The sequence below is a fragment of the Lissotriton helveticus genome, chromosome 5_1 (genome assembly GCF_964261635.1).
Source record: "Lissotriton helveticus chromosome 5_1, aLisHel1.1, whole genome shotgun sequence".
In the NCBI taxonomy this organism is placed as follows: domain Eukaryota; kingdom Metazoa; phylum Chordata; class Amphibia; order Caudata; family Salamandridae; genus Lissotriton; species Lissotriton helveticus.
In genome coordinates, this window is record NC_136065.1 from 1022519782 (window position 1) to 1022808139 (window position 288358).

Below are 288358 nucleotides of genomic sequence, written 5' to 3' on the forward strand. Positions count from 1 at the left end.
GTTGTTATTTGTTCTAAAGTTGGTTTGAGCCTCTCCGGAACGCACCTGTTAGGGACTTGATAATCTGCTGTGGATATGACTTTTAACACAAGTACCAGAAGGTGAAACAATAAAAAAACTGTTAGCCAGACTTACTACGGTCATGGGTTTTGTGCCTTAAAAAACAAGTCAGATGAACGTGAAATAACAGAAAAACGTAGATGTCGAAAGCTGATTAGAAGTGTTTATCTTTGAGAATCAAAACTGCTGGGTAATAATTAGGGACTGCTGCTCAAAAGAAATACTAGGGGCAGGTATTGACTAGGCCTGAGTGAAATTTACATTATGCTGACTATATTTATAAAATTCAGGAACTTCATGTTATGTGAAATTTCTTTAAATATCACATTGTCATTTTGCATGGTTTTTACCCAAAGGCAGAATGGTTGGCACTGAAAATGTATTGACCAATACGTTTTCTCATAGAACCAGTGAATTGCTTCGATCTTGTGACTTTTTTACGCGGAGAGAGCCCAGTAGTGAAAAAAAGAAGGCAAGATAACGGAAAACCGTTGTAATTTGACCTGAACAAAACGTGGAATTTCATAAAAGGTTTGTCAAACTTCTTCAAAAAATGAAGCAATTGTCTTTAATCCCTCTCTTTACCTGTGTAATTTCTTCTATTTCCCCCTGGGCTGCGATGTAATGAGAATGAGTCACTTATAATTTCTAGAAATATGAAAATCAACAAATTATCTTCTCCAACCCCCTAGCACATTCTGTATGTGCTGTGACAAACACATCTCCACTCTAAATGTAACTGGGAACCTCATCTTACGAATGGGTCTCCTAATTAGTGAAAAATGGTCACCACTTGACAAACACTTAAAAGCAATATCTCACAGACCAATCAGATGCAATGATTGCCAACATTTCTTACACTTGCACTCATCAAAAGGCAGTGGATTATAATTGTGAGTGAAATAACAAAATGCATCAGTGCAAAAACAAAATTTGTGGCTGGTTTACATAATATATATTATCAAAAAGGAACATGGACGAACATGTCATTTATGTAATTCAAAGAATATTTAAAGGACGATTTTAAGGCAGGGTACCTGGAGATTGTTATTTTATGCTTATCAGTTCATAAGGTAGCTCTATAACATAAGCCAAGCCAGGAGGATTACCATAATGCATGGAAATGGTTTCTGGAATTTTGTGACTTATGTTGAACTAGACTCAGACACCAATAAATCATTTTTCATACCTAATAACTTAATAGATGGCTTAAAGGGACACACTACTGCACTCTACGACACACCACTCCATTCTGATATGCCACTATGCTGTAACCGACGCCACTATACTCTACGACATGCTACCCTTCCTATGGTAACTAGATCCAAATTATAACTACACACACACACACACACACACACTATCACACTCACCCTCATGCACCCTCACACACCCTTGCTCCCTCTCTCTGCCCCCCCCCCCATTGGCTGATGATGCAAAGTTATACGGTGTTTCATTAAGAGGGTGCAAAGAAAAAAGGAGGGTCCCAAAACGTGTTTTTCAACCGAAGCATTTTCCTTAAATGTTTAACTCAGATGTAGTGACAAAATGGCTGAATGGATTTAGATGAAATTTAGCAAAGATTTTGATTTTTAGACATTTTGTTTTATTTAGTCACATAAGCTATGTAAAAGTTGTATCTTGGATCTCATAGACTAGCAAAAAGGGCATACCCTACGACAGTATTGTCCTTTCCCCGAATCAGCACAAAGAGCAGTGGAATTGCCCCTTTTCAATGCATTAGTGATTTTAGCCAATTTATTGCAGAATTGTGCTTTAAATCCACTTTTGATTTAATTTTTTACAAAATGTTCACAGTGCAGGGGTACCTCCTATCAAAACCTTACTATGAGGAAGGGCCCCTTGCTGAAATTCATCTGACTTTTTTTCGCAGTGCCAGTTGAGGATGAGGGTGGAGCTAATAGAGTAAGTGGGTGGGGCCAGTGGGGGGAGTGGGTGGAGTCAGAGAAACGTAGGTGTGGCCTCTGACAAAAATTTGAGCACCTGCACTTCATATTTTACAAATTAAGCACTGATTAATAGATGTATTTTTGTGCTAAATTCTGCTAGTCATGTAGCAGATTCTGGATTAACCATTGAGGGCGGTAAATTAACACAGAAACTGCCATGACCATTTAATCATGCGAGTCCAGTGTCCCTGCTGGAAGTTTGTGGCTTTGTGGATGTTCACAATCCTCAGCAATGCCCCTGCCACACATCCTAGCCTCGCCCCCCATCCCTCAGCAGCCATTCAGTATTCTCAGTTCTGGTTTAGGCAGTTGTGTGTATGCTCTAAGCCTGGAAATATGTATCCCAGATGCTGATTCTGTGAATCAGCCCGATTAGTGGGCACAAACAAATTTTTTACGCATTTAAATTTCACAGAGTCCACAGTGACACACAGCACTAACAATTCAACTATACTTAAAATTAAAAAGAGAAAAAGACAATAATAAGTATAATTTAAGCTGCTTTTAAACGTAAGGATATAAATTGACACCAACAAATTTAAAACATACATAAAAAAACTGTTGCATTTAAACTGATAACAGTTGAACTTGTAACACTCATTAACTGGTCACAGGCCGCTATGGCCCAATTTATTTACTGCACAATCTAATGTAACAATGTAGTCCGCAGTCTAATTACCTGAACACATGCGCTCTTGTTGCCTTTCAACTCAAGGACTTTTGCAAAGCAATGTTTACACCGCAAGGTCTTCGCCTCTTCAGCCACTCGAGAATGCACTGCTCCTGATACATCTGTAGCAGATTTTGATACTTCTTTCCGGAATGCTCTTTTTCTTGGAAATTGACGTATTTAACAAACATCTACTTCTTAGCTTTCTACAAGTGCTGTTTTTTTACAATTTAGATTTTAGATCAAAGTTGTATCTCGCTGCTGCTTGGAGCAGGATTGTCCCAGTACACAAAGTTTTGTACTAAAGAAAATGGCAAACACTATAATGTATTGTATTGCAGCATATAAGTGGCGTTTTCCTACCTCTTGCGAAACCCCAAAGCACTTCGCAGTCCAGGGGTTCAATGGTTCTGAGGTGCATAAATTGAAGAGGTGTGTGGGTAGCAGTTTCATCTACTAGTGTTGAGTTTTTGTGTCCTACATGATGCCCAAGGAGTTCAACAAACTTGACACTGCAGCGTGCAAGCTTGTACTGTGTGTGTGGCTGCACTCGGTTAATGTCCATCAGCCAAAAATATTTTCTCCATATCACAGTGAGGATGGAGGAAAAGAAGTGCAGATGATTGGTTTATTCCATTCACGCAAATATCATGGGAGACAATCCAATCTTCTAAACAGAGGTTGCCCAGGTGTTTTTTGATACACAATAATTCACATGTACACTAAAGTCCGATGTCATATATTGTTTTGCTTTTTTGGTATTTACTGGGTTCATAAACCATTTCCAATGGATGTGGAGCCTCCCCAACCCCTTTACCGCCAAGAAATTGATTGCCTCTCGTATGTTAGAGCATGTGACTGCTTATTAAACCACACACATTCCTGCTGAAACATGTCTGCTGAATTGGTCAATTTTCTCCCAAGTACAACCGTGTGGACAAATATAAGCATTATGCCCCTTCAAGGAACAGGTTGGTACCCAATACCACAGCTCTGTTTATAATCAAGAGCTCTATCTCTAGTCAAAACCATGGAGGAGGTGTTTTCCGTTCAAGACTACACCTGGCCCAAGCATTTGAGGGAAATTACATGGTGTACGATTCTTTTGTACAATTGGTCACCAGTGCTCTCTTAAATGTATATTGGCAGCAACACACATTTTGCTGTACATTATTCCTCCAGTGAGGTGTGAGCAAGCAAAAAATGCTTGTGAGTGTTCGGGACAGTCTCTCCTCCACAGTGTGAGCCAACACGTATTTATCTTGGTTATTTTAATTTGATCTCATAGTTGCTGTCTATCTCTTATATTCTATTATATTGTATTCACACACACACACACACACACACCCACAGGCACGCACATGCACGCACATGCACACACACATACATACATGCACACACGCACGCGCACACACACACAGTGCTTTTTAGCAATGATGACGTGATGAAGCACATTAGCAAATGAGTTGCACGCCACAGTGTAAGGGAGTGTTTGTTTGGAAGTATGGCCTCTGTGGAAGTGTTTTGCTGTTTTGCCTGATTGGCCAGAGAGGTGTTTTTATCTTCGTTGAAAATGATCACCTATGCATGTAGTGGGCAAAAGAGGAGCCGCAGGTTAGATCTTTCACAGACACATCATAAATCGTTTCATTGTGTTTGCATTTAACAGGATTACGTGATGTACGGTTGTTATTGAAAAATACGTTTATTGAGGTTTAAAGAACCATTCCACTTTCTACATCATATAACCATGCATTCTATAACACTTACATGAAAGACTACATTTAATTATTGGCCTTAAATTCAAATGCTTTGTGAATTAACTGCTTTTTAGAATAATAATTTTATCACTGACATTAAGCTATATTCTCTTAGCATTTCCCTCTTTGCCGATGATTGACACGTATGGACTTTAACAACATATTTCTCATGCCTAAGAGGCAGACACAACAAAACATTTTATAACTTCTAGATTTGATCTTTCTCTTGCACAATAGGCGCAGCCTTAGGTAAAGTGGAATTCATTCTGATCCTGGCCCTTGCCACTTCTAAAACCACAGTTGTGAAACCACAATGGAAATTCCCAAATAATTGACCATCTTTAGGACTATAATTTGAAGTACAATACAAGGTAGCCAGAGATATCAATCCAAATGCAGTTTGCACACCAAATGCTATTACATAGAGATTTAGCATCTGCTGCAGATTTAGACTAATAACAGAATGCTCACCTAAAACTATTTGGCCAATGCAATTTTGTTAAAATCAACACTTTTGGTATGTCATCCCACTTTGCAATAGCCAAGCATTGCAGGTCTTACAATGTTCATGCAAGTGCATGCAGAGTATTTTTTTCATGTAGACCATCTACCACTGTCTGTGTGTATCAGCTACCATTTGACCAAGGAGGTTTCTTTGCCATGAGTTCAGTGTTTTCCAGTCTTTATGCAGTTTTGTGGGGAGATGAGATGCAGTCACAGTCTCATTGTTTGCATCCACACACAATAAACAAGTTTAGTAATCATTGTGTCAAGCGTATTGTCTGTCCAGCTACCCTAATGGAGATGTATTCATAAATGACTGGAACCAGCACAAATTTAAACTGGGATAAAACGTTTACTCCATTAACTGCACTCTTAAAGTCAATGGCACCTTCTCAAGGATGGTTCATTATTTATACTTGTAATGGAGGAATGGACACAGAGATTTGGCTGATTTTTGAAGAAATTTAAAGAACTCATCGAGAACATTGATACATGTGCAGATGTCTTGATTGCTTTCTGCCATTATGCAATTATACTGCCAGAGAATACCACCGGTGTAGAACAAGTAACAGAAAGTACAAACCCCGAATATCTGTGTCTAATTGAGCACAAAAGTGATCTACAGCAAGAATCTATGAATATTCATCAATCAGCCAGAGGGTTCAGTTGAATACAAACTTCTTAGAAAAACTGCGAAGCGTGGCTAGGTTAAAACCTGCGCAAAACCAATACAAAATAGTAATATAGCCAAGTTTCAAGAGTAAATGCTTCAGTGAACAAAAAGGCAATGGCCACCCATGTGCCAGGAGAACTCCTCTGTGATGAAACATAGAGGAAAAAACGGAAAACAAGGTATTGTCCCCGAGCAACAAGAACCTAATAATAAAGTTCAGTTATATCATCAGTCCAAATGAGCATCCAAATATGGTGGTTCACATTAATAATTCCTGGACGATATTTCCAAAAGAATACGTTTATGGTGAGTTTGTACATAGCTCTTGGGCGATCGCTCTTCTTTGGATCACATTGGAAGTGGGTCTTTTGTCACTAGTTTTAAACAACATCTAGGTGTATTGTGTGATACTTGGTTTTAATTTGCTGAACATATAGTCCTGGGACTATAAGGCTTGGGTTTGTAAAGTCTTGTACCCTGGACATTAGTTAGTCTGATAATACGCTTTATCATCTTGGCGACCTTCTGGTTTCTTATATATCTTTTTACTCTCCACATCTTGTTCAAATCTTAGACTTGATGTGTGTCTTTTTTCACTGGGTGAATCTCAGGTTTTTTTTTGGTCTAGTCTTTTTTTTTTCTTATTTCCTTCCTTTACAGTCTCTAGTTCATAGACCTCTTATGATGAATCAAGTCTGATATAATCTGGCTGTAACATTTATGCTTAGTACAACTGTGTGCTTTTCTTGTTATTGTAGCCCTGATGAAGTCGTCGGGGGATTTTCCCCGAGACGAAACACGTGTTGGCTGTTGCCTTTTTGGCTACATTTTATGATGTCAATGACAAAGGATCTCTATTGAGAGACATTGCCTCAAATTTCTGCACTTGTGACAAAGAAAAGAAAACAAGAAAATAAAGGAATTATTGTGAACCACCATATTTGGATGCTCATTTGGACTGATGATATAACTGAACTTTATTATTAGGTTCTGGTTGCTCGGGGACAATACCTTGTTTTGAATACAAACTTCGTCTGCAGGCCATCAAGCACCAGGTGCTCCCCATCATGCAGGAGAAGGCCATTCATACCCTGACTCAGATGGTTTTGTAATAGTGCACAGCTATTAAATTCTATCAGAACAGCCAGATTTTGTATATGTAAGGTTCTGCTCCGGAAAGCATTACTGTACAATCTACAGCTTCAGTTCTAACATATTTCTAAATATAAAAATGTACAAAATATGCAGTAGCATTGACGTATGCACTGCAGACTGTGTGGCACCCGAGTATCTGGTAGACCTCAATATTTGGGAAAGTTAATAGTAGAATAATGGATGCATTGTGTACAGTCACTTTAATTTTAAACAAATAATATCAGAATAAGACATGTAAATAGTGTGTTTTCTATTAACACAAAAACTCACAGCACTTTTATTACTGATACTTTAAATAAATCTGAGCACTACTGACAGTAAGACAAACCAAATAGTAAATATTGTGAGATTATTTTAAATTGAAGAATTACATATGTACAACTTTGGAAGATGTTTACTGCTTGTCTCCAGTTGAAGCTTTACATTTCTACAACTTTGGAAGATTTTTACTTCTTGTCTTCAGTGGTTGAATCCGTAGGTCCCATTCACTAATTCAAAATGCTTCCTAGGAAGAGTTGATGGTTTCTTTATTTGAATGTGTAGGTACTGAATGTAGGTATGTTGTTGTATTCTTGAATCCTATGAAATATAAAAAAGTTAGTGGGAATGCTTAGGACGTTGAGCAGTAATTTATGCCATACTTAGCCATGGTTTAGAGTTATGTCAGCAAATCATTCTAGAATTATTACCGCATTAATTTTTATATTTCTTGGTGAAAAATGCACCATGCACCCATTTGTAATTCAATCTGCACAAAGTTAATGAGACAGCAGTGACACATAATGATCAAACGCTCAAAAGGTGATAGGAGTGATGATTGCAAATAGTCTAAACCACTGGTAATCACCCTGGATAGCATGCCATCCCATTGTTTGGTTTTCTTCCACTGTGCCACTCTAGACAGAGGCCTGCCTTCTGCAGATCAGTAGTGACCCAGCACCCCATGGGAATATTCCATCACAGAATACGAGGCAAAGTTTCCTCTAGAAAGGAAGACAAGCAAATCCAGGGTGAAAAACAAAGATTAGAACATTACCCAGAGAGATTGCCAGAGGTTTGGGCTGGTTGCAAGCATTTCTTTCATTGTCTTTTGTGTGTTGTTTAGAACGACAGAGAAGCGTGCAGGAATGTGTCAGCTCTTTGAATCTATCAATCAGTGGTTGACCTCTGATTCATAGACAAGCAAACTGGCCTGTTTTGATTGCCTTTTCAGTATTTAGTACTAAGGTGCGTTCAATTAATTTTGGGAAGTAGCCAAGAACTCATATTCAGCCATCCCTCTATTACATTCAAGGAGACTTGTTGAACATACCTGGGGCTCCAAGACTAGTATCACTGACGAGCAGGTTTGGTAAATAAAAGGTAAGCTTGGCGGTACAAGGGAGAAAAGATAAATGAAGCCTACAACACATATATCTGAACAATCCATAAGTGCTTACTGAAAGAGACAAGGTTTTTAATGAATAGATGACAGTGATTTATGTAGTGTAGGACACGAAGAATGAGGACTATTGGACCTTTTCCCGTTAAGTTGTTTTATCTCGTATTTCCCTATGAACCTTCAATTCTGTCTCTTATAACTTGGTCGGTTTTAACATATTTTATTACGCTTTTGCCAAGAAAGCTCATGCAGGATTATGCCTGACAACAACCCCTCAAACACTGCCTAATCACTATGGCCTCCTTGTGACCTGTTACACCACCATCCAATAGTAGCCTAATTACACAGTAAACATTTGGCTCACCCTCTTCACTATAAAGTGCATTGTGACACACAATGGGAGAATCTTGCACAAATTCAAAGTGTCTCTGCCTGAGTAATAGTACTTCAGGTCCTGAAATGGCAGACAGACCTCTACATTTGAAGCAGCCTGACCATGATCCAGTTATACCTACTGCCTGCAGGCCCAGATATTAGATTCATGTATCAGCTTTAAACTTAGTAAGAGAATGATCAGGCACTTCTAACCTCATCCTGAGCAATTTAAATGTCTGAATTCCACTAAAAGAGATTTTTGGTGATGTAGAAAAAGAACAACTTCACTTGAGGAGAGCCAGATAACCCGCCTGTGGTAATTGGCCGAGAGGGATACTTTTGGCACTGTTGACCCTTACATCTCTATTCTGTGCCTTGTAAGACCATGAGTGCCCAAATGTCAATTTGGGCAGTCTGCCTATATATGGTAGAAGAGAGACAATTCATGTTTAATAAAGTGTCGTGAGGTGAAGGACTGAAACAGAGAACTGGTACCCTTGAATTAAAAACAATTTACAGAGTAGGAGCTGGAAACTGAGACGTATCAGGGATGAGCACCGTCATCAGCTGATGTACATCCTACAGATCTGATGGGATTTTACACATCTTGTACCAACCCCGACATGATAAGAAGCATCTCAATGATTATATTTATTTATTTATTGTTAAATTGATAAATCATTACTGCATATTTAGTCTCATTAAAGTAGTTAAGTAGGTACCTTTTGTGCGACTAAGCAGCCTGTGATAGATACTTTTCCACAGAGCACCACGAGTTTCCTGGCTGGGGATCCATTTCAAGTTGAATATCTTCTTGCTTGGCGCCGGTGTCATACTAGGCCTCTCACTGATGGCTGGTGAGTCAGTCGAGCATGGGGCCTTGTGACAGGGCTCCTTTTCCATGAGTGTGGGACATTGGTTTCCGTCATTTGCGGGTTGAATAGTGATATATCTTGTTCTTTGCCTGATACCATTCCCACAGAAATGGCTGCAAAGTCCCCACGATGACCACTGGGACAATTCACAATCTAGAGGTGTGGTGATCTTCTTGCTTGGCGCTGGTGTTGTACCAGGCCTTTCGCTAGTGGTGGGTGAGTCAGTCGGGCAGGGGGCCTTCTGACAAGGCTCCTTTTCCTTGACTGTGGGACATGGGTTTCCACCATTAACTGGTTTAAGGGTGATATATCTTGTTCTTTGTCTGCTGCCATTTCCACAGAAATGGCTGCAAAGTCCCCACGATGACCACTGGGACACTTCACAGTCTAGAAGCGTGGTTATGTTCTTGCTTGGCACCGGTGTCATAAAAGGCCTCTCGCTGGTGGCAGGTGAGTCAGTCGAGCAGGGGGCCGCTTGACAGGGCTCCTTTTCCATGAGCGTGGGACATGAGTCTCCACCATTAGCGGGTTGAAGAGTGATATATCTTGTTCTTTGTCTGATGCCACTGCCACAGAAATGGCTGCAAAGACCCCACGAAGACCACGGGGACACTTCACAGTCTAGAGGCGTGGTGATCTTCTTACTTGGCACTGGTGTTGTACTAGGCCTTTCGCTGGTGGTGGGTGAGTCAGTCGGGCAGGGGACCTCCTGACAAGGCTCCTTTTCCATGAGTGTGGGACATGGGTCTCCACCATTAGCGGGTTTAAGGGTGATATATCTTGTTCTTTGTCTGCTGCCATTTCCACAGAAATGGCTGCAAAGTCCCCACGACGACCACTGGGACACTTCACAGTCTAGAGGCGTAGTTGTTTGGCCTTAAAAAAGATGATAACATTTTGATTATATATCTGCGACAACAACACCTTGTAGAATAACAAAGGGTCACTTTGTACATATGGTGGCAGAAACACCAAGGCACATATCTGATTGCACAATGAAGGAATGAATGAATGATGAGATTGCTAGGAGGACAGGTGGAAGCAGGGGATCAATGGATACACAGGTAATATATGAATAAATAAATATCTACATCGAAGACGCATGTTTTAGAATGAGACAATGACTAACATTTATTACGTCCTGTATTGGCAATGTAGGCCCGTCATATATATTTAATATGTATATGCAAAGTAACATATTACAATTTGTTATGCACTGAGTTAAAACAATATACCTGCAACATTTAACAAGTTCACAAAGCTATCTCGCTGTTCTTATATCTCTATCCCTCTTTCCCTCCTCTCCTGCAATGACAATCAGTCTCCCTTTGAAATCAGCTGAAGAAAGTGCGGTAATATGCAGGGAATGCAAAATGTATATGAAGCAAGCATGGTTGGATAGATTGAAAGTACAAACATACTGGAAGGATGTATGACACAGCAGTTTGAACAAATTCACTGTAGAGAATGTGAGCAAGATGCCTCAGTGTGTGTGCAAGCACAGATATGCTGTTATATCCTGTGTTTCCTAGTCCTTGCAGCTCAGCCTGTGTGACGTAATAGAATATTCATGAGTGCATGGTTTGGATGAGTGGCCAGTTGGAATGAGTGGGGCTGAGCATCAGGATGCTGCTCCCGGTGGGGCCTTCCCTTTACCATCTTACTTGTAACTGAATAAACTACATAATCTACACTACTGGCTACTGGACTAATTACCTACAAGGATCCTACTTCATTTACAAAAGTGGCGACAATTCTGAAAGAGCTACACGTGCTGAGACAAGAAATTAATCAAGAAACTAAAAAGATTTCCATAGTCTGAAAAGAAGCTCTAAAATAAGCCTGATCAATGCCTTGGATGCCCCACCGGTGTCTTCTACAACATACAGCCTACATAAGTATGTTTTGGGTGTTGGACATTGTGTGGCTTGAATGGCTTGAAACCTTCCAGCCTACTGACTGCCTACACATTAGATATTTGGGCATTGGACATCAGCCTACATAGTAGAAAGCCAGACAACAGCCAGCCTGCAGTCAGTCTACACAGTACAACATTTGTTGTGTGACCTTATGCTTGAAACCCGCAGCTTACAGACAGTTCACAGATTTGGAGTATTGGAGCAATTAACATCTCAAGCTTGAAGGCTGAGTAGCTGACTGGAAGGTCAGTTCCAGGCGTGAATTCAGCGTGATGATTTCCAACATTCATTTGTTGAGAACCCACAGCATCTCTTTTAATGATCAATCTTCAGCCTAGTATTGGAACTGCTTTTGGGTGCTTTGATCTGCTTTGACCACCTTTTACATGGCTCACGGCAATTACTTTCTGCGATGGTTTATTTTTGTAACGCTGGAGCTCTTATACACTCTATTGGATTGTGCTGTGATTAGACATGTGAAGTGAACCTGTATCGATGTATGCGGCACACAGCTGGCAATGCGGTTATTTGGCAGTGCTGCTCAGACTGTGTATGTGTGATGTAATAGAATGTTCATGAGTGCATGGTTTGGATGAGTGGTCAGGTGAAATGAGTGGGGCTGAGCACCAGGATGCTGCTCCCTGTGGGGCCATTACCATCGTACTTGTAACTGAATAAACTACATAATCTACACTACTGGCTATTGGACTAATTACCTACAAGGTCCCTACTTCATTTACAAAATATGCTATGTAGAAAGTGTACATTGTGTACACAACTATACTTTGATTTAACTTATAGGAGGCAAGTGATGCTAATAAGTGTGTGCACCACTGCACTTTAAAGGAAGGTGGCAAGGTCTATGAGTGCGCGCTTGTCCTTATGCTATTGGACTTTATACGAGGCACACATGGTTCAGCAGTGTCTGCACAATGTATTGTAAACAAAGCATGCATAGTTTGACAGTAGTTGAAGAGCAGCACTGGATTGGAAGCATGCATGGTCCAGCAGAGTGCACAATTGTGTGCATGGCTCAGCAGTGTGTTCACAACGATAAAATATACAAAGCATCCTTGTATTTGTGACAAAAAACGAGCACGTTTTGGATGTATGTAAGGCTCAGGGGCCCTTGTATGAACCGGAAGATAGACAGAACTCAAACTATTAAATGTCCTCCATGTCAATCAGACCCTTTTTCTCTCCAGTGCGAGGTCCTGCAGGACTCTTCTTTAAGCTCAATGCTTTTGAATATCTATAGATCCCATTTAGCACCTTTACCTAGATCATTTAGGTTTAACATCATTTCATACGCAGATGACACATAGATCATGGTGTCCATCAACAAGATTTCGGGTTCCACTGAATCTAAAGGGTACTAAGAAGTGGTATCTTGGATGAGCCAAAATTGTCTAGAACTGTATGGGGTATGAAAGCAGGATCATCATCTTCCTCAAAAATACTCCTCTGGGGAAACTCAGGGTGAATGGAGGATCTTGGCGCCCAAACACACAAAAGGTTGAGCATCCTTTCACAACCCACAAACTCTGGCAAACATCCTGGCTTTTATTTTGATAATCAACTTTCTTTCTCTACACACATCTCTTGTGTGGCAGCAATATTTCCACACACTTTGGGTACTTCACAAACTCTTATCCTGGAAAATCGTGTTCCAGGCTTTTATTTCATCAAGACCGGATGTAGGTAACGGTTTATACTTACGTATTTCCAAGTCATCCCTTGCAGCACATACAGAATGTTCAGAATGTTGCTGCTCAGGTCAAACTGAATATCCCTAGAAGATGTTCAATTAAAGAACATCTTAAAGCTCTGCATTTGCTGCTGGTGTGCAAATGTATCATCTCTAAAGCTCTTCTGCTTTACCTAGAGAGCAGTTCATAATTTGGGCTGCTTTTTATCAAGAACATTTTGCACTAACTTCCAATTCAGCATCTGACATCATCTGCCTGCCAGAAGTTGAAGCAGATCTTTTTCATTCGTATCATCCAAACTACCTTCTTCTGCCTATGCGCAACACCTCCAATTACAATGTTTTCAAGAAATACATTAAAATCTGTTATTTTCAAATGTCTTAGCAGTTGGGAAGCTCCATCACCTTTATCATAGATTGGAATCTTTAGCATCAGGAAACTCTATGGGTAGCAGTAGTGCTTTAGAAATATTATGTTATTCATTCATTCAAAACAGGTTGAACAAGGTTGCATTTTACCCTCATTGCTATCGTTTATGCTTCTCCTAGAATGTTTGACCTTACTAATACACCACTCCATTCACAGAAAGTCATTGTCTGCATATTCTAGTATATACCAATAACCAAATTAACTTAATTATGTTTAATCTCTCTCCGAAGGGCTGCAGAACGCACTGGATGAGCTTTTGGATTATTCTAACCATCGCTTTTTAAAGATTAATAAAAAGTAACATTTTGTGGTCTGATTTAAAGAATCGCAATCTTTACGCTGTCCATCAGGGTGGTGGAGAACATTATGTCTGCAAACCTGATGGACAGAAGACTGTCATATTTACAGATCACGTCCGGTCTACTGGTGATCTCTTTGCCTTTAAAAGAAGTGCATCATTGCAGATCTGAAGGCACTACCTACAAGGCGGCCGTTGACTAAATTTTTGTTGGTGAAAGTTTGTTTCTAAAAAATAGAACAAATACGTTTTCTCTCAGGATGTGAGGTCTTTATTTTTTATCTTTCAGAGACCGCCAGGTTTTACCTGAGGCTGACAGACTGAGAAAAAGATAACAGGCCATCTGCTGGTAGTAGAGTGGATGGTATGATGTTTTTACTCTGACGGTCCATACTCTGTTGGTCCTTCAGAGTAAGCTTTCGAGTGATGGATCTAGTGGTGGCCCTGGCATCGAAAACTGATAGTCCGCCCAATTCAGAAAGAAGCAGACTGAACATGATTTTGGCAGGCAGGGTACTGAGTCATGTTTGTGTTGGAGTACCCTGTTTACCAAACTCTTAATTCATTTTTAATGACGGATATAAAGTTCTTTCCTATAACTGGCATTTGGGGAAAAACACTATCGAAGACACAATAGATGTCTACTTGGGAATGATTCTCTCACACAACTTACACGACAGACCACATGTAAAATACCTAACATCTAAGATGATGGCATGCAGAGGTGTCGTTCAATCACTTTACAGAAATGTGGGGTACTAGTTCTTTCCTCCTTATACTGAATGTATCTAAGACAAAAATTCCACCCCTTCCTTATTGAGCTGACTATCTATCCCAGAGGTTTCTATCTATTTTTTTGGGATAAGGTGGAGGTGAATAGTCTTCACATTTATTGCACAGTGAGGCCAGCAATACCAATACAGGCACTCAGATTAGAATTTGGACTGTTGGGTATTTATGAAATGGGGACTGCAGCAATTATAAGATGGTATATTGGGTCATCTGTTCTGAATCAGCCCAGGCGGACAAACACCCCCAAAACCCTTTATCAAATACTCCAGTCTTTTATCAACCCCTCGGCATGCGATAACTTAGAGGCCCCATCACAGTCACTCTGCAATGACATCGCACAATATTTCTCCAAGCAAGCTGCTCGTCAGTTACACCTACTAATTGCTACTGTTAGCGCGAGGGACTTTTTTCTTTGAATTTGCACTGTTCTGAATCAGTGGAAGGTGTTTTTACCTGTTTTATTTCACTTGCTCATTTTGCACATTGCTCTTGTTGGCACTCTCAAGCCGGTCCCCGGTCCACCGCGGTCTCATAGCGACTGATTGTTGTGGAGGGACGCAGCTCCTCCTCCTGCCTACGCCATTTCTGGTCACGAGACGGCCTTTTAACTAGATGGGGGCCCAGGCCGCGCGCAGCGGGCCCGCCTTTGGCCCTTCAAAGGCAAGCCCATCTGCGCCCGTCCGCGACCCAGAGGCGGCTGGGGCTGGGAACTCTGCTGTTTTGCACGGTAGCTGAAAAAGGTAACAACCTATGACAAGTATATCCTCTGGGAACTGAGCCACACTCTCAAATGCAAAAATAGGATAGACTTAGGGACGCTAAAGGGAGCCTGTGTTGCCAGGACTGCTGCTGGGAAGCTGCTAATTATTCCCCGAATAGATGCCCTGCCTCCAACAGCCAGGATAAGGTTGAGCCGCAGCAGGACTCAAGGCCAATGAATCAAAAATATATCAAAGCTTTATTTTAAACTGTCGCTCGCTAAATAAAAATGATCTACATATATATGACATGCTATATGAGTCTTGGCCTGACTTTGTATTTTTTACAGAAACATGGCCGACGGACACATCTAATCCAACCATTGCCACAGCACTCCCCCCTGGCTATTCAATCCTAAGGAAAGACCTTGTAGGAAGTAGGGGAGGGGGAGTTGCGATTATTATTAAAGCAGACATAGCGATCACCTGTATTCCTTTAGAAGAAATTGTAGGGACGGAATGTCTCTGTTTCCAGGCTATTCTGTCTCCCCATCAATGTCTAGCAGGAGTCCTAGTATATAGACCCCCTGGACATGCAGGGTCCTTCCTGAAGTCCCTGAGTGAGGCTATTGCACCGGTTGCCTCTAGATCCCAACATTTTGTGGTATTAGGTGATTTTAATTTACACATGGACAAACAGGAGACTTCAGAGTCCATCCTGATGGGTGAAGCCCTGGATGCGCTCAATCTCGCACGGCAGGTCTTTGCCCCATCTCATGTAAGAGGTCATACTCTTGACCAAATATTTGTTAATTGTATATTCCAGACAAAGTCACCCCTACCGCTCCCTTGGTCAGACCACTATTTGGTGGGTTTTAAATTGTTAAAATTAATAAAAACGCCCTTCGCCCAGGCTAAGCGACCAGCCTTCACTTCCATACCCTTTAACAAGATCACTCCTACCGCCCTCAAAAATGAACTTGATCATCACCCGCTATTACCATCGGGCAATGTTGACGAGGACGCAGAGGCCCTTGTATAATGGATCGCGCAAGGAACTTCTGCCCTAGCTCCTCCGACACTGAGCCTCACCAAAAACACCAGATACTCAGCCCCCTGGTTTAATGATTCCCTGTGACAATGTCGAAAGGATTGCAAACGCCAGGAGCGAGTCTGGAGGAAGGATTTTGATACTAAAGATAAAAAGAGCTATAAAGAGGCCATCAGACTCTACCATAAAGAGATACATTTAGCTAAAAAGAGCTATTTTGCATCCAAAATTGAGTCCACAGGAGATAAGAGCAAAGACATTTTCAGTATAGTTAAAAGCTTCTCCTCACCTAGAGCTATGACAAGGTCCTCCCCTACCTCCTCTGATTGGAATGATAAACTAGCCAACTTCTTCTACACAAAGATCATAACAATTCAATCCTCGTTTGACGCCCAGGATGAGAATGATCTAATGGTCTCTCCTCGGATAGCTCCCCAGAGTGATAAGGACAAGGCTACCCTTTTCACCTTGCCCCTTGAAACATCCCTGGCAATCATGAAGGGTCTTAAATCGGGATCTCCTGCATATCCGTGCCTGGCCAAATGTCAAGCAGAAATGGCAGAGATTTTGAATCCCACAGTAAACAGAGTGATGAACGCGTCACTTCTTAGCGGTCAGGTCCCGGCCGGCTGGAAGAGCGCTAACATTTTTCGCTTATTAAAAAAACGATGGCTGATCCCATGGTCTTAACCAACTATAGACCTATTTCTCTGCTGTATTTCATTGCTAAGACAATCGAGAAATATGTCCACTCGGTGATAAGCAATTTTGCTGAAACTAACAACCTGTTCCACTTGAGCCAATCTGGTTTGCGTTAGAACCTTAGCACTGAGACAGCGCTGTTGGATATCTCTGATTCCATCAAGGAAACCCTTGATAAAGGCGGAAAAGCGGTTCTGGTCTTACTTGACCTCTCTGCGGCGTTCAACACCGTGTCCCATGATCACCTACTGCTGAGATTGCAGGAGTGCGGGTTTGGGGGCACGGTGTTGAAGTGGGTGTCCTCATTTTTGGAGGCAAGACAGCAAGAGGTTTGGTCACCTCCGTTCTCAGCTGGTCTGCCTCCTCTGAGTGTTGGTGTGCCTCAGGGATCCATTTTGAGCCCTGTGCTCTTTAACCTGTATATGGCTCCCTTGGCCTCACTGTTTGAAGCAGATGAGGTTGTAATTATATCATACGCCGACGACACCCAACTGCTGTTTACGTGTAAGAAGGGAGAGGAATTTAATGGGGAGAAGATTAATAAGTGCCTGAGAGATACTTTTGCCTGGTTCAGACTTAACCATCTCAAATGCAATTCAGAGAAGTCTGAAATCATCTTTTTCGGCACACACCCCTTGGACGCCTGGAAACAATGGTGGCCCCCAGATATGTCCCCCCCTCATCACCAGTTAAGTTCGTACAGAATCTGGGTGTGAAGATGGACGAGACCTTATCCATGACATCACAAGTACAGTCTGTAGTAGGCATTTGTTTTGGTCTTCTGAAAATGCTCCGCAGGTTCTTATTTTTACTACCTATTTCACACAGAAAGACAGTAGTACAGGCTCTCATCACTTTCAGGCTGTATTATGCTAACGTCCTTTATCTGGGCATCCAGAGTTTTCGCTCAGCAGACTGAAGGTCGTTGAATGCTGCAGTGAGGGCCGTACTGAGCCTCGGTCCTAGAGACCGGATTTCCCATCATTTGAAGAAACTGCACTGGTTACTGGTCCTCTGCAGAATACTCTTCAAAACTCTGGTCCTGGCCTTCAAAGCTCTGCATGGCACGGGGGCACTCTACATCCGCAGAAGAATTTCATACTATACTCCTGGCATAACTCCCAGGTCAGCTAACCAACACCTTATGGTGACTCTTAAGTGTCTTAAAGCCCGCTGTGATGGCTGCTGTTTCCAGGTGCTGGTGGCTAGATTTTGGAATCAGCTCCCTCTCCCGCTTAGGCAAACTACAAATATTCTGGCTTTTAGGAAGAAACTGAAAACCTGGTTGTTCCAACAAGCAGGCTGAGCGCTCCACTCTTAGGGTCGATGTTTTTCCCCCTATTTGGCTTCTGCAACTTTTTTCTGTCTCAGCGCCGGGATACTCGTGTAGCTGTGCGCTTTATAAAACCTCCTATAACATAACATAACATAAAATCATCTTATCTGGGAGCCAGCCTCCAGATTCCTCGACCCGTGACCAGCCAGTACAGGCAAACGTCCAGCTGCTAGAGAGTTTTCCCTTGGTGACCCACGAAGATGTCGAAACACTGAAACGTAGCATAAAATCAGACTCTCCTTCAGATCTCATTCCGGCCAAAGTTGCAGCCTCCTTGCACGATCAACTATCCCCTTCCATAGAATTCCTCCTCAGTCTCTCTCTGAAAGAGGGTCATGTCCCTCTGGAATGGAAAGTCGCTCAGGTCATGCCCATTCACAAGAACTCTAAGGCCCCCATGACCGAACTCTTCAATCTCCGCCCCATCTTTCTCCTCCCTCTCCTGAGCAAAATACTAGAGAAACACATCAACAAACATCTATCCGACCATGTCGAACTCACCGGAAGTCTTGACTCTTCCTAGTCCGGCTTCAGGCCCAAATACAGCATTGAATCAGCCCTGCTCGCGGTCACAGATAACATCAGGATGAACCTAGACAGGGGCCAATTGATGATTCTGTTGCTATTGGATCTCTCTGTCGCATTTGACACGGTCTCACATGATATACTGCTCAGGAGATTGGAGGAGATTGGACTAAAAGACTCTGCCCTCCGATGGATGGCGAGCTTTCTCTCCTCCAGGACCCAGACTGTTAATCTTGGTCCTTATCGCTTGGCACCTATGAAGCTGACCAAGGGAGTGTCCCAGGTCTTGTGCCTGAGCCCTACCCTGTTTAATATCTATGTGGCTCCCTTGGCCAACCTTTTCAGAGCCTGTGTTTTTTTACCAATTCCTACGCTGACTCACAGCTGTTATTCCCCTTCAACGAACTCACCTCATCAATACAGATGGCCTTCTCCTCGGTTATGAAGGCTATTTCCAACTGGATTAGATGTAACTTCCTTCAATGTAATGTGGGGAAGACTGAAATCATGCTCTTCCGAAATGCACCACTACTCAGGTCACCCGATTGGTGGCCTGTGGTCCTAGGCACTCCCCCCGTCCCTTAATCCACTGTAAAGAACCTAGACATTTGCCTGGACCAGGTGCTCACCTTGAAAGAGCACGTCACTCAGACAGCTGGCTCCTGATTCCATATGTTGGGCCTTTTACGCAGAATATTTCCCCTGCTCCCGACTCCAACCGGAAGAACCTGACGCAGGCACTGATACTGACCCGCTTGGACTACTGCAACGGCCTCCTGGCCTTGGCCAATGAGTCCTCACTGTGTAGGTTGCAGGTAGTCCTGAAACCGGCGGCTCGGCTGGTACTGAATGCCCCCCCTGACTGCCTCTAGCCCTCTCCTCCTTCAGCTACACTGGCTGCCGATACGTGAGCGGGTTAAGTTGCTCCATAAAGCTCTAAACCATCACGGCCCGCCTACCTTGCAGAGAAATTTACGCCATACACACCCTCTAGGCCCTTCCGCTCGGGAACCAAATCACTACTCATGGTCCCCCGAGTAAAGAGGGCCAGACTAGGTGGAAAGGCATTCTCCCACCATGGGCCACTTTACTGGAACCAGCTCCCACTGTACCTGAGGCAATGCCCTGACCACCTCCAGTTCAGGAAACACCTTAAGACTTTCCTTTTCCCTCTTTAATCCTGATACAGCCCCTCAGCCTTCCATTTCTCTTGTCCGCAGCGCAGAGATACCTCTTTGGGGGTCGATTCAGGCGCTATATAAGAAAATAAAATAAAATTTAAAAAAAAAATCTGCACTGCCCATGGCACTCTGAGAGAACTTGTCAAAATAAAAATTAGTTAATTTCTGGGAAGAAAGAACAACCCTACACTAATCGAAATGCAGCACTACGAAAGGCTAGATCGAGCCAGGGATAAGCCTCAAGTATACCTTGTTTCATAAACCTGTCACTGCAATGCAGATGAAAATAGGACAGGCTCTGAAAGTTAACCGGTTGCTTTGATCAGAAGGTGCTCTTGATATCACACTGATTATCTAGGATGTGTACTTGACTACAGAAATACAAAGGCTATCTCATGGAACTTCCAGTACCGAAAAGGACTGAATCAGTCGATCCAGCAATTACTTTGAGTTGGATAAAGCAAATAACCTGCTTACATGGTTCTGTGGCTTTCTCAAGAGACTCTTTGAGGTAAGACATGTGGTCTTTTATCTTCTAAGGCCAGTGACCCTCTCAGGCTGCTGCCATGTTGCTGCAAGGTGTCTAAGAAGTTAAGGGCCATTTTTGGCTGCTTTGGGGCTTGACCATCTTCATGTATCCCTCTGGGTGGCCACTGACCAGCCTACCTCCACATGTACATAGCAGTATCCGTGCCTACCGCGGCTAGAATTATTGAGCTTCACAACAGTTTTTGCTCAGACAAATAGTAATCTTATTTAATCCTAGATAAAAACACTGCGGTCTACGAAGTGTCTAGGCTGAAGATGCTTGCCTGGAGGATGCTGAGTACCAGCCAGGGCTTCAGGATAAAGTTTTGAATTGTTCTGTTACTATGGACTCTCTTCAATCTATGATGATCACAATTTCATCTCAAATGACAGGTGAGATTGATATTGTGCAAGCATGCTATTATTCACAGCATACATGTTTGCGTGGCAATTGCCATCAGTTGTAAACTCGTGGTATATGCCTAACTGCCCATGCAGACTAGAAAAGATGAAAATGTCTGCTTATGTCCTAATGAGCACTACTGCACAAAAAAACTGCAGGTACCATTTGCCTTCTTCTAGCACTTATGATCTGGTTTAAATGATCTAGTAAGATGTTCAAAAATAAGACACAACTATTTGTAAGTATTCAAAAAAGAATATAGCTCACCGATTTGTAATTGATCTTCTGTGGTGATAGCTGTTAAGCCTACAGCTGTTTCCACAGTGCGATCACATAGTGGAAACTCAGACTAACCTTTTGTACCCGAAATATGCCATATCACTAGGGGAACTGATATAGAGTCACTGCTGGCACAGATGTTGTTATGTTAAATTGTTGTTATGATTCTTGTGAAAACACTCATTTACCTTATAAATAGCCCCTGTCAGACAGGTACCATCCTGCTTTCAGAAATGAGCAGCTTTTTCACTCTTGTCTAAGATGTGACCCATTCCGCCTCACAGGAAGAAATTAAATTGTTTTGCAGAAAAAAAAACTTAGTACTTGGTGAGCTGTTTCTTTATGAGATTGCTTCAATTTCTTGTCAAACCTAGCTCATTGATTCTGTCTACAGATTCCAGCACATAAGATCACCAACATTCTCTCACTTGCCCATATATTTCTCGAATCCGCTCTATGCACACCACAGGGAGGTCATCCTTGCTCAGAATATCCACATATTTCATTTTGACAGGCTTCGCCCAGGTCCTACTTTATAATTTGATGGATGGAGTACAGTCCGCCAGGATGGCGGAGCACATTTCCTCCCCCATCCTGATGGTACTCTGTCTGTCAAAATTAGAGGTAACTGCCGGCCCAGTGTCATCTGTGAACCTTGAAAGGAACCACCATCACAGCGGTTCACTTCAAGGTGCTAAATGTTTGGTGGATGGCCAATGTTTGTTTTGATGGCTGTTCGGCAAACTCTTAACTCTTTTTTTTCAGAGACAAACTCTCTAAGTAGGAGTTTGTTTCTGAAAAATAAAGGACCCCCACACCCTGGGAGTTTTGTCCTAGGGAGTGGGAGTTAATATTATTTTTTTTGTGTTATGGTTTTATTCCTATGGCCCGACACCATTTGGCTATCGTAGTAAGCTTTCCGTTGACAGAGCCAATAGTTTATGGCCAGCCTGTCACTAAATGAGACAGGGTGGCCATGAGTTTGGAGGACAAGGTACTCCATTGATTTTGTGAATAATACTCTGACGTCCAAACTTTAAATAGGCTCCTAGGTCTTTACAGTGTCCAGCTCATTAAAGGTTTGTATAAGCAATTATTTAATTTGTACTTATTTGTGTTTTATTTAGGAAGCTACTTACATAAATACAAAGATAACAATAACAAAAAGAGCAATGGGCAAAAATAAGAAAGGTGTTGTTGAGTAAAGAAGATGAAGGAGATCACTGAATCTGCAGTTGAAGGTTTCAGAACAACTAGCCCTTTAGTGCTTTGTTCAAGGAGAGATGAGGGTTGGTGCCCAATGGAATTTTTCCCATTAGAATCTTCCAGCGTCGTCTATCAAAGCAAGAAAAAACAAGTTTTAGGGTTTTTTAACTTTGCAGATGGTCAGTTCGTGCCCTACACAGAATTGAAAGTCAGGAGCAAATGGTGTTTGCACTGATTGTTTTTGACTTTACATTTTTTTAAAATAAATAATCTGATTACAACATTTAGACAGTAGGATCTTTTTTCTTTTGACTTCTGTTTACTTGCTTCTATTTATTTTCTGGTACATTTTTGAAATAAGTGTTTTTGTTTTTAAATATAGCCATATCACCAGCTTGCCAGGGCTAGACCTACAGAATTTGCCACTGCTTGCCGGGTTGATTACAGCTCCTGTACCTTTTACGATTTGGAATGCAGGAATGTAGGTCTGCTGTCCTTCTCATGCCTTCATCCATTCATTTGCTGAAATTGTTGTAGGATTTACAAACTAAATCATATCTCATTACTGTTAAAGGAACAAGATTCTGAGAATTCGACTGAACTATGATTTTTGAGATGTGATGGATTTGTACATTTGTCTCTGTGCAAAAATATTCTCAGGCCCCACCAAAATTACACTTATTGCACAGTTAGTGATTTTTGGCCTGAGAATAATCCACCAGGCTCTTTGTTTTTCAAGAGTTCTGACATCAGTCATATTCCCCCTTCTTCAGTAATGAGTGTCCTGCATGCCACCATCTGACTCGTGAAAGGCCAAAAGAAATGTAACCACCTGATGCTGTGCTTGAAGAAATTTCACTAACTACCACTCATCACTTCCATGATCTTCAAACCCTTCTATGTTTTCCAAACCACAACCTATCTGTCTCATAAACTGATCATATCAGGAGACAACACAACACTCACAGCCATGTCATTGCCAGACTCAACAAGTGCCAAGAAATGACCAAGGTGTCTACGTAGGCTTGTTCTATCACATATTTGGTGCAATTCTTGGCTTCTGCGTATCGGAGAGAAGCACGTCTGTTCACAGATCACCCTGGCCATTGATTATAAAGAAACTCAAAGCCATCCCAGCCCCTGAGTCCAACTGTCACGGAGCCTCTTCCCCACTTGAACACAAACCTCAATCATTCCTTACCCGCTACTTTGTATTGTGCTCCGTTGATTTACACTGCTTCAGGGATTTCTACGCTCTTAAGATATCAATTTAAGTTAGATATTTCCTGTATTTGCAAACTGGTCATGAGGGCATTTCGGGGATACCCATTTCTATAGCAAATCAAGGAGGCTACTGAGCATAATGGTCCTGCAGGTCATTGTGCATTTACTCCAAGCCTCCAGTCCCATCAGTACAGGACACTACAGCCAGGGATGTCTTTTGGAATATATCCAGGGTTCCAATCTTCAGCCCATCAGGCAGTTAATAAATACTAAAGCATACAAAGTGGTTAATTGCCACAAGAATGTGTGTTGAATAACATTACATATTTCATATGTTGTAACAGACCGTTGGTGATCAGTGCAATCCCTGTTCCAGGAACATTCATTTTATAAATACATTCAACAATTGTAACAACATTGACATAACTCAAGAAACCACATTGGATTTCAAGTTATGACAAACTAGGCTCTCTGCTACTTCAAAAGATTTAAATTTTAACACCATTTGAACTCAACAGAGAGAGTTAATAAAACATCACATAGCATTTGCATAGCTAAATCTTACCAGAACAATAATATATATTTTAATAACATGATTGTATAATGTGGCACCTCAATAAATTAAGTGAGTAGTACTTTTTCCACAGTGTTGCTTTAGCGTGAAACTCTCTGAACTTTTAAACTCTTCGTCGGTGTTATTTCCTTTTTGTTGCCTTGATTCTGTGGCATTTTTATGATGTGTGGCATCTCCATCCAGAATGCATTCTTCAAGTATTTGTTCACTATTTACAGGTGGACTCTCTGTTCCATTCTGTGTTGCTTTGTTTGTTTCTGCAGCTAAAAGGCTGAACTCCAAGAAGCCTAATCTGGGCAGCTTTTTAATCCTTGGATAATAGAAGGAGTTAGCTGGGTGTGAAGGGGTCATGGCTGTGATCTGGGAAACTGCCTCTTGAGGTTGGGTTTCAAAATTTGGGGATGAAAATGTGAACCCACTGTCCGTCCCAGCATCCCATGGAAAGAGGTCAAACAGCTTTCTGGTCCTCCATTTGCCGTTTTCACATAAATTAAGAGAACTCACACCAACAAACCAATCAGGACTTGGAACAATCCTCACAATGATTGAAACCTAGACATAAAATTAAAACATTATAAGTGTTACATTTTACAAAGTGCAAAGTGAAAAATAAAATAACAATTGTGACTGTCAGTCTGTACTCACAAATGGGTGTGATGGTTCCATGGTAATTATGGTGGTGGTATTTCCTTCTCCAGATGGAATTTTGGCAGCCTGGAACCATCTCCATACTTTGTCTTCGACTACCTCCAGTTCTTCGATCAGCAGTTGTGGTTTTCCATTTTCAACAAACACCCTGACACCAGGTGAGACGAAAGAGCCATTAGCCCAAAGCACAAAATCTGATTTGTGGGTACAACCTATGAAACAAAAACAGGTGTCATTCTTGATTGAAAATATCGTGATGATAAGCAACAAAGGCACTCAAGTTAGTGATATATGAACTTGTAATGAAGAAAGTGGAGTCCATAAAATTCCAAGAAAGCTTAGGTCATAAAAGACAATATTGCAATTCCTAATTCCTATATGGACAGTAGCATGCGGTGGACGTAAGAGTGGTGGGGCAGGACGGGGGAGTAAACAGACGAGGACTACTGGAAAAAATATTTAATAAAATGAAAAACACTTACCTTGCACTCAAAATGCGGAGAGTGCAAGGTAAGTGGTTTTCTTTTTTTTGTAAATTTCTTTTTTCCTTGTTGTCTGTCAACTCACCCCCATCCCACCTCCTGACCACTCTTACCTGCACCTGCCGCGACTGTGTATGGACATCCATTGATGACACACGTCCGTTAGTGCAGTCATCCCTTCTCCATATTGTCTTCTTGGTTAGGTGTAAGGGAAAAGTTTTTTTTTAATTCCTTTCTGCACTGTATTTGTTCAGGTTGCTGCCACACAGTCTCTTTCCCGGGTATATTTAGCAGCCTGTCCCCACTGACTTTAATGTGTACATAGAGATAATTATGAATCTTGATTCTTCCCACTTATTGTGGGATCTGAATACGCCAGGAAGCTGATGATATCCTGCTCCACCTAAGGACATATTTAAAGTGTGATGTCTACAGATTGAAGAACTTTCTTTCCATTTTTGAAAACTAGATGGTACTGCTAGTGACTCCAAGTAAATAGCAATGCACCAATATCAGTCTGAACTCTTCAGAAAGTACTTTCCTCTTCATGATTCATTCAAACCCCCTAAATACATTCTGTCACACAGAGAGGACAGGCTATTCATGCAGCGATCTCAAAATGCACACTCCTCATTTTACACACTGTACTATATCCAGAACTGAATGATGTAACAACTGTGGTGTAGTCAAAGCTGCCCTTGCTGGGATAGCGCCCTGGGCAGAAAGAAACTTGACACCCTCGCTTCTGCAGGTGGATAAAATTAGGCATCATGGAGCGCATTTTGTGTTCACAAGTCAGTCACTGGATGATTACATCAAACCAGTGACTGGCCTCTGAGCACCCCAACACTTCTCCCAACTCTGATTTGCTCAAAGCTTAGCGCCATCATGCTGGTGCCAAGTTGTTGGTGGGGTGGATAGGGTTGTTGGTACGTGGCTGCCCTTAGTGAAACGGAGATGGGAGGAGAAGGGAACGGGTTAAAGGGGTATACTAAAAGCAGTTTAATCTGAATCATTGGAGCCAAGTGAAATGGATGCTGCTGTTTGGAGAACCTTAATGCAGAGAGCTTTGCACGCCCTCTGAAGATTGGCGCCCTGGGCCCATTCCAAAAGTCCACCCTGACTGTAGTATCTGTACTGACTGTGACTGGAGGCTTGAATTAAATGCACACTGAACTGCCAGACCTATGAAAACGTTATACTCCAATATCCTTGCCTTGCTATAGAACTGGGTATTACCAAAAGCTCTCATGACCAATGTGCAAATGCAGCAAATATGCCCTTTGTGAATACTGAAAGTTGTAAAGTTAGAATTTCATCTCATTTTACCTTTGCGAATCGGGCCCTATGTCTACCCAGGTGCAAACCTCAGTTTTCTCACATCTGTCCGTATATAATGAATGACCTACTCCATCATCTTGCTTATTACTTTTGTAAAATATCAATGCAAATATATTGCTCTGGCCTACCATACCCATGAGTAAAGTGCTTTGTAAGCCAGTATTTTTAAGTATTCAAATATTTGTAATTCTGTGGTACAATTGTTTTTATTAGGTTTTTTAAAATATGTTTAATGCGGTATTATCAACAACAAGCTTTCTGCACTACATACATTATGAGAGATTGATTCAGCATCTTTAAACTTTAAAAGAAGATACAATTTGATATTAACTAGTTTGGTTCGTCTTGGGGAAGTCCAACTTGTAAAGGGTGAAGGAAAGAGGAATATATGAGCGAAAATATATTTAGATATATGAGGGAATTGAGGGGGTGCTAGTTAGGCGGCCATGAGTAAGTAGTGTGAGGCCAGATTCTAATGTTGGCCCAGATCAACCATGTGTCTAGTTATTTTCTATCAGAGGAGGACACAGGAGGAGTAGAGTGATGTGAGATGATAGAGTGGTACTCAGCTATATGATCTTTGAATTGTATCAGCATAGTGTCCCAGGCTGCTGCTATGAGACGTTTTCTTATTCTTCGGGTTTCCTCACAATGAAGTGCAGTACTTTCTGCTTAACCCCAATGGAGCATAGCTCAACACCATTGGAGAAAGGTTGGGGGCTGTTGTGCACACCAACGTATAGTTAGTATGGCTAAAAGAAGAGCTAAATTAGCAAAGCATATTTGCACCTTGAAACTTTTCTTCCTTAGAAAAATAGCCAGCGCTGTAGCTTCCCATGAGTTTAGTGTTGATAGCTCTGAAACTGTAGCTAATAGGGCGTGAACCGATTGCCAGAAATTGGCAATATCCGAGCATGCCCAAAGCATGTGCCTATGGTCCGCCGACAGCACTCGGCATCTAGGGCAGGCACGTTCAGCTGATAAGAACATAATAGTTTATTCAAGAAGGTGTGAGATAAGCCCTCTGAAGAATCATAAACTGTAAGGGGCATATTATCAAGACAGGTGATAAAATTATCGCCGTTTTAGCGGCAGAAAACTGCAGCTAAAACGGCGATAATGGGCTTGATAATATGCTCTTTGGAATTCCAATTGAAGCCCATGTTAGATGCAAAATTGGTCAGTGAACAGTAAACTGAAAACAAACAATGCTGAATCATCTAAACGTAAACAAAAAGTAATTAAGGAAGGATTAATTTAGTAGGTATTGTTTCAATTAACAGATGTTTTAAGAATTTCTTGACTGTTTCGAACATAGAATCAGTACTTATTTCAAGGGGGATTGAGTTCCAGACTTTGGGAGCATTTTTCTGAGAAGGCACAGGAAATAGTTATTTGTCTTTTTAATCTTGATGGTTTCAAGAGAAGGGATTTAACACTTGCAAGACAGCGGCTGCCCCCATTTAGTATAATAGAAACATATGGTATCCCAACTGGTATTATTCGAAGGCAATTAGTAAGGATATGAGTTCAACATTATCCACAATGTTGTATATTTTTCACCAGTCACTTTGCGCCGCCCACGTTGTCCACATTGTCACATGCGTCGCTACCTTGGTTTTCACTCACACACCTTGAGCACCACGTGCAATCTTGGGTTGTTTTCAACTTTATTATTTGTATACTGCAGTGCTGTAATAACTGCTAAATGCTCTTTCTTGTTTTTTCCAAAATGCTTTTATTGATTGATTGATTGATGCTTTATTTCGATATGCACATATCATAAAAGCAGTACAAAAAGATAAAAACAACATGTCGAAATAAGTAAGACTGTACAAGTGGAATGATAATTAAAACACGATATGTCGGCAATAAATTAGATAAAAAAGAATTAAATTGTTATAGACAGTCTTCTAAGTCTTATCAACCAAGCCCATTTTAAAAATTTTGCAACAGCACAAACAATAAGAGGGGCTGTGTTAGTTAAAAGAATCCGAAGGGCAACAGAGTGCTGACGAGTCCCCAGTTCTCTGCAAATGGGGCCAAGCCAACGTGATCTGGGACGACCATAGTCCGGGCATTCAAATAAGAAGTGTGGCACCGTCTCTGGTTTGTCCGGACAAGAGGCACAAAAGCGAGAGGTGGGCTGGGCTTTATTCCACCTTGAACAGAGATCCGCCAAGGGCAAGGTACCAAGCCGAAATTTAATGAACAAGGACCTATCCATAGCAACTGTTATAATATCCATATATGGCTCATACAAGACAACGTCTTTGAACAACAGGAAAGCTGCGGTGGTTTTGCAGTGCTGCTGGCTACTAGAGCGCTTCACGTCAACCCATTCCCAGAAAAGTTTTTTTAGAATCTTCTTTGGTGGAGCGGAGTGACTATGCCAGCAAGAGGCCAAACCCAATTCCCCTAAAAGATGTTTTATGTCCTTCAGCCATTTGATGCTACTCCAACCATCAGCATGCATTACTTCTGCCAGCCCATTGGCATACGATTGTAGCTCCGGGACCCTCCACAAGCGTGCCCAGAGCAGAAGGGGACGAAGCCGAGCCTGGTCCCTTATGGCTTTACAGCCAGTGTCCAAGAGCATTGGGATGGTCGGGCTGCTCGATGGAATAGCAAGGAGATCCTTGATAAATTTATTTTCGGCCTTACTCAGTGAGTCGACTTTGCCCAAGCCCCACAGTTCCGATCCATAAAGAGAAGCAGGGACTGCACGAGCTTTGTAAATCTCCAGTATGGGTGCAACACAATGTTTTGAGGAGTTATTGTACTCCTTAAGAAGGGCGCCCCCCACCCTTTTGTGGGCCAGAGTCATTTTATCGATATGGGCAGTCCAGCTCATTGCGTCATTCAAACGGATCCCCAGATAATCAAATTCCGCCACTCTTTCTAGAGGTATGGAGTTCAGAATTGGAGGGCGACCAAGTTTGCGGGGTGGGTGCATGACTAGGTACTTGGTCTTGTCTATGTTGATAACAAGGCCTTTAGTGGTACAGAAATCCTGGAAGCGGTTCAGCAAAGACTGTAAACCTTGGGGGGTTTTGGAGATGAGGAGGGTGTCGTCGGCGAACAACAGAGTTGGAATTTTTACTCCACCCAAGCTGGGAGCGTCTGATGGTTCGCCCAGTAGATGATCTACCACCCCGTTAATATAGAGGGAGAATAAGGTAGGGGCCAAGACACAGCCCTGTCTTACTCCCCTCTCGACCCTGATTTTATCGGTCTTTTCCCCATTCAGCCCCCATCTAACCTGGGCATAGGTGTTGGTGTGCAGGTTAATGAGGAGGTTCAGTAGGTACGGGGGCATCCCTAAACCATGAAGCACCCTCCAAAGTTCCTCCCTTGGTACCAGGTCAAAGGCAGTCTTAAGGTCAATAAAGGCCAGATAAAGACTGCCTTTGCCCAGCACCACCACCTTCCAGTGTAACAACAAAAGCCTAAAGGCCTGTTCAATAGTTCCTGTACCTGAACGGAACCCAGCCTGCATGTCGGACAGAATGTGATTGTCGTCCACCCATTGAGTAATTCTCCCCAAGATGGTTTTCCCGGCCAATTTCTGGCTGGAGTCTATTAGGCTTATAGGCCTATAGTTCCCGGGTAAATCCCGACTGCCCTTTTTAAAAATGGGGACCACCTCCGCACCTCTCCAGGAGTCAGGCACAAGCCCTCCCCCCATAATTGCATTGAGGAGTGCAGAGATAAGAGCCCCCCATTCTTCCGGGTAAGCACGGAGGATGTCCCCTGGTAGGCCATCCGGGCCAGCTGCTTTCAAGGGGACCAAGGTTTTGATCTGCTTTGTTACATCAAGGGAGGAAAACAGATCCAGGTCACGGTCTAGAGTAAAGGCTGGGATTTTAAAGGGATCATTAAGGGGGCCTTCAACAGGAGAGTAAAGATTTTGGAAATGGGAAAACCAAGTCTGGGCATTGATCGCACAAGTCCTCCGGGAATCGTCGGGACGATTCCTTTTGCCCACCATGTCCCAAAAACCTTTAGCATCTTTCCCTCGGCTGGCAGCCAGGAGGTCCTGCCAGAAGTTATCCTCCCATTCCATCCTAGCATTTTTCTGGCAAAGTGTGTAATGTCTCCTGGCCTCCCTAGTCCTAAGCGGCAATTTGGACTTGACCGCCTCGATAAGAAGTGATTTCGCCTCCCTACACTTTTGATTGTACCAGCCCTGACCCGGTCGTAGGCTGGGTTTCCTTCCGCTCGGGTGGGCTGGGACTACAAAGAGGTCGCCAATGGCCTGAATTATGACAAAAAACCTAGGTGCCACCTCCATCAGCCCTTCCTCTTGGCCGTCAAGATTGGCCATGGCTGAAACCAGAAGCTGCCTAATCGCAGAGGATTTCTCCTCCGAAAGAGCCAGCTTCGCCCACTTTAGCCTTCGCCCACAGTTCGTGACCACTGAAAGGTCTGGAGCGGGGTTACAAGGAGAACCACTCACGGTGCTGTTGACACACCTGCGGGAGAGGGTGAGGGACAGGAGATTGTGGTCACTCTCCACAGAAGGTAAAACTACCATGTCCTCCACCATGCCCCACAGGTGTAAGTCAAGGAGGAAATAATCAATCCGTGACGTGTGTCCTGGCCTGTTATAGGTGTGCGCCCCTACTTTATCGGACCTGGTTCTGCCATTGGCAGCTCTAAGCCCAAACTCCATAACTAAGGAGTTGATCTGAAGGGCCACATCCGTCCACTTTTTAACAGGGCCAAGCTCGAGGGGAGGAATCCCCCACCCATTATCAAGTTCCTCTTGATCTGCTAGGATGTCCAGATCAAGAGGCTCGAAGGTGCAGTTCAGATCACCTGCCAACAGTGTACAAGACCTGTATGGAGATGAGCGGAGTTGCGCCTCCAAGCAAGCTATAACTGGGGATTCTCTTCCCCCCTTAGTGCCACGGGCATAGATGTTAAAAATGTTTAGAATGACTCTGCCCTGGGGATTTCTAAGTAAAATATTTAGGAGGTCAGGGCAGTTAGTGTCCTTCTCCTCCACCCTACAGTTAAGTTCGGTGGCTACCCAGATTAACAAACCGCCAGAGGGGCGACCCCTACCAGTTGCACTTTCTGCTGCCGGCAAAAAGTGGGTGGAATAACCCGCCTTGTGAAGGGGCACCCGACTCCAGGTTTCCTGGAACAGGCAAATGGAGTATTGCTCCACACGCTCGCTCCAATCCGGCAACGCCAGCTTCCTTTCGAGGCCCGCAACATTCCAGCTGAAAACCCTAATCTGGGGGTCCGTTACAGCTACAATGCTACAAACCTCGACAGGGGGTGACAAGTCCGCAGAACCCACATCAAGGGGACCAAACGGAGAGTTATGGGAAGCCCCGGTCTCCCCCTTCCTCTCTATAGACTCGGCCATAGCCAGAGTCTGCAGTGGGGAGGAGGAGCCATTGGATCTGTGGTATGGTGTTAACCCAGCGACAAAACCTGGGGCCACCACATCCTCCCCCGGATCGTAACTGAGTCAACAACTCCCAGGTCCCCAGTTTGGTAACACTGGAGCTGGGCATAACTGCTGAGAGAGAACTCCCGGGGTCAGAAGGCCGTGGGCAGTGTTTTCCACCAAATATTGGCCCCCTGGGCTGCCAGTGAAGGAGGGTTGTCCAAGGTGGAGTGAGGGGGTGGACATAATAGACCGTGGGTAAAAAAATGTCAAATCGACTATGTCGATACCCGAACCAGCCGTGGGTTGACCTTGGGAGCATATAAATTGGGCAACCCTAGCATCTTGGAAATTTACAACCACACAATCCCCTTCAAGCGATTTTTTCCCGTGTCCAATCCAACCCACCCTGCGCACACCAAGAATAATTCCATCCACTCCCGCAGGCAAGGGCCTGTTGGCTTTCAGCCAGTGGATGACCTTATTCTTTAGTGCCTGATGGTTTTCCCGCTGGGTACTCCCAATAGGGGGGACTTTCATAAGGATGACAACATACGGGTGGCACTCAGGGGGGAGGTTAACTGGGGGACACTTGCGTCTACTGTTCTGAGGAGGACCCAAAGGGAGCCGATTTGTAGGTGGGACGGGAATAGATGCAACCTTAGGAGTTGATACAACACCACCAGTTGCGTCAGATATAACAACCCCAGGTTGCGAGGTAGGGCCCGTCCCACCCTTCTTGTGTTGCCTTGGGGCCTGGGTAGCCACCGGAGATATTGCCGCTGGGGGAAGGGTAGCATGCACGTGGGCAGCACAAGTTGGAGCCTTCGCCTTTATCTGTCTAAGACCGACCTTTGGAGCAGCCAAGATCGTATTCCCAGGTACATGGTGCTTGGGCGGCTGCATCAGTTGGTCTCCCAGGGGGGGGCTCACTGGGACCTCTATCCTATTGGACTCATCTAGCCTATCAGTCCTATCCTTACTGGGCTTTGGCTGGTGCTTGAGAAGGGTCTTTAGGGCAAAGAAATTGTCCCTAGTAGCCTGCTCAAAGCAGTCAAGCCTTTCCCCCAACCTCTTGACCTGGTCTATAAGTGGCAACACAAGAGACTTGACCATCTTCTCGAACGCCTCCATAGAGTGACCCACGTTGTCCTGAACAGGCGTTGGTGGGGCCGACAAGAGAGGTGGTACTGTGTCAATAGCAGCCGGAGCGCAGATGGCTGTCCCTGTGGATATTGGTCCTTGCTTGCTCTGGGGGGGAGGACCCCTCAGGGGCGGGTGCCTAGGATGGTTAGTGGTCTTAGATGGGCAACCCTTTCTAGTGTAATTTGCCCTTTTCCCCTTCCTTTTGATAGGCTCCTGGATGGGTTGCTTTTTAGTCGGAGCTTGTGGGACGGGAGCAGGAACCTCAGGGCAGTGTAGGGCCTGTATGCCGGGTGAGCCTACTAAAGAAAGCTCATTGCATGGATCCACAAGCACAGCACATGGACTGGTACTGTGGACACCAATCAGCGAGCTTTCGAACCCCTCTAAGCCACCCATTGGAGGTGCAATAAGGGAATCCCCGGGTAGATCCCCAAGCAAAGGTGCAGGGGAAGTAGGATTTAGATTTAGAGGGGACAACACTATTACTGGCGGTGGACTTTTAGCAAGAGGGAAGTCAAGTGAAAGGCGCCGTTCAGATATGGCAAGTTCATTGTCTATGACAGCCGCCACCCTTGTCAGGAATTTGTCCATAGAGCCAAACATAGCACCCCCGGGGGCACTCTCCCCGCAACCCCTCAAGGCCTTACCGGAGCGTGTTGACATGCTGAGACGCGGCACCACAGGTTGAAACCGGTACGGTAGATGGAAATGGGGTGGCCCTGCCCTGCCTCCTCCGGCCCCGGACGGCCACAGACGGTCCCGCCCTTGTCCCGGGCTTCTCCCGGCGCGCTCCCGCGCGCGCTCCGCGGGGCGGAGGTAGCGCTCCTCCTTTCAAGCGCCTCCGGGCGCTTCCTCGTGACGCTGGTGGTGTGCGCCGCCTGGGGGGTGCTGGGACTTGGAGTCCTACCCCTGGCGGCAGTGCTGGTGTGGCGTCAGCGGGAGCGGGAGCGGGAGCCGTGCAGCAAGAACCCCGGTGCAGCCTCTGCTGAAGATGGGCTGTTTGCGTGGAAGCAGGTAGGCAGGTAACCCTCCAGCAATTTGACCTCGGCCCCCACAAGCTCCGGCAGCGCTCCTCCTTTCAAGCGCCTCCGGGCGCTTCCTCGTGACGCTGGTGGTGTGCGCCGCCTGGGGGGTGCTGGGACTTGGAGTCCTACCCCTGGCGGCAGTGCTGGTGTGGCGTCAGCGGGAGCGGGAGCGGGAGCCGTGCAGCAAGAACCCCGGTGCAGCCTCTGCTGAAGATGGGCTGTTTGCGTGGAAGCAGGTAGGCAGGTAACCCTCCAGCAATTTGACCTCGGCCCCCACAAGCTCCGGCAGCGCTCCTCCTTTCAAGCGCCTCCGGGCGCTTCCTCGTGACGCTGGTGGTGTGCGCCGCCTGGGGGGTGCTGGGACTTGGAGTCCTACCCCTGGCGGCAGTGCTGGTGTGGCGTCAGCGGGAGCGGGAGCGGGAGCCGTGCAGCAAGAACCCCGGTGCAGCCTCTGCTGAAGATGGGCTGTTTGCGTGGAAGCAGGTAGGCAGGTAACCCTCCAGCAATTTGACCTCGGCCCCCACAAGCTCCGGCAGCGCTCCTCCTTTCAAGCGCCTCCGGGCGCTTCCTCGTGACGCTGGTGGTGTGCGCCGCCTGGGGGGTGCTGGGACTTGGAGTCCTACCCCTGGCGGCAGTGCTGGTGTGGCGTCAGCGGGAGCGGGAGCGGGAGCCGTGCAGCAAGAACCCCGGTGCAGCCTCTGCTGAAGATGGGCTGTTTGCGTGGAAGCAGGTAGGCAGGTAACCCTCCAGCAATTTGACCTCGGCCCCCACAAGCTCCGGCAGCGCTCCTCCTTTCAAGCGCCTCCGGGCGCTTCCTCGTGACGCTGGTGGTGTGCGCCGCCTGGGGGGTGCTGGGACTTGGAGTCCTACCCCTGGCGGCAGTGCTGGTGTGGCGTCAGCGGGAGCGGGAGCCGTGCAGCAAGAACCCCGGTGCAGCCTCTGCTGAAGATGGGCTGTTTGCGTGGAAGCAGGTAGGCAGGTAACCCTCCAGCAATTTGACCTCGGCTTTTATATAAATGATGCCCTGAGCACATGCTACAATCATATAGAGTCTCCTTGTTTCCTTGTGGATAATGTTGAACTCATATCCTCACTAATTGCCTTCGAATAATATCAGTTGGGATACCATATGTTTCTATTATACTATACCCCAATCCCAACACGGTTGACAGGTTGTTGCTCCTGTTGTTGATACAACAATGCCCCCATTTAGGGTGCCTTTTGTGAAACATTTTTCGATGTGTGACAGTGCAGGGCTTTGTGAATGATACAGGCCAATTTGAAGAAGCTTCATGCTTCTATTGGGAGCTAGTTGAGGCTGATCAGAACCTGCGTGATAAGGAAACCACTTCTTCGGGCCACCAATTGAGCTACTGCATTCAGTGTGGCTTTCAGAGGCACTAGATGTATTTTGGGGATTCAAGGAACGTGCTTGCATAGTCTGATCTAGAGATGACTAGTGACTGTTCCGTTTTTTAAAGTCTGGTTGTGAAACAAAAGGTTTGATGGTCTTGAGAAGTTTGAGATGATATTGAAAATGTTTATTAGAGGTGTTTATGTGGAATTAAAGATTCAGATTCCTACGAAGGGTGATTTCAATTGATTTGGTGCAGTCAATGATTTCTGGTTTATGATTCAGAACATCGAGAGAGTCAAGCCATTCTGTACTCGGAACAAATTGTGTGGAGTGAGGGGAGTAAGATGAGGAAGAATTCTGTCTTCAGAGGGTTTAGCTTCAAGTGGTTGAAATATAGCCAGGATTGAATATCTTTTACAATATGATCCAGTTGTAGCATGTCACTTAGAGATGGCGCTGTCAGGTATAGTTGTATATCATCAACTTAAAGATTGTGCAAGAGATTGCATTTTTTAGAATTGTTGTCAGTGATTGAATGAATAGGTTGAAGGGGATTGGAGATAGTGTGGATCCTTGTGGGACTTTGAGGAATACAGAGATAGGATTAGATAGAGTGCAGGTCAATTAATTTGGTGAGAGTGGTAATCAAGATAGGAGTAGAACCAGTTTAAAACTGTTCTGCTTATTCCAATTATTTATTTAAGTGTGTGTAGCAGGACATTGTGATTGACCAATAAGTCCAGGAATGCTAGTAGGCAGAAGTGTACTTCGCCAAGGACACAAGCAGTGTTGTCCACAATCTGTACCATGGCTTTTCTGTTCTGCTCGCCAGGTCTAAAACCTGATTCATAGTCATAGAGTAGGTTGTTGTCTTCTATGAATTGCTCCAGATTGGTAGAGACACTACTTTCAAGGAGGTTTGCCAGTAAATGTAAGGTGGTGATTGGGCAGAAGTTGTTCAGGTCTTCTAGATCAGGGTCAGTTTTTTTCAAACATGGGTAACCTATCCTGTTTTCAGACACTCTGGAACTTCACCATGGATACGTTGATTAAGTGGGTTTAGTGTGGAGCAATGTGGGTCCTGAACATTCTTGTTAAAGTGAATGGGTTCAGATCAGTGAAAGGACAAGCTGGTTTTATGTTAGCTAGAATTGTATTGAGTTCAGAATCGCTGACAATCCTGAACTCACTCTAGCTTACATTGTTGTTTGAGGTACAGTACGAAGTATGGTCATCCATAGAATTGGAGGGAAGTGTGTGTATCTGTAATGTTCACACTACACCAAAGACCCAATGCAAATAATAAGCAAGTCAATCCAGCATACGAGAATAAGAGTTGGCTTGGGTGGAATTTAACTCCAGCTTACATTGTTGTTTGAGGTACAGTACGAAGTATGGTCATCCATAGAATTGGAGGGAAGTGTCTGTATCTGTAAGGTTCACACTACACCAAATACCCAATACAAATAATAAGCAAGTCAATCCAGCATACGAGAATACGAGTTGGCTTGGGTGGAATTTAAATTGTGTTAATGTAATTTGTGCAATTTCTTAAATTTTGAGTTACACTAGTTATGTAAAACTTCCCAAATTAGACCACTGCACCATTTTGCATTATGCAAATAATAATACTGTGAATGCACAAAATAACAGAACATGAGCGACTATTGTTCGGGATGTGTGGCATCCTGCATGTTGTCATCTTGCAGGTTCTTTGTGTCTTGTCTTTCTATGTTTGAATGATGCACTACTATGATTGTATAGGTTCCACTGTAATATGGTTGGTTGTGTGTTCATTCTGCTTTGGATTTCATGTGCTGTCACTTGAATGTAAAGTCAGTTGATGGGTTCACTTGGACCCTGTTGTACTACTAAATATTTATCTGCTGATCTGAAATAAATACTTCAACCACACCTCCCATGTAGGAGTGTATCTGGATACTACAGGATGCTTTTATTTTATTCCATTTTTTTAGTGCAAACTGCATAAAAAATTTACAAGAGGACACATTTTGAGTTAACATTTAGCACAAAATGTTGGATTCACATCTTGCATAATTACAAATAATTATACATAATCCTGCTGAAATTTCACGTAACTACATAAAATCAATTTGCACAAATTTTGCACACCCCCTAAATAAGAGTTTCGTTAAAGCAGATTGAATCCCAAGGTCAAAAGTCTGTTGGAGATATGCATGTGAGTCAATATGTTTGGGGAAGGGATATCTTAAATAGAGCTTCATTACACTCTGTTGAGGAAATTTAAAAAGGTGATGTAGTGCTAGAGGCACGCTTGTGGTCTGACACCCTGTGATGGTCTTTGACTACCATTATTTTAATTGACTTTGGTGTGTTATTGTATCCTAGCCTGAATGTACGATGTCCGCTTAGTTTCTTTCTTGTAATCTTGCTGTCTTTCAGTGGGAACTGTCACGGAGTAGAACAGCCTTGCCAAGAACAGAACATGTGGGATGTGCATTTGAAAGCATGAGAGGGAGAGAGAGGTGTGGAATGTACTTTTTGGTCTCGAAGTGCAATGTTGTGAGCAGTGATGCACAAATGTGCTTGGTGTTGTTCATTGAGAGATTAAGTATGTGAATCTATAAGCAGTAGTGCACAAATGTGCATTGTGTTGTACATTGATGAGTATTATGAAGTTCTTACTATTGGCTTTGACATGGCCTCATGTCATCCTGTTTTCTGACTCTGCTTGGTTTCAGCTTTTCTGCGCGCACAACAACGCTTGCAAGTTGTTTGGGTTAATCACGTTCAAGGATTGATTTGTGAGAGATTGTTTAATGTACCCTGGAAGGCTTTCGTGAGCTTCGTCAAGATAAAGGCTGGAACATGCGAGATTGGAGAGGGAACGTGAGAACTCCTTCCTGCCATTGGAATGCTTGCTTGCAAGCTGGCCAGTTCTGGTAAGATTCCTTTGGCTCAGCGGGAAAGTTTTCCCGAACCTTCTAGTGTGTATTGAGATTATAAAGCTGAGGGTTGTTGACTTAGATTCTGGGATTTTGGAATCCTAATGGGGACGGATGCGTCTACTTCGGAGTGGAACTCTGGTTGCTGAGGCTCTTAACCACAGCTGTTTAATTCCCCCGGTAAGGAGTGGGCTAAGATGCAGTGTTTGCACCAGGTGAAGTGTTGAGTTTTTATTATTGCCATTGTGATGTTTGGCCAGTGGCTTTGATCATTTGAGGTGCTTGAGCTTTGATTATTGCCATTGTGATGTTTGGCCAGTGACTTTTATCATTTGAGGTGTGTTCCTTGTGATGTGTGAGTGAGTTGAGGTGCACATCCAAAGTAATCGTTTGATGTGTTTAGTGTACATATATAACTTTCTGATCTCTTGCAGGACGCCCAGCACATTATATTTGCTTGAATCTTATCTCATATTATTTGCTGCTTGTTTATTCATTGGTATTATTCATGCATTTAACTGTTGCATTTACCAAGTTTGTTATTATAGCTTGCATAAAAAAATATATATATATCTATGTGTATTTGAATTTTGTGCATTTGGCATTTGGTAAAGCCTTTTCTGTTAGAGAGCCTTGTGTAAAATAAAACCCCAAACCTTATTCTAAAAAGAGAGTCTATGCATTTTGTAATATAAAACCCTTTTCTAAAGGTGTTAGTTGTGTTTAATGTCTCCTGTCTATCTTGTGTTGAGCCACCGTGTGGGAGCTGTATTATCTGAAAGGCGAAGCAAGACAGGTGAATGTTCTACATCAAAAGGAAATAATTTAGCAAGAACTGTAGAATCAAAAATCAGTCATTTCTGTAAGAAAGTTGATAAACTATATTAATTTGTTATTAATATTGTTTTTAATTAGCACCTGAATAGCATGCAATCTGCCATTTGTAAGGAAGCACAGCACCTTTTGATACTCTGGGGTGTGATGGTCCCAACCTTAACAGTGATTAGAATAATTTGTATGTATGTAGGTGACTACACGGCGTATTCATTTTACTGTGCTATGAACCAGAATTGGTCAACTAAAATCAATCAAACTGATGAGCTGCTGATTTACAAAGTACAGTTATTTTGGGGTGAATAAATGTTAGGTCTGCAGCACTAACTTGAATGTGTAGCATGGAGATGCGTGCCTACCAAAGTAGAGTGTCTTCGCATTTGCAGATACCTATCTAAAGGCCACACCAAAGCACGCTTCAACCATACAAAGTACTTAAATAGCTGCAGCCTCCATTTTCACTATGGTGGGCTCTCATGTTAGGTGAACATCTTGGCAGTCCAAACGAGCTAACATTCTATAATTATTTGGGACTGTATGATCTCTTCTTTTTGGAGTCAGTATTACAATACGCCCTTTCCCAACATTAGGATGGTTGCTCCTTGGATTACAGTAGGAATGACAGGCTGGAAGAAGGTACAGCAAGTCAGAACAGGTTGTGTTAGGAGGGAAGCAGGAAACCCAACCCCATCAACGCCTGGACCCTTGTTATTTTACTGCAAGTTTTAGTGCTAATTTGTTTTGTTGATGGAGCTAGAGTCTATGTTTAATTTAACCTTTTACTCATTAAAACCTACTGTTTGGTTATATTTAGTTGTCTCCTTGTTATTCCTTGATAATATTAAAGAGTGAGGAAATTGCTAAGTGCATCCTTGCTTAAGTCTAATGGTGTTAAAAAAAAAGGCCAATTCCAAATCAGGTCCCTAGGGAAGTTCAATCCTTCAACCCTCCACACAGATGATATGGGGAAGTTAAATGCTAAAGGAATGGCACTGACACATATAGGTGTGTACAAGAGATAAGAGTAGATTGACAGGCTGAACTAGAGATTGATGTTAAGAGGAAAAAATAACTGGGCATCATTAAGTTGATGGATTAAAAGGTTTGGGAAAGAAGGAGACCTCTCAGGATCCATACAGACTAAAAGAGAGATTACTACAGCAAGACAAATGGAAGAAGGATTACCTAAAGGAATTTACAGTGCTCAGTTCAGATTTGTAGGCTAATTGTCAGTTTGGCCAAATGTATTAATGGGCTAATTCAGACAGTTGTCTAAATGTTAAAATTTGTGGCCATAGAATTTGTGCCCATTTTAAAACTCCTTCCCATTAAGAGATTAGTGGAAAATAAAATTGCCCTGGGCTTTGCACCTGCCATTATCATCAACTTGTAACTGCAACGAGTTTCCCAATCAATTGTGTGCAAGGGATACTAATGTGCCCCGCCAAGTGCAAAAAAGGTGTGTTCATGTAACTCTACACTATTTACCATTGACCAGACATATACGCATACCAGATGCACAGTACCAATGTTATTCACACTGGTGTGTTTTTGCACCATTATGTCCTTGTTCAAGTGACCTTCTGGAAACTATTCCTAGAAGGTAATAGAGCCAGACTAGTTACTGTGCATTTATATAGATTTGTACAAGGTTAAACTTCATACCTGGAGTAATTCAGGGCAGATATAATAATGTTCAATGTGTGTCAAGTAATGTGAAGTTCTTCATGCTATTGGCTATTGACTATTACCAGTCCAGCCCTTCACTTGCAGTGATATGTCAACAGTGGGAATATTATATAAGGTAATAGTTGTGATTAGTGGTGTCGCAAGAAGCTAATACAGATAAAGTTAACTACATTAATTCTTACATAATAGAGACTTGATAAACTGAGAGATGGCCCTGCGCACTCACCCACTGAAGTCAGTTTTTCCTGCTGACAAAAGGTACATGGATACAAAGAGGATATGGCTTCAAAGGCTCAAAATGGCTATTTTGAGCATTTGAACTGTGACAGTTTGCCGGCTGATTTAGTGCCTCTGGTTATTGATTTGTACATGTAAATTGATGTATGACACAGTGAAATTGAATTGATTGTTTGTGTAAGCAACCAAATATAGACATATGGGATCAACAATCTGTCTTTACTACTTGAACTCCCCACTAGCCTCTTTATATATTATAATTCTTATCTGTTTTAACAACAGTTTGGGACAAATTTGTGCCAAAAAACAACCTGCCAAAATGTGTAGCATGGGAAGTCCTCAAAATGAATATCAATTATATGGAAATGGTAAAGGCGTGATTTTGTTTATTTACTCCATGCTAAAACAGACAAGGTATAATGCCTTAATGGTGGAATATAACCTGGTAGATCTTCAGGTGATCATACTCCCGAGTCCCCGGAGTGGGGGGGTTTGGACCTACTACTGGAAATATCTAGGAACAGGGCAATATTATGAGTTTACGTTAAACATGGATAGGAAACACCTTTAAAAATGATCAACAAGGAGACTATGAAGAAATTAGAACTAATGGTAATACAGACTGATGGTACCAGCCCGCCAGCGTGACAAAACAACCTAGTGGGGAAATGGTTAGCTGTTAGAGTTACATGAGATAATAATCATATACCCCTTCTGAGAGGTACTTATAATCCAAATAATTTCAAAATGAAATTGGATGATATGTTGACGAAGGTAAGAGGTCTAATGATGTATGGCATATAGTTCCACTACAACCCTTGAATACAGTAGCCACGGTAGAATAAAACCAAAGAGATACCATTTATTAGGAGGGCTATCCAGAATCTAGCTCCCCATGGTGCTTACATCCTCATATGCAGTTGTTGATTGGCTGTTGGATGCCGGTGAACCCCACCGGCACTGGTATAGGGGATCAGGACTCTTTTTGACAGCCCATTAGTGTTCTGTAAACAAAGTGAGAATGGTAGTGCTTTATTTACAAAGCACTAATAGACTGTCATAGCACTGTAAGAAAGAGAAAAATTGAGAGGAGGGAGAGTGTGTGTGGTTGTGTGTGTGTGTGTGTGTGTGTTTGAGAGAGAGAGACAAACAGAGCAGGCTTCTGTCATGGTGTATGCGTGTGCACCATTGCTTTATGTACGGAGGGTGCTCACCAACATTAGTATTACAAAACAGGCTTTGAAACAGGCCCCTACTCAGCCCTGTGCTTAACTTTACAAGCAAATACAATGATTTATTTCTTGACAATGTGTGCAAGAATACCTTAATCAAAGTCAGTGAGGCCCTCTCTGTTAAATTTGTCATGAATTCCTTCATTTTACATGGTACATGTGCCTCTATTTCATAACAGTGTATTCTGTTCTCAGCTGTGTATTTCTGCAGGTCTGTTTTTCCTGTAATGTGAATCTTTTCTTTTACATTAAACAAACTGAGTTGCCTCTAGGTGTCAGGTGAATTCAGGAAATACATGTATATTCATGACTGCACAACTGAGGTCTCTGGAGATGAGGCTGAAGGCTATGCATGTTTCTGACAGTGCAAGTCAGTGAATCATGCCGATGGTCTTACTACATGCTCATCCAATCCCTGGCCTCTTTGCAGAGTACACAGAGCTATGATCACATTTGTACCAATTATAAAGACGATTCAAGAAAATATGGGTTAAGGAATTACACAGCCTATGAAATAATAAAAGCAGAAAATGAATTGTTTTCTTGGGGGATCACCACCTACAACATCTCCACGCCTGCTTGTGGGGAACTGTTGCTGCCTTTACTTGCTAGCTGCATTCTGAGGGCCAGATGTTGACCGTTTTATGCTGTCACAAACAGGAAATCGGCCCGTGTGTGACCGCATAATAGGTCTGCCCCATGTACAAACCCTATTTTGTGAGTCGGTAGCCTAATATCGACTTGCAAAATAGGGTTTGTGACTCCCTATTGGGAAGGGGCGTGCCAAGGGCGTCCTTCCTAATAGCGAGTCGCACTTCAACGTACGATTGTTTTGCATCGCAATTGGGGTCGCAAAACACTTGCAGTTTACCACTTACTTCATGTAGGTGGTAAGCCACTCGAAACGGACCCCTTCCTCCTTGTGAATGTATGCGCAAATATTTTTTAAGAGCAGGCAGTGGTCCCACGGACCACTGCTAACTCTTAAAAAGGGAGACAGAAACATTTCATTTTTCGTTTTTAAATGTACCCAGTTTTACTTTAAGGAAAATGGGCTGCATTTTAAAAAAAACACTGCTTTATTCAAAAAGCATAATAGCAACAAGGGGTTTGGCCCTAGGCGGCTGGACGGGGCCATAATAATGCTTCAAACCTATATCAATTCAATTGATGGCCTTTAGTCTGGTAAATTGGTTTAGCAGCCTTTTAACGTGACAGCTAGGACACCTTTTTTCTTAGTTTATTGAAAAAGCAGTCACAGACATGGTGGTCTGCTGACCTCAGCAGGACATCATTCCTGGGAGTGCCAGTCTTTCCCAATGGAGTCGCAAATTGTACCTGCCTCATGAATATTAATGAGGCAATTTTCGACCCCATCAAATATTGCAAACAGTGTGTGAGACAATATCGCAAATTATAAGGGTCGTACATCTGGCCCTAGTTTTGGCATTCTCTGGGGTGCCAGTGATAGAATTTTTGCAGTGCCAGAGGAGGAAGGGGCCAGAAGTGGGCAATGGCTTCCTAAGAAAACATTTGAGCACCTGCACTTATTTAAAATTGGGATTTATATTGCACTGCACAGAGGAAAAGCCTTCATAAAACCATTCAGAACAAAGGTACACAAAATGTCACATTGCAGCACCACATTACAACATTCCATGCTAAATCTGTTACAAACAAAAGTAAAATATACATCATTATTTCTTCTCTCAAACCTCTACGGTGGCAGACATGCTGTCACACAATATTGCAGTACCGTACCTTTTAAGACTGCCGGTCCCGAGACACCAAAGATCAATTTAATTTAATTAATTTAATTTAATTGTGGGTTTATATAGCGCTAGAATCAACTCCCGGAGGAGTATCTCCGCACTTCGACCGCTGGGGAACCCGTCCTGGCTCACCCTGAGAGATGGTCCCTAATGGGTATCTCTAAGGTGCAACCAAGCATCCCCGGCGGTCTGGGGGGCCATTGTGAAGATGAGGCAAGCTAATGCCCAGAGTTGCCGAGTGTGGTCCCTGACTGGAGTAGGCACCGAGGCGAGAATTATCGAGCCCGCTGACCCTGGTCCACGACCCTGCCGCGTCGGGAATCGAACCCTGGTCCCGGGCCGTCCTCTGCTTACGGGTCTGCCGCCTCTAACCAGTGAGCCACACCACTTCACTTCAATCAAACGTTTAATATAAAATTCCTATCATTGGTGTTAGCACTTGATGATAAATATTTCTTGTGAGAATTGGAGCATTTTATGGGTAAACTTGCCTTTTACAGTTGATTCTTTCTTCCTTTTTTTTTTTTTAATTGATTTTTTATTGCAAACAAAAATATATTAGTTTCATTACATTTTACATAGAGAGAATTCACAACAACACATTTTCCAATAAAGAACAAAAATTCAAGCCCAGAGAAAAAAAAGTGAAGAATTGCTACGAGAATACAATGAATTTTTTAACATAGATAAAGTCAGGCAAATATTTAAGTCGTTTCCTCATGGATCCATTGTTGTATCGGAGCCCATATTTTCATCCCTAATTGTTTCTTTTTTCTTCCTTTTGTTGCATATATAGCAAATTCAAAATTAAATTTGGCTAGTAAGCGAGCCCTCCACATAGAAAAAGATGGTGGTTCCGAATTGATCCATTCCTGAGTGATGCATGCACGAAATTCAGACATCATAATAAAAATCAGGTGTTGTTGTTCTCTTTCTATAGAATCTATTGATAATCCAAATAGAATCAATTCAGGAGAGAGAATTATTGTTCTCCCTGTAATTTTTTCAATAAATAATTGAATTTCTGAAATTATAGCAACTAGTTTAGAACAAGAAAAAAACTTGTGTAATGCATCTGCTCCGATCAGAGTACAGCGATTGCAGATTATACCAACAGTTGCCCCCCATTTCATAACTTTAGCTGGTGTGTAGTAAAGATCACACATAGCCATATAATGTTGAGTTCGTGATCGCCCAGAAATTAAGATGGAATTAGCTGTCTTGATTGATTCTTTTATCAAAAGGTCGTTTACTCCCAATTTCTCCGCCCATTTATGTTGAATCATAATAAGATCATCTGAAAGAAAGGTCATAAATAAGTTATAAAAAATACCCTATTTTCCTTTTGATATAGAGACTGTCTATTACCGAAATCGTTTTAAGACCTTGTCGATCATTGAGAGAGAGCGAATTTAGAAAGCTAAAGATCTGTAAATATTTAAAGTAATCATGAGAAGGGGGTCTGAATTTATGTTGGAGTTCGGAAAAAGTAGATATAGTGGTAGAATTAGCTGAGTATAGATCGCTCAGGTAGCAGATACCAATATGATTCCACCTTTTCATCACCGGATCTCTAAATATAGGGGGAAAACAATGTGGTGAATTTAAGGGAGTATATCTTACAATCTTTGGAATCCCAACCAATTTTTTTATGATTCTCCATGTTTTATATGCAGCAGATATAATCTTAAATTTGTTTTTTTTATAGTAACTTAGTTCTATTATTCTTAAGAAATGATTGTTAGCTTCAGTACCTAGTACTAGTTCGTATATCGATGGGGAGTGTGCTTGTGATATGAAAGTTTTGTTGCCCACAATCAAAGGAGATATGAATTGTAACACGGTTGCCAAGTAATAGAATAAAAAATATGGAACGGCCCATCCTCCTCTATCCTTTGGTATGATCATTTTTTTATAAGCTCTCCTGATGCCTTTATATCCCCATAAGAATCTTCCTGACATTTTTTCGAGTTGCTTAAAAAAATCAAGCGGGAATTCCAATGGGCTGTTCTAAATAAGTATAAAAATTTTGGGAGGATCAGCATTTTTAACACATTGTTCCTACCGTACAGTAAATTATCTATTCTTTCCAAGGTTGAATTGGCTTTCTTCAGGATCGGAGCAAAATTAAGATTAGGAATCTTTGAAATTGGTGTTGTTAGTTTAATCTCCAAATAGATTGCTTCGGAGACTATATTATTGAGAGGCGGAGGGTTTTGACCAACAAAAAGTATTTGTGTTTTGGATAAGTTTAATTTATATCCTGAGAAGGAACCAAAAGTTGCTGCTAATTCTTCAATCCTAGAGAAAGCCCTTTCAGTATCCTTAGTGACTACTACTAGATCATCTGCATAAGCAAGAGCTCTATAGGTGACACCGCCCAACTCCACTGGGATTATATACTCATCTTGATTTAATTGATTAAGAAAGATGTCAATGTAAATGGCAAAAAGGAGAGGGGAAGAAGGGCATCCCTGTCGTGTTCCTCGTTGAATAGGGAATAGGGCAGATTTAGTGGCCCCAATTTTTACAGCTGAAATCGGGTTTTTGTACAGAGCCTTAAAGGCGGTTACTATTCCTGGACCAAAGCCCTTTATAACCAACAGATCCCAAAGATAGGGCCATGCCACCCTATCGAATGCTTTTTCGGCATCCAATAGGGTGATTCCAATTGATGTTTTGGTACCCTCTGCCCAGTCCATCATAGCCATAACTCTCCGAATATGATCTGCTGTGTCTCTATTTGGGATAAACCCATGTTGCCATCGGGACACAATTGTTGATATTATTTTTGACAGTCATGTAGCTAGTATTTTTGAATATATCTTGCTATCAGTATCTATTAATGATATTGGCCTATATGATGCAGGGTTTAATGGTTCCTTATTCTTTTTGAGAAATGTCATTATTACCGATTGGGCCCAGGACTCCGGTGGGAAACCTCTCTGTGCCTCATGAAAGGTGATGAGTATGTCTTGTTTTATGATGTTCCTAAAAATCTTATAAAATTCCAATGGGATACGGTCAGGTCCCGTTGCTTTACCTATTGCTAGCGATGTTATTGCATTTTCAGTTTCTTCCCAAGTGATTTCTGTTTCTAAGGCTAATTTTTGGTCATTGGACAGAGATGGTAAAGCATTTGCCCTGGCGAAGTTCATACACTGTTCTGAAGAATAAGAGTCATCATTATATTGATATAGTTTAGGGTAAAATTGGCGAAAAACTTCAAGAATTGATTCGGGTTTATTATGTATCTGCCCTGTTTCGTCCTGTATTGAGTCTATGGTATTGAATACTTCTTTTTGCCTAGTTCTCTTTGCAAGAATTTTCTCTGCATTTTCAGCCATCTCATATATTTGAGACCTAAAGGTTGCTATCTGTTCCGCCAATTTAGATGCAAAAGATTCGTATAGGCCAGCTTTATGAATCGCTAGATTTGTTTTAATATCTGATGTTGGTTGCTTTTGGGCAATTGCTGTTAGTAATTTCTTTTCCCAGAATAAAACATTTTTGTACCCTTGATCTACCTTTTCACGAATAATTTTTTGTTTCTTGATAACGTATGATAGTGACTCTCCTCTAATCCTTGCTTTAAAAGCATCCCATACATTCTGGACAGAGGCCGTTCCTCTATTATTATGAAAAAATTATTTTATCCATTTTGCCATCATATCTAAGTACTCAGAGTCGGCTAGTAATTTACGATCGAATGTCCAGGGCCTGACATGGGAAATTGATATGGTAGTTTTAATTTCAATCACTATTGGATTATGATCCGAGATTATATGTGGGTATAGATCAAATCTACTGTCACAGAGTAGTGCCTTCTTAATGAAGAAATAGTCAAGGCGTACAAACTTTTTGTGGGGAAAAGAAAAGAATGTATACCCGGGTGATGATACATTTTTTTCATGAGCTACGTCGAATAGACCATGATCCATTATCAAAGAGCGAAGAGCTTTAAATGATTTTTTTTTTGCCCCTTGATAATAAAAGGTGTCACGTATATTCCAATTAGGGTCTAGATGAAGATTTAGATCTCCACATAATATTAGCGATGGGGCCCAATTAGCTAATTCTAAATTTAAAGAGTTCAATATGGTTGGATCATCTAAATTTGGGGCATATACGGCACAAAAAGTCCAAACTTTACTATTAATTTTAACTTCAGCAATTGCCCATCTACCATATTGATCTGCCTTACTCCGGATCAGATTCCCCAAACCTTTTCTAAATAAAATTGCCACTCCTTTTGTCGTTCTCCCTTGAGATGTACATACTACTAAATTAATACCCAGATCTTCATACAGCCGTCTATCATTCCACATAATATGTGATTCTTGAATACATAAGATATCGAGTTTCATAGTCTGTATGATTTGTGCAGCAACTCCCCTTTTTTTAAAATTATTTAGCCCACAAATATTCCATGAACATATTCGTAATTTCTCCATTTAATGAGTATTTTTTCGTTTTCCCCCCAAAGCACAGCCTATATAAAGTCAAGATGGAAAACATATAGATCGATACAATCCAGCAATACCTCTTATATCTCAATATATCATAAACATTTGGTGAACAAATGAAAGCGAGAAAAATTTTCCAAATAGACAAATTAAGACAATTTCTGATTTTGTTTGCAACCCCATTTCCCCACCCTACCCTCCCTGAGCTCAGCCCGAGCCCACCCACCCCCTCTAACCTCCCCAAACTATCAGGGCAACGGGACTTACTAGTCCCTCGCATTGATGACGTGATAGGCGCTAAATAGCTCACGTCACATGGCTCTACTCCATGATTATTGTTCCATACCAAATCAAAATCAACTCAAATCCAGTATCCTGACAACATATTAGATACAAAGAATGAAAGACCGGCTTAAGAACAGCCAGAATCAGAACATTGGAGATACTGGTTAAGACAGTAAGCGCAAATACCAAAAAAAAAAAAAAAAGAATATATATTTTCTTCGACCCTTGAAACATAGAAAGGTATTTGCACTTATATTGAGAATATTGGAACGTTAATCTTAAACTTAAAGAACCGCTATAATCCACAGTTGACCCCCTTTTTTTTGTATAGGAAACAGTAACCTTTTCAAAACGAGGCTAAGAGCTCTTTAGCTGCCCCCTCTGAGATTAGAAAATAAGAGCGCTCTTTATAAATTATTTTAAGTTTTGCAGGGTTTAACAGAAATGCCTGTGCCCCTTTGGCCTGAAATAAAGGAATGAGCTGGCGAAGCTGCCAGCGCAACTGAACTGTGACATGACAGTAGTCAGGGCGCACAAAAAATTCTATACCTTTACCCTTGCGCTTTCTATTAGGCCTAGCTAAATCATAGAGGGCTTCCCTAGCCAAAAAGTTATTTAAAGAGATCAGAATAGCTCGTGGTTTGAGAGCTGAGTCTTGTCGATTTTTTTGAAAGGGAAATCTATGCGCCCTCTGAATTTCAATTTCCCATCTCCAATGATTTAGCTCTGGGAAGGCTTCTGAGAATAGTTCTATTACATATTGTCGAGGATTTGACCCTTCATTCCCTTCCGGAACGCCTAGGACTCGAAGGTTGTTCCGGCGTGATCTATTTTCTAAATCGACGAGTTTCCAATTGATTTCTTCCTTTATTCCTTCCATTGCTTTTAATTGAGAGTTTTGCTGAACCATTGAATCTTCTATTTGTGAAATCCTAGCTTCTGTCTCAGTTACTCTCGCTACTGTGTCATTAGATACTTTCATCACCTTGCTCAAGTTATTTTGCAGTTTCCGTACTGCCCCCTGAGTGCGTAGGTTTTCTGCTTTCGTTTCTTCTCTATGGTGGAGCATAACTTGATAAAGAACTTCTAATGTTACCTCCGGTGTTTTAGATCCTCCTTTGGTTACTTCGGGTGTGATGGAACCAAGAGGAGGGGTAGGTCCATTATCACCTTGCCTAGTGGTGTTTAGGTTTTCTTCATCCGCCCACCCCGGTCTATTTAGAGACTCTTCAGGATCCGATCTTCCAGGTCAGTTAGATCGTCTTGCCTGGGGTCAGAGAACGATTTTTCATGGTCTTGCAGGGATTGGACCCCCCCTGCTGCTTCCAGATCTTCCGTGCCATCCTAGTCTAAAGCTTGAGAAAGATCGGTCATGGAATAAAAATTACCAGCAGAGTCTATAGAATCCGTATCTTCAGCTGAGATCAATGGCACCGAAACCAACAGCTCTGATACTCCGGAAATTTGATTGTTTACCACAGTGGTTAAGTCATTAGCAGAGCGTGCAGTAGCGTGCAATTGTTTATCCTGAATTAGATTTGGATTATCTGGACTTTTAGAAGGATTAGTTGTAGTGACCATTTTTTTCATAAACATCACTGGTATTTTTGGAATGGCACCTTGCCTACATCCCCCAGAATTCACCACGGTCAAGTCTTCTATATTGGATGTGGCAGAAACTGTTACAGGAGGTGCAGTAGGAGCTAAAGAAGTATTTTCAGTCATAGTAGCATGTATAGTTTCGATATCTACTGAAATAGTTGTACTCACACTGTCAGAAGATGAAACTGCTGTTACTCCCATTGACTGCATCGATTCCTGTGCTGCCGCTGTAACCGCCCTTGTTTTTGGCTTTTGTTGTCTTTGCACACCAGGTGTCGGGTATTTCGGTGCCATTGTTGCGGTAAAACTATCGGACTCAGAAGTTGGATGATTCTGTCTCTCCTTTCGCATATGTTGGTAATGGTGATTTCCCCGCTCAAACAGCTCCGGGCGTTCGTGCTGGTGCTGGTGTCGGAAAATCCGCCATGAGGCTGGGGATATCAGATCAGGTGTGTCCCTGGGAGAGGAAGGGAGAATTGGGCGTATCCACGCCGAGCGGAGTGATCGCGAGTAACTTTTCCAAAGGTCAAGCCGCATACCAGCCTCCGAGTCCGTAGTCCGTAATCTCGTTTTTTTAAAGAAATCTATAGAATATTACTCCGTGAGAGGTAAGCTCTCTTTTTCGAAGATCAGCGGTTCACAGTCCGTATGCTAGTAGCATAACACGGGGTAGAACCAGACGGGAGCTCCCTTCAGCGCTGCTCACTCGGACACTGCTGCGTCCGCCATCTTGCCCCTCATTCTTTCTTCCTGTTCACATTCTGATATGTTGATGTCCTAAATTAACTTGTGACAGATGACCTGCTTTTTTTATAAATAAGAGAGGCAAATCAAGTAACAAATATCTTTAATAATTTGTTTCTAATTTATGCATGTTTATTGATCCAGCTGGGCATTGAAGAATCAATACTAATTGTTTCCATTATGTAGGAAAGCAACACCTCCTGGGTCCTGTATAACATTTGATGGAGTGAGTACATCACCAAAAAATTAGGAAATAAACACATTTTCACCATGCTGCAAGTAGAACCAATAAGATAGTCCCAAAACTCACCAGCATTGTCTGTGATAGGAATAGCATTACTCCCGCCCCTTCTGTCCTAATCTATAACAGGACTGTATCCCTTTCCATTCAATTATGGTGAAATATTGTATTCCTGTCCTGGATCTATTATGTTTGGATATTAATTTCACCCCAATCTTCTTTCCTTTCACCTGCCAACGTTCAGCCTAAGGTTGCTCTTCATATTATTGTCCGATTGTCTGGCTGTTATGTCTGACCTACTGGGCTTGTTTTCTGCTGTGACATTGAGGGACTCCGATAACTTTAGTTCTGGTAATGTTGAGAGTGGTGTAGGAGCTGCAGAGAGTAACCCTGGACATAGATCTCATGTTGTTCTATTGTCATTTCAGATTCCTAACCGCCCTGCATTCCCAACCCATGAGGACACTCATTTGTCTTCAAAAATTGCAACCAGACACCATGATCCTCAAACCATGCCTATGCAGCCAGCTGTTTCCAATATTTTGGCCTACTACTGGCATTGAGGGGAGCGGAGCGTAAGTTAGTTAGCTCAGGTAACTATAACTGCTGAATTCCTATGGTTTTGCATGGGTGAAATCTGAGCCTAATGATAATGCCCCTGTGACCTTTGGTTGTTTCAGTGAATTTATAAGGTTTTTCAGTTTTTCAAATTTTATTTTCTTAAGTAGAGCAACAATCTAAACTTTCGATTTTTCAGAAACTTACAATATTTTTAAGTTCATGTCATGTAACTATTTCTGGTGGGTGTGGGACTTCAGAGTGTTGGTTTGATCACTATGGTCTCCATGAAAGACACCATTCAGATTTGTAACAGTTTATCCCTTAATTTTGTGAATTGAGTCTATAGCTCTCCCACCATGGACTCTTTCAAATTAAAACAATCTCCATTAACCAAGGACATAAACACACCCTTGTTCTCAAATTATAAAGTCATGACAAACACATTGAAATCACTCCCCAACACAAGGGAAAGTGTCTTCTGACAGAAGAAAACCAATTTTGTGGGATCTAGAATCTTCTGCAAAATGTATGTTTTACCCATGTTCAACATATCAAGGAGTAGGAATTACTAATCAAAGGAGATATCAGAAGCAGCATGTTTGACTGATAAATAAATAATTCATTGTTTGATATGAACCCCTTATTGAAGTTGGGGTTGTGGGTCGTTTAGTGGTAAAATGGAAATCTTAGAATTACCAAGTCAAAGTTGTAAAGGAGACAGAAAGGTTTCAGTAGCCAGTGTATGTGAAAACATGCCTAGATTCCCAAGGTGGTAGGGAATACTGGAATGAAACAAGAGGGAACAAAATAGTGCTGAGGCAAGGTGTAATGAATCTTGATTGGCTAGATTACAAATTAAGCCTGTTCGAAAAAAGTCAATAAATCATAATAATAGATCCAAGAAAGATGGTAGGAAGTTTTCGATAAATTTGTGCTTCTCAATTTTCTGTACGTGGGTGGGCAAAATAAGGAAAATGTGCTTGCCTATGTAAACACCTTATTACTAAAAACGTAATGTGGAATATAATGCAATATTCAACCCCCAAAAAGGAGGTAATGCTGAATTGGATGGAACTTCTTTTATTACCACCAGTGCAGCAATGCCCATGCTAACAGAGACAGCCAAGCCTGATGAATCATCAAAAAACTCAACACTTCCAGCAAAGATCTGCAAGGATCAGAAGTGTGATCCTGGACTGAGCATGATGATTTAGGCTTAAATTGTGTAGTTGAAAATAGCGAAGAGACTAAAAGCTCTATTACGGAGCTGAAAAAATGCAGGAAGTCTAAAGGGATGAAAAGGAGTTAGAACATGATTGATGCAGTTTACTAACCAAAACAACTGTTTAAAGAGTGGGAAGGGAATGCTACAGTAAAAGATGCATTGGTCATCTCCTGCAGAGAGCCTTCTATTTTATCAAGTACTACCTTATGTGACTCTACAGTAGTAGTTAAGTGTCCTATATTTTCTTCCAAAAAAAATCTATCGCAAGAGGGTTAAATAACAATAACATCATCAAATCGAAGAAGCAAAAGCGGAGATGAGTCTCAAAGAAGTAAGTGCAGGGGGAGGTTTGACTGTATGCAGGAAGAATTGGATATGAAGAGTGATGGGATTATGGGCATGGACCTAACCAGCAGGTGATGATCGGCTATAACCTGTTGGAAGGTTAACAGATTCCATTTGCCCTACCTCTTCCTCCTCCTCTTCTACCTTCATTATCTCCTCGATCCCTACCCCGATGGCTGCACTATCACCTGCTACATTAAATCTGTTAAAGACACACAGATGATAAATGGAATGCAGAGCAAATCAAATATTTACTCCCAGTCAAGAGATCTGGGTTAAATCCATCGTTCTTTTGCTCATCATGCCACCCCAGTTTAAACCCAGCCATATTCAAATCAGTCTTGACCCTGTGCCTCATTGGAACAGTCCAGCCCGAAGTTCTAAGCCAGGTCCTCCCTGGACCGGAAACAAGCATCCTGAGACCCGTTTCAGGGCAGCACCCCTCATCAGCCAGGCTAACTTGAATCCTGTGGCACAGTGAGCCCGGGACCAACACCTGGTTATACCTGGCAAACATAGGACGAGAAAGCAAAAGACACACAGATGGTGACGAAATGCAGAGCAAATCAAAATTCCCCCACAGTCAAGAGATCTGGGTTAAATCCATCTGTATTTTGCTCACTTCACCACCCCAGTTTAGACCCAGCCATATGCAAATCAATCTTGACCCTTTGCCTCATGGGAACAGTCTAGCCCGAACTGCCAAGTCAGGTCCTCCCTGGACCAGGAACAAGAATCCTGGGACTGTTTCGGAACATTACCCCTAATCAGCCAGACTAGCTTTTTGAAGCCTGCGGCACACTGAGCCCGGGACCCACATCTGAGCATACCTGGCGCACTTAGTGCGAGAAAGCAACAGACACACATATGATGGAAGGAATGTAGAGGAAATCAAACATTCACCCCTTGTCAAGAAATCTGGGTTATATCCATTGTTCTTTTGCTCACGATGCCACCCCAGTTTAGACCCCGCCATATGCAAATTAGTCTTCACTCTGTGCCTCTGGGAACAGTGCAGCCTGAACTGCCAAGCCAGGTCCTCCCTCGAACGGAAACAAGCATCCTGGGACCGGTTTCGGGGCATCACCCCTCATCAGCCAGGCTAGCTTGAATCCAGTGCCACGGTGAGCCCGGGACCTATGTCTGGGCATACCCGGTGCACTTAGGGCGAGAAAGCAAAAGACACACAGATGATATATGGAATTCAGAGCAAAATCAAACACTCAACCCCAGTCAAGAGATCTGGGTTAAACCCATTGTTATTTTGCTCACCATGCCACCCCAGTTTAGACCCAACCACATACAAATCAGTCTTGAACCTGTTCCTCATGAGAACAGTCCAGCCCGAACTGCCAAACCAGGTCATACCTGGAACAGAAACAAGCATCCTGGGGGCATCACCCCTCAATAGCCAGGCTAGCAGGAATCCAGTGGCAAAGTGAGCCCGGGTCTCACATCTGGGCATACCCGGCGCTCTTAAGGCAAGAAAGTCATTCCAATAATCTGCAAAAAAAGAATTAATGATCTGCGAAGAAGACCCCGAAAGGTCTTTACCGGTTGATGACAGTTCAGAGGAAGAACCGACCTCCAAATCACCTTTTCTGGATTTCATGTAGATATTTTTGGATGCATCCACTACTTTTCCTATGAACAGATCACTTCTATTGGCTATTTTCTATTTGATTAAGCCACTGCCTTGGCTCACATTCAAGCGACTTGATATTTTTGAATCCTGTGATCTAGGATGGAAAATATGATACTTTCTTTACCATGTGGAATATATATCCACATACATAGTAAAAAGGATCATGGAAAACATAGACAGCCTGCTGATAATGGGGATCAATGTAGTAATGTTTTATCCAGCGATAAGCAATGACTTCAGTGTTACCCGTTCAACAGCCCAGCATACTCAAACCTAAACAATTAAGTGACACAAAACAGCTAGTTATCAAAATGGAAGAGGGTCAGAGGATAGTTTAGGATTGATCTAGAAGGAGAGGAAATGATAGACAAAAAATGTATGATTCATCTGTGTTGGACCTGGCCTTCTCTGCAGGATAACCCCTAAACTTTTTGCCTTCCTCCCTCCAGTTTTTCTGAATTCGTTTTTGTTGACTTTACGACTCTGAACACTTTATCACTGCTTTCCATTTCTAAAGTGATTGCGCTCTCTCCTTTATACATGGTATATTTAATTTACTTATAAGTCCCTAATAAAGTAGTACTACCTTTACCCAGGGCGTATAAATTAAATGCCAGTAGTGAGCCTGCAGCACTGATTGTGCCCCCTACTTAAGTAGCCTGTTAAAACATGTCTCAGACCTGCCATTGCAGCCTGTGTGGGCAGTTTTGAAATGCCATTTTGACCCGGCAAAATAAACCTTTACGATGCATGAATGGTGGAGGTATGCACACCTGTGTATTCAATGTTTATACTGATTTCAACACTTTCAAAACTATAAAGGTGTGCTCGCTTGCTTTGCACTCCGTCCAATTGCGCTACAATATAGAACATACACGAAGGAACCACATCCGGTCCTCATGCAAGCTGCACAGGCATAACCATTACTGAATGAATCCAATACATTGAGTTTCTTTGTAATCTTCAAATTTTTCAATTGTTTTCATTGCTTTTTGCTTCTTTTTATTCTTATTTTGATCAATTCATCTTACTCATTCTGAAGCTTGTACGATGTTTTTGATAAGAATACAGGAGAATTATGTTTCCTCATGTTATGACTTTATTTATAAACCCAATGCATTTCGGGATATTCCCTTTGTCAGAGGTATCTAAAACACAAACATTAATGAACAATCATCAGCATGGAAATTACATTCCTTATGTCAGTAAGTATGTTAAACGCATCAACATTACTCTGAATAAATAACATATGTAAAAAGCTGCGTACGCAAGAACCCACATTCTGACCTTAAATACTGTACTTGTTATCAACAATCTTCAATTCAAACTGGCATCTCATTCTCATTCTCATAAACCGTTTGCCAGGCCTAAACCTTCCTTTATAATATATATAAGTCACCCCTTGGATAGGCGTTAAACAGCTCATAGGGTAGAGTGCGTTGCATTTAAAAAGTTAGACATGTACTTTTAATTTTTTCATGTCCTGGTACTGTAAAGCTTTCTAATTTGTTTTTCACTATTGCAAGGCCTAAATCTATCATAGGATAACATTGGATTACATTATTACATTTAATAAGTTATAACGGATGATTTGGAGCAGGTAGGAATGTCATTTTTGGTGTCTAAGGAATTGTAATTTAAAACCCTCTTTAATAATAAAATTGGATATTAAGTCACAATTCTGAAAATGCCAATTTTAGAAAAGTTGGTATTTATTTTCTTGCTCTAACCATTTGTTGCCTACAGCCTATTTCTGGGTGACATGAATAGGTGTAGTTGGCACTTGCACTTCAAAGACGCTTCCTCAGCTAACACACAAAGGACTTCTCACTAGCCTATTGTGCTCGTAGACAACCTGGGCAGGGACACAGGAAACTCCAAACACTACTGCAGGGGTGAGGGGGTAATCTCCAGCAGATTCTTCCACTTCAAACTGGGTACCAGGTATAAAAAAAGGGACCCTCAGACCCACCCTTCAGTACACTCATTTACCTGTGTATACTATAGAAGAAGGACTGCCCTGCTACCAGAGGGCTTCTCTGCTGCTTGAGACATGCCCTGCTGTCTGCGAAGAAAAATTGGATCTGCACCCTTCATCCCATGCTGAAGTGACTCTAAGGGTCAGTTGACTGACCTGTTCTGTGCTACATGGACACATGCTCCACGGGCTTCTCTGCAGCTGCCCAGCTGACTTGCTGTACTAGGACTGCCTGAACCTGCACCTAGACCTGCCTGAGCCCTGATGGCCTCTGCTGGAGTGAGTTTCTGTTTCCCAAAAGGTACCCCTAAGGGTGTGTACCCTTTGTGTGGCATCAGTTGAGCTGCTCCTAATAAAAAAGAAGAAAACCTAAAGGTTTGGGTTGCTTGAGAAATGGCCCATTCGTGCCATGATCTTGCTGTCTGAGCCAACGCCAATTCTAAGCTCTGGTGAACCCGGTGTTTGCGTTACAGCGAACATCAACAGGATATCTGCACTTTGCACTATAGCATCGATAGCCCTTGGTGACCACCAACAAGAAGCTCCAGTAATGACAATCCGTGATGCCTGAACAGACCTAAACGCTAAAAAGAAGACTGGCAGTGACGTCCGACCTGCTCCTCACATCACAGCAATGACGATTTGCGATGCTCTCCCTGCTCCTCGCGGACTCCTTCTCTGAGAATGGATTACTGGACTTTAGAAGGTAAACTTTTCAGCAAGACAAACCGGGTCCTTGTTCCAGGCCCGAGCTCCAACGTGGTCAGCATGAACTTGTAACTGTCACCCGATCCCGCGGATAACTATGAGTGGTAATTTGTGCTCTTAGGTGCTATCCTTACCTTAAACAATTGAATTTGCATATTTCCAGTTCTACTGATTGTATTTTTGTCATTTTGGTGTAAAATATTGTATTCAATTTTGCTTTTTTTTTCTAGATTGGTGTGGGAGTTTTCATGTGTTGTTTTTTCACTTTATTACTGTTTGAGTGCTGCATAAATACTTTGCGCATTGACACTTAGTCACGCCTGACTGCTTTTGTGACAAGCTACCAAAGGGTTACACAGGTTAATTTAGTGACTTTTGTGGTTTTGCCTGACAAGGATTATGGCTGTTGCTTTAGAAGGGCTCACACCCCCTCAACTAACAACCTCATTTTTTCACATTAATGGCAGCAATGGGATTCAGTACTTGTGTTTCAGCCGTGCCATACAGTGATTAGTGTAACACTAAAATCCCACTGTAAATATTTGAGAGCAGATTCAACCTCTTTTTAAATTCTCCCTAATTGGCCATTTTTGCTTTATCCGAATTCACTCACATTACCTGACTGTCTGTGCCTGAGATCCCTACCTGTAAATATAGAATTTGAGCTCAGCAACCTGGAGAGCTACACTGCAGCTGAGCTCAGAGAATTTTGCATGGTGATGGGGTTTCCAGATAAAAGGAGCTCTAAAAAGGAGGAGTATCAGATGGCCCTCAGGGCTTATGAGGAGGCTACCATCTGCTAGACGCAGCAGAGGAGAAAGAGGCTTTTGAGAAACAGGAAGAACACCTGGGCACAGGTCCTGAGCTGTACACCCTGGAGAGGAGGAGCCTCCTGTCAGGATGGGGGGTATTGTGTCTTCCAATGGTCTGTCCACAGAGGACCTGGAGTACAGAAGGGCTGAAAGGGAGACCAGGCTGAAGCTGGCCAAATTGAGAATGGAAGTAGCCAAGGAGGAGGCTGCTGCAAATAGTGCGGCAGAGGAAGCAGCACATGGCCTTGAGGAAAAGAGGCTGGCCCTAGAGGAGAAGAAGAAAGCCATATATGAAAGGTAAATGGCCCGTAGGTCAAGTCTCACAAAGATCGACATCAGCATTAAACAAGTAGAGTCCGGCAACAATTGTGACAGCATACCTACAGTATCTATTGGAGTAAAGAGGGTCCACATTCCTAAGGATCTGGCGTCTAACTTTGTTGTGGGGTTGACATAAATAAGTTGTTGATAGCCTATGAGGTTTCTAGGAGATACGCAGGGCCCCTGAAGAGGATAAGTGTGTCTGTCTCTGAAGGCACTTACATAGTGAGGGGAGGAATGCCCTCTGGATCTATAAAAGGGGGACAGGATAAGGTAACCACCCCGTCCCCCATGAAGGATATGCTTTTCCGAAAGTATGGGCTTACCCCAGAAAAGTATAGGCAGAGGTTTAAGGACAGCCAGAAGCTGCCCCAGCAGTACTGGGTGGATTATGTGGATTCACTTTGTAAGGCAAGGATTGTTGAGTGAAGGGCACTGATCTGAAGCATTGCCATGGTCTGTGAAAATGCTTTTGCCTGGGAGCACATGTTCAGCAATTGTTTTTCCAGAGCTGTACCAACACTTAGTGGAGTTTGCTAAGGAGGTGGAACCCTGACTCAGCATCAGGGTCCACAAGATGGTACCTGGGAGTGACCCCTAAGAATGATGGTCCAGGTTCCCCCTAGCAGAGTGAGAGGGATGTTCAGGGAGACAAAGACAAGTCCCAGAGTAAGGTGGAGAGAAAGGGTTCCCATGCCCCTTCTGGAAAACAGGAGGGAGGTTCTAGTGGGCAGAGGCCGAGGGCGGCCCATTTCCAACCGCATTGCTTTCAGTGTTCCCAGTTAGGACACAAGCATGAAGACTGTCCTAAGTAGCCACCCCGGTGGGAACTCTTTATGGGTGGCCAGTGTGGCCTTAGGATGAAGTATGCCCAGAGGCAGGTGGTAGAATATTCCCTAATCTCCCTTAGTTGGGAGATAGACTTAGAGGGTAGGCTTGTGTTCTGGGGGGTGGGGGGGTATCACTTTCATTTAATCACAGTGAATGGGATCACTGTCACTGTTCTGAGGGATACGGGTGACAACAATACCATAAGGGTGGAAAGGTTGGGCTTCCCAGATCAGTACATAGAAAAGATGAGTAGGGTGGTTCAGGGCCTTGTGTTGGACTTTGTACATCCCATGGTTCTAGTACCTCTAGGTTGGGGTGGGGAATTAGCCCTGAGGAGGGTTATAGCTAATCTCTGAGTGCCCATTGACTGCATTATTGGGAATGCATTGCCACCAAACGTGGAAGAGCTGGTAAGGGTGGCCGCACAGGGCATCCTACAAATTCTGGTTTCTGGGGGTATTACACTCACAAAGAGAGTACAGTTGACCAGATGGAGGGGCAGGAGGTGGAAACCATACACAGGGGGAGGACCAGTGGATCAGGGTTGGCCAGCTCTGAGAACAGTGCACCCCATGAACCTAGTGATGCCACTTCTGATCTGGTGGTACTCACTCCTCTGTCACTGAGATAGAGGGCTAGAGGCCTACAACAGGCAGACACTGCCCCTGCAGTAGAGGGCCATTGTCTACATTCTATCACCTGAACATGGAATCCATCAAGGTATTAATTAGTCTATCCTGGCTTTAGTCTGAAAGAGGGTCATGTGGGAAGTGGCCCTCTCTGTAAGTTTACCCCATTGTTTTGTTTATTTCCCCACTTCTGTTTATCCGAATTAATTTTTGTTGGCTTTAGAATCTGCACACTTTACCACTACTATCCAGTGCTAAAGTGCTTGTGTTCTCTCTATCTATAAAGTAAGCTGGACTGTTTTGTGCCAAGCTACAAGATGTTTAAGATTAGGTTAATTTAGTGACTTTTGTGATTCACCCTGACAAGGATTGTGGCAATGGCTTGAAAATGTCTCACACCTCCCAGAACCAACAATTGAATTTCGGACAGTCTGGAAACAATACATGGGCATGGGTTGCCGGTGGTTCTAACAAATGCAACCAGGGCGACTACTATTCCAGAAAGTAGTAGGAGGTTTTAGCAATGATCCTTAGTCAATACATTTAAGAACAGGAGTAGACAGATGAGTCAGTCTAAATGGGGGGGGGGGGCAAAACACCTTGAAAAATTGTTAGCTTGAATGTTTATGGTTTATCTGTCAAAATAGAGGATTGAGAGTTGCAAGCATTATTCATGGTGAATGATATATGCTGTTTTCATGAAACGTGGACCATATCAGAAATTACCATGGAGGGCCATACCACTCATTACATCCCAGCAACCAAGCAGAAAATGGGTCATCCATTGGGGGCCTAGTGATATAGGTGTCCTTACAATTGTCAACATTTAGGAGCTCTATGGTTGTGTCAAGTATGCCTACTAATATTTTGCATATTATATTGGGTGGGTATTGCCCTATGGAGGGTGTCATAGACATATTGAATGTTTAAATTCCTCTGGGAGAAAGGATAGTGATGAGCCTATATTACATGCCCTTGAGGAACTAATCCTAATGATTAGACCTGAAGGTAGTAAAATACTACAGCACAGTATAGTAGTCTATGGTTATTTTGATATCTCCTTGGGATGTCATATACAAGGGAGCCTACTCCCCAAGGAAGACTTCTCATTAGAAGTACTTGAAGCTGTTATTAGACATAATTGGTGAAGTAAGTCCCTAAGGGAAGGTTTTAGGGCTGTGCTGCTGACTTTTGGATGACCAGGCAAATATGTCATATTGAGGAAATATGGTGTATCCCTCATCGATATCATTTTAGTAAAAATGAAGCCTGGGCAATCGTATGGGTTATGTGGGTAGTACCTTTCGTGTTGGGAAAACTTTGAAGCCTTTTATACATGACAAAAATTTTATGAAAAGCATTCCTCAGTATTTCAGCAAGACATTAGAAGGGTTGTAAGGTGAAATCCTGAGAAATATAATTATTTTGCCCAGGAAATGAGGACAACAATCCAGTCTAGTATATAACAATTATTGAGGACCAAACCTGATGAGGCTGATGACGATAATGTGCTAAATTTCAGAGCGCGGACTGCCAGTATAGCGGTGCGTTGTTGTGTGCTGCACTGTGTCCAATGGTGGAGGCTGATTACTAGCCCCCTTGGTGTGTTGTTGGTAGGAGTCCACCTGGCTGCCACCCAATTTTAAGCATCAGTGAGGTGGAAATGTGTCCCATGCCCTGATGAAATTGCCAAAAAGAGTGTGGGCAATGTAACATGTCGGCTGTTCAAGCTAAGATGGTCTAAACATGCTGCTTCTTTTAATTGAGTATGGGCACTATGGAAATAAAGTATATACAGAATAGATGCTCATAACTCACTTTTAATTAGGAGATATATTAACTTTTTTACACAATGGGGTTCAGATGTTCAATAGTTGACACTATTATTTACATGCTAGTATTAAAATTAGGCCTGGGCGAAGCACTATGCTACGCTCGCGTAGTTTGCGCAGTTTGCGCAACTTCGCACTACGCTAACTGCACATAGCACAGTGCGAACACTTGTAGCGTAGCGTAGCATAGTGCAGCGGTCATTTTTTGCTTGCTCGCAGTCCTCAACATCAAGTTGGTGACCGCGAGCAAGCAAAATTACATCCTGGTGAGACTTGTTCCTCGTTCGCGATCAGCAACATCAAGTTGTCGATCGCGAACGTGGAAAATAAACCTCCCTGCGAGATTCTCAATGCGGGGAGGTCTGGTTTCCCATTGGGAGTGGTCGCGTATGCTCGCGATCGGTCGCGATGAGAAACTACCAGTCCGCGTTGAGAAAGCTGCCGCTCGAGTAAAATTCTGATCGAGCGGCAGAAAACTACAGCTCGCACTGTGCAAGATGCCGTTTTCAATTATTGCATAGTGACGGATGCTTGTCCGCACTGTGCAATCATTGAAAATGGCATCTTGCACAGTGCGAGCATGCTACTACGCAGTTCATGTAGTGCTACGCATAGCTCACGTAGTGAGAAGTGCACTTCGCGTAACTTCGCGAAGCGCTACTTCGCAAACTACGCCCAGCCCTAATTAAAATATTCTTTACCACTTCACATGAGTCTAAGGTTTAGGTCACACATGTTTCATTTCTGTCAAGAAAGTTGTCAATGATGAGAGAACGAGCAAACTGGTGAGTACCAACCAGTAGCTCTATGGGTGGTGCTTACGTGAGGCACTTTCTGACTTTTCTCACACATTTTCACTTTTTCGTGGGGTGAGATCTGTTGGAGATGGTTGTTAATTCTTAAATGAGGAACACCTAGAGGGCATGACTAGATAATTCAGCATAGCCTTACCAGTGGAGCATTCAAATGCCCATCATACATAACTTATAAAGAATATGATGTGTGCCTGATAATCAGGTTATTTGTGTATGACAAGAAGGTCAAGACTGGGGCCTGATCTGTTATATCTGAAAGAGATGGAGAGCCCACAATCTGGGCCCACAGGCAAATAGAGGCAACTGCTCTGACAGGTAACACACCAAGGGACTCCAGATGTAATCAAAGCTCTTGCGGGGGTCCTCAATAATATCCGTCATCCGTTCAAGTCTTGCCATAAATGGGCGTCCCATTGGGTAAGCTAGGGGCCTCCAGTTTCTTCCAGGCTACTGCTATTGTCATTCGGCCGCCCCAAACATAGCCACATAATGGAGCGATCCCCTTGTGTTTGGTGCTTCAGACTGGGTTACGCAACCCAGAAGAGTGTGTTCTATGGAGTCTGGGATTGGGTACCCCAGAATCTGTTTGATTTGGGATAGGATTTCTTTCCAGAAAGGTTGAATGAAAGGGCAGTCCCACCATATATGACAGAAGTCTCCCAAAAGCCCACCTCCCTGTCAACATCTGTCGGAAGTGTTTTGGAAAATAGTATGTACTTTCTGGGGATGTAAATACCACTCGTACATGATTTTGTAGTGGGCTTCTCTAAAAAACATGGATCGGTTATTTTTAGCAATATCTTTGTATATGGGAGCACCACTGTTTTTCCACTATGGCAGTGTGTAGCATGGTTTCCCAAAACCCTCTGTGTCACGGAGCGTGATGAGGACCCACCATTAGAAGGAGAGAATACAGAAATAATATGCAGCCCTTAGACGTATTGCCAGATAGCACAAACCTCTCTATTGGGAGAAAGTCCAAGTTGTGGGCAGCCGCTCCTGGGGTTGTTGCACCCAATGTTTTCACTGGAAATAGTGGTATTCTTCTATGGGCGGCAACTTAAAATACCAGCACAGTTGGCGAAGGAGTGAAATTCTCTTAGCTTGAAGAAATCAGACAACATGAGGCATCCACCCTCCCTCCATTTATCAAAGGGACCTTCTAGTAGCACTGGAATGAAACAGGGTTGAAATGAATGGGGTTGTAGGAGGATGGAAAGGTCGTTAGGGGCAATGCCTTGTTTACTCTATACCACACATAGAGTGTGGTGGCTGTGGGGGTGCTGAGGTAGACATTGGTTGGTCTGTCTTGGTTTTTTTCTTCTTTTTTTTATATAACTTTTTATTAAACATTTATCAACATCAAAGATACAGCACAGAGGAAGCAGATCGTTCTTTCTGATTAGCAGATACATTGTCAAACAGAATTGGACAACAGTAAACCGTAAGCACGTTTTATCGGGTGGGGGGATCATCCAGATCAATGCTGAGTGGCGGGTTGCAAATATTTCCTTGGTAAACAATCCAGGGGCCCCATATCTGTGACCACTTTTTAGGGCAACCCCGCGCAACATATACCATCTTTTCCCTATACATACACCAATCTAGATCAGCTTTCCAGTCCTCTATTGTGGGTGATTGCGAGGCACCCCACTTTTACTCAATATTTCTCTTTGCCAACATTAACCCCAGTGTGACCCATTTTGTGTTATGGCTATTCAGGCCTGTAGGCTCCCTCACATTCAAGAGGCATCTCCGCGCCCCTGGACGGAAGACAAGTGTAAGCACTTTGCCAATGACGATATGTATTTTAGGCCAGTATGCTTGTATGTGGTCGCATTCCCATATTATGTGCATGAATGTGCCCTCTTGACCACATTGTCATCTACAATACCCCAACTCAGCCCTACCCATGCAAAGTAAACAAGGCTCTGTAATGTACACTATGGGGAGAATTTTGAGTTGCACTAATCTAAGTCTAGCCTAAATTGCCATCACCCTTGGGGAGGACACCGCTTCTTGCCATTCCTCATCATCAAGCTCAAGACCATCCCTTGCCCATTTCTCTCGTATTGGCCGGAGAGGGTCTGCCATGTTATTGATTAATTTCTTATATGTTAAGGATATGGCTATTTTGGGCAGATGGACAACCAGCAGTCGATCCTCCAGTGTGGAGGATTCTGGGGGGGGGGACGACGACTGGGAGATGTGATCGTAGTGCGTGGCAATTCTGTGTGTATCTGAAGCGCTCCGAGTCCGCTAAGCCGTGGTGTTGCTGCAAAGCGGCAAACCTTGTCATTTCGCCTTTAACCCAAACATCCTTAATTTGCAAAACCTTAATGAGTTCCCACTTATCGAACCCTTTCCTCCCATTCGAAGGACCAACGGAGGCCTCATATCACTGGGTCTTTGCGAATCCACGTCGCCAGCGGCTACAGTGCAAGGGCGAACAGGAGAGGGGAGAGAGGACATCCCTGATGGGTCCCCCTACTCAGTTGGAATGCGTCTGATTTGGCCTGTATAGCCAGCAGAGAAGCAATAGGGTCAGTGATGGGTAGGAGAACATCGTCCGCAAAGAGTGAAATTTTGTGTTCGTCTGGACCGAATTAGATTCTGTGGATTTCTGCATTAGATCTTATCTGCACTGCAAGTGGTTCGATTCAGAGGGCAAAGAGCATGGGAGATAGGGGGCAGCCCTGTCTTGTGCCTTGTGATAGATTGAAAAAGTCTGAGCTACTCCATTTACAGGAACTCAGGACTTGGGGGAGTGATAATTAGCCTGCACCAATCCCAGGAAAGCCTCACTAAACCTGAAGTGGCATACGGTGCACATTAAGAAAGGCCATTCGACCAGGTTAAAGGCCTTCTCCACATCTAATGATAGTAGGTCGCCGGTATATGTTTCTTTTTAACTTTGTCTATTAGGTGCATCATCCTGCATAGGTTATCATGGGTCTAGCATCCCTTGATGAAACCCGATTGGTCACGGAGGATTAGTGTAGCTAAAATGTCTTCCAGTCTGCTGCCCATTATCTTGGAGTATAGTTTAGCATCCAGTTTCCATAGCACTATGTGCCTATATGAGGCGCATAATTGAGGATCTTTCCCTGCCTTAGAGATTATAGTGATTAGTGCTTCCTCCATAGATGGAGATACTTGTTGGGAGGTTGCTATTTCATTGAAGAGATCCGTCAGATGAGGAGTTAGCTCAGCTGCAATTGTTCGGTAGCAAAGGTGACCTGACCCCAGGCCGCCCCCCACGCCGCATGGCTCCTCCTGGCTGCCCGAGTCTCTGCCCCACTGCTCCGCTGGTTCACCCCTGGTAACAGTGCTCTTGTCCCCCTCTGCACTGCCAACATTTTTGTCTGTTTTAATTGTATTTTTGTTTCGTTTCTGTACTGTATTTTCAGGCGCCCCTGCCCTCTGGTCCCCCCTGCTCCCCGCCGCTGCCCCCCCCTTGAGCCCGCCCCCTTTTTTCATCTGTACCCCCTGCCTCTTGCCCATTGGCTGCCCCGCTCCTGCCTCCCAGCTGCTCCTCCCTCCCACTTCGCCTCTCATGGAGTCCGCACGGCGGCCGCGCGCAGCGGGCGCGCCGCTGCAAAGGCAAGCCCGTCTGCATCCGTCTGCACCCATCTGCGCCTGGACCACGCCCAGCGCCAGAACCCCTGGCCCCCGCCGAAGCCAAGCTACCCAACTGAGATACGACTCCGCCGCCCTCACGCACTCAACACCGGACGACCACCCGCCTGCCACCAAGCCACCCCAAAGCAAACCCACGGACCCTTCACCTGCCAAGCCTGCAAATTCACCTGCCTCCGAACCTGCAGACCTCCCACCGGACCTAACACCGACAACAACCACCTCAAGTGCATCCTCCTTATCACCCGCTCTGTCCACAAGCACGCCATCGAACTCTGGGACCTCCTCGACACAGCGGCAACAGACGTCGCCTTCCTCACGGAAACCTGGATAAACGCCTGCTCGGCCCCCGACATCGCCATAGCCATCCCGGACGGCTACAAGATCACCCGGAAGGACCGCGTCAACCAAACCGGAGGAGAAATCGCCATCATCTACAGAAACACCATCAACATCACGACCAACGACGAAGACACACTCTCTGCCGCCGAACACCTCCAGATTCACACCGACCCCAAGACCACCCTTAGAGGAACACTCATCTACAGACCCCCGGGCCCGCGCACACAATTCAGCGAAACCATCGAAGACTTCATCAGCCCGCACGCCCTAGCCTCACCAGAATACATCCTCCTAGGGGACCTGAACTTCCACCTGGAGAAAAACAACGACAACAACACCACCACCCTGCTCGACAACCTCGCCAACCTCGGACTCAAGCAACTGGTGAACACCCCCACCCACCTAGCTGGCCACACGCTCGACCCCATCTTCTCCGCCAGCAACCACATCTCCTTCAGCCACTCCACCGAGCTACACTGGACCGACCACAAATGCATCCATTTCACCTTCAAAAAGACTACATCCCACCTCCACACGCAACAAATCCCCCGCAGATGCTGGAACAAAATCACCACCGACCAGCTCCTCTCATCACTGAGCCAGAACCCGCCAGCCGACAACTCGGACACCAACAACGCAGCCCACAACCTCGCACAGTGGATCACCAATTGCGCCGACGACCTCGCTCCACTGAAGAACCCCCCAGGCGAGTCTCGCAACAGGAAATCCTCATGGTTCACCGACGCCCTCAAAATCTCAAAGAAATCCTGCCGAACCCTCAAAAAAACCTGGCGCCATGATCAGACTACCGAAAACATGACTGCCCTCAAGAACGCCACTTGCGAACACCACCAGTGGATCCGCACCACCAAAAGGGCATCGTTCAAAGAGCGGCTAGACAGCAACACCCACAACAGCAAGGAACTCTTCAGCATCGTCAAAGAGCTCTCCAACCCCAGCGCCAGCCACAACGACATCACACCATCACAAGACCTCTGCAACTCCCTCGCCACGTTCTTCCACCGCAAAATCGCAGACATACACGACAGCTTCGGACCCCAGACTCTGCTTCCAGCCACCGTACCACCGACCCCCACCACCATCCTCAGCACCTGGACTCCCATTAGCACTGAAGACACCACACACGTCATGAACACCATCCACTCTGGCTCCACCTCTGACCCCTGTCCCCATCACATCTTCAACAAGCCGACACCATCATTGCACCCCACCACCGGAACATCATAAACAACTCCTTCATGTCAGCCACCTTCCCTGAGAGCTGGAAGCACGCAGAAATCAACGCCCTTCTGAAGAAACCCACAGGGGACCCCAAAGACCTCAAGAACGTCCGCCCCATCTCTCTCCTTCCCTTCCCGGCTAAAGTCATCAAGAAGACCGTCAATAAACAGCTGACTACTTTCCTCGAGGCAAACAACTCGCTCGACCTGTCCCAGTCCAGATTTCGAGCCAACCACAGCACCGAGACCGCCCTCATCGCAGCGGTGACGACATCAGGGCCCTAATGGACAACGAAGAAACTACCGCTCTTATCCTCCTAGACCTCTCGGCTGCCCTCGACACCGTATGCCACCGCACCCTGATAACCCGCCTCTTCAACACAGGGATCCAAGTAAAGGCCCTTGACTGGATCACCTCGTTCCTCTCCGACAGAACCCAGAGAGTCCGCCTACCCCCTTTCCGCTCAGCAGCCACCGAGATCATCTGCGGCATACCCCAAGGCTCCTTGCTCAGCCCAACCCTCTTCAATATCTACAAGAGCCCCCTCGCCGCCATCGCACGCAAACACAACATCAACATCATCTCCTACGCCGACGACACCCAACTGATACTCTCCCTCACCAAAGACCCAGCCACCGCCAAAACCAACCTCCAGGAAGGAATGAAAGACGTCGCAGAATGGATGAAATGCAGCCGCCTGAAGCTGAACTGAGACAAGACGGAGGTCCTCATCCTCAGACAATCCCCTTCCGCCTGGGACGACACCTGGTAGCCCACAGCGCTGGGCTCCGCACCAAAACCCATGGACCATGCACGCAACCTGGGATTCATCCTGGACTCCACCCTCAGTATGACCAAGCAAGTCAACGCCGTCTCGTCATCTTGCTTCAACACCCTGCGCATGCTCCGTAAAATCTTTCGTTGGATCCCCACCGAAACCAGAAAAACCGTCACCCAGGCCCTCGTCACCAGCCGACTGGACTACGGAAACGCCCTATATGCAGGAACCACAGCCAAACTTCAGAAACGACTCCAGCGCATACAGAACGCCTCCGCCCGACTCATCCTCGACATCCCCCGCCACAGCCACATATCCGCCCACCTGAGAAGCCTGCACTGGCTCCCCGTCAGCAAGAGGATCACATTCAGGCTCCTCACCCACGCACACAAAGCACTCGACGACAATGGCCCAGAATACCTCAACAACCGCCTCTCATTCTACACCCCCACTCGCCAGCTACGCTCTGCCAGCCTCGCCCTCGCCACTATCCCACGGATCCACAGAACCACCACCGGAGGAAGATCGTTCTCCTACCTGGCAGCCAAAATATGGAACTCCCTCCCCACACACCTACGACTGACCGAGGACCACCTCACCTTCAGGAAACAACTCAAGACCTGGCTTTATGAGCAGTAGGACATCCCCCCCCCCCTCCAGCGCCTTGAGACCCTCACGGGTGAGTAGCGCGCTCTATAAATGTTCTGATTGATTGATTGATTGAACTGAGCATTCAGCATGTCAGGGCCTGGGATTTTCTTGAATTTGAGGGTGTCTATCGCCTTCTGGACCTCTTTCCCCGAAATGGGTCTGCTAAGCTCGTCATTGGTGGCAGGGGAGACCTGTGGGAGCGCTAGTGAATCCAGGTAGTGAGATTGGTCCTATTCTGATAAGAGATCAGCTGTATAAACTGAGCGGTAGAAGTTGTGGAAGGCGCTCGCTTTCCCTGCCTCGCTTAGGTCTGTGGTGCCAGAGTCGTTGATTATTTGTTTAACATATTCTTTTTCCTGTTTTGCTCCAAGCTGCTGCGCATGCAGGGGGCCTATTTTATCATTCCAATCATATCCCCGGACCTGAAGGGGTAGAATGTTTTTTCTGCACTGTTGGTATATTTTGCCTGAAATTTCCCTTTTAGTGCAGTTATTTTCCGAAGGGTTTGTACGGCGGACGGGGCGTCTTTGTGTGCCCTTTCCGCATCTCACTACTCCACCTCTAGTGACAGCCTTTCCTCTGTCTGTTGCTTCTTTAAGGTGCTAGCTAGAGCAATGCATTTACCCCTTATGACTGCCTTGAAGGTGTCCCAATTATTCAAATGAGAGGTGTATGTGGGGTTGTTGGTAGCAAAGAAGTCTTTGATCGTCTTCCTCGGGTTGTCACGGAGAAGTCTATCTCTGCTAAGAATTTTGGGAAAATACCACTAGAAAGTTTATAGCGTGGAGCCTGCCAATTGATCAGAATTTCGAATAGAGCGTGATCTGAAAGACATATCGGATGCAGTTGAGCACTCAAGATTGTCTGTTGGAGCACTTGGCTAGTGAAGATATGGTCAATCCTAGAGTATGATCTGTGGGGGTGGGAGAAGAAGAAGTAATCTTGTATTGAGGGATCGAGAACCCTCCATGTATCTGTCAGTCCCATACTATGTGGATTTAAGAATCTTGCTGAAGACTCCCCCGCTGTCCTATGTGGGTGGGTAGTGTCTACAGTAGGGTCCCAGTAAGATTATGTCCCCCGTGGCAAAGCCCTCCAGTGTTAATAAAAATGTGAAGAGAATCTCTGAGTGACCAGCGTTAGGAGCATAGACCGTGGCTATGGTGCAAAGATGCCCCATCAAGACCCCTCTGACCATAAGGAACCTCCCCGCTTTATCTGTTTTGGTGTCATGTGGCTGAAAGTGAGTTGCAGAATGAAAGAGGAGAGCAACACCATTATGTTTAGTATTGGTCGGGGAGCAAAATATTAAGGGTAGGTTTTGTGTTTCAGATGAGGGTCCTCACCCTTCTTTAGGTGGGTTTCTTTTAATGCTACTATATGGACATGATGATCCCCTAAGAATTTCCACCAATGTTGCCTCTTATTAGGGGAATTAAGACCCCTTACATTCCATGTCATACAATCAACTGCCATTTAAATAATTGTGTGGAACATCTTTGTTAAGGTGAGGAATCTATTGTCCTGACTCAGCCGCAAACCCCCAACCCAACCCCCTCTCACCCTTAGCAATCCAGTTGAATAAGCCACATCATAGGTACCACAGTAGGAACAATAAAACAGAACGTAAACAATAACTTTGAGCTAAGAAGTTCCCAGAGCGATAGAAAAACTTCACTCTTGTTGACTCTAGGTGCAAGTCCACTTCCGCTCCTAGAGCCCCGTTTGCATGTATATTTGGACACTAGTTTTCTAGTAAATGTATTCCTTTGAGCTGAATTGAGCAAAATTATCTCAGGCCAATGAAAGAGAGAGGCTCCCCGCTATCTTTGTCTTATACCCAAGGACCTCAGGTACAGGGAGAGTCCTCCACGATGTTGCCTCCCTCTCAGGGTGATATCTTTAGCTGATCAACGGGTTAGAGGTAGCAGATCACCACTGCACTGGGTCGTGGGTTAGAGTTTCAACATTAGTCAAAGCTTCGTCGTCTTGCTGCCCCTCTTGGGTGTCTGCCAGGGGCACGGTGAGCGCTGCTCCATTGATTGGTCCGAGCGTTCCCCCCTTAGTTGCTGCCTGCTGTGGTGGGGGTTTCTCAAGGCCGATCACCTCTGTAAAATAGTGTTGTTTGTTGCGAACAGGAAGGCAATGTCAAAAGGGTAAATCCACCTGTATTTGATCTGGCTATCCCTCAGTGCCATTGTGGTCGTAAGGAACAGTTGCCTGCATGCCAGAGGGGCTTGAGCCACACCCTGAAATAGTGAGCACGTCGCGCCCTGGAAGGTGACCATGTTGCTTCTTGTAGCTTTCCAGAGAACCAGTTCCTTGATTTTAAAGGAGCTAAATTAGGCCTGAAAGTCTCTTGGGCGCCTGTTTTCCCATTGTAGTTGTGGGCCCACTCAGTGTAGCTGTTCCAGCTGTACCTCTGGACAGTCGTCTCACAGGACACTGGAAAGAGTCCTACCATGAATGTTTCCAGGTCCGGTCCTTCGCTTCCTTCCTCCAGGCACCTCACTCATAGTGTCTCTGCAGGAGCGCTTTTCTACATCTTCACATTTTAGTAGGGTGGAGTTTAGTTGGGTGTTTAGATTGGCAGTTCCTTCTACCAGGGGTTTCATTATACCTTGGAATTCCTGGAATTTTGCTTCTAAATCTAGGGTGTGGGTACCGACCGAGTCAACGTCTGCCTGAAGTGCCACCAGTTTCGATCCCCCCTCTGCCCGGAATGCACCGAACGAGGCGTCGATGTTGGCATTGATATCTTCTCTAAGTTCCTTCTTGAACTCTCTCAATTTTGCCAGCAGATCTTCTTGGGCGAGTGCCATCCTGCGGGCCACGTGAACTTCCCATCCTTCTCTACCCTGGTCTCAGTTGGAGCAAAATAGCCGGAGAGAGCAACAGCGGGCCTTCCATGCCGCACCTCAACACCAGTTCCGATAGTAGTTTCAAGCAGTTGTGCAAGCAGCCCCTACGCCAGCTGTTGAGTGGCTTCCCTGCGCTCCAGATCACAAAGCAACTAAAAAAAAAATGGGGGTGCACAACTTATAAAGTCCAAAAGACAGAAAGTGTATGAAAAAGTCTCTTCTTTATTAAGTCAAATTGTTTCAATTTAAAACCAGTTGCGTCAGAAATCAGCCATTGCGTTTCCCTCCCAGACTGAGAGCTTCCTCAGGGCATAAATGAGGGCTTTAGTCAGTCAGTTACAACGAAGAAAGAGTACAATTGAAGGTAATGCAAGTGCAATCAAAGGCAGCGAGATAAAAGATGCTGGAGCCGTCTGCCTTGTTTCTTCCCCCGAGGGGGGCAGGGCAGCATGCTGAGTCTTCCACTGTGTGCATGACCACACCCGTGGTCCAGGAGAGACGTATTCGGCGAGCCTTATCAGTGTTGATTCTCTCTCCGCGTCTCATATTTGCCAGGAAGGGTCCCTGGAATGTGCTCCTTCAGCTGTTTGCGGACCGCAGCGGTGTCTCCTTGTCACAGCGCACTCACACTAGCGTCATGGGTGGGTTCCGCAGCATTCTGCATGCTGTGGAGTCCGGATTCACGGGGCTCTGAGCGGAGCCGATCGGAATTACATCCGCATGGCCATGATGGTTGGCCACGTCCCTTCCTGTGATGTTTTAATGAAGTAAATGTTGTCTATTCACATCTGGATCCATAGTTGGCCATACCTGTTCTTTAAAATCGTTTGCAAATATTGTTCCAAATTTCCTTTGGTACTGATTCTTATATAAGCTTGACAGAGTAGCAGACACCCAGGATGTCAAATGGTGTCACACCTTCTGCCATTTTTGCAGGGTATATACATGATTATAAATTGTGGCCAAGCAAGTCAAGAACTTGCAAAAAAATATAGACTATTGCCACTCGAGTTGATTGGGGAATCAGAACTAGACTTTTACGACCAATTTGCTCCTTTTTATTCTCTTATACTTTCAGAGAAGAATCATTAGCCCCAACACCTTCTCTTAGTGCTTGTTGTAATTCCTTTCTTAAAGTAGACCACTCAAAAGGCTACCAAACGTCTGCAAATCTTGTTTCTCATTCATTCCTTTGCTTTCATCTCTATCTTGTTAGTTGATTTAAACTCTCAAAGATTTCCTTCGTCCAACCCTCTACTCAAACTATGATCCCGTCTTCTGCCTCTGCTAATTTCTTTACCTCACAAAAATACCTGTAGTCTTTATTTTTCTATTCTAATGTGCCATATTCAACTTGACTTTCCCATGATCACGTCTTGATCTTCTTCAGACTCAGTAGAGCAGTAGCTCTCCACCAATAGTATCCCATTGCTGTATTAACAGATGCTCAAATTGCTTCTCTGATCCCATCTGCCTACGTTTTTCCTCAATATTTAGCAGCTATCTTTCATTTACCCCTTTGCACTGCATCTTTCCAAATTCCTTTAACGCAAGTCACAACCCACCTAAATATTCATTTGATCCTTTTATCCCAGAAAAGTTGTACTTTATCTCTCATCTTCCATTTCCCTCATGTCTGTTGGAAATTGTGGACATTGCCGTTCTGGCCAATATCCTTGACACCGATTCACTTCTATGCACTCTTTAAATTGTATTTCAATCTTTCTACTCTTTGTGAGGATCTGTTCTTCATTAATACTACACGTCTAGTGTTTATATATTTTTTCTTAACTTTTCACTGTCATGTTTTTAGTGATCATTCCAAAATGTGTATTTCGCCCCCTAATCTGCTGCATAAGCTATTTTAATTACATTTCTGTCGTGTAGTCATTGAAATGTTCCCAATGAATAGTTCCAGTAAAGTTGTGAACAATTATAATGGGTTAAATAGTCAGAAAATGCGAGTTTTGGGGTATTTCAATTGATTTTTATTCTATTTGCATGCTTAACAAACAAATGGAGTAAATGTGCTAATGGACTGTGATCAATTCTCAGAAACCCAACATTTACAGAGAGAATTGCGAAAGGTGGGATTTCTAGTTAGACATCTATTTTCCCTATTGAAAACAAAGAAACTTAAGGTGCATGCGCCTTTTACAAACAAAGGTAAGCAGGCGGGTATCTGTCTGACATAAATGCTGTAGGTTTAGGGTTAGCTATATGCACATAATCTGTAATTTCCATATATTAAGAGGTGCATTGTTTGAGATTTTGGGAATGTAATAAATATGCTCCAATCGTAAGAGGACACCCATGAACTGTAAAACAGTAAATAATAACCTTGTGACACAGTAACTTAGCTCTTGCAATAATTTCTTTTAGTTTTGATCCCTGCTCATTTAATTGTCAGTCTATGGCCACACTTCCCCCTTTTCAATCTGACTCTATTTTTGCATGTTGAGTGCAGTTGTAATTCCTCTACACTATTTCCTCACATCTGAGCTATTAAATGTTCAGTACATGCTGCCTGTTTTTTGTTACAGCTCCATTATGATATTAGTAGATCACTTAAGTTTTTTTATCTGTGTGGCTTGCTTTGTTTTCATTGTCCCCATTATTCTTAATGAAAAATCCTCTATAATACTTTGACAAGACATTCAAAACTTTAAGTAATACAGAAGAAGTATTACATTGGAACTAGTAGGGGATAAACAGAAAATCTGGCACTGTTGCTAAGTTAGTAAGCATGAAGCCTGCTACTTTTCCTATACCTTTTTCTTGTTGTAGGTAAGCTTGCATTGGTATTCCATGTGTTATACCTGTTCGAATAGAGAAGAACACACTGGTGCAGCCCCTCTGCTGTAACTGTTCATGTAACTGTTGCTCGTGATAGGGAAGTGTAAGAAAATCCTCCCTCCATTAAGGAAGAAAGAGTGCATATAGTGTGAGTAGAAACTAGGTTTCACACATAGCCTGGTTCCAGTGGAATGCAACCTATTTTCAGGATTGCTCCAGATAATGGACCCTAAAAGCTGAGAGGCACATTATGTTCTCTTAGTACAGCACAAATGATTAAGTCATAGTTTATACCAAGTTCATGCCTCTGTGACTGACAGTCTGCAGGGATGTGATCTCATGTAAGCCTTTGAAAGCGTGTATGAGACTGCAGTGAGTGTGCTCTGAAATGTTCCTGTTATTTGAAAACATTTGGAGAGCCTACATATCACCCGCCTCTTGGGAAAACTTGAGGGTTTCCTGTCCAGCTGTGTTGCTTCAAATGGGTAGGAGAAAGCAAAATTTCCTTTGAAAAGACTAGAGTATAAATGTAGGACGGTCAAAATGCTCTAGGATTCAAAGACTAGATGATATTACATAAGGCTATTGCTTATCTTCTGATTCCTCAGGGCATCTTGTTCTCTAGGTCTTCTCCACTAGTCATTTTATGCAGTAGATTAACTGGAGTTAGAGAGAGTCCACATCACATGATTCTGGGGCATTAGATGAATGCATGCACCAATCCTGGTGGTAGAGTTTGAACAGTGGCAGGATCTCACCTCTCTGTCCAGGAGCCGACCTGCACAGAAATGGCCATTAGTTAGGTCACAAAGCCATAAATCTAATTGCATGAGGTTTTAGGCATGAACAAAATTTGGTGGATCCAACGAGGACTCAGCAGGAAAGACCCTCACATAAGCTCACTTAGCTCTGTTACACTTCAATGGTTGTAGTTTGCTGCCACCGGAGAAGGCAAGAGACCCTCATGTATTACTGCTTCCAACAATAAAACTTTCACTCACCATCAGTACTTTACATACAAATCCTTCACAGAAATTCACTGCATCACTATCTCATCTCACAACTCCAAAAAACATAACACACACACCAGCACATCAAAAACTCACGCACACAATTTCATACTACATCCCATCGCAAAATAGAAACAGACACCCACTCTCAGCTTCATGACTACACAGACAATTACGGAACCTATACCAACTTTAAACCCAAATTCTCTTTCTTCACCAACACCTACTACCAACACCTCAACACAACCACACTTATTGACCAGTCTCTCATCTATTCCATTCCACAATTTAGAGCTTTAAAACATGTCCCACATGTTCCCACCCCTAACCCATACACCCTAAACATATACAAATGAAATAAACAACATACCACTCTTCACAACTTCCCTTCTCCTTGTCTAGTACACACCAAGACCACTATACAAAAACAACACAGCCCAGCAACTCACTCTCAACCACCATCTCCACCACCTGCACACACAAACCCAACAACATGCCTTCTAAGCCTGCTGGATGAGGATTACAATGCAGACAAACAACACTATTGCTATCCTTATACAGGTAATACCAACATTAATAGTGTACCTGGTACAGGTCCAAAGAACACCACTCATTCTTCTAGAAAACAAAGTCACACTACCACCAAAACACAATCTCTAGACTGCCTAATAATAAATGCGTGATCCTTTTCTGAAAACAAGAACCAGATCTACGACCTACTCAATGACACACAACCTGACTTACTCTTCATAACTGAATCATGGTTAGGAGAAGACACGGCTCCAGTATTGCATGAAGCTGTTCCTCCAGTCTATCAAATTGTCAAGCAAAATTGCATAGGCAAAAGAGGATGTGGGCTAGCTGTTATATTCAAGGAAACAATAAATCTCAACAAACCTGATGACATTTCCATATAAGGTTGGGAGGCGTAAATTCTATGAGTGGCTCAGAAAAGCATTTGATATCTTACTACAACTAACAACAACGAAACAGAGCAAATGGAAACAAAACATCTTGACTGAATGCAGACCTAAAAAAGATAAAACAACAAATTGCAAAGCTGCAACACACCTGTCTCAAAACAAATAACACTCAAGAGCAACTTCTTCTACACAAACTTAACAGAATGTCAATTATAAAAAAAAGCTTCAACAAGTACAACTCAAACAGAATTCAAAATGCTAAGAGGCCGTTTATGAATCTTGTGGCCCTCGGACCACCAGACTCGTGGTGGGTTGGAGGTGGTGGTCTTACAACAGCTACATTATGACCTGAGTGGCCATGCCGCACTGGGACCGCTGACACCACCCGGGAACCGCTGTTCCCCGGAAGTGGTGCAGCGGTCCAGAGGCATCTATAGCTTGCCGGGACTGCTGTGGTTCTGCCAAGCATATTAGGAGTTACCTCTCCGCCAGAGTTTTCATGACGGTTCCTCCTCCTTGAAAACCCTGGTGGAGAAGAAACAAAGAGGGCCCTCCAGGGCCCCCTTGTGCCTCATGCCCCAGGGATGCACACAGGGGGGCACAGCATGTTCCCCCCTGTGTGCATGCACAGAAGTTCTAGCACGACATTGACTTTTCAGTCCGTGCCGGAACTGTTTTTGATGTTACCATTGCGGTGCCAATTTTATAGGCACTGCCGTGGGAACACCAAATGAATCGTCCGCCAGTGACTAAAAAAGTATTATTGCGGTGGGCCATTCTCACGCGGGTTTGGTGGTGCGGTGGCAGGCAACTGCTGCACCGTCAAACTCGAAATCAGTCCCTTAATGTACAAATAGATACTTTTATGAAATTCTCACTGAATTTCATAAACCGGAATGCACAGAATGAACTCATCCCATTTTGTTCAAGAATTTACTGACAAACTGGTAATTAATTACTGTAGGAAGGTGGCTACCTGACTATGGTTACCCCAGATTTTTTGCCTGTGTTTAGCTGGTTTTTTGACTTAGTTGACCTGGTTCCCTGCTAATCAGGGCCCCAGGCCATCTGCTCTCTCTGTAAAATGGATTCCATGTACCCTAGGTACATACCACAATTGGAAATGGACTCCTTGTCAGCCCCTGTATAATGCACTATAGGTGCCCAGGGCATAGGGGCCACCAAGGCCTACCAGGGGCTGCAGCATATCTTTTGCCACCCCTGGCTGGTTCTTAAATTGACACAACTGGCTGATCACTCAGCTGGGGTAAGGTGGTGTAATCACCCCTTACTTAGATATAGTATACCTATATCTAAACCTATATCTGGATACATATAAACCTGTGAGCCACTCCTATGGAAGGCCTCATCAATCCTGGAGGCAGAGTGCGTGGTTTAATGTGAGATGGAGCTCTAGCATGAGCTGAGCCTGTCTGCAGCTGTCGGGAACAACTCCCTAAGCTGTTTCAGGATAATGCCATACCATATACTCTTAAGTGCCTTATAATCCTCGCGGTTATATAGCAACTCTGGTTTGGCTTTATCAAAACATGTCGTGTAAGGTGTCATACGATTTGGAATACTATCCCCTCGCCAGTTCTGGCGACGGGGATAGCATTCCACCCCTCTAGAGAGGTAAGACATGTTACTTTACTTAAATGCGGTTAATTTCTAAAAGGACCTTAGATCCACAAAATGGATGCCTCTGCCACAGACAAGAGTCTGACCCCCTGAAGCTGACCGAAACTCAGCCAAATGGGGCCTGGACAAAGGGTTTCCTGTCGCAGGGGGGTGTTACCACCCTCCAGACAGGAGATAGTGGATTGTAGCAGGGAGGTTTGAAAGAAACCAGACACTGCCTGGGGCGCACAAGGCTGCCCCTTGCATAATCCGGCCAAACCGGTTCTGGGGCACTCCAGCCCTCGTGCCAGGGCGGCCTGGATCAAAGGAAGGGGGTGTATCCACCCACTTCCTGGGTCCCACCCATAGGAGGGGACCTAGCAGGTAATCCAGCGCCCAAAATTAGTATAAGACTGGGAGCAGTGCCAATGCACTTCAGATTATCCTGAAGAAACATAAGAAACGAAATTCTGGACCCTTCGACATCCTACTCGAGGTAGAAGCCCGAAGAATCTCCCTTGTGGTCAAGGAGTGACCACCCTGTGAAAACAGGCACCATCCAGCCATCGACGTCTGCTTTGTCGCAGTTCCCGCCGGAACTCGAGCAACAGAGATCTACGAGATCAAGCTTGCCTGCCTTCCAACAGCCCGATCCACAGTCCCTGCAGAGCTGAGACCCGTGGAGGCGACCGGAAGCGTGGGGCACGCCATCTTGAATTGACCACGAGACGCTGACCGTGCAGCTCACGAGTGACCCTCGAAGCTGTACACCGGGGTTTGAGAAGCCCCAACCCTGAGCCACTCTTGCACCGAAGTCCAGCTCCCCACACTCGACGAGTGCTGCGTGGGGCCCTTATGCTCCATTTGGCTCAACGCGTTGGCCCGGTCATTTGCCAGCCGGCTAGTGGCCCCTGTACCGACGAACTTTGAAATTCGACCTGCAAATCTGGTTGCTCCAGATCTGCACCAGCTCCCCTGAAAAGGAGCCCCCACTCTGACCCTCCTGGTTTGAGTGAGAAGCAATCTCCCGGTTCCGTGTGGATTGCTCTTGCCAAGTGTTGTTTGCTCTAAACTTGAAGCTGACTGTGCCGACGGTGAGAGCCCTCGTGGGACAAATCGTGACCCGCTCCTGGACGTCGCAGATGCCCCAGAGCCCACGTGACAGCGGAGAGAAGCTCCTCGACGACCACCTGTTTGCGCCCGACATTGCCTGGTTCCGTCCTGGTTCCACCCTGGTCACTGCTGAGTGACCCAGACTCTGTCCCCTCTGCTTTCAGGTACTTTTCGACTCGAGTCCACCCTTGGACTCCACCGGACACTTCTCTTTCACCCCGCCTGCAGCCCTTTCAGCTTCAAGCACCAAGAGCCTGCGTGACGAAACCCGACTCAACTTCGACCCTGTGCACCCGCTTCCTGTGGGTGAGGTAACTTTGCTCCGCCGGTGTTCCCACACTGGTACACATCTCTAGGGTCTGTGTCTTAAGTTTTGTTCCTCTAGGTTCAGCGGAAGTGTCCTTAAACTTTAACTTTGCAACTTTTACGCACCATTGGTTAACATTGGTGCATGCGTGCGCTTTCCGCACTGCTCCCGAATCCCGTGGGCCTCTCCCGACTTCAGCATTGCTTGGCCCGACTGCTCCCAGCGATTCCCTAGGCCCTAGGCCTAACCACTGTTCGATTGGTATCTCTTATACCACTTGTTTAGTATATGGTTTGAGTGGCCACCCGCCCTCATCCATAATTGTGCAACTTTGTATGTTTAAACTGTGCTTTTGATTTAACGCTTGTGCCCCTTTATTCATAAAGAATACTGGGGATTGTTTTTAGTAATAAATACATATATTTTTATAATATATACTTGTGTGGTGTCCTTTCATTTGATATTACAGGATTGTATGTGGTAAAACAGCTCGCTTAACACGACCTCTTAAGTTAAGCCTTTAGGCTGCTTAGTCCATGCTACCCCTAGGATAGCTTGTCTAACAAGGTTGACTTACAACCTGACACCATAAGGGATTGTTTGGTCTGATAACAGGTGGTTCCAGAATTGGAAACATCACCTAACAGGCCAACTTCTCACATTGGTGGCAGCGGTGGGATTTGAGCTTGCTGTTGTTTTACCATTGCAATCTTTTTATCAAATTGAAAGATCACATCAAGTACCTCTAGGTACATATAAATCAAAAGCTTAGCATATTAAGTTCTACTGAACTTAGTAGTTGTAGATTAAAGGGATTAGCACACCCTGACTACAACTCACTAGCAAGGTACAGTAGGAAAACACTTAGTGTAGGTAAGTGCACCACTTACACCTCACTAGCAGTCATGTCTGACACAGGAAAAGCCTCAGGGTCTGCTCCTGTGACAGTTGACCTTACCAAGGCAACTTCCAGCTATGACAAGTTACCCCGAAAGGACTTGATTGCCTTGTGCATATCAAGAGGGTTAAAAAGGGGCAGAAGTCCCACCTGTCCTATCCTGATAGCCATTCTAGAGCAGGATGACTTAGAGAAGGGAAATGAAGCTCCCTTAGAATCAGGAGATGGAGTGAACCCCCCTGTAACTGATACCCCTCCAGAGGAAGGAGAAGAGGAGGAGGAGGAGGACTCAGATGTAGAGGACCCAGAAGATCAGGATCAGAGGGGTAGCCAGGTCCTAGTTGCCAGGCTTAACCAGGCCAACTTAGACCTACTGGGAAATGGAGAGGGCCAGCACCTCCCCAGATCCCACCATATCATTCTCCCAGGCAACAGAAGAGTGAGATCTCCCTCAGGGGACTCTCATATTTCTAGTGCCTCAAGAGAATCTCAGAGAGGCATGACTGCTTCTCAAAAGCTAGAGCATAGGGCCAGAATGAGGGCTGTCAAACTCCAAATAGAGAGGGAGGAGGTAGCCTTGGCTCAAGCTAGACTTGCCTTGGCAAGAGAGCAGAAATTGTGTGGCTTAGATGCCACTGGTGGCAGCAATATTCCTAAAGAGAAACCCAGGTCCTATGATAGTAGAAACCTGACAAAGATTGTGCCCCCCTACAAGGAAGGGGATGACATCCACAAGTGGATAACTGCTCTTGAGAGAGCCTGCAGGGTACAGCAGGTTCCTGAGGAACAGTGGGCAGCAATCTTATGGTACTCCTTTTCAGAGAAAGGGAGAGATAAGCTCCTCACTGTCAGACATGAGGATGCAAACAATTACAAAGTCCTGAAGAGTGTCCTAATAGATGGGTTTGGCTTAACCACTGAACAGTACAGGTTGAAGTTCAGAGACACCCAGAAGACACAGACACAGGACTGGACTGATTTTGTAGATTGTGCTACTAAGGCTCTGGAGGGTTGGCTACATGGCAGCAAAGTACATGACTTTACAGGATTGTATAATTTGATTATGAGGGAGCAGATCCTAAGTAATTGTCAGAACCAGCTCTTACACCAGCACCTGGTGGACTCTGATCTGACCTCTCCCCAAGAATTGGGAAAGAACGCAGACAATTGGGTCAGAACCAGGATTAGGCCTAAGAATCAGGACAACAACCAGAAGAAGGAGTCTACCAAGCCTCAAGATAAGGGTGGGGATAAAAATAAAGAAAAGACTTCCCCAGGGCCCCAAAACTCCAAGAATGGGGGTGGGTCCCAAGACACTTCTTCAACAGAGAAAAAGCCTTATTGTCATGTCTGTAAACAGGTTGGGCATTACAAAACAGACAACTGTTGTCCCAAGAATGGCAATAAAGAAAATATACCTCCAAAGCCAGCTCCAACACCTCCTGTTACTGTCAGCAGTAATCCCCCAGGAAGTGGGCGCACACCCAGGAATCTGGGTGGGTTTACTTTTGGAGCTCAGGTGGACCCTGGCCTATCCAGGTCCCCATCACCAAATGATCTTGTTTATGAGACTGGCATGGGGTTTGCCAACTTCTCTGATTGCCCAAATACTTTGAGCAAATATGGACAAGAACCTATCATCAATGGTTTGAAAGTTGAAGCTTTTAGAGACACAGGGGCTAGCATCACCATGGTGGCTGACTGTATAGTCCCCTCTAAACAACTTTTACCTGGTGCCACATACCAGGTGACAAACATTGATGGACTCAAAACAAATCATCCCATGGCAGTAGTGAGTCTCAGCTGGGGAGGTGTCATTGGCCCAAAGAGAGTGGCAGTGTCATCAAACTTGCCTGTAGACTGCCTACTTGGTAATGATTTGGAAATCTCAGCCTGGGCTGAGGTTGAACAGGAAATCCATTCTAGAATGATAAATTCCAATGGAAAGGTTAGTGGGGCTGTAATGGCTACAGCCCCAATCCAAGATGTCCTTCCTGAAAAGGTTGGTAGGGCTGAGAAACTCTCTGCCCCATCTTTAGCAAAAGCTCTTCCTGAACAGAATAGCAAAGCTGTTATGATAACAGCAGAAACCCAAACTGAGTCTCCTCCTGAAAAGGTTGGTGGGGCTGTGATGGCCACAGCCCAAACTCAAACTGATATGTGTGTTGTGAAGCCTGAAATGATGGATAACTCCACACAAACTGAGAGCATGGAGGAGGAAGAGAAATCTCCCCCTCACCAGACTTTAGGACAGGATCAGCCTCCTCAGGGAACTGATCTTACCCCTGATGAAGGAACTGCCCCAGAGGTTGTTAGGCCTGGCCTGACAGAGCCTCTGATGGCGGTGGACCCTTCTCAGGTTGCACCCAGTCTGGAGCAGGTAACCTGCCCCTCTCTACCTTGCCTTAGCCAGCCCAGGGCTGCAGAGGACAAGAAGGACAGTGAGACCCAGAGGGCCCCCTGTCAAATAAAGCACCCCCATCAACAGATTAGGGGCACCAAAACTAGTAGCCCTAGTAAGGTGAAAACTTTAAAAACTCCTGAGGGAGCCCCCTTAAAAACAGTTAGGGACCTCCCACAGATGGATTCTGTTGGGCACAGCCAAACCTGGGACCCAAAAGGCCCAAACCTGAACTGTCCCTCCAGCAAGCCAAACAGAGGGACCCAGCCTCCAGCTTTAGGTAGCCAGAGGCTGACCCGGAGAGCACAGTGCGACTCAGTTAAAGAAAGAAAGGCACACATGGTGGAAGATAATTGGAGGAAGCTGAGCCCTAACTTAGTGGGGCCTCACTTCAATACTCCATGTCCAAACCAGCCTTTAACTTTGCATAAACACACCCAAGGTAGTGATTCCCTATGGTGGAGACCCTCTAATACCCCAAGGGCGAGGGACTGCTTAGTGGACCATGAGACAGGGGGTACCCATGCTAGTGCAGGTACTTCCTTATATGGCCACTCAGGCAATATAGGCTTACCTGGCCAAGGATAGCCTTATCTCCTTTCGTTTGGGGGGGGGGTTGTGTAGGAAGGTGGCTACCTGACTATGGTTACCCCAGATTTTTTGCCTGTGTTTAGCTGGTTTTTTGATTTAGTTGACCTGGTTCCCTGCTAATCAGGGCCCCAGGCCATCTGCTCTCTCTGTAAAATGGATTCCATGTACCCTAGGTACATACCACAATTGGAAATGGACTCCTTGTCAGCCCCTGTATAATGCACTATAGGTGCCCAGGGCGTAGGGGCCACCAAGGCCTACCAGGGGCTGCAGCATATCTTTTGCCACCCCTGGCTGGTTCTTAAATTGACACAACTGGCTGATCACTCAGCTGGGGTAAGGTGGTGTAATCACCCCTTACTTAGATATAGTATACCTATATCTAAACCTATATCTGGACACATATAAACCTGTGAGCCACTCCTATGGAAGGCCTCATCAATCCTGGAGGCAGAGTGCGTGGTTTAATGTGAGATGGAGCTCTAGCATGAGCTGAGCCTGTCTGCAGCTGTCGGGAACAACTCCCTAAGCTGTTTCAGGATAATGCCATACCATATACTCTTAAGTGCCTTATAATCCTCGCGGTTATATAGCAACTCTGGTTTGGCTTTATCAAAACATGTCGTGTAAGGTGTCATACGATTTGGAATACTATCCCCTCGCCAGTTCTGGCGACGGGGATAGCATTCCACCCCTCTAGAGGGGTAAGACATGTTACTTTACTTAAATGCGGTTAATTTCTAAAAGGACCTTAGATCCACAAAATGGATGCCTCTGCCACAGACAAAAGTCTGACCCCCTGAAGCTGACCGAAACTCAGCCAAATGGGGCCTGGACAAAGGGTTTCCTGTCGCAGGGGGGTGTTACCACCCTCCAGACAGGAGATAGTGGATTGTAGCAGGGAGGTTTGAAAGAAACCAGACACTGCCTGGGGCGCACAAGGCTGCCCCTTGCATAATCCGGCCAAACCGGTTCTGGGCCACTCCAGCCCTCGTGCCAGGGTGGCCTGGATCAAAGGAAGGGGGTGTATCCACCCACTTCCTGGGTCCCACCCATAGGAGGGGACCTAGCAGGTAATCCAGCCCCCAAAATTAGTATAAGACTGGGAGCAGTGCCAATGCACTTCAGATTATCCTGAAGAAACATAAGAAACGAAATTCTGGACCCTTCGACATCCTACTCGACGTAGAAGCCCGAAGAATCTCCCTTGTGGTCAAGGAGTGACCACCCTGTGCAAACAGGCACCATCCAGCCATCGAAGTCTGCTTTGTCGCAGTTCCCGCCGGAACTCGAGTGACAGAGATCGACGAGATCAAGCTTGCCTGCCTTCCAACAGCCCGATCCACAGTCCCTGCAGAGCTGAGACCCGTGGAGGCGACCGGAAGCGTGGGGCACGCCATCTTGAATTGACCACGAAACGCTGACCGTGCAGCCCACGAGTGACCCTCGAAGCTGTACACCGGGGTTTGAGAAGCCCCATCCCTGAGCCACTCTTGCACCGAAGTTCAGCCCCCCACACTCGACGAGTGCTGCGTGGGGCCCTTCTGCTCCATTTGGCTCAACGCGTTGGCCCGGTCACTTGCCAGCCGGCTAGTGGCCCCTGTACCGACGAACTTTGAAATTCGACCTGCAAATCTGGTTGCTCCAGATCTGCACCAGCTTCCCTGAAAAGGAACCCCCACTCTGACCCTCCTGGTTTGAGTGAGAAGCAATCTCCCGGTTCCTCGTGGATTGCTCTTGCCAAGTGTTGTTTGCTCCAAACTTGAAGCCGACTGCGCCGACGGTGAGAGCCCTCGTGGGACAGATCGTGACCCGCTCCTGGACGTCGCAGATGCCCCAGAGCCCACGTGACAGCGGAGAGAAGCTCCTCGACGACCACCTGATTGCGCCCGACATTGCCTGGTTCCGTCCTGGTTCCACCCTGGTCACTGCTGAGTGACCCAGACTCTGTCCCCTCTGCTTTCAGGTACTTTTCGACTCGAGTCCACCCTTGGACTCCACCGGACACTTCTCTTTCACCCCGCCTGCAGCCCTTTCAGCTTCAAGCACCAAGAGCCTGCGTGACGAAACCCGACTCAACTTCGACCCTGTGCACTGTTGTACGGGGAATTGATGATCTCACGGACAGGTACTTGAAGAAACAGCTTTATTGCAGCACAGATACAGGTAGGTCCATCCCTCATCTGACCAGAGCTCCAACTGCCAACAGGGCGAAGGAGAGCTCCAGAACTAGGAACACCCACAGTGATCTAGAGTCTAGAGTGCTGGCCCAAGAGAAGAGCTAAGCACTGTACAACATATCTTCCCCCCTTGCAAGAAAAGAAAACAAAAGTAAAAGAAAGAACATAAAAGATCAATGTACATAGTCATTCAGATATATGGGTGGGCGACGAGAGCGAGGGCTCCTCAACCTGGCTTCTAACGAGGAAGAAGAAGAAATGGTGGGAACAGAAGTAGTGGGGGCAGAATCAATCAAAGAACTACCATGCACACACAAAGAGGTAGAAGCATCCCCACTACCTACCTCCCCCCGTACAGTTGGCAAAGAGGTGGGAGAAGGACTACCACCAGAAGTCAACAAGTAGCCATTGCACTCCCCTGAACCACCAGCAATTAAACCATCAGAAGAAGAATCTTTTCTCTTTTGGTATAGTGCTACTCTCCTATAATTCCAACTTTCCCCATTGGCCATAACAACAAAATTTGGAAAGACTTTCTTAACTCTATAGGGACCTCTAAACTTGCTAAGACCCTTAGTGTACCTACCCTGCTTTACTTTAACAAGATCACTCACAGAGATAGGTAAGGGAACACTGCTTTGGGATGGGAGCACCTCATCATCTAAGCACCTTAACCAAGCAGGAGTCAATCTTGTCACAGGTGCACGCCCACGCATCAATTCAAATGGGGATTTTTCACCATTCTTATGAGGCGTTGACCGGTAAGCCCAGACAAGTTCTTGTACACGTTCATGCGAAAAACAACCACCTTCCACAAACATTTGGATCACCCCCTTTACAAGACGATTCACCCTTTCGCAAAGACCATTTCCTTGCGGATTGTAAAGACTTGTCTTCTGATGCCTGATGCCACATTCACGTACAAACGAAGTCATTTTTGAAGATGTCAATTGAGCGCCATTATCCGAGATAAGGACAGAAGGATATCCCTCATTCAAGAAAACACCCTTCAAAAAGTTAATGGTGGTATCAGAGTTTATCTCTTTAACAAACTGTACACAAAGCCATTTCGAGTAGCAATCAATTATAACAATGGCATAACGTTGACCTAAAGGTAACTCACTCATAGGACCTATGAAATCCAAACAGACACTGTGCCAAGGTACGTTTTCAAAGCCAATTTTCTGCGGTGACTGAGATCCCAGAATTTTCAGACGCTTCTCCCCTTCTTTGCAAAAACTACACCTCAGCACACAATCCACAGCATCACTATCAACAGAGGGCCACCAAAAGTTTTCTTTAACACGACGTTGGGTGAGACTTTGACCCAAATGGCCCTCATGGGCCAAGTCAAGAATCCTACTTCTTAATGAACCAGGAGGAACAAAGCGATCACCCCGCATCAGAACATCCTTCCCTTCCAAAGAAAGTTCATCCAATACCTTCAAAAACGGTCTAACTTGAGGGTCAACAGTGCTCTCCCTTCTTGCTCCTTTCGAGACAAGATTTATTACCGCCTTTAGAATTTGATCTTCTTCCATACCTTTTGACCACTCATCATGGGAAAAAGAATCACCTCCCACAAACACAATATCCTCTGCTATAGCAACTGCAAGGTCATCCAAAATATCCTTAGAGGGACTGTCACAACCATTGGATCTCACGGGAAGCCTTGACAAACAATCTGCTTGTATGTTTTTCCAGCCATGAACGAACTCAATTTCACATTGATAGTCCTGTAGACGAGAGGCCAATCTCGCAAACCTTGGAGACCCTTTTCCAGCGCCACCTGGAGCTAAAACATTTAAGAGAGGTTTATGGTCTGTACGGAGAATAAACTTGTACCCCCACAAGTAGGTTCTAAAGTAACTCGTGCCCCACACAGCAGCAAGAGCTTCACGCTCTATGACTGAGTAATTAGATTCTGAGGCAGACAAAGGCCTGGAGGCAAACGCGATAGTCTTCTCTACTCCTCCATGTTTTTGCAGGAGAACTGCACCAAGACCTATAGCACTGGCATCAACCATCAAGATAGAGGACCGAGCAGTATCAAAAGGGGTAAGGACATTAGCAGATTTAAGTTCCCCTTTGATCATATTGAAGCAAGACTCATGCTCAACAGTCCAATTGAATTTAACACCCTTTTTCAACAAGTATCTCAAAGAAGCAGTCTTTGAAGAGAAATCCCTCACAAATTTCGAGTAAAACTCGATCAAACCCATGAAGGACCGAAGTTGATCTTTGTCAACGGGGGAGGGAGCTAGTTCAATGGCCTCTAATAAGTTCTTTTTGGGTTTAATGCCTTCCTCAGACAGACAAAAACCTAAGTACTCTATTTCCTTTAACAGAAACGCACATTTCTCCCTTCTCAACGTTAGGCCAGCATCATCCACTCTTCGTAACACATTCTGCAAAATCCCATTGTGCTCCTCCAGAGAATCTCCATAGATCAAGATATCATCTTGAAAATATAATACCTTATCAAGACCCTTAAAAACTTCAGTAACAAGTCTCTGAAATACACTAGCGGCGGAGACAAGTCCGAAGGGTAACCTCGTGAATTGGAAGGTCCCTTCGCTGGTGATAAATGCAGTCATATGTTTGGACTTGTCATCTAAGCAAATTTGATGGTATGCATGCTTTAGGTCCAACTTACTAAAAAACTTGGCCCCCTTGAGTGTCGAGACTAACTCACCAATGTTTGGTAATGGGAACACATCGGCAACCACACACTTATTCAATGACCGTAGGTCCACACAGAACCTAATTTTATTGTCAGGTTTCTGTGAAATCACTACTGGTGAAACCCACGGGGACGCCTCAATAGGTTCGATGATGCCACCTTGAAGCATTTCTTCCAAAGTAGCCTTAACTTCGTTTCGCAAAGCGAAAGGGACTCTCCTCACTTTATGCTGGACAGGACAACTACCCTCCTTGAGAATTATGTGATGGGAATAGCCTATGAGTTTCCCCAATTGATCTCTAAAGACATTCTTAAATTTATCCAGTATCTCTTCTACAGATGAATTGTCAACAATAGAAACTGGGTTATCAGACCTAGGATCGACTATAATGTGCAGATCATACTGATGGTGGCAACCTAAAATAGCTGGTCCATCGGTTGAAATGTATACTTTACCATGTGTTGATCTACTTTTAAACTCAATCTTTGCCTCGAAGTATCCCAACATGTCAATTTTCTCGCCCTGATATCCAGACGGAAAAATGTCACACTATTTCAACACTCTTTCACCCCACACACTCTTCATCAAGGAAAGTGGGATGATGGTCCACTTGGAACCTGTGTCAACCATGAGAGAGACAATCTTTTCATCAATCTTAAATTCAGCTTTAAAAGCATTTCCCCTTCGGTCTTTGCAAGAGCATACTGTATCAGACAGAACTAATATTTTGTTTATATCACGTCTCAAATCACCACACTCATTGACCACAGTCACTCTTGAGTTATTTCTATTTTTGCACATTTTTTGCAAAGTGCCACATCTTTCCACAACGTAGACACTCCTTATTATTTGCAAAACAGAATTTTCCATCTGAGGTATTTGAAAAACTCCCACATTTTGAACAAATTTTTTGACTATTCTTATTACTTGATGATTGCTGCACATTCTTTTTTTGAAGAATATATCCCTTTTTCCTAACAATGGCAATAGCCATTGCTTCATCATCTCTATTGTCCCTACCTACAGACTTATTGGAAACTTCCGCAACTTTTGTTTCCAAACCACTCTTCTGTAACTCTCTCATACATTTCTCGCTTTCTTCCACAACTTTAGCTAACTCTATAGCAACTTTCAAAGTTGGATTCTTCGCTGCCCATAGTCGTTCTTGGACTTTCCTGTTGTTGGCTTGAACTATTAGCTGGTCTCTAATCAGTTCATCCGCCATCTGACCAAAATTACATTTTACAGATAGTTCACGTAATCTTGCAACGAATTCGTCAATGCTCTCATCTGCCAACTGTTTGTTTTTATAGAATTTATATCTCTGTAGTACAAGGTTTTCCTCTTTACCAAATCTGGTTTCCAGTCTTGCTACCGCCTCTTTAAATTCGTCCATATCAACTTGTGATCCAGAAGGTAATACTTGCGGTAAATATTTGAAAAGACGCTGTCCTTCTTTGCCTAATGTAGTCATTAAAAGAGCTTTCTTACGTTTAGGTGAAAAGTCTTCTCCATCTAGAGCCTCAATGTAATTATTAAACATGACTATCCAGTCTTCCCACGTTATAGACGGATTCCCTGGCTCACTTAAGAATTGTGGTGGAAGGGCAACATTGACTGCTTGAGCCATGAGATCGGTCTAACACAGTCACGAATAAAAGATGAAGGTTATGATGTAAAGAGTATTTCTCACACGACAAAATAAGGGCAACGTAAAAAACTGAAGTCAGAAGGAAAACTGTCCGCTTATCATTATTATTATAAGATTTTAGAAATAAGCGCTTACTCCAAACAGGATAATGAAGATCCGCTGACTCTCCACATCGTTTCTGTCAACAACGGCGAAGTTCTCGGTGGATCGTGTCTCCTAGACAACCACCGAGACACAGTGAAGAGAATAATCCAAAATGGCCGACTACGTCGTGCGTGAGCTCCGTCACACGTCGGACGTTCGAGCCACAGCGTAGACAGGCGCGCACGAAGAGGAATGCGCTTCAGTGATGCAGTTCGCGTACAACGTGGTTGCTACGCGGCTCACCAGATGAGGTTGGATTCGCGCTCACCTTCTATGAAGAGACATTGAAAGAGATGACGTCACTTACTCTGACGATACAGAGATCGGGAGGCGAAATCCTCTGGAAATCTTTAAAAGACTGCAATCACTTTTACAACGGAATGGTTGTCCCACGCTGTACATCACACGGGGTTCGCGAGGGAGTAGAAACGCTACCGTACTGTAATATCTTCTTGGGCTGCAGAAACCAACGAGGAAGCTGTGGCCAGATGCATTGCCAGTCCAAGTCGCCAAATGTTGTACGGGGAAATGATGATCTCACGGACAGGTACTTGAAGAAACAGCTTTATTGCAGCACAGATACAGGTAGGTCCATCCCTCATCTGACCAGAGCTCCAACTGCCAACAGGGCGAAGGAGAGCTCCAGAACTAGGAACACCCACAGTGATCTAGAGTCTAGAGTGCTGGCCCAAGAGAAGAGCTAAGTACTGTACAACATGCACCCGCTTCCTGTGGGTGAGGTAACTTTGCTCCGCCGGTGTTCCCACACTGGTACACATCTCTAGGGTCTGTGTCTTAAGTTTTGTTCCTCTAGGTTCAGCGGAAGTGTCCTTAAACTTTAACTTTGCAACTTTTACGCACCATTGGTTAACATTGGTGCATGCGTGCGCTTTCCGCACTGCTCCCGAATCCCGTGGGCCTCTCCCGACTTCAGCATTGCTTGTCCCGACTGCTCCCAGCTATTCCCTAGGCCCTAGGCCTAACCACTGTTCGATTGGTATCTCTTATACCACTTGTTTAGTATATGGTTTGAGTGGCCACCCGCCCTCATCCATAATTGTGCAACTTTGTATGTTTAAACTGTGCTTTTGATTTAACGCTTGTGCCCCTTTATTCATAAAGAATACTGGGGATTGTTTTTAGTAATAAATACATATATTTTTATAATATATACTTGTGTGGTGTCCTTTCATTTGATATTACAGGATTGTATGTGGTAAAACAGCTCGCTTAACACGACCTCTTAAGTTAAGCCTTTAGGCTGCTTAGTCCATGCTACCCCTAGGATAGCTTGTCTAACAAGGTTGACTTACAACCTGACACCATAAGGGATTGTTTGGTCTGATAACAGGTGGTTCCAGAATTGGAAACATCACCTATCAGGCCAACTTCTCACAATTACGAAACCAAAGCAGACATGTTTGATTCCTTTCCAAAACAAAGAGAAACCACCAGAGCTAATCCATTTCCACCACTATACTCCAAAGGTAGGCTAACCCAGGCTCTGCATTCCTTCAAACAACTATCAGAATCTGAATTTATGGACCTTGATAAAAGCAAGCAGACCAGCAGGCTGCCCTTCTGACCCTTGTCCACCACAAATCTATTTATTTTATTTTATCTATCAGAATGTGTGATAAGTTAAATAATTTATATGATTATGTGCTTACCGGGCTCTTTTTTATTTTACTTTATCCATCACAGTGTGTAAAAATATGATCATAAAAATTGTATCCATAAGTGCTTTACTATTGAAATATTCTGGAAAAGTATAAAAGAAAAAAATCTATAGATAAATGAAGAAAACATAAAATTACCCCAAAAAATAATAAAAATAAATAAATAAATTAACTTTATGTGCAGCAATACTTGAATTTCCAAGTTTCTAAATATTTATCCATACATGCACATATGAGACTTTATATCATACAACTTTATATAATTTTTTTTCCATATAAATGTATACCATTTTATGTAGCAATGTATCTATAACTGTATTACTTTACTCCCACTGTAGAAAAAAAGCCTTCAATTCGCTCCAATTGTTATTCAGACAAAATATTGAGTTAAATATATTGAGACACAGAACTATCGAGTTTTTAATATCGTGATACACAAATATTGAGCTGCAGAATTAGCCAAGAATAACGATTTTTTTTTTATTTTTTTTTATTGAGAGTTCATATATAACAATACAATACAGTACAAGAGACATGACATATTTGAGATCCAATTAATACAGTCTAGAAGAAAAGAATATTAAAAACAACCATACAGTTTTTAGTTATAACATTTAAATTATAAAGTGCAAAATTGTGTAAGAGCAAACAGGCAATAGACTTTCACTAATATTCAAAAGATTTTGTTAGAGTTAAAAAAAATATAGGAACTTTAAATTCCCTTTGAAATTTCTCAGTTAATTTTTCATAGCTAGATTTATAAAGTGCATCGTGCATATACATAACGAACCTAATAAACCAATTTTAAATCCGAATAAATAGTAGCAAGGCAAATTTAAGGATCAAACCCACTCCAAAATTTCTCATATTTTTTCAGAGCCCCTGATCTTAAAGCGTATGTTCTTTCCCTATCCTGGATTCGAAGTAATTTTATCTTCCATGCTTGGAAAGATGGGACAAGGTCTGTTTTCCAGGACTGTAATATAAGGGATTTAGCTATTAAAGAAGCTATAAAAAGCGACTCATCGTGTTGAGTGTGGATAGGAGAGCAACCTAGGACGGAAGTCAATTCATCAAGGACAATATTAGTTTTAAGGACAATTGAGAGATATTTTTCTATTTCCTTCCATAATACCTGGATTTTGGGGCATTCCCAAACAATGTGTTTCCACGTGCCTTTTCCTTCACATCGGAAACATTTGTCAGCTACTTGGGGGAAGATATTATGCAAAAAGGACGGAGTTCTATATATCAACCATTTGTTAAAGAATTGCATACGTTTAAAATTTGCTCCTCGAAAAATGGTTTTATTAAACGTATTTATTTTGTCCCATACCTGTTGATTAATTGTAATATCTTCCCTCTTTTTCCATCTTTCAATAATCTTGCTGTAGAGGTCCTGATCTTTGCCTTCTCTTAGTGTTTTAATCCAAATACTCATTTTCTTTTGTGATTTGTTGTAAAGGATAGTGGAAATATTTTCTTTCATGAATAGATTTCCTATAGTGAGTTCTCTAAGTTTTGGATTTATCCTGATGAAGGACCAGTTCAGCATGCAGTGCGAATGGATTAACTGACTATTGATTTCATCCCAGGATTTCCATCTGTTGCCCAAGAGGAAGTCTTCAATTTTCTCAAAGCCATTCTCCTTCCAAATAGTTAATATATATTTGTCCATACATCCAGCGTCTCCCAAGCTAAAATTCATTAAATCTGTCTTGCTGCTAAAATTAGGTAATCCATAGAATTTAAAAAACGGAGTTTTCACCTTAAAGATCCACTGCAGGGATTTATAGCGTACTTTTTTTGGATCTTTAGTGATTCTCACTGGGTCATAAATTTTCAATTCCAACAGCATCCTTTTGATAAAAAAATCATCCGACTCATGGAGATCTAAAACAGAAAACCTGTGACTATAATGTGCAAAAGACGCAAAATAATATTCTCTAATATTTGGGAGGGACAGCCCTCCTTGTGTAAATGATAAATACAAAGTGCTCAGTGGAAGTCTGGAAGATTTTTTTGCCCATAGGAAAGAAGAAATCAGCGCTTCTACTTTTTTAAAATAAGAGGCCTGGATTGCGCAGGGAATTGCACAAAAAAGGAAATTAAAAAGGGGTAATACCGACATACGAATTAGCGATGCACGCCCTATAATAGACAGGGGTAACAAATTCCACCGGTCTAAAAGTGAGCCGACCTTTTTTAGTAAAGGTAAAAAATTTAGTGCAAAAAGGTCGTCTAGGCTATCTGATACAAATATTCCAAGATATCTTTTTGGATTTGTGTTATATATCCGCCTGAATTCCGGAGCTATAGTGTCTATAGTGCAGTTCACCAGAATAATTTCCGTTTTGTTTACATTAATTTTATAACCCCCTAGCTTTTGAAAATCAGAGAAGATTTTTAAGATCCTCCGTTGACTAGAGGGTTTAGAATCTATAAAAAGGGCAATATCATCTGCATACAATTTTATATTTGTCATTCCTAATATTGGGGCTGTGTCAGCTTTAATATTCCTGATGGCGATTGCGAGAGGTTCGATAAATAATGCAAATAAAATTGGCGACAGGGGACATCCCTGTCGCGTACCTCTAGTGACTTTACAGGACCCAATATTTGTATTATTAATGATAATTTGTGCCCTAGAATTCACATACAATTGTCGTAGGAGAAAAATAAAAACATTCGGGAAATTAAAACTGCGTAAAATTGCAAACAGGCAATCCCAAGAGACTAGATCGAAGGCTTTCTCCGCATCTAAAAACCAAATTTGAGCCTTCACCTTATTAGTTTTAAAATAATCTAGTGCCTCCAATAAAAATGTAGTGTTGGAATGAAGGTGTCTGCCTGCAATGAAACCGCACTGATCGTGAGCTACCAGGGATCCTATTATTTTATTTAATCGGTTTGCTAAAAGTTTTGTAAAAATTTTATAATCTGTATTCAGAAGGCTAATCGGGCGGTATGAATTTATATTTTCCTTGTCCTTTCCCTTTTTTAAAATACTGACCACCACCGCTATGTGGAAGGAATCCGGTGGGGGACCACCTTGGAGTAAGTTATTAACTAATTTCAGAAGTTCTTTGCGTAGTGTTCCCTCAAATCTTTTAAAAAATTCGATGGGAAGGCCATCCTCACCGTTGGCCTTACCGTTGGGGAAAGACTCTATCACTTCCTCTAATTCCAATAATGTGAAATCTTGAGTAAGATAATTAATGCCCTCAAGATCTAATTTAGGTATTTCAAGTTGTTCTAAAAATTCCAAGGTAGAGTCAGATGTAGCCCCTTCAGATACTTGATAAATTCCCTCATAATGTTTTAAAAACAGTTCGCCAATAGAGGTGGTGGTCTTAACTTGTATTTTAGTAGTAGGGTCTAATAGCTGATCTATTCTATTGTGAACCTGCTTTTCTTTAGATTGCCAGGCCAGAAGCTTTCCTGTATATTCACTCTCTTCATATATTTTTTGTGCATATAGGTTGCTATTTGTCTCGCCTAAATCATAATAAAAGTTCTTCATTTTGCATTTTGCCACGTTGAGTTTGTGACCAGAGATCTTAGATCTGACCCTAAAATGCTCTTGGGCTGCCTGTGAAAGTTCAGTTTGGAGTTTGATTTTCTCCTCCCTTTTTGCCCTCAGCTTAGGGATTTCTTTAGATGTAATTATTCCACGAAGAGTGGCTTTAAAAGCATCCCAGATTATATTTAATGGGGCTGAACCTCTATTCTGTATAAAAAATTGCTCAATCCTTTCGTTAATATCTGTGCACCATTGTTGGTCAAGGAGATTAAGTTTATTAAAAAACCATCTACTTTTAGATCTAGCTTCGTGATTCCCCAGATTGACCTCCATACAAAGAGCTGCATGGTCTGAGAAAGCATTAGGTAGATGCGCATAGTTGTATAATACTAAATCATGGGATGACAGAAAAAAATCTAACCTTGACGCTGAATTGTATTTTGCTGAGTGGCATGAATACTCGCGCTTGATAGGATTTAACTTTCGCCAGTGGTCAATAAGATCAAGATCTATTTTACAACTTTGGACTGCTAAAGCAACTTGGGGTTTATTCTGACGACGATCTTTCTTAGTCGAGTCCAATCGCGGGTTTTGCAATAGATTAAAATCTCCCCCCCAGATTATTGGCCCGGGCAGACCAGTTATTGCCTGTTTTACTTGTAGAATGACTTGAGGGTCGTCAAGAATTGGTGCATAAACTGTAGCAAGAATAACACTGACGTTATTTAATTTACCGTGTGCAACTGCCCATCTACCTCTAATGTCCGTGCAAGACCCTTCAAGATTAAACCCTACATGTCTCCCTATTAATATGGAAACTCCTCTCTGAGCCATCCCTGCTGGGGCAGATATGTTATAGCCCACCCAGCTTTTGAATAGTTTAGCTGACTCTGCATGGTCTTTATGATGGGTTTCTTGTAAATAGATGACATCTGGTGAAAGGTCTTTCAGCCAGCACTCGGTAGCATTCCTTTTACGAACGTTATTCAATCCATTAATGTTTAAAGAAATAAATTTCACCATATTATTTCATGTTCGAGATGTTGGGCGTGACCCTCAACTAATACACTAGTGTGCAAATTTGCAAAAATAGATTCAACAGCAACAACACATATAATCAATAAATAATATATATATATATAGCAGTCTAGACCCATAACATAATAGCAGCAAATATTCACAGGAGCATCCGTGAAGAGACTGAATTTAAATGTGGAAATGTGCAAGCCAACATATACCATATGTTAGAATAACGATTTTTGAAGGTAATATCAATGTCAAAAATATCTATGATGTTAATATTGTTTACAAAAATATTATTGTAAAGAAGAGCATTTTTTTATAATCTTTATGTATTTTAGGATATGTTTTAATTGTATATGTTATAAATTGTTTGTATATTTATTGCTAATGTTTTAAATATAGTTTTTTTTTATATTTATAGTTTGTAAAGGTTTTGTTGTTTTAACATTTTATTAAATTGTTATTTGTAATTTGTTGCATCCTAGCAAGATGTGGGGTTTGTAGGGGTACAGGGTGGGAAGTAAATTAATTATAATTAATTAATAATTAACTTTTAATTAATATTCTTTATTTTATTGATAATTAATTCTGTTAATTGTATGGATAATTAATTGTTTACTTTATATTTTAAGTGCGGGTTATGGGGTTTGGAGGGGTAAAGGGTGGGAAGTTAATGCATTTTTATGAAATAATAATTTTGTACTGATATTAATTATTTAAGTGATAATTATGTAAATTGTATAATTATGATATTTGTTAGGTTATATTTCAGGTGCGGGCTATTGTGTTTGTAGGGGTAAAGGGTGGGAAGTTAATTCATTATAATGAATTGATAATTAATTTGTAATTCTTATTAATCATTTAATTGATCATTCTTTTTGTACATTGTGTAATTAATATATTGTTTAAGATATATTTGATCTATGAGTTGTGTTTGTAGGGGTAAAGGATGTGAAGTTAATTGTGTATAATTAATTAATGATTAGTTATTTATTATTAATTGTTTGATAAAATAATGAATTATGTCAATTGTGTAATTATAATTTTTATTGTATATCTTAGATGCAGGTTGCTAAGTTTTTAGCATTAAATGATGGAAAGTTAAGAACTAATTTATTGATAGTTAATTATAAATTTAGTATTCATTATTTAATTGATAATTATGTATATTGTGAAATTATCATATTTGTTAAGTTATATTTTTAGGTGTGAGTTGTTTAGTTTGTAGAGGAATGGGGAGGGAAGTTAGTTTAGGTAATAATACATTTAAAATGATATATTAATGTGTTAACAATTGTTTTATTTAGTATGTAATATGTTAATTGTGTTTTACTTTTTTAATTTCAATTACATTTATAATATTGATCAAAAATTGTTATATTATGTAGTTTGTTTGATTTTTGATAAAATCTAGACATATTTTTAAATTTAGAATTTAATATTTTTGGGTATTTAATAGAGTTGTTCAAATATGTTGGGAATAGTTATTTTGACCCCTTTGGTGTCCAATGCTGTCACTACTGTTGCACAGACTGGAGTGGGATTATCAAATTGTACCCCTCCTGAGTTCACGCTTTCCCTACTGTTGCACAGACTAGAGTGGGAATAGTAAATTTTACCCTTTCTTAGCCTAATGCTTTCCCTAGTGTTGCACAGGCTGGAGTGGGAATAGTAAATTTTACCACTACTCAGTTCAACGTTTTCCCTACTGTTGCACAGAATGGAGTGGGAATAGTAAATCGTACCTTTCCTGAGTCCAACGCTTTCCCTACTGTTGCACAGACTGGAGTGAGAATAGTAAAATATACCTCTCCTGAGTCCAGCGCTTTCCCTACTGTTTCACAGATTGGAGTGGGAATAGTAAAATATACCTCTCTTGAGTCCAGCACTTTCCCTACTGTTGCACAGATTGGAGTGGGAATAGTGAATTTTAGTCCTCCTGAGTCCAAATCTTTCCCTACTGTTGCATTGGCTGGAGAAAGAATAGTAAATGTTACCCCTTCTGAGTGCAGCGCTTTCCCTACTGTTGTATGGATTGGAGTGGGAATATTTTATTTATTACTCCTACAGTTTCATAGGGCCTCATTACGATGTCGGTCAGAAAAGACTCCGACCGACTCCTTGTCGGAATCGTTTCCGCCTAACTTGGGTTCGGGGAGTCAGACGGACCCATTACAATGTTTTCGAACACCGTTTGGTCAGACTCCCATTGACTTCAATGGGAGCCTGTGTTCCGACCGACAACACTGGCTCCTATTGAAGAAAAGGGTGGTTATGGAAAACCTTTCACCCTGTGGTGGACACTCCATGGTGCCTGCCACACTGTGCATGGTTGCAAAGAAGAGTCCAATGGGTACCCCCCCACGGGCCCCACCCAGAGGCCTCCTGAAGAAGGGGTCCTGCTACGGGCCCCCAAGTGAGTTTCCGACAGCAGTTCCGTGTTGGACAAACCGATTTGGAAAGGCTGTCCGAATCCTACATCGTAATGCGTCGGTCAGAAATGCCTACGATTTGGCTCCAACCAACTTGGAGTCTCCTAATGCCGGTGGGAACCAAGTCGGAAAGACCGAACGGTTACCTTCTATCATAATTGGTTTGACAGAAGATGGTAGTAGTGTCCAAAAATGGAAACGTCAGCAACATTCAAAAGAAAACATGTTTCAAAGTATCATTGAGTAAGTGCGCATTGTAAATAAACATAATCGTGTTATACAATGGGTGCTCAAGAAACTCAAAGTACCTACTACCTAAAGGTACTGTATTGGTGCACTAGAAAGTGCAACCAGAAATAATGCTTGAGAGGTGAGGTTCTAATTACAGCACACCAAAAAGTGCTTAGCTTATTTAAGTCTTCATGTGCGTATCGCACAGGTTGGAAGTTTAACAGTTGTCACCAGTAAAATCTATGGAACAACATAAGATTCACACAGTATAAGGGTAAACAGTAATCCAGTGTGGAGTCAAGAAAAGATCCTCTTCATACAGCGTTAATTTTGTTATTCTTCTTTATTCAAAGTTCATAAAAAACAGGTTTTTCCAGCATACAAATCGCCAACACGTGTTTCGTCTCCCACAGAGACTTCATCAAGGCATAAATAGTAATAGGAAGGTGTTTAATGATCTGTTCATGAAGTGAGGACACAACGTTATGTGTTGAAAGTAAAATACCCAAAGTAAAGAGTGATGTAAACTCGTGACTGGATTAACTTCAACCGGAAAGTGAGCTTGTTTATCTTGACAAATGTATCATCATAGTTTAATGCGACGAAGTATCATAGGCGAAAAAAATGAGTATCAATACATGTTGTCATAATCCAAAATTATAAGAAGAATCCCGTAGCACGAGTCGTACAATAATTTGGACGGACTCAATACGAGGTTACGAAAATCTGCATTCGCAACCCTGATAAGTTGCAGTCTGCCAAGTGGCAGCAGCAAGAGTAACCCTCCTTGTCGCCCACAGTAGCAAAAAATCATAATTGGTTGGTCTGAAATGTTTCCGAGTTGGTCGGAAACAGGGCTTCCGACACGGGTTAGGTAAATCCTAATGCTGTTCGGAGCCTTTCGACCAACATAGTAATGAGGCTCATACTTTTGTTAATATTGTTTAAATATATTATTATTATTATGTGCTTGTGTATTTAATTTGATATATATATATATATATATATATATAAATTTATGTAATTTTAAGATAGTTTAGTAAAACGTATTTTTTGTTTATTGTTTACTTTTTATGTTTAATTAAATTGCGATACTTTAAATGTTTTCGCAGTTTATTTGTTACATTTTATATATATATATATATATATATATATATATATATATATATATATATATATATATATATATATATATATATATATATCAGCCAGAGGGGCTGAAGGAGGCGATGATGATCTAATAGCAGGAACTGACGCCACAGAAGACGATCCTTTTTTCGAGGAGTACGAAGTAATCCGAGGACTAAGGCAGCGACCCGCAGCAACTACACACCCGCCAAGAACACCAAAAGGAAAACGAGGAGGGGTAGGCGGGGGCGCCCAAGGCAGATCCACTCCAGTAGTAACAAGGAGTGCTCGAGGAAAGACCTGGAAAGCAACATAATGGATTGTAAAGAGAACACAATAATCAATCTATCAGACAGGGTGTTAACACCAAAGGAAGAAGAATTATTAAAACTTGGCTTATCCTTTTGCCCCACTCCGGCATTTGACTATACCCAGACACGGATAGATCTTTTCAGATTCATTCGAAAGTTGAAATTACAGAAAATCCACATTTTGAACCCGAAAGCAGAGGATGGAACAAATATTGAAGGGACGGATCCCCTAGTGGCAATAACAGGCAAAGACTTCCAGGCCATTGCGGTGGCACAAATGTTGATTGGAACCAGCCACTCACAAGATTGGGATATTTCACCCACACAAACCCTGGAGGAATGTGGGATTGTCCAACAAGGTTGTAAGAGCAATATGACTATCAAGTCCAAAACGAACCCAAGGACACCACATGATGCAATAGACACTTTCCAGGAAATGGTCATTGAAGAGTTGAAACATCTCCAAATGGGAAGCTTTAACCATAAGAGGAAAAATCTGAGCAAAGAGGAATGGACTGTCATCCAAAATCTAAAGGAAGATGAGAACATTATTATAAAACCCAGTGATAAAGGGGGGAATATTGTCATCCTAAAACGCAGCCAATATGAGGATGAAGCTTTGTCCCAATTGAACAAAAAAGAACACTATGTGGAGATTAAGAGAGTCAAATATATGGAAAGTATCAAACACTTCCATGATCTAATTGAAAAATGGAAAAATAAGGGAATACTTGACTTCAGAGATTGGAAGAATCTCAAGTGTGACTTTCCTCAAATGGCAACATTCTACCACCTGCCAAAGGTTCACAAAAGTAAAATATGGCCTCCGGGAAGACCCATCGTGTCTGCCAAAGACAGTTTATTGGAGAAGACCTCAAGCTATATCGATAGCTTCATTGCCCCATTCGTGAAGGACCTAAGTTCGTATCTTAAGGATACGAAGGACTTTTTGAGAATAATACAGGATGTTCAATGGGAAGAAGATATGATCTTGATCACATTAGACATTGCCAGTTTGTATACATGCATCAAGCATGAGGACGGTCTTATGGCAATGAAAAGCTTCCTTGAACTCAGACCCATCAAGTACCGGAGCCATAATACCATGCTCTTGGAACTCACAGACTTCTGTTTGAGAAATAACATCTTTTTATTTGCAGGAAAACTGTATTTACAACTGCAGGGGACCGCGATGGGCACGTGCTTCGCCCCCAGCTACGCGAATTTATTCGTGGGCTGCTGGGAGAAGCACGTGGCCTGGGCGGAAGACAACGAGAGGTGGATGGACAATATTGTTCTGTGGACCCGCTACATCGACGATTTGTTTTTGGTGTGGCGGGGAACACAGAAGGAGGCTGAGAGATACATTGCAAAACTAAATGTAAATAACTTGAATCTCAGCTTCACGAGCAATATGAGCAAAAGTGAGGTATTCTACCTGGACCTTCGGGTCTATGTGGAAAATGATAGGATTCAGACCGCTGCCTATAGAAAACCCACGGCGGGCAATACAATATTGCACTCACGAAGTTACCATCCCCGCAGTGTCGTGAATAACATCCCCTTGGGAGAGTTTTTGCGGATCAAGCGCAACTGCTCCACCACACAGGAGTTTGAGAAGGCCAAGGAACAGTCTAAGTATAGATTTTTACAGAGAGGCTATGGAAAAGGAATCTTAAGTCAAGCAGAAATGAGAAGTGCCTCAGTCCAAAGACAAGATCTTTTGATTGAGAAACGCAGACCCTCAGACACAAAAATCAGATTAATCACCGATTTTTCAGAGAAATCTCCAGAAATCTTCAACATAATGCGCAAGAACTGGAAGATTCTGAAATCTGATTCTGTGATCGGCAAATCAATATCTGATTATCCCTTAATCACGTATAGAAAGGGGAACTCTTTCAAAGATTACCTTGTAAATAGCCACTATGAAAAGAAAAGAAAAAGAAGAATGACGGTAACAGGCTTCTACCCTTGCATGAAGTGCAAGGCCTGTAAGAACTCCCAAAAAGTCAAAGAATATCACATTCCAGGAAAGGAAAGGAAAGGCAGAATAACCAAGTTGGTCAATTGTAATTCTGACTATACTGTCTATTGCTTAACATGTCCCTGTGGGAAAAGGTATATAGGAAGCACAGTAAAAGCTACCAAACTTAGGGTCCTAGAACACATGAGGGCGATCACCACGAAGGATCCTAATTACCCAGTAGCTCGTCATTTCGAGCGGGTACATGATAGCAATAATAATCTATTGACGTATTTTATTTTGGATCAGCTAGTCAGAACAGAAAGAGGAGGAAACTGGATAAAGAAACTAAGAACATTAGAATCAAGATTTATTATCCAATTGCAAACCAAGACTCCGGGGGGGATGAACAATGAAGAGGAGATGTGGACTCATATTTGAGGTACTCGTCTCTGTCCCGGAACTCTTTCTGAATCCTGGAATCTGATGTACATAGTCCCTTTTTACAGACAGAGATGTCTAAACGTTAGTCACCTGAACAGTAGTAGTTATTATGAACTATTATGTTATTTTCAGTATAGTATAAAAGTGAGGATTATAAAACACATTGGTGTTACAATTACGAACATATCGTTGTGCCCATCCAGGGCTAGATTGTCAAAACCTCATTGAACTTTGATTTTGACTGTTTGGTGATTTACTGAATTGTGAACATTTTTTGATTTTCACCATGAGCTAGGTGTGAAAATCATATTATAGGTACAAGTGGTGCGGATTACATCTTATGAATGCACGAAAAAGTTTGATTTTGTAGAGTAATCATGTATGATAGTTATGATTCAATGCATTATAATGAATTATTTACCGTGCTAAGATGGCCGCCGTGTAAGCAATGAATGAATTACTTGATGTACCTTTGTTTATGTCGATGAAAATGTGGGAACACGTGACCATGATCATTAATGGTCACTAGTTCAAATATAATTGGGAAACAGTGTCAATCTACACTGACGAAGGCGGTGAATGCCGAAACGCGTTTGTGGATTGAATTTGCTGAGGTTTCACGGAGAATAAAATGTGTGAAAACCTACGTGTTATCTGACTTGGAGTGCTCTCATTTGTAACTAAACCCAGGATTGGAGGTTTTTTCGTTTTGAAATATATATATATATATATATATATATATATATATATATATATGTATATATATATATTCTTCCACGGCGGCAAAATAAAACAGGAAAAAGGCGCACTCGTGGGTCAACAACGGCAAAATTCTTTATTAAACAGTCTCGGTGCTGACAGACGCATTTTGGCGTAAAACGCCTTTCTCTTTGGAGACTGCTTAATAAAGACTATTGCCGTTATTGACCCACAAGTGCACCTTTTTGCTGTTTTATTTTGCCGCTGTGGAAGAAAATATCGCGGCTCACCACCTCGAGGACAGCACCCAGGACGAGTGGTGCGGCGGCGGTGACTTTCATGCTTCAAAAATAAAAAAAAATAATAAAAAAAAATATATATATATATATTCACTGAAAAAACCATAGGTTTTAGGCCTTATATAGTTAGGAATTAGCATTTAAAAAACCATTGAAATTCCTCCTATATAGTTAGTTGGACTAACTATATTTGGCGCACCCGCAATCCACTGCTGATGATGTCACATATTACATCATTCATGACATGGTCAGTGACATCACTGATGACATCACTGATGACATCTCAAATGACATCACTGATGACATGACTGATGACATCTCATTTGACATCACTGATGACATCATCCAGTGACTGTGTTTTTCTGTAAAGTTTAAATATGTTTTACATATTGAAGAAAGAGTGGATGTATAAGTGTCTGGATGAAGGATTTAGTAGGTGCATGACTGACTGTATGAGTGAGTGATTAAATGTGTCTTACTGAATGCATAGGTTAGTGACTAAACTGTGTGAATGTGTGCGTCAGTATGTCTGTTGTTGTGTAAGCTGCTGCATGCGTTGATCAGTAGCTATATGAGTGGCTATATGGGTTATTGATTGGTTGCCCAAGTATTTGTATGGGAGACTGACTGTGTGTGTGGCTGGCTGGAAGGTGTGTGACTCTGTGCAGATCAATTTGTACTTGTATCAGTGATTGTATAAGAGAGTAAGTATGTGTTAGTATATGTTTGAATAAGTAAGGTGTTGTGTGTATAACTGTATAGATGAGGAAATGGAAGTGTGATTGATTCTTTCATGACTGACTAGGTGTGTGAGTAACTCCAAGGATGAGTGGCAGTGTGCGAGTGTCTGCATAGGTGTATGAGTGCATATGATAGTGTTGCATTGATGAGGGACTGTATGTATGAGTGATTGTATGGGTGAATGAGTGGATGTGTGAGTAGACCTAGGAATCAGTGAGTGCCTATGTAGTAACTGGTATTGGTGTGTCAATAGTTTCAAGAATGGTAGTCTGTATTTAACACTGGGTGTATCAAAGGTTATATTAGAGTGTGAGGAGGTGCATTGTATTATCACATGAATTATGTAATCAGTGATGTCATCAGTGATGTCATCAGTGATGTCATTTGAGATGTCATCAGTGATGTCATCAGTGATGTCACTGACCATGTCATGAATGATGTAATATGTGACATCATCAGCAGTGGATTGCGGGTGCGCCAAATATAGTTAGTCCAACTAACTATATAGGAGGAATTTCAATGGTTTTTTAAATGCTAATTCCTAACTATATAAGGCCTAAAACCTATGGTTTTTTCAGTGAATTTCAAAGGTTTTTTAAATGCTAATTCCTAACTATATAAGGTCTAAAATCTATGGTTTTTTCAGTGAATTTCAAAGGTTTTTTAAATGCTAATTCCTAACTATATAAGGCCTAAAACCTATGGTTTTTTCAGTGAATTTCAAAGGTTTTTTAAATGCTAATTCCTAACTATATAAGGCCTGAAACCTATGGTTTTTTCATTGAATTTGCAAGGTTTTTAAAATGCTAATTCTATTAGCGGATAACGTTTAAATATGTTAATATCCTTGTGGGACCACCTGAGCAGCCCTAAGGATCCAATTTTTGGACCGGCCCAGCCCTAGGGCACTCACTTTGCAGCGTGCCTGGAAACTCCGCTAGACCAGCTGGGCCACACAGTACTTTCCCGCACTCACCGGTACAGAGGAGGCACTCCTCAGGTGCGGCGGGGCTCTTCTCCTGTGGCTCGCCTTCTCCTCTCCGCCGGCAGCTGCGGGACTCTCCCACAGGGACGTAGCTAGAGCTTGTGACGCCCGGGGCTATCCCTCAGATTGCCGCCCCTTGGGGAAAAAGGACGGTGAGCACTTCAAAGCTTTCCATGTAACTTTATCACAAGTGGGAAAGGGGGTATTTAATTAAAGCACTGCTCTATTTTCATTTAAATTGTGAAAAGTCAGCACATCTTTAATGCTAAGTCACATTTCAAAAAAAGGCCCAGTACGTTTTATGTTCCGGCCCATATTGTAACAAGCCTACTCTAATTATGGGTCTCCTCAACGGCCCGAAAGCGCTTGGATGCCTGGCTTCACCTTGGGGGTGCCCAGGAGTGGACATCTCACAGGAAAGCCAGGAAGGGTTCCACAGCGGTATGAATACAGCGCTACGAGACATATGGGTAGAAGGCGCTATATAAACACATATACATCTAATTAGTGTGCCGTTGTGCATGTTGAACGTTTGAACAAAAATAAAAACTATGGTCAACTTGGCACGGCCTTATTTGGGAGCTTTGACAATGCTTGTCCATGCAGAAAATATGAACCTCTACTGCCCTTCTGGATGAAATAAAAACACAACGAACAAAACCACAGGACAGCAGCCTGACAATGACCTCAAATAAAGCATATGTTGTTTCACGCACATAATATCTGCTGTGTTTGTTATTCTGGAGCTGAATTTCATATTGATTGCTGAGAGCTTTCATATTCCATGTGCTAAAGTGGTTTATAAAGAAACATTACATTAAACATTCCTTCATTATACATGAAGGGAAACGAAATATGTAAAACCTACAATTAGACGAGCTGCTTAAGTTGTATTTTTTTCCTCTGAGTATTTACTGTGATTTATGGTAACTAATAGGGTAATGGAAATGATCGGCAAATCAGAGGACACGGATTCACCGCGCGCATGTCCCATTATCCGCGCGCAGCGGGGCACTTTTTATACCACAGTTTCATTGTGGAATGTCAGCTACGAAAATTAGCAGGCACCAAGGACGAGGCAATTCTGACACTCGGTCGCTTTAGCTCATTTCTATTTCTGAAACCAATTTACAACCTTTCTGCATAGCAAAACAATTATCACATAGAGATGAGACCTCACTGCTGATGGGGCGAATGTCTGGAAATGATTGGCTTAAGGAAGCAGCACTGGAGCATTACTGGGCTCCTGATTATCCTACTGACGATATCATCGCCATCTGTAGGGAAGATTAGGCCTGGGAGAATTGTCTTGCGTAATTTTGAATTGTGCTTGTTTCGTGAAATTACGCTATTTCTTCCACGTAATGTGATTGGCGTTGTTTGCTGCAAAAATGTTGTTTATGTGCAAGGGAACAGCGTGGCGCATTTGAAAGCAAGCAGCTGCTGCTTGCAGCGCTTGTGTTTTTTGCACAGTTTTTTTAGCCGGGGGTGCGTCCTTGTGTCCAATTACAAAGCGCAAAACTCCGGATTTGCATATTGTGTGATTATGCATAATTTCACAACTAGGATGCATTACAGTTTGTCTTGCAGAGGGTGTTGTCCCAGTGGTCGATGGTTAGTTGTGTATCCCACCAACATAGGACACACCTCCAAGTTCAAAGAGGCCATCAGTGGTACCAATGCCAGGGACACTACCACTGTGAATCTGTACTTGTGTGTCTCACTGTTATCAAGTAATTTCACACCACATCCAGCCTCATCTTTGTCCCTTTACACCAGGCTCAGTAACAATAATAATCTGCCCTGCCTGCTGCCGAGATTGAAATTACCGCCCGCTGCGCAGAGCTGCATCTGACTGCCCAATACGAGAGACCCGGCGAGGCCTGCCCTCGTTGCGTTACAGGCTGTTGTGGTGCCATGGCAGGGGGCAAGTGGGGGGGGACTTCACGTCCTGAACAGGAAGGAAGTGAGGTCCCGGTCAAAAACAGCGGGGCTGGGGACTGGAGGAGTATTGTGCTCGTCAGTCGGCGCGGAGTCAGTAGGTCCCTCTCAGTGAGTCTGAGAGTCAGAATGCGCTGCTGCCTGCGCAGGAGGCAATACTTTATCAATATATATTACTGGCATTGGTCTTGGACCGGCGCCAGCGGGACGGCACTCGACCCATGACCTCAGGCCTCCTGAGTCACCGGCAAACCTGTACAGCACTATAGGAGCTGAGCTGCCACAATAAGTAATTCGTCATCGGGATTAAGTAAACACCTGAGAGTGCCGGTATATTTTAAAGTATTAGTAAACACTTCTGTGCCATATGTGAATTTAGACTGCTCTTACAGCCTGCACATGACACACACTGGTACAAATACTCTTAGGTAGCACGGACCCATGACAGGGAGGCCGCTCAGCTATTTATGAATTATTACGGCTCAATGTATCTTTTTGAGATAATACTGCCAGACTGTGAACTAGGTTAGTCCAGCCTCTCGCTCCTCCTGAGGCGTGCCCTGACCGCCTGCCCCTCGATGCCTAATTGTGTAGTATGTTAATGGCCTAGAATACCCATGCAACTTATTCTCAGCCTCCGTTTAATAATAAATTACGGGCGGCGCTGCGTGTCCTTCTGTAATCAGCTAATTGATTTTTATTAAACTGCAGTTCTTTAAATAAATTAGTCTGCTGGGCTATGTGTGTACCCTTCCATTTTTGCTGCATTACAGCTGTTTTAAGGTCTTCTTAGAGTTTCTCATTGCTCAAATGGATGCGATTTCTGATATGTAAAAAATGTCACTCATCGTTGTTGAAAGGCACTCATAATTACGGTGAAATTATAAAAATGTCACACATAGCAATCTGTAACCTTAGCAGCTATGTAAACCCCTACTCCTACCGTGCCCCCCCTCGCCTCCCCTCGGTTAGTCGGGCAGGTCCTGGGGAGCGTCTCTGCACCTGACCCTCACACAGCCTCCTACCCTAGGTGTCTGTGTACAGAGCTCGGAGGGGTCAAGGGTCTATGATGTTAATATTGTTTACAAAAATATTATTGTAAAGAAGAGCATTTTTTTATAATCTTTATGTATTTTAGGATATGTTTTAATTGTATATGTTATAAATTGTTTGTATATTTATTGCTAATGTTTTAAATATAGTTTTTTTTATATTTATAGTTTGTAAAGGTTTTGTTGTTTTAACATTTTATTAAATTGTTATTTGTAATTTGTTGCATCCTAGCAAGATGTGGGGTTTGTAGGGGTACAGGGTGGGAAGTAAATTAATTATAATTAATTAATAATTAACTTTTAATTAATATTCTTTATTTTATTGATAATTAATTCTGTTAATTGTATGGATAATTAATTGTTTACTTTATATTTTAAGTGCGGGTTATGGGGTTTGGAGGGGTAAAGGGTGGGAAGTTAATGTATTTTTTTGAATTAATAATTTTGTACTGATATTAATTATTTAAGTGATAATTATGTAAATTGTATCATTATGATATTTGTTAGGTTATATTTCAGGTGCGGGCTGTTGTGTTTGTAGGGGTAAAGGGTGGGAAGTTAATTCATTATAATGAATTGATAATTAATTTGTAATTCTTATTAATCATTTAATTGATCATTCTTTTTGTACATTGTGTAATTAATATATTGTTTAAGATATATTTGATCTATGAGTTGTGTTTGTAGGGGTAAAGGATGTGAAGTTAATTGTGTATAATTAATTAATGATTAGTTATTTATTATTAATTGTTTGATAAAATAATGAATTATGTCAATTGTGTAATTATAATTTTTATTGTATATCTTAGATGCAGGTTGCTAAGTTTTTAGCATTAAATGATGGAAAGTTAAGAACTAATTTATTGATAGTTAATTATAAATTTAGTATTCATTATTTAATTGATAATTATGTAAATTGTGAAATTATCATATTTGTTAAGTTATATTTTTAGGTGTGAGTTGTTTAGTTTGTAGAGGAATGGGGAGGGAAGTTAGTTTAGGTAATAATACATTTAAAATGATATATTAATGTGTTAACAATTGTTTTATTTAGTATGTAATATGTTAATTGTGTTTTACTTTTTTAATTTCAATTACATTTATAATATTGATCAAAAATTGTTATATTATGTAGTTTGTTTGATTTTTGATAAAATCTAGACATATTTTTAAATTTAGAATTTAATATTTTTGGGTATTTAATAGAGTTGTTCAAATATGTTGGGAATAGTTATTTTGACCCCTTTGGTGTCCAATGCTGTCCCTACTGTTGCACAGACTGGAGTGGGATTATCAAATTGTACCCCTCCTGAGTTCACGCTTTCCCTACTGTTGCACAGACTAGAGTGGGAATAGTAAATTTTACCCTTTCTTAGCCTAATGCTTTCCCTAGTGTTGCACAGGCTGGAGTGGGAATAGTAAATTTTACCACTACTCAGTTCAACGTTTTCCCTACTGTTGCACAGAATGGAGTGGGAATAGTAAATCGTACCTTTCCTGAGTCCAACGCTTTCCCTACTGTTGCACAGACTGGAGTGAGAATAGTAAAATATACCTCTCCTGAGTCCAGCGCTTTCCCTACTGTTTCACAGATTGGAGTGGGAATAGTAAAATATACCTCTCTTGAGTCCAGCACTTTCCCTACTGTTGCACAGATTGGAGTGGGAATAGTGAATTTTAGTCCTCCTGAGTCCAAATCTTTCCCTACTGTTGCATTGGCTGGAGAAAGAATAGTAAATGTTACCCCTTCTGAGTGCAGCGCTTTCCCTACTGTTGTATGGATTGGAGTGGGAATATTTTATTTATTACTCCTACAGTTTCATAGGGCCTCATTACGATGTCGGTCAGAAAAGACTCCGACCGACTCCTTGTCGGAATCGTTTCCGCCTGACTTGGGTTTGGGGAGTCAGACAGACCTATTACAATGTTTTCGAACACCGTTTGGTCAGACTCCCATTGACTTCAATGGGAGCCTGTGTTCCGACCGACAACACTGGCTCCTATTGAAGAAAAGGGTGGTTATGGAAAACCTTTCACCCTGTGGTGGACACTCCATGGTGCCTGCCACACTGTGCATGGTTGCAAAGAAGAGTCCAATGGGTACCCCCCCACGGGCCCCACCCAGAGGCCTCCTGAAGAAGGGGGCCTGCTACGGGCCCCCAAGTGAGTTTCCGACAGCAGTTCCGTGTTGGACAAACCGATTTGGAAAGGCTGTCCGAATCCTACATCGTAATGCGTCGGTCAGAAATGCCTACGATTTGGCTCCAACCAACTTGGAGTCTCCTAATGCCGGTGGGAACCAAGTCGGAAAGACCGAACGGTTACCTTCTATCATAATTGGTTTGACAGAAGATGGTAGTAGTGTCCAAAAATGGAAACGTCAGCAACATTCAAAAGAAAACATGTTTCAAAGTATCATTGAGTAAGTGCGCATTGTAAATAAACATAATCGTGGTATACAATGGGTGCTCAAGAAACTCAAAGTACCTACTACCTAAAGGTACTGTATTGGTGCACTAGAAAGTGCAACCAGAAATAATGCTTGAGAGGTGAGGTTCTAATTACAGCACACCAAAAAGTGCTTAGCTTATTTAAGTCTTCATGTGCGTATCGCACAGGTTGGAAGTTTAACAGTTGTCACCAGTAAAATCTATGGAACAACATAAGATTCACACAGTATAAGGGTAAACAGTAATCCAGTGTGGAGTCAAGAAAAGATCCTCTTCATATAGCGTTATTTTTGTTATTCTTCTTTATTCAAAGTTCATAAAAAACAGGTTTTTCCAGCATACAAATCGCCAACACGTGTTTCGTCTCCCACAGAGACTTCATCAAGGCATAAATAGTAATAGGAAGGTGTTTAATGATCTGTTCATGAAGTGAGGACACAATGTTACGTGTTGAAAGTAAAATACCCAAAGTAAAGAGTGATGTAAACTCGTGACTGGATTAACTTCAACCGGAAAGTGAGCTTGTTTATCTTGACAAATGAATCATCATAGTTTAATGCGACGAAGTATCATAGGCGAAAAAAATGAGTATCAATACATGTTGTCATAATCCAAAATTATAAGAAGAATCCCGTAACACGAGTCATACAATATTTTGGACGGACTCAATACGAGGTTACGAAAATCTGCATTCGCAACCCTGATAAGTTGCAGTCTGCCAAGTGGCAGCAGCAAGAGTAACCCTCCTTGTCGCCCACAGTAGCAAAAAATCATAATTGGTTGGTCTGAAATGTTTCCGAGTTGGTCGGAAACAGGGCTTCCGACACGGGTTAGGTAAATCCTAATGCTGTTCGGAGCCTTTCGACCAACATAGTAATGAGGCTCATACTTTTGTTAATATTGTTTAAATATATTAGTATTATTATGTGCTTGTGTATTTAATTTGATATATATATATATATATATATATATATATATATATATATATATATATATATAAATTTATGTAATTTTAAGATAGTTTAGTAAAACTTATTTTTTGTTTATTGTTTACTTTTTATGTTTAATTAAATTGCGATACTTTAAATGTTTTCGCAGTTTATTTGTTACATTTTATATATATATATATATATATATATATATATATATATATATATATATATATATATATATATATATATATATATATATATATATATATATATATATGTATATATATATATTCTTCCACGGCGGCAAAATAAAACAGGAAAAAGGCGCACTCGTGGGTCAACAACGGCAAAATTCTTTATTAAACAGTCTCGGTGCTGACAGACGCATTTTGGCGTAAAACGCCTTTCTCTTTGGAGACTGCTTAATAAAGACTATTGCCGTTATTGACCCACAAGTGCACCTTTTTGCTGTTTTATTTTGCCGCTGTGGAAGAAAATATCGCGGCTCACCACCTCGAGGACAGCACCCAGGACGAGTGGTGCGGCGGCGGTGACTTTCATGCTTCAAAAATAAAAAAAAATAATAAAAAAATATATATATATATATTCACTGAAAAAACCATAGGTTTTAGGCCTTATATAGTTAGGAATTAGCATTTAAAAAAACCATTGAAATTCCTCCTATATAGTTAGTTGGACTAACTATATTTGGCGCACCCGCAATCCACTGCTGATGATGTCACATATTACATCATTCATGACATGGTCAGTGACATCACTGATGACATCACTGATGACATCTCAAATGACATCACTGATGACATCACTGATGACATCTCATTTGACATCACTGATGACATCATCCAGTGACTGTGTTTTTCTGTAAAGTTTAAATATGTTTTACATATTGAAGAAAGAGTGGATGTATAAGTGTCTGGATGAAGGATTTAGTAGGTGCGTGACTGACTGTATGAGTGAGTGATTAAATGTGTCTTACTGAATGCATAGGTTAGTGACTAAACTGTGTGAATGTGTGCGTCAGTATGTCTGTTGTTGTGTAAGCTGCTGCATGCGTTGATCAGTAGCTATATGAGTGGCTATATGGGTTATTGATTGGTTGCCCAAGTATTTGTATGGGAGACTGACTGTGTGTGTGGCTGGCTGGGAGGTGTGTGACTCTGTGCAGATCAATTTGTACTTGTATCAGTGATTGTATAAGAGAGTAAGTATGTGTTAGTATATGTTTGAATAAGTAAGGTGTTGTGTGTATAACTGTATAGATGAGGAAATGGAAGTGTGATTGATTCTTTCATGACTGACTAGGTGTGTGAGTAACTCCAAGGATGAGTGGCAGTGTGCGAGTGTCTGCATAGGTGTATGAGTGCATATGATAGTGTTGCATTGATGAGGGACTGTATGCATGAGTGATTGTATGGGTGAATGAGTGGATGTGTGAGTAGACCTAGGAATCAGTGAGTGCCTATGTAGTAACTGGTAATGGTGTGTCAATAGTTTCAAGAATGGTAGTCTGTATTTAACACTGGGTGTATCAAAGGTTATATTAGAGTGTGAGGAGGTGCATTGTATTATCACATGAATTATGTAATCAGTGATGTCATCAGTAATGTCATCAGTAATGTCATTTGAGATGTCATCAGTGATGTCATCAGTGATGTCACTGACCATGTCATGAATGATGTAATATGTGACATCATCAGCAGTGGATTGCGGGTGCGCCAAATATAGTTAGTCCAACTAACTATATAGGAGGAATTTCAATGGTTTTTTAAATGCTAATTCCTAACTATATAAGGCCTAAAACCTATGGTTTTTTCAGTGAATTTCAAAGGTTTTTTAAATGCTAATTCCTAACTATATAAGGTCTAAAACCTATGGTTTTTTCAGTGAATTTCAAAGGTTTTTTAAATGCTAATTCCTAACTATATAAGGCCTAAAACCTATGGTTTTTTCAGTGAATTTCAAAGGTTTTTTAAATGCTAATTCCTAACTATATAAGGCCTGAAACCTATGGTTTTTTCATTGAATTTGCAAGGTTTTTAAAATGCTAATTCTATTAGCGGATAACGTTTAAATATGTTAATATCCTTGTGGGACCACCTGAGCAGCCCTAAGGATCCAATTTTTGGACCGGCCCAGCCCTAGGGCACTCACTTTGCAGCGTGCCTGGAAACTCCGCTAGACCAGCTGGGCCACACAGTACTTTCCCGCACTCACCGGTACAGAGGAGGCACTCCTCAGGTGCGGCGGGGCTCTTCTCCTGTGGCTCGCCTTCTCCTCTCCGCCGTTTTATGTTCCGGCCCATATTGTAACAAGCCTACTCTAATTATGGGTCTCCTCAACGGCCCGAAAGCGCTTGGATGCCTGGCTTCACCTTGGGGGTGCCCAGGAGTGGACATCTCACAGGAAAGCCAGAAAGGGTTCCACAGCGGTATGAATACAGCGCTACGAGACATATGGGTAGAAGGCGCTATATAAACACATATACATCTAATTAGTGTGCCGTTGTGCATGTTGAACGTTTGAACAAAAATAAAAACTATGGTCAACTTGGCATGGCCTTATTTGGGAGCTTTGACAATGCTTGTCCATGCAGAAAATATGAACCTCTACTGCCCTTCTGGATGAAATAAAAACACAACGAACAAAACCACAGGACAGCAGCCTGACAATGACCTCAAATAAAGCATATGTCGTTTCACGCACATAATATCTGCTGTGTTTGTTATTCTGGAGCTGAATTTCATATTGATTGCTGAGAGCTTTCATATTCCATGTGCTAAAGTGGTTAATAAAGAAACATTACATTAAACATTCCTTCATTATACATGAAGGGAAACGAAATATGTAAAACCTACAATTAGACGAGCTGCTTAAGTTGTATTTTTTTCCTCTGAGTATTTACTGTGATTTATGGTAACTAATAGGGTAATGGAAATGATCGGCAAATCAGAGGACACGGATTCACCGCGCGCATGTCCCATTATCCGCGCGCAGCGGGGCACTTTTTATACCACAGTTTCATTGTGGAATGTCAGCTACGAAAATTAGCAGGCACCAAGGACGAGGCAATTCTGACACTCGGTCGCTTTAGCTCATTTCTATTTCTGAAACCAATTTACAACCTTTCTGCATAGCAAAACAATTATCACATAGAGATGAGACCTCACTGCTGATGGGGCGAATGTCTGGAAATGATTGGCTTAAGGAAGCAGCACTGGAGCATTACTGGGCTCCTGATTATCCTACTGACGATATCATCGCCATCTGTAGGGAAGATTAGGCCTGGGAGAATTGTTTTACGTAATTTTGAATTGTGCTTGTTTCGTGAAATTACGCTATTTCTTCCACGTAATGTGATTGGCGTTGTTTGCTGCAAAAATGTTGTTTATGTGCAAGGGAACCGCGTGGCGCATTTGAAAGCAAGCAGCTGCTGCTTGCAGCGCTTGTGTTTTTTGCACAGTTTTTTTAGCCGGGGGTGCGTCCTTGTGTCCAATTACAAAGCGCAAAACTCCGGATTTGCATATTGTGTGATTATGCATAATTTCACAACTAGGATGCATTACCGTTTGTCTTGCAGAGGGTGTTGTCCCAGTGGTCGATGGTTAGTTGTTGTGTATCCCACCAACATAGGACACACCTCCAAGTTCACAGAGGCCATCAGTGGTACCAATGCCAGGGACACTACCACTGTGAATCTGTACTTGTGTGTCTCACTGTTATCAAGTAATTTCACACCACATCCAGCCTCATCTTTGTCCCTTTACACCAGGCTCAGTAACAATAATAATCTGCCCTGCCTGCTGCCGAGATTGAAATTACCGCCCGCTGCGCAGAGCTGCATCTGACTGCCCAATACGAGAGACCCGGCGAGGCCTGCCCTCGTTGCGTTACAGGCTGTTGTGGTGCCATGGCAGGGGGCAAGTGGGGGGGGACTTCACGTCCTGAACAGGAAGGAAGTGAGGTCCCAGTCAAAAACAGCGGGGCTGGGGACTGGAGGAGTATTGTGCTCGTCAGTCGGCGCGGAGTCAGTAGGTCCCTCTCAGTGAGTCTGAGAGTCAGAATGCGCTGCTGCCTGCGCAGGAGGCAATACTTTATCAACATATATTACTGGCATTGGTCTTGGACCGGCGCCAGCGGGACGGCACTCGACCCATTGTAGAATGGTGACGCGGGGCCTACCACGTGGGGACACACAGCCAGCAAACACACGGACACCAGCAATGTACTTAGCCGGAAAGACCCCGAGCGGTCTTCCGCTTGTTTATTTATACCGAGGGGCGAGCCCGCCCCAAGGTTGCGTGTGCGTGCGTGCGTGCAAAGGATACAATGTATGTGAGAGCCCGGATGGCTCTCTACATCCCTCCTTTATTTTAGTCTCTTTCTGCAGGCACATTATAGTCTCTTACTCATGGAGACGAACACGCAAAGTCCAACAACCGTTGACTCGGCCTAGGATTGGGCCGCAGGTTGTAGCGACGATCCTGGGTCCGAGGTAGTTCGACAACCCCAGCCGGGGTTGTCCTCGGACCCTCGCTCGCATCCTCGACCCTTGGCTGGCTCCGCCCGACCGCAGGGCCTGGTGACACTGGCCCGGGTGGGGTGGCCATTCGCGGCAGAGTAGGTGTTGGATCAGAACAATTATCAAAGTCCATACTTTCTTGGTCTCCATGTTCCATTCCCTCAGTCCGTTGACGCACACTGACATTGTCCTGTACCTTCTTGAAACATGAGGCATTCCTCGTCACGGTTTGGCCATTCCTCCTAGCTGTAATCATAGTCCCTTGCACTCGCTCCACTGTCCACACTTCTGGCTCAAAAGGAGTCCGAAACTTCCACCCAGGATGGCGATCCTTGACAACGACAGTGTCCCCCTGCTGGAGGGCTGGTTCTTTGGCATGCCGATGTGCGCTCGCTTTGATGTTGGTGGCCTGTCGCCGGGCCTGTATGGCCTCCGCGTCCCTTTCTCCCGGCACCCACGTGTTGACAGTGGGAATGCCATCCCTTGGAGCTCGCTTGAACAGGACATGAGAGGGAGCACACTTTGTCGTTGAGTGGGGTGTCTGCCGATAGGCTCCAAGGAAGTCGTCCAGGGCGGCCTCCGGGTCTTCGCCGTTATCCACCGCAATCCGCAGCGCTCTGTTTAATGTCCGCATCAGCCTCTCGACTTCCCCGTTGGCTTGAGGCCACAGGGGTGTGATTTTCCGATGTTTGATCCGGAGAGCCTCCAAGTAAGCCTGAAACTCTCTCCCTTGAAAGGGGGGCCCATTATCGGACTTGATTTCTTCAGGGAGCCCCATCGTAGCAAACACTCGGTTTAGGACTTTCTTTACCTGCGGGAACGCAGTGGATGCGATGACTTCCACAACTGGGAATTTGGAAAAAGAGTCTACCAGCACTAGCATGTGCCGCCCGTCTGGAAAACTGCCAAAGTCTATGCTGAGTTGAGCCCACGGGGCCTGGGGCGCTTCTTCCGTGAGCACGGGCGCTGGGGCAGGGTCTCCGCCCGTGATCGTGCATGCGTGGCAGTCCCGTATCATGGCTTCCACCTGGCTGTCCATCGCGGGAAACCACACCTTGCTCCTCAAGCGGGCCTTGGTCTTTGCCATCCCTTGGTGTCCCACGTGAGCCAGGCTCAGGGCTCGTTGCTGGAGGCTTTCGGGCATGACGATGAGGTGCCCACGCAGCACCACCCCCTCATCTCCGACGCTAAGTTCACTCCGTATCTGCCACAGCTGCTGCCTGGCATGACGCACCTCCGGCCGGAGGCACGAAGCGCCATCAAGGAAATGGGCCCAACGATTTCCTTCGAGGGCCTCCCTAACTTTCGCCAGGGTCTCGTCCGTTGCGGTGGCGTCGCTAATTTCCTGGAGCGACATGTTCTCGGGGCACGCCGCTAGGGTGACCATGTGCACTATCTCCTCCACTTCATCTCCTTCAGCATCGAGGGCCGGTGGGGGTGTGACATCCGGATGACGCGACAAGTAGTCGGCAGGGTTGTGTGCTCCTGGCCTGAACACCACCTTGAACCGGTAACCCTGCAGCTGGACAGCCCACCTCTCGATGCGTGGGGGAGCAAGCCGGGATGTTCCCGCAAAGAGGGGCAACAGGGGTTTATGGTCCGTGACCACCGTGAAGTCCTGTCCACAGAGATAGAGGTGAAAGTGCTGGCATGCCCATTTGATGGCCAGCGCCTCCCTTTCAATTTGGGCATACCTGGTCTCCGTGTCGGACAGGGCCTTGCTGGCATAGGCGACAGGCTTCCACTCTTCCGGCCCGTACTCCTGCAGCAGCACGGCTCCCAATCCCACTGGGCTGGCATCGACTATCAACTCGGTCCGTCTCCGTGGCTGGAAGTAAGCCATGACGGTGTTGTCAAGCAGACTGGCCTTGACGGCCTGGAACGCCTTGTGTGCAGCAGCAGTCCAGTCCCATTTCTGATCAGCACGGGTGAGGGCACGGAGAGGCTCCGCTAAGTCGGCCAGGTTCGGGATAAACCGGCCACAGTATGTGGCCATGCCCAGAAAACTGCGGACTTCTGTTTGACTTCTAGGCGTGCTGGCCGCTTTGATGGCTTCGGCCTTCTTAGGGTCAACTTTAAGGCCTTCCCTCGTAAAGATATATCCAAAGAAGTCCACTGACTCCTGATAGAAGGCACATTTAGCGCGGTGGAGGGTGAGGCCGCTATCGGCGAGTCTCTGCAGGGTCGCCCTCAAGTTGGCGTGATGCTCCTCTAGGGTCGTTGAGTAAACAAGGATGTCATCACTCAGGTTGATCACCCCTTTTAGTCCGGAGAGCACCTCGCGAATGGCGTTCTGGAAGACCTCGGCGGCCGACGAGACCCCAAAACTGAGCCGAGTGTAGCGACGCAGCCCCACGTGCGTCGAAAACGTGGTGATGTATCTGCTAGCCGGCTCTAGCTCCAGCTGGTGATATCCGGAGTTGAGGTCTAATTTGGAAAACCATTTCGCCCCATTGAGGTCGGCTATGATATCATCCATAGTGGGGGTGATGTGTCGTTCGCGCTTGACAGCGGTGTTGGGGAGCCTCATGTCCACGCACAGACGTATGGCTCCCGGCTGCTTCGGTTTGGGGGCAACCACCAGGGGCGAGACCCAGGGTGTCGGGCCCGACACTTTCTCGATCACTCCCAACTCCTCAAGCTTGCGAAGCTCTTCCTCAACTTGGGGCCTGAGGTTAAACGGTACTCGCCGGTGTCTGAGAGCGACAGGTTTCACCGTCGCATCAATGTGTAGCTTAAACTTTTTACCCTTGAGCTTGCCGAGGCCTTTGAACAGTTCTGGGAAGTCCTTTAACATGAAGTCAGCGTGAGCCTGGTGTACTTGGTTGGCGAAAAACACCAGTCCCAGATCCTCTGCTGTGTGGCAGCTCAGGAGGGTGCCTTTCTTGCCCTCAGTGATGTGGAATCTGGTCACAGTCGAATATTCTCCGTTGACTACTGTGGTTTGAATCACTCCACGAAGAGGCATGGGCTCTGTCCCGCCATAGGTGTAGATGCGTGCCGCGGACGGTGCCAGCGTCGGCTTTGGGGACATGCGCTCATACTGGTCCGAGTCCATGACGTTCACGGACGCCCCTGTGTCTATCAGCGCGTTGACACTCGTCCCGTCCACTGAGACGGAACACATTGGAGGCGGTCGCCTTTTCGTGGATGCCCGGCTCACGTAGGAGATGACATACACCTCATCGTCTTCGTCGTCCTCATATCTGGGCCGGCGGTCTTGAGCCTCCGTGTCGGGAGGGGGTCTCTCCTGGTCAAGAGACAGTTGTCGGACCCGTTGGGTCACAGTTCTGGCGCGCGGGCCTGCTGCCCGGAACTTCCCTCCCCGGCAGACAGCAGCGAAGTGATTCATGCGCCCACACTTGAGGCACGTCTTGCCTTTGGCACCACACGTGGCCGTGGAAGGATGGTCCACACCACAGTACCCGCACTGGCTGTCCCTTGGCGGGCCACCCCGCGGCCTTGCTGGCGGGAATCTTCTTTGGATCGCCTCCACCCGCTCTTCCTTGATGGCCGGGGCCCTTGCCCCAGACGGGGCGATCACCGGGGTGCGTAGTGCGACCTCCATCTCTTCCGCCCGGGCATCCGACAACTCGTGCGACCTCGCCAGGATGAGGATCTCGTCTAAGGTGATCCCCGGCTGTCGGAGGATCAGCTTCCTCAGCAACTTGGATTTGCAGCCGACGATGATCTGGTCCCTGATTTCGTCGCGAGGGTTGGTGAAGGGACACGTGCTCGCGAGCCGTCGGAGACGAGTGTAGTACATATCAACGGACTCGGAGTCCAGCTGCCATGCGCGTTTGAATTTGAATTTTTCAAAATCATTGTTCAACTGAGGGTCAAAGTGCGCGTTGAGGGCCGCGACTGCGGCGTCATAGTTGTCCTCGGCTCCAGTGTTCGGGAGCGATTCAAATAAGTCATAGATCTCTTGACCCCCATAGAGAATGAGGAGCGACCTCTTCACCGTACCGTCGGTTTCTCTCGTGCCCCTGAAGTACAGATTGAGGCGACCGACCCATGCCTTCCAGCGGACGGCCGCCGTTGCCGGGTCTGCTGATTCGCTGAACGGCGGTATAGGTGCTGCGCCGGCGTGCTGGTGCGCATGGGGCGCGGGTGCGGGAGGTCCGGCTGGGGCACCCGCCCCGGCTTGGGCAAGGGCCTGTGGTTGGGCGGCGGGCGCAGCCGGCTGCTGCTGAAGAGCCTGCTGGGGGGGCTGGCCAGCCCCGTCTTGGGCCGCTCCTGGCGCAACCAGGCTCATGGCGAGGCGTCACACAGTCTTTGATGGTGCTTTCCGGGGTGGCGGCCACGTGAGGCGCAGGGCAGGGGCGTAGGCCGCGCTGCGTGTTGATGCGCTGTACGGCGTGGCGCAGGAGGAGTCAGCAGTGGCGAAGATGAGGATTGTAGGGACCAAACGTGGTGGCAGAGTCAAAGGGGCACGGCCACAGTCGTGCCACTGTACCTGATTCTCCCCTTGTGTTGGCCAATGCTTGTCTAACAACGATCGTGCCACTGTTCATGAGTTGGCCCTTGCGTTGGCCAATGCTTGTTGACTGTTACCCCCAGTGTTCCAGGCAAAGAGCGTTCCGAGGGCAGGGGCACAGCAGGGGGGCCTGGCGCCGTGTCACTGCGCGTGCTTCAGGTCTGGCGCCACATGCGCGTCGTCGTCGAAGGGCGGGGGCGGGCCCAGAGCGGGCCGTCTTGCGAGGTGCGCCGGGCCTCTCCGCAGGCCTGCAGCCTGCAGGCGCGCCTCCTCTGCAGCGACAAGCGGAGCGTGGCAGGCAGGGGCCGCGCAAGCGGGGCAGATGCGCACTCACCCGCAGGACCCGCAACAGGCCGCACGACGGCTCCCGCCGCCTCGAGTCCCGCCAGCTGAAGGCGCTCCCTCACGGGAGACGCGTGGGCGGGTCTCAAGCGCGCGGGAGGCCGGGACAACACAGCGGCAAGCACCGCAGCGTGCGGCAGGCGTCGGGCAGGCAACCCGGGGGTCCCAGGCACACGTGGATCCAGGAGACACCGGCCTCGTCGCCAATGTAGAATGGTGACGCGGGGCCTACCACGTGGGGACACACAGCCAGCAAACACACGGACACCAGCAATGTACTTAGCCGGAAAGACCCCGAGCGGTCTTCCGCTTGTTTATTTATACCGAGGGGCGAGCCCGCCCCAAGGTTGCGTGTGCGTGCGTGCGTGCAAAGGATACAATGTATGTGAGAGCCCGGATGGCTCTCTACACCCATGACCTCAGGCCTCCTGAGTCACCGGCAAACCTGTACAGCACTATAGGAGCAGAGCTGCTGGCATCTGACTTCACGGCGCCGAGCTCAGCTGAGCTGCCACAATAAGTAATTCGTCATCGGGATTAAGTAAACACCTGAAAGAGTGCCGGTATATTTTAAAGTATTAGTAAACACTTCTGTGCCATATGTGAATTTAGACTGCTCTTACAGCCTGCACATGACACACACTGGTACAAATACTCTTAGGTAGCACGGACCCATGACAGGGAGGCCGCTCAGCTATTTATGAATTATTACGGCTCAATGTATCTTTTTGAGATAATACTGCCAGACTGTGAACTAGGTTAGTCCAGCCTCTCGCTCCTCCTGAGGCTTGCCCTGACCGCCTGCCCCTCGATGCCTAATTGTGTAGTATGTTAATGGCCTAGAATACCCATGCAACTTATTCTCAGCCTCCGTTTAATAATAAATTACGGGCGGCGCTGCGTGTCCTTCTGTAATCAGCTAATTGATTTTTATTAAACTGCAGTTCTTTAAATAAATTAGTCTGCTGGGCTATGTGTGTACCCTTCCATTTTTGCTGCATTACAACTGTTTTAAGGTCTTCTTAGAGTTTCTCATTGCTCAAATGGATGCGATTTCTGATATGTAAAAAATGTCACTCATCGTTGTTGAAAGGCACTCATAATTACGGTGAAATTATAAAAATGTCACACATAGCAATCTGTAACCTTAGCAGCTATGTAAACCCCTACTCCTACCGTGCCCCCCCTCGCCTCCCCTCGGTTAGTCGGGCAGGTCCTGGGGAGCGTCTCTGCACCTGACCCTCACACAGCCTCCTACCCTAGGTGTCTGTGTACAGAGCTCGGAGGGGTCAAGGGTCCGCTCCTTAACGGCGACTAAACCAGCTTCAAACTTACCTGGTAGCTGTTTCGTGATAGAGTAGACAGCAGAAAAGGATGCTCGCATTCTCCTTTCCGCCGGCAGCTGCGGGGCTCTCCCAACACCACGGGGGCCCCGCTGCAGGACGGGCGGCGTCTCCTCTTTTCCCGGGGATCCCTCAGCACACGGGAGCCCCGCCCCAGCCCACACTTCTCCCTCGGGCCGGCAGCATCACCCAGTCTCTCCATCGGCACGGGAGACCGGACGGGCACATCAAAGGCTTCCCCCAGGCAGGGGGAAGCGGAAACCACGTCCTCCCGGCCCCGCCCACAACCAGGCGGCGGCCATCTTGAGGCGGCTTGGGCCGCGGCGGTGATCTGGGGGTAAAACGAGGGGTGAGCACCCTCGAAATTAAAATAAAACATTAAAATAAAAGAGAGAAGCCCCCCAAGCCCCCCCCCTCCCAAATGTTTTTCCTGAAAAATCGCGGGGTGCGCGCACAGTGCGCGCTTACAGATATATAACTGTTTTCTCTTTTAATTTTCTCAGGAACCACTGGAGGGATTTACACTATTTTACCAAAAGCGTGATCTGCGTACCAGACACTACCATTTTGACAAGTTTGGTGTAATTCCCTTCAGCGGTTCAAGCTGTAGCCGTGTCTAAAGGTCCTATGGAAATTAACATGGGGAAAACACGTTTTGGGACCCCCCTTTTTTCTCAGCCCCCACTTGACTAATCCCCCCCAAACTTTCAGGGAAGGAGAGGAGCGGAGCGAGCCATCTTCTTTGAGAAATTTGCGAAGATTCATCAACCAGCGCTAAAGTTATTCCCAATAGAATGTTGGGGATATCCTATGGAAACTAGGTCCTAACTATATATACCTACTGACGACCGTCAGTAGGTAATATGCATATACTTGTTATAGTAGTAAATTGATAAAAATAGAAAATTATAATGTAATTTAAAAAAATAAAATAAATATTATTTAAACATGAAATTTGCATTACATTAATGTTATATATTAAAATATTTAAGATTTACTACTTTTAACTATATATATATATATATATATATATATATATATATGTAAAAAAAGATATTTTTGTATATACTTTTGGATATTAGAGTAACACGATATTTTTTTTAAATATTTTTGTACTTACCTGTATATGCAAAAAAACAATATTTATTTATTTGAGCGTTTTATGTAGCGCAGACAAGACCCTTGCGGGTATGTGAGCACTTTACAAGGTAAATATCCCAGATACATAGGTATATGGTAAATTCACTGAAAAAACCATAGGTTATACACCATATATAGTTAGGAATTAGCATTTAAAAAACCTTATTTTACTCACACAAAACCATTGAAATTCCATATATAGTTAGTTGCACTAACTATATATCGCGCACCCGCAATCCACTGCTGATCATGTCACATATTACATCATTCATGACATGGTCAGTGACATCACTGATGACATCACTGATGACATCTCATTTGACATCAATGACCACATCACTGATGATATCATTCATGTGACAATACAATGCATCTCCTCACGTTTTAATATAACCTCTGTTTCACCCAGTGTTAAATACAGAGTATAATTTTTGAAACCATTGACACACCAATACTAGTTACTACATACGTACTCACTGATTCCTACGTCTACACACACATTCACTCATTCACCCATACAATCATTCATACATACAATCACTCATCTTTACAACACTATCATATGCACTCATACACCTATACAGACACTTACACTCTGCCACTCATCCATGGAGTTACTCACACACCTAGTCAGTCCTGTAAAGAATCAATCACACTTCCATTTTCTTGTCTATACAGTTAAACATAGAGCACCTTACATTTTCAAACATATACTAACACATACTTACTTTCTTATACAATCATTGATACAAGTACACATTGATCTGCACAGAGTCACACACCTCCCAGCCAGCCACACACACACTCAGTCTCCTATACAAATACTTGGACAATCAATCAATAACCCATATAGTTAATCATATAGCTACTGATCAACACATGCAGCAGTTTACAGAACAACAGACATAATGATGCACAAATTAAGACAGTTTAGTCACTAACCCATGCACTCAGTGAGACACATTTAATCACTCACTCATACATTCAGTCATGCACCTACTAAATCCTTCGTCCAGACACTTATACATCTACTCATTCTTCAATATGTAAAACATATTTAAACTTTACAGAAACACACAGTCACTGGATGATGTCATCAGTGATCTCATCAGTGATGTCATTTGAGATGTCATCAGTGATGTCATCAGTGATGTCACTGACCATGTCATGAATGATGTAATATGTGACATGATCAGCAGTGGATTGCGGGTGCGCGATATATAGTTAGTGCAACTAACTATATATGGAATTTCAATGGTTTTGTGTGAGTAAAATAAGGTTTTTTAAATGCTAATTCCTAACTATATATGGTGTATAACCTATGGTTTTTTCAGTGAATTTTCAAGGTTTTGTAAATGCTAATTCCTAACTATATATGGTCTATAACCTATGGTTTTTTCAGTGAATTTCAATGGTTTTTTAATAGCAAATATCATAAGCTGTCGAATGTCAAGTACGTGGTAAGTAAAAACATTTTCGTGTTTATGCACACTGATCTGCTTTGAATGCTGCCCCCCACCCCTCATTTCTATTAGGAGTACTCTCTCTTTGCAGATAGTGAAGGGTAGTTAACGCAGCCCTTTGCCCCCTTTGTAATCCGTCGTGCCTGCTTCTCTCTCCATTTGATTGATTGTTCTCTTTGGTTCATTCTCTATTTACAAACAAGCACAGAGTCGCAATACTCTGTTTAGTCTTTGCAGATAGCGAAAAATCGTGTAAAAAAACAAAAGGAATCGAGCAAAATCAGTAGGCCACTAATGGGATCTCTTTTTGACCTCGCTAAAATAGAAACATTAGGAACAACCTGTTGAAAATAGCAATGCGTATGTACATAAGCGGCGTTCATTTGTGTTCACAGTACCCCTTGTTGATTGTTTCAATCGAGCATTGAATTGTTCGAAGTTAATTCTCTTAAGGATCTTCTCTACCTGCAAACGAGGAAGAATAGGAATATTCTCTCTCCCTTTGCAGATAGTGAAGGGTAGGTAACGCAAGCCTTTAACACGTCGTACCTATTTCATTCCTCATTGATTGATTGATTGTCCGAACATTGACTGTTTGGGAATTAGTTCTTTTTGGAGGTATTCCCTGTTTGCAAATAAACGTAGGAAAATCTTTGCAAGTAGTGAAAGGGTACGTAATGCGGACCTTTCTCCCACGTTGTAATCTGTCATGCCTATCTACTCCCCACTGATTGATGCACCTTTTTCACCCGGACCATTTACTAGAGATACGTCATCTGGCCCGACCAGAGAGCACCCCTAGTGAAAAGGACATATGCAATAATAACGAAGTGATCACTGTATCCTGTTAACAGAAACTTTACCATGAAACAACCTGGAAAGAAAAAAATAGGAAAACGAAAATCAGTAGGCCACTGATGAACATGAACTTTTATTAAACAACGAACAAAGAAACGATAACATAACGTAATGATAAAACCTATTAATGTCCTAGAAACAAGAAAACGTTAAAATATGCCAGTGGTGAGAGACCAGAAAAACAGTAAGAGAAACCAAATCACCCCTCGCTGTCCCACCGCCTGCCACGCCAAAAAAATCGATAGACTAGGGAAAATGCAAGTCAGTAGAACATCCGCCCCCACTCTGGAAACTTCCAAGGTGGGGCAGGGTTCCGGCTACGCCCAGCCGGGAGCAGCCCATATAAGGCAGGTCCTGCTGCCACGCCTCGGCCAGGAGATCCTAACGTAGGGTGTAGCCGGAGGAGAGGCCGAGGCCAGCGGGACCCGGCCAGGGGATTGCCTTTACAACGCTGAACAGTTGCAGGGGGGGGGAATGTCTCCTCGACCCTCCCCTCTCTCTCCCAGTCCGGCCGCGGTGGCCCTTGAGAGTTGCAGGTAGTCCCGCCACATGCTCTTCCGGTCCGGCCACCAACGGTCGGGGGGCCGAGGCCGACGGGATCCGGCTGCAGCCGATAAACCAAGAAACCCGTTCATGGGGCCAGAGCCAGGGGCGTCCGGCCGACATCCACCGGAAGCCCGGCCCGAAGACGGACGGGACACTTCTTTCTTTTATAATGGCTGCGACAACACTGGGGGGGGATGTCTTGCACATGCCTCCGACCCCCCCCCCTCGTCCTCATCGCCTGGTCCGGCCATAACAAATCTCAAGCGAGACGCCGTGGGGTGCACTGGGAGGGAGAGACGGTGCGAACAGGCCTCTCCCGCCTCCCCAGGTGGAGGCTTCCCAGCTGCACCCTCAGCGCTCCAGGCGCCCGGAAAAGGGTTCTTCCACTGTGGCCATGCTGCAACGTCTCGCCCGGCAGGGTGGAGCCCGTCCGCTCATGTGACCCCGCGATCGCCGGTAGCTGCCGAACTCTCAAAATGGCGGTCGACCTGGCAAGAGCGGGCCCAGCATAAAGAAATGGCCCGGTCACTGGTTGACTCCACCACCGTAGTCCTCCACGACCTTGAAGATTCTAGAGGAGCCGCGGGAGTCTCCGACCCCCGATGGGGAATGACTGCCATGATCGCCCGTGGAGTGACGAAACTGTATCCGCGGGACGTCGGCGCTCCCATGCTGGCGCCAGCCTCACTTTGAATTACTAGAATCCTGCAGACCTCACTTCCGGTGAAAGCACAGTGTGACCCGGTAGGAAAAATTATTGCACCCCCTCCCCTTTTTGACTGATAGTTCAAACCACCGATCCTTTCCTTTGCCCTTTTAACGGAACTTTGGACTGCCTCCCCCTCTTTTACATTTTCTAGAGAAAACAAAACATTAACCACTACATTAGCATAGCAGTTGACACCAGAACTGTTTTCAAATTGAAAACCAACAACATCTTCAACAGAATCCTTTTTGTTTCTGCTGTGACCCTGCTACAGCACAGGCATTGTCCCCAGCAGTAATTCTGCAATGCCGGTAAGAATAGCTGTGGTGCCTACTGGACTCACTCACCCCCGCGGCGCCCCACGCCGTTTTTTGCTGGGCGGCAACTTACTAGACATCACTTTCGTGCCATCTAGATTTCAGCGCGTTCTGCTGCCTTGGAACTATTCGCACAACAGACCGCTACTGACAAGAATATTTCATTATTGGTGCTGTCAATTTCAATAAATCTATTGGATAATTCAAAAGAAATTGCCACGGTCTCTTCGTTGTTTAAATGTTTTTACTGTTTTTGTTTTCTTGTATATATTTATATGTTATTAAAGTTTTATATTCCTACTACTTTGTTGGAGTGCTATATATTTTTAATGTGACACATAATTGTAAAAACTTTGATGTACAAAGAGTCATTCCTGGAATCTTCCGCTTCAGGCTCGGTCCCCTCCCCAATCACAATACAGGATGGTTTTCAGATAGTAGGAACACGTGTGGTGTGACGGATCTCATCGGGTGTGGGCCTTGATCTACTATAACTCCTTTGAAGAGGGGTGATTCTTTACAGCTGGGGCCATAAACTACATCTGCAGGGCTAGCTGATAGCCTGGACAATCGGACACAGAGAAAGAGGAGTGTCAGAGGGTGCGGTAGTGAATAGGGCGAAAGGGAGGTGTCGGGCGGGCACAGAGTGTGATTCTCAGGGAAGAGCAGCGCAGATGGGGGGAGGTTTATTGCCCATGCATAAGACAGAGAGCGGTGGTGACCAGTGCCTAGGGAAGATGCTTGCGTGGGTGAGGAGCCATGCTACGAATCGACAGCGTGCAGAGAGTGGGTCTGGTCAAGACATCTAAAATGGCTGCCGTGCACGACAAAAGTGTGGCATTTCAAAAAAGGCAAGATGGCGCAGACAATGTTTTTCAACACTTCCTCATTTCCTTCGAATCGAACGTTAACAGACGTTGGGGCATATTACCAAAGTTAAGCGATATTTATCGCTAACGATGCTTACCAACCAATTTTTTACCACTAAGCATCGTCAGAAATTATCGAAGATAAACCTTGCTATTATCAAGGTTTATCGCAAATGCGATAATAAACGGGTTCAATGCATGAACATCGCTAAAAACTCAGCGATATTCATGCATTACCGAGCTAATGCTCTTAGCCATGTTATCCACCTCCCATTGGATAACATGGCTAAGAACTGCTCAGGGCAGGTGTTACTTTTTGGAGATATTCGCGCTTAGCGCGAATATCTCCAAAAGTTGGTAATAGGAGATAGATATCTTGCATGTTGTAATGCAAGTTATTGTGGTATATGGAACTCATACCATAATCTCTCAGGAAAGCAGAAACTGATCCTTTTGGGACCGCCTAAAAAGGCCTAGGGGGTGAGGAGTACTCTACTTTGCCCCCTTTTCACGTTCCGAACTATTTTATTTTACTCTCTTCTGTAATTACACAAAATAGCAGCGATAAGATGCATCGGAGACACACAGTGAGAGAAAGGAGGCCGGAGATGAAGAAGAGATGTCAAATACACATTGGAGATAATATAGTGGCAGAAGGGAAGTAAATATGAGTAAACTTACCATGTAACATAAAAATGTTGCACTCTATACTATAAGTCTCATTTTATACTACAATCACTTCGCTACAACCTCATAAATTAAAAATAAAAATGAATAATGTCTCAAACAATTTTTGATTTCTAAATATAAATTTATTCTTCAGAATTTTCTAAATTTGAAAGAACTAGTAACATGTCCTCATCAGCAATGTCCTCATTAAAAGTCTCCAATGATGATTCTTGTAACTCTATGGTCTCCAAACACTCGATAAATTCGCCATCAAGAGATTGATCAAAAAAATCATTCAAGTCATCTCCTCCTTGTGACAATATTTCATTATTGGTGCTGTCAATTTCAATCAATGTAGTGGAATCATTCAAGTCATCTCCTCGTGACAATATTTCATTATTGGTGCTCTCAATTTCAATCAATGTAGTGGAATCATTCAAGTCATCTCCTCCTTGTGACAATATTTCATTATTGGTGCTGTCCATTTCAATCAATCTAATGGAATCATACAAGTCATCTCCTCCTTGTGACAATATTTCATTATTGGTGCTCTCAATTTCAATCAATGTAGTGGAATCATTCAAGTCATCTCCTTGTGACAATATTTCATTCTTGGTGCTGTCCATTTCAATCAATCTAATGGAATCATACAAGTCATGTCCTCCTTGTGACAATATTTCATTATTGGTGCTCTCAATTTCAATCAATGTAGTGGACAATTCAAAAGAAATTGCCACGGTCTCTTCATTGTGAGCCATTTTATTTTGAAATTGCTTGCTGTAAATTGCAGAAAAAAATAATCACTTTCATTTATCGTTTTTAGTAATACATAATATAAAACTAACTTTATCAAGTATTTAGTATAACAGAAGGACTGCAAATAAATAACAGAAAACATTTTTCAAATTATCTTCAAGTGTACAACATAGTTCCCCTTACAAATTAACAACTCACCTTTTTAAAAGTAGCAGAAGTGTTAGTACTGTGTAAATCAAACACCAGAAATTCACCACCAAAAATTCCTCACAAATGTACCTCAGACAGTAGTATCACAAAATGGCTGTGGTTTCCTCTCATTTGACATATATACATAACCAATTAACTTTCATCACACACAAATACAAAACCAAAGTAACATTTTAATTGGTTCTAAATTTCAACACTTTCAAATGTGTTTTCCCCATGCAATTTTCCATAGGACATTTACATACGTCTACAGCCTGAATGGCTGAACGGAATTACACCAAACTTGACAAAATGGTACATCAAACCTAAGAGGTCAGGAAGGATCTACTATGCCCCCTTATGGTCATTTCCCCCTTCGCTTTGGCCTCCTCTTGTCTCTCAATCCTACCGAGAGACAAGATGGCGGCCGCTACGGACTGTTTGGAATGTTGACAGACGCCGGAGAACCAATCAGCTTCGCAAAGCTCCGTAACGCGAAAAGTACGCGAAGCGGAGCGCTGTTACAGATATATATCTTTTTTTGAACGTTAATTTCTCAAAATCCACTGGAGCACATATATTGAGACCTAGCAAAGGCACATCGGGCTACCAGTCCCTAATATTTTGCCAAGTTTCGTGCAAATCCATTCAGCCGTTCGATTATTATTATTTTTTTTTTTTTTTGCCCCGCGGAGCCCTTTTAAAACCTCCACATCAAACGTAGGGGGTCAGCGAGGATCTACTATTCCCCCTTATGGTCATTTGCCCCTTCGCTTTGGCCTCCTCTTGTCTCTCGATCCTACCGAGAGACAAGATGGCGGCCGCTACGGACTGTTTGGAATGTTGACAGACGCCGGAGAACCAATCAGCTTCGCTTCACAAAGCTCCGTTGCGCGAAAAGTACGCGTCCTGGAGCGCTGCCCGGTCCGCTGTTACAGATATATATCTTTTTTTAAACGTTAATTTCTCAAAATCCACTGTAGCACATATATTGAGACCTACAAAAGGCACATCGGGCTACCAGTCCCTACAATTTTGCCAAGTTTCGTGCAAATCCATTCACCCGTTCGGGCTAAAAGTGAGGCCAACCGCCCTATGGAAAACTCAATGTTAAAAACACGTTTTGGGACCCCCCTTTTTTCTCAGCCCCCCCTTGACGAACCCCCCCCAAATTTTCAAGGGCTGCTCAGAAACAAAATGTTCCATTTTCCTGAAAGTTTCAGCCAATTCCGTCCACAAACGCCAAAGTTATTAGACATAGAATTTTCAAAAAACCCATAGAGAAAAAATCCTAACTATATATACCTACTGGCGACCGCCAGTAGGTAATAACATATAGTTCCATAAAAATCACAGATAGTAGAATCAACATATCAAAGATTCATAGGCATTTGGTAAATGACATATAGTTCCATACAAATCAAGCATAGTATAATCACAATATCAAAGATACATAGAGAAGTAGTATATAATATATAGTTCCATATCAAGAATAGCGTCGTATAATCATAGTAACCCATGCTCAAGTGAACTTAGCCATGATAAGGGATTTCACTTCTTTTTAGAAGGATGCAGTAGAGGGATTAAGTCTAGTTTCTGGGGGCCAAGCATTCCAGATCCTGGGCGCCATCCCCGAGAAGGCTCTGTTGTACGTTTTCTTCTTGTTGAATCTTTATGGTTTCAATAAGGGGTTATTGGCACTTCTGGAAGCTCTGTTGCCACATGAAGGCATCAGTTTCTGTGCCAGATAGCTGGGAATGTTGTGATGAATGGCTTTATGCGTCATGCATGCTATTTTTTGTTGAATTCTGGCTTCGAATTGTAACCAGTTAAGGGATCTTAGATCCGGGGATATGTGGGAGTTTCTTTTGGAGCCAGTAATAATGTAAAGGTCCATTTGTGCAGCTTAGCTGTCACTCCAAGGAGCATCATGGAACTACTTCGGAAACCAGAGATGGAAATTCGGAAACCTGGTTAAACTGCTAATAATCAGAGATGGACTTTAGATCAGAGTTTTGCAAAGAGAGTCAGATGCTGTGAAAATCCAAGTTTTTAGAGCTTTCCTGAAATGGGACTCGGAGTTGATCTGGCGCAACTGTGGAGGAAGTTTGTTCCATGCCTTTGAGCCCAACACTGTCAGTGACTTTCCTTCCTTCGTTGCCAGTCTGAAGGCAGGTTTTTTTAACAGATTGGCCTTTTATGATCTTAAAATTTGGGATGGAACGTATCGCTTAAAGCGTGAGTGAAGATATTGAGGGCCCACGGAGTGGAAGGCCCTAAAGATGATGGGAAGGACCTTAAAAAGAGCGCATTTGTGAATTGGCAGCCAATGAAGTGTATTTAGAGCCGCTGATGCAGATGACTTCCTTGGCCACCTCAGTACTAATCGTGCTGCAGCATGCTGGACCATTTGTAGCCTATGCAAGACTGAATTATTGGTCCCTGCATAGAGGCTGTTACAGTAGTCTATCCTTGATGTAATAATAGCTATGGCTACTGTTTGCCTTGCTGAAAAGCGAATCAGGTTAAAGAATCTCTTTAGAGTTTTTATAATGTGGAAGCAACTTCCAGCAACAGCCACCAATTGCTGTTTAAATGACAGAGTGGAGTCAAATTTAATTCCCAAATTCCTGACCACGTTTACTGTGTTTGGAGGAGGGGTGGTATTGGCTGGCCACCAACATTTGGGTGAGAAAAAGTGTTCTTGGCCTATGGGTAGAATTTATGTTTTCTCAGAATTACACTTAAGGTGGTTTGCATTCATCCAACTGAAATTTGCAGTCAGGTATTTGCAGAGATTTTCTTCTGCTTGTGTGGTGTTATTCTCCAGTACCAGGATGAGCTGTGTATCATCCGCATATGAGATGGTATCAATATTGAAGGATGATATCAGCTTAATCAAAGGAGCCATGTAGGCATTAAAGAGGGTCGGGCTGAGACTCGATACCTGAGGTACCCCTGAGAGGAGGGCCTTCTCTTGTGACTTATATTGGCCAAGTGTAATCATTTGCTTGCGATCTTGCAGGAAATATTTTTTCCATGCCAGGACGATACCCGTGAGGCCAAAGGAAGCAAGGCGGTCTAAAAGGATGGCATGGGAGACCGTGTCAAAGGCCGCCGAGAAGTTTAATAATAATAAGTCTAGCTGCTGTGTTGATTGAAGCTCTAAAAGGGGCCGTTGAGGATCTGGGAAGGCCGCAGAGAGAAACACTCCCCCTATTCCAATCTTGAGATAACTAGAGATTGTACTGCCAGTTTGAAGTCCTTATCGGGCAGGAAATGTTTGTGTTTTCTCAAAGTATTCATCTGAAAGTTTGCTCCTTTTGTTGCGGTGCTGATGTGTTTCTGCATATTGAGATTTCTGTCCAGCGTTACTCCCAGCGATTTCGCTGAGTCAACGATAAGAGGTTGGCAGTTGAGTGCTGTTAGGTGTTTGATCCAGTCTTGAATTATGGGTACTTGGGCGGGAGGAGCGATTAGGAGGAATTCGGTTTTGAGGGTATTCAGTTTTAGATGGTTTTCGAGTTGTGTTGAGAGATTTGATGACTTCTAGTGAATGGATCTTTAGGTATAGTTGTGTATCATCTGCGTACATATGGTATTGTACGTTAGAAGTGTTAAGAACTTCAGTGAGTGGTTCCGTGAATAGATTGCAAATTATCGGAGAGAGGGTTGATCCTTGTGGGACTCCTAAGGTGACTGGGAGGGGTTTGGACAAGGAATGGTTAACCTTGAATCATTGCGATCTGTTTTGGAGAAACGAGGTAAACCAGTTTATAACTAATCCGAATAGTCCCATTCTGTGTTTCAGAAGATCTAGCAGGTTGTCGTGTTTGACTGTATCAAAGGCAGAGGAAAAGTCGAGCAGGATAAGTAAGCAGGCTTCGTTCTGGTCTAGGATTTGTAGCGCATTGTCATTCATGTGGGTCAAGGCTTATTCAGTGCTGTGTCCTGCACAGAAACCTGATTGGAATTTGTTGAGCAGGTTGAAATGGTCTATTGAGGTATACACATTTTTCTAAGAGTTTGGCCAGTGTAAGGATGTTGGATATTGGGAAGTAGTTATTTAAGTCCGCGGAGTCAACGGTTGACTTCTTTAGGATGGGGATACCTGCCATCCTTGAGTATATCAGGGATGGTTCCTTAAAGGAGGGAGGTATTTATAAACTTGGTCCAAAGAGGCAGAAGCAACGGGATGAAGTCTTTTATGCAGTTTGCTGGGAGAGGGTCAATGAAGTGATTGGCAGGATTCAGAGCCGTCAGCATTTTGAGTATAGTTTCTTCATTATAAGTATTAAAGGATGACCAAGATGCATTATTTTTTAGATCGAACTTTGGTGAGCTCTGGTGTGGGGCTCTTAGAAGGGAAGAAGAAGAGTCAATGTGTGTGTCAGTATGTGTGATTAAATTGTTGGTTCTTCTTTATATTTGCATATTTTTGTGTTCAATATTTTTGACACAATATATTTGTTGCGCCATATTTATAGTGTCGATATTATGTCGGTCAACCCTCTAATTCACTACTCTGAGGCCAATTACAAGTCTGGCAGTACACGGACTTCCCCACTTGTAGGGCGTGGCTGCGGCGGTCTCCCGACCTCCCTATTACGATTAGAGCAGCCGGACCACCATTGGTCCACCGCAGCTGCCAGGGAATCGCCATTCCCTGGTGATGCTGCAGCAGTCAGGAGGCCGCAATATGCTTTACGAGATCGCAGTGGTACCAACAAGCATATTTTGAGATTCCTCTCCGCCGGCGGTGTCATGGAGGTTACTGAACACCGCATGGTGAGGCATGCAGGGCAGCACAAAATGTGCAGAGGAAGTGGCTGTTGCCAGAGAGATCAGTTCAACAGCCAGGTCTTGAGTGCCCTCCTGAATTCTAGAGGTTTGAAGGTGCAGAGGGAGGTCGTTCCAGGATTTTGCTGCAAGGTATAAGGAATATCCTCCACTGTTGCTTCAGTAAATGAAAGGGTTGTGAATGAGAGACAGGGATGTGGATCGTAGGTGTCTGGAGTGCTGGTGGAAGTTCATGCGTTGGTTGATGTGGGTTGGACCTTGATTGTGCAGGGCCCAGTAGGTGTGGCTCAATGTCTTGAATTGTCATCTCTCCTGTACGGGGATCCAGTGGCGTTTCCTGAGGTGAGGGATGATGTGGGTCTGTTTGTGGAGGTCAAGGATGAGTCTGGCTACGGAGTTCTGAATAGTCTGAAATGTCTTCAGGAGGTGAGTGGTGATTGGTGAATAGAGTGCATTGCCATAGTTCTGGGTGACGGTGCGTCGTGTGTTTATGAGGAACCACATGAAGATTTTCTATAGCATGCGAAGTGTGAGGAAGCAGGAGGTGGATACTGCATTGATCTGGGATTTCATGGTTAGCTTGCTGTCCAGTATTATGCTGAGGTTTCTTGCATGGTCAGTTGGTGTGGATGAGGATCCTAGTTCTGCTGGCCACCCTGAGTCGTTCCATGGGCAGGGGTTATTGCTGAAGATCAGCACTTCCGTTTTGTCTGTTTTGTCCATTTTAAGTGTCAGGCAGTTTATTTTCATCCAGTCTGTGATGCTTGTCATACATGTATGGAAGATGTCCTTTGTGGTGGTGGGGTCTTCTGATAGCAAGAGAATGAGCTGGGTGTCATCTGCATATAATATAATGTTTAATCGGTGAGTTCTGACGATGATGGCCTGGTGAGTCATGTAGATGCTGAAGACAGTGGGGCTGAGGGACAAACCCTGAGGAACAACCACGATGATGTTGTTGGGCTCAGAGGTGAACGGAGTAGAAGTACTCTCTGGGTTCTTCTGGTATGGAAGGCGTAGAACCACTTGAGGACATTTCCTTGAATCGGCATGTGATGTAGCCTCTTCATCAGGGTATGGTGGAATACAGTGTCAAATGCTGCTGAGAGGTCAAGGAGGATCAGAGCTGCCGTTGAGGAGGGTTCTGATGTCGTCAGTGGCTGCAATCAAGGCAGATTCTGCCCAAGTGAGCTCAGAGACATGGCTGAATTTGACTCTGCTGCTCAAAGTAAAGATAGGGTCAAGCGTGTGTCCTGCGATGTGAGTGGGGCCATTGATCAGTTCGTTGAGTCCGATGTTGTGCATGATTTCAAGGAGGTTGGTGGTGTTGGCGCTGTCGAAGTAACCTCAGTGGAAGTTAAGGTCTTCGAGGAAGATGTAGTCTTTGGAGTCGCTGGAGAGCAGGTCTATGAAGTCCGGGATGGTGCTGCAAAAGCTGGGGCGCGGGCCTGGAGGTCTGTAAGCGAGGGTGACTCTGATGGTGGATTTTCCATCTGTTAGGAATTTGAAATTGAGGTGTTTCCATGGTTGGGGTGGCATAGTCTATGGTGGTGGTGCACTGGATGTTCTCTCTTTGGATGACGGCGATTTTGCCTCCATGTGTGATGACCTGGTCCCAGATGTGCTATCTTGTAGCCATTGGGTGTTGTTGAGGTGATGTAAGTAGTGGATGCAGGGGTAAGCCAGGTATCAGTGAGGAAGAGGATATTGAGGATGAGGCTGGTGATTATGTCCCAGATTTTGGTGGTGTGCTTGCAGAGTGATTGCGTGTTGAGGAGGAGGCAGTTGAGTGGTCCTGGTGCGTGAATGCTGTGCTGCTTGGTTGGCATGGGAGTGACAGTCATGGGGGTGGGACCTCCGGTGCTGCAGGAGAAGTGGCAGTGTAGGCCGGAGAAATTTCCTACCATGAAGCTGGATGCTGTGTGGCAGCATGTGTTGTTGCGATGTCCTGTGTTCAGGATTTGAAGTTTGGCAGTGGTGTAGCTGCGGGAGGTTGGAGATCCAGGGTTTCTGGCGCTGGGTGCGGTCCAGGCACGGATGGGCACAGATGGGCTTTTCTTTTGGTGCGCCTTTGGCTGCCAGCGGTACTACCACACTGCGGCCTCCATTAAGTAGATCCTGGAAGGAGGGAGGGGCACTGGGTGGCAGGAGACGAGGCTGGCAGGAGGGCGGATGGGTACTCAGGCTTGCACGGTTTCAACTCATGTTTTTTCTCTTTCATTTGGTTGTGAGGCATGGCAAGCTACTTTTTACTAGGATGCATGGGAAGAACTGAAGGGGAGTAATAGAGAACAGTTCAAGGGGCAGAGGGAAACATGCTGTGTGCATGGACAACAGTGCAAGCTTCAAAGGGGGCACCAAATGGTATGAGATGGAGTAGCAAATGGTGCTAAGTGCGAAGAGGTACATGGTGCAAGGAGTTAATCAATACAGGGTGCAACGGTCAGAACTGCACAACAGGCAATGAGTGGATCAGGACAAGAGTAGGATGCAAGGGGAGCAGCCCTAGTTGTTGGTGGAGCAACAGTGAGGGCAAGAGGAAACTCCATAAGGTGCAAGGAAAAGCTGAGAGGAGGGGGCAAAGGGGCAGCAATTCAAGGGAGCAAAACAGGGTACAAGGGAATGCAGTGTATGGTACAACTGAGATCAGCACAAAATTAAAGAGATGGAAAATTACAGGGTGCAAGCAACCAATGGTAAAGGTGGACTTGTGGAGGGTGCATGAGGACTCACTATGTAGGGTGCAGGAGGGATACCAGTCTGGTGAGGGGGGGATCATAGCTGGCTGCCAAGCTGCCAGTGCATGTAGTGTGCTAGGGTAGACCTGGAGGGTGGGATTCAAACCAGCACTACCAGCGAGTTTAGTGCCCTTGCATAGCGTCAGGCAGATAAGAGTTGAGGCATTTGTGCTCCACTGTCAGAGCTTGCCTGTGCTACTCCAGCCACTGTAGCTCGGTTATCTTCAGTGCAGTGCAGAGTGCATCACCAGGGCATGTGTTGTCAGGCTGTCCATGTCAGCACACAGTTGCATTGCCCGGGGTAGAGTAAGGCATCTTATGCCGACTCACTGCCACAGACACTGAGGCAGTCCCTCAGAACAGATTACCCAGAATCAATGAATAACTAGCAGCAGTTTAACAGGTAATCTAGAAGAAGAGCTCGCACAACCAGGGGCGGCTCCTCCACATGGGTGGAGGAATGTTACCCCACTGTTTTCTCGCAGTGCGAGAAGCAGAAACATAAAATTATATTTTAAATACCATTTTATGTTTCTGCTTCTCGCACTGCGAGAAAGTAGAAGGGTATGCCTGGTTGGGGTCGGGTGGGTGGGCGATCCTACAGGAGTCCAGGGGAGGAGTTCTTACTCTGAGTGCGCTGACTCTTTGGTCGGCCCCAGGGCCAACCAAACCAGTCATACGCCCTCTGCATTTTTTCTGTGTAGGCTGCATGCAGCCTACATAGAGAAAATGGCCTCCCCATAGGCGCCTATGCGGTCGGGGTCCTAGCCAATTACAATGCTGCCATTGCAGCATTGTGATTGGCTTAGGTGAGGGGAGGGAGGCTGCCGGAGCGAGGAGAGAGGAGACGCAACACGGACCGGAGGAGATGGTGAGTTTAATGTATTCTTTTTTATTAAATTAACCCCCACTGCGTGTCCCCCGCCCTGCGCGTCCCCCCGCTCCCCCACCCACGAGTCATGCCGGCCGTGACAGCACACAACCATGAAGGAGGCCAAACTTTGGGGCTGATTACGATGGCGGACGGACTTCAGTCTGTCCGCCATTGTATTGGGGAGTGGGACCGCCAGCCTACAAGGTGGCGGTCCAACAGGGGTAAATACAATGTGACCGCCACCACGGCAGTAGCAATACCTATATTTTACCATCCGGGGGAGCTGCTGGCTGCAGCACCAGCCGCATGTAAAAGCGGACATGTAACATATCCCTGCACTACGTGACAGGCACCATGCGGTGCCTGACACATGGTACAGGGATATGTAGGGGGCATCATAGGTGCCCCCAGTGCCCAAATCTGGGGTGCAGTGGGGAAGGGGAGCCCGCTACAGGCCCCCAAAGTCCCTTTTAGCTTTCCTTTATATGGTGGGTTACCATATCATAATCATCCCTACGGCGGTGCAAGTCAAGCACCGCCATCGTTGTAGGGATAGGTTTCCCCTCCAACGGTCTGACAGGCTCCTTGCACCTGTCGGAACCTTAGTGGTCGGACTTCCCGACAGCCACAGACACGCCCTCCATTGTAATGTGGCAGGCGTAAAGCATGCTTATGGTGGTAGTAAATCACACCACCGACAGCCTGTCGGTGGCGGTTTCACCACCATCGTAATCAGGCTCTTTGTTAGCAAAAATAGAATATGTTTTCACTTATCTGTGAGCACATGGTTGTCAGTAACTGGGGGCATCACTATCTAACCCTGCTCATCATACTTATAAACAAGAGTTGTTTCTAAAGGACGTTTTTGTATGCTGTTAGTGACCGAAATCTTTCAACGGTGCTAGAGGTTTACTAATCACAATCCAGTTATTTACGAAAACACTTGAAAACAATTATGCAAATCATCATGATAAGCATCAGTGTAACAGGTACTGCTGTTAAATGAATTAGGAAAATGGAATTGCCTCGCACCTTGATTGGAAGAATGTTCTACTTTCAATGTATGTAAAGGGTTAAGGAAAGTCGCAAATTCGTGATGGCTATGGGCAAAGTGGTACATGCACTCTTTGAGTGTAGGTAGCATTTAATTCGAATCAGTATTTGCATGTGGAGCCCTCCATCACACATTTTCGGGGACCAGAATATATTTTTTATTTTTGGGCTTTAACCCAGAGGAAAAGAAAGTAAAGCAGGAATGGGAGAAAAAGGGATGAAGAGAAAAAAGGAAAACTGTAATAAAGGGTGACCCTGAAGGGTTGAAAAAGAACCTACGAGGGAGAAATAAAAGAGCAGAAATGTATGGTGGTGGATGAAAGAGACATGAGTTGGAATCAGGACTAGATAGCCTTGTTATTTACAACTATGACATACAGCAGCGCTGGCGGATGGCTGTTGAGAAAAAAGTTTGGGCTCTGGCGCAAAGAGGCATATTTACAATGGGAGTTGCGTAAACGTCCAGGACTGGAAACGGTGTACATGATAACCTGGAGGGAGGTGCAGTGCTTAACTTGAATCATTGTTTGCAGGTGGGACTAACTGAAACTAATGTCTGAGGAATGGCGCTTATTTTTCCTCAAACTTTGATTCAGAGCAAGAGAGAGAAACACACAAATGTAGGGAAGAAGAAGGAAGAGAAAGACAGAAAAACTGTGACTAAGAAAACAGGAATGAAAAGGAACCTGCAAGAGTGAGATAAAGAGGCAGGAAGTGTCCGGTGATGGATTAAAGAGGCACAAACTGGAAGCAAGACTATGCAGCCTCGGTATTCCACAGCGTGACATTCAATAGCTCCAGCCGCAACATCCTGAGCAAAGCTTTGGGCCCTGGCAATTCTTCTTTTACAAATAAAACACTATGGAGGTGTTTTCTGAATGCACAATTCTGACGCAGAAGGCTTTTTTTCCCTGTGTTCCAGAATTCTACTATCACCCTGGATAACTAAACATTGTTTCATACTATATCAATGCAGACATTTACGTGGCGGGGTTTCAGAAGAATGAGGAGGGAATATCGAGGTCACACAATATTGTGACTAGAATATTGAGGACCAAAATATAGACAGGTAAGTGTGTATATAATTTCTATACCTAACTCCACATCTACAGACCTTGAAGATATATGTATCTTCAAGGTACTTAGAGGCGCAGTTAAGACTAGTAGATGTATACCTCCCTTTGTGCATGGACCTTCTCGATATTTTGGTCCTTGATATTCTTGTCACAGTATTGTGTGACCTCAATATTCCCACCTTGATATTCCCTCCTTGATATTCCATACTACATTTAATTACATACAAAGAATCACTCAAATAATCGCCTCAAAGCGCGATATACAAGGAGGAACTGGAGGAACTCACCGAAAAGACTGGACCATTGTGCCGGCGGCCTGTGGGTGGGATAGTGCTTGGGGAAGGAGCTGGGGCTCCATTCTGCTGAGAAGGACACGGAGAAGTTGGCCGGTCCACTCGCGCCACAAGAGCTTTCGCCACTATGAACAAAGGGAACGCAGAATCCCAGGATCAGGGTTATGGATAGCCTTTTGGAAGCCATCGGTGACGCCTCGGTGAGCTGCAATCCAGAGGAGGTTGGTCAAATGTTTTCTGCTTCTAATCTTACTTTATCTTGCCATGTTCCAACATGTCCTTCCTCTGGTTTTTTAACTTGTTTAAATCCCTTTTTATTCTCCTGTCTCCAGCCTTCCTTTCCAGCCCTCTTTGGTTGCGGTTCTCCCTCTTTCTGAAAGGCCAATCACTAAAAAAGCTCACCTAGTTGTCCTCTGAGTTAACAATTGACAAAAATCAATTTCCTGCATGGGGCAGTGAGCCATGCACTTCTTGGAAAAGCTTGCTGTTTGTCAGGCTTCAAAGGGTAACGCCAGACTCGCACATCATGTCTCTGGAAGTTCCCATGTCAGTCTGTTTTTCACTTGTAGCGTCACCATGTGCAAGGAGGTTACGGTCTCTATTGCCTGTAAACCTTAAAATAAAGGGCGGCGAGCCAACCTAGGGTCATTGAAAGAAGCACATCATCTTCCTTCAAAAAGTCGAATTTCCCACTTTCTATTCAAGTTTTGATTGCATTTTCCTTTCAAAAATCGTTATGCCCTCTGACCTCCTGGACTGTTGCCTTAACTCTGAGGCAACATATCGAGCATTGCTTTAATGCACCATTTTAATATGATTATCCTGGCTCGCGTTGCGAAGTGACCCAGGGAGCCTCTATTTTTTAAAGGTATGTGGATTTAAATGTCAGTTTCAAGCAGAATTACCTATACTGTAAAATATGTTCCAATGTACAACAGAAAAGTGTTTTTAATTTGAAGAAAATGTCCATGTTTTTCCACTCATGTAAATAGTTCTTGCCATTTGCAAGAAGCTTATCAGGGCTGAATGTTATTTTTCAGCATTAACAGAGCAGTTCTTATTAACTAACAATTTAACAAGAGCAATCGACACCGGAGAAACAGCTTAAAAACGTAGAAGTGGATACTTTTGGGAACATATTTCATGTACATTTTACGTCCATGTCTGTTTTCCTTTGGTTACAGCACACAAAGGACTACATTGAAATTCACAGTTCAAGGTTGTTTCTACCCAGACGGGCACAGCATGCGCGCACTTTACCCGATTGTTTCAACTGAGAAGTAGGCACCGAATGGCCTTGTGTGGAGAACAGAATCATTTCATGTTTCCAGTACAGTTCTCCAGAGTGCTTAGTTTCTATTTCGTTGCTTCCAATTCTTGTGCATTGTCGTCTTTCTTATCCTGTCTTTCTCTGCTTCCGACTCACCTGTGGGTCACTTCCGCCCTTTGCTGTCTTCTGCTGCCCTTCCTCGTGCTCTGTTCTCTGAGATGGCGGCCATTGTGCTCGAGGTGTGGCTTCCTATCACCAGTGTCCGTGTCTTGTCTCTCTCGCTGCTCAGTCTTCATCTGACTCATGTCTGTATCTAGCTATTCCTATGCTCCAATTTCTTCCTCTCATATGTTTTTATATCTTTGGTTCTCTTGCTTCCCTCTTCATCATTTATCTGCCTTTGAGTTGTTTCTGGTTATTCCTGTGATGTGGGCAGGGCAATCCAAACTGTGTCTCCCGGCTCCTTTCCACACACCTGACTTTTTCTATGTGACATCCTCTGATTTTTGTTTTGTTGCAAATTAATTTTTTTAGCACACCGGAGCAAATCAGACGTTTAGGTCGGCCCATGCAAATGTACTTGCCAGAGCTCGGGATAACACGAATCTTCAAGTGAGTTGAAACCTATGCAAAGTTTTGTAGGTTACTGTTTTTGTCATGTGGTGTGAGTAAAGTGACACCTCAGAGGGCAATGCAAGCACTTATTTAACATCCTTGTGGGGAGGCCACACTCCGCAGGCTTTGCAGCATCCCCCCTTCCCCTCCCCCCCGTCCCCAAACATAATATACTGTCTATTATGTAGGGCCTCCCATATATTATGTTCAGTATGTGGGAGGCCCAAGACCGCTGAAAGTGTCAGCTGTCCTAGATCTGTCACCTGACAGACATAACTGACTAATTATTATTGTCACAGTCCCTTGAAAGGCATAATGGTTTCTCTATTATGCCTTGCTCAAACCACAGCATTATCCTAGGTAGCTTTAAAATATAGGAAGACGATCCCTTATTTGTCTACACTGGTGAATGACATGGATGAACCGAGGTTTTCATAAATCGACATCTTCTCACACTATAAATGTCACATCTCAATTTGCTCTTTTCTCAGGCCTGTAATACTGAGTACCACGCCTCAGCTGGTAACACCATGTAATCATTCCCTTTTCCGTGGCAGCTATTTCAGGACTGAAATGATCTGTAAACTAAGCCACTCACTGCCTCACACTCATATAACTAATATCAACCGCATACATGCTGAATCCTGCCAGCCTGGCTGCCCAAAGGAGGCCATACCACCCACCATCTGTCACTCAGACACACTTGCATAACCAAACAAGTACCAATGCCTTCAACGTGGATATGTTTCATATAAAAATCAACAGAAGATGGCTGCCCCATGAATCAAAGAGATAGGGACCAAAAGTATCTGAAGAAGATGTGACTGTCCCTGATAAGCCTGTGATCCATCCTTTTGCCTCCAACTACAAATTTGCAGTGGTAGCAGCATGCAAGGTTAACTTATAGTTACACATATTAAGTTAGCAAATAACAGTCAAACTCAAAGAAACCCTGACCTTTGCTCCCTTAATCATCCTCTTTGAAGATCGGATCACATCATGCCTGCCCTGATGTCTCTCAACTAGGTGATGGTCAAGCATGGAGTTCAATCAATCCATCAATCAGTGACTTATTTAGCACAGACGATCACCCGTGAGGGTCTCAGGGTGCTGGAGTTTCTAACTAGTTTGTTGTGATCTGTTAATTCAAATAGCCAGGTCTTCAGTCCCCGCCTGTACTCCCGGAGCTGTGAGGCGGTCCTGAGGTGCAGGGGGAGGTATTCCAAGCTTTGGCTGCTGGGTGACAGAATTGTTGCTTTGGCGGATCCGGGGGCTGTCTGTAAGGAAAAGGGAGGCAGATCATAGATGTCTGGTCGGTTGGTGGCAGGTCATGTGTTAGTTGATGTATGCTGGTCCTTCTTAGTATGCGTGGGTCAACATGTTGAACTGCATCTCTCTGGATTGGGAGCCAGTGTAGCTTCTTGAGGTGCTGTGCGATGTGGGTCCATCTGGGGAGGTCGAGGATGAGTGTTGCTGTTGCGTTTTGTATTGTGTGTAATTTCTTCAGGAAGTGTGTGGTGATTCCTACATAGTCCAGCCTTGCTGGTGGCGAAGGCCTGTGTGACGGTCCTTCTGTTGTTGACTGGGAGTCACCTAAAGATCTTGCGGAGCATGCATTAGGTGTGGAAGCAGGATAATGAGACTGTGTTTACCTGTTTCTTTATAGATAGCTTGCTGTCCGAGATTATGCCAAGGTTGTGGGCGTTGTCTGTTGCAGTGGGGATGGCTGACTTTAGCAGGCCACCAAGCGTCATTCCATGGTGAGGTGTTGTTCCCAAAGAAGAGGACTTCCATCTTGTCCGTGTTGAGCTTGAGACAATTGTCCTTCATCCAGTCAGCAATGTTCATCTTACATTTGTGGAAGTTGGCTCTGGTGGTGGTGGAGGGGTATTGTGACAGCGAAAGGATGAGCTTTGTGTCATTGGCGTAGGAGATGATGTTAAATCAGTGTGATCTGACGGTGTTGGCCATGGGGGCCATGTTCATGTTGAAGAGCATGGGGCTGAGGGACGATCCTTGTGGGATGCCACAGATCCTCTTCTTGGGTTCCAAGTCGAAAGGTGGGAGACACGTTTTCTGGGTTATTCCTGTAAGGTACGAGGCAATCACTTTGAGGGCATCTCCCTGGATTCCGATAGGGTGGAGTCTGTTGATCAAGATGTGATTGGAGACAGTCTCAAAGGTGGCTGGCATGTCCAGGAGGATTAGGGCTGCCATTTCACAGATGTCCAGGAGGGCCCTGATATCGTCAGTGGCTGCGATCAAGGCTGTCCTGGTGCTGTAGTTGGCCTGGAATCTGGATTGAGAGGGGTCCAGGAGGTTGTTGTGTCCAGGTGTTTGGTGAGTTGCAGGTTGATTACCTTCTTGAGTACTTTTGCTGGAAAGGGGAAGAGGGAGATGGGCTAGTGGTTCTTCGGTTCTGCTGAGTCGGCAGATTCACTGTATTTCCAGTCCTCAGGAAAGGAGGCAGAGGTGAATGAGGTGTTCACGACTTTCTTGACCTTGTTTCCAATTGTCTTGCTCTTGAGGTTCAAGACGTGATTAGAACAGGGATCCGTGGGTGTTCCAGAGAGCATGGAGTTCATGATGGCAATAGTGGCTTGAGTTATGAGAGGATCCCAGTGGGTGAGTAGGTGTTCCCGGTTTGTGTTCGAGGGTGTGAGCAGGCTGATGCTGTCGGCGGTGGACAGTTGGGGTTTGAGGTTTTCATAGATGACTGAGATCTTGTCGTGGAAAAAGTCTGACAGGGTATCACACATATCTTGGGAGGGGGTGATGTTGTTCTCGGAGGCTGTGGATTTTGAGATCTCCTTCACAATGGCAAATAGCTCCTTGCAGTGTTTTGTGTTGGCTTCTATAGGGGCTGGTAGGGCATTCTTCTTTGTTTCCTGCAGGTGGCGGTGGTACTGGTTGAGTGCTGTCTCGGAGGAGGTATGGTCTCCTGTCTCTTTGCTGGTGCACCACTTCCTTTCTAGTTGCAGCAGTCGCATTTGGTGGATTCCAGCTACGCAGTGAACCAGCTGACTCTTTTGACAGGTCTTTTGGATTTGGCTGGCTTGGCTGGGCTAATTGTGTCAGGGTATTCTGTGATCCACAGGGAGAAGTTCTTTTTAGCCTGCTCTGGGTTGAATGTTGTGTCTGGGAGGTGGGAGTGTTGTTCCACGGGTCTTTTTATATATTTTTCCATTTTCTGCATGTGGAGCTGATGGGGCATGGTGCATGTGTTGGTAGGTCCTGAGATGGTGAAGTGGATTCTGTGGCGGCCGGTCCAGATCAGCTGTTTGATATGGTTGTACTTGACTCTGTCTCTGGATATGAAGATGGGAGAGTGTCCTGCGATATGGGTAGGGACTGTAACAAGTTGTTTGAAGCCGATCTTGCTCATTTATTCCAGGAGGACGTTGAGATCCCCTACCAAGATGTAGAGCTCGGAGTCAATGGTGGGACGAGGTCAGGGATGGAATAGCAGAAAATGGGGCCTGGTTTTGGGTGTCGGTAGATGAGAGTGCCTCTGATGGTGCCTTTTCCATTTGTGTGAAGTTGGAAGTTGAGTTGCTACATGATCAAGGTCAAGTCGTCTGAGGAGGTTGTCCCGCAGATGGTGTCTTTGTAGATCATGACAATTCCACCTCCGTGTTTGTTGGTTTGGTCCCGGTGAATTATCTTGTAGCCTTCGGGAGCGGACATGGCAATGTCCGAGGCGAAGGCGGGGTCAGCCAGGTCTCTTTGAGGAAGATGAGTGTGAGTGGTGAGGGATGAGATCGTATCCCAGATCTCCATGGCGTTTTTGCCAAGTGATCGTGTGTTCAGTAGAATGCACTGGAGTTCTGTCGGGGTGGTCTCAGCTGGCATGGTGGACGCAGTCGTGTTAATGGTGTCGCCAGCATTGTTAGTTGCTGTGCTTCGGTGTTGCAGGTGAAGCAGAAGTGCTGGTAGGAGAATGGTCCTCTGGTGGTGTGTGGAGATGCGTGACAGCAGTTGTAGTTGTTGATGTGCCCAGGATTCAGGGTTAGGAGGTCTGCCGTGGTGTAGCAGCGCAGGGTGGAAGAACCAGGGTTCTTGGTGCTGGGTGTGGTCCAGGCGCCGAGGGGGCTTGCTTTTGGCGTGCTTTTGGTGCGGTGGCAGTGTGCCTGCTGTGCGCATCGGCTGCACGGCCGCACTGTGGCCTACATTAAGTAGGTCCTGGAAGTAGGGAGGGGCAGAGGGCGGGGAAGGCTGGAAGTGGAGGAGAAGAGTGGCGTGAATAGAAACGGCAGGAGAGCAGCGAGGCACAACAAGAGGAAGAACAAAGAGGAACACAAATATTTATTGGCACACAGAAATACAACACCAGACGTTACAAACAAGTAATTGGTAAAAAGGAAATAGAAGGGCAAAATAACAGTAACCAGATAGGCACTTACTCGAGAGACAAACGGGGTAAAAAGAGGCACTTACTAAACTAAACGGGTAATACAGAAGTCACTTACACAGAATAACAATTAAGGCAGACTAAAAGCGAGGCGCAACACAGGTGCAGTAGGTAGAAGTCAGCGGTTAAGCACCGAGAGCAGAGGCGGTGGGAGCAGGCAGCGGGGTCAGGAGAGTGTACAGCTGTACGAACAGATGTTTGTGCGGCAGCAGGGGGAGCTGGTGCGAGGGTCTGATCCTGGTTGTACGCAGTGGCCTGGCCAATAGTATACTGGAGTACCTCTCCTAACTGCAACTCTTTTGCCACCTGACAAAACGCCTCCTGGAAACATCTGTCCCTATGCTTGAAATGTTGTAAAGTGGTCAGTGGGAGGGGTACCTACACTCCCAGGGTTAAACCCTCTGGAATTCCCCATCTTCAATGTTTTACTTTATTCTTCACCTTGAAAAGGCCTCCAGAAAGCTCGACAGACGTCTCTTCCGCCAAGGTTGCTGTTTCGACTCTGTATACGTTTCTTCACCTGTGCTGCACCAATTGCACAATCAGACTCACTACTCCACAACCACCTGACTGTTGGAGCGCTGTTCATAAACAATACAAACAATTATGTAATAAAGTACATTTAAACATACTGTGCTTTAGACAGTCTTCACATTCGGCAGTCTGCTGCAATGCCACAGTGAGCTCCTAAGAAAAATGTTGGGCCCACGGACTTATTATTTTCATTTCTTTACTAATTAAACAGTAAGTGCTAACCACCGTAGAAGGTCACTTCCTTACTTCCTCTGAGTTAGCTCCCTGTCGTTTATAAAATAATTTAGTTTTAAATATTTTTACTGATCAGACAGAGTGATTCAGGCCAGATCTGAAATGTACAAAATTATCTAAAAGCGTGGGTGGTATGAGAGTGGAAAATATTTATAAAAAAAAATTCTACCGACCAAATTCAGTGCGGCCCTACAAACATGAACAATAATCCTCCTCTATTTAATATGTTGTGCGTGGGCTCTCCTGAGCTAATATGACTTTTTTTTAATGAAGCTTGAAAAGACTCAGGGAGCTGTAGAATGACTAGAATCTCAGATAGGTAAAAATATAAGGTGCCACTCACGTTACAAGAATGTACTTTTTAAATTGATGAAAGGTTAACATTGGTTCTCAGCCAGCGTCTCTTTGAAATCCAGCTTACTACTTGTTCTCAGCATATGAATAGCCTGTATCCCTCCGAGCCCTGTATAAATTCCCTTTAGCACCAATGCCGTCCCTGCTACTGAAGCTATCTCTGGCCTGAGCTGGCAAAGAGTTCCTTGCCCAAATAAAACCCGTCACGGATTTAGCACCTATTGTAGGTGGAGACCTGGAAAGGAGTGGTCTCGCAGACATTTTTAAGACCTGTGCTTAGCAGTAACTTTATAGCTTATTGAGGAGTAGAATTATAAAGCTTTTTTATTTTAACTACTACAAAGTCGCACATCATATAGTCCTGAAGGCTGGGATATAATGTTTAGATTACTTATCAGTAATCTTTATTACTCTGATTCTTCCTTCTTCGTCCCAGAATTTACGTAATGAGTAGAGGCCCGCGTCTCTCAGACTGGCACCACATACAAAAGTTTTCTTTTTTACAATGCTCCCTTGAAAAGTGAGTTTTACAAACTCCCCCTTAACATGCCTTACATGGCCCTTTAAAAGAGATTGGTGCACATAACACTTCGGGGCTCATTAGGATGTTGGTCGCAAAGCCTCCGACCACAGGTCGGAGGCTTTCCGACCGACATTCTTGGTTTAAAGTCTGACCGCCTAATTACTATGTAGGTGGTCGGAGCTTAAACTGGCCGGTCGGACTAACTGGCTTACGATGGGCTCAAGGAGCACGTCGACCAGTCGAAGGCCACACTAAGGGGTCGATTAGGATCGCAGTCGGACTTGAGTCCGTCCGCGACCCCTGAGGAGGAGGGAACGTCTGCATGGGCTGCGGCGTTCCCTCCGATCTGATTAGGATGTGACCGCCAGGGTGGCGGTCACATCCTCTATCTCTAACATTGCGGCGGGTGCAGCTTCAAGCTGCACCCGCCCCAATGTAAAAAATGCATGCACAGCATTTGCATGCACAAAGCGGCAGGCACCGCGCGGTGCCTGCTGCATTGTGCACGCAAATGCAGGGGGGTACCATAGGTACCCCCATGTGCACCCCCCACCACCCCTTCACCCAGGGGGCCCGCAACGGGCCCCCGAAGTGAAGGTACGTATGCTTTTTCACGGCGGAAAAGCCGCCGTGGAAAAGCATAGGATTGCAGACATCCTAATATGCCTGGCGGTGTCTGATAGACACCACCAGACATGTTAGTACTTTTCTGCCGCGGTCGCCTTCCGACCGCGGCGGAAAAGCTGCGGACAGATTATCAGACCCACCAGCCATCCTAATTTGGCGGTGGGTCTGTGGAGGCTCCGCTGCGGTTTTCCCGCATCCTCCGGGCCGGCGGTGGCTTCCGCCGGCCCGGAGGATGCGGGAATTCCGCAATCATAATGACCCCCATAATACGGTGTTTCCTCCATCTGGATTAGGATGCCGGTTTCTGACAGGCTTTTCATGTCAGGCTTTCCGCAATAAAAAGCATGACGGAAAGCAACTTTGGGGGCCCTGCTAGGACCCCCATGCTTCTGTAGCCTCTGGTTGGGGGCCCCTTTTGTGCCCCCCCCCTATAAATCCTTCCACTGCGTGACAGGCACCATCAGGTGCCTGCCACCCAGTGCTGGGATTTACAGGAACTCCCATTTCTTTATGGGCGCTTGTACTGCGGCCGGTTTCCGACCACTGCACAAGCTCCCATAGGGAAATGGGAATATATGACCGCACCATATGTAGTCGCATTGTAATAAGGTGTTCAGAACAGCCGACTTATGGTAGGTCGGTTCCCACACCAAAATGGTGTCGCCCAACATCGTAATTAGGGCCTTCATGTTTATTCCAAGCAAAATGTTAATGATCACCAACAAACCTCACCCCTGGTGGGGGGCAGTGCGTTGTAAGTATTGGGACGAGGAAGGAAGAATGGGAGTAATGACGATTACTGGTAAGTAATTAGAAAAATGCAATACCATGCTTCTGTTACTGAATTACCGACAGTAAAGGCCTTCCATGGTAAACAAAAAACCATAATACTGCAACTACATGTCCATTCGATCACAAATAAATCAAAACTATAGTGGAAGCTAACCATGGAGACACCACCACTGAGCTCGTGAAGGTGCTGACCTGCCTGCGTATAACACCAGGAAAAGACAGATCAGCTTAATATGCAAATAGTTTCCAGAATTTATCCAATGTTCTAAAGCCGAAGAAGAGTTTTTGAGACCCCTCTGAAAACGAAATAGAAAATAATATATCATAGCGTCGGAATTATGACCTACCGTTTAGAAAGAGTCGTCCAACTCAAACTACTTTTTAAAGGTGTAAAAACAAGTTTAATATAATGTGGAAGGGTTAGAAATAAAATGAAGGGAATAACGTCTAACCCTAAGCATGGAAGAGTTAATTAATAGTCCAAATTCTGGGCTCAATCCTATCTCATGAGGAATTAAAATATGCTCAAAACGGACTTGATCTCACTCAAAGAGTGGGCAGGTGAAAATAACGAAGAGAAAAAAAACACAGAGGAGGAAATGAAACAGGAACCCTTCTTAAATGCTACACGAGAGAAATTAGTGAGGCAGACAACAACAAGAAAAATCATGCCTCTAGAAGTAGAAATCGGCCTAATCCTCCTGACACCACAAGGAAATCATTATTCACGAAAAATGCATTTTACCTGCATAGTGAAGGGAGTTCACCCCGAGTACCATAATCTACAAAATGTTATTCACCTGAAACCCACCCCAAAGAAACCGAGGCAATAGTTGAGGTACTCCCTGAAAGGAAGACACAAAAATTGAACTCATCATTCAAAGCAGGAAGCTACAGGCCAAACGCACATTTGACTCAATTAAACCTTCTGTGTAGTCTGAATATACTATAAGTAAGACATCACCCTGTGGAATTCTGTGTAGGAGGTAAAAGGGATAAATAAGCACCAGATCAGAAGAGAATGGTGTCCAGCTCTAAGACTCCATGCAGAGAAAACCCAAAAAACAACTATGGAGAGAACTGAGAAGTGGGTGTGACTGCCAAAAATATATTCCTGAAATTGCTGAACCAATTGCAGAAATTCAAGACCTTCAAGACATAAACATCTACCTGAAGAAGGAAGGTACTAGCCTTATCCTTGTTTGATTTATATTTTATCATAAAAAAACCTAGGTCAAGGGAAGAACTCTCCCTTGCATCTACAAGAAAGTGACTTACCCTCTAAGGATAATAGTTCTGAAATGAAAACTTTGTTCCAACTGCTGAACGGTGCCTTTTTATTGTGGCGCAAAACCATAACCTATCTCTTGCACACATGGTCTAAGAAAATTAACTGTTATGTGCACCAATAACTATTTACGGGCCACTTAAGGCACATTAAGAGAGGGAGGTAAAACTCCCTTTTCAGAGGAGTAGTGTAAAAAAGAGAGCTTTTGTACAGGGTGCTGGTCTGGGAGAGGTGGGTCCATCATCAATGCATAAGGAATGGGACCAGGAAGGAGATGAGGAAGCAACTGAGGTTTAAGCTCACCAGGCTTGACTGTGTGAAGCCTATCAATGTGATCAAAACAGGAGGTTACTTGATCAGTGCTACTATAGAAGAAATCATTAGGAAAACGCTTTTCGCTGCCAGGTGGGACATCTAGAATGTTCAGCGTCAGTGGTGTAAGTGTCGTGTTTGTAATTTTCACAGTGAGACTTGGAACCAGGATGAGTTGATTGGGTTAATAATATACCATTTAAGTGTTTCTTTGTGGATCAAGACAACATTCCCACTCTTTATTTCTGAAACTTTGAGGTGGAAGATATCATGTGCTAGTGGAAAGGTAGTGGTACTGAGGGTGAACAGAAGCAGATCCCTGTGCATGAATCATTATCACCTTTTTTTATTTTTTTTATCAAGAACACAGGTCCTAAGCGTAGCAAATAATTATATGCAAATAACAAACATAGACTTAAATAAGAACTATGGCTTTGTTTCCTCCAATGTCCAGCCGGACAAGGAAATATTTATTTTCAAACGTTTTTAGGGATTGTGAAATACGTGAGACACGACATGAATCCAAAAACTGGGTACAAGCCTGTACCAAGTAGGGGGAAAAAAAACAATAGGGGGAAACAAAGAATAAGGAAATTTGAACAGGCAAAAGAGTTGGAGCAAATGGCGGCTTACAATACAATGCAATCTTGTGCAAGCACGCGCAAACAGACACTGCAATAATTATATAAAATTGTAACATGCAGTTCTGTTAAAACAGTCGACGTGACGTTTCGATCCCTAGCTCCAAATAATAACTGGGATCATCTTCAGGACTAGTGTTATTGCTAATGCCTGAAATGTTAAAAACCTGTGGAAATAAACAGGAGGAGGGAAAGGGGACAAATTAGATCTAAAAAGATCACAGTAGGAATTAAAACATGTCATCCACTTTTGCGTTGTTTCATCTGTGACAAGGTGCCCAAGTGAACTTTTGGGTAGTGACAGTTGTGAAATCAGTTTCGGGACTACGGCAAGGATAGGTCCGTGCAAGGGTGGGTTGAGTGTCAAGTGATGTGTGCGGGTGTGCGCTGTGAGCAGGCAGAGCCTGTGGCTAACAGGTTGACCGCGACAAGGAATCGTGGTCCTCGGGACCGTAGATCAATAAATGGTTGGAATAGTGGCCCGAATAGTTCTGTGAAAAAAGTGAAGGCATATCTGCGAGAAAGCGGCGGAGCGGTTGGCCTATTGCCATGGTGCATTTCTGCAGCTACTGTGTATCCTATGGATTGTGCCGCTAAAATCGTGATACCGCGAACGTTGTGAGGCCAGTATGTGTCATGGAACAGCCGACGTGTTGTCGTGGTGTCATTCCCCAATTAACGTGGGACGTCTAAAAGGAGCAGCTGATACCATACTGCTGCGGGAGTTGCATCGTCAGTTGGTAAATTAACCAGAAATAGCCAAAACACGTGATGCTAACCTGATCGCGATTAACATAGGGCGAGCATGAGGTGTCTAGATGTGAAGCCTTTACGGTGAGTTGAGTCACCTGTTGGTGTAAGGAAAAGTTAGATTGTGAGGTCAGTCAAGGAATGGAAACGTGACGTGACTGGGGGTTTGGCGGGGGATTTCCCTGAGCGTGTCCATGCGAAGCCTGTTGAGGCTTCAGTGCATAAGTTGGGCGGGACGACAGTGATTCTGATAAGTGTTCCTCTTCCTAGTATGGAAACCTGTTGAAATAAAACAGGCCGTGAGGAACTGTATTTTGGAAAGGGGGTACTGGTTGGGGGGGGCCATGCAAGGACGTGGGTATTACCTGTGACTTATGGTCTGGGGCCCATTGAGTTTCAGAGCCTGGAAATTGTATACGGGGCGGTTGCAAGATTATGCAATCCGCTTCCCTCTGATCCTATGGAAAGTAAGGGGAGGAAAAATCAGTCTATAGATATAGTATAATATTAATGGCGTTTTATCTGGAAGGCAGGGCCTTCGTTGACCAGGCGGGCATACCTCGATGGGAGGGTGTGTCCAACTTCGTCCCGTCCGTCCTGCTCGATGGCAGCTGACTGCGGGCACGGCGCGAGTGGTCTTAAGGTGGCGTTCACCGTTGACAATAAAAGGACTAATGTTAGCAGGGCACCAGAATGGTGGGTGCCATTTTGGAAAAGTGAGTGAGAGTGAAGTGGTGAAAAGTGGTGGCCATCTTGGAGAGGGTGAGGGAGTGTCCTGGGTGATACGTGAATACTTATAACATAACAATTAGGTACAGCAGATGAATCAATTTTGATTATCCAACATTATTTTTCAACACAGAATGGATAAAGTCACTCAAGCAGGAAGGGGTTCTTTTTCTACAATTGGCCCCTCGGGAATTGAGCGGACATAGGAACATTATCGAACATTATTTTATCGAACATTATTTTTCAACACAGAATGGGTAAAGTCACTCAAGCAAGAAGGGGTCCTTTTGTACAGTTGGCCCCTCGGCATTGAGCGGACATAGGAACATTGGACGTCAGCAAGGCCCAAGCCACGTTCTGTGTCTCACAGCAAATTGGTCCAATCTTCAGATCTATTTAGTCCATTTTGTATGGAGTTGAACTGAATGATTGTCAATTGTCAAAATAATGTTTGATAATGTTCCTATGTTCGCTCAATTCCCGAGGGGCCAATTGTAGAAAAAGAACCCCTTCCTGCTTGAGTGACTTTATCCATTCTGTGTTGAAAAATAATGTTGGATAATCAAAATTGATTCATCTGCTGTACCTAATTGTTATGTTATAAGTATTCACGTATCACCCAGGACACTCCCTCACCCTCTCCAAGATGGCCGCCACTTTTCACCACTTCACTCTCACTCACTTTTCCAAAATGGCACCCACCATTCTGGCGCCCTGCTAACATTAGTCCTTTGACTATTTTTATTGTCAACGGTGAACGTGGCGTTAAGACCACTTAAGACCACTCGCGCCGTGCCCGCAGTCAGCTGCCATCGAGCAGGACGGACGGGACGAAGTTGGGCACACCATCCTATCGAGGTATGCCCGCCTGGTCAACGAAGGCCCGGCCTTCCAGATAAAACGCCATTATTATTATACTATATCTATAGACTGATTTTTCCTCCCCTTACTTTCCATAGGATCAGAGGGAAGCGGATTGCATAATCTTGCAACCGCCCCATATACACTTTCCAGGCTCTGAAACTCAATGGGCCCCAGACCATAAGTCACAGGTAATACCCGCGTCCTTGCATGGCCCCCCCCAACCAGTACCCCCTTTCCAAAATACAGTTCCTCACGGCCTGTTTTATTTCAACAGGTTTCCATACTAGGAAGAGGAACACTTATCAGAATCACTGTCGTCCCGCCCAACTTATGCACTGAAGCCTCAACAGGCTTCGCATGGACACGCTCAGGTAAATCCCCCGCCAAACCCCCGGTCACGTCACGTTTCCATTCCTTGACTGACCTCACAATCTAACTTTTCCTTACACCAACAGGTGACTCAACTCACCGTAAAGGCTTCACATCTAGACGCCTCATGCTCGCGCTATGTTAATCGCGATCAGGTTAGCATCACGTGTTTTGGCTATTTCTGGTTAATTTACCAGCTGACGACGCAACTCCCGCAGCAGTATGGTATCAGCTGCTCCTTTTAGACGTCCCACGTTAATTGGGGACTGACACCACGACAACACGTCGGCTGTTCCATGCCACATACTGGCCTCACAACGTTCGTGGTATCACGATTTTAGCGGCACAATCCATAGGATCCACAGTAGCTGCAGAAATGCACCATGGCAATAGGCCAACCGCTTCACCGCTTTCTCGCAGATATGCCCTCACTTTTTTCACAGAACTATTCGGGCCACTATTCCAACCATTTATTGATTTACGGTCCTGAGGACCACCATTCCTTGTCGCGGTCAACCTGTTAGCCACAGGCTCTGCCTGCTCACAGCGCACACCCGCACACATCACTTGACACTCAACCCACCCTTGCACGGACCTATCCTTGCCGTAGTCATGAAACTGATTTCTCAACTGTCACTACCCAAAAGTTCACTTGGGCACCTTGTCACAGATGAAACAAAGCAAAAGTGGATGACATGTTTTAATTCCTACTGTGATCTTTTTAGATCTAATTTGTCCCCTTTCCCTCCTCCTGTTTATTTCCACAGGTTTTTAACATTTCAGGCAATAGCAATAACACTAGTCCAGAAGATGATCCCAGTTATTATTTGGAGCTAGGGATCGAAACGTCACGTCGACTGTTTTAACAGAACTGCATGTTACAATTGTATATAATTATTGCAGTGTCTGTTTGCGCGTGCTTGCACAAGATTGCATTGTATTGTAAGCCGCCATTTGCTCCAACTCTTTTGCCTGTTCAACTTTCCTTATTCTTTGTTTCCCCCTATTGTTTTTTCCCCCTACTTGGTACAGGCTTGTACCCAGTTTTTTGATTCATGTCGTGTCTCACGTATTACACAATCCCTAAAAACTTTTGAAAATAAATATTTCCTTGTCCGGCTGGACATTGGAGAAAACAAAGCTATAGTTCTTATTTAAGTCTATGTTTGTTATTTGCATATAAGTATTTGCTATGCTTAGGACCTGTGTTCTTGATAAAAAATACTAATTACCCGAGGTCCACAGCTACCTAAACGGATTCCCTTGTTTACTATACTGCTGAATCATTATCACCGTCACAGTCTTGGATGTGGATAGATATGTAAGTTGAATAAGAGATCACAAGCCTTCAGTTCAGAAGGGCAGCTTTGCTGTGATGGGTGGGAGATGGGTCACTGAGTTGGGAGTTGATGATTTTTCAAAAAATTCTTGGGCAGATTGCCCATTGACTGTGCTGTGGGTGTTTATCTCTGAAGATTGTGGTATCAAAATGTGTTGTGAGATCTATGGTCACAAATTATGTGAGTGTGCAGGATGCATTATATGTAATGCTGTAGAAGAATGTCCTGAAGCTCTGTGGTTGGTGTTTGTGTTGGGCTCTTCATAAGTAGATGTGTCACAAGACGATACTATAGGGGAGTGGGTGACTTGAGAGCTCAGTTCCAGGTAGGATAATGTGTGTGTGAGAGAGATGGAGAGCATGGTTTGCAGACTTTATATTATGTTATGCAAGTGATTCAGGTTTGCTTTGATCTAAAGATGTTCAATTTAGCAATTGGATAAGCAATATGTTCAGTGGTCTGTGGTAAGAGACTGTAATAGAGTTTGATTAAATTAAATCCTCCTCTCATGTAAGTCATGCCAATGGGTGGTCAAGTCTTCCTCTGGGGAGTCAGGTTATATGCTTTTGTTTTGATGCAGCTGGACTGGATTGGGAGATTTGTTTGCATGAAAAGACTCTATCAAATGAGATCTGGGGTTTGCCCTTTGCAATATTTCAATATGTATCATTGTAGTGGTAGCTTTGTTCCAAGCTGTGGTCCAGACTACCATGGTGTATGCTGTCAGCATGCTGTCTGATTTCATTCCCTCAGGGGTGTGTGGTTGATACTGGGAGACATGGGATAGAAAAGAGTGATCTAATGGTATATGCATCAATATTGGTCAAATTGTTGGTATATTATCAGCATTAACATCCCTCGCCACCAAATATGTTTTTATGTCCTACAGGGCATTAAACAAGGTGTCACAGATATGGAGATTGATATTCGATAATTAGATCACAACCTTCCTGTTTACATACAAGGAGATGAATGGCTTATATGTACGGTTATGGTAATCTTAGACAAGGAAAACCTATGGTATGTTGTGTTCTCTGAGACCAATAAGAAAAAAAAAGAATGTATCAGTTCAGGAAGTTATGACCTGAATAAAAAAAGAAGTAGGTCAGTTTTCATGGAGACACGTGTGAGACTATTGTATTTCTCTCAGATTGAGGTTTCTGTGTCGGTGGTTAGGGCACCCTGTAGTATTTATCGTACTTATTTTAGGCCGGAGGGATAGGATCTTTTGAGTTGTGTGACATGCATTCTGAACACTGACCCGATATGAAGCTGTTTGTTATCATTGCCATAATAAGAATGAACGAATATTTAGTATAGGACAGCCTCCGTATGAAATCATGGGTTATCACTCCATAGAGTGAGAATACTTGGTACTAGGATGCCACATTATGTGTAAACAGTGTGCATCAGCATGGCCTTACATTGGCATAAATTGATCCATGGCAATGGCTCGTGGGAGGCCCTAATACATGGCCTTTTGACTTTTTGTAAAAGTTTTAGCATTTAAAGCTTGTGCACAATAATTGGGAATTTGTACTGCAATCACAGCTTTTCATTCCTCCACAGTGCCCAAGTTGCTAGAATTGCACAATGCACCGCAAAATATAGAAAATGTTGCACTTCAGATCAAAGATCAGGAACAGAAGCTAAGGCGTCTAAATGTTGCTTTTTGGGCGAGTTTCTCCTTTATTCTTTATCAAAGTTTAACCATGTTGCAACTTTTGGATTGAAAGAGAAGCTTTTGACCTTGTAAAGAAAAATATTTCTCACTTTAAAATTAACGTACATGGGATTTGCTCTTCTTGTTGTGAAAGATGCCCATCTTTCGGTTCAGCACCACTCCCCCACGGGAGGAGAGCCCGCCAAACTTCATTATGTGCATCAGGCAAGTAGGGAGCTCTGTATCTGCAGTGGAGCAGCTGTGTTGTGACTCCAAAGAAGGCGTAGCACTTTGCTGAATGCTCCCACTTGGCAGTGTTTTGCTCTGCTACAAAAAAAAACCCAAGGATGGGGTTTTCCCTATTATGTTGTGTGTAGTGTCCAAGTGCTAATAAAACTGGTATTGTGAGCATTTTCATAACAGACAGAAAACATGGACATCTGAGTACTGCTGTTTCACTTGATAAAGCTATGTCTGAAAATATATAGTAGATGGAAAATGAAGACATACAACCACATATATTAAAATATGTGGTAGATCATCTGAGATAGGTGCAACGAGGAACAATACGTTTTAATGTTGGGAGTTTCAGGTAAGCTATGTTGTGCAGAAAAGTATTTTGAAATACATGCATTGTCCATTATCTGTTTGTTTTTTCACCACAAAAAAGTCATATAAAAATGCATATAATTTAATAGCTCACTCCCTGATCACTTATCCCGCCTCATATCAATTTTAAAAAAGTATCGGAAATCCATATCCTAAAATCAACTAAAAGAAATAAAACACTAGTGCATTTATGTATAGATATCCTATATTAAATATATACAAATGTAAAACTATTCTTTCTGATTTAAAGCAACTTGGTTCCAATGTTTAAATTGGATCCCAGACATTAGGAAACTTTTCATGGCAAAACTACTGGTGGGGAAGCCTAGAACAAAAGGTACTCACATTTGATTGACCCAATGATTGGTGTCTAGCTTGTAGGAGTACACCCCAGTTAAGAGTGTCAGTATCTCCCCCTAATTTGAAGAAGGAAAAACTTTACACCATTCCTGCTTTTAATTTTTGTTGCTCATTTTGTGATCAACATAACATAGATTTTGTTTTCAATTGTTAATAGAACAATAGAGTGCATATAACCCAAATATGCCTATAGCAATTTAGAGCAGCCAGTGGGCACTCTTGATATGAGCACAGCATTGGTAACAGTTACTCCATTGGTCAGGGAGGGACTATGAGTGATTTAGGGTGTCTGCCAACCCACATATCGGTGAACACTCACCCAGCTTTCCTCAGAACACTGATGAATCTGTGAAAGGATATCAGGCAGACTGAACTTGCTGCTCTATTTCCTGTAAGAAGGGCCCAAAGAGGTTGGACCCACTTCCACTTGGAATCCAAGGACAGAATGATCTCTAAGGATAATAAGGCTGGACCACTGTGTGGCTCCAGGAACATAAAAAGCTCAAACGGTAAGTTCAGTGATAAATCCTAGCTGTGAAGAATCCCCACTTCGGCTTTTCTTTGCTGTGGTCCTCTGCAAGGCATTCTGAGCAGTGGCGGCTCCTCATTAATGGTGGAGGAGCATCTCCCCTCAGCATGTGCCAGAAGACAATAAATACAATGATAATAAGACAATATAGTATCATTTCATTTATGCTGAGCCACGCAATGCAATACATATAGGGCGGGGCGGGGCGGGCGAGGCAGGGAGGAGTACTGTGCACTAATACATGCACATGTGTCCTAGGCCGGTCAAACACACATGCATAGTTAAGTTTCTCCAACCTTGCTGTGTTACACAGCAGGGTAGGAGAAACAGCACGGGCTCCAATGTACCGTATGAGCACCAAATGAGCCTGCTCAGACCAATCCTGGTGCTGCTCTCATATGAAAGCAGTCTCTGGATTGGGTGTAGAACCTGTGGCCTTCCGGCCCATCCCCTTCTAGCCTGACAGCGACAAGAGAAGCAGCAAGGTGGCAGCAGGAGCGGAGCCGCTGGTAATTTCTTTTACTTTTTTAACGTATATTTTATTTCACCCCCTCCCCTTCCCAACCCACTGCCCTCTCTGCCTGCGGCCTCCCTACCACTTTAGGTAGGCGGTGGCAGCCACTGACTCTGAGAGTCTTTAGGTGCTCCCTATGAGGTCCTGAGGGCCTTGAAAGTGTTCTACTGTGGTTGTTTGCTCACCAAAAGACATACAGGAACTTTCTCAAAACATTTTCTTTAGAGCCCAGAGCTTCAAGGGGACTGACTGTGAAAGGTATCTGACTGGCAGTTTCACAATGCTGGATTGAGTTTCACGTTTGTCCCATGTGGAGAAGAGTTTTTCCTGAGAAAAACAGTAAAATTCCTTTTCAGATTGGACTTAGAAACGTTTTCGAACTTACCAAATTCTAGGCCATAGTGGGGCCAAACTACTTACTGCATCTAACCCATGTGCAATTACAGTGGACCTCAAATTGTGTCTATGTCTGACTACATACCACGACCATTGACTTCCATTTGCACTTTGCACTTTTTGGTGATATTTTCACTTACATCTTTAAAAAAGCATATCTCTGTTTCCCCTTATTGGATTCTTGTTGCGTAAGTGTCATTTTGTTTATTAAATTTTACTCTATTTTACCCTTTATGAAAGTGTCAACTGCACTGTTGTAAAACGGATGATGGTCCATGTACTAACAAAGCCAACGTGGAGCTGTACTACGCCTCTAGTGACACATATGGACAATAACAGAATGTGGCTACTAATGTGAGCCTCCATGTCCCATTCTCCTCCCTTGAGTTCTGACCCCTTGCCCCTCACCTCATGCCTGATCCCCTATATCTAATTTTGTCTCATGACTCTCAACAGGGCTGAAACCTAATCTGTGCCTCCTTTACCAGCTCATTCCCTGGGGTCTGTGCCATCACATCCCCTGTCTCTACAAGACATTCAATTCCAACGCCCCCTCCCACATGTGCCCTATGCATAGTTTGGTGTTTTCCCATTGCAGAACCCGCTAACAGTAATCCAGCTCCTGTGCTCCTCTTCAGGGCTTTGAGTCATTGAGAGAATAGTGTGCCAAAAGCTTAGTAGGTTTGGAGTAGGGCTGAGCCAGACAGAATGCCAAGGGGTGGGGGGGTGTTCTGAACTGCCTAGTGCTGAGGTGAGAGCTGGCTCCCAAGAAGGTGGAGGTTGTTTGTGTATGCAGCATGCCCTGGCATGATCTGTTCTGCAAGGGAACTAGGCCTGCATTAGGCCTGCGAGTTATCTATCAATGGGGTAACCCGATAGACCACTGGACCCGAGTAGATTGTGGTACATAAGAGAAAGTCACAGTGGAAAATATTCACAGTGCATCAAAGAACAACATAATAAATCAATCGAAAATAAATCAATTTTCAATCCGGGTGATATTCATTAAATCACAATAATTTGGTGAATGAGCTATTTGGTGTTGTCTAACTTTATCTACCTTAGATCATGTGTTGTTCTTTGATGCACTGTGCATTAGGCCTGCAACTGACAAATTGATTAATAGGACTCAATTACAAATGGCCACCTTGAAGTCAGAGATCTTTTCTTTGTTTCGACAGCGTTGGTGTATTTAGAGGTTACGGGCCTGATTTAGAGTTTGGTGGACGGATACTTGATCACAAACATGAAGGATATCCCGTCCTCCTTGTTGCAAGTGCATTAGGATCTGATGCACATTTCGAATAAAGTAGATAAATATCTGCCACGTTTGTGAGGAAGTGCATGTACGTCAACCTCTGAATCAGGATCTGAGTCTTAACTTCCACACTGGGGGACCTCATTAAAGAACATGATTTAGAGAACAGTTGGTTTAACTGTTCTCTAAATCATGTTCTTTAATGAGCTCCCCACATTTATCATGCGTTCAGGTACAAAACCGAATTTGCATAATCCCAATTAGACCTTTGTGTCCATTTCCAGAAATATTCCACAGCCATGACTGACTGGTTTGTTAAACTGGTCAAATTATGGAGGGATCAGAGCAGCCATCGATGGTTGTTAATCAATAACACAAGCACGGCAAGCAAACATAAAGTAACAAGATTTGTATGGGTTAATTACCTTTTCTAATTGCAAGTGTTCCCTGCTGTCAGATCTGCCAGCAAATTTTATCCTGTATGTAGGATGCACAATGGGGCACACCAATTCTCCCCTGAAAAGACAAGGCACAGGCAGGAGAAGTAAATGCTCATCCAGACCCTCCAACGTCGAGGAAGGAACAGGCGCATCCTCCACTACGGCAGAGGAGCGTCGCCCCACTGTTGCAAAGCAGTGAAAGAAAGAACAAATACAATGATAATAACTCAAGGTTATTATCATTGTATTTGTTCTTGCTGTGCTACTTAGTGGGGCGGGCGGGGCTGCTCTGCTTTTAGAGCAGGGGAGGAGTGGTTTGCCCACTCCAAGTGCTCAATGACTGTTTGGCTGGCCCTCTGGGGCCATCCAAAACTGTCATGCGCACTTTGCTGCTGCAGCCTGCGTGGAGACCATGCCCAAGCCGCCATTCCCTGGCTGATTGCCGATCCACTGCGCTCAGACCATTGGCTTAGGGGAGGGACCATGGCTGCTTCCTGTTCTGGCCCCGGAGAGGAGTGACTGAGTTGCGGGAGTGAACGGGAGAGCAGCAAGCAGGTACGTTTAAACATTTTTCATGTTTTTTTTACATCCCTGATCCTCCCTCTTGCCTCACCCAGCCCGCCCTGCCACTCCTGATCTGTTCTGGCAGCTACTGGGGCTCTCAAGGGTGTGCCTTTCCTCGCTTAAGATGTTCTTACATATCTGATGGCCTCTGCCTTTATATCCATTAACGTGAAGACTTGGAGAGACTGTCCGACAGCTTCAGATGAATCTAATTTGTAATCCAAAAGTACTTTGCAATGTGTCTGTTCCACTTTGTGCAACTGTTGCGCACAATTTTAGGTGCCTTTTCAAATTGTAATTTCTGACAATTTAAGAGTATAAACGTTTCTCTTTCTTTACGGCAGAGTACATAAGCTGGAAGCTTTACCTACTAGTTGCTCAGAATGGAAAAGGTAAACAAGTACAAAAGGAAAAAGAAAAATTACAGCAGTCATGTAAGGTGCCTCCCTTAGCATTTCATTTTCCTGGTGCCCATGTGACGTGATTATGTGTCAGATGGAGGGTAATTACTATGTTGAATTCTGCTGCACAAGATCACAAGTGGCCTAGTGTTTTCACACCCATTTTTCCCGGGTGCTGAGCCACCAGATCTGATTACTCGCTGGAGAAGCTGTTCAGTAAATTAGCTTTACCGGCTTGGGCAGCAACATCATCCATGCTTCATCCCCTGGTCTGTGCCAACCCTTTTCTTTGCAAGGGAGGAGCATACAATGCTGCCTCTGCAATGACTATGCTTCTCTTACACTCCCCTATCCCCTTGGTCATCCTATCTACCCCAAATCAGTCACTCACCCCACACATTTACCACCTGATCAAAGCAGGTGATAAACGTGCATTAAACCCCACACGAGTTCCACACAGTACTTCCTCAACAGTTATTTACCTTTCTCAGGAGTTTAACTTGTAATAGCTAAAATGCTGTGCTGGGATACTGACCTTCTTTTAATCAGGTTCATAGTATTTAGGGGTCCTTGTCATGTAGGTGTGCGTTTGAGCAAGACTAACTGAGCGGCTGTTTTTATGCGTAAGCAATTACACCTTCTAAAGTGCACATATTTTACTAGGAATTCCTCTGAGTTAGTGTATGTGCTGCAGCCAGCACATTCGAGAAACAGAGAGGCAATGGCCACTCTCTGCTTCTGAACTGTGCTTTCAGCCATGCATGAACTATCTTTAAGAAATTCTGAGTTAAAAGTTTACATTTTAAAAAGTGCAGTCAAACAGCTGTGCATAGCACTAACGCACACTTTCATGATTTAGTCCCAAAAGTCATAACACTATTCGACAGCAAAGCTGAACAAGCTTAATGAAGTGAAAAAGATTGATCAAGATTGAAAAAAATGACCTCCAATATGAATGCTGTCGCTGTTTCGTGCTTCTGCTCTCTGAAGATGCCGAGGAAGATAATCAAATGGCTCCCAGTTAGCACCTGGAAAACAAAAACACAAGCCCTGGTAACTAGCAAGCTCCACTACGGGAACACCCTTTATGTCACGATCAACAAAAAACTCAAACATCAAAAGAAAAACCAGAGAAGGATAAAAAAAAAACTTATTTTGGAGAAGGTAAGAGAGACCTTCGAGATATAGGAGGAACACTGGGGCATATTATCAAGGGGGTTTATCTCCGCTTTTTTGGCTTTAAAAGCCAAGAAAGCGGAGATAAAATGATCTCCCTATTACCTAGCTGTCGCTTACACCAGTTAGCGACAGCTAGTAGGAGATAGCGACCATCTTGGGCCCCACTTTGCATGTCAGTGATATTTATCACTAATGACATGCAAAGTGGGCGTGCCAAGATGTTAGCGACTGGAAACAGTCGCTAACATCGCTATCTCCTATTACCAACTTTTGGAGATATTCGAGCTAAGCGTGATTATCTCCAAAAACTAACACCTGCCCTGAGCAGTTCTTAGCCATGTTATCCAATGGGAGGTGGATAACATGGCTAAGAGCATTAGCTCGGTAATGCATGAATATCGCTGACTTTTCAGCGATATTCATGCATTGCGGCCATTTTTTATCGCATTTGCGATAAACCTTGATAATAGCAAGGTTTATCTGCGATAATTTCTGACGATGCTTAGCGTTAAAAAATTTGTTGCTAAGCATCGTTAGCGATAAATATCGCTTAACGTTGGTAACATGCCCCCTTCTTCCTAGCAAAATTAGCTCAACACACAAAAGTATCCCCTGCCTGATATTTAACGAGGTTTCTTCTTGTCCTCTGGTAATCACCCTGCCTGCAGAAAAAGGCCTGTTCTTTTTTGTTAGATCCTCACCCACTCTATTAGTGGCATTCTTCTTCATGAAGTCTCATTCTGGTGCCTAAAATCCAGGATGGGCTCAACCATATTTCAGAGAGCACTTTAGACAATGTGAAACAGGGTCCTCAAGATATTATAAAATTACCTCAAGCTCACCAAGGTATCGCTCTACTTGTGGTGGTTTTGGTAAGGTTAAAATTTCTAATGAAAGAAAAGGGGTTGGGGATATTTAGGAATAATGGTCCTACTACCATAAGTACTAGTCAACATGTTTTGAGCCCTATAGCAGATGGCCAATAGGATCCTACACATGCTCATTCGTTTGTCAACAATAAAGATGTTGCACACTAGTGGAATGATGTCACCACCACTAGCATTTGCACATCTTTTTATTTATTTGTTTATATTTACAATGCTGCACAGTATCAGATAAAAGTCAGGCTCTGTAGAGTATCACCAAAAGGCATTGGCAAAGCCAGTAGGTCCCAAAGGTGAGACCTGTTGTCTTTGCTAATGCTTGTTATATTTTCTCTCCCGGTATGCCATGTGTCATATGGAAGCCTTGGGAAGAAATAATCAGTGGTTATAGCTCCATACTAAAAAAGGTGGGAATACTGCCACTGTGATATGACAGCCGTGTGGTGGACGGTGCTGCCAGGTCTGACAGTTGAGCAAGTATTTTCTCTGGCCTCAGAAACCCAGCTTGTCCTCTCCACCCACCTCTAAATGAGAATGAGAATGGCTTTGGCTGGACAGAAGCACCTGCAGCTCATCAAACTCTAAATAAGTCACTCAGTTTTCTATTGAGAAAGGAAAGTACCATATTTAACTAGTATTTAATGTAACAGACACAATGCACGGCATTCGGAAGGATGAAGTGCCAATTTTGTAATTCAGACTTGTAACTCACAGATCACAGCCGCTATCTCAGGTTAAAAATGAACTTAAAATGTTTCTATGGCTGCTTACCTAGTGAAGTAGTGGCTCATCGAAAGGTATATGTTACGGCAGCTCCCAATACTCCACTTTTAAATGGTACAACATAAAGCAAGTAGGAAAACAAAGGGTTGGTGGAAATGGGCACTGTGGACAATAATGACTCTCCCTTTCCTTGCTTAGAGCAGGCTCTGAAAGGACGACATGGTTGAGTCTTTTTAGCTGTTGCAGGAATGCATTCGGCAAAGTGTAGTTCCTGCAGCTTTGCCCCGTCCTCCACAGCATATGAAGTGGAGGCTGCTGCTTCTGTAGCAGTTAGACTTTCAATGACTCACCCAGACGGCAAAATACAATGCATCTGTTCTTTATCAACAGACCCCCATGGGAAGACCCATGTCTTTCCTTGATAAACAGCATCCTATACCAATTGTGAGTTTTATGACTCTCTGTAGTGGTTTTCTCGACCTGTCATGTTTAGTGTGCTCGCGCCATGATGTTCCAGCTGCGAGCATTCTTCCGTGGAATGTGCATTTATTGTATTTTGAATATGCTTGTCAGTTGCTGTTCTGTTGTACTTGAAGCCGGTTGCTGCGCAGCACCTCAGAAATGAAAAAAAGCTTCTATTTAAAGCTTTACAACTTTACCCTGTGTCTACCTACTACAAATTATATGGCGAAGATGACCAGGTGACTGCCGAACCCACGGGGCAAGCTTTTACCTCAATCTTCCTTTGCCGTCCATTGAAGGCACAACGATCCACTGGTGATAGTTGAAGCTGTAATTAATGCTCAAAGAAGTTAAGAGGTAGTGTCTGATATACTATGTTTAAATTGCGGCACTGGCACATGGAGAGAGTTTGTTTTACTCTCACGACGTTGTGCGTTATAAGGTCGGTGGATTAGTCTTTCTTATTAAAACTATTCAACACCATCTTGGTTGTGTATACGCAATGCGGAGGACATTTTATGTCCGTGAAACGCATTGCGTGTCAAGAAGAATTTTCGGCCATTTTTGAAGTGGTCATACAACGTCTATCCATGCACTACATCACCTCCATCTTGTGTGTGGTGGAAATTGGTTGTCCATACTTTGTTATAACGCAACACAACATTATCGGGAAAAAAGTCACATTTTAAAAGATTATTAAACATTGGTGCTTGCCGTTGGTGACACGCACACCAAAAATATATTCTGCCATTTACGGTTTACTGTGTGCATTGTAAAACGGTGTAAAGAAGAACACTGCACATGGGTCGAAAACAGAACAGACTCAATCTTCAGAAGTTATATGGTTTCACAAGACAATAGACAGGTATTTCAAAGTCAGCGTCTTGCGTATCAAGGATCGGTGACGCGCACACCAGACTCTACTAGAATATCGATTTGATGTCTAAAAAATGTACTCAATGTGTTGTTTATGAAAAAATGAATACCATATTTTAGACTTTTCGTATAAATGGTCTCTACTAAAGTCATTCACGGCATGCATAGTAAGATTTTGGGAGGGGAGTTACTCTGTTTTTCTACGTGGTGATACGCACACCAGGCATGTCAATTGTGTTATCTTACCTCTATTTCATTCTATTTTCTTCTATTGTCTTTAATACATTACATCATTCCCATGTTATATTACGTTAGGATGTAAATGTTAACAAGATAATTGTTTGGTTCAATTTGAGTACACACTTTTATATCTCATTAGTACTCCTCTCTTTCTAAGCATACAATTTTACTTGTTTTCTTATTTTTCTTTTACCAAACATGCAGTCTGTGTCTCCACCTCCACCTTTTTTGGAACTACCAGGAGATCCTCCCATTGCTTGGAAAAAATGGTATGATGCGTTCATCACTTACCTTGGTGCTATAGGCGCTTCCCGTTTCCGTGCTGAAAGAAAAAAATGTTTACTTCTGTATTCTTTAGGGTTTGAAGGGAGATCTGTATTTAAACATTTGCCTCCTTTAGTGCGTGCTGCTGAAGATGAAGAAATAGATGAATTTGTAGAAACATTAAAAAAATTAGAGTTACGTTTTGATATTCAGCCCAGTCTGGTTGTTGTTAGACACACATTTTCCAAATGAGCACAGAGACATGGTGAAAATGTTGAAGATTTTATATCTGTACTACGCATGTTAAGCGCAGAATGTCAATTTGAAGGATTTAGGGATCAATAAATAAGGACTCAGTATATTTGTAAATGTACTGTCAAAAGCATTCAGCAGAAGCTGCTGTCTTTGGGCAATCCCTCCCTTGAAGAAACAATCGGTATTGCAAAAAGCATTGAGCTTTCAAAGTCTTCTGCAAAGGAATTGGATGAGAAGGTAACACCCACGAAAGAAAAATCTGTAACTGTTGGAAGGACTAAAGATGTTAAAAACAATGTGTCAGCACCTTCTGAAAACAAGTTTTTCAGACAGTCTAATATTTTTTTCAAATGCAGTAATTTTCCTCACTTTAAATCAGGACAACCTTGTCCAGCTAAAAATGTGGTTTGTAGAACATGCGGGAGGTTAGGACATTTTGCTAAAGTATGCCAGAATGGAAAACGTAACTTTTCAACCTCATTTGATGCAAAACCGGTCTCAAACATTTCTTCTTCATCTGTTGCGAATGTGTCTGCCTCTGAATGCTCTCCTGACAATCTTGGAAATATTCAAGATGATCTGAGAGATATGGTTGTTGTTGTGGGGGAGATGAATGCCATTACAGGTGACACTTTGGAGTGTGTGGATCCTTATGTGGATGTTGAGGTCAGTGGTAAAAATGTTTGTTTGTTAGTAGACTCGGGAGCGAGGATAACTATGTTAACTCAGGAATTGTTTAATGAAGTTTGGGGTCTCGCCCTCCAGATAGATCTCCAGTTTCGTATGATGGGAGGAGCATTGAACTGGCGGGATGTTTTGAAGACACACTGGTATTTAGGGGCAGAAATATTTTTGGGAAAGTATATGTTGCAACTTGCAATCAAAGGGTTGAACATACTTGGGTGGTTTCACCAGGGACTGTTCAAGATGATACTTAGACCAGGTACCAAGGACCAAGTGTCCATTCTTCATTCTGATGACTACGTTGAAAAATTGACAGAACAATACCCTTCAGTTTTTGGTGATAGCCTTGGATAAGTTAAAGGATTTACTCACGTTATTAGGGTCAAGGATGATGCCATACCCGTTAAGCACAGGCTTAGAAATGTTCCTTTTAGCATTAGAGATCAATTGAAACAAGAATTTAACGGTCTTTGCAAAAGAGGAATCATTGAGCCTACTGAATCGTCCTTGTGGTTATCTCCCTTAGTCGTTGCAAAAAAAATAAATGGGGAATTTCGCGTTTATGTAGACTTACGGAGTCTTTTATTTTTTAAAACCTTTATTGTAAAGTGCAAATATGGGTACAGGTATGGGCCTACAACCACTCGGGCCGGCCGCTAAAGCACGACAAATAGCATATGCAAATCAGGAAGTAGCAGTCAGTTACCAAGAGGTCAGGCAATATACAGGATCCAGTATGGTGCACACAGTACGTTGTCAGGATACAGCCATTTTTCATTTTTTGGAAGAAGAACAATAAAGGAAAAACAAAACAAAACAATTCTCAAGGCGGAAGTATGGCGGACAAAGTCGTGCTCCAACCAGGGCGGGGACCATCAATACAGGAGAAATATCAAATAAACAATGGAAAAGTCAGGGTGGGGGGGACATCGTGGGGAAGTCACAAATCAGGAAAAATAGCAGAGTCTTCCAGGAATGTCGGATCAGGGGGATAGGGAAGGATCCCGGGCTTCCTCGAGGGGGGGGGGGTGCAGATATCCCCTCTATATGTCTTCCATTGACCCCACACTTTGGCCCACGCCCTAGGCTTACCCCTAGCCGAGTACACCGTCTTCTCTCTAAACATACACCAGTCCATATTCTCCTTCCATACTGACACGGTGGGGGGCCGTTGGGAACCCCACAGCTGCGCAATATCCCGCTTTGCGATCATGTTCCCAAGAGCCGCCCACCGGGCCTGAGCAACGTTGTAATCATTCGGTTCCCACACATTCAACAAACATCTCCGAGACTCTGGCAGCAAAGCGACCCCAGTGACACTCTCCATTACAGCATGTACTCGCGTCCAATACGCAGCCACCTCCCGGCATTCCCAGATAATATGGAGGAAGGTAGCACTCGAACCACACCCACGCTTGCATAACCCATCCGAAGAGAAGCCCATAGCGACCAAACGAGGACCAGTAACATACACCCGGTGTAGAATTTTAAGCTGGACGAGACGGAGACGGGCGGGAATGGCAACCTCCTTCGGGGAAGACAATGCTGACTGCCAATCTTCGTCGTCCAATTCCAACCCATCTCCGGTCCAGGCCTCCCTGAGGCACACAAGTAGGTCCACCCGACTGTTGATTAACTTCTTGTATATCAAGGAGATCGTGCTATCGGGCAGATGACCATCAAGTATACGATCCTCGAGCGGGGAGGAGTCGGGAACAGTAGCGTTGGCAGCGAAGACTGACGTCAAGGCGTGGCGGACCTGTACATACCTAAAAAACTCTCTTTCACTCAACTCATATTCACGCTGAAGTACCTCAAAGGTCTTGATCGCCCCCTTTGACCAAAGGTCACGCACTTTACTTATACCAATCATATCCCACCTCTCGAACCCTTTCGTCGTCCAGAGACATCCCAATCTTTCCGAAGCATACAGAGGGGTCGCAAGTGTCAATCGATCACTCCATCCGATGGCCGCATTTGCGGCCTTCCACACATTCACCGCAATCTTGGTGGGTCCTGTCAGATTCTTACCGGCCGTCGGGGAATAGAGCGCTCTGTTATAGTCTCCGCCCGGCAGCTGGAACTTGTCCATCACAAAAGCTGGATTCGGGCCGGGTGAATACATAGCGTGATTGATTGCAGACAACTGGGAGGTCCAATAATACCGCCTGATATCCGGGAGCGCCATGCCCCCGTCATACCAGGGGAGGGTGAGTTTCACGAGGGCGATTCGCGAACGGCCGTCCCAGACAAGCCGCCTCTGTAGACTTTCTACCTCCCGAAAGTAGCTTGCCGGAATGACCTCAAACGAGTTCTGGAGTGCGTATAAAAACCGGGGCAGCGACATCATTTTAAAGAGCACGGCCCGGCCGAGCGGTGACAACGGCAATTTGCGCCACCGAGCCACGTCTAATTTCAACCTGCGGAGAGGAGAAAGGAGATTGTGTTCAAAGCGGGCTGCCGGATCCAATGATATAAAAATCCCCAAGTATTTAAAGCCAGAGTGGGAAATTTGAATAGGGAATCTACTTGGCAATGGAGGAAGACCACCCGAGATAACATAAACACAGGACTTAGACCAATTAATAACCAGGCCAGAATTCTTGCCGAATGAGGTGAGAACATCAAATAGGACATTAAGGGATTTACGAGGGGAGGTAAGTTACAAAGGAATATCGTCGGCATACAACGAGACGCGGTCCTCAAAATCGGGGGCCCACTGAATGCCCTTTATCGACGGTTCACATCGAAGCCAGGCAGCGAGCGGCTCCAGTGCAAGGGCAAAGAGCAGGGGGGACAGCGGGCACCCCTGTCTGGCACCCCTCCCAAGGGTGAAGGGCCTGGACACTCGACCGTTAACCACCACCCGGGCCAGAGGAGCCGCATACAACAGTTTCACCCACCCGAAAAATTCCGAACCAAAACCGAATTTCGCGAGGGCGGCCCAGAGATAAGGCCACTCTATTGTATCAAAGGCCATCGAGGCGTCAAGCATCCGTAACAAGGGATTTATAATCAAACTGCTTCAAACCCAGTGCATGAAGCTTGTCAGGGGTAACACCCAATACTAGGTCGGCCTCCAGGTCTAATATTTCGGCCTCCAGACTCACCACCTCCCGATTCCTGGCCTTCTTAGTTTCAGCGATTAAGGATAGGGCCTGCCCACGGATGACAGTCTTGAAAGCCTCCCAAAGGGACACCGAGGAGGAAACAGACCCCTCGTTTTCCAGGAAGTAGTGGTCTAGGGATTTGATCAAGCGGGTGCGGGTCACAGGATTACGCAAATACCAGGGGTTAATAGGGGCGACCCGCCCGGCAGCGTTCACCCCCACGGCGATACAGAGCCAAAGTGGCGAGTGATCCGAGATGCCCCGGGGCAGGTGTCTGATTTCCCTAATCGAGGAGGACTGGACAGCGGGGATGAGGAAATAATCAAGTCTAGAGAGACTCCCATGGGCCCCGGAATGAAAGGTGTATTGACTCTGTGTCGGATGCATCAGCCTCCAGCCGTCAACCAGGCCAAAGGTATCCAAGAAACCACTAAGCCACGACTGGGAAGGAAGAAGATCCCTGGGGGGGTGACGATCCATCATGCCGGAGAACACAGAATTAAAATCTCCACCCACTAGAAGAAGACCATCAGGGAGTTGCAGCAACACACGACCAACATCAGAGAACGTAGAGGTCTGGAGACCCGGGGGAACATACACAGAAAGCAATGAAAGAGTCTTACCCTCCCACCTACCCGTGAGTGCGGCGTAGCGCCCTCTATCATCCAGGATTATGTCATCAATCTCCAGGGGGAGAGAAGACCGAACCAAAATACCCACCCCTCTAGAGCCCGTGGTGAACCCGGAGTGTGCAACCAATCTATAGCCCCACCTATTCTTAGCATGACACATATTTCCCACTAAATGCGGCTCCTGCAAAAGTAGCACATCAGGAGACAAACGCCGCAAGTACTGCAATACAACACCTCGTTTTATACGATCCCCCAAACCGTTGACATTCCAAGATATTAACCTCAACCCACTACCCCCCATCCCAACAAATAATGCAGGAGACACCCCACCAAGAGCAGGACATTGAGATAGAGAAAAATACAGTACGTCGCCTTGAGAAAGAAAAACACAACCAGAAACACTCATATCCCCCAACACCCGTTACAACTCCCCCGCCCTGCACCCCTGCAATAAACTAAATAGCCACCCCAACATGCAGTGTGCCTGTCGCCCAAACAATCCCATTCTACAAAAAGACCCTGGAGGAGGAAAAGGGCTCTGTCCCTCCCACCACTCAGAAGGGAACAGCAGTAAAACATAGTATGAAAGCCAATGGAACCCGATGGGCAATGCACAGTGTCTGGAACCCAGGGCCGAAACATCACTTCTGCAAAGGCATTCCACCCTCGGCGCCACCGGGGTGCTCGGTCTGGTCGTTCCGGCCAGGCAGGGAATCCAACCAGTCACTCACATTCTCTGGCCGATCGAAGAAGAATGTTCGTTCTTCATAATCTACACGAAGTCTGGTAGGGAAAAGCATGGCGTACTTCAATCCCAAGTCCCGTAGCCGTCTCTTAACTCCACGAAAGCCCATTCTCTGTCTCTGGACGAGCTGAGTAAAGTACGGGTAGAAGTTCACAGTGGAATTCTCGAATTTCACCGGACCGCTCACCCTCGATGCCTGCAGGATAGCATCACGGTCCCTGAAGTGGAAAAGTTTGGCAACGATGGGCCGCGGCGGTGCGCCCGGCTTAGGCTGTCCACCCGGGACACAGTGGGCGCGTTCCACAGCAAAGAACTTGGACAGTCCAGAAGGGGCAAGATAGTTCTGGACAAGGTCTTCCACCAGGAGATCAACAGAATGAGCCTCAGGATTCTCCGGAACACCTATGACGCAGATGTTATTGCGTCGTGCCCTGCTTTCAAAATCCTCCAGCCGATGGGACAATTGAGAGTTCGCCACTTTAAGATCACCAAGTTTGGTCTGAAGGTCAGACACATCGGTTGTGAGGCTAGAGGTCTTGAGGTCCAACGACTTCACCTTCTCGTTGGTCTTAGACAGGTCGGCTCTAATCAAGGTGACATCGATGGCAACCGTGACGATTTTATGAGCGAGGGCCTCATATTGCTAACCGATGGTCTCCTTCATGTTGGTAATGGCGCCCATGATGTCCTGAAGGGACAAGTCCGTAGGGGAGACAGAGTCCTCCCTCGCGTCCCCCAGGGAATGGCCGGTGATGCCAGGGGATCCTTTAGGCTGGGTATATCGGTCCATAACATTGGACTGGACCGCCCCCCCCCCCGAAGGGGCGCCTTAGTTTTCCGTTTCTCCGAGTCCCCTCTGGCGGTCATGTTGGAGGCGATGCCCCGAAGGGGCCCGCGAGACCTGGTGAAAATGGCTGCTCGCGGGCCGGGCACCCACAGTTTAACAAATGGAAGTCGTGCTGCCTAGACAGAGACAGAGACACGATCCGACCCAATCCATGTAGGTGGTAAAGTCTCATTCAGCTGCAAAGAGGTTGGAAGGGTCCCAGACCAAGCGGAGCCTTATCCAGTCCGATCATGCCAGGCGCAGAAACGAAACCGAAAGTTGGGATGAGGCAACTGGGGAAACCCCTCTGCCGTTGTTGTTCAACTCGGTCCCGGCCTCACAAGCCACCAAGTCCCCGTTGCGCCTCAGGATGGGCCCGGAAAGTACGAATTGACGTAATTTCGGTTCCCCGGGTCCAAATCAAATTCTGAAGCGAGCCAAGGGGTCAGCCCAGGTTCCTCTTCAATATCCCGTTCAAGAATTCAGGATATCATCAGGATAAATAGCAAAGAGCGGCGGGGGTCCGGAGAGCTCTGTACTCACGCGGCCATCTCGGGTGCCCGCGTAGCTCCTCCTCGACTTACGGAGTCTTAATAGAAATATTTGGATAGATTCCCATCCCCTCCCAAATATTCCTGAAATGTTGTCATTAATTAGTGGTTCAAAGTGGTTTAGCAAGCTAGACTTGGCATCAGCTTACCACCAGGTGGTTTTGGATCCTTCTTCTAGGCATCTCACTGCTTTCGTTTCACCTATTGGCTCTTTTCAATACTGCCACATGCCGTTTGGGTTGGCCTCTGCGGCACCAGTTTTTCAAACTATTATGTCCAATATGCTTAAGGGAATAAAAGGTGTTGTTGTCTTCCAAGATGACGTGTTAGTTCATGGAGAGTCATGTGAATCACATGATGATACTATGTTTCATGTTATGGATGCTTTGCAAAAAGGTGGTGTTGTCCTGAAGAAGGAAAAATGTGCACTCAGAGTGCAAACTGTGGAATATTTGGGACATGTACTTTCAGAGTGTGGTGTTTTTTTTTTATTATTCCTCATTTTGCGCATGAATGTATAAGGAGTACAGCGGGGATCTTTAAGACTTCCACTTTTGTTCCTTCACTCTTGTTCTTTACTTTGCCGTCTACGTAGAGTATCCCTTTGGTGGATCTGTCGTATTTAGTCCTCTTATATCCTTTACCATATTCAATAATTCATAGCGAAGGGGTGAGAGCTAGCCATCTTGACCACTCGGCAGGAATTATTCCCGTCTGAATTATTGTCACCTCATTAATCATCGGACATATTGGAATGTTGTCAAATTTACCTTACATGTTACTAGTGCAGTGATTTCCCCAAATTTCCCAGAAGTTACATTTTTTAGAGGGTTTTCACTTCCTGTCTAGTTTATGAGTCGTTATTATGGAGTTTAGCCAGTCCTCATGAAGAGGTGGTATTGGTTTAACCCACTTCAGGCATATCTCTCTTCTAGCAAGAAGTATCAATATAAATAATAAATGTTCTTGTTTTCTGGTTAACCTCTCGTTACTTACATTAAACTCGGTACATATCCCAAAAATAATTAATGTTGTACTTACTTTTAGGTTTGTTCCCAATAACCGACATAGCGTGTTACCTACTTCCTGCCAAAAGGGTTCCAATTGCGGGCATCTTTGAAACATGTGTATATCGTCTGCTTTTTCAAGCCCACACTTAGGGCAGGATTTTATACTTGCTCCTTTGAATTTTGAGAGTTTTTTGGGAGTCCAGTATGCCCTATGTAGTGTAAACAAATGATGTATCTTTAGACGTGCTGGTTTAATAACAGTCCAACATTTTTCTGCCATAAACTTTGAAGTTCCGGATCTGTGATATCTTTACTCCAGACGGATTCCGATATCGAATCATTATCATCTCCTTTACTAATTAGAGCCCAGTACCATTTTGAAATTTCCTTCTTTAATGGGGAGTTTTTGGTAATCTCTTTCTCTATTTCTGTGTTTCCTGTTCTTTTCTCCGACAGAGAACCTGACCAGCTTGTGAGTTGATAATATTTAAATTTTGACAGTGTTCCGTTAGTAATTTCTGTGAGATGTTCCCAGGGCACTATTGAGTTTTCTGTCATCAGTTGGCCCCATTTGTCAATTCCTGCCGTTCTTAGTGGGATTGCTAGGGCGTCTTTTAAGCATTCAGTGGTGCCTGGAGAGTCCCATATAGGGGCCAAGGAGCTGTAGTAAGGGATATTTATGGAACTTCTCATTTGATACCAGAGTTTCGCCGCATTTTTTAGAACCTTTAGTTTTATCTTTTTAAAGAATTTAGGATGTCCGAATTTAAACAGGAAATGATCAGTTTTGTTTGTTAATATTTGGAGAAATTGGGGATAAAGTTTATGCATTTTCACAAGCGGTCTCGCATTCTTGAATTGGAAAGCTCTACAATATTCCACGATGTCTGGACTGGCTATTCCACCAAGTTGTTTTTTTCTTCTTATTTTATTCCAGGCAATCCTTGAACCTTTTGAAGCCCAAATGAAGTTCGTTATGTCTCCCTGAATTTTCTTCAGATAGTCTCTTTTAAACTCCAGTGGTATAACATTAAAAAGGTAGGTAAATTTGGGAAGGATCGACATTTTTACCAAATTTGATCTTCCTATCATGTTTAGGGGTAACTTGTCCCATACCTTGAGAAGTTTTTTGGTCTCAAGTGAAATCCTATTGAGATTTAATTGGGGGATTTTTTCAAGATCTTTCACTATGGTTATACCCAGATATTTTATTTTATCCTTTGTGTATGGGGTACTCTGTTGTGAATTCCAACTCATTGACTCGGTTTTAGTTTCATTGGTCAAGTACCCGGATACCTTCCCGAACTCTGTGATAGCCTTGTTTATTGCTGGGGAGGAACTTTGGTAAATTTCTGTAAAGATCATTAGGTCATCCGCATAAAGCGCCACCTTTTTGACCCACTCCTGATGTTTAAAGGGGGTTATTGATTCATTGTTTCTAATTGTGTCTGCCAGAGGTTCAATGTACAAATTAAATAGCAGGGGAGAGAGAGGGCACCCTTGTCTTGTTCCCCTTTGTATCGTGAAGTTGTTGGTTAGGCTTCCATTAATTAAGATCTTCGCTCTTGGGTTTCTGTAAGTTTCAATTATCAGATGACTAAAATTTTGACCAAGGTTATATTTGTTGATGACTCTGTTTAGAAAAGAAAATTGAAAAATGGCTGTGCACTGCTAGTTGTATACCAAGTTTTAGGCGTACTTCGTGCTCCTAAGTTATTCTCCCCGCTCAGGAGTGTGTATAAAATGATTGAAGACAGCACTGGCACGAATTGGGCAAGTGTCACTTAGGGCACAGAAACTATATGCTGCAAAATCCAGCTATTGTGTTTCAAAATCGTTCATAATAAAACAGTTTTTGTAAATCAAATTTCTTTCACTTTTGTGTCTTCTTTAGTATTTTATTCATACTATTGTTTTATGCAATATGGTATATTCTCCATATACAATTCTTATCCATTTCATCAACAATGGAAAACCACAATTTTTTCTTCCAATGCATTTCGGCCTAAAAGGCCTTCATCTGGGAAATCTGTGAAGCAAGGACATATATCTATCACTATTACTGTGTTATGTAAACATTAACATAAAGAAATGTACCACGAATGTTCATAGTCAAACACCAAAATGCAATATGATAAGTGTAACTCTTTACGCTATGACCTACATTTATAATTGGAAAATGTCTTCACATTTAAGGTCCGCTAGTAACCCTCAATCTTAGTGTACAAAACAGGAATACATTTCATAAAGCGCGCCATCAAACCAATGTTCAATCGGTGTTTAAAAAACCCATAGTTGAAACAATGTTACGCGCATATCATCTGTCGTTTCACTCGCATTTCTCTGTAAACTGCAACATACTCTAGCTTAATTATTCTACCGTGCACGGGCATTGCTGCGATGAATCTATCGCTTACCAGGTTTTCGCTGAGGAAACTTACAGAACCGTCTCACTGGAAACTGTGTGTGATCTGGTAACGGTAGCGTGTGACACGTAGGGTGTGGTTTGAATTGTGAGAGTTTGCGCGTTTACTTTAAATGCCGAAAGCTTAAAGGTACAGACCACATTATCAGCATACATGTGAAAACTTAAAAAGCGCACTGGGACAACTATAACAAACATCGCTAATGTCCTATCCTATTGGAACATTTGTTAACCGTGTCATGAAGGTATATGAATTACAAAATGTGTCGTTTAAGCAAAAAAACTAAATGAGATAAAATAAACATAAATAGGTTATATGCTCAGCACTGAGGTTAAATGGATATTTTCACAGTTCATAAATAACAACTAAATTCTGTCCGTTCATTTATCCCATTCGGGACCAAGGACTGTAAATGGTATATCCAATAGTTCTCTCTTTTTAGAAGTGTTTTTTTATTGTCCCTTTCTTCCAATCTCTCCACCACTTCCAATATACAAGCTTTAATCTGATTCACTTGGTGGTTGTGTTCAGTGAAATGAGTTGCCACTGCTGATTTTAACACTTTAGTTCTGATGTTGCTTTTATGCTCTGTGAGTCTTACTTTGAGCTTCCGTTCCGTTTGGCCGACATAGGCTTTACCACAGGGACACTTTATCATATATACAATGTTTTTAGTATCACAGGTTGCGTTTACTCTTAATTTGATTTTATTCCCTTTCATGGGGTGAGAAATTGTGTTCCCTTCCATTATGTTGTTACAATTACTACAATTTCTGCATGGAGTTGTGCCCTTGAATTTAGTGTGAGTTTTGGTAGATGTGGGATTTTTAAGAATTTCCCCTAGATTTCTTGCTCTGGTAAATGCAAATGTCGGTTCATCCACAAAAATGTTGTTAAAATCAGGTTCAGTTTGTAACATTCTCCAATGCTTTCTAATAGTCCTTTTGAACAGTGGACTCATTGTTGAATACTTGCTTATGCACGTTATCTTGGGTTCTTTTTGAACGTGGGTTGTGGATAGTAATGACCTTCTGTCTTTCAATTGTACTCTTTCCAATGCTGAATTTAGTACTGTTTCAGGATATCCTCTTTTTTTGAAGCGTGTTAACATGTTCTGTGCTTTTGTCTTTGATTCCTCAGGGTCTGAGACAATTCTCTTCACTCGAAGAAGCTGAGAATATGGTAAGTGTTGTTTAAGAGGACTAGGGTGGAAGCTCTGGTATGATAGTAAGTTATTGCGGTCTGTGGTTTTGGTATGTAAGGTCGTTTCAATTTGGTGACCTGTTTTCTTGATGGTAACATCCAGGTAACTGATTAGATTCTCTTCAATTTCATACGTGAATTGTATGCGTTGGTCTATTCCATTTAATTGTTGGATGTTGCAAATCAAATTTTCCTTTGAGCCTTTCCACAAAATGAAAATGTCATCAATATATCTGAGATATAGGAACAAATCTTTTTTCCATTGGTCTTGTTGCAAGATGTGTATGTTCTCATATAGATGCATACAAATTTTGGCATATGACGGGGCTGCCGGATTTCCCATGGCAGTGCCCGACTTTTGGAGGTACCATTTGTTTTCCCATCTGAAATAGCTATGCATTAATGTAAAATTTAGAAGTTCCAGTAGAAATACTTTCATAGGTTCTTCGTAATCCATGTGAAGTAATGCTTCCTCAACTGCTTCTAACCCCATATTGTGGGGTACGGAAGTATAAAGTGCCTGAACATCTATAGTACACATGATGATATTTTCTTCTTTTTCCAAGTGTAGGTTGTGTAATTTCATCAAAAAGTCTGTGGTATCCTTGACATATGACTCCATTTTGGTGACATAGGGTTGTAGGTATTTGTCAATTAGTTTTCCCACTGGTTCATGCACGCTCCCACATGTGGACACTATGGGGCGGCATGGAGGAGTGGTGAGGTTCTTATGAATCTTGGGTGTGAGATAAAATTTGGGTGCTTTAGGATGAATGGTGGTCAGGTATTTCTTCATTTTGTCATCAACACATCCTTTGGAAATAGCATTAGTTATGATGGTTTGCAGGACCGTTTGTATCTCTTTGGTAGGGTTCGAATCCAGTTCCATATATGTGTTGTCGTCGTTTAAATGTACTGATGCTTGTGCATTGTAGTAGTCTTTATTCTCAATTACTAGAGCGCCGCCCTTGTCTGCTCTTTGACAAATGATGGTAGGGTCGTCTGCAATGGCTTTTAAAATGGCATATTCTTTTTGTGTCATGTTTTTCTTCTTCATTTGTTTTCGGTAATTAAATTTTCCTAGATCCTGTTTTACTAATTGTTCAAACAAATCTAATGTCTTGTGGCTGATAGGTGCCATAAATGAGCTTGGAGTAGTTAAGCCTTTTAGTGGGTCATCTTTCTGTTCTTGTTTGTCTGTTACAATGTTAGTGAAAAAATGACGGAGTCTGAGCTTTCTCATAAGCTTAAAGAAACTGAACTTCAATTCCAGGTGATTAGTGTGAGATGTTGGCACAAATGAAGTTCCTTTTTGTAGAGTTTTGATCTGACCAAGGAGGTCTAGAAGAAAGCCACGAGACAGAGAAGGAAAAAGACCCACCACAGACTCGGAATGTGACGAACAAGAAAGACAAGAAGAAGAATCGGTAGACAACTTGGTAATTAATATCTCTAATGTCAAATTTACGTCACTACAGATCAAAACTCTACAAAAAGGAACTTCATTTGTGCCAACATCTCACACTAATCACCTGGAATTGAACATCAGTTTCTTTAAGCTTATGAGAAAGCTCAGACTCCGTCATTTTTTCACTAACATTGTAACAGACAAACAAGAACAGAAAGATGACCCACTAAAAGGCTTAACTACTCCAAGCTCATTTATGGCACCTATCAGCCACAAGACATTAGATTTGTTTGAACAATTAGTAAAACAGGATCTAGGAAAATTTAATTACCGAAAACAAATGAAGAAGAAAAACATGACACAAAAAGAATATGCCATTGTAAAAGCCATTGCAGACGACCCTACCATCATTTGTCAAAGAGCAGACAAGGGCGGCGCTCTAGTAATTATGAATAAAGACTACTACAATGCACAAGCATCAGTACATTTAAACGACGACAACACATATATGGAACTGGATTCGAACCCTACCAAAGAGATACAAACGGTCCTGCAAACCATCATAACTAATGCTATTTCCAAAGGATGTGTTGATGACAAAATGAAGAAATACCTGACCACCATTCATCCTAAAGCACCCAAATTTTATCTCACACCCAAGATTCATAAGAACCTCACCACTCCTCCATGCCGCCCCATAGTGTCCACATGTGGGAGCGTGCATGAACAAGTGGGAAAACTAATTGACAAATACCTACAACCCTATGTCACCAAAATGGAGTCATATGTCAAGGATACCACAGACTTTTTGATGAAATTACACAACCTACACTTGGAAAAAGAAGAAAATATCATAATGTGTACTATAGATGTTCAGGCACTTTATACTTCCATACCCCACAATATGGGGTTAGAAGCAGTTGAGGAAGCATTACTTCACATGGATTACGAAGAACCTATGAAAGTATTTCTACTGGAACTTCTAAATTTTACATTAATGCATAGCTATTTCAGATGGGAAAACAAATGGTACCTCCAAAAGTCGGGCACTGCCATGGGAAATCCGGCAGCCCCGTCATATGCCAACATTTTTATGCATCTATATGAGAACATACACATCTTGCAACAAGACCAATGGAAAAAAGATTTGTTCCTATATCTCAGATATATTGATGACATTTTCATTTTGTGGAAAGGCTCTAAGGAAAATTTGATTTGCAACATCCAACAATTAAATGGAATAGACCAACGCATACAATTCATGTATGAAATTGAAGAGAATCTAATCAGTTACCTGGATGTTACCATCAAGAAAACAGGTCACCAAATTGAAACGACCTTACATACCAAAACCACAGACCGCAATAACTTACTATCATACCAGAGCTTCCACCCTAGTCCTCTTAAACAACACTTACCATATTCTCAGCTTCTTCGAGTGAAGAGAATTGTCTCAGACCCTGAGGAATCAAAGACGCAAGCACAGAACATGTTAACACGCTTCAAAAAAAGAGGATATCCAGAAACAGTACTAAATTCAGCATTGGAAAGAGTACAATTGAAAGACAGAAGGTCATTACTATCCACAACCCACGTTCAAAAAGAACCCAAGATAACGTGCATAAGCAAGTATTCAACAATGAGTCCACTGTTCAAAAGGACTATTAAAAAGCATTGGAGAATCTTACAAACTGAACCTGATTTTAACAACATTTTTGTGGATGAACCGACATTTGCATTTACCAGAGCAAGAAATCTAGGGGAAATTCTTAAAAATCCCACATCTACCAAAACTCACACTAAATTCAAGGGCACAACTCCATGCAGAAATTGTAGTAATTGTAACAACATAATGGAAGGGAACACAATTTCTCACCCCATGAAAGGGAATAAAATCAAATTAAGAGTAAACGCAACCTGTGATACTAAAAACATTGTATATATGATAAAGTGTCCCTGTGGTAAAGCCTATGTCGGCCAAACGGAACGGAAGCTCAAAGTAAGACTCACAGAGCATAAAAGCAACATCAGAACTAAAGTGTTAAAATCAGCAGTGGCAACTCATTTCACTGAACACAACCACCAAGTGAATCAGATTAAAGCTTGTATATTGGAAGTGGTGGAGAGATTGGAAGAAAGGGACAGTAAAAAAACACTTCTAAAAAGAGAGAACTATTGGATATACCATTTACAGTCCTTGGTCCCGAATGGGATAAATGAACGGACAGAATTTAGTTGTTATTTATGAACTGTGAAAATATCCATTTAACCTCAGTGCTGAGCATATAACCTATTTATGTTTATTTTATCTCATTTAGTTTTTTTGCTTAAACGACACATTTTGTAATTCATATACCTTCATGACACGGTTAACAAATGTTCCAATAGGATAGGACATTAGCGATGTTTGTTATAGTTGTCCCAGTGCGCTTTTTAAGTTTTCACATGTATGCTGATAATGTGGTCTGTACCTTTAAGCTTTCGGCATTTAAAGTAAACGCGCAAACTCTCACAATTCAAACCACACCCTACGTGTCACACGCTACCGTTACCAGATCACACACAGTTTCCCGTGAGACGGTTCTGTAAGTTTCGTCAGCGAAAACCTGGTAAGCGATAGATTCATCGCAGCAATGCCCGTGCGCGGTAGAATAATTAAGCTAGAGTATGTTGCAGTTTACAGAGAAATGCGAGTGAAACGACAGATGATATGCGCGTAACATTGTTTCAACTATGGGTTTTTTAAACACCGATTGAACATTGGTTTGATTGTGCGCTTTATGAAATGTGTTCCTGTTTTGTACACTAAGATTGAGGGTTACTAGCGGACCTTAAATGTGAAGACATTTTCCAATTATACATGTAGGTCATAGCGTAAAGAGTTACACTTATCATATTGCATTTTGGTTTTTGACTATGAACATTCGTGGTACATTTCTTTATGTTAATGTTTACATAACACAGTAATAGTGATAGATATATGTCCTTGCTTCACAGATTTCCCAGATGAAGGCCTTTTAGGCCGAAATGCATTGGAAGAAAACATTGTGGTTTTCCATTGTTGATGAAATGGATAAGAATTGTATATGGAGAATATACCATATTGCATAAAACAATAGTATGAATAAAATACTAAAGAAGACACAAAAGTGAAAGAAATTTGATTTCCAAAAACTGTTTTATTATGAACGATTTTGAAACACAATAGCTGGATTTTGCAGCATATAGTTTCTGTGCCCTAAGTGACACTTGCACAATTCGTGCCAGTGCTGTCTTCAATCTGTTTAGAAAAGACCAGTTGACCCAGTCAAATGCTTTGGCAGCATCAAAGGTTACTATTGTAAGGGGGATTTTTTCACTAGTTGCTATGTCAACTGCAGCAAAAAGTTCATGCGTAATTTCGGATATTTGCCTCCCTTTTATGAATCCCTTTTGATCCGTGTGTATCAACTTTGGCATTACAAGAGCCAGTCTCCCTGCTATTATTTGTGTGAAGATTTTGTAATCACAGTTTAGCAGGGATATGGGTCTATATGACTCACAAACTGTGGGGTTTTTCCCTGGTTTTAAAATAATACTGATAATAGCATCATTCCAGGAATCTGGGGTTTTACCATTTTCCCTATAAATTCTGTTTAGTAATCTCGTTAAAGGGGGGGCTACAATTTCCCTGAGAGCTAGATAGAGCTCGTTTGGTAGGGCGTCAGGTCCGGCTGCTTTCCTTTTTTTCAAGAATTTCAAGGCCGTTTTTACTTCTTCCGTTGTTATCTCTGCGTTTAGCTCTTTGTTTTCTAATTCCGATAATTTTGGTAGGTTTAGAGAGTCAAGATACTTTCCTATTTGATCTAAGGAGGAGGAGGAGTCTTCCATGTATAGTTTAGAGAAGACATTTTCAAATTCCTGCTTGATTTCAGGTTCATCTGAGGTTACACCTGTTTGATTGCTCAATTGTATACTGGCTACTTTGTTTCTGGTCTGTTCCGTTTTAGTTTTCCAAGCCAGTAATTTTCTGCATCCCTCTCCATACTCATGATTGGCTAGTTTGCTGGCCTCCCACTTCGCCTTCACTCTGTCTTCTAGATAATCTTCCAGTTTTCCTTTTAGTTCTTTTCTCTCCATCTCCAATGTATTTCTTTTTCCCAAGTTTTGTTCTGTGTTAATCTGCACATCTAATTGGCTTATAATTTCTTCCCTATTTCTGATTTCTTGTTTAGTGAGTTTTGATCTATGAGCCCCCAGACTTATGAGTTTACCTCTTTGTATGTATCCCAGGTTGTTTGAACTGAGGTGCCTACTTTATTATCCTCAAAAAAGTTGGCTGAAGTTATGCCCAGTTCTTCTCTTATTTTTGGGTCCAAAAAGAGAGTGCGATCTACTGTCCATCTAGGTTGAGGTTTATTTATTTTTGATTGTATGGTTAATTGTACTGCCGAATGGTCGGATAGATGTTCTGGCATATGGTCTAGGAGATTTTTACTAATCAGAAAATAGTCTATTCTGGACTTGTGGCCTAGTTTTTTATTATGTAGAGTAAAGGGGTGTTCCTTGTTTCCTTTCTCTCTCCACATGTCGAACAGTTCTAGGTCATTTTCATAAATACTTAGCCATTCTCTCATTTTTGGTAAGTTGGGTTGTCTTCCTGGGGGGGATCTATCTAAATTGGGGTCCATAATGATGTTAAAATCGCCTCCCAGAAGTATTGGGTCCGATGTAGTTAAAAGTTCTGTATATAACTTTTGTAAGGGATTTGGATCATCAGTGTTTGGTCCATAATAGCCAGCTATAATAAAATTGTTGTCATATATTTTTACTCTTGCTAAGGCCCATCTGCCCTTGTTGTCCACTACTTTATGTATGACTTTAACATTGATCGATTTTTTGAAGAGTATTGCGATACCCTTAACGTTGCAATTTTGGTTAGTGCAAACGTAGGTATCCACCCAATTCAAGGATTTTATTATTTGTTCCCATTCAACGTCTAGGAGGTGAGTCTCTTGAAGAATGATCACTTCGTTGTCCGCTGACTTTAAATATTCCAATATTCTCCTACGTCTGCTAGGTGTTCTGAGTCCATTTTCGTTCCATGATAACATTTTAAATTCTTTCGCAATTTTGGTCATGATTTTTACTTTTTTTGTTGGTTATTTAGTTCCAGCTTCATTTTTTCTTGTCGTTCTCGTGCACTCCTTCTTATTTCGCTATTGAGGATAAATTTGTCCGTTTTTTCCCTAGTTTGCTCCCCACCCACGGTGTCTTTTTTATTTGGTTTTGTATTTTTTCCGTGTTTATCTTCCCCCCCCCCCCGAGGAAGCCTCCTTTCTTTCTTTTGGGCGGTATTGTTCGCCCCTTCGAGCTCCATGGTTCATCTTTTTGTTACATTTCCTATCTTAAGTTTAAGATGTTGTCTGTAGCTATTCCTTTATCTGTAGTATGAGATTTTCCACTTTGCTTGGTTCTCTGATATTGTGCATTTTGTTCTGCCACATGATTCTCAGTGCGGCGGGGAATCTCATCTTTACTGTGGCTCCTAAGGATTTTAATTCGGCCATGTATTGTCCTAGTTCCCACTATCTGTCCTGGGTAGCTTTCGACAAATCTGAGCGGATCCTGAAGGTCCAGTTGTCTTTCTTTAGTGAGCTGCTCTTTAAACCTTCACTTAGAATTCTTCCTTTTAATGTATATGTTTTGAAATTTATTAAAATCTTTCTTGGCGTCTTCCTGTCTCTGCTCTTTCTGAATGGGTCTCGGTGTACTCTTTGAATATCATCGCTCTAATTTGTGTCTTTGGTCCAGGGGAAGTATTCTTTAAGCAGGGAGATGGTAAATTTCTGTATGTCTTGCCCTTCCAGATTTTCTGGCACATTCAGAATCCTAAGATTGTTTTTCCTTGCTTGATTTTCAAGTGACTCTAATTTTTCCTTAATGGCTCTATCCGAGTCTCTTAATTTTCTGATTTCGGATTGGTTAGAGTCTACCTTTTTGTTGAGGGACACCACCTCTGATTCCACCGCAGACACCCTATCTCCTAAAGCGTTCAACTTTTGATCCAGGGTCTCGCAGACTTCTTGAATCTTGGCCTGGTTGGACTCCGATACCAAGAATTTCTCTCTCATCTCCCCCAAGACCTTCTCTACGAGGTTTTCCATGATTTTTCCCGTCTGCTCGAGGAAGGTTTGTGGAGGGGGACTGTTTGAGGCTCTTATATCCGGTTCATCTGCGGATACCTGCGGTGGGTTCTCGGGGGCCTCCGAACTCTCACTTTGCGGGCCTACGCTTCTTGATGTTTCTGTGCTCATTTTCAGGTTCTTGTTGAACTGATTTTCTAGTAGTTCTTCAGTATGGGATCATTGAGTGGGAGGACTTTTTCCTACTGCTTGCTGGGGTTGTTGTACTTTAAAGAAGGATCTCAGCGAGGGAGTGATTTTGAGTTTATGGTCAGGGGGGGCTCCTACCTTATCTGATCTGGGTTTGGGCTGACGCTCTCGATTAGTGGTACCTTTCTTATTCTTTGTTTGTATTGGCAGAGTCACTTGTTTAGAAGGTTGTGAAAAACTTTGTTTGGGGAATTTCCTGTTTCTAAGGCAGTAGCTCGACTTTATCCTGCCCCCTTCCTCAGGTTCTAGTCTTCCCGTTTGGTCTTTCCCTTCTGCCTTATTTCTTGTCCTTTTTGAAAAGAAGTCTATTGCCTCTGAACCACTTTCCCCTATGCAGCCAGCTTTTTTTACTTCTGGTTCTGGTTTTTGAGCACCCCCTTGTTCGCCCCCCTTACACCCCTCAGTTATCTCAAGAGCAATTCCCCCCTGACTTTTCTCCTCCCCTAGTACCTGGCTCATGGGGTTGCAGCAGGGGCTTAACTCCGTCCTTTTTTTTTTGTCTCTAATAGTCCTCGTGTTACTCGTGTTACTCAGACTCCCCAGCTTGATCTGTTTTATTTCGGAGCAAAAATGCTGAATGCTGGTCAGGAGCGGAGTTACACTTTTCCCTTGAGACTCTTCGTTTCTTTGCTCACTGGCGCTTCCCAGTTTGCCCCGGAAACCGTCCTGTCTGTACCATTCCCGATCAGGCTGGGATCCTCGAGCCCTCGGGCAGCCGCTGCCGTTGCCGCTCTTGCCCCGGAAGAGGAAGCACACTCTACCTTGCACTCTCCGGCAGTCTCGTTGTGCGCCTGAAGCTGCTGCCCATCTGTGGGGGACGTACACCGATGCAACCCTGATTGCGAGGTCAATGCGGGTCTGCAGGTCACCGTCTTTCATCCCCATACGCCGCCCGGAATTCCGAAGTCTCAAACCGTGGGTAAACCACTGACGCCACTGATGCCGTTTCCAGTGCAGAAACCGACAGCGCTGACGCCGCTCGTAAGTGCCTCTCTTGTCCCAGTTTCTTCTCTGTGTTTACTGTAACGATATAATCTCCATTAGGAACACAACCCGGCAGATAGGGTTATATTTAGTCTTTAGTCGTGGAGATGTTCGTGGAGCTCCAGACCGGGCCTTCTAGCCGGCCGCCATCTTCCAGAGTGTGGTGTTGAGCCTAGACCAGGTCTTGTTAAAGCTATTGTTGACATCCCATCTCCCAAAGACAAAATTGGTCTAAAGTCATTCATTGGACTGTGTGAGTTCTACTCACGGTTTATACCGGATTATGCTTCTAGAGTTCAGCCTTTGTCTAACATGCTCAAGAAGAATGTTTCTTTTCACTGGGATGATCGTAGTAAAGAGGTGTTTGAGTGGATAAAAAGTCAATTAATTAGCCCCAAAGTACTCAAACCTTTTGACCCAAATGCTATGTGCACTATTACTGTAGATGCGAGTGGCCTAGGTTTAGGTGCTGTTCTCGCTCAGAACGTCGACGCGCATGAGCATATTTTGGGTTATGCCTCTAGGGTGTTACAAGGATCAGAATTGAATTTTGCTGTCATTGAAAGAGAGTTATTAGCGTGCTGGTGGGCCATAAGGAAGTTCAGTCAATACATGTGGGGGAAACATTTCCAACTGCGCACAGATCACAGTCCTCTGCTATCTATTCTCACAGGGGATAAACTAAAAGAACATACTCCAAGGATTACTCGTTTGTCAACCAAGTTGTTGCAATATGACTTCGAAGTTTCGTATATTCCTGGAAACAAGAATGTGAGGGCGGATTATTTTTCAAGGTATCCTATTGAGGAGGATAGTGAGAATGATGATGACGATGATTAGTGTTTTGTTGCTTCTTTGGTGTTGGACGACATGTGTGCTGTGAATGAAACAGAATGGAGGAAAGAACTCACCAAGGATGTGTTACTTTGTCAATTCATTAATTGGGTAAATTATGACTGGCCAAGGGAGAAGAATGCACATTACTCTTTGCAGACTTTTCTTAAAGTCTCTTTGGAACTTTCTGTGGAGGATGGTCTTTTGGTTCGTGGTGATAGGTTAGTTTCACCTGATGTGATTAGAATTAGGTTAATTAAGAGTGCACATGAGGGTCATTTGGGCAAAACGTTTGCCAAGAGAAGGTTGCATGAATATTTCTGGTGGCCTCAAATGGATAAAGATGTTGATGATTTTGTTGGCGAGTGTGTTGTATGTCCAACTTTGAGAAGAGTTTCAATATCAGAACTCCTCCTCTTCAACCCATAGTTGTGCCTGATGGGCCTTGGGAGAAGATTGGAATCGACCTGGTTGGTCCATTGAATATGCTTCCGTCTACTTCAAGATTTGCAGTTGTGACCATTGATTATTATTCAAAATGGCCCGAAGTACGTTTTATCAGTGAACCTAATTCTAGGAATGTAATTGTTTTTCTAAAAGATCTCTTCTTGCATGAAGGTTTTCCTTCAACTATTGTTAGTGAAAATGGAGTACAATTTGTCAGTCAAGAATTTGAATTGTTTTTGTGCCAAGGAGGTATATCACATTCAAGAAGCGCGCTCTATCATCCACAAACAAATGGTTTGGTGGAGCGTATGAATAGTGTTCCTAACAACAGTTTACAGTGGGCTTTGGGTCAGAAAAATAATGTCCAGAATGCCGTCAAATCCATGCTGTGGTTCTGTCGCACCACACCCCACTCGTCTACCAAGGTCTCTCCCTATGAGCTCTCGCGAGGGAGAAAGCTGTGTTCCAAGGTATGTTCTGGATGGATGTCTAAATGGGTGAAAAGGAATTCTTTAAGTGGTGTGGATGAGCTTGTGAGAGACAATGTGTCTCAAGCCCAATTTTGCAAGGAATCATATTTCGATTCAAGGAAAAGATCTGTTCCGTAAACATTTGCTGTTGGTGATAATATACGTGTAAAAATCCCTATTCACAGTAGGAAAAGAAGCTCAAAATTTTCGGAACCTTTTACTGTGGATAAAGTTTGCGGTAATGCTGTCAGAGTTAATTCCAAGAACTGGTGGAATGTTTCAAGAATTGTAAAAATCTCTAGACATTCTGTAAATCATGATTCACACTGTGGTCGAGCCGAGGGTCTTTCCTCTTCTCTTCCTTTAATGAGTGAATTACGTAGAAGTTGCCCAAAACGCTTTGTTCCTGCTAGATATCGTTAGGTTGCTATTCTTTCTTTTGTTTTTTTATTTTTTTTCTTCCTGCCTTTCTCTCCTTGTTTTGCTTTTCTTATTTCATTTCTTTTTCTGTTTATAAGGAAGAGGATAATGTAGTGGTTTTCTTGACCTCACTCATGTTTAGTGTGCTCGCGCCATGATGTTTCCAGTTGCGAGTATTCTTCCGTGGAATGTGGATTTATTGTATTTTGAATATGCTTGTCAGTTGCTGTTCTGTTGTACTTGAAACCGGTTGCTGCGCAGCATCTGAGAAATTAATAAAGCTTCTCTTTAAAGCTTTACAACTTCACCCTGTGTCTACCTACTACACTCTCATTGTATGGCTCAAGGACCTGGTCATTCTTATCCACTCCGCTCATATACGTGTTGTAATCAAGTATACAGGTGGGCTTGTGAACTTCAGCCATCTGACCCCAAACCATGATGGGGGAAGAGCTCTTGTCATGAATTGTACTGAGCATGTACACATCAGGCCTATCAGAATGTGACTGCGAGCTGTTCAATGGAATGCAACACAGTGCTCTGGGATTTTTGGACCTTCTTACAGACAAGCTCCTGCAAGAATTCTTTGAGGCAACAACGAACTGTACTGCATGCTGCAGTGGCAGCTTTATACAGGCCATGGAACAGCACTTCCACTGTGTAGAAGTTGTCCACATAAAAGTTATAACCTTTATGAAGGAGTGGCTGGACAAGCTCCCATACAACATTTCTTGTGACTCCTAGCATGGGAGGGCAACCTACAGGGTTTAGAGTGGAGTCCTTCCCTGTTTACACTCTCCATCTCAGTAGAGCTCTCTCACAGCACAGCTTAATGATCTTTCACGCTTTTGGGTAAGTAACAGGACAGGTACCAAAGTCCTAGTAGTGTAATTACTTTACTACTATTCAAATTTCGGTCTGATATACTTATTAGTGTTCTCAGATAGCATGGATGTGGTGTAATAATTTTGTAGTTGTCAATTAAAAGGTTGGTGTTGTGTGGTCTACATAGTGCTGAGTGCTGTTTTATGCGGCTCTTCTTGTCAGGGGGGTTGCTAAATAGGCTATTTGGGCTAGGGTCTGATTGGTAACTAGGGTTCCTATTGAACTTGGGGATTGGGGCTTTGGCTTTGATTGGCTGGTAGGGCTAGGGCTGTGATTGGTTAATAGGACCAGGTCTCCCTTTGGGTTTAGGGTTAGGGTTATGATTGGTTAGAGCTCGGGTTCCATTGGCCAATAGGACAATTTTAAGCACAGGGCTCAGGGCATCTCAGCCTGGGCATCGAGGTTAAGGGTGGAAAGGATCAGGCCAGTTGCTTGTTTTGGCTGAATGGAGAGGACAAGGGCATATGCCTGTTTGGGTCGGGCCTGGTGCCAGAGATGCAGCTCAATTTATTTTCAATTACATGCTGCCACCTTAAGCCCTCGTCATCCACCAACATCCAAACACGATATCAGCAAAGGCATTCTTCTCATGCACCACTAACAAACCTCATACTGATTTCAATGTGTATTGAACCACTAGAAAACCCCATATACCACACCTACACACAGTTCTACCCCAAGTACAACACTGTGGCACGAGCATTCTCACACAAAGCACACCACTGTCTTATACAACTAACACATCCCCAACAAAATACAAAGCCAAATTATACATACTTATAATGCGCCCAGACACACACTCCCTGCTCAAACAAAACATCAGTTCTATCCTTTACTTGCTCCTAACCTATCCCCCTTTATCATGACAAAACCTATACTCAGCCTTCCATCACACCATAAACCACACTGCCTCCTCTTTTTGCCTATTATACACAATGCATACAATCCTTACCCGCCACTCCACGACACACATGTCCTATTTCAGTGATTGAATCTAACATAAACACTCATAACTCTTGTCTCTCCCCTCTTACCTACTCACCACATACTCTTCCCCAAAATACATCACCACCCCTGTACTATTCAAATACCACTCACTAGCAGTACTACACATATAAATCATTCACAGAAATCCACTACATACATATCTCCTCTCACTACTCCACAAAACAAAACACGCAAATTGAAATATATTATATTCGTGACGCATATATTTCCCTTACTATGTAATCATGTATCCATATATTTATTATGTTAGTCCTATTGTATAAGAAAAAAATGACTCTCTTGAAAGCTTTCCCCTGTCCTACCATCATCCTATACCTCTATCAATTCATCCTCTATCTTCACTCTTTCTCATCTCAAACCCTTTCTACTACTATGATCTCCGAAATACCCCTTAATAGACCCCTCCCTCCTCTACACCTCCTGGCTCACCCCAAGCATCAGTTTACTACTATGATCTCCCAAACAACCCTACCAAATTCTCCCTCATTTTATCTCTCCGACTCATTCCAAACCTCATTTTTCTATAGATTTTCTTTCTTCTTAATACCTTTTTACAAGCTCTTCTCTCCTCCAAATCTCCTTTACTCATCCCAGACCTCCACATACTATTATGATCTCCCAATTAACACTTATGGTGTTCTTCCCTCTTCTATCCTTCCTTTAATCTATTTAATCCAGCCAACTGACTCACATATCCTCCGCTCAAACTAATTTGTACCTCCCTATACTATTAGTATACTCATATTTCCCTATACTAATCCACCACTAATCTTTTGGGTTCCAGAGTAGCATGCGACTCGAAAAGAAAGTGCTTCAACGCCTCATTAGGGGTAGTAAGCACTATATAAATACAATTACAATTACTCGCCCACCTTGTGATTACTTATAAAACAATCCTTCAAGAATTATTGGACAAGCTTGGTTTTTCCGCATTTAAGAAATGTACAGATCAAAGCTAATGTTTTAGAACGCTCTGTCAGTTCCTATTATGCCAAAACATGTTTACATCACTTGGAAGATTCTCAAACAAGAGGAAAGGCATATCTGATTGTTGAACATATTGCTAATTGTCTTTCTTTGACTAAGTTATAATGGACCCAGTTCACAAACTGCATGTTGTTATACGTTTAACAGTACTCCTGTAGTAGTACTCACGTACTACAACATGCAGTCCACAAACCTACAGGCTGAGACATCACCCTGGCTCCCCTATCTTTTTTATGAAGAGATCTCCGTCACCTGCATTTCTTTAATAAATGTGGAAGGATCAATGGAGAGTGGCTTAACATTGGGGAATACTACTTACTACAAAATGGTAGGTATTTGGCAAATCTAAGGTAGATTTTAAGAGGAACAGCCTTCCTCAAGCACCCACCCACAAAAGAGTAAGACAATTACAATCCACAATTCTTTTTTTACTTTTAAAATATACATAGTGGTTAATGTTTAATACAACAGTGTTATTAAATAATTAGTTTATTGTTGTAAAGTTTAATAATAAAAGTCATATAAGATAAAAAATTTAATAATTTTTAATTTTAGTTACAAATTTAAAAATAATTTCAATTAATTCAACACATAACATTTAGCAAAAATAATAAATTAAATACACATAAAAGTGCTACTGTGAGTAGGATTTTTAAAAATTATTCTTTAACAAATATTATGTATGCTTTAAATAAATACAATATGTGTATTAAATAAATAGGTATTATCCATTTATTATGATGATGAGTTAATATGCTGTAACATTATATGTTATTAGTAGTAGTTTACTAATATATATAGTTATTTTATGTATATATTTCAGATTCAAATTTGTTAATGAATTACATTTTAATGATTAATTAACTTTAATATATTCCCTATACTTTGCCATAAAGAGATATTGGCCTTAGTAGCAGCGATCCCTAACTATATGTGAAAAGTTACTTGTAACAAATTTACACTTGTAAATCCTGTGCAGGGAGTTCCACTGGGGAGTGGAGGTGAGGCATGTCAATCAATATATAGGTGTAAATAAAAAAAGTGTACAAAGTGTAGATTTACACCTAGTTGTTGCTGTAAATTTATAAATATTCACATGAGTAAAACTTCACATCTATATTCACCTTTACAAATTAGGTCCACTGTTTGAAATGGCTCTGCTTAGAATACAGCACTGCTCTGAGCTCCCATTTGAGCAACTGAATGGAGATGTTCCACAGTGGAGACATACAATTATAACTTAGAAATGCATACAGTACAGAGCTTGGTCTGAAGTACACAACTACAAATCACTGAACAAATAACAGTCCTGAAGGGCTTCTATTGCAGTATGAGCTAAACTACACCCACAGCGTGAGAGAGGCTAATAGACACAGAAGTTCATATAAAGATTGATGAACACAGATTTGTCATTGAGAGACTTCTTTTACAATATACTTTGAGACAATTAGAAATAGGGGTTAGTTTTATACGTTGATTGTAAAAACATGATGAAGGACATTTAATAGACAGATTCGATTTTTAAACAACATAACATAATACTTATGATTGATGCTCAGTGAGCCCAGGCCTACATGAGGTTCATATGTAAACAGGGTTAGGTATTACTGAGAGGGATGCAGATGCTTGTAGGGTCCATTCTACAATATTTAGAGTGCTACACAACTGTGAGTAAGTATTTCTTTGTGTGAATGGGGGTGTAGCCCAATGCATATGAGGTAACACCTTGCCTTTGTACACAGGTTGTTATACAGATGCAGGTGCAGGGACAAAAGTACTGTCAGAAGGTACACTGATTGTGTGCCACACAGAGGTGGCTCAATGTCTGTGTGCCTTTGAGAATACACATAGGAGTACAAGTCACAGGAACCCCCACACCTCTCCACCACACTGCAGTGGGATCATCTTTCCCTCTGTAAAGAGAGACTGTTTTGCCACCAATGAAAGACAGAAAAGTGTCTTGAAACTGCAGACCTGACTTTCAATGATGCATTTTCCTCACTGAACATGAGAATTGTCAGAGATTATGCCTTGGCTGGGCACAAATCGTTTTGTAATTGGGCAAACTGTCCTGATTTCCACTGAGTTCACCAAATTAAGGCTGCACTGCAGATCAAAGGGGGACAGTGTGCCTGATATGTAATTCAGGCCCTGGAGAGCCCCTTCTTTTATACAAGACCAGACACACGTTCCGAAGAACTAGATGTATTTGAACCCACTGAGATTTTGGGGACCTGGCTGCTAAATGTTATGATGAGGCTCAATGAGACTTTGTCAGTTAACACCTGCCATGGATGCTCCAGCTTTTGAGATCAATAGAAAAATTACCATGTTTTGCTTGATGTCCCCCAAGATTTGAGCCCTATCTGTTTTGATGGCTTTAGAAGTCTGTGTACTTTACCCCTGCTAACCAGTAGAAAAGTGCCCATTCTTCCTCTTTAAAAACCTGGTCAACTTGGCATACTCGTAATTGGTATATTAAACTTTTCTATAAGTTCCTAGTATACGGTATAAAATGTACCTAGGGCCTGAAAGTTAAATGCCAATAGTGGGCTGCAGCATCTTTTTTTAGGTTTTTTTAGGGTTTTATATAGCGTCAACTAGACCCAAAGATATTGGGTATGAGAGCGCTTTACATAGCAACAGTTTCGTTACACAAGGACACATTCATTTTTGTTGCACAGGGAGATTAAGTGATTTTTCCAGAATCACAGGATGTTGAGCGTCGTTGACGAGACTCAAACCTGGTTCCCCAGCTTCGAGGTCGACCACTCTGGCCATAAGGCTACGTCCTCTCCCCTATTGTGCCATCCACTATAGTGGCAGTGAAAATGTGGATTCAGGCCTACCATTGAAAGTAGCAATGCATCACATGAACTGTGAATGGACAAAATAAACCCCATTTCGGATAGTAAAAACCTTCCTTTCAAATATGAATATGTCACACCTAAGTAGACCTTATAGGCCTCAAGACAAGGTGCATGTAGAAATTTAAAGTTAACACCTCCTCACAGTGACTATCATCCAAAAGCCTTTTTCACTGTAGGAAGGCTGGCGGACCCATAGAGAATATTCCAGTCAGGGACCAGCTAGAAAAATGATTCAACAACTCTTTTTAATATTTGTTAAAAGCCTAACTCAATGGAAGTTGGATTTTTAATACATTATTTAGGAAAAGTAACATTTAGAAACACCTGTAGACAAATTTACATGAGCATTCCAACTGTCGCCCAGCTGGTAAGCGGTCCTGAAGGAGCATGAAAATTGCTGCCAGAGCGGGGACAGAGGCCTGTGTATGTACAGATGTTTTTGTTCCTCTGCCAGGATGAAAGATTGGGCTGTGCACAAGAAGTTAATTTAAATAGTACAAAAAGGGGGACCCCCTCTGGAAGTTACTTTCAGGTCAGGGAGTAGAGGGGAGAACAAATATCAAGGCAACAGAAAAAGCTCCCTCTTGACCTATAATTACTTATATCATGGGAGTTACCTCTCAAACATAGGGCATACACCAACAATGTCTACACAAAATGTAAAGAGGGAGGGAGGTTTGTTGCCTAATTTTTAGTATGGGGCGACCTGCGGACGATGGCAGAGGCGGCTTGTGAAGGGGACTAGAACATCTGCACCGTGCAAAACGTAAGTGAATGTTGGGATCTAGGTTGATTATTTGTTTGTACAGATGCCGGTTTTTTGTGGGAGGTATTTTCCGTTGTGCCACCGTGTAAAGGGTAGGAATATTTTAATTTAAGCGAGGGTGCAATTAATCTGAGGCTCGGATAAGCGCACATTTTTAAATGTGAGCCTTGTACCCTTGCATTACGATCCGCAGGTTACATGTTGTTTTCGAATGTATTGTGACATCGGTAAGTGAAAAAATAATCAAGGAGAGGGTGTATATAAGTATATACTAGAGTAAGCGCTGGTCGCCTTTCTCTCATCCCGTTAGTCGTACAACATGTCTAGTTTAATAAATATAATATATGTGTATAAATAATCTTACTTGACATGCGGAGGTTCGTTGCATTAGGGACTGTAGGATTCTTCTTAATGTTAGCACCGCAGTCTTATAAGAGTCAATTCCCCCTTATATACTTCACAAATGTTCTCGTTTTAGGCATCTGCAATTTTAAGAGACATCGCACTATCGTGATTAGGTGACATCTATACGGCAACTAAAAAATACTCAAAAGTAAGTAGTTCGATATGTATCCCAAATTTAAAAAAAAGGGCTCTTTCACCTATTTTTGAAAGGTTGTGTAGGTTAAGTACCTTCAATTACTTTATTGTAGATGTGGCGTCCCCTCCACACCTTTAAAGAAGAATAAGCCAAGGCTAGAGACTGCAAAAAGTCGCTCTCTGTTGCGTTCTGCTCTCCTGTACATTCTACAGGTAAAAGGGCTGTCTTTGGCAGGCCAATATCTTCACTATGCTTTATAAATGTGATTAGAGCTAAACAGCAATTGTTGCTATTGTTATATGTTTCAGCATACAGCTGCCTTATCCAACTTTAAAAAAAAGAAAATACGAATCTGGTTCCGCGGATTTCGACAAACTTCCAGGTAACCACTGGTGATTATGCTTACCCCATAAATAGTAAAAGGGCGAGGTTTTTAATAAATGTAGAAAGAATAAGGAATCTTCATGTCCTCCTTACATTAGATCGTGCCAAAATATTGAAATCCAGTGGGAGCATCTTCGTAAGCTCGCATGTGTCTTAGAAAGGTATTTATTGAATAGGTCATCTTATCCTGTAATGTGATGTCAACATCATTTGCAATATAGAAATGATCTTTCCCTCCTTTTCTAACTATTGGTTATTACACTTTGTGCTATGGGTTATAAGGTTCCACATGATGGTATCAGGTTGTATGAATTTTGAGTGTGTGTGGTGGTCCATGCAGTTGTTTCAAATGTAAATGATAATGGACTATGTATTATAGGGCATACTTTTAAATTGTTATTGTTTGTGCATATTGTTTCAGATCTGCACCCCAGGTTTAGAGATCCTATATCTTATTGTATCTGGTTGGTCCTGATGAAGGTGGTTCCTACTGCGGCTTTGCCACCGAAACACGTCGACCCTCCTTCTTGCTTTACATCTAAATGACTTTGGTCATACTATGTCTACAAGAGACACATGTGCCCTGGGTAAAAAAAGACCTCTTGAAGAATCTGGGTTTGCAATTGGTTGTTTGATCTAGACAAACTGGGATAAAAAGAGGAGTGGCCATATTGATGAGACAAAACTTGGTTAAGTGTATTAAATCTGCTGCAGATAACTGGGGCAGGTGGGCTATAGGAACTTTAATTATTGAGGGTAGGACATTTACTGTTTGTAATATTTATGGGCCAAACCTGGATGATGTGGAACTGTTTAAATTTGTTAATGAAGAATTGGCCCAATGGCCACAATCTGTGATATTGTGTGGTGACTTGAATATAAATATTCCAGCTGCCTTAGATGTCAGATCAAATCACAGATATACTGGTAGAACATCTTTGATGTATAGTGCTTTACGGGGTCTAATGAGGGATCAAGGCTTGTATGATGTTTGGAATGTTTTACACCCTGAGAATCCTGGATATACCGTTTTTTCTGCTCCCCATACAAAGTTTGTTAGATTAGACTATTTTTTGGTTTCTGCTGACTTGCTGAACATTGTCAATATATTTATTCATCCAAAATTAGTTTCGGATCACAACCCTGTGATTTTAGAGTTGGAGTTGGAATTGACACAAAAGACACAGCAGAGAACATGGACTTTTGATAGGAAGTTATTAGGGGATGACGATTATTGCCAACTAATGGTTAATCAAATTCAGGTATTTTTTGACATCAACAAGGGCACGGCCTCGCAAGGGGTTGTATGGGATACATTTAAGTCCGTTATCCGTGGGGAAACACTTAAATTCTCCAATTATAAACGTAAGCAATGGCTGAGCAAGCATCATCAAGATTTTGCAGAGGTTATGAGGAAAGAACATAGACTAGCGCAAGTAAAAAATCAAGGTGGAGACTCAGAATCAATAAAAAGAGCTCAACAAGACTTAACTGTTATTAGGTCATTGGCATATTCTAACGTGGCTGAGCAGATAGCGGAGAAATATAAACAATATAAAGAAGAAGCATACGAGTTCAGTGAAAATACAGGGAGATTTCTGGCAAAAAGGCTGAGGGAAAAGGCTGTATATAGTGATATTGTTAAAATTACAGATATGAATGGAATGCTACAGGAGGGAAAAAGCGGGATACTTCTAGCATTTCATGAATTCTATCAAGCACTATATCGTGAGTCTGGAGAAGGAATAACTGGTGAGGATGAGTGTGATTATCTTTCTCCCTTAGCGACCAATGTATTGGCTGAACATCACAGGGCAATTCTATCTGCCCCACTGGTTTGGGAGGAAGTGGAAGCAGCGTTAATGGGTTTAGCACAGGGAAAAGCTATGGGTCCGGACTCAATCCCTCTGGAATTCTATTGGACGTTTCGTACAGCTATCCAGAAAGAATTATTAGAAACATGTCAACAAGCTTTTAAGGGACAAGCGCCTGATTCTTGGTCGCAGGCTACAATAGTCATTTTTAAAAAGAAAGAGAAAAATGCATTAGAAATGGGGTCATATCGGCCCATTTCTTTATTAAACGCAGACAACAAGATCTACTCAAAAGTTTTAGCTAATAGGATGAATGACCTGATGCCAGTGTTAGTGTCACTACGACAACATGGCTTCATACAGCTTAGAGATACTACGGACCACATTCGTAGGATAATAGCCATACTGGACTGGGCTCAGAATAGTAGATCTCCGGTCGGAGTGGCCCTGCTGGATGCCAAAAAGGCATTCGACAGGGTCACCTGGCGGTTTTTGTGGGCAGTTTTAGTCTGGAAGGGCTTTTCCTCTGAATTTATAAGAGCTATACAAGTGATGTATCTACACCCAACAGCTACACTTCGGATAGGGGGTAGATTATCGAAACAGGTTGTTATAGCCAGGGGCACAAGACAAGGGTGTCCCTGCTCCCCGCTCTTGTTTGCGCTGTACATTGATCCTTTTATCTCTATAATTGAGGCCGATAATAGCATCAGTCCGGTACAGATCAGGACACAATGTCATAAAGTCTATGCATATGCGGATGACATCGCGGTTGTGACTGCCAATATGAGTGAAGCACTTCCCCGAATTATTCAAGTGGCGGAAGCCTTTGGACGACACTCAGGGTATAAACTGAATGTGCCAAAAACACAGGTGATTCATTCGCAGGCTGGACGACCCGAGAACATAAATCTGGATTCTGAGGCAACATATTTAGGCATAAAAATTACAGCTGATGTTGAGGATATAATTGCTAAAAATCTTGACCCCATTATATCTTCGTCAAACAAAATATTGCAAAGAATTAATAACCTTCACTTATCTCTGTATGGTCGCTGTAATGTTATCAAAATGTTGATATTTCCGAAATTTTTATATGTTTTCCGGGCTATTCCTTTTTTAATACCGGCATTATATTTTTCACGCATTGAGAGAATGTGCTCACGATTTATATGGAGCTATCATCGGGCACGACGTGCTATGAAATGGTGTATTCTACCACGTGAAAGAGGAGGTTGGGGACTACCAGACTTTCAGTTATATCATTGGGTTGCAATGTTGCAAAATATGGGTATGTTATTGTTATTAGAAGACCCAACCCCTGATTATGCGACACCTTCAATATACGAGATGCTTTTGGGCCAAGAAGCCAAGCAGTGTTTAAACCGTATAATTGAGCCTAGCTATTTAAAAAAAACGAGGTTTAAGCCGGTAATAGCAGCCTATACAATTTGGAGGAAAACTAAAAAGAGGTTGGGTATCGGTCAGAATTTGAACTCATATACTCCATTGCAAAATTGCCCTATATTACCCACAATATTTGCTGACTTGGTTATGAAAAGATGGCATAACTTAGGAATACGTACTTTAGGGGATTTATATGTAGGATTACAATTTATGTCTTTCGAAAGTTTACAAAGTAAATTTAAGCTACCTTGAGAGGATTTTTTTTAAATATCTCCAGCTGCGCAGCTATTGTGAGGGGAAAAAAGCTCAAAATGCAATTATCCTATGGAGAATTGAGATCATGGAATTACTTAAAGTACGAGGGAAAATGGGTCTTTTGTATCAGCTATTTTTGAGTGAGGTTAAAGATGATTTAGAGACTCAGGAGGCAAAATGGGCTACTAAACTGGGTGTTGAAGAAGTTAATTTGACTAGAAGTATTGAAATTTCACGCAATGTTTTGAATAATGGACCGTTGAAAAGCCAGCATTACATGGCAATTTTCGATCTTTATTACACCCCGGGGAAACTGGCTAAATGGAATACAGGTAGAGGAACTAGCTGTAGTCGCTGCGGCCAATATGCAGCTGACTTGCTTCATATGTTTTTTAATTGTCCTAAACTTAAAGACTTTATAAGGGAAATACAGACCTTTACGCAGAATAGTTTGGGAATCCCATTACAAATAAGCTCATCTCTGGCAATTTTTGGATGGCAATGTAACGGTCGACCAGCTAATGAGGAGGGGATGATATTTATATGTATGGCTCTGTATCGGCTGTCTATAACATCGCAATGGCTCGATGCAAATCCTCCATCTTTTGTCAACTGGCAAAAAAAGCTACTTACAATATATCACCTTGAGAATGCACTGTATAGAACTAAAGGACGGCGGAAAAAAAGGCAAGGCTGTCGAATTTGGCAATCTTTAACTACATGGCTTGGATTATAGGAATGTTATGTAAGTCTGTGTGTATATTACTACCAAAGATATTTTATTTAAGTGCTGGCTCTGTTTTGTTTTGCTTTCTGTACATAAATAGCTGATGTATGTAAACTCTATTGCCTGCTCTAATTGCTGATAAAAAAACTTCAATAATAAAAAAATAAATAAATAAATGACTTTGGTCACTAATTGGACTACAGATTCAACGCTATAGGAAAACCTTTTTGTTATTTTTGTGATGAGGTGGATGTTTAGAAAGTATGCATGTGTTGTATGTGTGGTTCTTTACCTGGTTGTGCACATTTAATTGATTTTGTGCTTTACATGAATTCAAAAAACTAAGGATATATATTCATAACTTTACTGTGTTGCAAAATGTTCTTCCTGAAGCCTCTGTGCAGAATGTGTATACATTTTTATAATTGTTGTATTTGCAAAATATGATATAAAAAAAAGGAAAAAAGATTTTTTTACTGTAAAATGAAATAAAATGAGAAAAATTTACATTTTGTGTAGACATTGTTGGTGTATGCCCTATGTTTGAGAGGTAACTCCCATGATATAAGTAATTATAGGTCAAGAGGGAGCTTTTTCTGTTGCCAGGAAGTTAATTTACTCAAAGTGGGCTTCCTGTCACAAGTAGAAGCCAGATGACACCTGGACAAGCCCTTCTTTTATCCTCCCAGTCAGACAGGCACCAAATCCAGTAGGATGAGAACTGCCTTCTGGATTGACCACTTAAGGGGGACTGCTCATTACCCTTGCCACACATATAGGTGGGCTCCTAGGCTGTGCACAAAAAGAGAATGGTTTCATCATTTTGGATTTTAGGATTCTGGGACATAATGAGATTGCTTGCAGTAGGGTAGACAGAAACAGCTGCCAGAGTGGGTAGGATTACCTGTGGAAACACGTATATCCCATTATTTAAGGAGGGCAGGAGCCACCCCCACAGACATGCTAATGCCAGACATAAATGTGGCAGTCCCTGGCACCCTTCTCAGAACACTGCTGGACCTGAGGTAGAATAGAAGATGACTGGACGTTCTGTTTGTGACCTGGGAAGAGTCCTGGAGGACTGGATATGTCCCCTCTTGTATCCATGACCACAGGGCTGCAAAAAGCTACAATAGACCTGTTCCTGCAACTCCCAGATGACACATACCAACTGGGCCTGACTTGGATTTTTGTCACTTCGGTGTCATTTAATTTATTGCAATGTACTCTTTTTTTCTAATTATGTTTGGGAATTTGATTCCTTAATGTTTTAGCTTTATTACTTTTTTGGTACTGCATAAATGCTTTTCATACTGCTCCTTCTACTCTGTGCCATAGCTGCCAGGAGGTTGAGCTCAGGTTAATTTAGCGACTTTAAGGGTTCACCCTGAAAGGGGCTGTGATTATTCCTTGAGGTGGTTAGTCACCCACCAAAATTAATGTTCTCAGAGGAACCTTGGGAAAAACAGTACTCAGCTGCCAAAGTTCAGAGAGATAGATCTCATTCAATTCAATTCAAAATTCTTTATTTCGGCTATACTGCCATAAAAGAAACATGGATATGCATTACACTTGTTTTATACAAGAAAACAAAAAAACAAACAAACATCTCACATAGGATTTTAAAAAATGCATTCCATATTAAAAACCAATCAAAGTGTAAACAACATTAATTCTAGAAGGAGCCACCCACTATCTACTAAAAACTAAACCAATTCTGTCTCTACGAATAATCACAGTTACAGTTGTTGGCCACTTTTTTTCCTTAGGAAAAAGATAGAATGTAAAAATCTGCTGACACTAAATATTATTGGTTGCGTTGTATTAGTTGAAAAAATTCTCAGCGCTTGTGTGCATGACCTCACGCCTAATAATAGGCATATTGGTTTAATCCATCTTTTTCTTGCCTGAACGTACGCAGGACAGAAAAAGAGGATGTGGGCCTCATTTTCTATCTGATGTCGTTCGCACATAGTGCAAACTTCATCTGCCGCTGTAGATGAAGTATTTGAACTCCTAATCCAACGTGCCAGAGTTGTCTTTATTAAAAGATTCCCATACCTAAATTTGAGAAACAAAGTTTTGGCAAGAGGGGGCTCTATTTCATCCATGAAGGGCTCAAATGATGGCTCGTCCTTAAAAGTAAGGAATTTTGTTACTAAAGTCCCACCAGTTGAGACTCCTGTAGTCATGTGAACAATAAAGGTCCAAAAGGCCCTTTTTAAAATCAATTTTGAGTTAGATGGAAGTTGATCTGGATTCTCCCAAAAATGTATCAAACCTATTTTACTAAACCTGATTCCTTAATGTTTTAGCTTTATTACTTTTTTGGTACTGCATAAATGCTTTTCATACTGCTCCTTCTACTCTGTGCCATAGCTGCCAGGAGGTTGAGCTCAGGTTAATTTAGCGACTTTAAGGGTTCACCCTGAAAGGGGCTGTGATTATTCCTTGAGGTGGTTAGTCACCCACCAAAATTAATGTTCTCAGAGGAACCTTGGGAAAAACAGTACTCAGCTGCCAAAGTTCAGAGAGATAGATCTCATTCAATGGAGGCGTCTTAATGAAGTGTCCTCATATCCTAACAAACTTGCTTTTATAGCTGATCTTTAACGATTGGTGGTGAGTCCATGCTCAGATGAAAGCAATCAGGCCTGCCACTTTAAATAGTAATGCAAGCTAAAGCTTTATCCACCACTCATCCATAACCTACTATGTTTGTGTCTCCTCACAGAAGACACTATTTTTGAATGACCACCCATTTGTTGGCATATAGTATGTTTTGTTACTTAATTCATAATCACCCTATTTATGCTACTTTGCATGCAACCGTGGGGGGTTTAACTCGTTATAGAGCCTGTATCATAAAATGACACAACTGCGTTTCAAGTATTTCTATTGTGTCTGCCCACCTTTTTTCAGTAGAAAAATGCTTATCCACGCAACCAGTTTTCCAATTTTTATTTATTTATTTATAATCTGTAATCCATGCATTTATAATCATGCTTATTTACTTGTCTTGAAGATCTTTAAAAAAAATATTTTTTTAATATGGTATACTCTCTTGCATACAAGTATGTCAAACACTATGGCCCTTATTACACATGGGGCACACTTTCCTGTTTGCACCATGGCACACCTTTAAATAGGTGCAATGTGCGCCAACAAGGAAAGTGCGCCCTACTACAGAGAATGTGCTGCCCTGAGGACAGCCGCAAACTCGTGCTGTCCTGGGGGCAGAGCATTCAAGTGAAATATGGAGTGGCTGCTTCACAGCCTTTCTCTGTTTCACTATGCAGGCAGCCACCTGCTTGCACTTTGAGGAGGGATTAGAGATCCTTTTGCAGGCAGATACAGTGAGTGACTGCACCCGCCTGCAGGGAAATGTCTGAGGGTCCATTGGACCTTCTGCCCCCCCCCCCTCTCCAGAGGGTTGCCATTAAGGGGCGCACTTAGAGTACAGTGCTGTCAGTATTACAGAAGGGGCCCCACAAGCGTCTCTGACCCCTTCTGAAATGCCAAAGTGCCTTGTGGATGCACAAAGCAGGGGCACATCCCCGTTGCGCCCCTGAGTCACTTTCTGTAATACGCCCCCCAGTGGGTAATAATACAGTATTTTACTGGGGACATACAGTTAGCTCCTATTGGTAGGGGGAACCTGCATCAACTGTCATCTAATGAAATTCCCAGAGTGAAGAAAACCTTCATAGTGCATAGAATTTTGCACTCCATGATTCCAGTAAGAAGCGACTCACACCCATCTATAATATTAATATGAAAATAATACATCTAAGAAGCAAACAAACATATATATAAGAATAATTGAGAAAACAACATGCACATACATGTAATAAGTAGCAGGAATGCTGTAACTACAGGATATTTACATAGATAAAAATGGTGGATAAATCAGAAGGATGTATAAATTAACAAATCTGTTAATACATTCTTCCATTTCAAAATCATTCTACAAACAGAGCATCTACAACAAGTGTCTGCTGTTCACTCTCTCACTCACACCATCTTTGACATTACCCCTATCATGAATATCACAACTTCTTTGGATGACAACTTCTGGCACTCTTGTGCCTTTCCACATGTTCCGTACATTTCGATATAGAAGTTACAGCACATAACTCTCCACTCTAACCATAGTCAGTGGTTTAGCAAATTTGCACTATCCATAATGTTCATTTCTGACTTTCGTAACTCTGATCAGATCTCCTATTTGTAGCTTTCCAATTTTCTTTCCTTTATGACTTTTCAGACACCATAGTCTGTTGTCATTTCTGCTAATCTGAACATCCACTTTATCGCTCAAGATTTTTCCCAATACTAACAGCTTCCTTTAAGAAACCTACCATCCAAGAGTGCATGACATTCATTTGCCACTATGCCTATCACCTTTTCAAATGAAGATTGATCTCTAACATTCCTGGGATTGGTTCTGAAAACTCCATAACAATACATTTATATAATCATTACATTTATTCCTCTTGGCCTCAGCCAACTGAATATCTTCGTTAAGAAAATAAATCCACTTCTCTATGATCCCATTGCTTTGTGGATAATAAACGAATGTACGTATATGATCAATGGCATAGCTTTCCAAAAATAATTTCATCATTAGATGTCAGTTGGACACCATTAGTGGTGAAAATTGCTTTGGGAAATCCCACTTTCTCAAATGTCGCCATAAAGGTATTATTACACGTGAGAAGTCACATGCTCACTTGCAACACTTCCTCTATGCCCCGGTCCGCCGCAGCATGTTTGATGCTGTTTGAGTGGAGAGAGTACAAAGTTTCCACTTCCAGCTCACGTCAGCCATTTTGACGGGTAGCGGTCTAGTTGCTTCCCTCCCGTCTACTTACTTAAGCAGACCATGGTGCTGACGCGCAGCCGCTAGGCAGTGCTTACAACCTCGTGCGCCAAAGGTGTGTTTTTCTCTATAATAGCCAGATTGCGTTGATATACTGAATTGGTTTTACTAGTGTGTTTTTACCGTTTTTATATGTGCACAATCTTCATATTTTGGGGGCACTATTCTCTAGGGGCTTAGGTGGTGGCACTCACCTTTACTTTGTATGCTTTGGCTTACTACACTCTTGCAACACTTCCTCTACTCCCGATCCACTGCAGAATGTTTGTTACTGTTTGAGCGGAGGGAGTACAAAGTTTCGACTTCCTGCTTGCATTGGCCATTTTGACCGTTAGCGGTCTAGTTGCTTCCCTCCCATCTACTTACTTAAGCAGACCATGGTACTCACGCACAGCGGGTGAGTCAAAGGCAAGCCCGTCTGCGCCTGTGCGTGCCCAAATGTCGCCAGGAGCCAGAACCTCTACATCTTTTGTGTCAGAATCCATCGCTCCTCACAGGTTATGCTACACAGGTAATAGACTAAAACATCTTAGACCCTTAGACAATATCTTTTGATCATTTAGAGGGACCGTTTGGCTGCATGAACTTCGAATATGCAGGTAGCCCAAATGTAATCCATACTGCTTGGAGGAAAAAGATGAACTGTATCTCTTCTAGGATACAGCCTATGCAGTTAAATAATTTACCTATAGATAAGGGTCATACCTCCAATTCACCCCTTGCAAATTCCCCTATGTTAAACTGTCTTTATCTAAATGCCAGGTCTATTCCTAAACACTCTATAGAAATATGGGACCTACTTAGTCACCAGCTCCCAGACATATGTGTTATTACAGAAACCTGGCTTCACCCTCCCTTGTGTTCCCATTGCACGTCCTCATAACTACAAACTGGCCAGACCAGACAGGGAAACCTACTCGGTGGTGGTAAAGGAATTATTTTTCAAAATACTGTCAAGCTACAACTAATCGACATAAAACTCTTGAAGTTGGCAGAGATCGCAATATTGAAAGTGGAACTACCCCACGAGGAGAAATGGAAAGGAACTTTAATATATCGTCCCTCGGGCCCCAAGAAAGATTTCAGTCTTAAATTAACTGAATATTTAGCTCCCCATGTGATATCCTCGTCCAACTTTAACTTCATGATGAACTAGTATCTGACTCCGACGTCGCTAATCTATTGTCCAATTTTATAATGCTTGACCTTCATCTGATAAAAACAGGGCCCACACACATTGCTGGTCATACTCTAGATCTTTTATTTTCCAACTCCAAGTCTATATATACTGATGAACCTGAACCTCTCACTTGGACAGATCACAATTTAATTAAATTTAATATTGTAGTCGAACACTCCCCTTCAATATCTGGTGCAGCAATAAAAGTTAAAGCTAGATGCTGGAAGCAGCTATCTGCAGCCAGCTTTCAAGCGGTGTGTAAAACTCCAGACATGGATAATGCACTAAACATTAATGCCGCTTGGGATAAGTTCTAAGGGTCCTTTGCAGAGGTTCTTGATACTATCAACCCATACAAAACCTATATGTCTAAATCAACTAGATCTAACGCCCCTTGTACATGGCATAACTAAAAACTGTCAAATCAAACTGCAACAAACTAGAACGTAGATGAAGGGCTTCAAGAGATACCCCCCACAGGCACAAATTCAAAGAAGCATTAGGGTCTTACTATGCAAAAATCAAATCAGCTAGAAGACTTTACACCATATGTAGAATTAAACTGGCTGGAAACTCGGCAAAAGAGCTGTTTAAAGTTGCAAAGGAGTACTCCAACCCCCTTGCCTGCAGCTCAGTTAGCACAGCCTCTCAAACACTCTGGATTCCATGGCTTCATATTTTAAAATAAAAATAGGTAATATCGATGGTAACTGTCACAATGATTCGCTGGCATCAACATATATAGATATGGCCAATACGTCAGGAAGCAACTTTCAGGTCATACTAGAAAGATTGAATCAATCATGCATTCTCAAGTACTAGATCTTCTAATTAAAACAATATCGGGGTCTTTAGCAGATCTCTGCCCCACTCATATCTGCCTTGCTATCCAGTTCTCTTGCAACAGCGGTCACTGCTTTAAGCAATCTATCCTTGCACTCAGCAACTCTGCCGAAAGATTGGAAAACCGCTTTCATTACTCTTATTCTAAAAAAGCCTTTGGCCAATCTCAGAGACGTGTCAAACTACCATCGTATTTCCCTGTTGCCCTCGATTAGATATGGAAAACCGCCAGAGGAGAAACAAATTAAGGATTTCCGGGATCCAGGAGGGAAAGGAAGTCCATGAATCCTGGCATTATATATTGAAATTGTTTGGGAGGGCCTCTCCAGATTTCTCGGATTTCAGCTGCTAAAATCTCATGTCAACAGACAACTTTTCTCATGCTTAGAAGCACATCAAATGCTCGACTCCTCCCAATCGGGGTTTCGCCCAGCTCATAGTACGGAGACCACTCTTGTAGTGATAGTTGATTCACTAAGTGTCTCTTTGGATGCAGGCACACCCGAGATGCTGGTCCTGCTCGATCTGTCAGCAGCATTTGCTACAGTGTCTCATCCCATTCTGATCCAATGTTAGTTTGAGATGGGAATACACACTCCCGCACGGAATTGGCTAGGAGACTTCCTCAAGGCAGGACTCAAAAAATCACGCTTGGTCCTTTTACATCCAAGACTTTATCCTCAGTGCTTTATCCTCAGTGATCAGCAATGCCCCACACTTTTTAATATCTATGTCTCCCCCCTGGCTCAACTGGTCAAGCCTTTCCTTTTTTAAATACTCTCATGTGCTGATGACACAACAGATCATTGCTCTTGGACCACAGTTAGAGAATGTCAAAATCCGTTTCACTACATGTATGAAAAACATTGCCACGTAGATGTCCCTAAATTGCAAAAGCACAGTCTCTATGGACATCAAACTATCGATGAAAGAGCAAGTCACAGCTACTTGTGGCTCATGTTTTGGGGTAACGAGTCTCCTTAAGAAAATATTCCAGTGGCTCCCAGTGCCCTCCCGAAAGACCCTAGTCCTGGCACTTATAATTAGTTGCCTGGACTATGGTAATGCGCAACTCGTGACAGACCAATTGGACGTGACTCCGCACTCGATGTGTTCCGTGCTGTGATCAATTTGTATGGCGTTTCAAGCGTGTGGTTGGTGCTGCATGTGAATCCCCTACTGAGCCTCAGGGGTGAATAATTCTGATACTGATGCGCGTTTCTTGGGCCCCAAGATTCACAATCACATGAGCACTCTTGTTCCTGTAATAGGTTTCATACTGATTTTAAATTCTGTTTCTGCGTAAAGTTTTAAACAAAGTTTTGTAAAGATTTTTAAGGTAAATTCATTTATTTTTCATGAAATTTTCGTTCATACTCCAATATTTCATCGTGATTCAAATCATCATGATATTACTGCAAGTACGTCAGGTTTTCAACATACCCGATGCATTTCGAGCTCACAGCTCTTCCTCAGGGGACTATTTGTCTGAAAAAATATGTCACATTATTTTTCATTTGCAAGTTGAATTAAACTTAAAACAAAACATAACATAAATTTCATTATCTCGTTTTTACATTGTCACGTTCCCATGATAAATGTATAATGCGTGTACCCTTTTCATAGTGTGTAACCTTATAGCCCTTCATAGATGAGATTTGCCACGTGTTTAGCCTCTTGCTCAAGAAAATTAAGTGATTGACCGGTTCACTGACCTGAACACTTTCTGCTTTGTTTGTATAACTGCAAAGATAACAAAAGGTGCCTTCATGTTATACTGTCCCGTTATTGTGGGATTAAAAAGCACATGAGAGATGTTTTCTGCGGTGTTTCCCTTACCGATTAAGCGTTCATTCCTCTCGTGTCAGTCTACTCGCTGCGGCGCAACTCGTAACATCCAATGAATCACTTATATCTGAACTACAGGTAGTGCAAAACACTTTAACCCATCTCATGAATAAACAGCCACCAGGCACTCCGTCTGTACCCTCCTTAGGACCCTGCACTGGCTGCCTATAAAGAAAAGAGCAATCATTAAACCACTCTGTCTGACCTTCAAAGTGAGGTCAGGCAGGGGACCACAATATATGCAGGAGTCCCCTACCGTACTCAAAGAAACCTTAGTTCCAGAAATCAGCTTCTGCTTCAACTACAACGTATTTGAAATTTAAAATATGGTGGTCGTTCTTTTTCACACCTTGCCCCACTCCATTGGAACCAGCTTCCCTTTCACATTATGGATTGCACCAAGTTTTCAAGCTTCAAAAGACATCTGAAGACCTGGCTCTTTTAACGGCACAGAGCTCTTTGCCTGCTCCCAGATGCCCTTTTGACGACCAGCCGTGTGCTATACCAAATTCCATAACATAACATAATATATGCTCTACCATTTTAATTTCCAGCCATTTTGAAAAATGACCAATCAAAGCAAAAAGTTTGGAATTGCTGTAAGGCACTTGAGACTATCAACATCTAACACTATACTTTCCCACACGTTATTGGTCTAGAGAACTCTTCCCTAGGTTGTTGCACCACCCTTTGTGATTTGTCACTTATGACACACTCCAGGCATGATCTATCCCTAATTTTCACATGGCTATATACACTTGCCCACCAAAAGCTACAATTTCTTTACATTTGATGTAACTCATGCCAGAATGACCCTCATATGACATTACCAAAATATTTTCTCTCTAACATTCTCAATACTATTCCCCCTTGAACATATAGGGGCCGATTCGGATTCGGTAAACTAATCGTACAACCGTATCGAATCCGTAGCCCTTTCCGTATGACTCATACAATTCCGTCCGAATGACCCTCATATGACATTACCAAAATATTTTCTCTCAAACATTCTCAATACTATTCCCCCTTGAACATATAGGGGCCGATTCGGATTCGGTAAACCAATCGTACAACCGTATCGAATCCGTAGCCCTTTCCGTACGACTCGTACAATTCCGTCCGAATCGCGTAGTACGATTCGTTTGAAAAATATACGACCGAATTGTTGCGAACCGTACAAAATGCAAGGGAAAATCCGTACGACACGGACCCTCACAGTGAACCGTATGAATCGTAAACATGCTGTATGACCCGACAAGTACGATCTGGACCGAGGAATGAGAACGAGATTTGTACGGAAAACATTGCGTGTGAGCGATTCGTACAGAGAGCCACACAATCACATACCCCTGCAATCATGGGGTGTATGCACCGTACCCCTGCAATCATGGGGTGTACGCACCGTACCCTTGCAATCATGGGGTGTACGTACCGTACCCCTGCAATCATGGGGTGTACGCTCCGTACCCAGGGGGGGTCCGTTTTGTACGCGGTTCGAGTCAAAATCTGCTTTTCCGAGCGTTTTGAGCTCCCGTAGAAAAAGAGTTGTACGGAGTGTTGACGAGACGAATCGTACTTACTGGGTCGGAAAATGCTGCTTCAATCGATACGGACGTCGCGTACTGCGTGTTCCTAATGCGATTCGTACGGATTTTTAAGCCGTATGGTCTTTCGTACGATTCGTACGGAGATCTGCTTTGGGGCGGAATCGTACTTCATATTACGTACGGGAACATTTAAGGGTACGATTCGTACGGGAAATATGTTCCGTACGGCTATTTGTAAGGGATTTTACCAAATCGGAATCGGCCCCATAATGTGGTAAAAAGGCAAAAATTCTTCCTCCAAAATTCTTTTATTTGGCCAACTTGAACCCACATACTTCATTAATAAATGAAATGTAACATCATCTGCAACGGTCCATTAGTCACGAGTGTGGAGATAATTGATTTCCTAACTGCAATAGGGAGGAAATTCATTATTTTCTTTAGAATTCTCAGCACACTGTATGATGACGAGATTACTGCATTAACTTGTTTGCCTAAGTTTAGGTGATCATCTAAATTAACTCCAAAGCTCTTTGCTTTGCTAGCTGGAATAGGGAGGGGACCCAATTTGACGGGCCAGCAAGAAGCTGACCAGAAGTTTGGATTATTCCCAACCAAAATCACCTCTGTTTTCCCCGCATTAAGCATTTTTTTTTTTGTTTAAATCTTTTTATTAAGGTTTTACGTTTCAGAACCCCCGAGGGGGGGTGATACATCAAATAGTTACCAATTATGTCACACATTGAAGGGTTACACAAAATTCACAATTTGAAGTCATCTGCAGCGTGTTGATGTCACCCCGTCTAGCACAATTGTACCCAAATGTCCTCAGGCTTGTAAGCTTGGGATCTGAATGAATCGTGGTAGGACCTTTTACGTCTTGTCCTTGAAGCTGCGTGCTGGCAGGGGTAGGTGTGAATGTCATCCCCGTGTGTGTTTATATGAACCTTTATTAAATCGGCAGTTGCGAACTAGGGAAATGTGTGTTGGTGTCTGAACTACCGACCAAAACTAAACGTGGATCTGCGGGGAAAACTCTTCCTAGATCCGTGTGCGGTGGAAGTGCGTGTGGCGGGCTGGCTGGGGCCAATGGACATGGTGGGTAGAGGGTGCCGGGGACTGTGGGCCAAGGGGGGGGCGCGGGATCGAAAGGGCTCTCGGGAAAGAGGGGAGTATCCTGTCGGGGGGGTGGCGAGCCGCGTCCTCAAGAGGGACCGGCGTTCAGCCCGTCCTATCTAGTTTGCAGGGGATTCAGGCTCCAGGCATTTGACTAGGGGGGTTGGGGTGCCGTGGGGAAGCCTGGGTGTGAGGTGGGGATGGTCCCAGTGTGTCGTCTGGGGTTGTCTCTTGTTTGAGCAGCTGTGCCCATTCCAGGAAGATGGGGTGCTTGCGTGTTCCCTTCACTTCCTCTTCCCGTAGGATATCCTCCTCCGCCGCCCCCCACTTACTCACCACTCCTATCCAGTCCGCTTCCGGGGACCCCGAGGGGGCCCTCCAGTGCATGGCAATAGCCCGTTTCGCCAGTAGCAGGGCGAGGGATGCAAACCGCCAGTGCAATTTTTCTGATTTCTTCCTTTTGTATGTCCCTAGTGCACATACTTCCCAGGAATCAATGTGCGGCAGGTTGACCAATGCAATGAGTGTTTGTTGTATCGTGGTCCAGTATCGATGCAGGGAGGGGCAATCCCAAAACATGTGCCTAAAGTTTGCTTCCAGCAGGTTACAGCGCGGGCAGTTAAATTGTGTATTCGGGTAGTATCGGTGTAGTTTGTCCGGCGTGAGGTAGAAACTTGAATCGGGTGGGTGCGGGACGGTTTGGTTCTGGGTAGGAGCATTCTCCTGATAACTGGAAGAGGTATCCTACCTGTCTCCGTTATCTTTTCCCCGACACATCGCTCCGCTGTCCAGTGGGACAGCCACTGAAGTTGTGCTGCCAGGAAATATGATTAGAAGGATGGGGCTCCTAGGCCTCCCTCTGTGGTGGGCAAATATAGCGTGTGGAGTGCCACTCTGTGTCGGCCGGTACCCCAAATTAGTGTTGTGAGCAGGGTATCCAGTTCCCGGAAGAATGACCGGAGCGGGATTACCGGAAAATTGGCAAAGTGATAGAGTAGTCTGGGTACCATTATCATTTTCGCCATGGCCACCCGGCCGATGGGTGCCAGGCGCAGAGTCTTCCAGAAGCTCACCGCTGATCTCAAACCTGCCAACACCTTGCGGTGATTGCCCTTGTACATGTCCGTCGGGGATTGATAGAGTCGCACTCCCAAGTATCTAGGGGCAGCCCCACTCCAGTGTAAGGTCTGAGTGCCCAGAGTCACATTGTGCGGTGCCAGGTGGGGGCCAAGGGGGTAAATGGTTGATTTCTCCCAATTGACCCTGAGACCTGAAATGGCTCCGAAGGTCTGCAGAGTATCCCATATCAAGGTAAGATCCCCCGTCACGTCGCGGACGTAAATCAGCAGATCGTCTGCGTATAATGATACACAGTGCGTCGTCCCCGCAATCAGAATCCCCCAGGTCTCTCCCTCCAGTCGTAGCCGCGTAGCCAATGGTTCAACTGCTAGTGCAAAAAGGAGGGGGAGAGAGGGTACTCCTATCTGGTACCGCTCTCTATCGGGAAGGGAGTGGAGATAAGCTTGCCGACTCTTACTCTAGAAGTGAGTCCCTTATATAAAAGTCGCGTATATGCTATCAAAACCCGGCCGAAGTTCAATGTCTGGAGGACCGTGAATAGGTGTGGCCACAGCAATGTGTCAAACGCCTTTTCTAGGTCGAAGATCAGGCACGCTGCGCAGGGGAATCTGTCACGCGCACTGTGCTGGATATGGACGAGCCGTCTTAAATTGTGCGATGTGTTGCGCCCGGGCACAAATCCGCACTGATCGGGATGAATTAGGGCTGGTAAAATTTGACTATAATGGTCGGCTAATATTTTCCCTAGGATCTTACAATCCGTGTTTAGGAGTGTGATGGGTCTATATGAAGACGGGTGTGTGGGGTCTCTGTGGGGTTTTAGAAAGGTCACCATTGTGGATTCGCGGAATGATGCGGGCAGAATCTACTTGGACAGGGCCTCTTCATATGTGATCGTTAGATGAGGCACTACCTGGGCTGCGAATGTGCTATAGTATTCCAACGGGAACCCATCCATCCCCGGTCTTTTCTTCCATGCAAGGGACCCGATAGCGCGTTTAATATCCGAGGATGTGATTTTGCTATCTAAATCTTTCTTGTCCGCTGAGGAGATGGTGGGGAGCCTGTGTATGCCCATGAAGTGTTGCAATGTGCATGGTGGCGCCGGCGCTGGGTTACGATACACGTTTGTGTTATAGGTGCGAAATATGTTCAGGATGTCGAGTTGAGAAGTGTGGAGTCATCCAGTTTCGTCTATCAGCTCTGTGATGGGCTGTGAGGTCGTGTCCTGTTTGGCCACCCATGCTAGGAGTGCTCCTGCTCTGTTACCCTCCCTGTGTGCCCATGTAGCATACATGTGGAAGTTATATTTCCGTAGATCTCGTAGTGTTTCCGCGTGTGTGAGCTTCGCCGCCCCAATCTGCTCTAGGGTGGCCCTTCCGTGGTCCGAGTCTCGGGACAATCCTGCTAGCGCTGTCTCCGATGCATGTAGTGCTTGCTCTAGTGTTCTCCGCACCCCCACCACCTGTTGAATACAATTTCCCCGTGCGGTAACCTTGTATGCATCCCATTCTATAGCCCTGGAGGCATTACGCTGAAAGTGTCCCTGTGTGTTTGGCGGAAGGCCTGATCAGTGAGGCATTCCCGGGGGAGCCTCCATGTGGGGACCTGGGGGTGTGGTGGTCTCCAGCAAAGGGTCACCGTGTGTGCATCACGATCCAACACTATGCGCCCCATATAGTCAGTATGTTGTATTTTCGGTAGGACGGCTGCGGAACACAGAAATCTGTCGAGTCGCACCCTAAGGTCGTGTGGGATGGAGTGAAAGGAATATAACCTGGCCGTCGCGTTCTGTACTCTCCAGGCATCTGCTAGCGCCCAGTGTCCCACCCATTTGCGGAAATGTTCTGTTTGTTTGTGCGCCGGGGAGTGCGGTGAGGGAGGGTGTGACCTGTCTAGTCTAGTAAGCAATTGTAATCCCCTCCCAAGAGCCATGGTATCGATGTGTGATGGGCTAGTATAGCAGTCAGCTTGTCCCAGTATTGCTCCTGTTCTGTATTCGGAGTGCACACGCAACCGATAAGTATCGGCTGGCCCTCTAATAGGCCACTGACAATGGCGTATCTCCCGTCGCGGTCAATCAATCGGGTTTGTTCTTTGAATGGCACACCAGGTCTAATCCATATCAAACCGCCTCTGGGGAAGGCGGAGTATTTTGTGGCACACACAATACCCCACCATTTTCTATGAAGGCGGCCTATCTCTTGTTCCGTCAGGTGAGTCTCCTGTAGGAGGGCCACCTGTGCCTGTTGCTGCTTAATATAGGCATAGATCGAGTATCTTTTAGTGGCCGTGTGCATACCCCTGACATTTAGTGTTACAAATTTGAGGTCCGTATTCGGTAATTTAGGTGGCATGGTTCAGTCGTGTAGTTTGTGGACCCCATGTAATAACCGCGTCCTCCCCGCCGGACCCCCCCCGGCCTCTCGCCTCCCCCACCGATCTGGGGTCGCATGCTATGGCTCTGTCATCCCAAGCCCGCCCGCTTTATAGTGTGTAGGAAAGTAGCATCGTAAAGGGGGGATAAACCATAACTCTGGGGAACATTCCCAACTAGGGGAACCTATTGCTCGAGGCAATACGTCCAAACAATATAGCATGTGAGTTCTTTAGTTCGTTGTTTTGGGGTGGTGGCCGGATTCCTTCCCTGGTGCTGCCGGCTCCACGATCAATCAAGGCAGACTGGCTGTGGAAACGGTCCCTCTGGTGTCTCGTGCGATATGGTTCTCTGGTGTAGGTTCGGGGCAGTGCGGCAAAGTCCCATGAACGACCCAGGTCCCACCAGCGGACCCATCCCTTTAGACAGTTGTCTGGGCTGCCGAAGGCGTGACGAGCTGTCCAGCGCAAGCTGGGTTGTGGTATCAAACGGCCTCCACGCTCCTATCCCTGTTACATCAACAGATCCGCGGTCTGGGGTGTCACTATCGGGAGCGTCAGGGAACCCTCACGGGGGGCCGGAATGTCGCTTTTTTCATCCTCAGAGCTGAATAGGTGGGGCTCCCCGTCCACGTCCGATCCCCCTTCCATCGGGCTGAGCACGGACACCGCCTGGATCGCTCTTCTGCTCTTCGCTATAATCTGGGTGAGGTCCAGGGAGCCACTCCCTGTTTGAGTAGACCGGGCGCTGAGTTGTGTCAGGGTGACTTTGCGGCCCTGTCTCCGCGGTCGTCACCCAGATGGATTGTTTTGTGTGACCGGTGACGTCAGGCGGCGAGGGGCATGTTGTTCCACCCAGGTGCCCACTTTTTTCGGGTCTGTAAAGAAGTGCGTGACGCCATCGTGGATGATCTTGAGTTTGGCCGAGAACAGGAGGGCGTATTGAATGTTCTTCTGCCGGAGTGTTCGCTTTATCGCCTGGAAGGTGGCCCTCTGTTGTTGTACGGCCGGGGAATAGTTGGGGAATAACATCACTTGTTTATCCTACACCTGTAGTCTGCCGTGTGTTCTGGCCGCCCGAAGAACTGCGTCCCTATCTCGAAAGTGTAGAAATTTCAACAGGAACGGTCGCGGGGGTAGGCCCGGTTTAGGTTTGCGTGCTGGGTCGCGGTGCGCTGGTTCAATAGAGAAGTAGGGGGTCAGGTCTGTGGCTGGTGTAAAGGTCACGATCCAGTGCGTGATGAACTGTATTGGGTCAGTCCCCTCCGCCCCCTCCGGCAGATTCATGACACAGATGTTACTCCTCCGGGAGCGCCCTTTTAAATTGTCCGTCTTGTATTCCAAGGCCTTGAGCCAGGACTGGAGGTCTGCAATGTCACGGTGGTGTTGTTGTACTTGCGGGTTTAGAGTCTGCATCCCCTGTTCACCCTGGGTGACTTTGTCCGATAGCTTCCAATGGTCGTCGCGGAGAAGGTTGAGATCCGTAGCTAGAGTGTCAAATTTGTTCTCCATCGCCACCCTGGAATGTTCTATAGCTGCAAGTACTTGGTCCAGCTTTCTGGACGTGAAGTCTGCGTTGTCTTGCCCGTCCCGTTGCGTGGTCGGAGTCTGCGTTGGAGGTGGTATTTTCTGTTGGTCCGCACCGTGTGTGGTTCCTGTTGTTCGGCGGCCCATTGTGGGAGTTATGGATCCCTTATGGGAGTCCACGTAGGTGACGATGGGCATCTGGGCCAGTGTTCAAGTTGGTTCGATATATCTGGGAGCTACCTCGTCCCGCGTGGGCCGGCACTGCGTTTGGGAGGGAGGGGTCCAATGGCGTCGCCGTCCTCGGGGATGCAGCCGTCTATGGCAACATCTGGTAATCTGGGCCCTGTCGGTTCAGCACGGGGGGGTTCCCCACATCAGCTCCCCAATCCTATGGTTGTCAGGGTCTGTATTGTCTTCTGTTGGCCAGCCACCGTCGGTACGCCTTCTTGCACGCCGTCTTGGTCCGTATATTATCAGCAGGAGGTAGATGGAGGGCAATCCGGCGTCGCAGGCGCGTGGCGCTCTATTCCCGGAATGATGGCCCGGGCCCTACCCGCTTGATGGCTCGATAGCGGGGCATCGGGGCGGCGGGCAGGCCTGGAATGGTGGTGTGGCAGCAGTCGGCCATCTCTGGCGTTGTCGCGTGGGTCGTCAGTCCCTCTCAGCGCCCCGGGCCTGCAGAGTCACGGCGCACCTCGCCTGGTGCTCCCAGACACCAGCCTATCTTGTCGCTGATCTCCGTGGTGGGGGCTGTATCGCAGTCGGGGGCCGCGCCGAGCCCTGCCGGGGCTCCGCAAGGAGGGGGGCACCCGATCCCCTTGCCCCAGGGCAGCTAGCTGTGTCTCCCTGCACGTTGGCTTTGCGCGTCACTCCTCAGCACTGTCTGTCGCGGTCAGGCCACGATGGTCTAGCCCGGTGGGGGTGGGGCTTCTTTTAGTAGCGTGGTCCACACTGGCCGCGCCGGCCTCTCCTCCCTTGAGACCCCAAACAGCGATCGGCGCCAGGTCGCCGTCGCAGCAGCGCTGCCACCTCACCTCCGTACTCAGTGTGGGTGCTCCGCCGGGGACCTCCGATCACACGGACCTGGCGGCACTCGGATGCCGTCACTCTACCCGTCATGCCATCTTGCCAGGCCGCACACGGGGAGCAACAGCGGAGCACAGTGGACCGTCCAGGGACCTCGTCCAGGAACCTCGGACGAAACAGGACTGGCACAAGGTATTCCGATGATCAATTCTGCCCCCGCAGCCCCTTGGAGGGGGTCCGTGAGCTGCATTTGATGTGGGCCGGCAGCCGAAGCTATAGGAAGATCGATCCGCCATCTTAGGCGGCTTAGCCACGCCCCTTCCCCGCATTAAGCTTGAGACAGTGTTTATCAATCTAAATGTTAATATGTCTCATGCATTGCTGAATGCAATGACTTGTCTCATTGGAAGTGTTATGCTTTGAGCACACAATTTGTGTGTCTTCTGCATAAGAGGTCAAAGCAAAGCCGAAAAGATTGAACCAATGGAGCACGTCCTGCGACATAAACATTAGAAAAGGTAGTGCTCTGAGAAGATCCCTGAGGAACTCTACAGGATAAACTAAAGGATTTGGATGTGTAGGCATCGATATTGATCGTGTTCTGCCTGTTTGAGAGGAAAGTGGAGAGTAGTTTTAGGGCAAGACTTTTAACGCCAATATCTTCCAAATGGCGGATCAGAATGGAATGATCCACTATATCGAAGGCCGGGGACAGATCCAATAGAATCAAAGCCACTGAGCCGCCACTATCCAGGGTGAACTTGAGTTCATCGGTGGCCTTGATCAGAGCGGTCTCAGTACTATGCTCCGGTCTGAATCCAAACTGAGCAGGATCCAAACAGTCACTATCTTTGATAAATTGATTTGATTGAGAGGTCATGATCTTTTCTGCTAATTTAGCGGGAAATGGGAGTCTCGAGATAGGTCGATAATTGGCAGGGTCCTCTTGGTCTAAATTAGATTTCTTCAGTAAGGGCAGAATCTAAGCTTTTTTCCAGCAAGAAGGACAAATTCCTCTTCTGAACATGTTATTAAAAACACCAGTAAGATGATACCAGGGACCTGTTTAGGAAATGAGGGTGGACACGGATTGTCTGGAGAGCCAGAGTTAGTGGTGATAAAAAGCTCTTCAGTTTGAGCAACTGTAATAGGGCAAAATATATTGAAAGGTTCCACCATGTTATCACTGGTACATTGAATTGATCCAATAGTGGGGTTGCCAGAATGATTGAATGATTGAATTAATTAAAGATTAAGTCAATTTTGTTCTGGAAATGTTCTGCAATCTTATCAGAGAAAGATTGGTTAACCCAGTCACTTTTAAATTCAGGTTTTTTGGTTAGTGTGTTGATCACCTTATAGGGTTCTTTCACTGAATTTTTGGCAGAATCAATTTGTGATGAAAAGTATGTCGTCTTTTCTTTTATGAGAAGTGATTTATATTTAGTTACGGTAAGCTTAGAATTTTCTTTCTCCACGGAGTTGTATTGTGCCCTACAATTTCTCTCTAAGCATCTGCATCTTTGGCGTTCCAGCCTAAGAGCTTCTGAAAACCTAGGAGCAGAAGGGCGAGGCCTACCTTTCGGAGCCTTTTTTATAGGCACCACTACACAGAAGGCTGTTTGAATAGTTCTCTGCCCCTTTGTCCGGGTTATGCGCTGATAAGGGAAAGGAATAAGATAGCAGTTGCTGTAATTGATTCTGATCAATATTGGACCATGCTCGATATTTGCCTGCGGAGGGCCGCTTCTGAAGAACTGGGTCGGCCGCAGGACAGTTAATCGTAAAAACGATTGCTGAATGATCAGACCAGGTAAGAGGAAGAGTTTTGATGTTAGAAATATTTCTATTGTTAGAAAAGAGCGCATCAAGTGTATGTCCCGCAATATGTGTTGGCTCATTTATAAGTTGTGGAAGATCAAGAGTTTCCATTATTTCTTTTGAAGCAATGGAATCTCTGTCCTCCTTCTGATCTACATGAAAGTTCAGGTCTCCAAGAACCGTGAAGTCAGAATTGATAATGTCTGCTTCAAGAAGAGAGCTGATAGAGCTTAAAAACCCAGACTTGGGACCAGGCGGGCGGTATATAAGAGAACCTGTGAAGGAGTATTTTCTTTGTAAGCTCTATGTTAAACGACAAGGCTTCACAATCGTCAGCGCGTATTGTCGTAAAAATAGTCTTAAAGTGATCCCTATAAATGACAGCTAGCCCCCACCTTTTTTCAGCAGACGATCTTGTCGGTGCAGGCGATGTCCAATGGGAGTATCCAAAAGCAGATCTGGCATGGATGAATCAGTTGCCCAGGTTTCTGTTATAAACATAATACCCGATTCATGGCAGTCGATAAGTTCTGCTGTTTCTAATGCATGTTTTACTAGGGAGCGAGCATTTATGAGTGTGCAATTAACAACATCAAGGTTAATTTTCTGGCTGACCTTATGATAAGAGTCAAGAGGTCTAGGGAGAGTGAAAGGGACCTACCAGCTGAAAGCCGCAGGATTTGCAGCTGTCCTGCCCCTCTAAGCGAAAAGTGGGCATTTCAAATGCTTACAAATAGCATTAACTTTGTTAAGATCTAGAAGTTCCTTACTTGAGAAGGCTAATCTTGCCTTGAAATCTGGGGAAAAAGAGGCAGAGGTTCTGGCGCTACGCGCGGTCTCAGCGCGGACAGGCACAGACGGGCTTGCCTTTGGTGTGCATTTGGCGCGTCCACTGGGCGCGTCTGCTGCGCGTCCTCCATTGCATGAGTTTAAGTAGAGTGGTGCGGGTAGGCGCAGAGCCGTGCTCTAACCGTAAATGCCATAAGTTATGCCGTAATGTTACTGGCCTGACTGGTTTTACGACGCCCTCCGTGTTATAATGCATTGCTGTGACATCATAACAACTATCTATCATATGCTGTGACTATATGTCTTGCCTCAAGTCTGATTCACTATTGAGGGGACCCATGGCTCCTATATTAGTCTGTCTATTTTAATCACATATTGTATAGTTTCTTCTAGTAAATGGACCTGTGCGATATCGTATCCCTGGAATAAAATGGATACCACTTATAGTTACCAGTTGTTAGACCTGGTATCTTGGGCGTGTTTTTCCCCTGTCTTTTTTACTTCTGACCTCCTGTTTTTGATTGTGTGCTGCATTGCAATTTTGCTAGTTTTAGAACTCTGGCACTTTAGCACTGCTGACCAGTGGTAAAGTTAATGTGCTCCCTGTGTAAAATTGTATCATAATTGGTTATCCATGATTGGCATATTTGGTTTACTGGTAAGTCCTTAGTAAAGTGCACTGTGTGTGTCCAGGGCCTGTAAAAGAAATGCTACTAGTGGGCCTGCAAACAAAAAACAATTCCCAACAGGTATTATTGAGAGACAATTTCAATTATGTATGCTTAAAGACATTACTGAGAACAGAGACAAGGAGTCAAATTGGATTTTGAAGAAAGGTGGTATTATTCACCAAGGACAAGGGGTATTAGATGTACATTTACAGTTTGGAGCAGCACTGTAAAGATTAGATCTTGTGACAACCCAGTGGCACTTGGTGCAAGGTGCTATATACAGTTTAAAGTGAACTAAAAAAGTGCAAGTGCTTAAAAAACAGCATCTGGCGAGGTCAGTCAGCAGTGAATGCGATAACAGCTGTTATCGCATTCACTGCTGACTGACCTCGCCAGATGAGCCTCCGCCTTCTGTGCCCTTAAATCTTCAGACGCTGCCCAACTACGTGAGCAGACCCAGGACCTCACCGCGACCAGCTACCGGCGCACAGTTCCCCCGAATGCCACAAGCCACGCATCCCTGCTTGGCTTCCTCACTGTACTTATCGACAACCCCGTCCTGATGACGATCCCGACCAAAGGGGATCGAAACGCCGTCGACCACACAGCTTGAATTAAAAGACGCATATGACACATTCAGCTCTTACAAGAAACTAACCCTTTCCAAGTGACTGTAACTTGTACTGTAATTGAAGCTGTAATTGATGTATACAATATACTCTATGCGCCACCAAATGCTGTTTTTTAAGCACTTGCACTTTTTTAGTTCACTTTAAACTGTATATAGCACCTTGCACCAAGTGCCACTGGGTTGTCACAAGATCTAATCTTTACAGTGCTGCTCCAAACTGTAAATGTACATCTAATACCCCTTGTCCTTGGTGAATAATACCACCTTTCTTCAAAATCCAATTTGACTCCTTGTCTCTGTTCTCAGTAATGTCTTTAAGCATACATAATTGAAATTGTCTCTCAATAATACCTGTTGGGAATTGTTTTTTGTTTACATAACATACCCATCCCAACGTGGTTTATGGGTTTCCTCCTGTTCTTCCTATAACTAGTGGGCCTGCAGCACCCATTGTGCCACCCACGTGAGTAGCCTTGCAACCATGTCTCAGACCTACCACTGCAGTGTCTGTGTGTGTGGTTTTGAACTGCCATATCGACCTGGCAAGTGAACTCACTTCTCTAACAAAGAAGGCGGACTCAAGGGCTTGATAACGGGGTCCAGCATACGTGCCTAAACAATACTCAACAAGAAAGGTATGCTGTTCTCCAAGGCGGACAACGAGATAAGGGGATATTAGGAGGGAAGTCCTCCTTGTCATAACTAGAGACCTCACACACCTAGCAAGCTAGGTGTCATGCTTCATCATGTGCACTTACTCCTCGTCGGGTCGGGGCTGCAATACCCGATACATAGGATTTATTTAAATCTACGCAGATGCATTGAGCGAGAATCATCATATCTCACACTTAATGGAAATCGCTTATTGAACTTTTTACGTTTATTTCCCAAAAACAATAATTACACCCTGACCCCACCTGCTAGCTCAGTCCTCAGCTTTTTAGTCATCACTGGTATCAGTAACTGAGGAAGGCTGAGTTACCAGGTGCTTCACCAGAGCACTCAGAATTAGGCTTTAGATTGGCTGGGCCATCATCAGTTTGGCACAGCTGAAGTTCCGACAGTTTATGACGGAGCAGCTTGCTCTACCCAAACTATAAATGACCCCCTTAGTATTCACCTTTTGGTGGATCAATTTCATTTGCACCAGCACATCTCTTACAAAGATACCACCAACAAACCATTTTTTCTAGAGTGGGGAGCATTTATTTAAGCATTGGTGAGAGGCACATACAGTCAGCCTCTAAACTCCAATTTTGTAAGTTAAAATAATTATTATTATTATAGATATATAATCACAACTTGGATTTTAATGTGTGCTGATGCAAAGCATGTTGATCACACATAGTTAAGTGTTCTCTCTGCTAAACTTATTCACCGAAACTCCTGCTGGGGGGCAGAGGAGAAGTACTTCTACTGAGATGGTGGCAACTGCCACGGTACAGGTATAGACAAGGGCCCCATTAGCAATCTTTGCAGGAGGCTTTGGTACACCCTTGGGGGCATTTCAACATGTATGCACAATTTGTAGTGTCATGTGTAGCACATCTTTTAAATGTAACTTTTTGTAATTATAAAGGCGTTTTATCGCTTGTCCTCTTATGACGTTTTAAAAATGATTGCAATTGTAAAATGGCTATGTTTCCCTTTTACTGGTTTTAGGCAGGAGTGAGAAACTATACAAAGTTTATTCCACTTAGCTAATGGCCTTATTAAGTGTTTGGTGGTGCAGGAGCAGGACCGCCCGCTCCCCCACAGTCAAACCCATAGAGGAACCGCCTGCCTGATCAGAAGTTTTCTCTTGTCTGGCGGGCGGATCTTTGGTGATCCCAGGGTGGTGCCTATGAAATAGGCACCACAATGGGAACATCAAAGGCAGTACCTGCAAACCTGCACATGGGGGCACATGTTGTGCCCCCTTGTATATTCACAGGGTATGAAGCACAAGGGTAACCTGTAAGGCTCTCTTTGCTTTCTCACACCGCACTTTTCATGGCGGTCACACCACCATGAAAAGTGTGGCAGTGAGGGAACTCTTAATATGTTTAGTGGGCCACAGTGGCCCCACCAAGCATATTGTGGCTTCAATAGCACTGCATCATCACCAAGTATCTCTGATCCCTGGCAGTTGTGGTGGTCCCAGAGCGGCCTGCCCGCCATGATCTTAATGGGGCAGTCGGAAGACTGCCCCACTGCGCCCCACGAGTCTGGCAGTCCTTGGATTGCCAGGCTCATAATAAAGCCCACAATATTTTTCTCCTGGATCTACAGTGAATCAGTTTGAGAAACAACACAGATTTACAGTATCCCTCATACTTGATTTGTGCCTATGATTGCTGGGCCAAACTCGATCAATGTTCACCCTATTTTACAAATCTTTCCATGCTTTCTGAATTTTCAAGGGAGAAAACACAAAGCCTAGCAAAATAAAGTCCTTTGTTACCTATGGAGTACTTAAAATATTTCAGGAAGACCTGACTTTGCCATAGATTCATTCAATCGTAGCTGTAAATGTCCCATTTTAAGAAAATTAAAGTGAAAGTACATTAGAAAGGAAAATGGTAAACATGTTCAAAATACTAACTAGAAAAGTAGAAAAAATGTGATTGATTTACTTGCAATAGTTGTGGGAACTGATTTTGGAGGTTCCAGGGCACTAAGGGGTTCGCGGGATTCGAGTGTGTTAGTCGAAGCCTTGTGTCTATGGTGTCCTAGAACAAACTTACGGTTGGATCTATTTTGCTGAGCTGCAAGCAACCCTTTAGCACTTCACCCTCACTGTAACTAGGCAGAGAAGCCAAGGTTTCCTCATTGAGAGGGGTGAGTTAGATGCTCACAACTCAGCAGAAACAATAACATCACTATCATTCTAGCCTGTACTTTTGTATTAAAAGGAAAAAATCATTAATTCCACACATGGCGCAATACTGCATGTGAAAATGCAAATCAACATTGAGAAACAACATGCAATGTAACACAGAGTTTAGACAATAAATAGATATCTACCTATTGACTGTGACAAATGATTTTCATAATAAGCCACCCTTTGTAGACCTAGGCAACAGGCTGCTGCAGCCAATTAACCCTTGTCTTTTGGCTTTCACCAAAGGCTTTCATAATCAATGTGTTACTGCATACTGGTTTAAGAAACAGGCTTTCACAATAAACCACGCATGCCTATGAGCTTTGACGGGGGTTCATGTGGCAAGCCAGGCAAGTAAAGAGTTAGCATTTTATCTCCTGAAATGCTGTCCACAAGAAGGCACACAAAGCCTCCCAAAGAGCAAAGCTCCAAGTCCAAATGTCTCAGCAACCTCTGGGCAGTTTTGAAAATGGTTTGCCAATTTGAAAGCTTACAGCTTCGCCGGCAACCCCACCACTCGCTGCCAGGGCAGGTATATGAGGGCCAAGAAAAATGAAGGTCCTGTAAGGGCAACCAAGGGTACACACTGAGGTTTTAAGAATGGAAGGAGATAACTACAGTTTCTTCACAGCTTGGTCCTCCACCTGGAATTTGAGTGATAATATTGAGAGGATTCCTCATACCACCTGCACAGCTTGCTCAGACAGAACGCCACAGGGCTAGGATCTCCTATCCAGGACAGCTTTCCAACCCTCAGGGCTACACATTTAGTACCCCCTTCTTCAGTAGTAGGCTTCCATCTCCATGACAGAGTTGAGAAGCTCTTTTAGCATGGATCAGAAACCCAAGAAACATGCATAGCTCCTTTAGCCGATAACTCTTAAAGACGATGCCTCTCTGGGGAGATGGAGTATAGTATCCCCTTGATCCAACAAGGTGTTCCACCAACATTTTGTCAGCCTTCAGCCTTTTAGATCCTTGTATAAGGTTTGTTTCTAGTCCAAAAAGGAGGCTGGCATTCAAGTATCCCAGACCTTGCACAACATCATCATCATCCTCATCGTTATTGTGGTTCTCGCTATTGCTGTTATTTATGTATTTATTCTGAATTATTTTGAAGAGGTTCAGTGGACAATTAATGGTTTGCTGGTCAAACATGAGAAGACATATATGGTTGCCAGTGCAAGTGTCCCTTCACCCGGTATGACACCTTCCACCACAATATGTTGCATTCTGGGATATCTAGCTTCATTTAACATTGTTAAGTAAGCATAATGCTACTGGTTAAAAATGTCTTTAAATGTACCACATAACATTGGGCCACTTGGCAGCTGCACTGTCCGGAGGGAAAAGTCCTCCATATTGTAATGGGTGTGCACCCCTGTCCTGAGTGCGCCAACTGTATTAATGCCTGGGTCCCTAATGCTGATTTTTGCTGTCATTGGCGAACACAGATCCGGATGTGCACCATGACATAGGTTTGTCTCATGGATTAGGGTCTTGTTGGACAGAGAAGAGCGCCCAAAGTGCTCCCCTCATAGAGGTGAAAGGCTGCTGACTCTACCAGGAGGTATGCAGCATGAGCACGGTGGGGGCAGCATACCGTGTTGTGATCAGTAAAAGTGAACAAGTCCTTTTTAGGTTGAGCCTAGAGTCAGCGCGCATGCGCTGCTCTGCGAGGCATACGGTATTGCAGTATGTACTTGTAGCCCTGTCGACTCTCCGTCCATATTTGTCATTGGCTTGTGTCATTGTCCTTCGCAAGTGCTTGCTTCCGATTGGTTAATAGTCTTGTTAGTCCCTCCTTAGTACCTCCTTCTCTTCAATTGTAACCTCCCATGAGGACTGGTCCTTTTACTTCGGTTGTGACACCTATTCTTTAATTAGAGCCTGGGAGCCCTAGTTTCTTAATTGGCTTTCTTCTGCCTGCTGTTGCCAGCAGGACATACTCCCTCTCTCTCACAACACTTTTTAAAAATTGAAGCAGCACAGCTGCCTCAGATGGGGTAATGGCTGACGTGCTTTTCTTTAACCTGAACATGGTCGCACTTGTCTTTGGTATAGTAGATCATCAACTGTCCATTGCTGTCACCACGGCCGTATGACTTTAAACATATACTTGCTCATATTTCAAGCAGCTGTGTACTGTTGTGCTTAGGTCGTTTATTATGCTCACTAGGGACCTCTAGGAGCAGCTTGGGGTACTGCACCTAGACATGCAGTGTTGGTGCCTTGCTCACTAGGGACCTCAAAGCAGCAGCTTGCGGTACTGCACAGACATACAATGCTGGTTCCTGACTCACTATGCAAGCATTTGCAATGCACTAGGTCTTGCATTACTGAAAGTATGAGCTATTGGTGTTGCATTATTATTTGCAACATCAATACCTCAAACTATCAGTAATGTGAGACCTATTACATGGCAAATACGTGTTAACCTGTGTCACTGGAGTGAGGCCTACAGGCTAACTCATTCAAAGTTCTGCTGCTGTGTGCTTAACTCACTCCTGGGTCCACATTGGTTTTGCATAGAGCGATGCACAGTGCATGAGTGTTGTACCTGTGTTGAGTGAATGTGTGGCTGGGAACAGTGCCATACAGGGATAATGCAGTATTGTGCAAAGCGTGCACGATGAAGAAGGTAAGTGCTGGGTGTACGTGTATCTATGAGTGCTCCAATACATCCAGGATGTACAGTTGTGCAGTTCATGAATGTTAAATGCATGTGCTGGGTGCATGTGTAGTGCTGAACAGCGCATGCAGGTTGAAAGCATGTGAAGGGTGTATGTGTGCCTGTGAGAGGTCAATACATTTTTTTTTTTTTTTTTACAAAGACCTTTATTGTACGATGTCAGTTATACACAGCAACGTGCCTACAACCCTGAGGCCGGCTGCTAAATCATCATAATCACGTTATTTGAAGTATCATACATACATTCCCTGCTTCTTGTATATCGTACATTTATACAATTTCGTCATTATTAAGGTCTGAAATTTTCGAAAGAAAACAGCAACATGACAGTTGTGGATCTAGAAACTTACCACAGTAACAACATAACCAAATTGAGACTTCTTCAGTATTGCGTATGTAATAAAAGTATGCATTTAGGTGTCGATGGGTCGGACTTCCCGGGACCCACTCCTATACCAGTGTCTACCCTTGATGCCAACTCATGGCGATCCCACTTCTCCTGTGTCCCGTGACAGTAAATAGTCTGTGAGATAGTACCAGAAATCTTTGGGCCGAGCCCTGGCAGGCAACTCCTCCTCGTAGGTGTGTAGTTTATCCCTGCAACTTGACATATCCAGGAGCCATCTACTTGTTTTGGGCGTCTGCCTGCTGTGCCAGCATTGTGCAATCTGCCTCTTGGCCAGCAGCAGCGCTATCGCACAAAATTTACGTTTTGTAGCCCTAAGGTGTGGGACCACTCCCAATAAGCAAACCTTAAGTGTACATTCTATCTCAACCTGCAACATGGCAGATAGTTCGGTAGTGATCTCCTGCCAGTAAGACTGTACAGCTGTGCAGCACCAGGCCAGATGTATGAACCCTGCTCCCCCCGCATTACATCTCTTACACCTGTCATTATCTTGTAGTCCAAATTTATACATACGCTCCGGTGTGTAGTATGCTTGGTGTATAAACTTGTAGTGGATAATACGTAAATTACCGTTAGGTGTGAGGATCTGTGTAAGTGCACATGTTTGTTGCCACTCCTCTTCCGTGAGCGAAGTCTCCATCGCCTCATCCCATCTTTCCTTAGCCCTGGTCCCAGCTACTGGTATCTCGGCCTGTGCTGCCGCATACAGTCTAGATACCAGATGTGAGGTGTCCGGCGAGGTGATGACCATTTGTAGTGATTGCAGGCTTTCCGGCTCCAACGGAAACGTCGGGTAAAAGGCCTGCACAGCGCGTTGCAGTCGGTAGTGGGTAAATAGGAACAGCGGAGTTTTATTTTTAATATACTGCAAGTCCGCTGCAGTTAGAAACTTGCCCTCCTGGAACATGTCCCCCATTTTTTCAATGCCTACTTGTTGCAGTAGCGACATCCCCACTTTCTCCCCTGTGACGGAGAGCGCCTGGTGGTGCGGGAGAGGCATTGCTGGCGCATATAATGGCTCTTTGTGTGCTACTCTGGCCAATTTCCTCCAAGCTTTAACAGTGGTGTCAATTGTATTGATGTCCTGATTATGTAGAGGCTGGCGAGTGTGTGAGAGCATTGACGCTAGTGGTATGGGTGCAGCATCTCCCTCCTCAATGGCTGTGTGCGTTAAATATGGTATTTCGTGGAACCAGTACGCTGCGTACTGTGCCTGCGCGCATAGATAATACAGCAGAAAGTCCGGCACCCCGAAGCCCCCTCTGTGATATGGCAGTGTGAGTGTTTGTAAAGGTACTCGTGCTTGTTTTCCCGCCCATATCAATCGCAAAACCAGGGATTTAATGCTGCGGAAGACTGCAGCTGGTGGTTCAATAGGGATATTATTGAAGAGGTACAGTAGTTTAGGCAGGATATTCATCTTAACGATCGCTATTCTATCTGCTAATGACAAAGGCAGTTGTACCCAGCGGGTCACTTTATCTTCCAGTTTGGATATAACCGTACCATAATTTGATCTAATCACTACCTCTGGATCTCTGTGGTATAACACCCCTAGATACCGTATCGGGTCCGACTGCCACTCCAAAGGGTAGTCTGTTGCTTGCGAGGTTGTTGTTTCCGTTAAAGGTATTATGGAGGACTTGGACCAATTTATAGTCAACCCCGAGTGGCCTCCAAATTTTATATACTCTCGCATTATTGGGTTCAAATGAGTGTCAGGGTCGCGTATATACAGAAGCATGTCGTCCGCATAGAGTGATATATGCAACGGTCTGGACGGGAACTGTAAGGCTGAGGCCTTGTAATTCTGTCGTATTACACAAGCTAGGGGTTCCAGTGCCAGCGCAAACAGCAATGGGGAGAGTGGGCATCCCTGCCTAGTGCCGCGCTTGATACTAAATGCTTCCGAGATGTACCCGTTAATTCGCACCCTCGCACTTGGATTAGTGTAAATGAGTGTAATCCATTGTACGAACCGCTTGGGAAATCCCATCCTTAGCAACACCGTGATTAAATAGTCCCATTCGATGGAGTCAAACGCCTTAGCGGCATCTAGCATGACCGCCACGGCCTTGGTTGACGGCGTAAGATAGTGGGACAATGCAAACAGTGATCTAGTGTTGTGGGCCGTAGAGCGGGTAGGGATGAACCCAGATTGATCCGGCAATACAAGTCGTGTCATGAGTGGTTTCAGCCGTACCGCTAATAATTTCGCTAGTATTTTTGAGTCAGTGTTAATAAGGGACAGTGGCCTGTAAGACTCACAAATCTCCGAGTCCTTACCAGGTTTGAGGAGCGCTATGATAGCCGCCTCACGCAATGTTGGTGGAAGTTCTGATTTCTCGAACGCTGCACCAAACATGCACACCATGTGTGGGGCAAGGAGGTCAGCATACTGTTTGTAGAATTCATTAGTAAACCCGTCAGGGCCCGGCGCCTTCCCGTTCGGTAGGGATTTTATTATGTCTGTCACTTCCTCAACCGTTATGGGTGAAGCTAACATTTCCCTCTGCCCATCTGAGAGCCATCCTATCGCCACATTTTCTAGATAGGCGAATGTATCCTCTCTCGACGCTATCGGCCTCGACTTATATAGTTCCCCGTATTCAGAAGTAAAACAGCCTAAGATGTCCGCGGCTTGTGTGTGTATTGTGCCATCCTTTGCCTTAATGCGTAGTACCGGGTTGTGTCCCTTGCCATCACATATTTTAGCCGCCAATCTACTGCCAGGCCTACCACCCTCCCCGAACGACCTGCCTGTTATTTTTTTATCCAGATATTTGATCTCATCCTCCACAAATGCCTGATGTTCGGAGTGTAAAGTCCGCAACTCGCCTAGATGCGCTGTGTCGCATGTGGTGTCATAAGCTTGCTCAAGTTCCCTCATCCGTGTTTCACAGCGTGTGATTTGCCGTCTGATATCCTTTAAAATGCCTATCGTAGTGCTCATGCATATACCCCGGATTGTGGCCTTGAATGCTTCCCATAAAAGACCCGGGTCGTCCACAGTAGGTCCGTTAAGTAGGAAGTATTCCTTGATCGCTTTGTGTATAGTGGATGCATAGATCGTGTCCGTGAGTGCACGGGAATTGAATCTCCAATGAAAGGGAGGTGTAGTGTAATTGGGTATCACCAGTGTTAACCGTACCGGGTTGTGATCCGATAGCGTTCGTGGCAAGATCTTAACTTCCTGTGTCCACAGTACAATGGCATCCGAGCCCAGCCAGTAGTCCAAGCGTGACCAACTGTTATGAGCTGCGGAAATGTGAGTCGCTCCCGGAGCCTCTGGGAACCTGTGCCTCCAGATGTCGGTCAGTGAAAGGTCGGAAATCATGTGCAATAGTTTAATCCTGGCCTGTTTGTGCGGTTCCAGTGAATTTGAGGAGCGGTCAACCCCGTCCAACAATGTCACATTCCAGTCCCCCCCACAGATGATGTGTGTGGTTGTCAGTGTCTGAAGATGCGTCCACAATTCCTGGCAAAAGTCAGGGGCATCCGTGTTGGGACCATATACATTAAGCAATGTTATTTTCTGACCTCGTAACATGCCTGACACAATAACATACCTGCCACCCGAGTCACATATCACCTTATTGATTTCAAAGTTCACCCCCTTCCGTATCAGTGTGATCACACCCCTCGAGTACGAGGAGTAGTTAGCCAAGTACGTGGATTCCGCCCATCTGTCACCAAGTAGCGTACGTGTGTGTGGTGCAATATGTGTTTCCTGAATCACTGCTATATCCACCTCCCACCTCTTAAGATATGCGAATACCTGTCTGATCTTTTTGGGTTGAGTTAATCCCCTCACATTCCACGTTAAGAGGTTAAGATGCATTATACTATTGCGACCCGTTACCAGTGCCATATATCATAGCGTAATTGCCTTCCTGCCAACCGGAGTCTACCGGTCACAACACAATACTTCGATTTCCACTTGCAGAGTTGTGGAGTCTCCCTCTTCTCCACCCCATCAACATTCCAGAAATGCACTCGCATAATCATTGTCAGTCTCAAAACAAGAACAATCCCCCCCTGCCCACCACCCCCACCCACTCCAGCAACCCAATTCTGCCGAAGCCATAGACCCATATTTAACTCCTACAATTAACCGTTCTAAATGAACAACTTTGGTGGGTGTTACCCTTTTAGAGGTCCGCCTGGGGCACAACTCTACACCCACATGCCTGGGTGCAGACGACTCACAATGACATTATATCTCCATGCAAGTCATCTGTGTCCTATTGCCACCCTCCCGCCAACCCCCGGCCCACTTCCCATTAGACATGTTAGCAGTTGACCACCTTCTCATAACCCTCCCAGGTAGCCTGTACTCGTGTGACCTGCCCAGCCCGTACACTCCACACAGCTAGGTACCATAATGAGTGTTTGTGCGACATCCAAGCCCTATTGTTTCAGCGATGAATCTAACAAGGAGTTTCAGTAACCCTCGCCAGTCTTTGCATGTAGTTCGCACATATACATCCGTAAATTAAAAGTACCAGAGCCCTGGAAGGCTAGAATGCCCACGTGTAGACAATGTCCTACATGTCGCTCCCATAGTCCGAGTGGTTCACCCGCACACGCGCCATTAAATACAGAAGTCAGCGTCCAGCAGTTGCTATGCAGCAGGCCCCATAGCGCCACCCAAAGAGAGAGAGGAACATTCTTACCACAATTCTGGTTCATACCCCCTTCAAGCTCACTCCTGTGAAGTCTTTGTATCTCTACATCCAGGTTCAACACACGCTGGTGCAATGTCTCACACCCAATGTCCACAGGTGTCTTGCATGCGCATATCCGTAGACCTCATAATCTGGGCCCGAACGCAGTAGGGTATCTAGGTGCATGTAATGTTTATCCCGCCCTTCTCAAAGCTTGTCCAGTGCACCTATACGCGCCCCATCAGATCATAAGGCTGCAACTAGCATGTGCGTCGTAGGTGGAGCCCCCGGAGCATGAAGAGGGAACTGCATACCCGTCCACAAAGCAGGGCCAGTATTCGTGCAGGGTCACTCCGCTACATCCGAGTCCTCAAGTTGCTCCTCTCGTACTCGTTGTTTATTGTGCTGGACAATTTTTTTGACGAAGTCCTGCGCTGCTTTCGGTGATTGTAATATCACTATCTTTTCCTTCCATGCCACTCGGAGTTTCGCTGGATACAGCATGGAGTACTTCACGTTTAGTTCCCTGAGTTTAGCTTTTGCCGATGCAAATTCTTTCCTCGCCTGTTGGACCGCCACGGTGTGGTCTGGGTAGAACTCCAGATTGTTTCCTTGGTGTGTGATTTTGCCCTTCTCGCGCGCAAGACGTAGTATGGTGTCCCTATCGCGGTAGTTGAGGATTCTCGCCACAATTGGTCTCGGTGTCGCTCCAACTTTGGGTTTGGGTGCCAACGATCTGTGTGCTCTTTCAACTATGAAGATATGGGACAGGGCATCAGCCCCGAAAATGTCTCTGCATAGCTGCTCTATGTAGGTCTCCATTTTACCCGTGTTGGTCGTCTCCGGCAGGCCAGCTATGCGTATATTATTACGTCTGGAGCGGGCTTCCAAATCTTCCTCCCGTGCCTTGATCACCTCCAGAATACGCTCCATACCGTTACATTTGCTGGTCGTGGCGTGCGATTCGTCCTCCACCGCTGATATTCTTGATTCGGCTTCATCCAGTCTCTCATCATGTTTTTCCAGTTTGCTTGACATCCCGTCCATTCTACAAGTAAGACTGTCTAATTTACCGTTGATATCCTGCACATTAGCTTGAATGGACAACAATATTTTTTCCATGGTGGAGGTAGTGTCCGCCATCACTGCTCCCTCTCCTTCCGGCGCCTGGTCTGTGCCTTTCAAAGTTTTCTTGTTTTCAAAAGAGATTTTCGGCTGTTGTCTATCAGGTTTCCCCATTACCGGTGTTGCCTGGGGTTGCTTACTCTGCAGCTTCGTCGTTTGCTCTATAGGTCTGAGTAACGCCGCTGCAGCAGTACTCCTTGCAGTGATCCTTGTGGAAGATCTCGTGGGTCCGCGGGCTTCCAGCTTCCCTGCACCCCTCACACTCGATCCCAGATGCGCAACACCGTGTTTGTCGTCTTCCCTCTTGAGGGCCGTTGCTTATACCTGTGTGGCAACTGCGATTACCTTCATCGCGTATCCCGGCAAGACTACGGTACACTTGTGGGTACTAATATTCGTGGGGAAACCGCTTCTCTTTGCAGTGCTGAAAGTAATTATTCCACCCGTGAGCAAGCACCCCACCTGTCAGCTATCTTGAGCCACCTTTGGTAACGCCGTCACAGGACACGACCACCAGGCGTACCACGGGAGATTGTGGCGGGACCGCGCTGAAATCCCTCTGTGACGTGCCCGGCAAAATCCGCTTGTCTATCCCTCTGTGGGATGTACCGCTAATCCGCCTCTGAGATCTGCCAAGGGCTGCGGGTGTTGGTCGTTGGTCTCACCGTTTGCACTGTCCCGCCAATCCTCTCCCCCAGTTATGGCCCCAGCATGTAGAGAATGCGCTGCACCTCCAACCCAGGATCACAGGACACTGTAACCCGCAAGGAGGGAGGATGGTCCGCCGAGGTCAGTCACCAGTGTCCGCTGTGCGTGTCCCAATCCGACCGCTGCGACACGCTCCTCCCCCGCCTCATTCCGCAGTCGTTTGCCGTTTGTATGGATACGCGGCAGGGCGTCTCAGACTCAGACAAGAGCAGGCGCGGTCCATTTCCTAGCACCGCGTCTGGTAGACGGGCGCCGCCATTTTGAGCTCGGCCGATCCTGTGTCATTAAAGGGGCCATGCCGAAATGCGCACCAGTGGAGTGCGTTTATTATTCCCGTTTTCCCCAAAGTTTATCTGGGCTGCACCACCCCGTTAATCGCTCACCTGGCCTGGATAGGAAAGGCAATCGCCAGGGCTGCGGGGGTCTTAATTGTTCATGAAGCGCCCAGCGCACTCGGCGCCCGCCGCCATCTTGCGAGATCCTGCCCAGAGCTGCCGCGTTCTTCACCGTCGCATGAGCGACTCAGCTCCTCTCCGCAGTCGGCGTGTGCGTTATACTGAGCCCGGGATCTTCATAAATCCAATTTTGTGTCAGCCAGCAGTTGGGGTGGCCAACACGGACACTTATCTTGCATGTCCGCGAGTCGCCTGGCGGAGCTGTGTAGCTACCCAGCCATTCCGCTGTGCGCCCCCTAGCGCCTCCAGAGGTCAATACATGGCAGACTCTGGGTTCCATTTTGGGAGACCCAGGCTTGCATGGTGGAACATGAGGAGGGGAGGCAGAGAAATACCCCCAGACAGATTTGTGTATTGTTGCATTCCTATAAGCTGGGTGGGACACACTGGAGAAGGGAAAGTCAGGGTTCCCCTGCACACTTCAAATGTGCTCTTTGGTTGAAAAAGAGGTCATATGGAAGGGGACCGAGCACATCTCAGGAAGTAGATAGGGCTGATAAAATATTCATAAAGAATAAGACAGAGCTAACCTTTTGATGAACATATCACAGTGGCTTACATCTAGGTGTGAACTAAAGTCTCTTCAGTGGCCTGTGCTGTGGGGTTAGGAGCTTTAAAGTAGCTTCTGCTACAACCGACTGCTTTTCAGAGGAAGAGAGGGCAGTGGAGTGGAAGAGAGGGCAGTGGAGTGGGAAATTTAAAGGTGAACAGATCCCCAACACGAACTTCAAAGACTCTGACTCTAAATTACATTTGGTTTCTGGAAATGGACTATGAGAAGGGGAGATTGAGACCCCAAAAAATGTCAACTGTCAAGCAGCATGTCAGGCTATGGGAGGAGGACAAGCTCTGCAGACCTTTTGCCTGCGACCAGGACTGGGGTCCAAAGCCTGCTAGTCTGCCTGATGCCTGAGGGGACATCACACAGGGTATCCAAGACCACCTGCTCTGAAGCCTGGAGCACCAGCGCCTGCCTGCTTGCCAAGACCAGTGTGCCCTGTGAGGAAGAGGAGAGCTTTGAAGGGAGCTAGGTCTAGTGGAAAATCCTGTAGAGTGGACTCCCTTTATAAGGTGTGTGGAGATGGTTGCTGTACTGATCGGGTCATTGGTTATATGCATGAAAATGTTGGCGAGACCCATATGCCAGAGGAGGGCCACAGTGAAGTGAGCCATGAATATCCTTGGGTTAATCGGGTCGGAACCAGTGTGCAGTAGAGATACGGTGACCCTGTATGCAAGAGGGGGTCTCTGGGACTATCAAGAATTATGACCTGACCAGGATTGTCGCCAGAGGAGTGAGGCCACCATGGGAACCCCTACACACATATACCAAGACGAGGGACCAATATTAGGACCTTCACACTACTCCCTTCCCCAGCCTGTGGGATGGACGAAAGACGTACCCTGGCAGGAGGAGTCACAAGGAACATCTGGTTGATGCAGTTGACAACCGTGTGTGAAGAACTCAGGGATCATTGAGAGAAGCCCGCGTGGGCCACATGCCATGAACTCCCCTAAACCAGCTACTCCCGCTCCATCACCCGCAGAAGGGGCACACTCAAGAACTTAGGTTGCACAGACTTTGCAGGTGTGTGTAAGATTGAATTCAGGTCAGTTGGGCCTGCTGGAACTTGCTTGATGGATAGTGCTATAGCGCTGGAACACTTTTGACTTTAAAATCAAGTTAGCGTGGACTCTTGAGATACCCTGGAGGTTGCCTTAAGTGAAGGCGTAATAACTGCTCTTGCTAGAGTGAGAAGGGAGGGGTACACAGTGAACTGTCTTCAAAACATTAGACCCCCGACCTCAGAGGCACTCTGTAGTTGTTTGCGAATGTGATATTTCCCTTTGTGTTGGTAAGGGTAAATTAAATACTTCTCTTTTTTCATAAAAGTGAGTATTTGGTTGGACAATCATCTATTGCTGCTGCATGTATTTTGAGTTGTGAGCCTGTGTTCACACCCTATCTCTACCTCCACCCTCCCCGCCCCAGGGAGCCTTCAGCTGCTCGTACCACACTAACCGTGAGAGTCATGTGCTGAAGTTGACATATTTGCCCCGGATCCTTAGAGTAGGGTCAAGGGACTTCAGGACAGGGCCAGACTGGGAACCAAAACCGGCCCTGGCAAAGTGCTTGGCCGTCCCCCCCCGGGGGGGGGGGGGCGGGAAGGTCGGGGGTGCGACCGAGCGAGCTCTTTGCCAGGGCCGGTTTTTGGCCGATTTTGTTACAGGGCCGATTTTGCAGCTACGGCCCTGTAAGAAAAATGGCCCCCAGGGGCCCAAAACCGGCCCCCACCCTTGCGGAGCACCGGGGAATTGCCCGGTGCCCTCAACGGCCAGTCCGGCCCTGCTTCAGGAGTAAAAGACCTCAACCCCCACGGTTGAGCCCAGTAACCCCTGCTTGCCCCATGGCCCGCTGTACAGGGTTCTGTCACACACCAAGTTAAATAAAACACCAAAAGCACAAAGGAAAACAGTCCCTTCCGATTTCAGGCTTCACAAAGTGTTCAAGCAGAGAGCATTGACTATGAGATGGACTCCGAAGCTGACGCTGCCAGGTGACGACCCATCTGTGAAACTCCCAGAGCTAATGCGGGCTAAACATCGAACAGAAAGGCAGCCCGGCCTTCTCACCCCCTCTCCGTCGAGCCCGTGCTGATGTGCTTTTAAGAGCCTAGCGTGTTCACTGTTTATAACAGAGGTTTACAGAAAGGAAACTCTCGCGCTTGTATTTACATTGCCAGAGGCGTCACAGCCCGTCCTAATTTACTGAAAACCACTACCACTCTGGGTTTCTGAGTGCCTGAAGGCTAAACACTCACTTATGGTAAGTACATGGTGCATTGCATTTCAGTGGGAACACGGTAACAAATACAGAAAATGTCCACGCACCTTGCTGGGAGAATTCTCAGGCTATCGTGTGCAACAGCTCACCCTGACAGGGTTTAAGAGGAAATTATAACTTTTAACAAGAGAGTTTTAACCCTAGAGAGAAAAGCAGGCGACAAGAAACACATTCCAAAGTGAAATATTGACCTTTGTAAAATGCATTATGCTATGAATTTCTCACAGTAAATATTTCACGGTGATCTCATGTCACTTTTGACAAAAAGCAGGAGTCCGCAGCACAGAATCCGCCTCTTACCTGTAGGAATGCTGCTCAGCTTGCACCCTCACACCTAGGCTGGCAGTCAAAGGGCGTAGGAGCATGTGGAGGGAGCATGGGGAGGCTTAGCTGTTTGGATTTAAGCTTTTATTGCCTTTAAAAATGTGACAAGTTGATATGTAGTTTTATCTCACCCACTCAAAGAAGAGATGGGTTCTGGCCATCTGCAAGCAGTTCACAGCTCTGTGACAGCGTAAGCGCTCCTGACCCTATCCCATTGGGAGATTCGGAGCATGGTACCCCCACCAGCAGTGCTTTAAATGGGCCGGTACTGTCCAGTACGGAGTACTGGCACTTTTTTATGTTAAGAGGGAGAGTACCGGCACTTCTCAAGAGAAATGTAATACTTTTCATTGGAGAGTACTGGCACTTCTCTGAAACAAGCAGGCACTTTGGCACAGAGTACCTGCACTTCTATTTTTCCATTTCAAGCACTGCCCATCAGTACAATTCTGCTGGGCACCCATCCCTCCCTTACATGTTGCTTTGAGCCCCTAGGCTCCAATCTCTCCTCCCCATTTGTCATTTGATTGCCTAGGTTCCAGTGTGTCCTTAACCTGAGTGCTTAGATCACCTAGTCTCTAGTCTTCCAATCCTGTGGGTGCTTTAATCCCCTAGTTTCCAGTCTCCCTTACGCTCAAGTCTCTACTTCTCATTGGTGATTTCATCCCGTAGGATAACGTCCCTCCTTACTTTTGGTGCTTTGATTCCCCTAGGTTCCAGTTTCTCCTGACCAAGCGTGATTTGATCCCCTAGGCTCCATCGTCTCCTTCCCCAAGGTGATTTTGTCTTGTAGGCTTTCTACTCCTCATGAGTGCTTTGAACCCTTATACACCAGTTTCTCTTGCAGAAGGTGCTTTGTTCCCCTGGACTCTAGTCTCTTCTTCCCGGATGTATGACGTTACAACGCATACTTTTACAACGCCTACCTTTACAACGCGGTTTTTACCACGCATACCATTAGAACGCATAGCGCTTTGGGGTGCTGGATAGTGAAAAGTTTAATTTACTATTCCAACTCCAGTCACCGTGGATAGTAGGGAAGGTTATTGGATAGTAAATTAACCTATTCCCTATCCTAGAGCGCCCCCCCAGAGCAATGCGTTGTAATAGTTTGCGTTGTAAAAGTTGCGTTGTAATGGTAGGTTGTTGTAAAAGTTTCGTTGTAAAGGTTACATACCCTTCTTCCCATTTGTAGTTTGATCACAAATGGTTCGTTGATCTCTTAGGCCACAGTCTCCCCTTAATATTGATGATTTGTTCCCTTATGATCCATTCTTCCCTTTCCATTGGTGCTTTTATCTCTTAAGCACCAGTATCTGCTTCTCATTGGTATTTTAATCCACTAGGAACCAGATCTATTCTGCCCATTGGCGCTTTGGTTTCTTAAGCACCTATTCCCCATGGAGTTCTTGCTCTCCTCTGCCCCAGCCACCTCTTCCCATAAGTATGTTGATCTTCTATTCCCCTCCTTCCCACAAGTGTTCCATTCCATTAGGTTCTAGTCTGTTCTTCACATGGGGTTGCTACTCTGTGTGGCACCAGTCTCTCCTTTCAGTGGGTGATTTGACTGCAGGGCTCTAACTAGAGAGGAATCAGAGGTCTGTTAGGGAACAATGTTGAGCCAAGAGAGTGATTAATATGGTACAGAAGGATAATTAAGGAACAGATAATATGTAATAATGGTACAACTGAAAAATTAATGAAATTGTGAAAAAGACTACTAATGAGCTGTGTTATCTCTGCATAGAACTTATCTTCCTGTGCATATTTAACTCCTTGACGTTTGTCATTTGCTGTTTAGGGACTATCCAGCAGAAAGCTATGCGCCATTTACATATAAAGAAAAATACTTCTCAAATGAGTCTATAATTCTGTGGGCAAGTAATGAGCTGATGGTAATTAATTTACTGATGGGACGATAATTATTGAGTTGATCCAAACATGTGCTTGTCTGTCACAATGTAAATATGGACAGAAAAAACCCTCTAGGTCGGACCTGGCCTGGTAGTTCGGGGTGGCCTGTTCCCATAGGAGCAGGGTCAAGGCTGATTTGCATATCGCTGGGTCTAAACTGGGGTGGCATAGTGAGCAAAAGAAAAATGCATTTAAATCAGATCTCTTGACTGAGGGTGAATGTTTGATTTCTCCTACATTCTGTCCATCATTTGGGTGTCTTTTACTTTCTCGCCTTAAGTGCACCGGGTATGCCCAGATGTGGCTCCAGGGTTCATTGTGCCACTGGATTCAAGCTAGCCTGACTGATGACTGGTGATATCCCGAAACCGGTTCCAGGATGCTTGTTTCTGGTCCAGAGAGGACCTGGCTTGGCAGTTCGAGCTCAACTGTTCCCATGAGGAGAAGAGTCTAGACTGATTTGCATATGTCTGAGTCAAAACTGGGGTGACATGGTGAGCAAAAGAATGATGGATTTAACCCAGAATTCTTGACTGGGGGTAAATGTTTGATTTGTTACGCATTCCGTCCATCATTTGTGCGTCTTTTGCTTTCTCACCCTAGGTATGCCGGGTATGCCCAGACACGGGTCTCGGGCTCACTGTGCCACTGGATTCAAGCTAGCTTGGCTGATGGGGGTGATACCCTCAAACCCGTCCGAGGATGCTTGTTTCTGGTCCAGGGAGGACCTAACTTGATTGTTCAGGTTCTACTCTTCGCATAAGGAGCAGGGTCAAGACTGATGTGCATATGACTGGGTCTAAATTCAGGGGACATGGTGAGCAAAAGAACAATGGCTTTAACTCCGATCTCTTGACTGGGGTGAATGTTTGATTTGCTCCGCATTCCGCCCATCATTTGTGTGTCTTTTGCTTTCTCATCCAATATCAGGGAGACACATTGAGGTTGGCACTTACCCTGTTATGGTTATCAGTGTGGTCCGGGCCAGAAGCAGCCATGACACAAGTTGTAATTACTGACTGTCTTAAATTGGACAGGGTTCATAAAATTAATTGGCTAACTCACATTAAAAATGATATTTACCTAATTGGCAGGAGGGATTTGTTTGATAATCCATTAGCAATTAACCGGACAGACAAATCCATTGTAAAAGGCGAATTACAAAAACTGATTGTAGAAAAAGTGTGGGAGGTTAAAACCAAGAAGTCTGTTGAGATATATTTTTTAGTAAGTACCACTCCAGCTATCAATACATACTTGCTTAAAACTCCACGGAATCAAAGGTTTTACCTTATTAGATTCAGGCTGGGAATGGCCCAGCTCCTGGTTTCATACCCTTCAAATGTATACAATAACAAAGATCTGCTCCCATACCCATGTATCTCAACATAACAGGTGTATTTGTAAAGCACACGATTACCCGAAGGTGTCCTGGCGCTGAATAACAGATGTTTATTGTTACACACCTCACTGGTACTCATTTTATCAGCCTCAAATGGATGAAAGGCTGAGTGGACCCGTAAGGATCTGAACCTGTGATCATGAGGTCGAACACAGGACCCTGCAGTGGATGTTTTAGACCACTGAGCCACCAGACCCAGCTGCAGTGCAGCAGTCACAACTTCACCTAATTTTTTTCAGCGAGCAATATAGAGATTAGCGAATCTGCATATTGAGACCATTACTGTGAAGTTTAAATATACGTAAAGAGGCTTTAAAGCATTTGCAGTTGCTACAGACAGACTCTTTGTGTTAAACTATCTTTAGATTTCTTGCTTCTGTAGTTAAAAATATGAGAATTGTCGGGAAAGTAATGTATTTATATGTACAAACATCGCATGCTAGGCCTCCGTTAAGTGTAAACTTTTGTCTCTGCTAACATAATATCCATATAGCAATAAATGCCATGTGCCATGCTCTGTATGAAGAATGGGAGGAAAGAAATGATTTGTACTGTTTGTTTTAATGCACTGCAACACTTTATGAATCTTTGGTAGACATCATTTGCCTGATGTGTTATTATATTAAGGTAACTGTTTTTATTTTCGTTTTATCTTTTTTACCACTTGTATTTTATATGTATGCCTTTATGGTTGGATCTAAACCGAATAAAGCTTTGATGAACTGAACTGCTCTTCCAATGATCTTTATGTTGTTTCATTGCCTCTGCTGTTTACTAATGGTATTTTTACTGCCACTACAGCACTAACATTGCCTCACTATCATGCGAAATAAACAATCTTAAAAAAATAAAAATTGAACTGAATATTCAGAATGCAAGACTCACTTTATAAACTTGATATACACTTCCTCAGCTTTTTCTCAAATTGCAATTTTGTATTTAGGTTAGTGCTGGCTGAAGAGGACACTCTAGCCTTTCACATATATGTTGTACCTGGGCTGTGCACTGTTCTGCTATGATGTTTTCATACAAGCTAATTTGACTGCCTCCATTTCAGAAAACAATCTCTGTAAAATGATACCATTAAAAAGTGGCATTTACAAAAATGTGCATTCTCTTCAAATTAAAGTAATATTTCATGCTGGATGTAATTTTTTTTCATTTGGATCAACTGCACGGAGTCAGTGGTGAATACAGGTTCAGGTTAACACTGAGTCTGTTATGCATCACTGATGTCTTCAATAATGTAATTTACCATATCATGAGTGACATAATATACAAGGTTATAAGCAATGCATGGCGAGGAGGATAAATTATAGTTAGTTCACTTAACTATAACAGGCGAATTTCAGTGTTTTTTGGATTATGTGTCAGTTTTTAACCCACTTCAACACCTAACTATTACGTCACTTTATGTTTGTTCTTTTCCAGTGAGTTTATGTTTTATTGTAATGAAAGGGAAGATAATATTATCACACATAACTATAATGTCACTTTAACTGTTGTTTTTTTCCCATTGAATTTCTGTCTTTATTTATTTTTTGTCCATATTCAGCCAGCACCCCAACTGTGCATGACTTTTGGCTGTGCGCAGCGGAGGGTCAGCCCAGACCCACCCCCCACGGGGTGCCCAGTTTACAGCAGTCCACCCTCCATGGGCAGCTTACTGCCCTTCTTGCCTCCTGTTTCACTTAGTTCTCTGTCTGTGTGCCTCTGCCATCTCCCTCCTGCTTTGGGGGTTAGCTTGCTGTCATTGCCCGTGTCACCCTGCCCTGAATAGTCAGCTTGCTTCCCCTTTACCTGCACTCCTCCTGCCTGCCCTCTGTCCTCCATGTGAGTGTTCCTGCCCCCTCCCACCTGCCCTACATTGTCAACTTGCAGAGCCTGCCAATGTCGGCTTGCTATTGTGGTCAACCTGCTTCCCTGTCCCCTCCCACCTGCCGTATATTCTCTGTGTATTTGTACCTGCCCCCTCCCTCCTTCCCACCATATTGTGATGCCCTTGCCCAGGCTGTCTTGTCTTCTGTGGTCAGCTTTCTGCTCCTCTGCTCTTCTATCCTCATGCTAGCTATCTAGAACACCAGCTGTAATTTCAATGACACAATTGACTTCCTCATTTTGTTCACATCTAAAGGAAATGCTCACGTTTTACAGTTTTAAATACATCAAGACAGCTTCAGGTGTGCCCCACTTCTGTCATAAAAACAGAATGTTAGTACACTAGATGTTCATTAGAACACTGTGGGAGGATGCATTAGAACACTGGGGAATCAACTGGCAGGCTGCTGCTTCTGTTGGAAATATGTTTCATTCAGATTTTAGACTTTTTTCTCATATGGCTGAGGAAGATAGTGTGAATTTATAGAAAATGTGCTCTCAGTTTTTGTTTCTGACAAAGATACAAAAACAAACAGTTGAATAGAATGACACCAAATTTGGCCAAAAGTTAGAACTTCACTCAGAGCGCGCTTTTTGTAAAGTTGGTCCAGTTGGCCTCCTGTGGGAGTCCAGCGGGACCTCAAATTAAAAAAATAAAGCTTTTGGTTGTGAGGTATGTCTTTCCCATCTGCTGGTTTAGTCCTGCTGGACCGAACAATATCAGTGGATGGCCGCAACATGAAAAGAAATGTTTGGAAGCCATGGGGACTTGGTCCCTACCCTGTGCATGGCCAAATGCCAAAGGCCGTAGCATGAAAGGAGATTGGCTGCTCGATGGGGTAGGGCGCAATGCCTAGCCTTAGGCCTAGTTCTGTGGCAACGACATGCCATGCACAGCCAAAGGCAATGGCTGGGCAGGACATTGACTTCCCAAAGCTGGCAACCAATCCTCGCCATGGCCTGCCTTCATCCATTCACGGGTGGGGTTTGGCCACCTGCAGGGCATTGACTGTAGGGCCTGACCTGGACATGAAAGGTGGGGTGCTGGTCACAAATGTATCATAATAATATATTACCTTACATTTAAAAAAAAAAGGTAGAAATTCACTGAAAAGCCAAAGGTTAAAGTGGATTTATACATATGTAAGGTGGATTTATACATATGTAATTTATTTTGCATAAACCTTAGAAATCCACTGAAAACATCAAAGGTTAAAGTGGAGCTATACATAGACCTTCTAATAATAAAAAGCCTACAGTTTTAAAACTAAAAGTAAAACCAAAACCCAAGTATATCTTGCACCACTATGCGCTGCTTATGACCTCACATATTACATCCCTGATGACATGAAATCTAAAGCTGTGCAAGTTAGACTGAGGCTAGTTATGCATAATTAAAGAATTGAGACATTTATTTTTTGCTTTTAAAACAGACGTGTTTTTTTATTATTAGAAGACCTATGTGTAACTCCACGTTTACCTTTGTGTTTTTTTCAGTGAATTTTCTAAGGTTTTCTCAAAATAACTTAAAATTCTATTATCTTACTTACATATAACTCCTTTTTAATCTTTGTTTTTTTCAGTGATCTGGATAAACCAGATCACTTCCCAGCGCTATACGTCCTAGGAACCCTAGTTAGCCTCTAGGGTAAATATTGAGCCAAACATGTTTAAACAACACTGAGGAGGTAATAGGATATACACTCAAACATTTACGTATATGTAGCAAAATATATTGTCCAAATCATAGTCCATTTTGTGTATATAATAGTAAATCAATCAGTGACATCCCAGAACAATTTGTACCTGTTAATTCTTCAAAATGTGCTAATCCAATGTCCTAACAAAGGGGTCCAATAGGATGGCGGATGGATCGCCACCGCCATGCAGGCGGTGGCGATCCGTCCGCCATCCTTGCCCGTCCGCCACCTTTCTTCCCCCCGCCATATTACAATGGCGGGGTACCGTGGCGGAGGGGAAGACCGTCCGCCGCTTTTCCGCCGCGGTCGCCTTGCAACCGCAGTGGAAAAGGCCTGATATGGTGGCGGTGTCTATCAGACACCACCAGCCATATTAGGATGGCCTGGGAGGAATGCCTTTCCATGGCGGCAATGCCGCCACGAAAAGGCATACGGTTCCTGCTTTGGGGGCCCGTTGAGGACCCCCAAGGTGAAGGGGGGGTGCACATGGGGGTACCTATGGTACCCCCCTGCGTTTCACAGCTCAACATGGCAGGCACTGCGCGGTGCCTGGCATGTTGTGCTGTGAAACGCACAACAATCATTTTTCACATTGCGGCGGCCGGTGCTTTAAGCACCGTCCGCCGCAATGTTAAAAATGCGGGATGCACCCGCCACTGTGGCGGGTGCATCCTAATTGGGGGCACGGTTCCTCCGCCCTTGTGGCGGACGGTACCGGCCCCTGACATGATGGTGGACGGACTTTGTCCGTCCGCTATCCTAATGGACCCCCAAGTATTTTTCACAGCCAACATGTGTTTCGTGGGCTTTCTGCTTTTTCAAGCCCTAAACGTCACTGTCGTCCAAACACTGATTTGAATACCATGTCTGTTTTATTAAAATAGATTATGTGGACTTTCAATTAAAACACGATCACTCCAAATTCCCAAAATTGCGGAGAGCCTCTATTTAGCTTTACTGAAACAACAGTCTTCACACAATATTCTGAACCTCAAAATTAACAACAGCTTTGAATTTCCTCTTCTCTCCAATTAATATCCCGCTTTTCAGTTTGCCAAATAGTTCAGAGAGTTATTCTTCACGGAGACTGCCTTCCTGCTGCAAGTGTTTTCAATATTGGTGATTAACAGTGGTTAGTCTAGATGACTCAGAGATTATTTTAGACTGGAAAATCCCAAGAACATGGACACATCTAGACTTGACGAGTCCCAAGATTAATGTTGTTGATCATTTACCTTAAGTGCAATCCTCCAAAACCAGGATTATGACATGTGGACAGTAAAGTAACTACCAGCCAGTAACATCAGGCCCACGAAAATGAATACTGCACCTATCTGACCAATTGAGGCAAGAAATTCCTCATGTGAATGAAGCCACAAGGATGGCCTTCTACGCTATATGGAAACTGCAGCACACCTTCCCTCACCCTGAATACACAGAAACCTTACCTGCCTGTATCTGGGATCTCCCTTCTTCTTACTTTGCAAATTACATATGACCCACAACACTGCAGCAAGACTGTTACTACACCTCCATACAAGAGAACAGATGACACTTGTGCTTCATGCACTGACTCCCAATATCCAAACCGTGCCTTAAAGGTATTTTGCTTTGCCGAACGAGCTGTTCAATGCAAAGGTCTACACTGCATGCAAGCTACATTCTTAGATAAGCATAGAATAGAACAGTGTACTCTAGACTAGAATGTATAGTGCTAGGTAATTTCCAGGAAAAAACACAATTATGTTCCTCCAATGTTAACTGTATTCAGCTCAGGTCTTGGATGAAGTATACACCTTTCTGGGCAATCCTCATAAAACAACTGTCCTCAAAGTTGGTAACCATAGCAGACCAGAACATATTTTTATCCCAGACTTGACTCAGAGAAATAAAGATACCAGGAAAATGTGCAACCAGAAAAACACTTTGGGACTGTGTGTGGTTCCGTCAGTGCTGATTTTATAGTGCGGGACAAACACCTGGTGCTAAAAATCCACTTGCGGAACCCCGAGTTGCGCTGCAGAGGTTTTTGTTCACTTTGCAGAGTTCTACATAGAAGAACTGGCGAACTCTGCCCAGGCCTAGTAGCAATGTGATTCTGCTCCTTGCAATGAGTATAAAATGCTATACAAATGTAATACAATTGCTATTTGAAGCCCGCCATAACCAGGGCTGACCTTCTGACACATGCCAACAGGTGGTCCAGAGCCAATGCTAGTGTTTCATATAGTAGAGACAACTGTGCTGAGACAAACACAGTACTTCCCCACTTCTAATTAGGGTTTGGAAATGAATAGCTATGGAGAGGTACTATAAGCCTTTTTTGTCAACTGGCCTATTACCTTCCACCTCTAAACAAACACCAGAGTGATGAAGTGATTTGCCATCATTCCACTATTGAGACTAGTGGGAAAGTTAGGATTAGAGCTCAAAGGGGGAGTAGTTTGGCACCGTTCTGGGATGACTGCCGCTTTCTGAGCTCCGTGGCGGTCGCGGCGGGAACGCAGGCCAAAGTGCCTTTGAATTGACACGTTCCCCATTCTATAAAGCAGCAATGACAACAGAGCAGCTCAAGACACCGCAGGTTTGTTTTCAGGAGCATTTTTTTCTTTTTATTGACTTTCCGGTGCTGAATCTCAGCAGACACTGAAGAAAGGGTTACAACCCCCACTTTATTTTGTTTACTTTTCTCCTCACAATGCAGGGTGCCAGCTTTTAAATCTCCTTACTGCCTGACATAGCTAAAGGTACTTATTTAATCCTCATTGAAAGTTCAAAAGTGTGTCATTCTTATATGAAAACCATTTTTTTGTCAAAATATTGGGATTTTTTAATACCTTTTCAAGGAGTCCATATTTCCCTTCAAAGTTAACTGCAATGCTGTGTTCCTTTGCTTAATTAACTGATTCGATAAATTCTATATGGGTAGATCCAGAAATCTATAACTCACCATCAATAAACCTCTGGTTAATAAAGCTTTTAATAAAGCCACCTCCATAAATTTGTTTTCTGTTCTGGCAGACATGGAGGAAACAGGGAGTGCAGTTCAGAATTCTACCTCTTCTTCCTCCACTTTTCTGAGCTCTTGCCCATCCTCTCCTATCAAACTGCCATCCAAGCCAACTACATCCTCTATTATCTCTACTAATAAGGGAGTTAAGTAGGATCCTTCAAAATTTGCTGCTGCAATATCAATGGACTTGCTTCTTGAGGACATATGGGCACTTGAGCAATACATTGAGGAAACTAATAAACAACTTCAAATTCTACATGATGAACCACAGAATTATTCAGGTGGAATGGAGGATGGAGGTTCTCAAAGTGTCTACACTGACTGTTACAAAATGTTACAATCTGAAGTAGCATAATTAAAAAGCATGCTGAAGACATAGAGAATCACAGCAGACCAAATAACCTACGCATATATGGCCTGGTTGAAGGATTGGAAGACTCAGATACCACATTGTTTTTCCAGTCCTTTCTTCGCAAAGTTTTAGTTCTACCTTCCTCACCTCTCTAGAATATAGAAAGGGCACACAGACTTGGTCATCCTTCCCACTTGGCTTCATCTTTGCAACAACCCAGAGGAGTAATCATTTATGTTTTAGAATATCTGGATCTTCTAAAAGTCATTAAAGCTGTTAAAGCCAGAGGTCATATTTCATGGCTTGGATCCAATCTGTTCTTTGTAAAAGACTTTGCCTAATCTACGGGGGAAAGGTTAAAGAAATGTTTCGCTATGCAACCAGATTGAAACACTCTCAATGCCAGATTCTGCTTTTTACAGCCTTGTTTATTCAAAGTGACTTATAATAATAAGACAGCTATTTATGAAGACCCTCTACTTTTGCAGAAATGTATTGATAATTGCAGAGGAGAGGCAATGGACATTTCCAGGTTCAGCGCTACTTGATTCCCTTGAATATTGTTAATTGCAATTTTATAATACCTGCTCCATCAAATTGTTATTATTCTTTTCCCTAACAGCTGTCAAGTCTGTTTGTCACTATGTCTTGATTCCTTCCATTTCTTCATCTTCAGCAATTTTTCCATTTCTCCTTTCTTTTTCCTTTTTATTTCCTCCAATTTTTCTTATATTATCCTTATTTTTTATGCATTATTACTATCTGTTTCAACTTCCTTATTGCATCTGTATTGTTTATTTTTAAGCATTATTGTTATATACATTGTGTTATAGATTTCTAAATACATCTTAAATGACTTTAAGAATTATTTCTTGGAGTATCAAAGGTTTAGTTTCTCCTATAAAACTTCAAAGAGTATTAACACACCTTTCTAAACTAAGAGATGATATTGTTTTGTTGCAAGAGACTCATGTAGTAGAAACATAAATTGTTTAGCTTAAAAAGCAATGGGTTGGACATATTTTTTCTTCTCCGGGTGCAAAGAAATGGAATGGAGTAGCTATTCTCTGAATTAAATACCTAGACTTTCAAATTATTTCCCAAGAGTCAGACTCTCTTGGCATATGGATTGCTGTTTCCCTCACTATTAACAAAATACCTGTAGCAATTTCGAATAGCTATGCGCCCACACCGTAAGATAGATCTTCTGGCCTGAAGTTTTACCAAAACTAACAAATCTCATGGAAAATTAGCTTATTTTTGGAGGTCGCTGCAACATGGTTATGGATCCCTTTATTGACTGTAAGTTCAAGACCAAGTTTATCCCTTCACCCTCGCACTCCAAATTTACTTCTACTATTCCACAAAGTGTAAATTAATGCGCGCAACATATTTTACAATCTGAAATTAGCTCTGTATTAATCTCTGATCATGCCCCAATTACATTAGATTTATTTTAAACCTTATTCCTTTTATTCCTGGGAACAAGAGATGGAGATTCAATAATTCCCTTCTTTTAGATGCTAATTTTACTGAGCACTTTGAAAACGTTGCAACTATCGTATCATTGAAAAGGAAATTCCTGATGTTAACCCTATAAAATGTTATTTTTTATTCAATTTCTGTTTACTTTTAACAAAAACTCAAAAGAAATTGCTAACTCATATCTTCTTAAATTCAGCGCTAAATATTATAGAGGACAAAATTAAATCCGGTAACCTTCTTGCAAATTATTATCTTAAAATTTGAAAATGACTTAATCAAAATAGAATCTATCCTATCGCCTACTCATTCCCTTGTTCATAAGAATAAAGACATCTTAACTGAATTCACTATTGTTGTTAATATTCTCTATACTCTATAGTCTCAAACATATCAAGAAGATATGCTTCAATATTTAGCTTCCATCAAACCACCCCAGTTGCCAGATATTAATTTCCCCTCTCTAGAGAAGGATATCTTTATTGAGGACATTCTTTCAGCTATGTGTTCAATAAAAAAAAGAGAGAGCCCCAGGATCGGATGGTGTAACTATAGATTTTTTTTGTTGCATTTTCTAACTTTTTAACTCCCAAATTACATCATCTCTTCACTCATTTTCTTACCTCCAATGCGTCTGTAGGCTCTTTTCAAGATGCTTTAATATGACTTATCCCCCCAAAAACAAATATCCAATAATGTGTAAACAACTACAGACCCATATATCTACTTAATTTAGATCATAAAATATTTGCCAACATTCTTGCCAATCATTTGGACCCTCTACTTCCTCAGTTAACAGGAAGGAAACAACCTGGTTTTATTAAAGGAAGATATCGCTCTGATAACACTTGACTATTCTTTAATGTCTTAAGCAAATCCAAATCATACCGACATTCTCTGGCTGCCATTGCATTAGACACAGAAAAAGCTTTTGATCAAGTTCATTGGTTTTTTATTTTTTCCACCCTCTCTTAGTTTAGTTTTGGTCCAAAGATTACTAATCTGCTTCCCCCAAGGCATCAATTATTGTAAATGGTCTTTTATCCTCATCTTTTTCACTTCACTGGGGTGTTTGTCAAGACTGCACTCCATCTTCCCTATTATTTATCCTTGTCCTAGAGCGCTCTTTTTGATAAAACTTTGTGTACATCCAGACATTCATGACTTTCAGTATGGAGATAACCAGTTACAGTTCTCTGCTTATGCTGATGATAGTCTTCATGTCAAACCCACAAGTTTACTTGCCTGCCTTGTTAATGGAAATTACAAGGTTTGTGTTTGTCTCAGAATATATATAAATTAAGCAAATTCAAATTCCAAATTCTTCCTTTAAATACACATTTTTATGATGATTTCTCTTCCTCTTATTTTCACTGGAATCAAGACAAAATTAAACACCATGGTCTTTGATTCAATACTTCGATCAGAGAAATTGTTTCTACTAATATGAAACAGGTTCTTACCACTATCACTTCTCTTCCAACCAAATGGAATCCTCTTTTTCTTATCTTGGTGGGTAAACTAGATGTTCTAAAGATGATGTTAATCTCAAAAATACTTTTGTTACTTATCCAGTATTCCTCGAAGCATTCTTTGTTTTTATTTAAAAAAGATGTACTCAATTCCATCCACCTTCTTGAGGCATAGTAAAACATATTGCATGTTCCTTCAAAAACTTAAACCTCTCAAATATTTAGGAGGTGCACATTTTCCAGATTTTCGTTCATACCATACTACTTTCTTTCTCAAACAGGCTTCTTTCTTACTAAACGAGGATGAGCTTATTATATCCCTCCTCTGGGGTGATATTGAATGCTTCTTTCTTCATCTGCATTCTCTTCAAGAATTTTTAACATTTACTCAGAAACATCTTTCCAAGTCTCTTCCTATTCTTAAAAATACATATACGCTTCTCAGTCCTATTTTTGTCCTCCATAATACTATCAAGGACCAATTCTTACAGTCTTCAATCTGGCATGATAAATATAACAAATTAAATAATACATCTATTGTTGGGAAATCCTGATATATGAAAGGACTAATAAGGGTTCCCCAACTTTTTAATAATGAATCCTGTCTTTCTTTTGCTCATGTTTAACAACATTTTTTTCTTTCCTGCCTTGAACTCCATTAAATGTCTTTCATTAATATCTGTAATATCTTTCATTAATATCTATCTGCCTATGAGCAGCTACTATATGAAACCATTCCCAATATTCCTAGTCCCCAATTGGCGACTTCTCTGCTGTCCTTCTCTTCAGCTTCCGTAATCTACCATAAAATTCCAGCTCCTCCAGAGGATCGAGACAAAACTGATGTAGAAATATGGTGGGAACAAGACTTAGATATATCCTTCTCAATTTCTTGCTCGGAAGGGTTGGAATAATCTTGGATTTCAGGATTCAGGATTTCGGGGCATGTACAATCTCTAGCTCAAAGAAACTGTTCTTTTTAGTATAACCAATTGTTAGAGGAAAAGAAAATATACATATGTATAAGCAATCGTATTAATTATTCAAAGGAACTTTTGCATGATTTTTTTTCACACATTAAATATCATACCGAATAGGGTTAGTCTGTTACCTTGTCTTTTAAGTATATAATTGGAGGGTGTTATTCACTGAGCGTGATCTTTTTTTTATCAAGGATTAATAAGCGTTTTCTGATGAAGAACAATTATCCTATAAAAGAGAATCAAGACGTATGATTCCAACAATATTGCTCTTGTTAAACTTTTCATAGCTATTTCCATATGCAATACAAACTTACTAACTGATTCTTGAACTGGCACATCTCTAAAAGTAAGTATACACAAGGAAGCTATCATTAAACATAAGGTTGCGCAGAGCACCAAATTATCAACATTGTTTTTTCCTGTAAACAATCAAGCAAACAATGTCTTTATTTCTTGTTACACAGTTCACCGTAATTACGGTTAAATCTCACCGTAATGCTTGTTCTTATTTCTTCCTCTGACTCGATAAAGTCTTTAATGAGGCAGAGTTTCTTTCACTCTTTTAAGGATGTTCCGAGTGCTGAGAATAACATATGAAGAAAGATTCCACTCACCGAAATGCAAGTGTGGCATTTGTTTTAGTTTGTAAACTGTTGGACTGTTCCGAACGTTTTGTCTTTTCTGTGTTTCCTTTTTCAAGGTCCGTGTCCACCAGTCGAGGAACAGGAAGAATGTATGTATATTAGATTTATAGAGCGCCTTATCACCCAGGGGTCTCTAAGCGCTTAGCAGAGGATAAGCACAGTATAGTTGTTTGGGGGCAAGTTAGATAGTACCCCATGCCTCCTGAAACAGCACCGTTTTTAGCTTTTTCCTGAAGGGTAGTAAACTTGTTTCTTTGCGCAAGCTCTCCGGCAGTTTATTCCATGCACTGGGAATTGTATGGGAAAAAGTATGCCCTCCTAAGGAAGATAGTTTAAAACGCGGACAAACCAACAGTGCAGCATCTGCTGATCGTAAATTCCTGCTGGGAGCGTACGGAACTAAACGTTCCTTGATGTACTTTGGGGCGTGCCCATACAAGGCTTTATGCGTAATGCATAGGCCCTTAAACTTGGCCCGCTGTTTCACCGGCAGCCAATGGAGTTTGTGGAGGAGAGGGGTGGCATGGGTCCTTCTGGGTTTATTGAAGATTAATCTGGCGGCATCGTTCATGACTATCTGCAATCTACTCGAAAGTTTTTGAGAGATACCGATATACAGAACGTTGCCGTAGTCCAGGCGTGCCAGGATCAGAGCTGACACTGCTCTCCTAAGCAAGTCCACTGTCAGGATGGGGGAGAGTTTACGCAATTGTCTCATTAAGCCCACACATGTACCTACTACAGCTGAGACCTGGGCTGACATAGTGAGATTGACATCTACAATCAGACCTAGGCTTTTCACTGCTTTTGCTGGTACTGGGGATGGCCCTAATTCAGTGGGCCAAAGGAGATCGTTCCATGGGCTAGATGCCGTTGTGATTGCCAGAAGAGGGAGTCGGACAAGACACCTACCGGAAGAGAGGGAAGCCAGAGAAAGACGGAGCCAAGGAGAGGAACCTTCGCCCGGGAAGCTGCCTGACAAGGATCTGGAGACAGGTAAGTGATGCCTGAAAGACGAGGCTAAGCCAAGAATGAAAGGCGGAGCGGTTAAATACCCTTCAATCAACCGTTGTTGCCTTCTGCCTTCTCTTCACGTGTTGCACGTTTAACAGTTAACACGTGTACGCATGTAGGAGAAGGGGATAGATCCGAAGCAAAAAATTATCGGCCGATTTCTCTCTTAGACTCATCAATCAAAATTATGAGCAGGGTCCTATTAGTTAGGTTAGAGGAGTGGGCCGATGAAAATGGGATTTTAACACAGTCCCAATACGGTTTTAGGAAAGGGCGAGGAACCCTTGAGCAGTGCATTAATCTGGATTTAATTATATGAAAATATACATATGCAAAGCAAGGGTCCCTTTTCCTATGCTTCGCTGATCTAAGCAGCGCATTTGATTTAGTGGATCATGCCCTGTTATGGCTGATCTTACTAAGTCTTGGTGCCCCAGAGCCCATTATCTTCTTCTTGGCTAGGCTTTATGAAAAATTATTGACATCTGTGTGGTATGGCCAAAGGGGCGCATCTACCCCCAAATTTGAAGTTAAATTGGGCATCCAGCAAGGCTGCGTCCTTGCTCCTTTGTTTTTTACACTCTTTATTAATGCAGTGGACGCAGAGCTTAAACTTGTAAAGTTGGATGCACCCCAGGTGGAGGGTCAAGATGTGCCTGTTCTGCTTTATGCAGATGATGCCGTACTTTTATCGAGAACTCCTATAGGATTACAGGGGTTAATAGATAAGTTTGTTGATTTTATTAAGGCTAGAAAATTGCAGATTAATAAGACCAAAACTTATTCTATGATCTGTGGCTCGAGGCCCGGGAAAATCAAATCCTTTTGTAGAAGGACAGAAAATACAAACAGTAGATAAGTTCTGTTACTTAGGGATAACTTTTTCCAGTAACGGTAAATGGTCGCAGGAAATGATGACTGTTAGGTCCAAAATGGTAAAGAGTGTATCCACGGGGTTTTTAGGTTTGCTGCCAAAATCGGGGACCGTAGAATTAAAGATATGGTGCATATTTACCAGTCCAGATGTACCTCAATTGCACTTTACGGTGCGGGCGTATGGGGCCATTACCATTATGATGACTTGCAAACAGAGGAAAATAAGTTTATTAAAAAGTTGCTCTGTTTGCCCACTTCTGCATCTCCTGATCTTATACATAGTGAAGTGGGGATTAATTACCAGACAGATCTAATTGGGTTAAGACCATTACTGTTATGGAGATCTATATGGTTGAAAGAAGAGACTACATTTAACAGAAACATTATTAAAGATTGTCCCCAAGTAGATATTTGTTTAAAGATTCCTTGGCTCAACTATATAGTACAAACCTTCAAAGACCTATTTAATATAAATATCTTGGAAAACCCCAATGGAGTAATAGAAATTTCCAAGATTAAACTGAAAAATACGTTTTTGCGGGAGAAAATATGTGACCGTAAAAAAAGGAGTGGGCTTTTGACAACTTGCCAGTTCTATTACTCTCATTTAGAAACTGAGGGGTTCCAGGCTTATTTGTGCCAGGTAACCAGGTCATCACATCGATTTCATTACAAGACAAGGAGGCTACATTATGCATTAATCCTTTAATGCCAACTCACAACAGCCGCTTACATCACAAAGGAATAACAAAGAACTAGATGACATCACACCAACAATATAAGTCACGAGCAGGAGTAGAGCTGCCTCTTTTGAATGCGGCTCTCAACAGATAAGTACTCTCTAACTTCTATCTACCATTATTGTTAATTATCCTCTTGCAATATCTTATTATGCCTTACTGATGCTTTATTGGATTTATTGTATTATACATTAATGATATATATCACCTTTTGACTCTAATCGCTCTTTCCACAAGCTTAACCTAACCCTCGTCTTCCAATTTATGGTTGTCGATCCCTCATGACCCCCCCCATTCATTTCCGTTAGGAGCTTGGTAGGGTTATCAGGGTTATTTCGGCATTATTTCGGCATTATGTAATCCCTGCGCTTATTTTTACCTTTGTCCTTAATCGCCCCGACATCCTCATATTATCGTCGTCCTGCTTGAACCCCCCTTTCAAGCCTTTTCAAAGTAAGCCGATTTTTGAAGCCTTTCCTAGCTCCGGGCTCCGTCAGAAAAACCCCTCCAGCGCGAGCTCGTGTATTAAGGCTGAGGAATGGACCTTTGCAACGGCGGCGCAACGTCGTATGCCTCCTAAGGTCCATTCCTCCCTCAACATGTATCTGCGGCTCGAGCGCATCGGTTGCTTTTACCGACTGCGCTCCGATCAGCTGTTTCTTCATTAGAAGGGTTTCGGTGGCATTTTCAGCTTCTTAAACCTGCATTCAGTCCCCACTCTTATACAGAGATACATAGTTACATAGTTTGTACATAGATACATAGGTTATACATAGATTTTGATAACTTTCGACCTTAAAAAAAAAAAAAAAAAGAGGGGGAATTTTCTTAATCCGGGGATATAGATTAATTTGTAAACACTTATATTTTAGTCATTCCCCCCTTTTTAATCCCATTTTAGATAATTAGTTTATCAAAATAAAAAAAATAAAAAAATAAGACCTCATTTTATCATATTAGCGTTTTATATTACCTACCATGTCTGACATCGAATCAGACGATGCAGTGGCTAACTCACCTAACCATAATAGCGACGCATTTAAATCTTTCCTACAAAAGGAAATGAGATCCTGTATGTTAAATACATTGAGAGAGGTCATGTCCAATAAAACATCCCTTCTCCTTGATGACACTCCTTGTGACCCCGAAACCGAATATTCAAAGGTCAATAAAAAACCAAAACACCGCCTAAGCACTGAAGGAGGTCGTGCTACCTCATATGACATGGGAGGTCCAAGCACCTCACAAGGTATGGGAGGCCCTAGCGCCTCAAAAGGTAAGGTTGCCCCTCGCGGCACACTCAGGTTGGGTGTCCCTAGTGGCACAAATTTTGCGGGTGCCCTAAGCGGCACATGTATCGACAGTGCTTGTGCTGATCCTAGCTCTGATGAAGACGAGTTCTTCAATGACCCAGACGATGAATTCGTCCTCGACCTCGATGAGGGAGACTTAGACGACTTGGATCTTAACACCTTTTCAGAGGCAGATTCCTTACTCTCTTCAAAAGACGCGATCCTTGACCCCCTAGGTGGAGAAATGTTCTCCCCGACCAATATGTCCCACCCTAACAGCTCAAGGTGGTATCCAAATGACCACGTCGCAAAGTTTGTGACTAAATGGCTGAGGAACTCTCTCGAGATATAATCTCGCAACACTATGAGGTCTGAGTGTCCTAGACCATACATAGAAGATAAAGTATGCCAAACTCCTAACCTAGACCCCGACCGTATAAAGTTCTTATTCAAATTAGGCAAGGATCCCAGGAAGGGCCTCAAAAGGGCTCTCAAAGCCTGTCAGGATCGCCTTCTTGACCTTGTAGGCCCCCTTACTAGAATCCTCGACTTAGCTGAGGAATCCCACATTTCTAACTCTCCCCTTGATACCAATCTAATAAGGGGATGGAGCCAAAGAGCAATAGTGCTCCTTGGTAACGCAAATTCCTCGCTTAACATTGAAAGAAGGAGGACTGTCCTTAATAGAATAAATCCAAAGCTCGGCGATCTTGCCGAAAAAGAACCTTCGTCTAAACCCAATGGCCTCCTCTTTGGAGAAGACATGATTAAAACGCTTGGTAAATATGTCGCAACCTTTACCGCTTTGGACAGAGCTCCAAATAACATGAAAAGAGTTTTTCCTACAAACCTTTTTGGTCAGGCCGGAAGAAGGGCCGCTCTTCCGGCCGTGGAAATTTCTGGCCCTTCTCATCAGGAAGAGGAAGAGGTTCTACCGGTAGAGGCTTCTACCCCTCCAACAACAGACAATACTACCCGCAGAGAGGAAGAGGTTCACGCGGAAGAGGCTCCCCCCCCCGTGGTGCTTCCAACAACACTACTCAAAGTAAGTGCTTCTCTTTCTTCTTCCCCTCCAAAGGTCGGGGGCAGGCTCAAACATTTCTTTCACGTTTGGGAGTCCTTGACACAAGACCCCTGGGTTCTCGAGACAGTCCAGGGTTTCAAAATAGATTTCATAGAGATCCCTTATCAATCTGTTACTCCAAATCCTCTGGTTCTTCCTTTAGAACAACTGGAAATCAAAGAAGAGGTTTCTTCTATGTTGAAGAAGTGCGCTATAATCGAGCTTGGTCTCAAAAAAACTTTGTAAGCACCCTCTTCTTAGTCGAGAAGAAGGACAAGGGTTGGCGTCCGATATTAAACCTTCGGGAGGTAAACAAATACCTCGTTTATCGACATTTCAAGATGGAGGGCATCCATCTAATCAGACACCTTCTCCTTGAAGGAGATTGGTTGGTCAAATTGGACTTAAAGGATGCCTATTTCACCATACCCATGGCTATAGAACATCAACCCTTTCTCCAGTTTATTTGGGACAATCGCCTTTTTCAGTTTCAGGCCCTTCCTTTTGGCCTTTCATCCGCCCCTTGGTGTTTCACCAAAGGTCATGAGAATAATCGTATCCATCCTGAGAGCCAGAGGTATTCGTCTCATCATCTACTTAGACGATATCCTTATCATGTCCCAATCTCATGCACAGATTTTAGAAGATCTGCAAACCTCCATGAACCTCATAGAGGATCTCGGATTCATTATAAACAGGGAAAAATCCATACTTTTGCCCTCCAAATTTCTGGAGTTCCTAGGCTTCACAGTGGACACCTCCAGCTGTCTCCTCTTACTCCCAAAAAAGAAGATTACCAAAATTCGCAAAGAGATCAGGTTTGCTCTGAGGCAACAGTCTCCCTCCCTCCGGGAATTAGCCAGACTTCTCAGCCTCCTTTCTTCCTCGATCCAAGCTATCTTCCCTGGTCCGCTGAACTACCGTGCTCTTCAGAGAGTTAAAGCCAAAGCTCTCAGATCCCGACTTTAGTACGGAGACCACGTTTCTCTAGACGAACAAGCCAGATTGGAACTTGGCTGGACAATTTGGATGCTTGGAATGGAAGGGCTATCTTCGGTTCGACTCCGGACTTCGTTTTAGAGTCAGACGCCAGCCTTCACGGTTGGGGAGCACGTCTCCTCGACCAGGACACCGGCGGTGTCTGGTCCCCCTCAGAGTCTTCTCACCATATAAATTTCCTAGAATTGACGTCCGGACTCTATGCTTTGATGAGTTTCAGGCACTCTCTCCAGGGCAGATCCGTTCTCGTGAAGATGGACAACGTTTCTGCAGTCTCATATATCAACCGTCTCGGTGGTACGAGGTCTGCCGACCTATCAGACCTGGCCAAGAAACTCTGGATGTTCTGTTTGGAACACAAGATCTCTCTGAGGGCAGAATACCTCCCAGGGAAATCCAATCTCTCAGCGGATTGGAACTCGAGATTCCATCTAGACTTCAGCGATTGGAAACTCGATACCTCCGTTTTCAATTCCCTGGTTCACTTCTGGGGTCCCTTCGATGTGGACCTTTTCGCAAGCCGTTTAAACTTCCAACTCCCTCAGTACTTCAGCTGGATGCCAGACCCGGGTGCTCTAGCTGTGACGCTTTCCTTCAACCTTGGGCTCCTCTCCACCCCTACGCCTTTCCCCCCTTTGCGATGATCCAAAGGGTTCTGCAGAAAGTGAGACAGGAACAGTGCTCCCTGGTCCTGATAACCCCTTTCTGGCCATCTCAAGCTTGGTTCCCCACAGCTCTGGAACTTTCTTGCGACGTTCCCTTCCTGATTCCGGCTTCTCAAGGACTCTTTCTAAACGCAAACGGAGAAGATCACCACCTGGTTCTCTCAGGGAATCTGAACCTTCTTGCCTGGAAAGTGTCAGGCGATCTAACCAATTGTCTTGGCTTTCGTCTTCTGCTCTCACTCTCCTTGGAGAATCTTGGGCACCTGGAACACACTACAGATATAATAATATCTTGAAAAAATGGTCTAGTTGGTGCTTGGAAAGGGATTTGGATCCCGTGGAGGCTCCTATCGTCAACATAGTCAATTTCCTGGTAGATTATTCGACAGTGGTCTTTCCTATAGATCCATTAACTGTTTTAGATCTGCTATTTCCGCAGGACATTCTCTTCTCAACGGTAAGACAGTAGGTAAGAACGTTATCATTTGTAGAGTTCTTAAAAGTATCAGGCTTAAAAGACCCCCTAGGCCTAAATATCAATCTGTTTGGGATGTTAAACTATTGCTTGACCTCTTTTGCTCCTGGCCTGATAACTCCCTTCTTAACAGAAAATGTCTTTCAATTAAACTTGCTTCTCTCTTATGTCTCATTTCTTGTCGCAGGGTATCCGACGTAAAGGCTCTTGATATCTCTTACAGATGTTACGACATGTTTGGTGTTAAATTTGAAATCTATAGAAGAACTAAAACCATGTCTGATTTCATTTGTTATCCTTGTTTTGATCTCTGCAAAAAACTTTGTGTAGTTGAATGCATGAAGGAATACGATTCTAGAATGAAAGACCTTCGTCCTCCTGATGCAAATCAACTTCTTGTTTCCTATGTCAAACCCTTTAAACCCATCTCATCCTGCTCTATTGCTTGGTGGGTTAAGTTAGCTATGAACTTTGCTGGTATTGATCTTTCTAAATTTCAAGCTCACTCTTTAAGAAGTGCTATGGCCAGCAAATCATTTTGGTCTGGTGGTAAGTTGGATGTTATCCTTAAGTCTGCAGACTGGTCTAATGCTTCTACCTTTGCTCATCATTACTGCAAACCTATTGAACATGTTTCTGATGCTGGTATTCAGGGCTACCAACATGCATAATGTAGCCTCCTTGTCTTGTAATGAAATTGCGACTCTCCTATTAACATGACCAGAGAATCTGGATTTCATTAAAGACACGGAGGCTAACATTATCCCCCCCTTCCCTCCCTTGGGTGGAGTATTTATTTTGGATATTTTGTTCAACTAGACTTTAATAACTCTTAATGTTTTATTCAATTTTTTAAAGTTTAAGTTTGCTTACATCAAATGTTATTACTAAGTTTCTGAATTCTCCTTGTTTGTCAATGGTTCAAATTTTGATGTTCTTCATTTTGTTTTCAGATATTTCGAATTAATGGACCTCTACGGTTTCCGTTTCACTTCCTTCCATGGATTTCAACCTCTTCACCATCCTTGTGGATGGTGAAGAGGGGTGGCTGAGGGCCGACCCCCCGCAGGGGTCGGCCCTCAGCCCCCTTTTGTTCAACATCTATCTCGCTCCTCTGTTTGCGTTGATTGCCAACTGGGGTGTCAAGGCAATTTCTTATGCCGATGACACCCAGTTGGTATTCCCGTACTCAGAGGTGACACAGGAGTCTTTTTCGAATTTCAAAGGCTGTCTTCAAGACATAGCCAACTGGATGAACACGAACAAATTAAAATTGAACGCCAATAAGACCGAAGTAATCTTCTTTGGCAGAGGTCCCCCTCCCTCCTCTGAACTTTGGTGGCCGATGGAGATGGGCCCAGCCCCCTCACCCAGCCGCACGGCAAAAAATCTCGGAGTGAGGTGGGACGATAGCATGTCCTTTACCTCCCATATCCAACAAGTCGCCGGCTGCTGCCTGAGCAAACTGAGAAATCTCCGAAAAATCCTGAGACTCCTCCCGGAGAGCTGCCGGAAAACGGTTATCCACGCCACTGTCACTTCCCGGCTGGACTACGCCAACGGACTCTACCTAGGCCTACCAAAACACCTGACGCAAAAACTTCAGGTAGCTCAAAATGCAGCTGTGAGACTGTTACTGCGAATCCCCCTCAGGCAATCAGTCTCTCCGCATCTTCGATCGCTACACTGGCTGCCAGTCACCAGCAGAATAAAATTCAAAGCACTTACACTGGCGTACAGATCTCTGTATGGCTCCTGCCCAGTTTACCTGAAAAACCGCCTCCCGAGATATTCCCAAACCCGCACCTTGCGGTCTAACTGCCGTGTTCAACTGACCGTGCCGCGTACGAAAAAGGCTCGACTAGGCGGTCGGACTTTCTCGGCAAACGTCACCTCCTTATGGAATACTTTACCACAAGAAATCCAGCAGGCCCCCTCTGAACCTTGCTTTAAGAAATTCCTAAAAACGTGGCTCTTCACCCTACCCCGCTAGTTCGCTCCTTCCTGTTAGCTCTTTTAGGTCAACTGTGTTCTCTTAGCGCCGGGACACCTCCTAGCGAGGTAGCTGTTCGCGCTTTATAAAATGCAGTATTATTATTATTGTACCAAGTTACAGTTTGATTAGACTTCTCATCGTTCGTTCGCATTTAAAAGAGGCAGCTCTACTACTGCTCATGATTTATATTGTTGGTGTGATGTCATCTAGTTCTTTGTTATTCCTTTGTGATGTAAGCGGCTGTTGTGAGTTGGCATTAAAGGATTAATGCATAATGTTAGCCTCAGTGTCTTTAATGAAATCCAGATTCTCTGGTCATGTTAATAGGAGAATCGCAATTCGTTCTTACAAGAATGAGATTAGGCCTTGTTCATCATTTAGTAGCATTTTCTTGTGTTAAAAAGTATCCTGCTTCCCCGTGCCCATGTGACGGACATACTAAACAGAGCACTTTGCACTTTCTCCTTATTTGTGACTTGTATTTAAACCTCTGTATTGCTTTCCTTAAACCTCTGTTTAAAAAATACTGCACTTTAACCACGAATGCTGCTACGAGTTTGCTGTTTACCATGCAAGAGCCTGATATCTGTTTTTATACTGCAACTTATATTTTAAAATCAATTAATTTAAGGAAAAGTATGATGTTTTAAAAGTGCACTATTAGTCAAGAATGTATTACATTGATATAAGGATTTGTTTAGGTTTAATCATGTTTTAATATGTGCTTTTATGGTCGTTCTTATATCAACCGAATAAAGCTTATTGAATGAATTGACTCATTAAAATGCTTGTGTTTTCAGCGTGGTCTGCTTGTTTCTTGTACAACGAATATCATAATGATTATAAACCAGTTCAGAGCATTCTGTTTCTTTGAATTCTAATATACACCGTTTTTTCATAACAATATTGGCATTTGGTAATCTTTTTCATTAAAAATTGCACATCTCATACCTATGCTCTTTTTACTGTGAAGTGAGTTGAGCAGTTACCAGACCCAGAACACAAAGGGTATTTACTACTAGTAAATGCCCTTTGCGAATACTGAAAGTGTATCTTTACGACTTTCAGTATTCACAAAGGGCATTTACTACTGGTAAATGCCCTTTGTGAATACCGAAAGTCTAATTTTGCGACTTTCAGAAGTCACTAAGGGCATTTACGAGTAGTAAATGCCCTTTGTGAATACCTAAATTCGTAAAGTTAAACTTTCGTCTCACTTTACCTTTGGGAATCGGGCCCTATATCTATAAAACTCGAAAGATGAGAGCTCAGGTTTCGTTGTGGCTAAGGCTGAAAACGTGAACGCTATGCATGTCTTCTCTTGTAGGAAACGTATATTTGCACTTAAATAGTGGCAGAACATAGCTGGTGGCTGTCTACCACGATTTATTTTTTTTGCGCTAAAGCATAACCTAATTTTGTTCAGGTTTGAAAATACATTTAGTTTTTTTTATAATTTGCCTTAATATTTTGATTATACAATCAGATGGGCACATGGAGGCGCCATCAATAAAATAAACCTCAAGAGTTCGAAAAAAAAAAAAAAAAGAAATATCACTTGGTTGCATACATTGGCCGTCAAGTTAGCATGTTCAATCCAAGTCATTCTGAAAATGAGAATAAACCTCTGGTCAAGGAATGCACAAAGAATGTTGCACTTCTGAAGTTAGCATCTAAACTATGCAATTTACAAGTGTACGCTGACTCTTTTGGATTCACGCCAAAACACACTTTGCAAAAATGTTATCTTATGACATGTGATGCTGCCATAGAAAGCAAAGCTTTCAAATTCACTATCTATGGCACTGCTAAAAGATCAAATTATTTTGACAAGAAAATGTACAAAAAATGTATTTGGTGCTAAACATATAGCTAGCCCTAAATCCGCTGCAACCTAAAACAATTGTCATGGCAAAACTCTACTTTAGCTTAAATACAGTGTGGCCTATTCACAAACAGCACTTTGCAGTTTGTTTAGTAGTATTATGACAGAACTACCCGTGCTACAATATGCTAATCATATAGCTTCGTGCAAAAATCTTTGCCTCTTTTATCTTTTCTATGCACTGATCTATGCCCATGTTACAATGTTATCTGTAAACATGCAGGAAATGTGGGAGGGAAAGGGGAGGAGCTAGAGCATAAGTATTACTTACTCACAAATTAGAGGGGAATAGGGATGAGTAAGGAGGGTTTAGGGGAGGGGTAGGGAGCGGTTTAGAGAGGAACCAATTTCCATCCACAAAAGAGCAAACCTATTGCTGTTAACTAAGCATGGGCGTAAAATCCGTTCCGCTCGCGCATTTTGCGGATTTTCGGCACATTCGCAATCCGCGAACTCACGCGAATTTGCCGAAAATCCGTGAATTCGCACGCGGTGGATTTTTTGCTTGGTGATACAATATTGCGGCGCGCGGCGTGGTGCACGGCGTTCACTTTCCGTCATTCAGCGTTTGCCGAGTTGTTTTTCTCGATCATATTTTGCGAGTGCTGCGCCATTTTGGATCTTGCTGCGGGATCCCGCGGGAGTTTGGCGCCCGCGAATACGTAATCGCGGCTTTCCACCTTGCAGAGCACGCCTCACGAGAGTTCGCAATTGCGAACACGTAGTTGCGGCGGACAGGAACAATCTCACACTCGCGAAATAGAGAATTTGCAATTCTGCGCAATAAATCCACCAGCAAACAGCATAAACCTTCAGAAAATGATGATTTTTATCAGAATCACTCTTCAGGTTGACATTTGCATGCCCTTTTGTTTTGCAAGGAGTCAATTTTTTTTGGGGGGGAGGAAGGAAGTGCCCCACAGTCTCCAACTTCCTGTTCCTGTCTAGCAGGCTCCTCCCAGTGCTTTCTTCATGTGCTGGTCACTTTCATTTGGACCTTGACCTGGAAGAATTACTTTTTGTGCGTGCTGCTGGATATTTGGATTTGAGGCCTTTTTGACTTTCTTTGGATCACTTTTGGATTAGAAATCAACTTTCACAAGTAAGTTTGTTTGGGGCATTACAGTTGCTGCAACTACAATTTTGGAACTTTTTCAGAACATTTAATAAAATATATTGTGGGTAGCCACAGTATCCAGTAGGACCAGGGTTGGTTATGGGTGCATGATACAACTGTTTTGTTGAATTTAAACATCATTGAGGCCATGGATGGGCTGGGATTGTGCTGAATTTTGTGGTTTTTGTCGTTTTGTTGGGGCTGCTGGTGGGACCCTTTGCCCAGGGGTGGTGGTGCATGGACTGAGTCTGCCTGTGGGGTCTCACTCTCTTTAATGTAAACATCCTGGATGGCATTGGATTGTGGTGATTTTTGTGTGTTTCTCGTTTTATTTTTGGGGTGTACTGTTGATGTGAACTGGCCATGTGGTTGGTGGTGGTGGCCATCTTGAGTGCTGCTGGTACAGGCAACATGTGCTTGGGGTGCAAGGGGCCATTTTGAAGAGAGGCAGTGTCTGAGGCCTGCACTTATTTTGCCTACTTTTCATCCATTATGCCCAGGGGTGGTGAGTGTTGCATGGGCCTAGTCTTTCTGTGGGGTGTGTTCTTGAATTTAAACACCATTCAGGCCATGAATGGGCTGGGATTGTGATGAATTTTGTGTTTTTTGTCGTTTTTTTGGGGCTGCTGGTGGGGCCCTTTGCCCAGGGGTGGTGAGTGTTGCATGGGCCTAGTCTTTCTGTGGGGTGTCTTCTTGAATTTAAACACCATTGAGGCCATGGATGGGCTGGGATTGTGCTGATTTTTGTGGTTTTTGTCGTTTTTGTGGGCTGCTGGTGGGGCCCTTTGCCCAGGGGTGTGGTGGTGCATGGACTGAGTCTGCTTGTGGGGTCTCACTCTCTTTAATGTAAACATCCTGGATGGCATTGGATTGTGGTGATTTTTGTGTGTTTTTCGTTTTATTTTTGGGGTGTACTGTTGATGTGGACTGGCCATGTGGTTGGTGGTGGTGGCCATCTTGAGTGCTGCTGGTACAGGCAACATGTGCTTGGGGTGCAAGGGGCCATTTTGAAGAGAGGCAGTGTCTGAGGCCTGCACTTATTTTGCCTACTTTTCATCCATTATGCCCAGGGGTGGTGAGTGTTGCATGGGCCTAGTCTTTCTGTGGGGTGTCTTCTTGAATTTAAACACCATTCATACCATGGATGGGCTGGGATTGTGATGAATTTTGTGTTTTTTGTCGTTTTTTTGGGGCTGCTGGTGGGGCCCTTTGCCTAGGGGTGGTGAGTGTTGCATGGGCCTAGTCTTTCTGTGGGGTGTCTTGAATGTAAACATCATGGAGGGCATGGATGGCTTGGGATTGTGCTGATTTTTCTGTGATTTTCGTTTTTTTGGGGTGTTCATGGGGACAGGCCATGTGGGTGGGGGCCATTTTGAGTGCTGCTACAGGCAGGCCCTGGCCATGTGCTGGGAGGCAGGGGGCCATTTTGAATGCAGGCAGTGTTCTAAAGTCTGCAACCATTTTGCCTAGCTTTCAACCTTTATGCCCAGGGGTAGTGAGTGTTGCATGGGCCTAGTCTTTCTGTGGGGTGTCTTGAATGTAAACATCATGGATGGCATGGGATTGTGCTGATTTTTCTGTGTTTTTCAATTTTTTGGGGTGTATAACTGAACTGATGTTCCTCTGTTTTCCATTGCTTTTAGGTGCACAAGACTCAAGAGAACCACCAGTGCCAGGAAGAAGTCCTTCAGCGGTGTGTGTGTGCGGCATAACGTCACGCGACGTCACGTCTGGACACAGACAACTCTGCAACTCGTGCAACTGCGGCCTGCTGTTCTGACCTGCTCTGAAGAAGATGGCCCCAAAAAAAGTTCCCCGTAGCTCCTCTAGCAAGAAAGTTGCCAGTAAGGAGCAGAAGAAGCAAGTTACCAAGGAGACTGGTGTGCCGGCCGCCCCTTTTTTTGGGAGGAAAAAAAAAAGTACGCCTGCAGCAGCAGCGGGATCTGCTGGGGACCAAGCTGGGAGCAGCACCCCCGCTCCATTGGGCTCAGTGCCACCACCACCACCACGCCAACTTAAGTCCAAGCCCATGACTGCTGCAGAGGCACTTAGTCTAGTTGTTCAATCACCATCGACCAGTGATGTTGGCTCATCGCAAGAAAGTAGCAGCAATGTCCCTCAATCAACACAGGTTGTTGTAACTCATCTGACGAGTGTTGAACAACCACAGCCGCAACAAAAACCACATGTGCAAGTACAAGCCCAAGTACATGTTGAAGGAGAGGCAGCGCAAGGAGATGCGCAAGCAGAGGTGCATGGAGGGTCACAAGTGCCCACAATAGTTGTTCTTCCCGAAGTAGGGGCACATCAGGAAATCGACAATCAAGGCGAGGTATCATTTGAGGAAGCCACTCCTCCTGATGATCATTCATTGTCTTCCACACCCCTAGCAAGGAAGAGATCAAGGGTGTTGTCTACATCTTCTTCAAGCACACCTCCTTCTGATGATACGGATCAAAATTGGGAACCAGCACCACTGCCGTCTGAGAGTGAGGCACACCATGATCTGACAAAGGTAGTTAAGCGTAAAAGGAAGCTCGTCCAAAGTCTCAGAGTTATGGAGTGTGATGAGGCTCAACAAGAAGTGGCGGATACTGCTGCTGATGAAGACTCTGACAACGACGACCCAGTCATCATAAAGGTCACTGCAGCCCCAGCGGGCATGCAGCAAACAGACATTTTGACCCTAGCCCGAAAAGTTGCTGAGCGTGATGATGATGATGTTGTCGACGAGGAGGCAGTGGAAACACCACAATCATTGGAGTTAACTAGTACACCAACTCGTACCGCTTCCATATTTCTTCCTCGCCAGAAGGGACCTCCCTCCACCTCGACCTCAATTAGTGGTGGTGAAAGTGCACAACGTACTAAAGTTCGGCAATCCACATCCTCCACTTCATCTGGCATTAGCAGCATGACCACCACCACCAGTATCGCCGCCTCCTCCGGCCCCCACAGACAATTCAAGTCCCCAATTTGGGACTTCTTTAGTGTTTGCCAAAAAAGGGAAAATTTCGCCATTTGTAGCATTTGTAAGCTTGCAGTTAGTCGTGGTAAGTTTGGTACCAACTATGGTACCGGAGGCCAGAGAGGTCATCTTAGGAGACAGCACACTGTCCAATGGTTTGCGCACCTAAAGGAGATCAAGGAAGCCCGAATTGGAAGTCAAGAAAACGTTGATGTTTCATCTGATGATGACGAGGAGGAAGAAGACGTGTCAAACACTTCACTTACACCCAGTACCCCTGTCAGCAGCGCACCCCATGTGAGGCCCACTAAGAGTGTGGGAGCGAGTGAGACACCAATGCGAAAAAGTTCATCAGCGAGCATAACTGGGTCAAAGTAGTCATTATCATCCCGTAAATGCTTGGTCCAGGGCAACATTAGAACCATGTTTTGTTCAGACGCGCCATATGAACGCAACCACCCACTGACGCGTCTGTATAACACTAAGCTGGCTAAAATGCTAGCTCTGGACCTTCTCCCTTTTTCTTTTGTAGAAGCTGTAGGTTTTCTAGAATTAGTGGCAGCGCTCTGCCCTAAATGGAAGGTTCCTAGACGGTTCTATTTTGCCAGAGTTGCGGTTCCAGCACTACATGAAGATGTGCTGGAGGTGATTGGGGCAGCTTTGCAGAAGAGTGCTGTTCACACTATACATCTGACAACAGACATGTGGACCAGTGGCGCAGGCGCTGATTACATGTGCATCACTGCACACTGGGTCTCTTTTTCAGGGGTTAAAGCAAAGCTAAACGCAGGTGTTGACCCGGACCAAGTTTTTAAAGCTGCTCGGAAACATGCAACACTAGCCATGTTTGGCTTGGAGAAACGTCACACAGCACAAAACATTTTGGATGAGTTTAACACAAAGGTCTTTCACTGGCTGTCCCCCAAAAAACGCCAGATTGGTTATGTTTCTGTGGTAAATAAATAATTAATTACCTGATCTATTTTTGACTATAATCAATAAACGGTTAGCTCAATAAATAAGAGTCAAGATACGAGGTAGCTGGAGTTGACAGGCTTTAATCAAGCATAAAGGACTGGAACAGGACAGCCTGTACGGGAATGGGATGGCAGGGCCCGGCAGCTGCCGGGGACAGGATCTGGGAATGATGCACATAACTTTTAATAACAGAACATTAGTATATATAGTTAAACAAAATACATTGCATTCAATACAGTAGGCGTAGCAGTAGGCGGAGTTTGTAGCAGTCGCGAAAGATAAGGCATAAAGTGGGTGTAACAAGAGGTGTGTACAGGGCGTATACATAGACATGTGATGCAAACGTAACAGAATATGTCATAAAAGGGGCGGAAACATGGAGGGGGCTACCTGAGCAGCTGGGACCTCTAACCTAGTGGTGCGCGCAAACTGGCAATGACGTGTTACCAGGGAGAACTGGGGCTATGACTTCTGTGCTAGAAGAGGAGACTAAAGTCTGGAGGGTCAGAGCGACATGTACCTAAAGCCTATCTAGTATCTGGTGTTTAGAGAACATGTTGATAGAATCCAAAAGTTATCAGAGCAAAGGCTAACAGACACTAAGACTGGTGCATGCATAATTCTACATGTAGTGTGTGTGTGAGGAATATTCTATGAATATTAATACAGTATTTCTCTTACATGGAGACATAAAGGCTAGACCATGACGGAAACTATTGATGCGATGCAGTAGCTTAGGAATGCAGAGAAGGAGGGCTGGACTGATAACTAAAATCATAACATACTCTTGGCAGACTGGGAGGCAGAGCCAGGCCGAGCCGGGCACTGCGTGGCAAGAAGTAAGTGAAGGGTCAGGGATACAGGTGGGGGCTGTATCGCTCCTCGGAGAGGGTTCAGGAAACAGGAGCTGAATCTGAGTCCGGGCCCTTTTGAGGCCTAGAAACGGGGATAATTCAATGAATTAACGTGCACACTGTGAAACGTGGCAACGTAGCTTTACATAGGCCTGATATTCGTAGCTTTCACGAAGACTGGAAACTGGCATACTAGAGATGGACACAACTATAATTGCGTCTTTCATCGATCAGAAGGGAATACATGCATATCGATCATGCACATATGACATAACATGGGGAACACGTAGGCACATATAACATGGCAAAATTTACTTTTCCACATTCCCTCCTTGTGCCCTACGTTTCCATCAGGAAACATCAATATTCATGATACCATCTATCATTTCATATAGCATCATTTGCTCGTCTCGAATTGTCTTGGAACGGGATTTAGGACTAGGAATACAAGAGGTAGCACAAATGCCGCAAATCGCAGGGCCACATTGTATACAGAGGCAGCAACTGAATATGATCATTACTGCAATACCTAGAAATGACAATACTTTCCATCCCCAGGCAGATATGATACTCCAGAGCCAACCGGACCATGTCCAGGTGCCTGGATTCTGGTGTAACTGATGGGCAATTTTATGAAGTCTGGTTATAGCTGAATAAACAGACGGCGCGTTATTAGGAATGAAAATGCAGCAACTAGATCCGATGACTCTACATGCTCCTCCTCTATCGGCCAGTATGACGTCAAGAACAAGGCGGTTCTGAAGAACGACAAATCTCATAGCAGATTGCTCTTCTGTTAAGTTACCTAGAGCGGAAGTAGTCTCATTCACTACTGCTTCAAGGGTTCTGGTTAACCTACGGATTAGCTTACTATTCTGGATAGGTCCTATAAAGAAGAAGAAACCTTTATTAAAGTCTTGATACTGTTCTAGAGTAGTTTCAGTTTGATCGACAATTGGGGACTCGATTTCCCTTCTATGTCTGACGTGTACTAGATGTGTGTTTCTATGATAATCAGATGGGGCTAGAAAAACTGGTGGCAGTAGGAAGGCAATGTAACATGTTCCATCCCAATCTAGGGGCAGACGTACATATGCGGTCTGACCACATACAAAATAAGAATGACGTGAGGCTTTGAAAATAGATTTCCCACTGTCACTATACTCGACAGTAGTAGTACAATCACTATGTCCTACATGTGCGGAACCATTCTTTCTGACACATAATTCGCCTTTGACTGGTAGTACTGAAATAGCAGGTAAGTCTGGAGTAGTATCAGACTGAACATTCAGGACCATAAAATTCGAAGAATAATTACCTAAATTATAAACTTCATTTTCTAGATCTAACCCTGTTCTATGGGAGAGACCTTGCTTGTCTGGAAAACATGTTCTATTCAGAAGGGACATATCATTGGAGGATGACGTTAAAATGGACCATGCTCCACACGAACCATTATGTGAAAATGGATAAGGAAAGAGTGGCAGAACTCCCTTCGGTGTCTGGAAAGGGGGGAGTCGACCACACACCCAACAATTAGTGGCATTGCTGGTCTGGTGTGAATAGTGTAACATTCTGATAAATGTATTATTTCTCATAGCAAGACGATAGGATAGCTCGTGAGGAGGCAGATCACTAAATGTGTGCTCTACTGTAGCATTAGAAAACATATTTACATGAGAAATTGGAAAACATAAATGCAATGCATAACTTGTGCAGGTAACCATAAGACTTAGAAACAATATAAAACTTAGAAAAACGATACATCGGATAGAGTTTTGACTAACTCTCTCACTATGGGGGTCTATCTCATACATGTCAGACACCTGTCTAACCGTTTCACCCGAGGGGGACTTAGACAATTAAACTGGCTGACTTATTTTACTAGACCGGAGTTTTAACTTATACTCCTGTTGCGGAGTTGCCTCTAACAGGGGAGGCTTGGATTCAGAGTCAATTTTTAGGCAGTCCTTAGAAATGTTCTTGGCAAATGTTTTTTCTCGGACTCCATGGAACTTCTTGATGTGGGACAGATGGACCCATCCCTTGCGGCCTTCCAACTTCACGGCCGTGCGGGTGGTCAGAAGAACAAGTCGCGGCTCCTTCCAACGGGGCTCCAGTGGACTTGAACGATCAAAGTTCCTGACCAGTACTAGGTCACCTGGAATGACCTCATGCGGTTTCACTTCAGTATTGTCTGGAAATGCGGCGGCAACCTGTGAACGACAAGAGTGTAGGGCAGACATCAAGGAAGCTAGGTAATCTGTCAACATATTACTGGAAACATCTGTAATACTGCGGGGTCTAGGTGTACCCCACATGTTTGGGGGGCGGCCGAATACGACCTCATAAGGGGACAGACCTGATCTGGAATGTGCAACCATTCGCATAAAGAATAAAGCAACTGGCAGGGCTACTAGCCAGTCTACACCTTTCTCTTTACATGTCTTGGCAATACGGATTTTCAAAGTTTGATTATGTCTCTCTACGAGACCGGCTGCTTCAGGATGGCGCACACAATGGAACTTCCACTGGTACCCTAACAGAAGGGAAACATGCTTCATTAACTCAGATGAGAATGGCTGGCCGTTATCTGAATACACGACCCTAGGGAGTCCATAGCGGGGAAAGAATTCACGAACCAACTGCTTGGCAGTGGTCGCGGTTGTGTAATCTGGAACTGGATATGCTCCTGTCCACCTGGACAAAGCGCATACAACTACGAGGACATACTTGAAACCTCGACATCGCTCCATCTGAATATAATCCATCTGGAGGACTTCAAAAGGGTGGTCAGGAGGCTGGAATCCACCTTGTTCCACCGGGACACTTTTACCTGGATTGAATTGACAACATATCATACAGGTACGGACTTTCTGCTTGGCTGCAGCTCGTAAATGCTTGTTGAACCAAAGGTTCTGGATACTGTCTAACATGGCTTTTTCTCCTAGATGTGCTGGACTATGTGCGGTATTGATAATGACTTGAACCATAGAGTCAGGGAGAAACCATGTGGCTTTTCCCTTCGTCAACCATCCCTGATCTGTCTGGACCCCTCCTTGTTCAGACCATTTATTGATTTCTTCGGGAGTGGCATGTAACTGTATGTCTATGACATCTTGTGTAGGGTCCTTAACTGTCATACAAGTAGTCGGATCTAGAGTGAGTGTCTGTGTCGTGTTAACTGGAATGTCTGGGGTCTGAGCTGTAAGCTTGGCTGTTCGATCTGCTAGATCGTTACCTTGGGAAATGATATCAGTAACTTTCGTATGTGCCTTGCACTTCATGATAGCGATAGCTGTCGGTAAATGTATTGCATCTAACAGAGCTTGAATGAGGAGACCATGCTGAATCTTGGTTCCATGAGAAGTCATGAAACCTCTCTCCTGCCAGAGCACTCCGAAGTCGTGTACGACTCCGAATGCGTAACGTGAATCTGTGTATATGTTTACTTTCAGGTTCTTGGCACGTATGCAGGCTTGGGTCAGAGCGACTAGCTCTGCTGCTTGAGCAGACAGGGTGTCAATACGGTGTGTTTCTATAACTTCGGTTTCAGTAGTAACTGCATACGCGGCTACTAGTTCTCCTGTACTAGTTCTCATACATGAACCATCCACATAAAGTGTCAGGTCAGGATTAGGTAATGGAATGTCTGTCAGTTCTTGTCTTGGCTTTGTCATAGTATTAACAACTTCCACACAGTCATGTGTGGCAGAACTTGAAGTAACTGACGGTAACAGTGTAGCAGGATTTAGAACGTTGCAGCGTCTGATTTCTATGTGTGGCTGGAACAGTGTCAGTTCATAACCTGTTAAACGTGCAATTGTCAAGTGCTGAGTCTGTGTTCGGTTTAAAAGAACTTCCACGGAGTGTGGAACTTGTACTGTCAGGGAATGTCCTATCACTATGGAATCACTTTGTCTGATAGCTAGAGCTGTGGCTGCAACTGACTTGAGGCACGCAGGCAAAGCCTGGGCTACTGGATCTAATGTGCTTGAAAAATAAGCACAGGGCTTGTACTGTCCTGCTTGATCTTGTGTGAGAACAGATAATGCAGTACCATCACGTTCTGTGACAAAAAGTGTAAAAGGCTTACTGTAGTTCGGTGTAGCTAGAACAGGAGCTTGGCATAAGGCTTTCTTTAATTCATTAAAAACAAGTGTATGTTCAGATGTCCAAGGGAGGACAGTCGATACGGCTGCCTCCTGTGTCGTTAACTGTATCAGTGGCTTAGCTAGAAATGCATACTGAGGAATCCATTGTCTGCAGTAAGAAGTGAGGCCAATAAAAGCACGTACCTCCTTCTGTGTCTTGGGCTGTGGAAGACTCGCTATTAACTGGATACGGTCTGGTGTCAACTGCCTACCCCACTTGGACAGTAAGTGGCCTAAGTAGATCACTTGCTGGACACAGAATTGAAGCTTCGAAGGGGACACCTTGTGCCCCTGCTCGGCCAGAAAATACAGGACTGTAAGTGACGCTCGCTCGCAGTCACGTTCAGAACGGGCGGTGATTAGTAGATCATCGACATACTGGAGCAGGGCAGTGTCAGTTGGCATGTGAATATTGTCTAGTTGTCTCTTGAGTGCTTGACTATAAATACTAGGACTTTCTGTGAAACCTTGAGGAGCTCGTGTGAATTTATAGCTCCTTCCATTTAAACAAAAACCGAAAAGGTACTGGCTGTCTGGATGAATGGGAACACTGAAAAATGCATTCTTGAGGTCTATTACAGTGAAAAATGTAGCTTCAGAATCAATAGCTGTCAATAGGGATGAAATATCTGGGACTACTGGATACTGGGGTATGATACATTTATTAAGTTCTCGAAGGTCAATCACTAATCGATATACTGGAGGTGCATTTGGATCAGTACGTTTCATGACTGGAATGATAGGAGAATTACATACATTGGAGTCAGTTTCTACAACCACTCCTTGAGCAATGAGCTCGTCAATAATTTTGGATAAGGCTGCTACAGCCTCAGGTGGCAATCTGTACTGTCTGATTCGTGGCAGGACTATACCTTGCTTGAGAGTCACACGATGGGGTGTGATTTGCATAAAACCTACATCAGTTGGACCTTGCGCCCATAAATGCTGCGGTACATTTGATAATCTTGGATCAAAATCTCGTAATACATAGTGACCTTTAAAGTCCCTTAAGAACAATCGGATTCCTTCTGGGGAACAGCAAATAACTGCACCTAATTCTTTCAATGTTTTAATGCCTAACAAATTTTCTGGACACGTTTTCGTAAGTAATAAATCAGTAGTTCGGGACAACGGACCAACTTCTAGAGTAACTGGTTTTGATATCTCGTTAACTATAGGCTTTCCTGAAAATCCAAGGGAAACATTTCTAGAGCCTGAGAGCGGAGCCCCTGGAACCTCGTCATGACTGATAGTAGTCCTACTTGCCCCTGTATCAATTAGAAACTTTCTATCTTTCCCTAATACTTGACTGTGTACATAGTGACCCTCTTGATCTACAGGTATCTCGATGAGAGGCAAGCCTACCTCCCTCTCTAGGCTGTTTCATGAATACGGTTGATACTCTGGATATTCTGACTGAGCATACTGGTACATCTGCTGTGTAACATGCTGTGTTGCAGCGATAGGCTGCGGTGCTGGAACTGTCTGTTGTGCATTCTGTGGGGACTGGGAAGTCTGTGAAACTTGTTCTTGTCTAGGCGGACGTGGTCTTTCTTTAGTCTTACCAGTAGCTATATTGTGTTTCAGAACTGCACACTCGTTTATAAAATGACCTGGCTGTTTACAATAATTGCATATCCCTTTAACGGGAGCTGCAGGATGACTGGCTTGATTCGGACCCCTCTTCTGACTGTCTTGCGGAACAGATTGTGCAACTAGTACTTTCATTTTCGTGTCTTTCATACGTCTCCTTTCGTGTTCTTGCTCTTCCCTGATTCTATTCTGGTGATACTGGAGCATCTGAAGCATTTGTGACGGGGTACTAGCTTGCCAGGTACTTTCGACTTTCAAAACTTGATTTTTAACTTGTGGACTTGAATTCTCGACTAGTTTAGTAACAAAAAGATGAGGGTATGACTCGCTACCTGTCTTCAAACCACTGTTAATAATAAAACATTTTTCGAATCTAGAATAAAAATCACTAGTGTCTTCATCCTGTTTCTGTTTGCATGCTGAGATTGCATCCCAATCTTCCTTTTTCGTGGATAATAACCTTGGCAAGACCTGTATCAATAACTCAGGCAATTCTTTACATTTGTCCCCAAGACCGGTACCTGGTACTCGTATTTTATCTTCAGCTTCTAGAGCTGTCCAATCAATCTTTTTCTCTCCCACCTCCCATTCTTTTTCCTTGAGTTTCTCATATACCCCTGCGGGCAACAGGACCTTTAACATTTTAATTATATCTGGATACGTGTATTCTCCCATACGGAGCATGTCTTTTAATTCTCGATGGAACCCTGCTGGATCTTTGTCGTGACAGGGAATTAATTTCTTCATCTCTAAGAGTTCCATCTTTGTGATGGGGGTGTAAACAAATACTCGTTGCATTTCACCACCCTCTGTCCTAACTGGGTGTACTTCTCGTAACGGATGCTGTCTATCTATATAAAATGGTTTACTTTCTGGGGGTGAGACATGAACAAAATGCGGATTCAGAAACGTTATATATTTGTGGCGCTGTTCTAGAATGACACTAATTAAATCTGTACCTAAACCTCTCCATCTATATTGGAGTAATTCGTTCAGAACATCATGTAACGGACCTGGATCAGAATGCTGACCCTCATACAGTGTAATGAGGTGCTGGATCATATACATACCCACCAGTCGCTGCTCGGCTGGGGGCAGTTTCAGAAACATTTGTGCCACTATTTCGTCTGGAAAAGTGGTAGAATCAGTAGTCCATCGGACTGCTGATCGGGCTAGTTCTTGTTCATGCATGGTACTAAGTTCATTATAACCGATTCGTGATTTCAGAATGTAATCGGTAGCTTGAAATACTTGCTCTAGAGAACCTTGTTCTGGTGCTGGAAGAGAAAAAACTTTCTTGTGTTCTAGGCGTAAATGTCGGTCGGGAAGTCTAGTTTTACCTACATACGCTATTCTGGTAGGATTCTCGTCGTCTACCTCTTCAGTAGAAGAGTCGTTTTCCTTCTCGCTTACTTGTGCTGCTTTGCGTTTCTCGTGTAACCTTATTATTTCCTTACGAATTTTCTTGTACATACTCTCTATACAACTTAGTGTCCTGTGTCTTCCCTCGGCTATATTATCACTCCACCTTGTCAGGACTTTCATTTCGGTCGGATCTTTAGTCGGATAATCTTGTTCCCTTATTAAACAATTGATTAGAAACTTTAATAGCATGAGCTGAGTCTCAGCTTTCCTTAGAGACATGATTTCGCCAATACTTTCTGGATCGTCTCCTGTACGGATGAAACGATATATTCTGTCTAGATCTTCTTTCATATTCGGTAGGGTGTCTAAATACTCGGTCACCCGTCTTACACGCAATGAATATATAACCATATTATCATCCCCTGGGACTGGATCATAACGGCATTCGGTAAGAGCTCGCTTGATATCTGCAACGGACTGATGTTTGGGCGTACGCTGTAACGCACGTTCATGTAACTCGACTAACGTTACACGTTTGTGTGGCGGCGGGGTACCAGGAGGACCTCCCCCCGCGGCCCCTAAACTGGAATCATCGACTGATACTCTTCGTGCTGGCAGAGTGACCGATGTAGCGGGTACTTGTACTGTAGGCTGGACCGGGGGTACCGTAACAGGTGCTGTAACAGGTGCCCCGGTGGCTGGAGGAACAGGAATTACATTATTTACAGGAGCGGGCGGAGCAGGATTTGCATATTCTGGGACCGTGTCGTCCAAATAGGACGAGAGAAAAATATCAGCTGCGGTCGGTTTGTGACGTAGCTTAATCGGAACTAATGGCGGCGGAAAATTACATGGTGCTTCCGGGGTTGCTTTCGGCAAACCCTCGGTAAGGAGAGGATACATACCCTTAATAAGGGCATTTCTCTGTCTGTCTGACTGTTCGGCTTTAACTCGTTCACCTACTTTGATTAATTCCCTTTCTTGGGCTCTTTCTGAGGATTCTCTACTTAATTCTGACTTTCTGATTTCTTTTTCGGTTCTTTTATGAGATTCTTTGCGCCATAACTCGATGGCATCTTTCTGGGACTGTCTGGCTTTCTTTTTCCATAATGCTTCTTCTACTCGCATGATGCACTCGGCATCCCACGTCCCTGATACGGGCCATCTATATTTCTCTTCTAATTCCTTGGTGTACTCCACCCATAAATCTAGATATAATATGGCACTTATACCATGCTTATGATACATAAAATGACCTGGACTGTCCCTAGGCGGGACAGGAACTGCTTCCTCGAGCAGACCTTTTCTAGTTCTTAACTGACGTAACTTAGAGAACAGAGGCATAACTTAGGCTGGAATCTAGACACAATACAATACACGATAAACACAATAATAATAACTGAAACAAATCACTCATACCACGACATTGAAAACACATGAAATAACATTTAAAATAACAGTTTGGACAAAATACTACCTGGAATACTGAGAACAGAACACATGAATTTCTCGAGAACAGAACAGAACTTACTGGAATGACTAGATGCACTGCTAAAACAGTACGAAACTTACCGGTCTCATAAAGAGACACGTCAGGACCCGCATCCACCTAGGTGGACACTTCGTGTTGGATCTGTGTACCCAAACCCACGGACCAGAGACAAATTAATTGACCCTGTCTAGATACTACCCCAGCAACGGTACTCACCGGGCAGCAAGAACGGAAGGCCTCGGACTGGACTGGACTGCTACGACGACGGACGGACGAACTTCGGACCTCAGTTACAGGTGGGCCTCCGGATACCTCGGACCTTGGACTCTCGGCTTGGGCTCTGGTCGGGACTCGCCGCGTTCCTCCACCGCCTCGTCTGGACGCTGGACCGCAACCTCCGTCTCCTCCGTGGGCCTGAGGGATACTTGAAGCAGAAATATCTGCACGTGGCCGGTATGGTTCCGTCACGGCTGCAGAGGATCAGGGGGCCTGCGTGGCTTCTCCGGCGCGTGGGGAAAGGGCAAGTCCCTATTCGGGCGCCATTATGTGGTAAATAAATAATTAATTACCTGATCTATTTTTGACTATAATCAATAAACGGTTAGCTCAATAAATAAGAGTCAAGATACGAGGTAGCTGGAGTTGACAGGCTTTAATCAAGCATAAAGGACTGGAACAGGACAGCCTGTACGGGAATGGGATGGCAGGGCCCGGCAGCTGCCGGGGACAGGATCTGGGAATGATGCACATAACTTTTAATAACAGAACATTAGTATATATAGTTAAACAAAATACATTGCATTCAATACAGTAGGCGTAGCAGTAGGCGGAGTTTGTAGCAGTCGCGAAAGATAAGGCATAAAGTGGGTGTAACAAGAGGTGTGTACAGGGCGTATACATAGACATGTGATGCAAACGAAACAGAATATGTCATAAAAGGGGCGGAAACATGGAGGGGGCTACCTGAGCAGCTGGGACCTCTAACCTAGTGGTGCGCGCAAACTGGCAATGACGTGTTACCAGGGAGAACTGGGGCTATGACTTCTGTGCTAGAAGAGGAGACTAAAGTCTGGAGGGTCAGAGCAACATGTACCTAAAGCCTATCTAGTATCTGGTGTTTAGAGAACATGTTGATAGAATCCAAAAGTTATCAGAGCAAAGGCTAACAGACACTAAGACTGGTGCATGCATAATTCTACATGTAGTGCGTGTGTGAGGAATATTCTATGAATATTAATACAGTATTTCTCTTACATGGAGACATAAAGGCTAGACCATGACGGAAACTATTGATGCGATGCAGTAGCTTAGGAATGCAGAGAAGGAGGGCTGGACTGATAACTAAAATCATAACATACTCTTGGCAGACTGGGAGGCAGAGCCAGGCCGAGCCGGGCACTGCGTGGCAAGAAGTAAGTGAAGGGTCAGGGATACAGGTGGGGGCTGTATCGCTCCTCGGAGAGGGTTCAGGAAACAGGAGCTGAATCTGAGTCCGGGCCCTTTTGAGGCCTAGAAACGGGGATAATTCAATGAATTAACGTGCACACTGTGAAACGTGGCAACGTAGCTTTACATAGGCCTGATATTCGTAGCTTTCACGAAGACTGGAAACTGGCATACTAGAGATGGACACAACTATAATTGCGTCTTTCATCGATCAGAAGGGAATACATGCATATCGATCATGCACATATGACATAACATGGGGAACACGTAGGCACATATAACATGGCAAATTTTACTTTTCCACATTTCCACGGATAATGGCGCCAATGTAGTTAAGGCCATGGAGCTGGGTCACTATTTCAGAGTGCCGTGTTTGGCGCACTGTATAAACCTGGTTGTTAAAAAATTCTTGAGTGATGAAGACAGTCCAGCGTGCGAGGTAATGGCCACCTGCCGAAAAATGTGCAACCATTTCAGCCATTCTTTTAAGGCCCGGAAGCATCTGAGGAGCCTGCTACATGAACGTCGAACGCCAGTGAAAGCACTCATCCAGGAGGTGGCAACACGTTGGAACTCAACTTTCTACATGCTTGAGCGTCTGTATGAGCAGTATACGGTACTTGATCACTATTTCTTAAAACAGGGTACAGCTCAGAAGGACCTGAGGATGGATGCGGCGCAATGGGACCTAGTTAAAAGCCTGACAGACATGCTTCGTCCTTTTGAGGTCTTCACGCGTGCAGTCAGCAAGGAGGACTGTAATTTGGGAAAAGCTATCCCATTGTTGTGCATGCTGGAGCACCAACTGAAGGCGGTGTCTTCTGTGTTTCAAAAAGATGAGAAAAACAAAGAGCCTTTGGTTTTGGCGGGGAAATTATTAGAGCGCCTACGTGGTGATGAACGTCTTAAAATGATCCACTCAGAACAGCATTACATTTGTGCTACTATTCTGGATCCACGCTACAAAAAGGCGCTGGCAGGCCAAGCATTCTTTCCTTTTGCTGATGAAGATGTTACAAAGTACAGCCTGGTCAGCCAAGAGGTTTGAAAAAGAACAGCAGGATATTGAAGAAAAAGGCAGTACATCAGCATCAGCATCAGCAGGCCATCCCCAGTCAAAACAATCCACTTCTGCACCTGTGGCTGTGGCACAAGTGACCTCTCAGCCGTTAAAGACACCGGCAACCGGATCATCTGCACCAGACACAACAGTAACATTGGCTGCTGAAGAGGATTGGCTAACTTGGCTTGGGTTTGGTTCTCAAAAGGTCACAGCAAAAATTAAGCAAAGTGGAGGAACCGTTGAGGACCTTGAGTCGATGGTGCAGGACTATCTGAATGACTCAACAGAGGTCTATCTTAATGCTGAGCCATTGGCGTATTGGCATGGGAAAAGAGAATTGTGGCCACAGCTCTCCAACCTGGCTATAAACTACTTGTCTTGCCCACTCGCAAGCGTGTCTTCTGAACGTGTTTTCAGTGCTGCTGGTGGCATTGTAACTCCCAAACGGAGCCGCCCCTCGCCCAAAAATGTGGAGAGGTTAACAATGATCAAGATGAATCAGCACCTCATACCACCAGATTACAAAGTACGAGAAAGCACGCCGCATGAAGACGAGGAGGACAGCAACGTAGATGAGGGGATTTGTTCTCTGTTCGGTGACACTGACCTCACCCTGCCTGAATTCGCAGAGTATGATGACGAACTCTTATTCTTATTCCCTGACACCGAGCCCTGAAAATGAGACAATGAATCAATAACTTTCTTTTTCGTCCTTATTCACTTTTATTCCTGTGTGTCTGACTTTCTTTGTTTTGCACAGTTAATTTAATTCAAACTTTAATCACCTAATCACAAAAACAAGCCCATCAGCAGAACTGTCTTCACTTGTTTGCTTATTGATTTGAAGGTGCCGCAGTCTGCATTCCTCAGGTTCACAAGTTCAGAAGAACATGCTCCTCTATCCTCCTCCTCCAGACTCCTATTTCCCTCAAAGCAGAGGGCTGGATTACGCCCAATGAAGAAAGACTCAGCACTTGTAAGGGTGTTCTACTTCTTTGCGGGTGAGTTGACGGCTCTGGGGCCATTGCTGTGAAGCTCTAATAACGGATAAACGTGGTTTGGACCAAATCGGAGGCGGAACTTTTTTGCCGTTTTTGCTGACTTGCTTGCCTTTGAGGTGCTCTTTGGCGGGGTTCCGGGTGTTTGTGGGTGAGTTTTGGGGTCTGGGAGCACTGCTGCGACAGTCTAATCTTGATTGCATTTGCTTTTCAGGAAATCCGTGGTGGAAAACGGGAGTTATGACCTAGCTGCACAGCGCGTTTGGACCGAAGGCCGAGAAATATTGTAAGTATGAGATTTTCCTTTTTGGCTGTTTGGGGTGTTGTGTTTTTTTGCGGGTGGGTTGGCGGGTCTTGGGGCATTCCTGGGAAGGTCTAATACCGGATAGAAGTGGTTTGGACTAAATCCATGCAGAATTTTTTTTGCTATTTCTGACATTTTGCTCAATGTGGCGTTTTCGGGGGCCTGTTTGGGGGGCTTCCTGGTGTTTGTGGGTGGGTTTCGGGGTCTGGGAGCACTGCTGGCTATGGATACTTTAGTTTGCAAGAGGTTTGAAGCAAATCCATGGTGGCAGAGGGGAGTTAGGGCCTAGCTGCAGAGCGCGCGCGGAGTGATTTTGGAAATTGGCAAGAAAATGAATGTGACCATTTTTGTACTTTTGCTTTTTGGCTGTTTGGGGGTCTTTTACTATTTTTCTCCTGGGTTGACGGCTCTGGGGCCATTGCTGTGAAGCTCTAATACCGGATAAAAGTGGTTTGGACCAAATCGGAGGTGACATTTTTTTGCCGTTTTTGCTGACTTGCTTGCCTTTGAGGTGCTCTTTGGCGGGGTTCCGGGTGTTTGTGGGTGAGTTTTGGGGTCTGGGAGCACTGCAGCGACAGTCTAATCTTGATTGCATTTGCTTTTCAGGAAATCCGTGGTGGAAAACGGGAGTTATGACCTAGCTGCACAGCGCGTTTGGACCGAAGGCCGAGAAATATTGTAAGTATGAGATTTTCCTTTTTGGCTGTTTGGGGGTGTTGTGTTTTTTTGCGGTTGGGTTGGCGGGTCTTGGGGCATTCCTGGGAAGGTCTAATACCGGATAGAAGTGGTTTGGACTAAATCCATGCAGAATTTTTTTTTGCTATTTCTGACATTTTGCTCAATGTAGCGTTTTCGGGGGCCTGTTTAGGGGGCTTCCTGGTGTTTGTGGGTGGGTTTCGGGGTCTGGGACACTGATGGCTATGGATACTTTAGTTTGCAAGAGGTTTGAAGCAAATCCATGGTGGCAGAGGGGAGTTAGGGCCTAGCTGCAGAGCGCGCGCGGAGTGATTTTGGAAATTGGCAAGAAAATGACTAAGTGACCATTTTTGTACTTTTGCTTTTTGGCTGTTTGGGGGTCTTTTATTATTTTTCTCCTGGGTTGACGGCTCTGGGGCCATTGCTGTGAAGCTCTAATACCGGATAAAAGTGGCTTGGACCAAATCGGAGGCGGAAATTTTTTGCCGTTTTTGCTGACTTGCTTGCCTTTGAGGTGTTCTTTGGCGGGGTTCCGGGTGTTTGTGGGTGAGTTTTGGGGTCTGGGAGCACTGCAGCGACAGTCTAATCTTGATTGCATTTGCTTTTCAGGAAATCCGTGGTGGAAAACGGGAGTTATGACGTAGCTGCACAGCGCGTTTGGACCGAAGGCCGAGAAATATTGTAAGTATCTGTTGTACTCTCCCCTGAGGCGGAAAGCCGGGGGTTCTTTTCTATCCCTGATTGATAAAGCGCGCAGACATAGCCTGCTAATTTTAAAAACTGTGAATATTTTAGCCTGGTACATTTTTAAATTACTGTCTAACAACTGTTGTCTCGCGTGCAAGACTTACTTTGCACCGAGGCGTGCTTTACCTACCCCTCATCCCGGCGGGGCCGATTGCGGGCTCACGACGCGGGCGCCATCTTGGAGGGAGGAAGGGTTGGCGGTCCAGTGGCAGGACGCCTCCCACCCTCCTCGGCAGGATATAAAATGAAGGGATTATCCCGTCCGCGCAGCGGGCGGGCGCAGCGGGCGCGCCGGCGGCGCGCCGAAGGCGCGCCAAAGGCAAGCCCGTCTGCGCCCGTCCGCGCCGGACTCGGGCCAAGGGCCACCCCCCCTGGTTCTGCCTTGCCTGCCCGTCTTGTTCCCTACACTCACACTATGTTAACAGACCTACGCCCTCAACCACACGAAGGATGTGTTAAATACAGTATGGAATCTTTAATGTCCACTTCCACTCTAAACTGCAAACGTTGTCAGGTATCCATCCCCCTGCTAAACACATTGGTGGGAGGTGACATTCAGAAGGAGACAATAAAGACTCCTATTTTCGCCCTTCTTAATGTCCGTTCCCTGGCCAAACATAGGCAAGAAATTGCAGATCTAATTGTGGATAAGAATATTGATGTGATGTTCATAACAGAGACCTGGATGGATACTACATCGGACCCAGATCTAGTTATAGCTGTCCCAAAAGGATTTAAAGCATATAGACAAGATAGATTAGGCAAAAGAGGAGGAGGAATTGCTATAATAGCTCGGGAGACTTTTAAAATACGAACCACGATTATCCCCACCATGGCATGTGAATCATTCCAGTTTGATATTCAGCTGTCCCCATCGTATAACTTCAAAGGGGTATTACTATACAGACGACCTGAGACGCGGGCCGGATTTCTCACAGAAATCTCCTCCATCTTAGAATCCCTAGCTATTGAGAAAGCTGTAACATTGTTAGGAGATTATAATTTCCACCTGGATAATCCAGAAGATAAAGATACCATCGCCCTCATGTCAGAAATGGAGGTTTGTGGCTTATTTCAGTTGGTGACAGCACCTACCCATAAAGGAGGGCACATCTTAGATGGTATTTTCACCAATCTACAAAATCTGGCAATAACTGACATCCTCCCTATGACATGGACAGACCATTACCTAATACTAGGCACGATAAAAATTAACGATGCACTTTCCGTTAAACCACCCCCTTCAATGCGGGACTCTTTTAAAGCATGGAAAGACATTAGTATTCCTGACCTTAGAGTATCCCTGGATAATTCCAAACCTGTTTTCTCTATTGACCCAGAGACAGCGGCCTCGCAGTATCAAGACTGGTTGGTCCATGCGACTAATGAATTAGTACCAATAAAACAAAGGTCCAAAAACAGAAGTGCTCCTTCGGCACCCTGGTATACGGAGGAACTTAAAAAACATAAACAGCTGTGTAGAAATAGGGAGAGGCACTGGAGGAAAAATTATGATGAGGAAAGTAAAGAAGAGTACAAGAAGCTGTTAACACAGTACAAACTATTGATCCTGGAAACCAAAAAGAAATATTATAAGGAGCAAATTGAGAAATGTAGTAATTCCAATAAAAAGCTCTTTGATATAACCAAACAACTGGCAGGAGCTACTCCTGATCTACATCCTCCAGCCTCACAAAAGTTTTGTGATTCAATAGCCTCCTATTTCTTTACTAAAGTAAACGACATCTTTACGTCATTCACGTCATCTGAATACCCAAAAAGTAACGATTTAAGGAGGCCAAAGACCGATAAAACACTCTTGCAATTTGCGGCTATTTCGGATAGTCAAATCCAGGAAATTATCAAATCCATTAAATCCGGCTCGGCACTGGACCCATGCCCATTGAACACCATACGCCCTTTAATGGATATCCTGATCCCGGCAATAACTCACATCTGTAACCAAATGTTCTGTACTGGAACTTTTCCCATCCCTCTAAAGAAAACTTTACTGAAGCCACTCCTGAAAAAAGAGGGCCTAGATAAAGCAGAGCAAAAAAATTATAGGCCCATTGCTAACCTCCCATTTCTAGCCAAAGTGGCAGAAAAGGCCATAAATACTCAACTTACGGAGTTCATCGAGCA

General features: G+C 43.9%; 1 protein-coding gene across 2 annotated transcripts; it reads right to left on the reverse strand.

Moving 5' to 3' along the window:
• Nucleotides 1-6973: 6973 nt before the first annotated feature.
• LOC144755068 (spondin-1-like) lies at nucleotides 6974-142486 on the reverse strand. Of its 2 annotated transcripts, none has more exons than XM_078643552.1 (5): nucleotides 142125-142486; nucleotides 24923-25137; nucleotides 24340-24829; nucleotides 9271-10299; nucleotides 6974-7371 (listed from the first exon to the last, which is right to left on the reverse strand). In XM_078643552.1, the coding sequence occupies exons 1-5, from the start codon at nucleotides 142315-142317 to the stop codon at nucleotides 7298-7300; spliced, it is 2001 nt and encodes a 666-aa protein (XP_078499678.1). In that variant the 5' UTR covers nucleotides 142318-142486; the 3' UTR covers nucleotides 6974-7297. The 2 variants fall into 2 exon arrangements, with proteins under 2 accessions (XP_078499678.1, XP_078499679.1); XM_078643553.1 differs by lacking the exon at nucleotides 142125-142486 and adding an exon at nucleotides 123776-123991.
• Nucleotides 142487-288358: the final 145872 nt, after the last annotated feature.

What these genes read in the sequence shown, in the direction of transcription:
- LOC144755068 (XM_078643552.1), bottom strand. Translation starts at nt 142,317, where the DNA reads ATGGCTTCCAAAAGGCTATCCATAACCCTGATCCTGGGATTCTGCGTT. An exon ending in ACAATGGTCCAGTCTTTTCG is followed by an intron (nt 25,138 to 142,124) that starts GTGAGTTCCTCC and finishes TTTGTTTCATAG; the next exon opens with GTTGTACCCACAAATCAGAT. An exon ending in GCTGCTTAGTCGCACAAAAG is followed by an intron (nt 7,372 to 9,270) that starts GTACCTACTTAA and finishes TATATTTCATAG; the next exon opens with GATTCAAGAATACAACAACA.